Consider the following 221,651-nt stretch of genomic DNA (forward strand, 5'->3'; position numbering starts at 1 on the left):
CACAGCCTCCACTCTCTGGTTCCCAAAGAGAAGCCATGTTTGCAATTACTAGGGGAGGTGCAGCCCAGCCTCTGTACGAACTGGTATACTGTAAAAAGAACACCACAGAGTTTAGTTTTTCCCCACCCCAGCCCTCCTGCCCTCTCCTTCATTTGAGAATACTGCAGAAGAGGGTCCGAAGGCTCTGGGTGTCCATTTCTGTTTTCCCCTCACTTCAGCAGGACAGAGAGTGGCCAGCAGTTGACCAAGGCTAGGCCTAGCCCTTTTTGAGTGAGAAAACAATGGGTCATTCCGCACGATCCCCACAGCCCACTGACTTATTTAAGCCATGGTGGGTTGTGGCTTGTGCCAGCGGCCATTTTGAATATTTATCCCCAAGAAATAATCCTACAATAGACCATGAGTTATTTGAGGACTGTGGTGAATGATGGTGCAAATGGTCGTTCAATCACTTCCACTCCCAGGAAGGCTCCTGACAGCCCACCAATGAGAACAAAGTTAGAACAAGTGAATTTCCCACATTGCTTGTTTGAGAATCTAACCATGGCTGCGTCTAGCCATGGCCAACATGTTGCCTCTGCAAAAGCAGCACCCTGAGCTGAGAGCCTGCCTTGTTCTTCCCTCGGAATCGGAGGCGTCCTGCCCCTGAGTAAAGAAGTTAGGCTTAGTTACCCCACCCACCCCGGATTCTTCAAGCAATGGCTTCCAAAACAGAAGGTCCACTTGGGAGGATGGAGGGAGAATTGGGTAAGTGACGATTAGTGTCACAAAGACCCTGTTCGAAAGACTGGGAGTAACATCCGAAAGAAGGGGCTGGAAGCTTGCTGACACACTACACATGCCATTCCAACGTGGAGTGATGCTTGGCTCTCCAGTCACTGTGCTCCTGCAACAGAGTGAGACCCGACCCCCCCACCACCACCATATCCTGTGCATCTGGCTGAACTGCACTGGCCTCCCCTCTCCCAACTTTGCCACCCTTGTCCAGCAGAAAGACCCCAACTCAGAGAAGGCAGATATGGCTGGAGAGGACAGCGGTGGGCTTCCATCCTGATTCCTGTGGAAGATACCCCCCCCTGGCCTTGGGACAGGAGAAGATCGGACTTGACCATGTCCCAAACTGGCAGCCGTGTTGGTCTGTTATAACAGGATGTGCAGGAGCAGTAAAGGACATGTGCAAGGCAGTGTGTGGCTTGGCTTTCAAGATGCAGGATCTTGTACCCAAAACTCTCGGTTGGTGATCTTTAGGGGGCCTTTTTCATAGGACTCTGCAAAGACGTGTAAACCTGTGAGCAGGACCGTGTGGGCTCTGAGCCCACTCCCCTGCCCCCACCACAGTTCCTGCTCAACTCTGTACCAAGACAATCCAAATTCTGTGATCTGAATAAATTATGTAAATTAAGGAGTTTGGGGTTTGCATCATTTATCCCGTTTTTGTACTATTATCAACAGGGTGTGTGTGATTACATCTTTAGGTTAAGGATGAAAGCGAACGCTCAGGACATTAGATTTTGCATTGGATAGTCATGTCCACATGTGCACAGTGCAACTGTGGATGTGGCAGGCGGTTCTGCACAGTATGAATCGCCTCTGTGCCTGACCCACAGAGCATGTCCAAACCGCCCCAGGTCCAGCTGAGTCCCGTTCCCCACCCCACCCCAGGGAGTCCCGTCTTTAGACCCACTTCCCAACATGACATCTGACTCTCTGCCAGCAGCAAGGTTCCTCCTGAAGGCAGCTTCATGCCCCAACCTCCTTGTGTGGACGCCTCCATGGCTTCTCTCCTGATGACTCATGGCTGAATGTGTGAATGGCTCCCAGGGGAGAGCTTTCTTGCATTGGAGGTGATGGCAGGTGCCATGGAAGCTCCATCTGTGTGGGTGGAGCTGTGATGACTCATTCACACGTTCATGATAGTGCCATCCTCAGCCAAGGCATGTGCATGCGTGAGCCAGCCCATAGCCAGAAATAAAGTTTTGCCCTCCTCTCTTCTGTCCAGCCCTCTTACTGGCAGAGCTGGAAAAGGCCTCAGCACTGGACAGCTACACCTACTAGTCAAGCGTGTCTAAAGAAAGAGCCACTTCACACATTATCAAAACCCAACACACACGTCATCTCAACAGGCATTTGAACACATTTAGCAAAGTGTAGAGCAACCTTCATCCCACCAGCTGCTTGTTCCGGCAGTGTTCTAATTTTAATTGCAAAAGAAAATGTTACATATTCAAGTCGGTCATAAGAACAAAGAAGCACCATGCTGGATCAGACCCAGGGTCCATCTAGTCCAGCACTCTGTTCACACAGTGGCCAACCTGCCATTGGCCAGGGATGAACAAGCAGGACATGGTGCAACAGCACCCTCTCACCCATGTTCCCCAGCAACTGGTTTACTGCCTCGAATACTGGAGGTAGCACACAACCATCAGGGCTAGTAGCCATGGATAGCCTTCGCCTCCAGAAATTGATCCAACCCCCTTTTAAAGCCATCCAAATGGGTGGCCATCACTACAACTTGTGGTAGTGAGTTCCATAATTTAACTATGCGCTGTGTGAAGAAGGACTTCCTCTTATTTGTCCTCCCACCAATCAGCTTCATGGGATGACCCTATTGGGTTCTAGTATTTTGAGAGAGGGAGAAAAATGTCTCCCTCTCCACCTTCTCCATACCAGGCGTCATTTTCTCTACCTCTATCATGTCTTATCCCAGCTTGATCCAGACTAAAGCTCTTTCGGGCCAAAGATCAGGGGGCCGTGGATTACAAGGGGTCTGGCTTCAGAGGCTGCTGCACGCCACTACTTTCCTCGGTGAAAGATGCCTGCTGCTTCAGGCTCAATCCCACAGCAGATCCAAGCCAAACACAGGGAAGGATCACCCTGGACCTCCGAGCAGGAGAACCCAGCCCTCTGGTGGTGCAGGAGAAGCCGGGAGTCAGTTGGGCCTGAGCCAACAGTTGACTCCAGGTGGATGTTCCACTGCTGCGGTGCAGCCAGGCTGGGCTAGTTGGAAGGAGCTGTCCTTGGGAATCAGGAAGGGCTTAGTAGATGGCTAAATTCTAGAAGAGAGAAGCCCAATTGAACAAGTTCAGGATATGCTAGGCATGTTCTTGGACCTGAGTCCGCATCTCAAGCTCACCAGAGACACCAGGCTGAAATGCTTGCTTTCCCCTACTTTAGCCGCCATCCAAGGTGGCATCCTGCACTGCAGCCCAGCCCAGGCCCCAGGGTTCAAGGACCAGTGAGTGCACAGCTCCCAGTGTGGCTCTTACGACACCAGCCAGCCTCCCATGTTGTCACAGCCAAAGCCAGGAACTCCTCTGTAGACTCGTCGTCTTCCAAGCAATGGCGTTTCCTCCCTAGCATCCAAGAGCACGTGCTCAGAACTGAAAGGGAGCCAACGTGTGCTAGCTTGGCAGCTGGTGCTAAGCTTTCGTGCAAAATGAATGAACATCAAGGGCAGAAGGCAGCCTGCTCCAGAACCATGTGCCAGGGACTCTCAAGCATTGCTAGGTGCACCTTGATATTTCGACAGCAGCTTTTGTGAGCAAGCACATGGTGGGGACAGGGTAACATTTAGGGCTGCTCCCCCACCCAGAGACATGGCAGTATAGTAAGTGGAGGCAGAGAACCCAGCACAGGAAAGGTCTCTTCCACTGGAAGAGGCTGCTGTGCTTCCAGTTCCACACTGATACCTGACCAATCAGTCCTCCAGCTGGTCCAAGAGCCCCCAAGGCCACCACACCCTCTCCAGGATTCCCCACCCCACCCCACCCCATTTACTCTTTCTCATCTCCTCTGGCTCCTTCTGCCCTTTCAGCTAGTGGCACCATGAGAGCTGGACCTGAGCACCAAGTTCCAACATCCAGCCATCAAAACCTCACTGAGACAATAGAAACGCCACCAGGGACTGCCTCCCATGCCCAGTCTGGACAACCTTTCCCAGCCTTCTCAACCTGGTACCCTTGAGATTTTTTTTACTTCAATTTCCATCAGCCCTTGCTAGCATGGCCAATGGTCCGGAATCCTGGGAGTTGTAGTACTTGGATGGCCAGGACCAGAAAGTGGCACTGGGCAATTACTGCTTGATCCCTTGACAGTCATGCTTTGAGGATGCTGCAATGTTCTATTCTTTCTCCCTGGTGCAGCCCCAGAATTTGAATGTGAGCAGGGAGGTCCTGCTCCAAGTTCCATTGAGCCAAGAGAGTAAATCAGTGAGGCTACGGAGAGCAAGGCATTTTCAGCAGCCTCACCGTTGCGCAACCCCCACTCCCAGTTTTAGGAAGTGTGGAAAGAGAGGCACAGCCTGAATCTGTCATTCTCAGTGAGGCTTTAATGGGTTGCTGTTTATCAACTCATTTCTGTATGTGTTTCAGTTTCAGAGTGTAAGTGGCTTTGAGCTTTCTGCTGGATGATAATAAGATAAGAATATAATGATGAATAAAGTCTTGGGGTGTTGGTGGTAGTCAGTCTTCCCATAGTTCTTGCACTTGGAGAGGGAAGCATGAGCTGTTTTTCCATGTTGGGGGAAGATGCCCAGACCCCGCCCCACAATGTGCACAAGAGAAAACCATCCAGGAGAGAAGACCACAGCTGGTGTCCGCCTGGAACTGTCCTCCCAGCTCTCTTTGCCTTGGCCTACAGGGCATTCTCCATGGTGCTGAAATCTCAAGGAAATGTTTCACAAGCACCCAAGTGGATAATCCAACATAATCTGACTGAGCAGAAAGAGTAGACCAATTAGCAGTTTGCCTGTGTGGCACATCAAGTAAATCTTTCATCTTTGCATCATCTTACCCCTGCTGCTAAATTAAGAAATTCTATAACCAAATACCTCCAAGAGAATTCTGGAATTAAAAATGAGACCCCAGTGCTTAACAATGCCCTTTATAGCCTTCTGACCCAAGAGGAATAAAAATGTCTGAGGTTTGCCAGTTGAGAGACAATTGTAGCAGGCAATTAGAAATAGACCATTAGCACTCTTTTACTGATGAGAAAAGAATCCAGATAAGGAGGTGCCAATGTTAGATGTAGGGTTACGGCTTTCATGTAGCAAAGCACCATACAACAATTAGGCCAGGTGAGCCAGAGGCCTCATCCCAGACCATAAATATGTAAGAAAAACACTCCCACGAGACAGGATGGTGTCAAAGAAAGATGTTTGCATCAAAAACATACCTGTAACTTGTCAGAGGGAGCTAAAATGCTTAGGTACATATGTTGTTGTTATTATTATTATTATTATTATTATTATTATTATTATTATTATTATTATTATTTATTTACATAGCACCATCAATGTACATGATGCTGTACAGAGTAAAACAGTAAATAGCAAGACTCTGCCCCATAGGCTTACAATCTAATAAAATCCTAGTAAAACAATAAGGAGGGGAAGAGAATGCAAACAGGTACAGGGTAGGGTAAGCAGGCACAGGGTAGGGTAAAACTAACAGTATAAAGTCTGCACAGTATAAAGTCTGTTAGGAGCATTGATCTCAATAAGAAGCTTCACAATTCGATAATCTTATTTAGACATATGAAGATTTAAGGTAGAAAGGTTATCGTTAAAATTCTTAGATAAGAAATATAAGTGGCAGGAAAAATATTAGATTGTTAGATTATTAGATTGTTAGAATAAAAATATTAGATTAGAAAAATTATTAGATTGTAAGCCTATGCGGCAGGGTCTTGCTATTTACTGTGTAATCTGTACATCACCATGTACATTGATGGTGCTATATAAATAAATAAATAATAATAATAATAATAATAATAATAATAATAATAATAATAATAATAATAAATAATTTAAACATATTTTGTAGCATCCAAAAAGTATATAAAGGAGACTCAGAACACGCAACAGAAGGAGCTAAAGCTTTAGGATCAGCTTTCCAAAATGCGTTGCCTGTAGAATTGACCTAGTAAGCTTGATATTGATTATCATTGTTAAATCGCAAGAGTACTTGACTCCGCTTAGGTGGCTTGTTTAAGAAATGATGTTAGATGTTTCGTGTGTTTGGATTTATGCATGCGGAAGCTCTTGCATTTAATAAATAAATAAATAAATAAATAATACTGTTATGCTAATACTTTGTAGTAAAAACACAAAAAGACAACTCTTGTCTGAGAGAGTGTTTCTTAAGAAACAGAATTCTGTATCAAGGGTGGAATTCTGAGCTAACTCTTACATGGTATCTGGATTTACGAGAAATCTGACTGCACACACAGTGAGCCAGTAGTCAGTGGTTGCCAATGTACCTACAACATAGTTTGAGAGAACCTCTGAACCAGGGCATATGCCCACAGCTGCCAGCTGCCAGGCCATCTGCCACTGCAGCCTAGAAGGAGGAACTAGAGGCATAACTTTGAGGTCAAGGACCACTTGGGGTCTACTATGCCAACAACCCCTTCCCCCCTTCATATGTTTTAATGTGATTTTAGTCTGTAAGCCTCTAGGCAGGGTATTGCTGTTTTATTTGTATATTCTGTGTAGCATCAAGTACATTGTTGGTGCTAAATAATAATAATAATAATAATAATAATAATAATAATAATAATAATAATAATAGATCAGCCTTCACTAATCTGCCACCATCCAGGTGTATTGTGCTTACAACTCTCATAATTCCCCTATAATGGGCACCAGGTTGGGGAAGGTTGAGCTAGACAACCTGAAGAGATGTTGGCATAGCATCATGGAATCATAGAATAGTAGAGTTGGAAGGGGCCAAAAAGGCCATCAAGTCCAGACCCCTGCTCAATGCAGGAATCCACCTTAAAGCATCCCTGACATAAGGCTCTCCAGCTGCCTCTTAAAGGGCAACCTCCCTAGGTAACTGGTTCCATTGTTGTACTGCTCTAAGAGTCAGGAAGATTTTCCTGATGTCCAGCCGGAATCTGGCTTCCCATTATTCCGTGTCCTGCACTCTGGGAGGATTGAGAAGTGATCCTGGCCCTCCTCTGTGAGACAACCCTTTAAGTCTTTGAAGAGTGCTCTCATGTCTCCCTTAATCTCCTCTTCTCCAGGCTCAACATGCCCAGTTCTTCAGTCTCTCTTCATAGGGCTTTGTTTCCAGACCCCTGATCATCCTGGTTGCCCTCCTCTGAACACGCCCCAGCTTGTCTGCGTGCTTCTTGAATTGTGGAGCCCAGAACTGGCTCAAGTTAGATGATCAGGGGGTGCATGGTGGACTCAGGTTGAAAGATTGCCTTATCTGAAAAATTAAGAAATGAGTTACAATTGGCAAAAGGAAGTAGGGAACATGATACATTCGCTATGGATTGGTGTCAATTTATTATATGTGCTGGTAACACTCAATTTCATAACACTCTGCCTGTAGCATATCGGTCTCTCTAGTTCATGTGGATAATGCATTCAGTATTTTTCTGCCTTGATTTATTATAATGACTGAACACTTGGACTGTTGCATGTAGGGGGGAGAAAATAGACTGTTAATTTTCAAAAAGATTCAAAATAAAATAAAATTTGAAAAAAGTTTTTAAAAAAGAAGAAGGAAAGAAAATGTATTTATTTATTTATTTATTTATTACATTTTTATACTGCCCAATAGCCGAAGCTCTCTGGGCGGTTCACAAAAATTAAAACCATAATAAAACAACCAACATATTAAAAGTACAATTACAAAATACAGTATAAAAGGCACAACCAGGATAAAACCACGCAGCAAAATTGATATAAGATTAAAATACAGAGTTAAAACAGTAAAATTTAAATTTAAGTTAAAATTAAGTGTTAAAATACTGAGAGAATAAAAAGGTCTTCAGCTGTCGACGAAATGAACTCTTCTGCTCCTCCTCCTCCTACTGCTCCTGGCCACTTAATAGGTCTTTGGTCATTGATCATATCACTCTTCCATGTTTCTCTGCCCCCATCTGCTATTGCGTCCTATTACTGTGTTTATTAAACTATTTCTGAGCTTTACATGTCTTCACCGTCCTGCCCATTATCTCCTCTGCTTCCTCGCTTGTTCTTCTCTTCCTCAGCCTCCCACTCATGCAACTCGGGTCTTACTAACCCTCTGGCACATGGGCCCTTCTGCCCGGTGAGTGACATCACCATTGCCAGCACATTTCTGCCAAGGGCTGGGGCACCCTCTAGCGGCACGCATGGCAGACAACATCACAAGCAGCATATGATGGTAGCAATTTTAAGCATGAGACCGCCTTCCCAGCCCCCTGCACTGCCCATTTTTCAGATTAGAAACTGAGGCCAAGTGGGATTTGACCCAAATGCTACCCAAATGAGTTCCTGGAGGAGTAAGAATCCGGCCCTATGCCCACATCGTCCAAGCCAACCTCCTCTCTTCTGAACCACTCCTGGTCCAAATCTAAGCTAGTGCGAGGGGCGTGGCCTTCCACAGTGGGGCTGCTCCATCCTCCTCCTAACCCCTACCCCATTTCTGCATACTACCACAATCTGCTCCAGAGGGTCCCTTAACCTCCAGAGATCATTGGGGGGGCACAGAGGGCTGCAGGGGAAGAAGGGACCCATTCAGCTGGTAGATACCATGGACATGATTGGATTTTGTCCCAGGTGAGCAGAGGCCAAGGGTCAACAGGTGTGGCTTCTGCACTAGAGGTCTTGCTGCTGCAACCTGTGACAGAATAAGCTACATCAGTTTCACCTGGGTTGTCTCCCAATGAGGAAGAGCCGGTCGACCGAACATGGACAACCGGAGAAGGTGGAACCCTCTTGGGTACCCGGCAGAACAGCCCACCATGGCCTGAACAACAGGGGCTCTTCAAGGTACCTCTCAGCATAGGTTCCTGCATAGCTAGAGAGTTGTGGAAGAGATTGGGCGTGATGAGCAGGAGGGCAGGAAGGCCGGGGGAGGGAGAGGGACTGGGCTAGTGGACTGTAGTGAAGCCCCTACTCTGCCCCTAACACTGAACTCGCACAAGATACTTGTGCATGTGCACAGGGAGAAGGTCGGTTAGGACTACACACTGGGATGCCATCTCCCTTCCAGCGCATCACGCACACAGCTACATCGCACCTGTGGATTTTCCTTGTGTGGGTGCACGCGTCGTTTCTTTGAGTCACACTTTGTGACATTTGGAAGCCTACGCACAGAGGGGGGGATCCACCGACTTGGAAATGTGACAGCGCTATCGTAAAAGACAAGGAAGCATCCTAAGCTCATACGGTGCTTTTGCTCACCTGCTGAACCAATTTGCCTCCTCCTGTTTTCAGGTCGGCCCAAGGATGGCTCCAGGGGTAGCAGAGGAGTTAACAGACTGGATCCAGCACTATCCAATCACAGCCACACCATAATGCTGGTATTTCTGTGGGCAGTGATTACTTCTCTACCAGGGAAAACCCAAAAGTAGATTCAAAATGGACTAGGAAGCCCCATCTCTAGGAGGTGTGCCACTCTACACTGGGGGGGGGAGGTGTGCTCTCATAGTTATATCCTGCCTTTTCCCCAAGACTGGGCTTCAAGGCCACATGGTGCCCACTGAGGCACACCATGTCCTAATCGACACCAAACAGGATATTGCAGTATGAAAGCGGTCTATAAAAGGCAGGAGCCACGCCAAGCAGGAGAAAGCAGTATGAAAGCGGCACATGGTCTGTGTCAACGGGCCCCAGCAGTCGTCCATGCACTTCAATACCGCTATAAAGCAGTCGTGTGGCTCCTGCCTTTTTTATATACCGCTTTCATAGCGCAATATCCTGCTTGGTGTAGATTATCATGTCTCCCCATCTGTCGTTAAACCATATTTTTCTGTTATTATTATTATTATTATTATTATTTATTTATATAGCACGATTGCGTCAAAGCAAAGTGGGGGCCTGTAGCTGCTGCCATCTGAATTTCACAGCAATGCCTCTGGCCAAGTTCTTTGTTCTTTGTGACTAGCTATGCCTACTCATGGGGGCCATTTGAGGGTTGTGCTCAGGACAGTCTCTCAAATTCCCCAATGTGCCATGGGCCCACATTATTGGCTACCCCAGATCTGAACATGAAGTTCTTTGGATGAGCGTTTTATCGCACACTCGCTACTACCCACTTACAGATGTGCGCTTCCTTAGATGATAGCGTGTGCCTTCCGCTCCTTCGGCTCATTTTTCCATCGCAAAATAGATCCCAAAAATTCCATCTGCTTTTTTATTTAAAATGCAATGTGTCGTGATCTCCTGCTGTGTGCAGGAAAAGCGGCGCCATCAAAAAGGGCCCTGACTGGGCCACAGGGTCATTGTTTATGAGGAAGTAATGAAGGACAAAAGCGTGGGCAGAGAAGCGACGCTCGGGAACCACAATTCCACCATGATGACGATGACGACGACGATGACCCCACCATGTGATGGCGCTCTATATCTCTGGCTAATAGGAATGCTCCCCTAAATATCTATCGCAGCTGTGGTTTCACTTATTAGCTAAAAACCCTGAAATACATGATCATTTCTCACGTAATCGTAGAATCATAGAATAGCAGAGTTGGAAGGGGCTCCAAGGCCATCGAGTCCAACCCCCTGCTCAATGCAGGAATCCACCCTGAAGCATCGCTGACAGATGGTTGTCCAGCTGCCTCTTGAAGGCCTCTAGTGTGGGAGAGCCCACAACCTCCCTAGGTAACTGGTTCCATTGTCGTACTGCTCCAACAGTCAGGAAGATTTTCCTGATGTCCAGCTGGAATCTGGACAAAATAGTGCCAGGACATTTTGCCTCACATCTCAGGCTGTACAAGGGCTACAGACTTGCCTTTTCTTTTTTCTTTTTAATGAGAGCCGGGTATCCAGAACAGCCAATGTTGCAAACAGGTACCACGCTCCGTGGCTGGAATCTGAGAGAAACCTGGCTGACAGGGCACGATGGCGACCTGTCATGTTCCACAACCATTCCATTTAGCATGGTTGAACATCATGTTCATACAAGCGGACATTGACTGATGTGGAAGTGACACCACGATGAACCAAGAATTGAGTTTGATCATCCGCTCTCTCTTTTCTCAAAACGTGCTTGTGGAGCTGGAGACAGATGGAAGATGGTCAGGACACTGTTTTATTAATTGGTGCTCAGAAGCAGAAACAATGTAAATTGACATTTCAGAAGAGATTAGGCTGGATGGTGCCACTTTTGATAAGACAGAAGAACAACCTTTAAGAGGAAGGAGTTCAGAAAGGGGTTTCGACTTTTACGGAGCGTCATCACAAAGGGGGAAATCTCGTTTGCTTACCGTCGCTTCTCCGCCTGTGCATTTGTCCCTCATTACTTCCTCTTTTGAAAGAGAAACTAAACAACGTGCACGTGGCCCATTCAGTGGACTGTTTTGATCGCACTGTTTCTCCTGCACTCAGCAGGAGATAGCAGCGACTTCGGTTTTACAAATAAGTTGGACTTAATGGAGTGGTTTTTTATCATGTGAAGAAAGCTAGAAGGGGTGGGAGGAACGCATGAGGCAGACGATGACACGAAAGGGACCCGTGAAAACCTGTGAGTGCCCAGCAACAAGTGTGCAATAAAACGCTCATCTGGTGGAACTCACGTTTTGCCTGCCTGGGGCAAACTGCCTCTCCCTAAGTTCTAAGCCTAAAATAGCAAGTGATGTTCATATTATTTTCATAGAGATGTTATTCTGTTTGTCTGAACAATTTTGAGTCTGAACTATTACCTTCACGTAATGGTGATTCATTCTGGCAGAGAATCTTTCACTCCCAGGCTACAGAGAGCATCAAGCCCTCCAGGTTCTGAGAGTCAGGTCATTAAGCCCATGCCTAAATCTGGCCTCCACAAGGAAGGCGACTAGTGGCTAAATGACCCCTAGCTCTACCCTGCTCTTAACCTTTTAAAAACCCGTTGTGGAAGTTAGCTGGAGCCACGCCTAGCTGCAAGGAGGGATCTGAAATTAACGGTTTAATGTGGCCAGGTAAGAGATCAAGGTTTGCTGATAGTTAAACTATGGAATTCGCTACCACAAGGTGTAGTGATGGCCACCAATTTGGGTGGATTTAAAAGGGGGTTGGATCAATTCCGGGAAGAGGAGGCTATCCATGGCTACTAGTCCTGGTAGCTGTTTGCAACCTCCAGTAGCAGAAGCATGAATCCTATGTATACCAGTTGTTGGGGAACATGGGCAGGAGGGTGGTGCTGCACCTGTATCCTGCTTGTGGGTACCTGGTCAACAGCTGTGGGGGTAGAGTGCTGGACTGGATGAACACATGGTCTGATCCAGCATGGCTCTTCTTATGTCCTGGGCTGTCTTTCGGGTGTTCTGGCATGCTGAGGGTCACACTTGCTTCCCAACTGATATTATAAAAAAAGTTACCTTCCCCCACCAGGACCCTGTCCTCACAAGGAAACCAGTCCTACAAAGCTGTTGTGGAACAAAAATTGATGCTGTGTATTATGTCTAGGGTGCGGAACGAAGACCAGGAAGATCCAAATTCAAATCCATTCTCAGCTATAAAACCCACAGTGCAATGCTGGGTCAGTCGCTCTCTCCCAGGCTAACCTACCTCACAAGGTTGTTGCAAGGATGAGTTCCATACACTTCTCTGAGCTCCCTGGAGTACAGATGGAGGTTAAAATGGCAGCCCGGGGGGAGGGGGTGCAGAGGATCCCGCATTCAGAAGAGTTTGGACCATGAAGTCTCAATCCCCATAGCTCTTGAAGAAGACACACGACACACATAGACTGGGTTCACACAACACGTTAAGCCATGATGGTTTAATTTTCTGAATTAACCTTGGTGGTTTATTGTATCGTTTGCATGCAGTTTTCTCCAACCACGCTGGTTTATTTCCCCCAAAACAAGCCACCCCAATAAGCCTCAGTGTGCAGGGAGGTTGATTTTAGCCACCGTGGCTTTATGGAGTTATCTGACACGCCAGCATGGGTAAAGGACGTCCCCCACAGACCATGGAGAGGGGGCTGGATTTCACACACACACACCTCCACCAACAATTTTCAGATAATTTTTAATTTCCTCAAACCCCATTTTGAGCACCATGGGACTGGGAAAATTAAAAAGAATCCAAAAATGGGCAGAGAGGAGATGAAATCCAACTGCTCGCCCACCCCCGCTAAGGATTTGCATTGCCCCCACAGTTGGAAGGGGCCTACAAGGCCATCGAGTCCAACCCCCTGCTCAATGCAGGAATCCACCCTAAAGCATCCCTGACCAATCATGTGATGGGGGACAGTGGTCCATCTTTAAAATGAGCTGCTGCACACAGCTGATAAGCCATGATGGCTTACAGTGATGTGTGAACCCACCCACAGTATCGGCAGCATCTCCCTGGCAAAAAACCGTTTGCCTGGTACCCACAAAAGCGACAGCTCCAAATTCTGGCCCGTGAAGCTCTGAGCCCTGCGGGCAGCCCCAGCTGGGATGGAGGCACTTGATGCCCCACTCTTCCCCCCCCCTCCGCCCCCCACTCAACCCCTTGACTGTCCCAGTCACACCTCGTTCTCTGATATTTCCCCAGAGCAAAAGATTCCAGGAAGCAAGACTACAAAGAGGGTGTACACTTTATTATGCTTACTTTGGGTTAAAACACGGCATCCAAAAGGGCCAATTCACATGGGAAAGTCCTCCTTCCCGTGTTCCAAATCACCTGGCGAAGAGCCATCCGGACTGGAGGAAGCAAAGGGCCCTGCCCCACAAGCCATCAGGCCAGTGCAGTGCTGGGAAGGGAGCAGAGGCCTCGCCTGCCAAGGGGCAGCTGTGGGGAGGGGCTCGGACGGCTGTTTGCTCGGAGGGCCGGCCAGCAAGAGGTGGAATTGGGGCACAGCAGGGGCAGCTGGGTTGAACTGGCCAGGCAGGGATGATAGCAGGCATGGGGGAGACCGGACAGGGGCCGAGGGGGTCAAGGAGCCGCTGGTGGAGGGGACCGTGGAGGGGGGGGCATGGGCCCGGGGGGCCGCGGAACCACCTGGGCTGGGAGCAGCCAGAAAGGAAGACGCATAGGGTGAGAGGAGGCCCTGCTTCCCGGAGGCCCCCCGGCCACCCACACGGCAGAGGGGAAGTGCCCTAGGGCTGCAGAAGAGGGGGCACCAGGGAAGGGCCGGGCCTGATCCTGCCAAGGCTGTCTGCGGGGGGACACGGAAGGCAGGGGCTGAGACACCAGCTGCAAAGGCTGTGCCCTGCGAGGGGCGGAGGAGGAAGAGAAGTCAGAATGCCGCGGCCGCTGCTGCCGCTGGCCATGGGTGGCCTGGAGAGGCCAGCGAGTGGGCAGGGAGGGGACAGAAGCCAGGGGCTGCTGCGGCTGCTGGGGGGGCTGCAGGAAGTCCAGCTGGGTGGGAGGGGAAGGCTCTGGCAGCCCCTGCTCTAGCACCAACGAGGACGGTGGGCCCTCTGGCCGCTGGGAGCCCTGCTGGACCTGGGCTTCCTGGAGGCTGCATGGGGCAGCAGAGGAGGGCAGCAGGGCGGAGGGGGCGCGGCGTGCCAGGCTTTGAGCAGGCTGGCTCACGAAGCCAGGCCAAGCAGCGTCTGCCTGCACAAGCCCAAGGCGCCTCTTCTCTAGCCAGGCCCCTCGCCCGGCCCCCGGGGCCTCGCCTTCCCCAGCCCATGGCTGCTCCCCAGCCCTCCACGCAGCCTCCTCGCCCGGCCTCCTTTCCTGCCTGGTGAGCGGCAGCTCCAGGTGGTCGTCTCTCGAGCCGCTCGAGGGTCCAGGATGCTTTGTCAAGTCCAAGGGCTGGGGGGAGGGGCAGGAGACCCGTAAGTCAAGGGGTGTAAGGTCCTCACCCTCAGCGTCACTGTCCAAGTCTGAGAGGGGGAGAGGGGGAGAGGGGTCAGCGTCAGGCAATGGTCGGCAAAAGCCATTGGGGGTCCGTGGCCCACTTCCAAGGACAGCTCCAGCACAACGGCTCCTGTGCTCAGTATGCCCTAAAACAGCCTTCCTCAACCTGGGGCGCTCCAGATGTGTTGGACTACACCTCCCAGAATGCCCCAGCCAGCTGGCTGGGGCATTCTGGGAGGTGCAGTCCAACACATCTGGAGCGCTCCAGGTTGAGGAAGGCTGCCTTAAAACAATGCCTGACAATCACCCCACCCCAGCTGAAGTGTTCAATATCTCTAAACGAGAAGGGTTTTATATCCAGCCACATTAAAAGAAGACTCTCTCTCTCTCTCTCTCTCTCTCTCTCTCTCTCTCTCTCTCTCTCTCTCTCTCTCTCTCTCTCTCTCTCTCTCTCTCTCTCTCTCTCTCTCTCTCTCTCTCTCACACACACACACACACACACACACACACACACACACACACACACACACACACACAGCTCCCTCCCCCAGCCTGCAGCTGGCTGGCCTGGCCAGGCCTCAGCCGAATTCCCACTTCGTAGAGGCACTGCAGAGCGCCAGGCTCCGGCCCACCTGAGGGCCAGGAACAACCTGTGAGAACAGGGGCTGCCACCCATGGTGCCGTGCAGGCCAAGAGCAGCCTCTTCTATTCCTCTCGCATCTGAACGTAACCCTAAACCCATCACGCAAGGAGAGAAGGCCGGGGGGGGGGGGGGAGAGAAAGGCTAAGAAGCCAGAGGCAGCGGGCAGTTGGCCACCTAGTCTGAGTCCAGTGTTCCTCCCTGTGACCTGCAGCTTTCTTTCCTCCCCCCAGAAAAGGCTCAAAGCAACGCATCCCACACCTCAGGGGAACAACAAAGGCAGGCATGCTATTGCTCAGTCCAAGATTAAACTCAAACGCACAGCACATTTTACACCGTTTCTTCTGAAGCATTTTCCCATAAGTTGTGGCGAAAAGATCCACATGCAAGCGACCCTTCCAGACCCTTCCCACTTTCCCCTTTGCATCTGCCTGGAAAGAATAAGTCGCAGCAGCAGTACTCCCCCACCCCACCCCCACACCCCACCGGACTAACAACTCCCATTCTTAAATCAAAGGTCTCAGGGTGGATTCATCAGAGGACCACATGATTCAGGCAACGGCTGCAATTATTACACGTTTGAAAGGTGTGTTTTCAAATGAGCAACATTCCTGGAAGGAACGGGGGTCCCAAAGACAAGGTCCAGAACCCCCATTATATCAGGGAGTGTATCACAGGGTGATGCAACTGAAAAGCCTGCCTCTGGTCTCCATCTGCCTTACTCTGATAGGGAATTAATTCAGACAGGCCGCAGGGCACCGGAGGCCAGACTTAACGACCCAACAGGTTTACGTGGGAGGTAGCGGTCTTTCAGAGACCCTGGTCCCAAGCCGCACAGTGCTTTCGAAAGTTACATTTCCCAGATTGCTGGAAACCAGCTGTTCATGGGTCCACCTGACTCTTTCCTCTCTCCATTGTAGCAGGCTGGAGGTCAGGAATTAAGGCTACACCTCATGGGGCTTTTTGACTCCATACAGGCTTCGCGCTTAGGCTGATTCACCTCCCATTCAGCAAGTGGATTCACTCCACATTCAGCTACCAAGAGGAGTTGTGCCTTACCTGGGGCCCTCCAGATGTGCTGGACTGCAAGTCCCATAGTCCCCAGCCATCCTGGCCAATGACCAAATTTCCCAGTGTGGCATGTGGGGAGCTCTCCCTCTCTCCTGAGAAGAGCTGCAGAATCCCTGTGTGTCACAAACACGGGCAGCGGCCTCCACCGTATGGGGCAAAGGGGGAAGCAGCCGTCCTTAGAGGCTCAGAGAGCCCGTCCGGGAGAAGGAGCGGGCTGGGTTCCTCTTCATACTGCAGAAGATGTGGAAGATGGGGCAAGAGAAAGGGGGAACCAGGCACCCCGGAGAGGGGGGATTTATTCTAATCCAGTGTGTGTGTGTGTGTGTGTGTGTGCGTGTGCGTGTGTGTGTGTGTGTGTGTGTGTAAATGAGAGAGAGAAACCTAAACACTGGGCCTGACTGGACGTGCTAACTGGGGAAATGTCCTCCCAATGCAAATAGCAGCTCCTGGGGTGGGGGGGGACACCCTCTATTTTCATTAGGGCTGCAGCAGAAGAGGAAAGAACTAAAATCCCCTCCTTGCTTGTTGCAATCCTGATCATTGTTTGTGTTTTTTTTAAAAAAACACAACAACAACTTCGTCCCCCATGACCTGTATTGGCATTTTTTAAAGTGTCTACATTAAATGGATGTTTGATGCTAAGTCTAGTGTAGCCCATGAGTTTGGAGAGTGCAAAACTGGGACATCACTGGGACACATCGATCTGGGCTTTGCCACACAGTCAGGTGGTTGTTCTGCAGGCCACAATAAAAGCAAAGCTCAGGTTCTTCCCCAAATGTCACTCTCTCCATCTTATACACACACACACACACACACACACACACACACACACACAGGACCGGGGCATCTAAACTCTCCTGGTCTTGCAACAGCACAAAGCAAGCATTTCCACCCACCTGAACAAGTTTTGGTGGGCTCCTGTTGGGACTCGCAGCTGGAGATGGAATCCAGGAAATCCAGGAGGTTGGTCTTGGCGCCAGTTGGTCCTGTGCTCATGAACTCATAGTTCCGGAAACACCAAGAGAGATTCCTCTCCAGCTGGCCCTTGGTGGAGCAAGAGTGACGTCAGCTCTGGCCTCCAAGGCACAGATTGTTGGTCCAAAGAGGCGCTCGGTACTGCTGCCCCAACAGCAACCCCCCCTTACCCCATGAGGTGCCAGGGTCCCTGGCTGCACCTGCACCCACAAGCAAGGCTACTACAGGACAGGAGACACAGCAGTGGGGGGAAGCTAGCTCCCTCCCTGACCTCGCTTTCTACAGGAAACCGCCGCCCCCCCTTGCAACAGCCCAGCCTCAGACTCATTGAATCATAGAATCATAGATCCTGGCCCTCCTCTGTGTGACAACCTTTGAAGTATTTGAAGAGTGCTCTCATGTCTCCCCTCCATCTTCTCTTCTCCAGGCTAAACATGCCCAGTTCTTTCAGTCTCTCTTCATAGGGCTTTGTTTCCAGACCCCTGATCATCCTGGTTGCCCTCCTCTGAACACGCTCCAGCTTGTCTGCGTCCTTCTTGTATTGAGGAGCCCAGAACTGGACGCAATACTCTAGATGAGGCCTAACCAGGGCCGAATAGAGAGGAACCAGGACCTCACACATTTTGGAAGCTATACTTCTATTAATGCAGCCCAAAATAGCATTGGCCTTTCTTGCAGCCATATCGCACTGTTGGCTCATATTCAGCTTGCTATCTAAAACAATTCCAAGATCCTTCTCGTTTGTAGTATTGCTGAGCCAAGTGTCCCCCATCTTGTAACTGTGCCTTTGGTTTCTATTTCTTAAATGTAGAACTTGGCATTTATCCCTCTTAAATTCCATCCTGTTGTTTTCAGCCCAGCACTCCAGCCTATCAAGATCACTTTGAAGTTTGTTTCTGTCTTCCAGGGTATTAGCTATCCCACCCAATTTGGTGTCATCTGCAAATTTGATCAGCATTCCCTGCACCTCCTCGTCCAAATCATTAATAAAAATGTGGAAGAGCCCTGGGCCCAGGACTGAGCCCTGCGGCACCCCACTCATTGCCTCCCCCCAGTTTGAGAAGGTTCCATTGAGAAGTACTCTTTGACTCCTAGAGATACTGACTGCGGTGCAGAGAGACCCCGTTCCTTCTTGCCCATTGTAGGTGCTGCTTTTCCTCCACCCAATGTGCACGTGCCCCACCCCCGCCCCACCACGCCTGACGGGGTTGGCTGCCTACCTGCAGCTTGTCTTTACCTACAGCCGAGATGGGGGAAAAAACCAGAGTGTGGGGGCCTCTCAGGAATGTTTTGAAACTTTTAAGAATTTTCTCACAGATGCTTTCATAGCGCTGATAGCAGTAAGCCGGCTCTGTGGTGTCCATCTTGTTCACAAGGACGACAATGTGCTTGAGCGGCAGGCTGCAAACGAAGGAGACCTGGTTCTGGATCAGTCTCCAGTCAGCTTCAAACTTCCCCTCCGTTGCAGAAACCAGGAGCATCACGCAGGCAGCCTAGAGGGGAGCCAGCAAACCTCCAGCCAGTGGATGCCTCGGCAGCAGCCCCCAGGGCACCGCTGGAGGGGCGCAACCGTGAGGGACACCAGGACACACAGGGTGGGTTCCCAGGCCTGAAGGAGTGATGGGGGGACGGGGACAGAAGTGATCCAGTTTCACTCAAGATCCATTCCAACACTCTTTTCAGCCTGGCCAAAGAAATCTTCTCCGTACCTGCTGGGGGGGGGGGGCGGGAGGGGATGACCTCTTACCTGCTCCCCATTGGGGAAGAAGCTGACAAAGTTCTGGGCATGACTCGTAGGGTTTACAATGGCCACCTCGTACCTCGGGCTCTTGTAGTAGCGCCTCCCGGAACTCGCCTCACTCTCGAGGCCATGGAGGGCGGCCAGCAACTGGCCAGACGGCTTGCCTTCCTCCTCCTCCTCCTCCTGCACAGGGAGAGAAGGGCAGCGTGGGTGATACCAGGCATGTGTGTGTCACTGACAGCCCTGCCACAAGCCGCTCACCAGGAAATACAGCTCTAGTGTTTGAGGCAGAAGGAAAGAGAAGCGTGGTGCTCCATCACCACCTCTCTGGACGCAGAGGTGCTGGGGAAGCCAGAGGGCGGGGGCTTGAAGGGACCAGCAGGCTTGTGTCGGGGTCAAAACACAGGTCCTCTGGCTGGATAACCAACTCCTCAAACCACCAACCCTGAAGGTTGAACTCCGGCTGCAGGAAGCCCGACCAGCGTGTCCACCGTTTCTGCAGCCCTTCCCAACGCTGAGTGCGCTGAGGTGGCGAAGTTCAGCTGGATGCCCTCAAGGCCCCTTCCAACTCAGCAGTGCTGCTGCTGTGCAGTTGGGTCTGGACAATGTAAGGGCTGCTTAAGCGGCTACACAGCTGTCCAACAGACCTGGCTTTGCCAGGTAAAGAAGTGAATGTACATTAATTAGAATGTAAGCTTAAGCGGCAGGGTCTTGCTATTTACTGTTTTTCTGTTTTACTCTGTACAGCACCATGTACATTGATGGTGCTAAATAAATAAATAAATAAATAAATAATAATAATAATAATAATAATAATAATAATAAGTGGACAAGCACCTTTCCTTTTGCTAAACTGTAACGTGATGGTGCTCAATGCACTAAACGCTTCCAGAAAATGATGCTAGGAGCAACTGCACTTGCAGCCAGAAGAGAACTGAGACTGTCCGAAGCCAAGGAAGGGCTGGACTGCAGATCATAGCAGAGACATAAGAAGAGCCCTGATGGATCAGACCAAATGTCCATCTTATTCTAGTATTCTGTTCGCACAGTGGTTCATCTGTCAACCAGGGAACCATAAGCAGGACAGGGTGCAACAGCACCCTCCCACCCATGTTCCCCAGCCACTGGTATACATAGACATACTGCCTCTGATACTCTGAGAGCCTTTGGGACTAGTCGCCATCAATAGCTTTACCCTCCTTGAATTTCTCTAACCCCCTTTTAAAGCCACCCAGACTGGTGGCCGTCACTACCTCGTGTGGAAGTCCATCGTGTCAGGTCTAGCCCTGCTCCCTCTGGTTTGGAAGAAGGTGTTTCAGGTAATCAATCAGACTCTGAAGTAGAGGAGTCGGTGCCAGACACAGGCCAGCCTGTACCAGTGGGGGAGAAAGCTCTCACCAGCTGGGAGTGAACCCTCTCCAGAGGGTTGTCCAAAGCCAGACAGCATGACTGCCCCCCCTCAAACAACCCATGGGCTGTTGCTGGGTTTTTTTAAGGTTGCTTCATACTCCCCACAACAAGCCAGGATGTTTAGAGAAGCCAACGTCACCGTGGCTTACCCACTGCGATCATGTAAACCAGGGCTGTATAGGGCAACCCTCTATGTCTTTATGAGTCTACCAGGTTGGATTAAACGGGTTTAGATGGTTATTTCTGAGGTTGCCAGTAGGTGGTGATGTTGAACTACAGAACTCAGGTTAAAAGAATCATGAAAAGTGCCAGGTGACCTGTGGGGAGAAGCTCCCCACATATGTGGGTCGGCAAATGCAAGGTGGTAAGCAGAACCCAAAGGAAAATCTGAAAGAATAGAGAGATGAACCCGCTGCTCTGCCCACAGGGAAGGGAAGGGCTTCATGATAGACAAGTTTGAGGGCCCACAATTCCAACTCATGCCTCCGCAAAGCCTCTCCACACAAGCTCTGGGAGAAGCTAGCAGCAGGCAAACACACGCAGGTCCATGGCTGCCTGGAGACCTCCCACCAGCAGGCAAAGATGTTCTCAGGGGTCCTTCTCTGCGAGCCCCTGCCAAAGGAAGTGAGGCAGGTGGCTACCAGGAGGAGGAGGGCCTTCTCTGCTGTGGCACCCCGGCTGTGGAATGAGCTCCCTAAGGAGGTTCGCCTGGCACCTACACTATATTCTTTTAGATGCCAGGTGAAGAATTTTTTATTCTCTCAGTATTTTAACAGTCTATACATTAATTTTAATTTTGCTGTTTTAAATTTGTATTTCTGCACTGCTGCTGATTTTATACTGATTGTGCTTTTATATTGTGTCTTATATCATGTTTTTTGTTGTTTTATACTTTGAATGTATAAAACCTAGGGAGGTTGTGGGCTCTCCCACACTAGAGGCCTTCAAGAGGCAGCTGGAAAGCCATCTGTCAAGTATACTTTAGGGTGGATTCCTGCATTGAGCAGGGGGTTGGGCTCGATGGCCTTAGAGGCCCCTTCCAACTCTGCTATTCTATGGTTCTATGAATGGTTTTAATTTTTGTGAACCGCCCAGAGAGCTTCGGCTATTGGGCGGTACAGAAATGCAGTAAACAAATAAATATTATTTGGCCAGATAAGCTGGCATATTTATGGCAACTGTGTTATGGTTTGTTCAGCTAGGCTGCTTTTTAAAATTGATTTTATTGGTCTGTGTTGGCTTCGATCATTAATCTATATTTTACTTTTATTGCTATTTTTCCTCGAGCACCATTTGTTGGAAAGGCCAGGTACCAATGTAGCATATCAAATAAGCAAATAGGTAAGGTACCTGTTTCCTAAGCTTCTCCATCATTTCTGGCTCAAGGTGTCCATATTTGTGGAGGAAGTCCCCAACGAACGTGGATTTCCCAGAATTCGCTGGACCCAAAACAAGGATTCTGAGCGGCGGTGGCTTGTTCATGCCTCTCTCACAGCTGGCAATTCCTATGTAGGGCAGGGGGAGCACAGAGGGGGTGAAAGATGGGCAAGGGCCTTGTGGAGTTGGGGAACATCCAGAGAGGCGTCTGGGTCTTGTCTTCTCTGCCCAATTGTTATTTTTTCAGTCCCATGGAAGAGGCCACCAGCTATGTAAACAGACTTGTTATCGCTCTGAATGCCCACGAAGATAACACTGGTTCAGCAATTTAAGACTTTTTAGGGTGCAACCCTATGCATGTTTCGATAGGAAAAAGAAGTCCTACACCAGCCTTCCTCAACCTGGGGCGCTCCACATGTGTTGGACATTCTGGGAGATGCAGTCCAACACATCTGGAGCGCCCCAGGTTGAGGAAGGCTGTCCTGCACTATCCATCATGCCCAGAATTGTGCCCTCAGAGAAATAGAGGTTCCAGTGAAGACGTACCCTTTCACTTGCAAGACCACGATGGCTGAAAGGTGCTCTGGCCTGCATTCATGGAGTCCACCTACACACGCAGGGCCAAAAGCTGTGCCTCAATGCAACACAAAAAGATATCCTGCTATGGCAAATTTGGATGATGAGCAGCCCAGCCGAAGAAGGGGCTCTTTGCCCACTGAGCCTGGGATCATCCTCTCTGCCAAAATATCTCAAGAAGTCTCTCTCTCTCTCTCTCTCTCTCTCACACACACACACACACACACACACACACCACCTGCTATGACCCACAATCCTTTAATCAGGGGTGGGTAAGCTCAGGCTTGAGAGCCAAACCCTGCCAGCCCACCAGGCCTTGGCGGTTCCCCAGAGCCCCCCGCCCCCCCCACACACACACCCTTTGCCCTCAACAGGGACCATTTGGCAATTCCCAGCTTTGGCACAGTTTCCCCCTCTTTCTAAAAGGATGGAATTCCTCTCCTAAGGCTCAGCAACCGACAGTAAGCTAAAATAGGCTGGTCTTTGGCGCCGCCCACCACTGAAACGCGGCCCCCGACAGCGTCAACATTGGATGGGGCCCTTGGCTGGAAGAGGGGCCCCTCCTGCCGTGGCTCTCCTCGGGGAGGCCAGCGCGGCGCGCCTGAAGCCACCACCTGCAGGCCAAGCGGGGGCCCTCCTGCTGCTGCCACCTGGCACAGCTGCCCTGGAGCGCCTCCCTGGGTCCTGGCGCCCCCCTCCTTTGACCGCCGCCCGCCCCTTCCATCATGTGGGGCCCCCTCGGGGCTCCTCTGCTGCCCGCTTGCAGCCAGGGGCCTCGCTTCGCTTCTCTCCTTCCCGGCCCTTCACCTTCAACAGCTGCACAACAGCCAACGATTCAACAGGTCCGTGGCATATATAGCAGACATAGCGAAGGAGAAGCTTCGCCTGCTGGATTTCTGCCTGTTGTGCAGCCAGGCATTTTGCATTAGCTGCTAATGGAGACTGCTTTAAAGCGCTTTAAAACGCTTTGTAACAGTTTTGACAACTGTTGGGGCGCAGGACACACGGCAGATGCAGTTTTCAAAACGTTTTCAAAGTGCTTTGAAGCGCTATATACCGCTCCATAGCCGAAGCTCGGGAGGGGGGCAGCCGGCGGAAAGGTGGCCCCGTGGCCAGGCCACCCCTCCTGCGCGCGTCCACCCAGCCAGGCGCCCCGCCCGCCGGCCCGGCCCGCCCCGCCCCGCAACGGCCACCCGCCGGCTCCCCTGGCGCCCGCCCCGCCGGCCCTTACCTGGGCCCGCAGCGTCCCCCGCAGCGCCCTCGCGCCGGGGAGGGCAGGGGGGCGCTTTAAGGGGTGGGCCGACCCCGCCCTCCCGGAGCCCGGAGCCGCGATTGCCCCCAGCTGCGGGGCGGGTGGGCGGGCGGCGGGACCCCGGGGCCCTTCGGAGGCGGGAGCAGGGGCAGCCCGAACCCCCGGGCGTTCGCAGGGGCCCCGGCCGTTGCCCCGCCGCTTCGCCGAGGGCTGCTGCAGCTGAGCTCGGGGGGGAGGGGGGGCGATCCCTGCCCTGGGTCCCTTTTGGCAGCTGCCACGCTGCGTTGCCGTCCTGGGCGGCTGCCTCGTCCTCGGGCAACTCCGCCTCGCTTGCCCAGCTGTCAAATGACTCAGGGATGTTGAGAGGCCAGAAAGGATCCGGCCCAGGCCAACCGCACAAGCCACGGTTCAGGCTGCGATCCTGTGTGTGCTTACATGGGCACAAGCCCCAGGGACCGCCGCGGGACCTGCTCCTGAGTAAAAGTGCACGGGATGGACCCAAGTGGTTACAATGCAGTGGTGCACAAGAGGCAGCAGGTGCGCCACCATAGAAGCATAGAACAGTGGAGTTGGAAGGGGGCTCTAAGGCCATCAAGACCAACCCCCTGCTCAACGCAGAACTCCTTCAAGCATCCCTGACAGATGCTTGTCCAGCTGCCCCTTGAAGGCCTCTAGTGTGGGAGAGCCCACAACCTTCCTAGGTAACTGGCTCCATTGTCATACTGCTCTAACAGTCAGGAAGTTTTTCCTGATGTCCAGCCGGAATCCGGCTTCCTTTAACTTGAGCCCGTTATTCCGTGTCCTGCCCTCTGGGAAGATCGAGAAGAGATCCTGGCCCTCCTCTGTGTGACAACCTTTGAAGTATTTGAAGAGTGCTCTCATGTCTCCCCTCAGTCTTCTCTTCTCCAGGCTAAACATGCCCAGTTCTTTCAGTCTCTCCTCATAGGGCTTTGTTTCCAGACCCCTGATCATCCTGGTTGCCCTCCTCTGAACACGCTCCAGCTTGTCTGCATCCTTCTTTAATTGTGGAGCCCAGAACTGGACGCAATACTCTAGATGAGGCCTAACCAGGGCCGAATCGAGAGGAACCAGGACCTCACGTGATTTGGAAGCTATACTTCTATTAATGCAGCCCAAAATAGCATTTGCCTTTCTTGCAGCCATATCGCACTGTTAGCTCATATTCAGCTTGCAATCTGCAACAATTCCAAGATCCTTCTCATTTGTAGTATTGCTGAGCCAAGTATCCCCCATCTTGTAACTGTGCCTTTGGTTTCTATTTCCTAAATGTAGAACTTGGCATTTATCCCTATTAAATTCCATTCTGTTGTTTTCACTCCAGCCTATCAAGATCCCTTTGAAGTTTGATTCTGTCTTCCAGGGTATTAGCTATCCCACCCAATTTTGTGTCATCTGCAAATTTGATCAGCGTTCCCTGCACCTCCTCGTCCAAATCATTAATAAAAATGTTGAGAGCACTGGGCCCAGGACTGAGCCCTGTGGTACCCCACTCGTTGCCTCTCCCCAGTTTGAAAAGGTTCCATTGATAAGTACTCTTTGAGTCCGATTCTGTAGCCAACTGTGGATCCACCTAATAGTTGTTCCATCTAGCCCACTTTTAGCTAGTTTGTTAATCAGACTATCATGAGGCACACCAGCCACCAACCACTGCTTGGGATGCTACAAAAGATGGGCAGGGGGGGCCTGCAACCAGATGTTTGGGCTCCGCTTGGGAAAGGATGCAGGCTGCACAGCGCTTTGGACCTGCAGGCTACAGCCTTGTACACGCTTATGAGAGACTGAACACAGTAGGACGTTCTTCCGAGTGAACATGGCAAACTTGTTAGCCCACCCACCCCCAATAGTGCAGAACCTCAGACCCAGCCTGGAGCCAAATCTGTCTCTCCTACAGTCCCAATCCTGCCCCCAGAGGTTCCCCCAGAAGACCCCACCCCCTTTCACATGGCCCCACCTCTGAAGGGTTGAATGCCTCTCCTGGGGCTTTAGTTACTGGCCCTAAGTGGTTTCAGCTAAGATATACTGGTGCGTGTTTGTATTTTTGTTCTGCCCCTTTTGCCCACCACTGGGAGGCAGCCCCAGAGTTCCTCCCAAAGGCTCTGCGCCCCCTGCCCTCTAGGGCACCCTCATGTTTACAGACAATGACCGTGTGCCAGTAATTTATTTAATGCATTAGCAGCCTCCAACATTTCATGGAAATGCAGGATCCAAGTCTGATAAGAGGTTCTGAAAATGTGGGGTGTTTTCATCGCTTGAGATCCGTCCTTCCAGGTCTGGGCAGGCTGCGCAATCGATCAGTTTGCTCGTTCCACAATAACAGCCTTCCCCAACCTGGTGCCCTCCAGATGTGTTTTACTACCATTCCCAGCGTCCCCAGCCAGCGTGGCCAATGGGTGGGAGTTTCCATCCAACACATCTGGAGGGCCTAAGGTTGAAGAAGGCTGCGCGATGGGGACGCTCCCACCCTTCTTCACTGAAGCCACTAGAGGGCATCCTGATCCCAAAAGAGGAAGGAAGGACAGACAGACAGACAGACAGACCTACCTGGGGGCTTCCCGCTGTCACCTTCAACTTCCCCCAGACAGCCTAGCTAGGACTTTTACGAAGGAGGGGAGGGCTGCTTGCTTTAGCCGTGATGCTCCAGAGCAGAGGCCCTCCAAGCTGTCCAAGGAAACAGCTGCCATCTTGGTCTGGAAGTCCTGTTCTTCTCCACAACCAGGAAATAAAGCCAGACTGCTCACTTGAGGGAATGGTATTAAAGGCAAAACTGAAGTACTTTGGCCACATAATGAGAAGACAGGATACCCTGGAGAAGAGGCTGATGCTAGGGAAAATGGAAGGCAAAGGGCAAGATGGATGGATGATATTCTGGAGGTGACAGACTTGACCTTGGGGGAGCTAGGGGTGGCAACGGCCGACAGAAAGCTCTGGCGTGGGCTGGTCCATAAAGTCACGAAGAGTCGGAAGCGACCGAACGAATAAATTATTATTATTATTATTATTATTATTATTATTATTATTATTAATTAATTTATTTATTTATATAGCACCATCAATGTACATGGTGCTGTACAGAGTAAAACAGTAAATAGCAAGACCCTGCCGCATAGGCTTACATTCTAATAAAATCATAGTAAAGCAATAAGGAGGGGAAGAGAATGCAAACAGGCACTGGGTAGGGTAAACAGGCAATAAACAACAATAAACAACAACAAAGCTTCCACAGGGAGGAGAGAAATACATTTCTTGGCCCTCTTATGAGAAAATGCCCTGGAAGGACACCCAAACAGTATTTGGAATATTTTCTGGCAGTTACAAACAAGTTAACAACAGAGTTAGTGGCTAAGTTCCTCTTCTCCATACAAAGGTCTTGCAAATCGACTTCATCTTAATTGTAACTTCTATCCCATGCTGCTGTTGCTTATCTTTCGTACCAGGTGTTCTAACTATGCCTATATATTTTAAATATGTGTATGTTTTAAATAACTCTTTTAGCCTGTTCGTACAATGAACAAATGACTGTGATTTTATGGTTTTAAATTAATGATTGTGAGTATTGTTTCTATTGGGTCTGTGACCACATAATAAAAATGTATGTATGAACTGAGCAGTCAACAGCCCATTATTATAGCATGTAGGTACACAGGTGTTAATAAAAATACAGGGTGGTAAAAAGAAAGGATGCAAAATCTGTAAAAATGTTAATCAGTAGATTAAAGAAATCCTCAAACATCCATGAGTGCTCTAATGAGAATAGCCAGATTCAGAAATTTAGCCACTTGGGCTTATTAGTGCCCTGGACCAAAACAATCATAAGAGACTTGGGAGAGCAGCCAGGGAAACGCTGTATAATAGGACATATTAGGTCTTTCCTGGCCTCTTGGTAATAACTGCAGTAGAATAGGACATGCAAGATGGACCCGCCTCGACGTTATTACAGGGGCAGCATCTATTATTCACTGGGATTTTCTTGAATCTGCCCTCTAACAGCTTGGAGGGGAGAACATTGGACCTTGCTAAGGAGAATGCCTCCTTATATTTAGGGATAATTAGCCATCCCAAGTATGGCATTCCATCTTTGCAGGAATGGCCTGGTAGACCCAATGACTGAGGGGGACGTGGTCCCTGTGCAGCTTCTTGGAGCTCCTGGTAGTCTCTGTCCAGTAATCTCTGTTGAACAGTCGATTTGGCACTTTCTATGTCCATGGATAGCAAGTGGGAGGGAGAAAGCCCCACTGGGGTGACTTTTTGCACCACAGCTTTTGTCCAAGGAAATTCAAGGGAATCTGACGATACCTTGGAGGCCAAAGAGGTGGCAGTAAGCACAACCCATTAATTAGCAGCAATGTCCTCTGCAGCTTTACTCAGAAGTGCCGCGATGCGCAATGGGTCTTTTTACTTGCAAAGTGTGCGTAGAATTGCAGCTGAAGTGTTGCAGCCCTTTCAAAGAGTTAGAGAGGGAGGGGTCGTGCAAGGAGAGAGCCACATGAAGCCACATATTAGCAAACCCAGAGATTTATTTTTAAAGCAAAGGACAGCCAGGAAATCTGATGCTCCCAGGGAGAAGAGAAGATAGAGGGGAGACATGAGAGCACTCTTCAAATACTTGAAAGGTTGTCACACAGAGGAGGGCCAGGATCTCTTCTCGATCATCCCAGAATGCAGGACACGGAATAACGGGCTCAAGTGACAGAAAGCCAGATTCCAGCTGGACATCAGGAAAAACTTCCTGTTAGAGCAGTATGACAATGGAACCAGTGACCTAGGGAGGTTGTGGGCTCTCCCACACTAGACGCCTTCAAGAGGCAGCTGGACAGCCATCTGTCAGATATGCTTTAAGGTGGATTCCTTCACTGAGCAGGGGTTTGGACTGGATGGCCTTGTAGACCCCTTCCAACTCTGCTAGTCTATGATTCTATGGTGACACAGTCCTTCCTGTATGTCCTGCCGGTTGGAGGTGGGCGGGCGGGCAGGGTTGGAGCTCTTGTCATCTCTGCAGCCCTTGCTCAAGCAAAGACAGGAATACTTCTTTCTGGGTGACCAACCCTTAACTCTTGCCTACATCAAAAAGGCCAGACTATGACCCATTCTGGTCATGAGGAGTAGTTCAGAAGGCCATTATCATCATCATCATCATCATCATCATCATCTTTCTCGGTGGCGGTTTTTCTAGACCAACATGACGGGCTTTGCCAAATCATGCTGTCTTTTACAGATTCAGGGATTTCCTGACAATTGAGCATGTTTTAATTATGACTGCTTTCTGGGCGTTGGTGTGGATGTATTTTGGTAGGCCCAGTTTCTGAAGGTTTTCTGTGTGGTTCGTGTGTTTTAATAGAAAGGGACCCCTTGCGTCCGACAACGGAGGGCAGTGCTCCATTCGAGGCACGAAGGGAGGTTCTGGCTACTCCTTGGACAATACGAAGACGACACTGATCACACGAAGCAACTCTTTTTAAAATACTTTATTTTTAAATATTAATACAGGACATTACAAAAGAAGAAATACAAAAAAAAACCGCTATAAAACCACTCGGGGTCTCCCTGAAACGGAGAAAAGCCCCAAAGGCGCAGCCAACTCCACCCTCCTCGCGCGCTTTTGCCCCAGCGTCACCCGCCTACGTCTTTTTCGTTTTAAAAAAAACACACACACATTGGAGGGGGCAGAAAGGCATTGTCTTAACCATTCAAACTGGCTGATGAGTTCAACACTGCGTAACAGTTTTAGTTTTCTCCAAAAAATTGCACATTAAAAAGACTGACGTGTCAGATTCTGTACAGCTATACAGGAAGCGGCAGTGCTCTGTGCGCTTGGACACCTCCCCGTCCCATCGCGAGGCAGCTTAACGTCAGCTCCAAAACCCAGCTGAAGCAGGGACCCTTCAGGGGAGCGGAGCCGCCAGTAGCAGACCAAGAGGCACCCAAAGGCAGCTTCCCCGTTCCGAGTCAGAACAAAGGTTTTATCCCAAACAAAAGCGGGAAGCCTAGATTTCCACGGAGGGTCGTTTTGGCACCAGGTTTTAATTGGGGCGGGAGGGTGGGGGTGCTCTTGCAAAGCAGCGCCGGAACCTGAAGTCAGGCCCGGCAACACCTTCACTGCCCAAAGTTGTCCCTGCAGGTGGCAAGAAAGGTTTCTTTAAAAATTGCCCTCTGAAAAGTTGTTTGTTTGTTTTTCAAATGCAGCCTTAATTTAAACACCGCACCCCCCCAAGCGGATCCCACGTCCCTCCTCCCCAGCCTAGCTAAAGCCCTTCCTGCTCTCCCTGAAAAAGATGCACGCACACCCCCCCACACACAGCCCTAACAGACTTCCCTCCTGGCCTCTGCGCTGACCCACAACACCCACAACTCGGCTAGTGCTCTCACACGCTGCAAGGAGACAACTTATTATTTCCCCCACCCAAAGAGTAAGGATGAACCACACTGGAAAGCCCAAAATGGAGAAGACGAGACCAATCCTTATGAGGTTTCTATTAAGAGCTAAAACAGGAACCATCAGTACAAACTGGCCGAGCAAGTGACCTCAAATGCAGCGAGTTCCCTGCTCCGTCTGACGAAAGAGGGCTTTGGCTCACCAACCCAAAGCGTCGCCCCCCCCAGGAGAGCAGCCTGGCCTGACCCCAAGAAGTCTGTGTTCTCAACAGCTACGGGGGTGGTGGAGCAAGGGACAGAAGAAGCCTTCTTCATCCAACGCAGACAGACACAGCACAGGGTGGGGCCTGGATACTGTGGGTCCCGGACTGGACCGGCTCTGCTCCTGCCGTGTGGGATGGGGTGGGCTTTTTGACACCATTGCCCCAGCAGCAGCCAGAGCGAAGAGCCGTCCAAAAAGGTCGGTCCACCTGGAGGAAACAGGAGAGCTGTCCAAGTCCTATTTACACCCGGGTCGCATCCCTTGCGCTCCTCGGCGCAGCGGAGACAGTTCTTCCCCAGCCAGACTCTGCACAGTAGAACCCCTCAACACGTGGCGGAGGGCTTGAGGCTCACACAAAAGCAGGGATGCCAGACCTAAAAGGGAACCACTTGCAGCGAGCCAAGCGGCCAGGAGAAGGAGAGGGAGAGCGCACAGGCCGGGCCGGGCCGGGCCGTCTCTTGGAAAAGGAGGGTGTGGTTTGTGGCGAGGGGCCTGGCTGAGCCCCCGTGCATTGTGCAGGCCAAGTGCACCCCAGCACAGGCGTGTGAAGTATTGCTGCTTGGAGGGCAAGCCGGCCGGCGGGAGGCCGCCCGCCCGCCCGCCCACCTGCCTGCCTCAGGGCCTCTAGGAGCAGGGCAGGTGCTGCTTGAGGATCTGCCGGGTCTGCGGGGCTATTCTGTCCGGGAAGCGGACTTTGAACTCTACAATCAAGTCTCCGCGCTGGGTGGGCACCTTGGGGAAAGGCAGACCCTCCCCGCGCAGTCTCTTCACGGTGCCCGGTTTGATGATGTCATTGCACGGCAGAGGGATGACGCGCCCGTCGACGGTGGGAATGTTGACGGTGCAGCCGCACAAGGCCTGGAAGACAGAAGGGGAGGGGGGGACGGTTTAGGCTGGCAGGCTCAGGGAACGGTGAACAGGAGAGGAACACGGCGGCGGCGGCGGCTTCCAGAACAGGTCTATTCTGTGACAGAGGTCCCTTGCTCCCCAAATCCCCATGAAGGGGAACGGGGCGGAAGCACTCTGCCCAAGCCTCTTGGGGGAGACACTATACAACTCCACGCTGTGATTTCATAAATGAAAGGCAGCCCATAAATGCTGTCAATAAAATAAACCATCCACACCAACACCCCCCCTCCTCACAGACCTTGCAGCCAAGTCCAGGCAAGACAGCCCCAGGCTAAATTTAGACCGGCTTTTATAACCCAATCTCCAGTGAGGGGACTGGACGTGGAGGACATGGGCCAGCTGTTGCGTGCATAGCCAGAAGCCCAAGAGGGGCTTTGGCCTTTACTCATGCAAAGAGCCAGGAAGGCAAAGCTTTCGGGTGTCTCCTCAGGCCAGCTTCAGCAGGGCCGCGAACGGACAGTAGCAGAGCGCTGGGCTGTATTTACCCACGGCACAAAGTGAGTTGACAGGAGTTCTACCAAAACCTCGACACGGGTGGAGGAGGAAGAGGAGGCTCCAACCCCCTCCCGTTTTACAGGTGGGTGCTCTGGAAAGGCAAATGGCTGCCTGAGATTTTGGTGTCACCCTAAGCTAGACGAGTAAGGGGAGAGATGTTAGAGGTGTACAAAATTTTGCCCGGGGTGGAGAAAGTGGATAGGGAGACAATAGCAATAGATAGAACCCCGGTGGGGTCGTCCCATGAAGTTCATGAATGGGAACTTCAGGGCGGATAAAGGGAAATGCTTCTTCATGAGCATGTGTGCACCATCCTCACTGGGGGCGGTGGAGAAGTTCCCTCAACACCCTGCCGCAAAGGGGAACAGGGCCAGAGGCAGGGCGGCCTCTATTTGGGGAAAGCAAACGTGGCTCCACTTAGAGGAGGGCATCTGCAACAGCAGAATCCGCCCCCCCCCCTCCGGCCATACACCTTTAGCCCCAGCTACAAAAGGATTTGAGAGAAGAGGGTCAAGAGCCAAGTCAGGAGATCCATCCACTCCTTCTGCTCTCTGCACCGAAGGTGGCCGAGCAACGCAGCACGGAGGGACAAATGGCTGCTGTGTCCCCGGGTGACCCTTCAGCTTCAGAAGCAGAGGAGGAACCAGCATGGACAGCAAGGAACGGAAAGGCAAGCAGGATGACAGCCTGCAATGCCAACAAGTGAACTCGGGTGGGAAACAAGAAGCTGCTTCTCAGTTCTCAGGTGGTGCGAAATCACGGCATTGCCTCCGGGGAGCAGAAAACCCCTTACTAGCTTGGCACAGAGGTAGAGATACTGATGAAGGATCTCTCATGGCGGGTTCAGCTGTGTCCCAGTCTGCTGGGATCACAAACAGTTTTTTCTCTCCATCTTGACAAATAAGGTGGGGGGGGGGGGGAAGACTGTTCCTCAGGTACATCAGACAACTGAAGACAGGAAGTTGTGCACTCTTGCACCCCGTAACACACCTTTCTCTTTTGGAGGCTGGGCTCATGCTGAGAATAACACTGACTGCTGGTTTATGCACTGGGAAGGAATACTGCCGTATTTGAGGCAGTAGGCCTGTGTGCACTAGTTGCTGGGGAACATGGGTGGGAGGGTGCTGTTGCACCATGTCCTGCTTTGCTGGTCTCTGGCTGACGGCTGGTTGGCCACTGTGTGAACAGAGTGCTGAACTAGACGGACCCTCGGTCTGATCCAGCCTCAGGGCTCTTCTGATGTTCTTATGTGCTTAACCCCACCTCCACCCTTGCAACTTTGGACTGGCTGCAGCGTGTGGCCAGGCTCACTTGCTCAAGTCACCAATAACTCCTTGAACTGCAGGCACCTTATTTTGTTGACAAGGATGCATGAGCAATTCAGAAGTGGGGCAAGGCTGGGGGACAGAGATACGAAGATGGCTTTGCCGTGCTTGATTTAGGTCTCCTTATGCTACAGCTGGCATCAACTGAAGAACGTTGAGACTGAAAGAACTGGGCATGTTTAGCCTGGAGAAGAGAAGATGGAGGGGAGACATGAGAGCTCTCTTCAAATACTTAAAAGGTTGTCACACAGAGGAGGGCCAGGATCTCTTCTCGATCCTCCCAGAGTGCAGGACACGGAATAACGGGCTCAAGTTAAAGGAAGCCAGATTCCAGCTGGACATCAGGAAAAACGTCTTGACTGTTAGAGCAGTACAACCATGGAACCAGTTACCCAGGGAGGTTGTGGCCTCTCCCACACTGGAGGCCTTCAAGAGGCAGCTGGACAACCATCTGTCAGGGCTGCTTTAGGCTGGATTCCTGCACTGATCAGGGGGTTGGACTCGATGGCCTTGTAGGCCCCTTCCAACTCTGTTGTTCTATGATTATACAATTCTATGAACATAAGAAGAGCCCAGAAGCCGAATCAGACCAAAGGCCCCATCTAGTCCAGCGCTGTGCTGCTACGGTGGCCAACCAGATGCCCCCAATGGCAAGCCCACAAGCAGGGCATGAGGCAACAGCTTTGGGGGGCCAGGGCTGCGCATCCCACAGTCACACACCTGGTGACTAGTGCCCAACACCAACCCAGGATGTCCGCATTTTAGTGTGGGAGCGACAACGGCTCAAGGGCCCTCTTCTTTCTGCTTTCAAAAACAGATAAATGCGCTTCTGGCTCACGTGACTCTGGGGGAAATGCAAGGGGGGAGGGGGTCCCCACTGTGGGATGTCGACAGCCAATGAGCACAGAGAAGAGAGATGGAAGAGGATACTGACACGGCCCCCATCTGCTCCCCTCCCCCAAGTGGAAAACATTAGCAGGCAAGTCAGCTGAAGATCCCAAAATGGGATAACAGGGAGGGAGGCTGAAACGGAAGGTGCGACGAGACGCCCTAAACGCCCACACCTTCACCCTGACCTTGAGACCCAGCTGTGATGCCCAAGACGTTTTTAACTGGAGATGCTGGTACAGGAGCCTCACACAAGCCCACCGGGAACACTGCAGCTGAATTTGGGGGGGGGGGGGGGCGGGAAGAGCTGGAGAAAGAGCAGGCCTTCCTCGGAACGCTCCCTTCCTTGTTCCAGGCCAGGTGAGTCAAACCTCTCTCGGCCGGAGGGTGGAATTCCACTTCGGAAAAGTTCTGGGGGCGGCATTCCAGTGCTGGGTGGGGGCCGGAAGCAGTAGAGGCCAGCATGTTTTGGCTTAAAGCATATCATAGCTTAAAGTCCTTACAGCCAGGAACTAAGAGGCATTTCAACCTTTTAGGAAAAATGGCACAAAGGCAGGAAAACCACCGAAGGGTCTTGGGGGGGGGGGGTATCTAAGGAACCCAAGAGGGGGCAGATTCGGGCCTTGAGCCTGAGGCTTTGTGCCGTGTCCTAGCGTATGTAGAGGGGATTCCTCTGCCCCCACCCCTTTTCAGGGGCCAGTGAGATGACAGGGATGGGATCTCAGGCTTTGCCATGAAATTCCATTGACTAGAACGGCGTCCGTCCATCCCCTGGAAAGCCTGGGGCCAATCATTCTGCTCCTGATGGCTGCAGGCTACAGAAGTGAGGGCGTGCAGCCTCCCAAGAATCCCACAAGGCCAGTTAAACCAGTTGCATGTCTGTACGTCCCTGTGAAAGGGCCACGGGCCAACCCTACTGCCACAGACTGCCACACACAGCAGCTTCTTTAATATATGCTTATGTTAGGTACATAAAGCACCTTGTGTAAGCAGAAACGGGCCGCCTGCGCTGTGTTCCTTGGTCTGTGCAGACCGTCTTCAGCTGGGTGTTGGTGGCCTGGGAGATGCTCTGATGACTCCCGTGGGTCTGGGAGGCTGCTCCCAAGAACTAAGGCAGCTCGCTGTGCTTTGGTGACAAAACGTTTATTTTCCTTGTTTCCTTTGGAGAGACAAAGGCCTGCTCTCTGGGAAAGTGCTACACAAGCCCTCTTATCACTTTCCCCCACGTACCACGACCTCGCAGGGGCTCGAGAGCCAAGGAGCACTCAAAATGTAACCGAGACCTTCTAGTTCCTGATTTGGGGGAAAGGAGCCGACCTCTGGCAACAGCCCCCACACACACCCTGGCCCAGCTGGCACAAGCCCTCCTCCCACGACATTTGCTCCTCGCTCGCTTCTCCTGGGCTTTGCCCACCGACATGCCTCTTGCCCACCTAGCAGGCTCCTCGCTAGGTGGGCAAGAGTTGGAAGGGGCCTACAAGGCCATCGAGTCCAACCCCCTGCTCGGTGCAGGAATCCACCCTAAAGCATCCCTGACAGGTGGTTGTCCAGCTGCCTCTTGAAGGCCTCGAGTGTGGGAGAGCCCACCACCTCCCTAGGGAACTGATTCCACCGTCGCACTGCTCTAACAGTCAGGAAGTTTTTCCTGATGTCCAGCCGGAATCTGGCTTCCTTTAACTTGAGCCCGTTATTCCGTGTCCTGCACTCTGGGAGGATTGAGAAGAGATCCTGGCCCTCCTCTGTGTGACAACCTTTTAATTATTTGAAGAGTGCTCTCATGTCTCCCCTCCATCTTCTCTTCTCTAGGCTAAACATGCCCAGTTCTTTCAGTGGGGAAGAGAGATGGGGTGCACACTGGCAGCAAATGGCTAGGTAAAGCCATTGGAGTTGCTGCCAGCCTCTGCCCCCACCTTCCCATCACACCTCTGCCTGTGATCTAACCTAACCAGCATCCCCAATAGCACATCCTTTCCCAACCTGGAGCCCTCCGGATGCATGAAGCTACAACTCCCACAATCCGCAGGCTGAGGCTTGTGGGAGTTTATTTATTTATGTTATTTGTTACATTGATATATTGCCCCATAGCCGAAGCTCTATGCAGTCCCACACATTTGGATGGCACCGGGTTGGGGAAGGCTGCACCGTGAGACAGAGATAACCCCCGCTGGGGCCCACGGGGCCTACCTCTTTAAGACTGATCATGGCCGTGTAGATGACGTTCGTCCCGTCTCGCCGGAAGTGCCCGTGGGGCTTGTCCTTCAGGATGAAGACGATGTCAGCCGGGATGTTGTCCGGCGTGGCATCTCCCTCCTTGGGGAAGGTGATCTTGGTGCCCTCTTTCCACCCGCGCTTGATGACAATGTTAAGGATCTTATCCTCCGTCCGCATTGATCTCCCGTCCGGGTTCAGCCGCCGGCGGGTGATCTTCATCCGCTTGGTCGCCCCGTGGTAGATTTCCTCCAAGGAGACCTTGAGCTCATGGACCACCGGCGGGTCCTGCACCTTCCGGCGCATGTGGATGGGCTCCGGGTGCCGCCGGTGAACACCGTTGATGCCATTGAAGCCAAACCGACCGAAGGCACTGAAGGGGTCGTCGCTGTCCTCGTCCACGTCCATATCGTCGTGGTCAAAGCCGTTGAAGACGCGGGAGCGGCCGCTGCTGAAGAAGATGTCGAACGGGTTGGAGCCCCCAAAGAAGGAGGCAAAGGTGGCGTGGGGGTCCCCATGGAAGGTGTAGTGGAACGTGTTCCCTGAGGTGCCGGAGGAGCCGCCACCGGTCTTGAGCCCTAAAGCAGAACCAAGAAGGCAGAACCATCAGTCACGTGAGCATGGAGGAAGCCCGAAACAGAGGCCTGGCATACAGCGAAGACTAGCATTCCACAGCCCGCCTTGCAGCTGAGCAATACTCTGCTACAACCACCACCACCACACAATATGCAGGCCTTCAGGCCTTCCCCACCCGCAAGATTTTGGGCTGGAGCGGAGAACCAGGAAGAGGACAAGACCCAAGCACAGCTTACGGCTTTCCTAACGGGATCTGCTTCAGCCCAAAGACAGAAGCTCAAGGATGGTGTTGCCAACCCCAGACACACACACACACACAGAGAGAGAGTTGTGTGTTGCAAGAAACATCCTCCAACGTGCTGCCCCAGTCAGAGACAAAGCCCTGCTGAACGCAATGAAGCTTACTTCTGAGTAAGCACGCATGGGAATGTGCAAAAGGGGAGGGGAGGCAGGGTCCTGCAACCAGAAGTTTCGGCTCACTTACTACTGTGAGGAAAGCAATATAAATAGGGGTGTGTTGCATGGATCGAAGCCCCCCTCCCACAACCCCCTGCACGGATCTAAGCAAGGAATCCCTTATTACTTCTAAAACATTTGCAACGCTTTTGCTGTCGATTAAACTCCGTGACAAACGACTCTGCAGGAAAGCTTTGCGTTTGACCGGATTCCTGAAGAGGCACTGAAACTCAGGACCCATGAGAAGCTATCAGCAAGCATCCAAGGTCCTCCTCAGATCACCCTTGGAAAATCCAGATGGATATTCAGCTCCAAGGTAATACTTTCCTTGAAAATGTCACAATGAAAAATGAAAAATCAGCCGTGGAGGAAAACGCCAGAGCAGCAGAACCAGAACTGAGTAGGGGAACTTTGGGACCCATAAAGTCAGCCATTCCAGCTCATTTGACCCCGGACTTATCCGAAGTTCTAGATTCAGGGGCGGGCGGTGAGGGGGAGGGAGCACTGCCTTCCATCTGCTGCTCCCAGACTGTGGAATGGCCTGCCGGAGGAGACTCGTCAACTTAACAGTCTACTAGCATTCAAGAAAGCTATAAAGACTGATCTTTTCCGGCAGGCCTGTCCAGTGGAATTTTAAGATGTTTTTAGAATGTTTTAGGATGTTTTTAACAATGTATATTATGTTTTAATTCAGTTTTATGTATTTTATCATTTATTGCTGTTCCCCGCCTTGATCAAAATGGAGAGGTGGGTAAGAAATAAATGTATTATTATTCATTATTATTATCTACCTGCTGGCCAACATGCTTCAAGACGAGGAAGAAGTCACCCATAAGTTGCTGCAAAAGTAGAGATCAGAGGGGGGGAGGCACATGGGATGTGGAAGGGGGAGGATGCACAAGCTTCCTGCCCACAAGGAGAGCGAACGGTAGAAGGAGCAACCAGAGGAGGACAGAGGGGTAGAAGCTCCACAATTCAAGAAGGACGGAGACAAGCTGGAGCATGTTCAGAGGAGGGCAACCAGGATGATCAGGGGTCTGGAAACAAAGCCCTATGAAGAGAGACTGAAGGAACTGGGCATGTTTTGCCTGGAGAAGAGAAGGCTGAGGGGAGACATGACAGCGCTCTTCAAATACTTGAAAGGTTGTCACACAGAAGAGGGCCAGGATCTCTTCTCGATCCTCCCAGAGTGCAGGACACGGAATAACGGGCTCAAGTTAAAGGAAGCTGGATTCCGGCTGGACATCAGGAAAAACTTCCTGACTGTTAGAGCAGTACGACAATGGAACCAGTTACCTAGGGAGGTTTTGGGCTCTCCCACACTAGAGGCCTTCAAGAGGCAGCTGGACAAGCATCTGTCAGGGATGCTTTAGGATGGATTCCTGCCTTGAGCAGGGGGTTGGACTCGATGGCCTTGTAGGCCCCTTCCAACTCTGCTATTCTATGGTTCTATAAGCCCAGGAACCTAAGCTCAAGGCGGAAGAGTGCTCTCAAGAGGCTGCAAAGACGGGCAGAGCTGGGCAAGCAATTTCTGGGTCCCCATTTAGCAGCTGCGAAGCTTTTAATAACCAAAAGCTCGAGTCTGGCATCTTCGACAGCTCCAGCTCTGCCCGCCAGGAGGACAAAAAGGTGGTTCAGAGGAGTCTTTGGCCTCCCGGGGGACAACGGGAGGAGCTGGCGCCTCCCCCGGGCGCTACGCCCACGAAGCTGGCAGAGCTTCTGCCAACCTTAACCGTCTCCGATTAACGAGCAACGTGGGCAAAAGAACTCCCCTTCCCCCACCGACCAGAGCTCTCTCCTCTCCCAAATGAATGCCATTACGCTCTCCCGTTTCTCCCCAGCTGAACCCCAAAGAGGAAGTGTTTAAATGGGCTTGTTAGACCGTGTTCCCCGCCCCCACCCACCCCCACCCCTGCCTCAAGAACCTCACTTATTTCCCCAGGATTGCAGCTTTTAGCTGAAATTGCAGTCATTACGTCTTGTCAGTCACAACTGTGACAAAATTAGATGGCCCCACTCATAGGAGCGCAAGCAGCGCAGCACATCTGATTGTCCTCAGGGAGCCAGCTGCTGCTCCCCCCCTCCCAGTACCACAAATCTTCCCCCAAGGAGTAGCCCACCTTCACTTGCCCCCAGGGCCTGTGCTCCCTCACCACGCATCTAAAAAAACACCGATGCTTCATTTCCTTCAGATTGTAGCGACAAGGATGGAAGGGCACACGGTGTGCTTTCCGAAAGATCAGAAGCTGGAGGGGAGAGGGGCGGGGGGGGGGGGGAGCCCGCAAAGGGCTTCCTGCAGTCAAGCATCTGGCCTGAATGCCACCCTGCAAGCCCTTGCCCTCCCTGCCAAGTGTCGTCTGCAGCCGCCGCCGCCGCTCCAAATCCTTTGAAGCCGTACACATTTTCGAGGCAAAACGCACGCAAAGCAAACGCATCCACAACCCTCACTCAATCTGCCCCCAAGGACCCCCTGCGTTTTCTGGGCCACTGTTGGGTTGGCAACTTTGCCAGAAGATGTTTATCCCAGAACTTCTGCTCAGCAAGTCCTGGATTGGTCTGGCTGATGCTATTCCCAGCTCCCTTCCTCCTCCAAAGCCAAAAAGAGAGAGAGAGAGAGAGAGAGAGAGAAGGGTTGCAGAACCTGCCACGCTCTCTGCCAAACAGCCTGGGATTGCTTATGAAACAAGGAGCTATGACTAAAATTGGGAAAGGCTCCCCCACCCGCCAGGGCAGCATGTACTGAAAAGGAAGCAGGAGTCACAAAGCCAAGCCTCTCTTGGGCCACAGGGAAGATGTTTTCACCCACGGATCACCCTGCAAACGCCTTTCCACCCGGGCCAGCCCAGGAAGGACGGAGCCCTTGCAATCAGTGCTGTGACGGATGCCCATTTCTCTGGGAAACCAGCCTGGGTGCAGCTCTCCACGCACAAACCCAAAGGGTGCTTTTCTTCTCACCTAGCTGGTTTTGCTGCAGTGGGTGGTGGTGGTGGAGGAACTCCACAGGATGGGACTGTGAGCCAAGAGCCAGATTTGGGGGCGGGGGGGGGGGAGAGAACCCTGACACAATGCGTGCGCGCGGCTAGCGGGCGGGGCAACCCCATGGATTGGATGGCCCATACCCCCAGCCCTTCCCTTACCTTCCTCCCCATATTGGTCGTAAACTGCCCGTTTCTTTGGGTCGCTCAGGACATCGTAGGCCTCTGCAATTTCCTTGAACTTCTCCTCTGCATTGGGATCCTTGTTCTTGTCGGGATGATACTTCAAGGCCATTTTCCGGTAGGCCTTCTTGATCTCATCTTCGTTGGCTCCTGACTGGATCCCCAAGGCCTTGTAGTAATCCTTCCCCATGGTGGAGACGGTCCCGGCCACCGACTCTTTATTCCTGGAAGGGGAGAAAGAGACCAGAGATAGAGGTCAGGATGGTTCTGCTCAGGAAGCCAAGGAAGATTTTTGAAGGCCATGATCTTGCCTTAACGCTCTCTCTCTCTCGCTCTCTCTCTCTCTCACACACACACACACACTTCGGTCACCCTCAGTTCACACTGCAGCTGGCTAGCACAACACCCACCTGGGCTACCAAGAGGTAAAGACGAAACGAGCGTTAAAAGCCAAGGCGCCGTGGGGAGCCCTTCCTCGGCTCTGCGGGCCACTGACCCTCTCAGTCTTTCAATGGTTTGGGGAGGGGGGGAATCTAAGAAGGTTCGCCCACCCTCCCTCGGCAAGAATAACAGGGGCAGACCGCCCTGTGAGAGCAGGCAGTGTTGTTATTTGGAGGGCACCACGTGACGCTGTAACCAGAGAGGGAGGCCACATCCCTGTCCACAAATAGGTGTGTGAGGAAGGGGTCTTGGGGAGGAGGGAGCTGGCCACACTTGGCCCCGGACAGAGGAGAAACAGCTGCGCTGCCTACATTTCCAACAACACGCCGGCCAAAAGGAGAGAGAGGCCTTCCGAGTGCCTAACCACGCTCCGCGCTTCCCCTTCAGCAGCAAGGGACCAGGCCAGCAGCCCGAGGGGGCTTTAAAACAGGCTTCATCACGCACGGCAGGTTAATTAGCCAAGGAGGGCTCCTCTCCCTCCCTTCCAGTTTTCTCTTCTCCCTCTGTGCTTTTCACAGATTGCCTTAAAAGAACTTTTCGAACAATACGGCAGGGTGAGTTCACGTGGGGACACGTTCCCACCATGTACCAGCGGAAAGACGGCAGAGAACGGAGCTGTTAGACGGAGGCATCTTGCAATGGTGGGAGGCTATTTTTAAAGTGTTCGCCAGCCTAGCTGAAGCGAGAAGGGAGTCCGCAATTCACCGAGAAACGCTCGGTCCCTGGGCACAGACGCAGGGAGGCCAGCTGGACGCAATACACACACACGCTCGGGCCGAGACAGGCATCCTGACGCCCTCCAGATCACAGCTCCGATAAGCCCCAGACAGCAGGACCAATGGTTGGGGGTGATGGGTGTTGTAGTCCAACCCATTTGGAGGGCAAGTCAAACCTACGATCCCTCTAGCCCGGCTGCCAGCCACTCTGGCTCCGAGGTCTCAGGCCCACGTCCATCCCTGCTCTCTTGGCTGCGGCCCTGGAACAGATCTTGCACAGAAACGTGCACAAAGTATGAATTTCACGGCTTTTCTGGACTTCAGAATGGGAGGGGCTACTTCACAATCTGTGGGGGGGCTACACCACCACCAGCTCTGGCCCTCTTGTAGCCACCTCCACTAGCCCAAGGAGGCTGTGGGCTCTCCCACCCTAGAGGCCTTCAAGAGGCAGCCGGACAGCCATCTGTCAGGGATGCTTTAGGGGGGATTCCTTCCTTGAGCAGGGGGTTGGACTGGATGGCCTTAGAGGCCCCTTCTAACTCTACTATTCCATGATTCTAGGACTCGAATGTTGCTGGTGTGATCTCACAGATCTCCATGCATCTCAAAAGACAGGCGTGCAGCATCCCAAGCCTGGGGGTCCACGCCTCTTGAGCTGGCCTTTCATAAGAACATCAGAAGAGCCCTGCTGGGTCAGCCCAAGGGCCCATCCAGCCAAACACTCTGTTCACCTGACCACAGGTCACTGGGTGGCTCCCAGCTTTTCCACAGTTCTTTCCCATTCTAAAAGCTTGCACTGCTAAGAGCTGCAAGGCAGAAGATGTTGCTATTTGGGCCCCACCACCACCACTACCACCACTACCAGAACACGGTCCTTGAGAGCTTCTCCGGAAGGGAATGCAGCGCTCAGGGCGATCGAGGGTCTGCGCTCCTGCGCAACCGCCTCCCAGCCCCCACCTCAAGTCACCCCCCCCCTGCTTTGTCCTCTCTTGCAGAGAGACCAAGAGAGCAATAACTTAAAAGGTTGTCCCAAAGAGGAGGGCCAGGATCTCTTCTCGATCCTCCCAGAGTGCAGGACACGGAATAACGGGCTCAAGTTAAAGGAAGCCAGATTCCAGTTGGACATCAGGAAAAACGTCCTGACTGTTAGAGCAGTATGACAATGGAACCAGTTACCAAGGGAGGTTGTGGGCTTTCCCACACTGGAGTCATTCAAGAGGCAGCTGGACAACCCTCTGTCAGGGATGCTTTAGGGTGGATTCCTGCCTTGAGCAGGGGGTTGGACTCGATGGCCTTGGAGGCCCCTTCCAACTCTGCTATTCTATGATTCTATGATCACGCCCCAACCACAGAATTAAGATGCCAGGTCAGCAACTGCCCATCTCTCTGCCCCGATCTGCAAGGGCTAAGCCAGACCTGGCCCAGCAGACCCAGGTGCCAGCTCCTGGCCTTTCAAAGAGGAAAGAAAAACCCTAAGAACGCAGCTGGACGAAGTCTGTGGTGGGAACAGGAGAGGGGGCTTAAGCATTTCCCCACAAGCCATATTCCCCATCAAAACTGCCCCTCAACTGCTTCCACACCTTGAGGAAAGATAAAAGAGGCTACTGGGGAAACGGCTGGCAACACAAAGGTCAACCCACCGCTTGCCTCCCCCCCCTTCAGCAATTCTGATCAGGTTTACCCTGGAATTTCATGGCCAACCAGATGCATTCAGCAGGACTCACAACGGCAGGCAGGGCCTGGCAATGTCCATCCACATGGCCCCCAGGAACGGAGCAATCCTGCAGAAGGTCACCTCTGACCAAGAGCAGGGAGGCGAACGCCCTGTTCTCCGCCCCCTTCTCCCTTCACCTCCAACAAGCGGGGGCACCCCATTTTATCTGCCGCTCTGATCACATGCAGCCCATTTCTACCAAATTCCTCTTTAGTTCTTCGCCATTTCTCAACTTATTGTGTGTTTCTCGAGGGGCCTCACGCTTTCCAAGTGGCGGCAGTGCCCTGCCCATTCCCAAAAACCACGTGGCTTCCAACCGCACCCTCTGGCACTCCCGAACTCCCCGCTGGGCCAAATATTGATCTCCCGTAAGGCAGCCTCCAACCAAATGATTATTTGGCACCTTAAAACGGGGCATGTTTCCTCCTGAGGCTTTGAAAGAGGCATAAAAGCTGGCACAACGAATTTGAAAGAGGCCTGGATACCTTCAGCAAAAGTTTGCCCTCTCAGACGCCCAATAAAGTAGGCCACGGTTATCCCCATTTTACAGATAAGCAACCAAGGATGCAGGTCCAATTGTGGTTTAAAAAAGGATCTGATACCAGGTCCCGAAAGTCCCACAGCCCCTCGTTCCCCACTAGGCAATCTGCACATGCTCAGACTGCCCCGCTTGAAGCGCCCACTTCAAAAGATGTTGTGAGCTCTGTAGAGTGGGGCAGGGCTGTGGAGTGAATTACAGCAGCCTATAATTCCCATCAGCTCTGCTGGCTTGGGGCTGATGGGAATTGTATTCCAACACATCTGGAGAGGGCCAGGCTGGGCAAGGTTGAGTTAGGGCCCAGTCTCCAAGATGTTCTTGCATAAGAGCGAGAGAATAATAGAATAGCAGAGTTGGAAGGGGTCTCTAAGGCCATCAAGTCTAAACCCCTGCTCAATGCAGGGATCCACCCTAAAGCATCCCTGACAGATGGTTGTCCAGCTGCCTCTTGAAGGCCTCTAGTGTGGGAGAGCCCACAACCTCCCTAGGTAACTGATTCCATTGTCGTACTGCTCTAACTGTCAGGAAGTTTTTCCTGATGTCCAGCCGAAATCTGGCTTCCTGTAGCTTGAGCCCGTTATTCCGTGTCCTGCACTCTGGGAGGATCGAGAAGAGATCCTGGCCCTCCTCTGTGTGACAACCTTTCAAGTATTTGAAGAGTGCTCTCATGTCTCCCCTCAGTCTTCTCTTCTCCAGGCTAAACATGCCCAGTTCTTTCAATCCCTCTTCATAGGGCTTTGTTTCCAGACCCCTGATCATCCTGGTTGCCCTCCTCTGAACACGGCCATTTAATTGCCAGGATCCGTGCACACGCCCGCACAGCCCTGCCTCGCACCAGCATGCCGGCTGACCGCAGTGGCCAAGTTCACTCCACTCACCCATCCCCTGCAAACTGACGTGACAGCAGCAGCACCACCACCCCGCCTCTCAGGTGGGTAGCTGGTTGGAGCCGGCCGTGGGGGACGCTCTCCCCGTCCCCAGGCTGACACACGGCACCCAGCACAGCCCCCACCCCCGGCTTGCAGTCACACACAGCCCTCTCCTGCAGAGGCGTCTTCGCATGCTTCGGAACAAGGGTGGGGGAGCGAGAGGGAGCGTTGCTGACACAGAAGCGGCAATTCCCAGCGTTAATTAGTGAAATCAGGAGCTGGAAATAAGTCTCCGGCAGCAGCGGGTGGGGGCAGCAGGAACCGGCAGAGCCCTGGCTGGGCGCCCAGCCCCACGCATCAAGCACAGTGGGAGTTCTATTGTTAGAACTCAGGGGCCGCCAACCCCCAGGAGGGAGGGAGGGCACACAGCAGCCCACGGGAGGGGAGGGGGGCTGAAAAGCCAGGCTGCTTCCAGAAAACAAGCGTGCCCACCTCCTGCCACCTGACGGCAGGCCCCAACTCTGGAACACGCCAGCGAACAATAAAGAAGCCTGGACACTGGAACGGGCCGCTGCCTGGGGACGCGTTCCCTTTGGTCACCTCTCCCATGGCAGGACACACTGGGCCGGCCCAACTGCCTAGGCAGCCCTGAGCCTTCCTCGGGAACAGCGGTGCCGTTAGGAGTAGGGCAGCAGCGGGAGATCCGGGGGTCGCACCCAGCACCCTGTGGCATGACAAACGCACCGAAGGCCCCCTCTTTGCAGGTGCAGTGCAACAAAGCGCCCTCGAGCCAACACTGATGGGGCTGGGGGGGGCAGCCACAGGGGCCAGAGGGCAGGGGAGCAGGCTGCCCCCCTCCCTCCCTCTGATCTGAACCCCACATTGCTTAGGCTGCCACGCTGCTTTAAGAGCGATGGAAAGGGAGGAGTAGAAGCAGGGAGGAAGGAAAGGAAGGGAGAGCAGCTTCCAGCCTCAGTAGTACCAGCGTGCAAAGCGCCGCCGTCTTATCCTGATTTCCCCCTCAGTTCCTTGCTCAGAAGAGAACAGAACAGCATGTGGAGGAAGCAGCAGCCACGGCTCATGCTCCAGAAGAGCGGGGAGACCTTCCCCGGGCGTGGGGGGGGGGAGGGGGCTGCCTGACGTCAAACGGCAGGGAACGCCGCCAAGCCTTGTAGGTCACCCTGCCGGTTCACCATCCTCTCGTAGCAGCACCCCCCACGGGGGTTTGGTAAAGCACGACTCGGTCCCTGGAGAACCCCTCCCACGCACGCGGGACCAGCTGCACGGTGTCATCGGCACCCCGCAGGCTGTGCCGCGCGCCTGAAAAATCGCTCACTAGCTCAGCCATAGAGGCACTAAGCAGGCGGGGGCCAGAGGCCAGCCAGCCCACCCACCCCGCTTGACATTCCAAATCCACACACCGGCACACACACACACAGTCACACTCCATTCCTCGGCGGCATCAAGCCCCTCCTGCGGATGAATCCACACATGAAGCAGGAGGGCTACTGGAGTCCCTGCTGGAAGCCTTTGAAAGGGTCCAGGACAGGAGGAGGTGCTCAGCCCTAACCCTAACCCTTCGCATCAGGACACCCCCCATGACGCTTGCAGGTCCTCTCTTCGGCACAGCCGGGAGCGCACCTGGTTTCCAAACCCCCCCTCACCCCGACCCCCCCGCAGGTACAGTCAGGGCCGGGTCAGCAGGCCAGCCGGAGGCCCACCTGGCAAAGGCAGTGATGGGACGCATCCAGACACACACGCTTCCAGCCTGCTCCATCACAGACCTCCAATCCATCCCTCAACAACGGGTGTGAGCCACGGCTCAGGAGACAAAGATGGATGCTGACAGACCACCACCCAAACATGGCAAGCATTTATAGAGACGAGAGAGAGAAGGCAGCCACTTACCGAAACTTTACAAACACATTCATAGCCCAGGCACTGATTTTTAAAGGCTCTAGCTTGATTCTGAACATTGCTCAGATGGCCTGAACCTTCTGGCTACGGCAACCAGGGCTGGCAAACCCTCCCCGGGGGTAAAGGTGGCGGCAGTACCCGGATCAGAGCAGGGAGAAGCCCAGAGCAGCCTGGCTCAGAGCCGGAGGAATCGCCCACAGCTGAAGGAGGACCCCCTTTCCGAAGCCCAGCTGTTCAGGAGGGTGCGGAGAGGATCCCTAAACTGAGGAAACCAAGGACCGGCGGTTCACACGGCAGCCTCCCAGCAATCTTGCCTTTGTGCGCTTTCCCGCAGCCCCCACACCTTCCCGACACAGAAAATGCTCAATGAAATCACTCGGCAGCCAGGATTCCTTTTCTAATTGGTTTCTTGCTGTGCACTCAGGCTGAAAAGCGGCAGCCCTCACGGGTCCTCCCAGTCATTATGCTCAGTTACCCAGGAGTTGGGGGTCTTCTGCCTTTCCTCCCCCCTACAAACTCAGCCTCAGTAAAGCTGGTTGTGGAGTTCCGAGGGGGATACTGAACAGTTGATGCCCCACACAGAGCAGCCTGAAAGAACACGGAGGGAATTGGGGCGGGGAGGGGGGGCAGATGGATACATAACTCAACCCTCAAATTTGTCAAATAACCTTGACGTCTTCAGTGAACTGGCAGAGATGAACCGGAGAATATGGCTAATTTCTAACGCTGAGTGGCGGCGGGGAAGAACAGAGAGGTATTCCATACATCAGACACCTCCTCCTCCTCTACCACCATCTAGAAACCGAGTTTCAAGGGACAAAAGACCGACAGACAGACAGAGTTCAAGGCTACTGCCATCGCTGCTGGAAAGGAGAGGATCCCACTGATGTCAGAGAATGCCAAGGGAACCTGTGATGTACATGCTTTAGTATTCCCCATCCTCACGACACACGTCAGAACCAGAAGCACCAACCCCACACTTACTACTGACTCTAAGTAGCACCTGCGCCTCCATCCTGCCGCACACCCAGGAAACTCAACTAGTCAACTCCTGGGGACTCCAAGAGCAAGCGAGTGCAGGTGAGGACACGGGCTCAGGCCTCGCCACCAGGCACTCGGCTACGGGACACGCAGCTTAGGGTGCCCCAAGAGCTGCCCAGCGTCACCATCACCTACCAAGGAATCCCTTCCACGCCGCCCCTCTGCCTTCTCGGTGCCCAATAATCCTCAGCAGCCACCGGAAGAGTCTAGGGGTCCTGCCCCCATCGCCCCTGACACTCACAGTCCACCTCCGGCCGCTCAGCCTAAGCCCCCGGTGTGCTTCCTCCTGCCACCCCAATGAGGTTTGCGGGCGAGCCAAACGCAAAGACACCCGGCCGTGCGCTGCCCCTTCCAAACAATCCACAACAGCCTGAAATTCTAGAGAAACCCAGGCTGGCTGAGGGACCGGATGGGCCCCAGCCGGGCAGCTGTCGCGCCACCCCCTGAACAATGGGTCGTTTCATCAAGGCGCCAAGAGGACCGTTACGCACGGTGCCCCGAGGCAGCAGCGGTGCAGCCGGTCACCGCAAGAGCATCCGGCGGCAGACCAAGCCCCGGCCCTCAGGCAAACGCTTTGCCTCAGAAGTTTCTTCTTCAGCATCGCTGCCCAGCGGGCGGAGTGGTGGCAGAGTCACTCACTCATTCACCCGGCGAAGAGAACACTCATACCTCTCCACGCGGCTCCAGAAGAGCAGAATTGCTGGCATATCAAGCAGAGGGAGTCACTCGGAGCTGCGCTCAAAGCCCAAGTTTGGTAAAGCCAGAGGTAGAGGGGGCACGGACAGCGGCAGCGCACACGCAGGCAGGCAGGAATGCGCTCCGCAGGCAGAGACCCTTCAGCGTCCAAGCGCGGCAGTCAGTGGCTGCCAGCCTGGAGTCACCGTAGAGAAATGTCATGACTACACTCGCTCGCTCGGTGAATCATCCGCGGCAGCCATGCCCACCCCGTGCCCACTCAGCCAGTACCAGGAGAGAAAGCCTGCTCAGCCCACAAAGAGCTGCCACCCCCAGCCCCACACCTCCTCCTCCTCCTCCTCCTCCTCCCCCCCCACCGCAGGAAGAAGGGGAGGGGTGAGCGCCACAGTTAACCCTTCCTACTCTGGCCAGTGTCCCCCAAGGCACACATAGAGCTGTGCGGTGTAGTGGCTAAAGTGTTGGGCTGGGAGGCGGGGGATCTGGGTTCTAGTCCCCACTCGGCCACTGAGTGACTCTGGGCCAGTCACAGAGTCTCAGCCCAACCTACCTCACAGGGTTCTGGTTGTGAGGATAACATGGGGAGGAGAAGGATTATGTGTGCTGCCTTGGGTTCCTTATTGGGGGGGGGGGGGGAGTGGATATAAATGTAATAATAAATAAATAGGCCTTCGCGCTCTCTTTCAATCCTGCCTTCCTACCCACCTCCATTCACACCACCTCATAGAAGAGCCAAGGAAAGGGGCCAGGAGCTCTGCCCCACTTTATCAGGGGGAGGCAAAGAATCACAGAATAGCAGTGTTGGAAGGGGCCTCCAAGGCCATCGAGTCCAACCCCCTGCTCAATGCAGGAGTCCACCCTAAAGCATCCCCGACAGATCCCCGATCTGCTACCAGGGATTTGAGCTACAGTGCAGAAATACACCCGGGGGCTGCCCATGTAGGGTGCGAATGGGTTCAGCAGCACAGGAGTGTTCCGGAGAAGAGCTGCTTCCGTCCCATGGAAGTCGGCTTTCCCCACGGCAAGGGGGCAGCGAGGGGCAGCCAGCCCCCAGCCCCACCCCAGAGCATGGGGGAGGGGAAGCCCTGCCCGGGGGGAGGCGGGCCTGGCCTGGGGAAGGGAAGGGAAGGGAGGGGGCCAAGTCTTCGCGGGCCGGATGAGGCCCCCCGCGTAGAGGTTCCCCACGCCTGCTTGTCCCGGGAGGGGGGAGGGGAGACGTTAACTCTTGCCTTGCCAAAGGAAGGAGCCCTCTCCGGGAGACGGGGGGAGGGGGACACTTGCAGCCCCCTCCACAGAGGCAATGGGGGGGCGGGGGAGGGGGGGTCATAATTACATGCCAAGGGGAGGGGGGCGCTTGAAAAGAAGGGATTCTCGCAGAGCGGGGAGGGGGCTGCATTCCTGCCCCTCCCCCAACAGACTTAGCCCGCCCCGCCCCCTCCGCGGGGCCGGGGGGGAGAGGGAGGGGAGGGGAGGGCGCTGGCCTCCCCACCTCCCCTCCCCCCGTGGAAAGCGGGGCAGCCCCTCCCGCTGCGGGGCCCGCCAAACCAGCCCGCCCGCCCGAGGCCCAGCGCTGCCTCGCCCGCCCGCCCGCCTCCCCTGAGGAGGCCCCGCGCAGCCCCGCCGCCGACAGCCCCTCGGGACTCACCGCAGCCTCTCCCGGCCGTCCCGCCCGCCTGCCGGAGCCGGGGCAACTGGCGTGCTGGAGAACCCGCCCCTGCCTAGCAACGGCCGCTCGTGGGCCGCCCCCACGCCCCTATTGGCTCGGGGCATTGTCCATCCGGCCAGGCGCCGTTCCCTTTGGAGAGCGGGGAGGAGCGGGGCGGGTGCAGTCGGTCACGCCCCCCGCCCAGCCCCGCCCCTAAGCTGCCCAACGCGTCCCCGCCCACTCCCCTCCCCTCCGTCTATTGGCCTCGGCGCCAGCCAGTCACTCCCATTCTCCGCTGGCACTGGTTTCCAGGAGACCGGTCGGCCCGCCCTGCCGCGTTCCCGGCCGCCGCGCTCCGCCGATTGGCTGCCGCCGCGCGCGCCCTCCAAAGGAAAACCCGAGGGAGGCTTCTGGAAGCCCCGTGACGTCACAATGGAGGCGCGTTCCAACGGGAGGCGGAGAAGAGAACGTGAGAGGCCACGCCCCAGTGGGCGGGGTAGGTCCACGTGGGCGGCAGGAGGCGCGGGGTGGGGGGCGGACAGACAGCTGTCAGGAGGAGCTGCGCCTCCCCCCCCCCCCCCCGAGACCTGAGCTCGGCCCTGCTACGGTCCCCAGGGAGAACTGCCCGGGAGGAAGAGGAGGAGGAGGGCGGAAGACCTGGGCGCCTCCAGAGGTCCTGGACTGCAATTCCCATCATCCCCAACAATTGGCCAGGCTGGCGGGCTCGTGGGAGTCCAAGACCTCCCCTGCTTTGGAGAAGCCTTCCTGGCCATGCTGGCTGGGGATGATGGGAGCTGCAGTGCCACACACGTCTGGAGGGCGCCACCTGGGGGAGCTGAGCGGCAGCACTTCTGGCGCCGGTAAAGCTCCGAGCCGTCCCCGCGGCCCTTTATTATTATTAATAATAATAATAGTAATAAAAATAATTTATTTATATAGCACCATCAGTGTACATGGTGCTGTACAGAGTAAAACAATAAAAAAGCAAACCCCTGCCGCATAGGCTTACATTCTAATATGTAAGGCCCTCCGTCACGTACCAGAGCGATCCGCCCGCTTGGATTGGGGCCACGGCTGGGAGCCTCCTGTGGAAGTCAAGGCCAGGGCTGGCCAAGCCCTCCCGGCTGTAAATCCAAAGGCGCTCATTGTTCTTATTATTCATATTCTATTTATCTATGGCTTGTATCCAACGCTAGACCAACTTCAACCCCGTTCAGTCTAAGGAGGACTAGCACTGGGCACCACCCTTCGTTTTAAAATCATCATAGAAACATAGACTAGTAGAGTTGGAAGTAGGGTGACCCTATGAAAAGGGAGACAGGGCTCCTGTATCTTTAACAGTTGTATTGAAAAGGGGATTTCAGCAGGTGTCATTTGTATATATGGAGAACCTGGGGGAATTTCCTCTTCATCACTACTGTTAAAGCTGCAGGCGCCCTGCCCTCTTTTAAAATCTGGTCATTCTAGTACAGCTCCTGCAGCCTTAACTGTTGTGATGAAGAGGGAATTTCACCAGGTTCTCCATATACACAAATGACACCTGCTGAAATTCCCTTTTCTATGCAACTCTTAAAGATACAGGAGCCCTGTCCTCCTTTTCATATGGTTACCTTATGGAAGGGTCCTATAAGGTCATCAAGTCCAACCTCCTGCTCAATGCAGGAATCCGCCCTAAAGCATCCCTGATAGATGGTTGTCCAGCTGCCTCTTTGAATGCCTCCAGTGTGGGAGACCCTAATAACAACAAGACGAGGAAAGAAGTTGAACTGTAATGTGACTGTACTGTTACTGGGTCACATGAGTGGACCCACAAATGGGCCCTCCAAATATTGGGCAGCTGTAACATCAGGGCTTCATTCACCTGTTGTCACCTACAAGCAATACCCTTCTGCTTTCTACATAGGGGAAACGCTACACAAGAGAATAAATGGACACACACATCTGACATCAGAAAGGGCAGGATTTCAACACCAGTAGGAGAACATTTCAGTCTCCCTAGACATTATGCTGCTGACCCCAAAATGTCTGTTCTAAAACTGAGGAATTTCAGAAAGTTTGATTCTATTTGTTTGGGTCTGAATGGAGATAATGGTTTCCTTTCCCACTATTGGTGATAATTTGCTGAGCAATGCTAAGATTATTGAGTTATCACCAATTACTGTATTTTGGATATATCTGAGAGCTAATTGGATGGTCACAAGCTGTATTGAGTTGCATTTCACAGCCATTCAGCCCCTTTGTTTACAATTCCTCTCTCTCCCCACAAACACACATACCTGACACACCTGACGATAATGCTTAACAGTTCACACATGTGATGTTGAGGATTCTGGTCATGTTAGAGACTATTAATTATGTCATAATCTGTTCACCTTTAAGGTGCACAAGACCATTTGTAGTTTTTGCTAAATAAGCATGCTGGGTCACTGCAATGTGTTATAGGTGAAGGAAGGGGGTGCCTTTGAAAATGGTCCAGAAATTCCAACTAGTCCGGAACAGGGCAGCTAGAGGTTAGTGGGGACTGGACAGTGTGATCACATGGTGCCAGAATTTTTGCCATCTCTGCTGTCTGCCAGTCAATTCCCAAGGCCAATTCAAAGTGCTGGTTTTAAACTTCAACCCCCTAAATGACTTGGGCCCAGGTTTCCTGAAGAAGTGTCTACTCCCATATTTATCTATCCAGATCCTAAGTCATTAACTGAGACCCTTCTCCAAATGAGGTGAGGCAGGTGGCTGCAAGAGGGAGGGCCTTCTCAGTGATGGCACCCCCTCTGAGATGCCCCTCCCCAGAAAGGCTCACCTGGCACACCTACATACGCTATTTTCAGTACCAGGCGAAGACCCTTTTTTCCCCTCCCCCCTCCCAAGACATTTTAGGACCTTTTTTTTTAGTGCTTTTAGATCTTTATAATGTTTGATCCCTGCTGCTGATTTTATAATATTATTTCTATTTGACTGTTTTGTTTTTATCCAAATTGTTTTATTGTGTTATTGCTTCTTTGTATAGTATTTTCAGTGTTAATCAGTTCCAGCAAAAACAACAAAGAGTCTTGTGTGACTCTAAAGACATTTATTGTGGCATAAGCTTTTGTGGATAGTCCAGAGAACTTTGGTTACTTGGGCCACAGCTAGACCGAAGGCTTATCCTGGGATCCTCCAGGGTTCGCCCCTGCCTGAGCACTGGATCCCCTGTGTGTCACCTAGGTGAACAGGTTTGACCCCTGGACGATCCAGGGATAAACCTTAGGTCTAGCTATGGCCTTGGTGTCTTAAAAATGTAATAAATGAATAAATGTCAACAGAAGAGTGAGATTTATTCTATCAGTGATCAGCAAAATATTTCCAGTTTTAAAAGAACCTCTCCATACATTCTCTTCCCTTTTATTTCTAATGCAGTTAGTCAGCTTTGACAAAACAGCATATCCATATAGTCTACAATGATTGGGATAGAGATTGTTTTCCAGGAGCTCTGCATGAACATATCCTGGCCACAGTAATCATATATGAGATAATTTCCTGTTGGTTTGCAAGTAAGTTCTTAGTACAGTTTAGTAGAAATAACAGATCTAAATATAGCCTTATGCTAATTATACACTGTGCCTGTTCAGATGACACTTCAGGCTCTGTGGTTAGTGAAACTGTGGTTCTCTGGGGTTAGCACTAACCACAAGCCGTGCTATCTCACACAACACTTTAAACCACGGTTAGAGCCGCTAACCCTGCTGCAGACAGTCCGACTGTGGTTAGTGAATGAGCAGGGCTTAGCAAAACGCATCACACAAGACTCCTTAAATCCTGCTGCTTAACTCAAAGCCTTAACCAGCAAGGTTAAGGAGTCTTCTGAACAGGCCTATTGTATTGCAACACAGGGCTCATCTACACCAAGCAGGATATTGGAGGACCTTTTCTTCTGTCGCCCCCAGATTGTGGAACAGCCTGCCGGAGGAGATTCGTAAAACTAACTCTCTCTGTGATTTTAAGGCAGCTTTGAAGACTAGCCTTTTCCGGCAGGCCCATCCAGATCAATGTAAAATCAAGAATTTTTAAGATGTATTGATTCCTGTTCTAATGTTGTTCCCCGCCTCCATCCAAAGGGAGAGGCGGGTAAGAAATAAATTATTATTATTATTATTATTATTATTATTATTATTATTATTTTCCACTATGAAAGTGGTATATAAAAGGCAGGAGCCACACGACTGCTTTATAGTGGTATTAAAGTGCACTGACCACTGCTGGGGCCCTTTGACACAGACCATAGACCGCTTTCATACCGCTATATCCTAAAAGGCAGGTGTGGCTCCTGCCTTTTATATACCGCTTTCATAGTGGAATATCCGGCTTGGTGTAGGTGAGCCCTCAGTATAATTTTAATGGACTGACACACACACACACACACACACACACACACACAGAGCACCATCCTGGGTAAGTGACACTGAAATGAACTACCGTTACACACTCATGGCTCCCATTCACTTCAACAGACCATGTGACCTCAGGTCACCTCTGTCTCTTGTCCACTCTGCTGTGCCTAATGGCCCCCCAAATCTTCAGCCTGAGGCAGCTGCCTCATGCCAAAACCGCCTCTGGACGAAATACAATCCAAAGCCAGGCATCTTTTTCTTAACGTGACAGTGTGAAATTGTTTAATAACATCCTTTCTGATATTGTTGGTAGAAAAACTAATTATCTATTAATTCCATTTATATACTGTATACAATAGAAGTTAGTCCAGTGTGTTGTGATTAGTTAGGGTTTAGCTAAGTTCCGTGGGAACTCTGTGTTGTTTGGCATTGTACTGGGCGAGACCATGGATCCACCTAGACTGGCATTGTCTCCATTCACTGGCAGAGGATCTCCAGGGACACTGGCAATGTTCCCTTCAACCGAAGTTGCCAAAGGTGGAACACTGCCAGCCCTTCTACATGCAAAGCATGCGCTCTGTCACTGAGCCTTCCCAGGACCTCTGAGGCTGCGCCTGGAAGCCCTGACAACTCATAGGCACTGAACTGATGCTTGGGGTTGGAAAAATGCCTCCTTGGACTACCCTTAGATGTCCCCCAGTTCATTCCTCAAGGGGCTTTATATTCGTTAATTCATTCATTTAATCAACCTGTTTCAGCTTACAGCATAACCACTCTGGGAGATGTCCCAATAGGGCCAAGAGAAGGCTCTGCAGGCTGGCAGAAAGGGCCCCGCCCTGTGCTGGAGACTGTGTTGATCAGAAGTGCAAAGAGCCGTAGGTGTAGTAATTAGCGGTTCTGCTGCAGTAATTGCTGATTTGATCGATACCGCCTTGATAGACATTCATTGGTCTTTTGAATGAACCAGTCTTCCTTCCCGGACGAACTCACACAAAAGGAGGCCGCCACAAACCCTAGTCACAGAGTAGCTTGTGGGTGTCCCTCAAAAAAGAACTATAAGAAAACTGCCTGGCTATAATCTTTAAATCTGAGAGGAAAAGGCTAGCAAGCGATGGATATGGGCCAATGTTGCAGTTACTTAAAACTTGGTTATGGATGTGAATAACAAGGGACAAGGGGAGACACAGAAGGCTTGTGGGGGGGGCATTTGGAGAAACTGAGAGAGGGGGCACCATGTATGTGTCCAAGGAGGGAGATTCCACACATCGTGGGGTGTGGGGTGTGGCAGGTAGATAGCAATGAATGTTAAAGTCAAGCCTAGATGAGGTGTAGAACCATGTGGCCTTTCAAAGCCCAGAACAAATAAACAGGAGTCTGCCCAGCTCTTGGCTTGCCTCCAAGAATTAGGGTGTGCCTGGATGTTACCCTTGCATTTCGCAGGGGCTGAGTGAGGCAGAAGAAGGTGCTTGAGACATCTCAATGTTTTCTGTGACAAGAACTTCCTTGGCAGCAGAGCCCACGGGCTCTTTACACACAGGCAGAAAAATAATGGATTTCTCTGCCCATTCCAGACATGGACTTGCCTGTGGTGGCCCCGAGGGTGGGGAGGAGGCTTCATTCTGGAACAGCTACAGAGAACATTTCTCTTAAAGATAATATTGATGATCCAGCTTTCCAAAGGAATGCAAAGTGATTTCTGAGCTCTGGTGATGTTCAAGTATCTTAATATTTGCTCATCATTCTGGAACCAGCTCCAATATATGACTGAGAAGGCGATGTTTGAATGTTGTGTCTGGAGAAATGCTTGCAGTTCCAGAGATGTTTATTTTTTCTTTCCCCTGCGTGATGATGATGCCACAGAGAATTCCTAATCAATCAATATTGTCTCCGCTCTGTAATCAGAGTTTAAAGAGACTTCCTAACAGCAAGTGGTTGAGATTTTGTACTTGAAATTTACTCAGTTTGTCATCTCAGGGCATTTTCACACACAAAGCCTTTCCACAATTATTCTCGTGGTATTTGTGAGCATATGTGGACGTAGAAAGCAGACGTAACCGCTTTTCAAATGGAACCTGCATGATAGCCTATGTAGCGTTTATGTTTGCATTACGTCACCTTTGGTATCATGTGTGGAAATGGCCAAAGAATTAGACTGACACGTCTTCTCTTGGGTTCCTAATCCAGGATTTAGCCTTCTTCCAAACTGCTGAGACAGCACAGCAGAAGTACGACTAAAGCATCTGCCATTCCTTTAACACAAGAACTCAACACCCTTGCTCAATCAGACCGAAGGACCATCTAGCCCAGGGTTCTTTGCCCAAGAGTGGCTAGCCAGACACCGTGGGGCAGGACGTCAAAGCACAGCTCTGACCAGTTGTTGTCTCTGGTGCCTGGTACCCAGAGGTATATTGCTTCGTTTCATAGAATAGAAGAGTTGGAAGGGGCCTACAAGGCCATCGAGTCCAACCCCCTGCTCAATGCAAGAATCCACCCTAAAGCATCCCTGACAGATGGTTGTCCAGCTGCCTCTTGAAGGCCTCTAGTGTGGGAGAGCCCACAACCTCCCTAGGTAACTGGTTCCATTGTCGTACTGCTCTAACAGTCAGGAAGTTTTTCCTGATGTCCAGCTAGAATCCGGCTTCCTTTGACTTGAGCCCGTTATTCCGTGTCCTGCACTCTGGGAGGATCAAGAAGAGATCCTGGCCCTCCTCTGTGTGACAACCTTTTAATTATTTGAAGAGTGCTATCATGTCTCCCATGTTTCATGGAGGATCCCTTTAGCTATCGTGGCTGAGAGTCATTAATGGACCAATGAATTTGGCTAATTCCCTTTAAAGCCAACTGTCACATGTGCCAACGGTCTCCCATCCAAGTTACAGGAAGCCAGATTCTGGCTGGACATCAGGAAAAACTTCCTGTTAGAGCAGTACGACAATGGAACCAATGGCCTAGGGGTCTCCCACAGTGGAGGCCTTCAAGATGCAGCTGGATAGCCATCTATCAGGGATGCTTTAAGGTGGATTCCTGCACTGAGCAGGGGGTTGGACTCAATGGCCTTAGAGGCCCCTTCCAACTCTACTATTCTATGATTCTATGATCATTCAGCTTAACCGGATGACCCCGTTCAGGTCTAGTTTTATAATACGACAGGGAGAAAAAGTTCACCATAGGCAGTTTCTCCGCAACATGAATCATTTTATAAACCTCTGTTATGTCTCCAGCCGGGCCCCCACCAACAAAAAACAAAGTCCTTTATCTTTTCCCTGTAGAGCAGCCTTCCTCAACCGGGGGCTCTCCAGATGTGTTGGACTACAACGCCCCGAATGCCCCAGCCAGCTCTGCTGGGGCATTCTGGGAGATGCAGTCCAACACATCTGGAGAGCCCCAGGTTGAGGAAGGCTGCTGTAGAGTGAATTTATTGCAGTCCCACAATCCTTTTGGTTGTCCTTTTCTAAGCTTTCCTGAGAGGTATAATATCTTCTCTCAGATGGGGTGGCCAGAAAGACGGACTGCAGCTCCCTGCCATATAATAATCATCCGTTTATTAGTGTCCCATTGCAAACTCCCTCCTGAGAAATCCCACTGGGCTTCTTCGTTCTCTGCCATGACCCCAGGATACGTTGGGCCCTGCCTTCCTTCCCATTCACCAACACTTAGCAGCATGAGATCTCTTAACTGCATCTTTTATACTGTAATTTTAAACATTTATATCTTATATTGTATTTTATGATATATTTTTGTGGTTTCAATTGTTGTGAACCGCCCAGAGCGCATCGGCTATTGTGCGGTATAGAAATGTAACAAATAAATACATATAGCACTGAGCAGGGGTTTCTTCCCTGAACCCAGCCCAAGATCCAGGGTGTTTTCCAGTTGGGCTTTTATTGAGCCATCCCCCTGCCTGAGTCACGGAATGAGGGGCTGGCAAATGTCAGAGACCGAGGACAAACGTCCATCCTTGTGCCAAATAAGCACCAAAGAGCTTTATCACACCAGCGTCATACTGTGCAATCACTGCGAATTGCGTGCAAAGGACTCCGAAGTTTTCCAGCCTATGACCTCCTTTTATTGTGAAGTCCCCCCAGGCATCCTGCTTTAATTGCACTTCTTAACCAAAAGAAGTGCAATACTTTGCCACTACTTTTTGAGTGTATCATCATTTGTTGTTTTCTGAGCGGCCACTGGGGCTCAGGAGCAGAAGAAAAATCAAACATCTGCGTAAGCTTTAAAGATAAAGACATCAAAATGGGCACAGTAATAGATATTAAGGAGAGCTTTAGGCATACCAAATTTGAATGAGATTGGGTCATCCGTTGATTTTCTAATGATTTTTTTACATTTCCCCCCTTAAACCCATTTCCTGGTATGCAAAGGATCTTGCCGCCCGGTAGCGACAACAACAACAACAACAGCGACAGCTTAGTGCTGTAGGGGATAATTCATGGGAAACAGGTACGTGGGATGAAGCCCTAAATGAGACGTGAACGCGTGCTCTGCTCTGCCCACCCGCAAGGGCGTCGTGCACGCCAGGGGCGGATGAGCTGCTTCAATGGCCTGCCTGGAGTGTGGAAGCCTTGGCACCTCAAGCAGCTGCCCAGCTCGCAGCGCAGAACAAGGCCCACACCCTCAAACCCACCATTCAGCCTCTGGTTCCACTCCCTCTAATTCCATCGCCAACGTAATTCCTCCTGCTCACCACTCTCGGGTCCGCCAGCCTCAAGCCCACCGCCCGGGCTAAGGCAGCCCACCCGGCCCCCTTCCTCACCAGGGGTTGTCCCCCAGCCCCCTCCCTTTCTGCTCTGGCTCGGCCTGGCCTGCCCTGCCCTGCCCATCACACTGGCTCTTCCAGCTCAGCCATCTCCTGCCCACCTTAAGTGACTCCTCCTTTGCAGGCCCTTACGCCAGGCAGTCCCCCCTGGGACACTTAAGATGGACCACCTGTTACTTGCCTCAAATGCCTTCTCGCCCCACCCGCCTTTTCGGTGAAGCCTTTCGCTTAGTCCTCTGTCATCATCCCCAGTCACCTAAGCAGGTGTACACAATGATGCCCGGTGTGGAGAATGTGGAGAGGGAGACATTTTTCGCCCTGTCCCATAATACTAGAGTCCAACCGGGTCATCATCCCATGAAGCTGATGGGTGGGAGATTCAGGACAAATAAGAGGAAGTCCGTCTTCACACAGCGCATAGTCAAATTATGGAACTCACTGCCACAAGATGTAGTGATTGATGGCCACCCATTTGGATGGCTTTAAAAGGGGCTTGGATCAATTCCTGGAGGCGAAGGCTATCCATGGCTACTAGCCCTGATGGTTGTGTGCTATCTCCAGTATCCAAGGCAGTAAGCCTGTGTTGGGGAACATGGGCAGGAGGGTGCTGTTGCACCATGTCCTGCTTGTTCGTCCCTGGCCGACGGCTGCCTGGCCCCTGTGTGAACAGAGTGCTGGACTAGATGGACCCTTGGTCTGAGCCAGCCTCAGGGCTCTTCTGATGTTCTTATGTTCTCATGTAAGTGAAATGCCCCAGAAACTGCAGGGCAGGGACTGCAGACATTGAGAGACTGTAGGTTCTTTGGGGCAGGGGCCTGTCTTTCTTTCTTTCTTTTTTTTTTGCCCTGTGTTTCTCTGCAAAGTCCCATACACCTTGTTGGCACCAGAGGAGCATCATTATTATCAGACAAACACACCATCTGACAATAGCTTCAGGTTTACTTCGGGTCCATTTTCCGCATCCTACCCTGGGTGCTTCCAGACAAGGCTCCTATCGTGAGCCCCCCCCCCCTCCTCAATCAGGAAATGTCACAAGGGGTCCAGGCAAGGACTTCTTCCATATGTAACCCTCCCATGTTTTCCCACCACTTCTTCCAACTCTTTTCTAACCAGAAAAAATGCCTTAAGGGAGGTGAGGACGGAATCACTGCATCACGCCTTCGGACTGGAGGCCCTTGTGACCCTATAAACGAGCAGCCCGCCCCCCCCCAGCCCCCCAGCCCCTCTTCAGGGATGCAGCATTGGCAAACTGCAGCCAGCAACCCTTCAGCACAGCTCATAATCATATTTTGCAGAACATCCAGTGCAAGAGCTCCAGGGGACTGCACACACACCCCAAAATCCCAGCGTGCAAATTTCAGCCACTTAAAATCCCTCAGACTCACACGTCCTCCTCCTGCTTGTCCTCCTGTGTCTCTCCTTGTGTCCAGGTTGGGAGTGGGTGGGGGTTGGAGGGTCCTCACACTCCCCTCAGCCTCTGGGGCTTCTGTTTGGAGAGGACTCCAGTTCCCCCGGGTCTTTACCTGTTGCTGCCGCTTTCTCAACCTCTTTGCATGCTTAAATATCGCTATCACCTGGCCCAGGTGTCACATGGCCTCTGGACTCCCTTTCCCACGCATTCTATGGGGCCGCCCCACTCTCCAGTGGCATGACCGCAGGGCCCTGCCTGTCATCTCAGGCTCATGCACATGCATCTCTCTCCTTCAGGATGACGCAACAAGGAAGCCTGGTATGTGAGAGGGAAGATTTTCCCACCTACAGGATATGAGCCAGCCCTGCCAAGGAATCCTCCTATTTTCCTGACAAGATGTGTGGATGGGATGGGCTCTTCCCAGAGCCAGCCAGGTAAATATTTTCCACAGATTATCATGGCATGAAGCCACCATTACATCAAACGTCTCTTCAAAACGGCTGCTGTACCCAGAGACGGATGGCCACAGCCAGTCTCCATGGCAACTGCTTCAAGGATGCTCTGGTCCAGGGTGACAGATTGTGGACTGGGCTGGGCTTCTCAGCACCCTCCTCACCCTCCCCCCCAGATGAAAACCCATTGAGTGAGTCGAGGCTGGCGTGCTCTCACTAAAGAACAGCCCAGCGGGGTCCTCTGACACATTTCCACACGTACGTGTGTGTGTGTGTGTGTGTGTGTCTCACAGCTGACTGACTTCTCATTCAGAAACAAGTCCAGGTCTTCAGTCTTTAAAAGATGCCTTCCAGTAGAGGCCCACGAAATGCCCCCAGCACGCAGGTGCCCTGTGGAAAGTAGGTCAAAAACAAAGGCTCCTGACGTTCTGGAATCATTGCTTCATTTATAAAGTGAGAGATGCTTTAGAGCAGTGGTTCCCAAAGTGGGCGGTACCACCCCCTTGGGGGCGGTGGGATTGCATAGGGGGGCGTTAAGAGGCAAGGGGGCGGCAGGGGGGCACTCGAGGTGGTCTTTTCCTAGAAGCGCCTCTCCAGAAGGTCTTAACACCCAGGGACATTTTTATGAGAGAAGGTAGTTTGGTCCCAAGCTATATAAGGGAAGAATCCACACATGTATTAATACCATTTAAGAAGAGTCCTTTTAACGGTGAATTGAAATGTTTCAAAAGCACCAAAACGCTAATGAAGAGACATATGCTGCTTGGTGTGCCCCGCCACGCCGGCTGCAAAACAGAGGTGTTCGCTCCCTTTTCCCTCCTGTGCTTCAGATTTTGAATAAATATTCAATGAATTGTTACTGTTTTGAATTTTATTGTTATTATCTTCCTTAGTGGGTCGTTGAAAACTGCTATTCTGAATAATGATTTTTATAGTGTAGGGTAAGGGGCACTGGGCATGAGTTTGTGGAACCAAGGGGGTGGTTACCTGAAACAGTTTGGGAACCACTGCTTTAGAGGAAATTTCCCTGGACGTCACATCTGCTGATCTACTTGTAGGCTAAGATGCATGTCGGGGGACTGAATGTAGTGAAGCCCCCCCACGCGCACACACACACACACTTCTGCAAGGACACCACCTGGCCTGGGTGCAAATGTCAGCTTCCTAAAAGCCTCCATCCTCCTATTGGAGCTTGGTGGTTGTAGGCAGCTGAGCACAGCATGGGGGTGGACAGGGGGGAGAGGTCCTGTCACTTGTTTGCCCTGCCCCAACGGTACCATATTTTATCTGAGTCACATTTTTTTTCTTAGTGGAGATGATGATGCTGATGATGATGATGATGATGATGGTGATGATGGTTACAGGGAATACTACACAGCCCTTGTTATTCACTTGTGAAAGAAATTCACTCTGCATATGCTCAGAGGTGCATGATCCTCAATTGTCTCCTGTCATGTTCTAGTGCGAAGAAGGCCTCCAACTCAGCTGTTCCCCATTTTACACAATGACAAACCTCCACTGACCCTAAAGGAGGTCGGGACCAGTGACCCCTTCACCTTAGTTACCAAACCCATCCCATGACCAGTAACAGACTTTGCAGACTAGCAAGAATCCCTGTTTGCTGGCTGATTCATTGATGGAATGAAAGACACCTTGATAATCCACCAAAAGATAGATGGAACAGATTTCACAATCCCTACTCCGGGCCTTTAAAATAGAGGATTACGTTGTCGTCGTCCCCCTCCCCCACCTCACTCGCTTTGGGGAATGTGCCAGGTCCCCCTCCCCCTTTGTTTCCATGCTGCTTCCACTTCTGTCAGGCGGGGGTGGCATTAATGAGCCATATCCTCATCTCAACCTGAGACAACACTCCCCCCCACCCCCCTGGGCAGGGCTTTGGCTGCCAGCTGGGCTGTGTGCTCCCCCCTTTCCTGCCCATGTTAGAGATCAGATTGCACAAGAACCATTCAGAGGCCTGGCAGCTGGGCACATTTCTCTGAAAAACAGCCCAGCCCAGCCTCCCGCTTCCGGTGGACCCTTCCCGTTTGCTCTGATGCACCAGCAGCAGCCTCGCCTCGCCCTCCTGGCACGCCACTGCTAAGGGAAGGGGCTAAGGGGCACTGGGGAAGCGCAAGCCTGAGGCTCTAGTTTTGCTTGCAAATATCTGCAAGACTTTGAGTTTCCTCCCTCCCTCGGGCAGCTCCGGGGGACGGGGGACGGGGTCTCCTTTGGTTCCAGCAAGGGACAGGACGCTGCCCCTGGTCGGGCAGGCCATCCACTGGCAAAGTGGGGAGAATGGGGCAGAGGGAGAGCCAGGGAGGGTCCTTAAAGGGGGATTCTGGACGGGGCCTGCAATGACTGGGATTTGGGAAGAGCACTTGCCGCTGCGACTAACGCTCCATCCAGATTCTGATCCCAGACCAGCACCGCCCTCGGATTGGCTTTTCCTGTTCAGAACATTCACAATGATCCTGTATCGAGATGCAATTGCCTAATCGCTTAGTTCCCATAGCAACACATTGCCTGTCGTTTCCCTACCAGAAAAGTCCTAATCTGGCACATAGTGAGAAATACGAAGAGCTGTGCCAGATCAGCCCAACGGCCTTCTCTCGTCCAGCAGTCTGTTGCTGTTGTGGCCAGACAGAGACTCCAGTGGGGCAGCCCACAAGCGGGACAGGTGTGCAACCCTACTGAAGCCCCACTCCGGTGTCCAACTCCCATTCTTGGAACAATTATGACGGCTGGCCTACGATCCCTTTGTTTGGCAGGAAAGTGTTGGCAAACAGGCCTGGATAGTGGCTGATATTTCGCTAGTATTTCATCAGAGAATCAGAGAATAGCAGAGTTGGAAGGGCCCTACAAGGCCATCGAGTCCAACCCCCTGCTCAATGCAGGAATCCACCCTAAAGCATCCCTGACAGAGGGTTGTCCAGCTGCCTCCTGAATGCCTCGAGTGTGGGAGAGCCCACAACCTCCCTAGGTCACTGATTCCATGGTCGTACTGCTCTAACAGTCAGGAAGTTTTTCCTGATGTCCAGCCGGAATCTGGCCTCCTTTAACTTGAGCCCGTTATTCCGTGTCCTGCACTCTGGGAGGATCAAGAAGAGATCCTGGCCCTCCTCTGTGTGACGGCCTTTTAAGTATTTGAGGAGTGCTGTCATGTCTTCTCTCAATCTTCTCTTCTCCAGGCTAAACATGCCCAGTTCTTTCAGTCTCTCTTCATAGGGCTTTGTTTCCAGACCCCTGATCATCCTGGTTGCCCTCCTCTGAACACGCTCCAGCTTGTCTGCGTCCTTCTTGAATTGTGGAGCCCAGAACTGGACGCAATACTCTAGATGAGGCCTAACCAGGGCCGAATAGAGAGGAACCAGGACCTCACGTGATTTGGAAGCTATACTTCTATTAATGCAGCCCAAAATAGCATTTGCCTTTCTTGCAGGCAAATTATTTCATTTAAAATATTTCTGAGCAGCCTTTAGGCCAGAGGACTTCCCAAGGCGGCTTACAGAATAAAATACATAAAAAGAGTTGAATGAATGAATGGATTTTATTTACGGTCACAAGACCAGCAAAACAACACAACAATATGAGCACATATAATATTCCCAAACCGACAGAATAAAATGGGACTATAAATAAAACAATATATGGTAACAATTAATTAGTACATGTCCCACATATTTTAAGAGATTAAGAATAAAATACATAAAAAGAGTTGTAATATTAAAAGAATTAAAAACATAAACACAAGAAAATAGCAAGAAAAACAACCCTAAAAGCCAGCCATAAAGCCAGTCATAACACCAATGGCAATAGCAGCAAAAGTGTCCAGGTGGACTGACAGGGGTGAAGGCGACCCTTCAGGTAAGTCGATCCCAAACTGTGGACTCCTGATGGGTGGAAACCTTTCCTGAGTTGTAGAAGAGATGCCCATCAAAGCTTGGAGAAGGTGGCATCACTCTGGTCTCGGGAGGAGAACACAGATGGCAACGCACAGCCGCTCTGGATGCCTTTTCACGCCCTCCGTCCAGTTAAATGAGGGACATCAGAAGCTGCCTGGTGGGACGCTTTGTCTGTCTCGCCCAGGGCTGTCTATTCTGGCTTCCCAGGGTCTATCTTGTCACCCTGCTTCAGGGCCCTTTGAGCTGGAGATGCCAAGGGACCAAGCGCATTTTCTGCCACGGAGCTGTGGTTCCTCACCTAGTGAACAGGCGTAGCAGGGAACAGTGGAGGCTGGTGACTCTGAGTTTGGTGGGGCTGTGAATCCATTCTGGGTTTCAGTCACCCTAAAGGAGCCAGCCAACATGCTGAACCTCATCCCCAAGTTAGGTTCAGCACCTGTCTTGGACCCTGAAGAGGCCTCTTCAGAGGAAGAAGGGCTAGGACTTCAAGTACTTGAAAGGTTGTCACACAGAGGAGGGCCAGGATCTCTTCTCGATCCTCCCAGAGTGCAGGACACGGAATAACGGGCTCAAGTTAAAGGAAGCCAGATTCCGGCTGGACATCAGGAAAAACTTCCTGACTGTTAGAGCAGTACGACAATGGAACCAGTTCCCCAGGGAGGTTGTGGGCTCTCCCACACTAGAGGCCTTCAAGAGGCAGCTGGACAGCCATCTCTCAGGGAAACTTTAAGGTAAATTCCTGCATTGAGCAGGGGGTTGGACTCGGTGGCCTAAGAGGCACCTTCCAACTCTACTATTCTATGATTCTATGATTCTAAGTCCTGGAGGAACTACCACCAGACCAAGGGCAGCCTGGAGATGGCACACTGACCTCCCCACCCACACACCCCCACACCACCGCAACCTTTCATCTCTATGCCCTGTCTCGATCCCCAACTTTCCTCCCTCATCCCCTGAATCCCGAGAGCACAGGCAGCAGCAGACCCAGTGGGGAACTCAAAACACCCCATGTGGGTGTCAGAAGGCGCCATCGCCAGGGGTCTACTCAGGAGGAGGGAAACGACCTAGCTGCAGGCCATGAACCAGCAGAGGACCAGGAAAAGGAGGAGCTGGCAATGTGTCTCCCCTGGCCCTTCGCTGGGTTAGCAGCTCCAGCCTCAGGTGGGGCTGTGGACGGAGACACAGACACACACACACACACACACACACACACACACACACACACACGCCCCGTGCATGCCTAGGCTGTCTTCAGGAGAACAAGCAGTAGCACCAAGGTCAGCGGTGGAACGGAGGCTGCCCCACTCCCCACCCCCCGCCCCACCCTGTGCGTTCTGTCTCCCCAAATGACATTGTCGAGGAAATGAGTGTGTGGGCTGTTTTATCTGTGCCCACCCTGGGTTGCTGTAAGCCCCTTCTTTTATAAGTTAAGTCTTCTGTAGCAATTTCATCAAAGCTGTAACTGAAAATATATTGCTCAACCAACAAAAAGTGTTGACACATTAGCCAGAGTGTGAACCTCCCGGCGAGGACCGAAAGGGTGTGACCACAAAGAAACAGATGTTCCAGGATTGCAATACCCATCAGCATCTTGTTTTGCCTCTTCTTAGAACTCTGCACATACATATCAATCCTTGCCTATCATTGATTGAAAAGCTTACCTATTATTGTATTATGATTGGTTTATTGTATCTGCCGTTGTTTCTGAGAATGTTACCCTATAAGTATGTTAGCTTTGCCTGAAACTAGTGGTCAGTCCTTCAGATCCTCTAAGAGTGGCCACCTTGCAGCGCTGCAGCACTGCTCGTAATAAACTTTTTCGAAATTAGAGAAACCGTGTCTTAGAGCTTTTGGCTGCCACTCATCGAATCCCAATTCGAGGGAGCCTGCCTTTTCAGGGTTCCTCCAGGGCCAGAGAACGAGAGGAGGGTTTTTTCAGGTATCGCCTGAGTTCCAGTCCTGCATGTGGCTTTCCTAGAGTGGTGACATCTGGCTGGCTCTCTGGGGAGCGGCGCCTATTTTTAGGGCCGTATTTCATTGGCTTCCAAGAGGTTCTGCTTGCCTATTTGTAAATAAAGCCAACATTACCAAGACACCACAGATCTCCAACAACATCTCCTCCAGCGTAATGCTTCCGTCTGGAGCGGCAGCAGACTCAAAACGCACGTGCAGAGGAGCGATCCCCCCCTCTTATTTGGACACCCAGCCTGGGGTGCATGAGTGGGGTGAGAAGCCTACCCTGTGCCTGCTTACCCTACCCTGTGCTTGTTTGCATTCTCTTCCCCTCCTTATTGTTTTACTATGATTTTATTAAATTGTAAGCCTATGCGGCAGAGTCTTGCTATTTACTGTTTTACTCTGTACAGCACCATGTACATTGATGGTGCTATATAAATAAATAATAATAATAATAAAGGACCAGGCCACACGCTCCTGCTGGCGGCTGTGAGGCCATTAAACCCAGATGACCCCACAAGTAAGGTCACTCAAGACAGAAGCAGATGCATTGGATCAAGCCCCAGAGCAGGATGGGCTGAGCAGCAGATTGGTGGAAACCCACAGCCTGCTTTGTCTGTGGCTGTCTGAGAAGTGACAGGCCAATTGCAGGTTTGGCTGCAGCAGGAGCAAAAGGCAGCAAAGATCCCACTGGATCCGGGCCGCCTCGCAGCAGCTGGAACAACTGACCCCCATCCTTATCCCAGGGCCTGACCTGGGAGGGCGAACCCTGGTGGGCTGGCACATCCCCGGCCCTGCCACATCCCCTCCAAGGGAAAACAGAGCAGGCAGGCGAGGAGCTCCTGGGAGCTAAAGCCTGGGGCTGAAGCGACGGTCTTGCAGGTTGTCCTCAGACAACCTCAGGTCATTTCCGGCCATGCAGGCTGGCAAGAGTTGGTTCTGCACAGGCAGGGAACTTTCCAAAGAACTGTGAAGAGAAGCTCTTTTCCATGCCACTGTGATCAAAAAACAAAACAAAACAAAAACTCCTTATTTATCCCTTTTCCAGATATGTAGAAATACAAAAGGACTCATCCAATTAAAAGGAAATGAAAATCCAAAACTTCAGTTAGCCGAGGAAGGGGAAGACAGGCTGAGCACAGCTACAGATGACATCTTATGAAATAAAACCAAAAAAAGGCAAGTGGGAGGAAATTTCCGTACGATAACGGAGTGTTTCAACCCAATCCAAATTCAGTCATAAATTGCGGCAGACAAATGTGAATTCCTCAACAGATGGGCATAAATGCAGCTCTCAAGACTTTTGTTGAAAGTTCAATTCGTTTTCAATCATAAAAACAAATGCGCTGATTTTAAGGAACGGCTCCGACGGAGGGTTTTGCTCCACAAGAATACCGTTGGGATGAGCAATGCAGCCGCAAGCGTTTCCCCGGCTGTATCGGCACAGCAGCTGCACGGGATGGGTTTGGGAATGGGCTGAACCCACCGCGTGGGCTCAGAAGGGGGCTGGCATGTACTGAGCGCCGGAGTTGCCACCACGTAGCTGGCCGTGCAGCGATAAAACAGGTACAATCTGAAAATGCAGCAGCAGCAGTTTGAAGAGCAGGAGGTGCCCAGGCCGAGGTAAGGCTCCGCTATTTCCTGCAGGAGTGCTGGTGGGAGGCGTTGCCTTCTCTCAGAGACAGCCTAGCGGGCCTGCGCGTTTCCTGGGCTTCTGGTTTATGCTGCACCTCAGAAGAGCCCTGCTGGAGCCAGGGCCGGTGCCAGCCGATTTTGCACCCTAGGCAAGGTGAGCTACTTTCACTACCACCACCACCACCCAAAAAATGCCAACTTTGATTTTTAAGAACAAATGTTTCCTGGAAAAAATAAGCACAAAACTTGAAACTGCTAAATTTATTTTAAAGCGCAAGAAATACGTCGTGCCAATTATAGCAAACGAATTAGAAAGGAACGTCTATGGGTCTAAAATGCAATATTTAATAGGAATATCACTTCCAAATCATCCCCCCAACTCACACACGCACGCACACGCACACTCAGCATCACTCACTCCAAACAAACACACGCATGAACACATGCATTCACTCAAAGACCCCATGCACCCCATTCACGTTCCAGAAGTCCAAATGTGGAGCCACCCACCCCCCACCCCAGTGTCCCTGGCTTCGCTTTGGCAGGCGAGATGGCGCCCCGCACCCGCCCAGCCGAAGCGAAGCCAGGGACGCTGGGGTGGGGGTTGGGCGGCTGGCTCCATGTTCGGACTTCTGCCCGGAAGCCGCCTTCCCAGGAGGGTGGCTTCCGGGCAGAAGTCCAAACGTGGAGCCACCCACCCCCCACCCCAGTGTCCCTGGCTTCGCTTCGGCAGGCGAGATGGCACCCCGCACCCGCCCAGCCGAAGCGAAGCCAGGGACGCTGGGGTGGGGGTTGGGCGGCTGGCTCCATGTTCGGACTTCTGCCCGGAAGCCGCCTTCCCAGGAGGGTGGCTTCCGGGCAGAAGTCCAAACGTGGAGCTGCACCCCCACCCCAGCGTCCCTGGCTTCACTTCGGCTGGGCAGGCGCGGGGCGCCATCTCGCCCGCCCAGGCCCAGCTGAATCCTTGGGCTGGGCCGGCTCGCAGCCAATGCGCATGAGTGCTGCGCTGCGCCCGGTGCCAATCTTAGCTTGGCGCTCTAGGCGGCCGCCTGAGTGGCCTCTATGGTAGCACCGGCTCTGGCTGGATCATACCAAGGGCCCAAGCGGTCCAGCATTCTGAACATACAGTGGCCGGCCAGTTGCTTGGGAAATACATTCCTTAGCAGCTAACACATTGGCAAAAGCACAAAGCTCTATGACCCCGTGCGACCCCCAAAGCTCAGCTGTGCCATCACATTCAACACTTTGATACCGCAACCTGCTGCTGTGAATTTCCTGGACCAGCTCAGTTGTCCAGGAGAAGGTGAACAGACAGAAGGAAGTGGGGCAGTGCATTGCGTTGATCATGTCGTTGATCATAGAATTTTCCCAATATGCTAAAATCCACTAGACTTCTAAAATGCTGACAGTCCCACGCCTAGTATGGCCCACAGCCACAGCAGCCCATGCATGGTTTTGTTTAAGTAAGCAAGGAACCCTCTGTCAGGGATGCTTTAGGGTGGAGTCCTGCATTGAGCAGGGGGTTGGACTCGATGGCCTTGTAGGCCCCTTCCAACTCTGCTATTCTATGATTCTATGATTCTAAACCCTCTGCGATCTTGAGCAGCCAGGGGCTTGGCTGGAGGGCCCAGGCGGAAGGCGCCCGTCCCGTGCCTGCCTCGTTCACGTGAGCTCCAGCGTTTGTGCTAAAAGCCCCAGACAGGGCAGGGGAAGTAAACATCCATATCTGTTAGGGAGACGGGCCTGATGCATCATGGCAAGAAGAACAGGTTCTGGGATGAATCACATCCGAAAAGGGTAGGGATACCCTCGGGTAACGGCGGTGAGGAAGCAAAGGCGTTTCACTTCCAGAAGCGCGCCAGCCATGGTGGAGGGCAAGGGCAGCCCTGGGAATCTGGCAGCCTGAGGCAAAGGCAAGATGGGCCCACCCAGCCAGAAGCCAGCCGGACCGTCAGCTGGACCTTAAGAACATCAGAAGAGCCCTGATGCTGCGTCAGACCAAAGGTCCATCTCGTCCAGCACTCTGTTCACACAGGGGGCATCCAGCCCTCGGCCAGGGACCAACAAAGAAGGACACAGTACAACAGCACCATTATTATTATTATTATTATTATTTTATATAGCACCATCAGTGTACTTGGTGATGTACAGAGTAAAACAATGAAATAGCAAAACCCTGCCGCATAGGCTTACATTCTAATAAAATCATAATAAAACAATAAGAAGGGGAAGAGAATGCACCAAACAGGCACAGGGGAGAGTAAAACTAACAGTATAACCTTCCACCCATGTTCCCCAGAAACTGGTGCTCACAGGCTTACTGCCTCGAATACTGGAGATAGCACACAACCATCAGGGCTAGAAGCCATGGATAGCCTTTGCCTCGAGGAATATACCCAACCCCCTTTTAAAGCCATTCAAATGGGTGCCCATCACTACATCTTGTGGCAGTGAGTTCCATAGTTTAACTTACACCGGCCAAGGGACAGGCCCTCCACAGCCGGTGAGGGCTGGCCTTGGCTCAGCGACCGCCAAAGGTGAGGGGCCAGGGCTCAGCGGTGGAGACGCTGCATTGCCTGCAGAAGAAGGGGCCCAATTCAACCCACGGCAGCATCTCCAGGGAGGGCAGGAAAAACTCCTGCCTGAAATCCCGGAGAGCCGTTGCTGCCAGTTAGGGTTGACAACACTGGGCTCGATGGGCCCAGGGTCTGACTTCCTAAGCTGGGGTGCTGCTAAGGATACCTCCAAGGCGTTCCTGGAGAAAGGTGGCCAACGGCCAGCTTCCCCGGAGGGAGGCATCACAGAAGGGTTGCCCTTGTGCATCCGGTGATAGGCTGCAGGAGGCCAGCTCAGAGCAGGCCTGGCCAGTCCAGAGGCCCCATCGTGCCTTGAGCCTGCTGCTGTGCCCAGCGCAGGGCCTGGAGGCCTGGTGGGCTTGGGGTGCCTGCCCTGAGGCACGGGGTCTTCCACATGGCCCACAGAGGTGGGGAAGGGGGAGAGGGCCTTGCACAGCCTGCTCACTGAGCCAAAGAGAGGGTTCGTCAGTGAGATCAGTGGCTGAGCAGATCTCGCTGGTGGGAGTCGCAGCCCAACTCATCTGGCGAGAGCACCAGGTTGGCGAAGGCTTCTCTGAGTGCTGTCCAGAAAGCAGGAAAGGGGGGGGTCATTTGACGCTGGATAGAGGAGAGAAGGACGTGGGGCAGCCTGGATCAGAAGGGGGCACGCCTGCCAGGGCAGCTTTTCTCACTGCTGCAGCACGGGATCCGTGCTCCCCCATCTGAATGTTCCTCTTCTGCCGAGCTATTTAACGTCCACTGTGGAGATGAACCAGGGGACCCGTGAAAGGACCACTTTACCTTGTCCAGAAGAAGTCGTGGTGGCCCTCTGCCTTGGATGGCTTCTTTTCGAGGGCTAAACACATTTCTGGAGGTTGGGGGGGGGGAGCTCTGTCCACAGCGATTAGCCTGGGCAGCTAGATGGAACCTCCCTGTTCAGAAGCAGTGTACCATAGAATCATAGAATCATAGAATAGCAGAGTTGGAAGGGGCCTGCAAGGCCATCGAGTCCAACCCCCTGCTCAATGCAGGAATCCACCCTAAAGCATCCCTGACAGAGGGTTGTCCAGCTGCCTCTTGAAGGCCTCGAGTGTGGGAGAGCACACTGGAGAGCATCTGCAGCGGACAAACCTTCAGCTGGGGAAAGTCACCATTTCTGGCCTGTTTGTGGGCTTCTTTGGAGCAGAATCTGAGTGGCCAAGGCTGGAACCAGGTAGACTCTCAGTCTGGCCTGGAGAGGCAATCCTTACGTATGCATGTGTATCTGCATACGCCCACATGCGCAATGCTCCATGCGCGTGTCGCTGTGCTGCTGCGGGTTTGCTCTGCGTCGCGTGTGCGTGACAAGCTGGTGTCAATCAGAGAGGCTGAATGAATAAGGCCATTCACTCCGGCAGCCGTTTGACTGTGAACAAACTCCTCTGGCAGGCAAAGGCAGGCAGGTGGGCACGCAAGCGCGTCGGTGAGGGGGTGCGTGGCTGCGTGCGCCTGTGGGTGAGGAGAAGCCACTTGCCACGTCACAGGATTCACTCGCAGGGTCTGCCGCCTCCGCACTGCTGGATCCGTTGTCTGGTGGGAGCATCGCGCAGCGTTGCATAACTTCCGACGCCCCTGGCACATCGCCGAAAACGGGCAAAGCCGGAGGTAGCGCTGGAGTGGGGCCGTTCCACCATTCAGAAGCAACCATAGGTTGTCCCTATGCTTGGGGAACGGAAAGCGGCAAGCCGTGGGGCTCCCACACCCCTGGTTGCCAAGCACCGTCGGTTGGCAAGGGCATGGTAGCCATGGCAACCGGCCTGTCAAGTTTGTGCACACTCAGAATGGGCCGACAGCAATTCACCCCGTCTCCTTCCTTTGCTGGTGATGTATGGGAGACCCAATCCGCGTCCTGGGAAGCGGTGGGAAGCCCCCTCTGCCCCACAGCAACTGGGGCAGGGTGGGGGGCAGGTTGATGCTCTTCTCCCACCCCACCCCAGAAGGAGGATGGACCCCTGGAGATCAGCTGGCCCGGGCTGCTTCCTTGCCCACCCAGCCATGTCCCCGTTTTACTGCATTTTGATCTTGCCTTTCCTTCTAGTGCAAAGAGGCCCATGGTGGCTCACGAGGAGGAAACGCAAACCGCACAAACCACTTCCTTTATTTCTTTCTTTATTTATTTTGAAATCGAACTGATTTATTTTTTAACTCAACCAAATTACGCCGACAGGGCAGCAAACAAAATGCCAACATAGGATTAACTAAACCTGATGGGAAGTCTTAAGGAAGTGATGGGAAATCAACTCAGATCTCCCTGGGCAGGGAATTCCGCCACCTCAGGAGAGGCCTCTCTCTCTCTCTCTCTCTCTCTCTCTCACGCACACGGACACGCATGTGCGCGCACGCTCTCATGTGCCTCGCCAGTGGCATGCCTCAAGCAGAGCCCAGCCCCACAGCTGAGCTCAGAGGGCTGCCCAGATCCTACAGGAGGGCAGGGGTGGGTGGGGTTCAGCTGTCCAAGTATCCTGGCCCTAAGCCACTTAAGGCTGTAATGGACATATGCAACACCTTGAAGTGCACCCAGAAACCAACTGGCAACCAGCGCAGCAAATGTTCCGCATGCTCCAGAGGACAAGTCCAGGGCAGGTCTCTCGCGGTCACATTTGCTGGATACTTTCCAAAGGCAGCCCATAGAGAACACGCGGCAGGATCCCAGGCAAGGCCCCGTGGCTGATCTGCTTTCTCCAGAAATGGGAGCAGTGGGTGCAAGAGAAGCACCCCTGGCTGCAGGACACCATCACAGCCCCAGCACCTTCCAAAACAACATCCCTCTTTCCCCCACAACTGCTCAGCTCACGGAGCACCTGCATCGCTCTTTGCAAGCCCAAACTGTATCCGGAACGCCACACGGCCTAGCCAGTATTTGGAAGGTGTGCGGAAGTTACATCACGGTGGCTTGGATATGACCTGTTGGTCATCTGCATAGCCAGAACTGAGGGCAACTGGAGGTGGCAAAAGCCTCTGTAGCCACCAGGCCAAGCAGCCTACATGGTGCAGTTGATGAAAGTGACCAGGCTGTGGGCGGCTTCCTAGAACGACCTCTGGAGCAGGGGCCCAGGCAGGCCAGCTCTCTGCCCAGAGAGGGAAGAGAGGGCCGCTGCTGCCGGCGCTGGCTGGGCCCAGGCCGAGTTTCCCTGGCTGTAGCTGGGGCAGAGGTTGCCGTCAGGAGCCACGCCAGGAGGTCAGGATGGACCCGAGCATCTCGCCTCTGCCCGGGCCTTCCACCCACAGTGCTGCAGTTGCCATGCCGACCACGCCATCGTCATCATGGTACGCCAAAGACAAGAGGCAGGACAGGAGGATGGGGGCCGGGTGTCCTTGCTCCCAGCTGCTGGGAAACCAAGCAGCGTCTGCTCGCAGAAGTCACTGCTTCACCGTTCAGAACCTGACCCCCCCCACACACACACACACACGACACGCCTGCTGCCAAATCGCGGCTTCTGCAGCTGAGCACTGCCTCACGCTCAACCTGCCTGACCTCAGCAAAGCCCCTGCCCTGTCCCAGCACCCCAGGGAGCAAAGCAGACCCAGGCTGCTCTTGGGCTGTTTTGGCAGACACGGAATCCACCTGTAGCCTCATCGGGGGGGGGGGGCTGGCCCTCTGGGCTTGCACTTCCAGAGCAGCAAGCAGCTCCTGCCACCCTTCAGGCAAGCGGGCACGAAGCGTCCGAGCCCAGGAGGAAACATCGTCTTCCGTGGCCATAGAGATGCCTCTGGTTTCCTTGCAGAAACAACCTCCCTCCTCTTCCACAGGCTTCTGGCACCTGGCACCTTTCCCCCCCTGCGCAGGCAGCGCCTGTCGAGTGGGATGCGCTGCGATGCCACACCTCCTCTTCCTTCGCTCTGCGTCGTCTCACTTCCTGCCCAGAACAATTCCCACGCCTGCCTGTATGTTTATTTGCAGCCCCCGCCAGCCCCCATGCCACCCCCAGCCACCAACGCCACCAACAGCTGCCCTTAAAGGTACACGTCTCTCTCCTTTTCCATCTCACTGGAGCCCCCACCCCCACCCGCAAGTCTCTGAAGGAGGCACCCAAAAGGGAATGCTGGCCCTGGGACAAACATGGTTTAGCCTGGAGAAGAGAAGATGGAGGGGAGACATGAGAGCACTCTTCAAATACTTGAAAGGTTGTCACACAGAGGAGGGCCAGGATCTCTTCTCGGTCCTCCCAGAGTGCAGGACACGGAATAACGGGCTCAAGTCAAAGGAAGCCAGATTCCAGCTGGACATCAGGAAAACCTTCCTGAATGTTAGAGCAGTACGACAATGGAATCAGTTGCCTGGGGAGGTTGTGGGTTCTCCCACACTCGAGGCCTTCAAGAGGCAGCTGGACAGCCATCTTTCAGGGATGCTTTAGGGTGGATTCCTGCATTGAGCAGGGGGTTGGACTCGATGGCCTTGTGGGCCCCTTCCCACTCTGCTATTCTATGATTCTATGGCCTTCACCCATCCTGGCACCCCTTTCCCACTGATCAATCCCTCTCGCAGAACTACGGCAGGGTTGAGAGGAGTCCTGAGAGGGGGCCCTTGTGGACTGCGGTGATGCTTCTGCTGGGACCAGCCCATGGCACGTGCAGTTTGGTGGCGCACTGGTGGGATGGGAGCGTTCAGGCATTGGGGGTTCCTGCTCCTAAGGGGAGGGTTCACGGGCCCGAAAACTGATTGTTAGAGCAGTATGACAATTGAACCCATGACCAAGGGAGGCGGTGGGCTCTCCCACACTAGAGGCCTTCAAGAGGCAGCTGGACAGCCATCCATCAGGCATGCCTTCAGGTGGATTCCCTTCCGACTCTATTATTCTATGATTCTATGAACTACCGGACGGATCTGGCCAAGCACGTCCCTTGTTGGTAAATTAGGGGCCGTGGAATGAAGTAGTCGTGGGCTGATGGCACTTAGTGGCTGCTTTCTCCACGCGGGATGCTTCCTTCCCCTCCGCCCTCTCAGGATGTCAGCAAGGAGCCTGTGTGGGGAAGGTGCAGCCTCAATGTTAGGAAGAGATGGGGCAGCGGCTGAGCCGGAGTGCTGGGAAGCAGGCAGTGGTTTTCCCCGAGGTCTGGGGTGAGAACAGTGGATTTGGGGGCTCCGTGGGAGTGCTCTTCAGCCCCACTGCTCCCCCATTGGATTTCTAGGGAAAGAGCCCCCATTCCGGAACTCAAGCTCAGCTCTACCTCTGCCCCTTGTCTAAGCTGCCCCAGTCCCTCTGCCCAACCAGCAAGGGTGCAAATAAACACAACTCGTACAAAACACCTGAAGCCTCCAGTGACCTCCACGGAAAGGAAACAGGACCCAGGCATGAGCTGCATCTCCAGCATGTCTCGCCACTGAGAGCAGGGGGCGCCAGGCACGGAGGGCCTTGCTCTTTAGCTGAGCCATGGCAGCCAAACCTGGGCCAAGCTAGCCAGATTGGGGTGGAGCTGCCAGACCAACTTTGCTCAGAGCAAGCTAGACCCCCCTCCCCCTCCCCTCCCCGTTCCTGAGTTCAGCCAGTCCTGCTTCCCCCCCCCCCCAAACAGCAGCCTGAGTCGCCACCCACGTGGCTTGTGTGCGTCTCTCGCACCCAGCCCTGGGGGTAGAAGGCAGCAGGTCTCCTTGCTCCGATGCACAGCTCTTGCAAGTCGTATGTAGAGCCAGGCGGGGGAAGTGCATGTCTCCGTGTGTGTGTGTGTGCACGCGCACACACAGCACATAGCAGGGGGGACGTCTGGCAGTGTGCAGCTGCCTGACAAGTCTGGAGGGGCCGGCAGCAAGTGGGCGGCGGAAGCGGGTGGCACACGTCTTACAGCTGAGGGGGTGCCAAAGCGCCAGCGTGGGCACGCTCCCCCAGGGATGCGGCTCCAATCCTGTCGGGGTGCCAGATGGCATCGCAGCTGCCAGCAAATCTGTGTGAATGAGTTTCCCCAGGAGACTTACATCACTTTGTAAGGTGAGAGATTCTCCAGTTCAAACCCCCCTCCCCCTCCCCCTCCTCTCTAGAAGCCCTGGCCCTTATTCCAGATACACAGAAGCTGCTTATTGCCATTCTGCGTGGAAAAGAAAGGCACTTTGTGCATGTTCAGAGGCCTCTTCAGCTTTACCACTGCTTCACTTGCTCCAAGGCAGCAAGGGCAGGTGCCGGAGCTGTGGAGCCCTGGGCTAGAACGACAGCCCTGCCTTATAGCAGTATTGGAGGGCAATTATTACTGCTGCACATTCCATAAACTGCTTGCATAGTGTGATTTCCTGCTTTCTACTCCACATTCTCCAAAATTCCGCAACAATTGTCATTGAGCTCCATCAGAGGAGTGTTTTATTGCACGCTCGTAACTGGGCACTCCCAGATTTTCACGGGTCCCTCTCACGTTGCCTGCCTCCAGCGCCCCTCCAGCCCCTTCTAGCCTTCTTTGCGCCACAAAAAAGAAACACCCCAGTAAGTCTGACTTATTTTTAAAGTCGGAAGTTGCCGCTATCTGCTGCTGTGTGAAGGAGAAGCAGCGGGATCAAAACAGCCCACTGAACGGGCCACATTTATTTATTTATTTATTACATTTATATACCACCCCCTAGCCGAAGCTTTCTGGGCAGTTTACAAAAGTTAAAAACAGTAAACATTAAAAATATACAAAATTTAAACCCATCAAAAACATAAAAATAACAGTATAAAAACAACAGTATCCATTTAAAAACAACAGTTCTGGGGTTACGCAAGTTGTTTACTTCCTCTTCCGAAAGAGGAAGTATTTATTTATTTATTTATTTATTTATTTATTACATTTTTATACTGCCTGATAGCCGAAGCTCTCTGGGCGGTTCACAAAAATTAAAACCATAATAAAACAACCAAGAGGTTAAAACACAAAATGAGGGATGAATGCACAGGCAGAGAAGCGATGGTAAGAAAATGCCATTTCCCCGTGTGATGACGCTCATTGCGCGTCCTATGAGGTATAAAGGCGCAGGAGGGACATCGCGTCACCATGATGGGATTGTAATTAATTGACCCAAGGTGTAGATCCGGCCAGGGTGAGCTCTGCCTTCTGCACCCCAAAAGTAGTAGGAGCCTGCAATGCAGGGGGGGGGTTGACAGCAATGCCCCTCCAGGGTTGTGGGAAGGGGGGGGCACAAAACACATCCTCTGCCCCCCCTCCAACAGTTAATGCGCAGTTAGAACAAAACAAAAAAGGGGGGAAGCAAGGAACAGCCATCACAACAAAAGGAACACACAAACACACACAACCCCCATATTGATTCACATGAAAGGAAAAGGAAAAGGAAAAAGAAGAAGGTGAGTTAATACCAGCAGTCCGTATATCCAAATCAGCATCCATACAAAATTGACAGCTGTAGGAGATACATTCAAATGCAGCAAGAGCAGGAAGACTTTCATCAGACCATTGGGTGGATGTTTATTCTGCCAGGCTGGAAGTATAACTTTATTTGCAACTGTCAGGGCTCTCAAAGTCCACTTTTCCTGCCCATCTGTTAATCCCCACATCGCAAGGATGTAATGGAACAGCTGCAATTATCACAGATTTTTTCAAGAACAACCGTTTATACGAGCCGCGGTCTCCAGCCAGAAAGAAGCACCCCCAGGGAACGGCTACACCACGTGCCATTGCCTCAGCACGGCAGTGTCCGGAGTACAGCACCAGCACCTAGCACAGCTAGACAGCTTTCTCTTAACAAGCCGCTGTGGTGTCCAATGTACATGAAATGACACTTTTGTTGAAAGCTTCAGTTTTAAATGGTCCCACACTGGAGGCCTTCAAGAGGCAGCTGGACAACCATCTGTCAGGGATGCTTTAGGGTGGATTCCTGCATTGAGCAGGGGGTTGGTCTCAATGGCCTTAGAGGCCCCTTCCAGCTCTACTGTTCTATGATATGGAAGCTGATGCACCTTGCTGTTGATTAGTCTGCACGGAGCCTGCCAATTTCCTATCCTATCCCTCTCTCACATTAAGAACACCCACTTGGGTACATTCTGAAAGGCAACCTTAAGCGACTACCGCACCCATTCCCCCAGCGATATAGGAGGGGCTGAAGCCCTCGTCGCTGATGGCCCAGGTGGAGGCACCAGGAAGTGCTGTAATTGAATCGATGGACACCGATCCGTCGAGGCCGAGTGAGACCTGAGCCACAGGATGCCACAATCCGCCTTAAAGCATACGTGTCGCCGTGTGCTCATGTCTGCACCCGTTCTTCAGGGAATGGAAAAGGGGGAGGGGGAGGCTCAACCCTGCCAGTTTAAAGGAGCCCTGGGGAACAGCCCATGACCCTGTTCAGACGAGGCGCTAACCAACGGTGGTGAAGCATTTTGAGCTAAACAGTATGGCTTAGTGTGTCGTGTGAACCATGACTTTGTGCATCATGTGAACCAATTCTAACCATGGTGGCGACATAACCATGGTTTAAGCACGCTCACTAACCATTTGCTGCAAAAGGGTTAGCGACCTAACCAGGGCATAGTGTGTTGTCTGAACAGGCCCCATGTCGACTTATATTCATGGGCTGAATCAGTGGTCAAAGTGACGTGGAAGAATCCGGACCATCTCTTTTTCCTCCTGGATGGGTCAGTGGCCATGTTGGGAACAGCAGAGTTGACCTCTGCCAGGGGGCATTCGCAGCACCCAGAGAGAGCAAGGCTGGCGGAGACACGCGCCCCACACAAAAGCAAGCCCCATTGGCTTCAGTGGGGAAGCACTCTTGAGCACGTCTCAATAAAATCACCCCCTAAAGGAGTGGGCTTCACACACCATCGCGCCTTTTACTCCGCATTCCTCAGTAAGGAGCAGCCAAAAGCCCTGGCTACGAGCACCCAGACTCAGACACAATTCGAGGCCCCTTCGCACTCAGAGAAAAAAATGGGAGGGAGGGTCTGTTGAACCCAAGAAGCTCATGGCAGATGCCACTAACTCCTGTCACTGAGGGGCAAATCATTAGTTTCCTTGAATCACAGAATAGTAGAGTTGGAAGGGGTCTACAAGGTCATCGAGTCCAACCCCCTGCTCATTCTGCGCTGTGGCACCCCGGCTGTGGAATGAGCTCCCCAGAGAGGTCCGCCTGACGCCTACACTGTACGGCTTTCGTCGCCAGCTGAAGGCCTTTTTATTCTCTCAGCATTTTAACACTTAATTTTAACTTAAATTTAAATTTTACTGTTCTAACTCTGTGTTTTAATCTTATATCAATTTTGTTGCGTGGTTTTATCCTGGTTGTGCTTTTTATACTGTATTTTGTATTTGTGCTTTTAACATGTTGGTTGTTTTATTATGGTTTTAACTTTTGTGAAACGCCCAGAGAGCTTCGGCTATGTAATAAATAAATAAATAAATAAATTGCAGGAATCCACCTTAAAGCATACGTGTTGCCATGTTCTCATGTTTGCACCAGTTGCTAAGGGAATGAAAAAGTGGGAGGGGGCATGCAGAGAGCATTGGAGCACCCCCCCCCCCCGGGAAGCAGGTGGCAAAGGCGAGACCAGGGACGTGGTGGCAGATAGTTGGCTGTACAGGACCCTTTTCCCGTGTGTGTGTGTGGGGGGGGGGTGTCATGGATGAACTGGGCCCGGTGCTTCCCCCAGCAACGTCTTTAGGAAAACTTCTCCCTCCTCAAACTGCGGTTCGAGCAAACAAGCGCCCCCTGCTGCTCAAGCCAGAGGAGCACATCGCAGGCCCATCGGAACGGCCTTACTCTGAAGCAGAGCCTGGGTCCGCCTAGCCCAGTATTGTCAACTCGGACTGGCAGCAGCCGCTGATTTTCCAGGGTTTCAAGCGCGATTCTTTCCGAGCTCTACCTGGAGATGCCGGGATCCTCTCCGCCACTGAGCTGTGGCCTGGAAGAACTACGGGCTGCGGTGTTTGGGGTTCACACAGAGGCTCGGGCAGAACAGGGTCCAGGGGTGCACGGCCGAAGCCCCCACCCCGCCTGGGACCGGAGGCCTCCACCCCGCAGAGCTCCTGCGCAACGAGGGGGCGCCCCCTGCTGCGCGCAGGGAGGCTCGCAAGCCAGAAGCGCTCCCTTGGGGGAAGGGGAGGCCGATCCCACCCCCACCCCCACCCCCGGCTGGGATGCAGAGGATTGCTGGAGGGGAGGGGTGGGCTGGATGTGCCGTAGGCAGGGATTTGGGGCTCCTGCCTGCTGAACCATCGCAGTGGCAGAACGGCTCCCCTCCATCCTCAATGGAGCTCCTGAAATGACCAGACCCGGGTTGGGGGGGGCACTTGGGGGGGAGCGCCCTATGATTCTGGGGTGGGAGGGGGCGACCCGTTCCTGGGCTCGGGCTGCTTTTCCCTCCACCTGCGTGCCTTTTACAGCAGCTGCAGCGGCGGATCTCAGGGCTCCAGCCAAGGAACCCCAAGCAGGCAGAGATCCCACGAGCCTGAGGTCTGCCTGCCTGCCCGGCCGGCCGGCCCTCTTAGCGGAGCCTCGGTGGCCGCTGCCCGCGCTCTTCCCCCACGGGTGTAGCCCCCAGCCCAGTCCCCGCTCTCCAGGGGAGAAAGCCCGGCCTCTCCCGCCCGCCTGCCGTCCCTTTAGCAGCCGCTTTCGCCTTCGCCGCGGCCCGCTTTGCAGCTGATTCCCCCCCCCCCCCCCAGCTGCCCGCGCTTAAGCCGCCCTCAGGCGCCCGCGGGGCAGCAGTGCTGCTGGTGCGGCGGGATGGAGCCGCTGCCGCCGGGCGTGGCGGGCCAGGTGCAGGCCGTGCAGCGCACGCTGCAGCTGCTGCTGGGCCTGCTGGCGCCCTGCCTGCTGCTGCTCGTGCTGCTGACCTGCCTGCTCGTGCTGCGCTGCAGGCCCAGCTGCCGCCGGGTGGGCCCGGCTTCCCCCGCGCTCTCCCAGGTGGTCCCGGGCGGGGCTGCGGCCGGGCTCGCGGGCAAGCCGCTCCCGCCGCCGGGGCGCCCCGCGGGCTCGTCCGGCGCCAGGGGGCCCGGGGCCCGGCCCAAGCGCCCCTGCTGCAGCCCGGCGCCGCCGCCGCCCAGGGCCCGGCCCAAGCCCGGCGCGGGCGGGCCCTCCTCCGGGCTCCTCAGCCGACTGCCCACCTTGGCGCCCCCCAACTCGCCTGCCACCACCTCAGGAAGCGCTGTGAGTAATTGGCCGGGGGGGGGGACAGTTTCGCGGGGGGGAGTCTGCTCTTCCCTGCCTCCTCCCCGCAAGGCAGGTGCGGCCCAGTGCAGTGCTTGTGGTTACTCGCGAGGAGAGAAGCAGGGCCGCCTGTGAGTAGCAGGCAGGGAGAGAAACTCGAAGGAGGCTGAGGCGGGCGCGGGCGCGGGCGGGGGGGAGAGTCCCTTCTCCGTGCAAGGGGCCTGTCACCTTGAGGGACGCAGGCTGAGGGCGACCCAGTCAGGACTCCTGTCTCTTTAACAGTTGTATAGACAAGGGGATGTCAGCAGGTGCCATTGATGTGCCTGCAGCGCCTGGTGAAATTCCCGCTTCATCACAACAGTGAAAGCTGCAGGAGCCCTGCCCTCTTTTGTATGATGTCACTCTAGTGTAGCCCTAACTGTTGTGATGCAGAGGGAATTTCATCACCGGGTGCTGCGTGTATGCAAAGGACGCCTGCTGAGATTCCCTGTTCCATACAACTGCTAAAGAGACAGGAGCCCTGTCCTCTTTTCCATAGGGTCACCCAACACACGCCCTGCTCCGGCCAGGCTTCAAAGGGAGGGGGATAAAGGGCCACATGAAGGACAGCCCTGGCCCCACCCCGGTGGCCTTGGAAGAAGGGTTCTGCCCCAAGGATCTCGGTGCCAGGCTAAGTCCCACCTTGAAAGTGCTGCCTGCCTTCGAGAGCCTCAATGGCCCCTTTCGTCAGGGCTGCTGCCGCTTGTGCGCTTACACTGAGTCATGGAATACATTAACAGCCAAACTATCTGAAGTCTTTCACCAGGGTTGGCAGCAGTGACAATGAAGCCCGGCTGCTCTCCGCGTGCATGCGGTGTTCCTCCTCCTGCCCCCGTGCACTGAGCGGACCACCGCCATCCCAACAGATATCTAGAGCGGTGCCAATGGCCTTGCTCACTGGGAATGATGAGCATTGCAGTCCAGCACATCTGGAGGGCAGCAAGTTGGGGAAGGGGTTCTAGCTCAGGGGTTGGCAGCCTTTGGGGGCTGTGGGCACCTTTGGTGGTTTGAGGACCTGTCACAGATGCCACTGAGGAATGGCTGCCATGCGAGGACAAGAGGCCGGCTCCAAAGGCTCTGCAAAGCAGCGGTGGGGGCTGAGCCCCAGTGCACTCAGCTCCTTTGAACCCAGTTTCCAGCACCAACAGAAACTTATTTCACAGAAATGGCTGCTGCCAGTAAGAAAACGTAATTCAGAGCCAAAGCCAAAGCCAAAGCCAAATGGGAGGACGAGGGCACCTTGACGGGCACCAAGGACCGTGTCCGGAGCCCATGGAGACCACGTGGCCTACCCTGATAGCGGGGAGGCGCCTTGGGCTACAGCCCGCTGTATGGCTGTGGGAATTTCCGCCTCTCCGCAAATGAATAGCCTGGGAGAAGGGACCACTGCAACCAACTGCCCCTTGAGAGAGACGTCCTGAGGAGGGCTAAAGTCTCAAGAAGAGTCACACCATGACAAGGTTGGACAGGGGCAACCCTGGCTAGAGCCCAGGGAAGGCGAACGAGGAGGGTTAAGGTGGCACCCACCCACACCCCAATCTCAGGTGGAGGTGCATGCGCGTGGCTTCTCCTTCCTAGAAGTGAGCGGACGCGCTGTGGAGTCCACGGGCCTCTGTGTGTTCCAAAATGGTGGCTCGGTGGGAAAGCATCTCCGTGGATGACCCCTTGGGACCGATTCCTTTGTTCTGCAGGGCGTCCCAGATGGCGCGTTGAGCAGCTGCCTCACCAGCACCCAGAACAAGCTCCGTAGATGTGGCCGGTCAGCCTCCGTGCCCCGCTTGCACTCCGTGTCTTTTGAGTACGGAAGCAGCATCCCCCTGAGGGAGGACCAGAGGGCCCAGCTCAGCTCGGCCAACTTCACCACCTCTCAAGGGCCGGGCCTGGACTCGGACTTCGGAGTCAGTGCAGGTGAGTGGCTGCCTGTATGTGATGGGAGCGGAGCCGCTCGCGACAGAAGCGGCCTGGTGTGGGTGCTGTAGCCTTTCCTACTCTGGTGCCCTCCTGATGGTTTGGGACTACAACTCCCATAATCCCCCTGGCCTATGTGATTGTAATGAATTACAATGTGAATGTGTTGGACTACAACTCCCAGTGTCCCCAGCTGGCTGGGGGGGATTATGGGAGTTGTAGTCTGACACTTCTAGAGGGCACCAGGCTGGGGACAGTTGCTCTACTATGTTCAGTTCCAAGTCCTTTCGTTCATCAAGGAGGGCTGTTGAGCTGGAAAGGAACCTGAGGGCAGGGCTATAACGGTGCTCAGGGGTCAAGGAGGCAGATCCTGTGAGAATCTGGTGTCGCCCCAGAAGGTATTTTTCTAGGCTAACAAGTTGTTCCCCCTTTCCAGTGAGAGCAGCCAAGAAGCAATGGGTTTGAACAACACCAAGGTGAATTAGGCTAAGGCAAGAAAGAGGGCAAAACCTCTTGCTACAAGAGGTGTTATTATTATATTATTATTATTATTATTTATTTATATAGCACCATCAGTGTACATGGTGCTGTACAGAGTAAAACAGTAAATAGCAAGGCCCTGCCGCATAGGCTTACAATCTAATAAAATCATAGTAAAACAATAAGAAGGGGAAGAGAATGCCAACAGGCACAGGGTAGGGTAAGCAGGCACAGGGTAGGGTAAAACTAACAGTATAAAGTCCACACAACATCAAGTTTTAAAAGCTTTAGGAAAAAGAAAAGTTTTTAGTTGAGCTTTAAAAGCTGCGATTGAACTTGTAGTTCAGCAACAATGGAGTATACGGACCAGGGAGTTGTGTGTGTGTGGGGGGGTGTCCCTCCCTTGGCAATTCTTGACTGCTCCCTTGGAGAAGTGGGAACAACTAGATGTCTGTCAGCCTTCATTGTCTGCTCCCAGTGGGAATATATGAGCAGGGGCTTCTCTTGCCTTCAGCCGCCCATTTAAAACCACCTCAGTTCTGCAAGTGCCCTTGAACGCGCTGGCAGCAGCGTGGTTTCAGCCCCTCAGGAGGCGGAGATTCCACACCACCTCCTGTATAACACTTATTCTGTCGCTGGGCTATGATTTAAATCATGTTCTTGAAAAGTTTTGATTTTTCTTTCCTTTCCTTGGGGGGGGGGGGGAAAGAGCAGCACATTTTCCTGCAACCTTTCTCGTGGTCTTTCCCATATTTGAGGAGGAGGCTTGTTGGGCAGAGGCAAGTTTTATCACGCTGTTCCTCCACCCCACCCGGCCCCCCTGCATCCCACTCAAATTGTCCCTGAGATTTTTGTGCCCTCCCCTGGGGTGGAGGGTTCTCATGGATAGCCCCAGTGAGGCACAGGGTGCTGTGCAAAGAGGGCTTGCATCCTGTTTTAAAAACTAGATTAAAACCATCCTTTTGGAGAGATTTGGCTTTTCCTTCCCACGGGGTCTAAATATCACCATATTTGAGCTCAGGAAGGAGTTTTCTCCTTGGCCCCAAGTGACAAGATGTGGAGCCGTTTCATTCCTATGTCATGTCACTTGTGGCTCGGCGTTCTGGTCTGAGAAGTCTCTGTTGCCCAAGTGCAGCACACCCTGGGCTGGAGTCCGTGGCTTTACGTGTGAATGGGGGGGGTGTTTGCATGTACCGGAGAGCCTGACTGTGGGCAAGGCCTTGCATCTGGGGGACCAAGGGCCATATCCTCCCGCGGACTGAGCGCTGCCCCTTCTCTCCAGCCATTTCTTTTCCATACAAAACATGCCCAGTTTATTTAACCCCAACCCTTCCCTCCTAGCGAGGTTGTTGGGTTCCAACTCTTCGCCTTATTGCTCTTCTTCAACGCACTGAAGAAACCCTAAGCTCTGGGAGCCCCAAACTGGTCTTACGTACCTGTGCAAGTAGTGGCATGTTTTTGATAACTGCTTAACGCCAGGTCATTTTTCTGGCTTGTTCTAGCAATTCAGAGGGCTTCCATTCCTTTTGCTATGGAGTCATATCGCCCACCCGCCCCATCAGCTAGCTAGCTAGCTAGAGCACGTACAACAAAATGTTGCAAGGTCTCCCCACCCTAGAACAGGAGCCTTATAGCACAATTGAAGATCATTAAGTCGCTCTCCCTCTTCTCCCTCCCTCCTGGGACCTTCACCTTTGTTGAAATAGCTTGGGATGGCCACAGGATACCAACACTAAATCTGAACGTTTTATTGCTATAGAGCTGGTGGAGGTGGAGGTCCAGCCCAGGGAGATTTTTTAAAATCTCATGGCCCACCTCTGCCCCATCCCTAGAGTGATCAAGGGCACTATTTAGCCAATTCCCTCTTTTGTGCTCCATTTCCCATTTATTATTTAATTTTATTTATTAAAACATTTGTATCCTGTCCTATTATCACTGGGATAATGTACATTGTACAGATAAAATCAGAACAATATAAGCATTAACAATTTACACAGCTAAAAATGTATTAACTTGTTAACGAATTAAAACCTGTAGAATTTTTTTAAAGCAATAAAACAGTTAAAATCAATTAAAACTATGTGTAACCATAGAGAATTTAGCCCTTGGAGGCTTTGATAAAAAGCCATGTTTCAACTTGGTGCTGAAATGAAGCCCATGTCGGCACCAGTTGGGCCTCCAAGGGGAGGGGGGATTCCACAAGGGGAGAAGGGGGCTCCACACCCTTTTGCCACTCCCCCATCAGCTGCTACCTTCAACCTGCCCTCAGCCATGGACTTAATTAACCAATCCATGGAGTTGGCCAAACTTCCAGTTCATTTCCAGGGATGGGGTAGCTGAAGTCCTCCCAATGTGCTTGGACTCCAACTCCAGAGCTACTATGGGCAAAGGTGGGTGATGATGGGATTTGTCATCCAGCACCAAGAGGGCCAGAGGCTCTAACCTTATTTTTGGGTGGTGTCTTTTGCTTCCAAACTGATAGTCACTCTACAGCCAAGATTGCCAACCAAGGGGGGAAGTGGGGTCTGCAACACTATGTTGCAGCATGGAGTGCTGCCATTCAGGATGCCATCTCTCCAGCCATGCTTGTTTCCAGGACACTCCCTTCCGTTCTCCGCCACCATTCCACGCTCACTGAACATGAGCAGTCCTTGTTTGACTGTTTCCTCTCCCTGAAGGTTTTCCCTGAAGTTTTCTTGCACTTTTGCAAATGGGGGTCACCGAAGCCTGCTGTTGCCTCCCTCAGGTGTGGACGGTGCTAATTTGCCGACCCAGGGAGCTACATGGAGAATACGCTTTGCTGTTGGCATGTAGGACGGCAGGCCTGTTTGGCTGGTAACCACGTTCTCTCCTCTTCTCTCCCGTGCCACTTGTGTCTTGCAGGCGTCTCCGTGAGGGTTTTGTCCTCGGATAGCGAAGGAAGCCCAAACACACCCCTGTTGTGTCGCCAGCATTCAGAGAGGTTTGAGTGGGACTATTATGACCCAAGCTACAAGAGGAAGGCTCAGCTCCACCATCAGCTGCCTCACATCTGTAGCAAGCAGTACTGGCTATAGCACAAGGTGGCAAAGGTGGGCAGTGGGGTATGAGAGCTGCCAAGAGGATTCGGTCCTTCTCATGGGGAGGGAGGGCTTGCAGGTGCATTTTATCTCAATAGTCAATTTTAGTTATGGTGTACTCATCTGCGGTCCTGAGCCCGGACTATTAAAAGAAAATTGCTGTATCTGTAGAATGTCTAACTTGGAATGAGTTTTTCACATGCCGTGAAGCACTCTTAATTTACGTTTGTCCTCAAACTTTTGATTTCTGTGCACCAACACACACATCCAGCCTCACCCCAGCAACTACAATCCCTCCACACAACCAGCCAAAGCAAATGGGCACTTGCACTGACGTGGAGACTGTTCACAGGATGAGAGAGAAGCTACATTTCACTGGGCATGTCCACCTGAGCAGGACGCGGGTGGCAGAAATTCTCAAATGGCCTTGGTAGTAACGTCCGAGGAAGGATCTCATCTTGAAAAGCACAGATAGTCCTCATATCAGCAGTTGGACTTGCTCATCTTTGCACAACCTGCACAGCTCTGTGTAAATGTGGGTGGAACTTCTGTGGGGAATAAGCCTCAATGTATCATGTTATGTTTGATTTATGTTCTATGAAGTTGTATTTATTAAAGACACTGGAGCTTTTACCCTTGGCTCGGCTGCTTTTAATGAATGTGTGTGAGCGGGGTCATAAGAGCCCCAGAGCGTTATCAGAAGCATGGCAGAGAATAGGCTCAGGGGTTGGCCTTCTGAGAAACAGAACTGTGAACTATGGGGGCCTCTAACAACAGGCACAGAACTCATCAACCAGGAGGCCTGTGTGAGGCTATAGTCGAGGAGTCTGGTACTCTGGAAATCTGCAAAAAATGAAAGCTTGTTCTTGGTGAAATTTCACAAGCAGGAGCTCCCTGGCTGGAGTGTCGTTCTCTACCCGATCCAGGATGAGAAGCACAACTTCTAGTGCAAATTAAGTGAAGACACCAACAAGTGCATTATACTTACAGGGGCTGCATTCAGCCTCTCTTGCTGTACGGTTCATTTTCTTAAGGGCTGAGTTTACCCAATACCCTTGCTTCCCATAGATGGCCTAGAGTAGATGATTACTGTGAGATGCACCTGAGCACTACAGCGTGATGGTTTTGATTCACTCTAAATACTCTACCATAAAGATCAACTATCTCTCACAAGGTTGGAAGGATGAATTGCAGTTGATGTGAAGGACGATCTCTCTACCAAAAAGTGCTACATGGAAATTACAACCTATCCTTCTTTAAAGGATGCTTGTTTTTCCAAGGAATCATGCTAATTGTAGGATATCGTCATACGTTGTAGTAGCCAAACATGCAGCAAGAAAACCTAGCGACAGTCTGGAACTTAACAGGAAAGGATGCTTGCCTTGACAAGGTTTCCCCTGCTCAGTGCAGGAATCCACCTTAAAGCACCCCTGACAGATGGTTGTCTAGCTGCTGCTTGAAGGCCTCTAGGGTGGGAGAGCCCATGATCTCCCTAGGTAATTGGTTCCATTGTCGTACTGCTCTAACAGGAAGTTTTCCCCGATGTCCAGCTGGAATCTGGCTTCATAGAATCATAGAATAGCAGAGTTGGAAGGGGCCTACAAGGCCATCGAGTCCAACCCCCTTCCTTTAACTTGAGCCCATTATTCCATGTCCTGCACTCTGGGATGATTGAGAAGAGATCCTGGCCCTCCTCTGGGTGACAACCTTTCAAGTCTTTGAAGAGTGCTATCCTGTCTCCCCTCAGTCTTCTCTTCTCCAGGCTAAACATGCCCAGTTCTTTCAGTCTCTCCTCATTGGGCTTTGTTTCCAGACCCCTGATCATCCTTGTTGCCCTCCTCTGAACACGTTCCAGTTTGTCTGCATCCTTCTTCAATTGTGGTGCCCAAGAACTGGGCAGAATACTCTAGATGAGGCCTAACCAGGGCTGAATAGAGAGGAACCAGGACCTCACGCGATTTGGAAGCTATACTTCTATTAATGCAGCCCAAAATAGCATTAGCTTTTTTTTGCAGCTACATTGCACTGTTGGCTCCTATTCAGCTTGTGATCTACAACAATTCCGAGATCCTTCTTGTGTGTAGTATTGCTGAGCCAAATATCCCCCATCTTGTAACTGCATTTGGTTTCTTGTTCCTATGTGTAGAACTTGACATTTATCCCTATTAAATTTCATTCTGTTTTCAGCCCAGTGCTTCAGCCTATCAAGATCACTTTGAAGTTTGTTTCTGTCTTCCAGGGTATTAGCTATCCCACCCAACTTTGTGTCATCTGCAAATTTGATAAGTATTCCCTGCACCTCTTCACCCACGTCAGTAATAAAAATGTTGAAGAGTACCAGGACTGAGCCCTGTGGTACCCCGCTCATTACTTCCCCCCAGTTTGAGAAGGTACCACTGAGTTCTGGGAGTGGATCATAGAGGAGTTGTAGACCAAAACATCTGGAAGGCCACAAGCTGCCTGCCGCTGAGATCGTGAATGGCACAAAAACTGTCCCAAAACAGTCAGCAGGAGTGGGGAATGGGGACCTGGTGCTTTCATACACAGGGTAAGAAGGGCAGCCAGGAGTTATTCGCACTGTACAGCTGCTCTGGAAGAATCCTGACCCAAAGCAAGATTCGGACCACCTCCGAAGCAAAGCAGGCTGTTCAGACCCGTTTTGGAGGATGGTTTGAGTTTTGCAATAAGCCCCAAACTGATACAACTTTGAACCACCCACATGCAAGCTCTACATAAAAGGAAAATTGCAGGAAGTGTCAGTAGGGAAAGTGTGTGTGTATAGGGGCGTTTTTTTTACTGACAGTTGTGTTCTTCAATCAGTGATTTTGGATGGGATGTTGAAGAGAGCTTCAGGTATGGGGTGGTATAGAAATGTAATAAAGAAAGGCACAGCAGAAGTTGCTCCAGCAGTCTTTTGAAGTTAACCCCGCAAGTTATTTGCATGGTAAAACCCTGCACCTGGTCATCAAATTTTGTAGGGCACATACCATGGGGCATTTCTATGTTGGAGATTGTGTTTGCACAACCACAGAAAAGGTAGGACACCCACCCAAGCGCGCTTTTGTTTTGTTTTGTAAAAAGCTCCTTCCTTGTACAAATCCTCTCGAGTCTACATTTACTGCCTCAGTCACAAGGCTGGGGTTCCCTCATTTCCCATCTCCAACATGTCGGTGTGGGTCTTCTGCTTTGCTCCAAATATCTCCCCACCCCCACCCTGGTTGCAGGCAGGAGCAGAGCCTTTTTCAATTGTAGCACCTTTCTCACAAAATGCTTCGTGAGGCCTGTTCGACTTGATCGGTCAGAAGTCATTAACTGAAAACTTATTTGAGGTACTTGGCAAGTGCATTTGATTACGTGTAACTTCGTTCTGGAGCAGTTTAAAAGTGCAGTTGCATCATTATGTGAAAGACGAAGAGGAACTTACTGGAGCCCAAATCCTAAATGCCTTCATAATTTGGGGAAAAAATGGTTGCTTTTTCATGAACCAGAATTTCCTAAATAGTGAGCAGCAGGTGAACAAGACTACATTTACTCAAAAGCGACAGAGTTCTGGGAGTGGCCATTCACTGCTCCTGCATGTATTTGGACCCATAAGTACTAACAGCTTCTGTCACAGGAGATCAGAGAAAGTCTAAACCGGGGTAACAGCTCAGAATTACTGAAGTTTTCTATCCAACTGATTGATGGCCATCAGGGCGTATTATTCAAATATCTGGCTTGATCACTGATGAAGCCACAGCTGTTCGTTTTGCCCAAGGTTCCTGAACGTCTTGCTTCCTGATAACAACTAACCTCATCGCTAATGAGTACCAGAACTGCTGTGCAGGATAAGAGCAAGGTCTGTCAAAATCTCGTTCCCAATTGAGGCCAGGCAGCGTTCTCCGGACGCTCCCAAGGACAGCCTTTTGCTGTTTTGGCCAGAGGAATGCTGCCTCTGCCGATAGCAAATGATCTTGAAGGACAAGGCCTGACAAGTCTTTCATTTTTTAACATCTAGAGTTCAGCCTTAGAGATTCTGGCCCCCCATTTAACCAGCCGCAGCCTCCACGGGCCGTGTGTGAAGTGCTCTCTTTTGCCAGTCCTAAATCCACTACCTGCCAACTACATTGATGACACCATATCATAGTTGCACAAGGGAGAAAACATCTTATCTGCGCTCATTTTCAGCCAAAAGGGAGGCCCAACAGGTATTTCTGCTCCCGTTCGTTCTTTTCAGGCCCACGTTAACCTGTGTGAAATGTAATCTGAACTAGCTCAGAGTGATTCAGCTACTGAACCAGTTTTAGAGTGTAAACGAGAATCAAAATGGCAGCCTTTGTATACTGATGAACTGACTCCCGTGATGAAGAAGAATCAGCGCTTCCTAGAAAAGAGGCGCCCTTCCAACCTGCTGCCCAGGTCCACACCACCAGCTCTAGCTCTGAATGTAGCACTTTGGCTCATGCTTCTTACTCCTCACTCCCACCCATGGCATGCTGATGCATATTTATGGTGGGTGAGAGGGTGTGTCCGTGTGTGTGTCCGTGTGTGTGTGTGTGTCCGTCCACCTCAACTATAGCTCTAGCTTGTTGTGCTGCCACAGAAGCACAAGGAAAAGTCATGGAAGCTCTACCCTTTCAGAGAAAGAAGTATTATAAACACAAACAAAAACACACAGCCATATTCCTAGAAGACTACAGCAAACAGAGTTGCTGAAATTATAATAATTGGTCTGGGGGTGGAATTCAGCCACTGAATGAGGAAAAGGGTGAACACAAAAAGAGGGACGTAAACTACAAGATAATAAGAGGGCAGGCCCAGCAGCTTATTAATTGCAAGCGGCTCCTGCTGCAGAACCGTGTTCCATGAAGTTGTGTCCTTTTCTAAGTTTTCCATCATTCAAAAGGGCTTTTGTGTGTGTAGATTGCTCGGCTCATGTAGTCACACCCGGCCCTTTTGTCTTGTGATTCTAAGCTTTGGAGGGTACACGCCACTGGGAGCTTCTCCTATTCAAGCACTCCCAGAACAAATTTAATTTCTACACAGGTGGTCTTAGTGAATCATGCCTCAAATCAGTCATAGGAAAGCGTTAGGAAAGTTAACTGAAGTCGGTTGTTCAAGCTGCACTTGCTGGTGGGGCGTCCAGCAGAACGGAACCAGACATTCGGCCCCGATGATTATACCCCAGAAAACCAGGCCTCTCAAAAGCAAAATGGCAATTGTTTTAGTGAACTGATTGCTAGCATAGCAGCTAAGAGTTGTGAACTAGGATTCCCCAGGTTCAAATCTCACCTGTCACGAGATTACTTGATAGCCTTAGGCGAGGCATTATCCTCATGGTGCCCCGACAGCAACATGAGCTAATAAACGCAAATGCTTTGAACAGTTTAAAATGCTGTATAAATGCGAAGTAGAGGAAAAATTAAAAAATGACCCCAAGAAGAAAGCATGAGCTGTTGTCGCACAGGGCGCTTCTGACCCCCCGAGTGTGTTCCCTTGAAATAGGCCCCCTCCTTTTCTTGTGGTCCCAGAGCACCACCTCCCTCTCACACGAGCGCTCTTTCAGCTGAAAACACCTTTTCAAAAGAGACATTTCATTTTTTCTAGTGACGGAATCCCTGGGGACCCTGCACAACATCCAGGGAAAAGCACAAAAGCCTCGGCATACCGGAGGGTAGAGGTGTCCAAGGCCAGGCGGAACCATCACCGGTGAAAAGTGGACTTAGCGGGAACACAGGAAGGCGGGAGCCAACTTGAAGTTATGGGATTTTTTTTATTTTTGTGGGGTTTTAATTTTTTTTGTTTTACAGGCTATTGTTGTACCCGTTGCTAAAGCTGCTGATTCTGCCGTAAAACTAGAACAGAGATTTCCCAGAAGTATAGTCAGCTCCCCTCCTCATTAACTGCCCACCTGCCTCCCAACCAAACCAGCCAACCAGCCAACCAACTGCCTTGCATTTACAGCAGACTCCAGCTTACAGAGCCCGACACGCAGCTACATGGGTCTGACCAAGGAATGAAGAAGCCAGGAGTCCACTGACCATTGGAATTGCCCTGTACAACATGGCCTGTTCTGGAGTTTGGTCCACTCTGGCAGCACTTTAACCATAGAGATCGTCATCGTTGTCTTCGCTGTAAACATTTCCACCACCGCTGCCTCCGGTGCCCTGGCTGGGTCCAGCGCCACCCTGGTTACCTGATGGGAATCTGCAAAGGGCAGCCCGGAGAGAAGAGCGATCATTAAGCACCCAGCAACGAACACGAAGAGGACTAGACGGTTGGCCATGGGTGGGGGATCTCCAAAGGGTGACAGAGTACAGCTCCCATAATCCCTTGCTTGGATTGATAGGAGCTGGAGGGCTGCAGGTTCCCACCCCTGCTGCAGGCCATGTGCATGCAGCAGGCATGCGTGAGGGAGGAGGCCCTTCCCCCAAACGGAGCCCCTCACAGTTCAGGCAGGCCCTAAGCCTGCCCACCCCCCACATTTCTCACCCCATTTTAGGAGAGAAGATGGGGGTGGGGGGAGAAGAGGCCAAGCCCGCCACTCATTTCCATGCAGGCCTCTCACTCTGTTATGAAGGCAAGAAGCCCCAAGGAACGTCTCAGGGTAGGTGCTAGAAAAAGCCCTGGTTGGAGCACCTACAGGACAGAGGCCCAGAAGCAGAGTGGGCATTCTCACCAAATTCGGGACGCCACGTAACTTGTATTTGCACGAAAGTCACCCCATTTTGCTAACATTTGGATTTTAAGTCATGGATTCTCAAATAGATGACAACCCGTGGCTTAAAATGCATACATCTTTTCTGTTTGACCCGGCAAAGACCAGGTTGGGAAAAGGCAAAGAATAGACAAACAGACTGAAGTAGAGCACCGGCAGGACAGTCGTGACTGTGATTGCTGGAAGGTCCCAAGAGGAGCCCTGATGCTGGACCCATCTAGTCCGGCCCTCTGTCCATCGCACAAGGCCCAGGCAGCTGTACCCCACTTCCTGCCCATCTCCTCCCCCGCCATCCCACTGAACGTGGACTGCAAGCTCTCCAAGGAAGCCCTACTCGGAGTTTCCCCCTCAACAGCAAGTGCCAGGCAGCAGGCGCGGCATTCATGTTCAGTAAGAAAAGCTGCTCTGTGAGACACAGAAGCTCAAGTGGTTCAACGCTGAGGCTGCGCAGCTCAGCAACAGAAACAAAAGCCCGGATGCTGGAAAGGGCTGCAGGGAAAGAGGCCGCCCGCTTCCTGCCGAGCTATCTGGTTACCTGAAGCTGCCGAAGCCTCGGCTCTGCTGTAGGGTCTGTGCGAACATCTCGTATTTGCGGATGTCGTTATCGCTGACTGAACGGCGGGCAAAGCGCATGGCTTCCTCAAAGTGATCGCGCCGGATCTCGGGCACTGGGTCATCCTCCTCAACTTCCTAAACCAGCAAGTCACAACCGTCAGCTCAAGGCGCAGGCTGCAGCCACCGGCCACGCAGCACAAATCCCACAGACATCGCACCCCCACCAGCCAGCCAGCCAGCCGCCTGCCCGGTCCCTGCCACCAGCGCTCACCATGGCAGAAGGGTTCGTCTGCCTCTCTCGCTCCCGCCGGATCTCGCTCTCAATAGACTCACGGATGGCCAGCTTGCAGGCCCGCTGGCAAATCTCCGTGAGATCAGCTCCCGAGAAGCCGTTGGTCATTTTTGCCAGGAACTCCAGGTCCACATCCTGAGGAAACAAGGGGAGCCCCGTTGGACACATATCCCCACCCAGCCAAGAGCACCAATCCTGCCCCCGCAGCGGCCACAGTCAGTCAGCCGGCCCCAAGACAACAGTCCAGACTGGCCCTAGCACACACTTCAACAAGCTCCCACAGCTTCATCTACTAGGGGTTTTTTGGGGTGTTTGGGGGTGGGGGGGCACACACACTAGCCAACACATTTAAGCAGGCTTTTCTCTCAAGCTGTGAGCAAGAGGAACCGAGAACAGTTAAACCAGCAGCAAGATCTGGCCGCCATCCGTTATCTGGAAGAGACCGAAGTGCTGCCCAATAACGCACCCAAGGAAAAACAGCACGCTGGGCACGGGCACGCACCCCTCTCCCTCACGGCTTTCCTCAGCCCCATCTACGTCTGCCCAGAGTGGCTAGCTGCAAACGTAAAAGGCATCCAAGCACACCATCCCATACGGCCTCCACAAGGAAAGGGGGAACTCCATGCCCCAGAGCACCCCAGGCCTCCAGCATCAACCACCCTTGCCTAGATGCTTTCGTCTGAACTCCACTACATCTGGCACCAGCCCAGGGCTTAAGGTGAAAACTGGGTAAGACAGCAGGAACAACACCCTCCTCTCATGTGGAGCCAGAAGTGTACCTCGCGGCACACTTCAAGCACCTCAGGATGATAAGGCTCTAGAACATAGTTAGTGACAGCTAGCGGAAAGGGATTCACAGGTGTGGAACGTCTGCCCTCAAGCACAGCCTGGGCATTACATATAAAACCCAAAGAGAAATGCAATAATACAGCAAGAAAAGCAATGTTCATTTTCTTCTAAGTAGAACTGCAGGCAAGCATGTTATCACAACTCGATTAAAAACGGACAGGGCCTCTGGAGACCAAAGTTGTGTCATGGTCCAAGTAGTCCTCCAGGTGCCTATCCCTAACTTCAGGAAGTCTCCTGATCTCCCTACAAGTATTTAGGAATACAGATGTATTTTAATGAAGCTACGCCCCCACCCCCACGGAACACTCGTCAGCACGAACTTGCCTTGGCCACAGGCGATTTCCGCAGGTTGGCCTTGAGGATGGCCACACGAGACTTCTCATCGGGCAGCGGGATGTAGATCAGCTGGTCCAGGCGCCCAGGGCGCAGGATAGCGGGATCAATGATGTCTGGCCGGTTGGTGGCGCCAATGATGAAGACGTTCTTTTTGGTCGACATGCCGTCCATCTCCGTTAGGATCTGGTTGATGACTCTGTCTGCGGCACCACCGCCGTCCCCAATGTTCCCACCGCGGGCCTTCGCAATGGAGTCCAGCTCATCGAAGAACAGGACGCAGGGAGCTGCTTGGCGGGCCTGCCCAGGGGAAGGAACTTCATCACACCTAAAGCATGCAGAACCCACCACGACACCCGGTAGGGGCACCTGGCCCTGGGATGCTAACAGTGCCGCTGGCATGACTTCTCACATGGGTCTGATGGAAGTTCACGAGAGCAAATGCCATAACAAATGTGGGGCTTTTCTAGTGCGCCAAGCCTTCGTTGTTCACACGGATGAGCTTTCCAGGACGGCTCCCTCCTCCAAGGATACTACTTCATCCTGTCTCATACTCTTAAGGGTGCAACCATACAACTCACTGCTGGGGATTGTAGCAGCAGCAGAAATGTGCAGACAGGCTTAGACTACGCTGGTTTCCTGTAAAAATCTTGCTACCTTCCTGTACTCCCCAGAGCAATGGTGGCGGGTGAGTGAGTCTTGCCTTCAGCTACAGTGCTGGACCAGCATCAATGGGAAGCCACTCTATGAACAAGGTTACAGTGCACCCAAGGCTTTAAGTTAGGACCTCTCCAGATTTCTGGGAAAGGCAGTATGGAAATTCCTAAGCGAAAGGGGGCCAAAACGAGAGACGTCCACCACATAGACAGAGCCTTACCTTGTCAAAGATCTCGCGCACGTTGGCCTCTGACTCTCCAAACCACATGGTGAGCAGCTCTGGACCCTTGATGGAGATGAAGTTGGCCTGGCATTCATTGGCAATGGCTTTGGCCAGCAGGGTCTTTCCACAGCCAGGAGGCCCATAGAACAACACCCCTTTGGAGGGGGTCATGCCAAACTTAAGGAATTTGTCAGGATGTTCTACTGGGTACTGGGGAAGGAAAGGGTTCAACGTCAGCCCAAAAACATTCCAGAGGCGAGAGCGCGTCCTGAACTCAGGCTCCTGCTGCGCGCACAAAGATGTCCATGGCTGTGGAGCACTTGGGAGCTGCTCTGCCACAAGCGCCCAGTGGTTCCTTGGCTCTAGCAGGTCCGGCCCCACAGATCAAGTCACAGATAGAGGCGTCACCACACTAGCTCAAAGTCACGCATCTGTTCTCCCCGCCCCCCAGCCTCCAAGCATGTATCATATCTACTACTACCTATGGAGAATTGTCCCAGAGTAGAAGCCAGTAATCATGACAAATGTGCCTGGAAACAGGCAGGTTCAGGCATCTGTGGAGTAGCAGCAGCAGCAGCAGCAGCGAAGCCATATTGTGCCAAACATGAAAGGCACCAAAATAATCCTGCGGCTGAAAACAATTCAGCTAGAAGTCCAAAGATGTCCACTGCTCTGTAATTAGTCATTAAAAGCACCATTCCACGATCGTAACAAAACACAGCCAGCTGCTTTTAGAAATGCAGAGAAAGTACACAGCCAGGTTTCTTGGCAAGTATGTCAACCTAAACCCACAGGCCACATTAGAGGCAACTGAGTTTTGTAAAAAGACTTGGAAAGCATGAAAACAGCTAAGCGAACAGACAAGGCTTGTGCACCACAGGGCTTCCCTGTTGAGTAACTAGAGGGGTGTGCAAGGCCCGTGTGCAGTCCGTCATCTGAGCAGGACCACATCCTACATGCCATCCTGAAGGAACGCCCTTCGCTAAGACGCAGCTTGAGTTCAAAGAACATTTGGTTATCCGGCTTTCCCCCATAGCTCCTGCCACCATCGCGTCAACTTCCATGAAGAGCAGGGAGGTTCTATGCAACAGGGGGCTCCCCTTTCACTAAAGCTGCTCCCTACTTAAAGCCACCCACAAAGCCCATAGCAGAACTAATGAAAGCAAGAGGTCACAGTACAGCTGCTGGTCCCAGGGAGGCTGCAAGACCAGCCGCCCAGCTTGGTTTTACCACAGGCCAATACCAAGCTCTGGCGCAAGCGATTTGGAGTCTGGCAGCAACAGCTCTCACCTGGACAAGCTCCTGGAGCTCTCGCTTGACGTCTTCCAAGCCTCCAATGTCTTGCCAGGTCACCTGTGGCACTTCCACCACGGTCTCACGCAGGGCAGAGGGGTTGCTCTGGCTCAGGGCCCACTGGCATTTGGAAGGAGAGAGGGAGAGAGGTGATTTACTGCAGCTGGGGGGGGGGGGGATTTGCGCAACCTGTCAGCAGGACTGTCCCACGCCAGGAGAGAGGGGTGCAAAGGCACCTAGCTTACCCTGAAGTCATCCATGGTCACCGCCAGCGAGTTCATCACTTCAGCATCAATGGTCTCATCCTCAAGGTCGATGAGATCCATCTTCTTGCGGATCGCCTGCAGAGCTGCCTCGGAGCACAGCGCGGCCAAGTCTGCCCCAACGTGGCCATGGGTCTCGTTGGCCACCTGAAGCAAGGGGAGAGACAGGAATGGGAAGGCGCAAGGGTATCGTTTATGTTTAAGTTTCCCTCTGTACTCAAGATTGCAGCTCTACCACGCAACCTGAATGCTTCAGCGGTTGCTGGTGTTGGCCGGTATTTTATCACCTCTTCCTGAGAATACACCGCTGAATAACTTTAAGCAGAAAGGAAGCGGCACCTCAACAAGCAATGCTGTTGCTTAGGGCTACTACACAGAGTGGATGCAAGCTTAGGTGCGCAGCTCATTAGCAGCAGCAACAAACCAGAAGAGAGGTGAGGAAAAGGTACGCCTTGCCCTCGGTTGTCCGTATGCCATGGCTACCCCCAAACTGAACTACTGTAATGCCCTTTACGTGGGGCTGCTTCTGAAGACAAAATGCAGCTGTCTGGATGCTGGTGAGGGACAGGAAGTCACAAAACGAAACTCCAATTCTGCAGCATCTGCACTGGCTGCCAGTAAGCTGCTCATCACAGGAACAGTTAGTTGCTATATACAAAGTCAGACCACTGGTCAATCTAGACCAGTATTGTTGACACTGAATGGCAGCAATAGCTCCACAGAATTTTGGATCGAATCTAGGACCTTGTGAATGCAAAGCAGGTGCTCCGCCACTAAGCTATGGTCCTTCCCAATTCAAACTCCTGGTGCTATTGAAGGACCTCCTTCACCATATAACCCTACCTGTACACAAATACTTACATCATAGGTCCAGGGCCTTCTCAGCGGTGGCCCCAACACTGAAACTCCCTTCAGTGCTGGGCCTTGCAACTTTGGGGCCTTGCAACTTTTGTGCAGGCATTTAGAGGATCTATGAAGACCTTTCTGTTTAAGGCTGCTTTCAGCTGAATCCTTACTTGGATCTTGTGCTCAAACCAACTTTGCAAAGCATACTGTATGCTTGCTACTGTGGCTGTTCTATCTTGCTCCTGAGTGCGCTTTTGTCTGGATGCCATTAAGTGAGGCCAAAGTTCTGAAATGCATCTTTAAAGAAATACTTTTACTGTATTTTATGACCTGTTGTAGAGGTTTATCTTACAGCAATATGTTTTAACTGATGATTACGATGCTTAATTATTTATATAGTGCCATCTATGCACATGGCAACGTACAGAATAAAACAGCCCAGCAAATCCATCCCACAGGCGTGCATTCTAAAAAAAATCACAAAATAAACATGAAAAGGGAATGAAATGCACTAACAGGCACAGGGAATACTACAAATATAATCAACTTTACAGAACAACGAATAAAATCTAAGCTGAAGTTTTGAAGCTTTGAAAAAGAGAGAAGTTTTTAACTGAGATTTAAAAACAGGAATTGAAAGAGCAGTGCGCTGATCCTCTGGAAGACAATTCCAGGAAGAGAGAGCAGCGAGAGAAAACGGACAAAGCTGAGCAAGGGAAGTAGAAACCCTTGGGCCAGTAAGAGGCGCAGCATCCACAGACCGAGGAGCAGGAGCGGAGCTGACATGCAAGATAAGGGCTGAAAGCTCAGGAGCAGCTTAAACCACAACAGGCTTTACAAGTCAGAAGCAGCAGCAGCAGCTTATACTGAATTCTAAAATAAATGGGGAACCAATGAAGAGATTTCAAAATAGGTTTAAAAAAACAAACAAACCTGCTCCAGATCAACATCATCAGCCAGCTTCATGTTCTTGGTGTGGATTTGCAAAATCTCCAGGCGGCCAGTAGCATCTGGAATGCCAATATCTACCTCCCTGTCGAAGCGCCCTGTGGTACACCAAAGGCAACACTGACATTTGCTTCTGTGCAGGAGAATCTCATCCTGCCTGTACACTTATCATAGAATCATAGAAGAGCAGAGTTGGAAGGGGCCTACAAGGCCATCGAGTCCAACCCCCTGCTCAATGCAGGAATCCACCCTAAAGCATCCCTGACAGATCGTTGTCCAGCTGCCTCTTGAAAGCCTCTAGTGTGGGAGAGCCCACAACCTCCCTAGGGAACTGGTTCCATTGTCGTACTGCTCTAACAGTCAGGAAGTTTTTCCTGATGTCCAGCCGGAATCTGGCTTCCTTTAACTTGAGCCCATTATTCCGTGTCCTGCACTCTGGGAGGATCGAGAAGAGATCCTGGCCCTCCTCTGTGTGACAACCTTTCAAGTATTTGAAGAGTGCTATCATGTCTCCCCTCAATCTTCTCTTCTCCAGGCTCAACATGCCCAGTTCTTTCAGTCTCTCTTCATAGGGCTTTATTTCCAGACCCCTGATCATCCTGGTTGCCCTCCTCTGAACACGCTCCAGCTTGTCTGCGTCCTTCTTGAATTGTAGAGCCCAGAACTGGACGCAATACTCTAGATGAGGCCTAACCAGGGCTGAATAGAGAGGAACCAGTACCTCACGTGATTTGGAAGCTATACTTCTATTAATGCACCCCAAAATAGCATTTGCCTTTCTTGCAGCCATATCGCGCTGTTGGCTCATATTCAGCTTGTGATCTAAAACAATTCCAAGATCTTTCTCGTTTGTAGTATTGCTGAGCCAAGTGTCCCCCATCTTGTAACTGTGCATTTGGTTTCTATTCCCTAAATGTAGAACTTGGCATTTATCCCTATTAAATTCCATTCTGTTGTTTTCAGCCCAGCACTCCAGCCTATCAAGATCACTTTGAAGTTTATTCTGTCTTCCAGGGTATTAGCTATCCCACCCAATTTGGTGTCATCTGCAAATTTGATCAGCGTTCCCTGCACCTCCTCGTCCAAATCATTAATAAAAATGTGGAAGACCCCTGGGCCCAGGACTGAGCCATACATATCACCAACCGATAGGTCAGAGAACACTAAAGACCAAGGCACCAAAAGTACCGAGCCATAAAGGCCAGAGGAGACGGTGCCCTACAGCAGATCCACAAATGCATGCGCAGGATTCAAGCCTCCCATATTACTTGGTAATGGCTCCCAGGCTACAGCAAAGTTGAAAAATAGTGGTGAATGTACTGGTTTTTCCCTAAAGCAAAATGGAAACAATACGGAGAATATGGCAAAAATGGTATGATGCTGTTTTACACCTGTGTCTGACTTCTGAAAGCCCTCAATCACTCCTGGCAATTACAGCCTTTGACTCTGCCCACCCTGGAAGTAATGTGGCTCTCAGTCTAATTTCAGAAGCCCTCTGCAAGCAGTCAGATCAGTTCAGACCTCTGACAAGAGTGATCTGTCCCACTGGGCAGGAAGGAAGAGGGGAACAGAGAGAAAGGGGGTGGGGACAGGGAGAAAAGAGGGGACCCCACCCACCACTGGGATTTCCAGAGGCTACAAAAACACACGCAGGAGGCTGCAGCCCATCCGGGCACTGTATGCTGCCTATGTCTGCTCTAGAACATAGCCACCCCCCAGAATGTGGCAAGTGTGTTCCGGTTAACCAAAGATCAGCCAGGCATAAAACACTAGCCCAGCCCACCAGGAGAACTGAACAAGCCACGTTACCAAATCGCCGGAGTGCAGGATCAATGCTGTTTGGTCTGTTGGTAGCGGCCATTACAATCACATGTGCTCGCTGCTTCAGGCCATCCATGAGCGTCAGCAACTGAGACACAATACGCCGTTCTACTTCGCCGTGCGTCTGTGGAGAGAGCAGCTGGCGGTGTGAAGATCTGGCAGGAAACGCTCCACTTCAAATCATAAGCTGGGGCATATCCCCAACTAAACACCCAAGAAGCCAAGCTTAAAACCAACTAGGAAAGAGACCAGCCCAAGAAGTGATTTGGGGACAGACATGGAATCAAATACAGACTGTGATTCAGGACCCAAGCTGGGGCAAGCAGCTGGCAACCCAACAGTATCTAGGACTGATATGCAGAGTACACAGCCTTCCTTGCTCTTAGAAGGTCCTTTTATGAAAGGAAACACTGAACGGGGCACAACGGTGTGGTGTAGTTACCTACGCACTGCACCTACGCACAGGAGCACTGAACGCCTGTGCAAGACACGGTCTCAAGGCAGACAAATCTGAAGAGTTGAAGCTGAAACTGAAGGGCTCAGATCTAGGTGACACAAGCTCTACTGCTTGCATTCTGACAGGTCATCCACCCCGGCCCAAGCACCTAATTTCAAAGTGCCGGACTGACGAAGCTGAGCTCCACCAGTCCCCACAGGACTGCAGAACACTCACCTTCTCTCTTTTGGGAGCAATGGCATCCAGTTCATCAATGAAGATGATGGCAGGCGCGTTCTTCTCGGCTTCCTCGAAGGCCTTCCGCAGATTACTCTCCGACTCACCTGCCAACTTGCTCATGATCTCGGGACCTGTAGAAAAACAGCAAGGGGATGGCGATGACCAAAACAAGATGCGGTCCCTACTTCTAAAAGTACACATCACCTGAAAGAACCAACACCTGAGCCTAACACGAGTGTGAGTTTCTAAAACCCTTCACTAGAACTCCCGGCTTTCCGTTTCAACTCTAAATGACTCTCTGCAGACTGACTCAGCTAGTCTTGATTCAGAAATGGAAGGACCGAACTTAAAGCACTAAAAGCAAACACCATCTTCTATTCACCTCAAATTGTTTGCGCTCCACAGATCTCAGTACTTCCTTTGGGCTCCTTAGGATACCTTGAGATTTCCAAGGAGACAGGCTCTCTACAGGCAACTTAGCATGGCGAAGCCTTTCATAAACACACAGTGCCCAAGGGAAGAATCAGGATGCGCCCGTGAGGTAAGGCAGAAATGTGGTCTTATGTCTGAACAGATAATTCTATTTTAAATTGGTTTAGCACAGAGTATTTTTATTCCTCTGTACTGTTTTAAGCAATGCATTTTGCTCTATTGTAGCCTTTTATTTTTATCGTAATTTTAATTTCCCCCCCTCTATATTGTCAGCTGCCTAGAAAAATAACCTAAACAAAACAAACACAAAACCAGTAAGAGTCAGTTACTTAAACTGAGAAGCAAGTGAAAGGCATTTATTCAGAATTTTACAAAAGTCCCTTTATCACAAGGATCAAAAATTGGGGGCGGGGGGGGGGACGGGGACGACGACATCTCTGTAGAGGAATGGAAGAGCAGGAGAGGAGAGGGAACACTTCAAGTTTGCTAGAAAGTTTCAGCCGTTCAGGTGTACCAAGCAACCCACACTATAACTCAACTCCATTCAAACAGAGGAGCAAATACTGAAACGCAGATGTAGCTTTAGCAGAGACAGAGTCCTGCTTGTTATGAACTGAACTAAAAGCTTGTGAAAAGCCTCCTCACAAGAAGGCATGCGCTTAGGACAAGTTCTATGTCCAAGGATCGCTTCCTCTCCACCCCGCGGCCTTTTGCTTCATCAAGCCAAGCAAGCAGTTCAAGTAGTCAGCACAAACCTACTGCCTGGAACTCACCGTTGATCAGGAAGAAGAAAGCTCCAGTCTCATTTGCCACAGCTCGGGCAATCAGGGTCTTCCCAGTACCAGGTGGACCGTAAAGCAGGATACCACGGGGAGGCTAGAGAAATGCAGATTATTAACATTTTAACGTTAAACCCAAATTCTAATTCAGCACCAGCAGAGTTATCCAGGAAAGGTGCCTGGAGCCACCACAACTGTATAACCATCTGCAGGGCCAGGGCAGTCTTGAAGTATGGCCCCAACATAGTATAATTTAGTCCTTGACTGCCCCTGCGTAATAATAAGCACATCCTTCACCCAAAGAGAGCACGACCCCAGGATTTTGCAGGGACAGACAACAAGATCCTCAAACTTAACCAGATGCCCACCTTCACACCGATAGCTTTAAAGAGAGCCGGGTGCCTGAGAGGGAGCTCCACCATTTCCTTGATTTGAGCCAGTTGCTTTCGGCAGCCTCCAATGTCATCATAGCCCACTTCGTTCAGGGATTCCTCTTCATCCTGGCAGGGGAGAAACCATAAATGCAAAAAGGACCTAGAGGTCAAAACAGTGTGGCAACTATGTCTGATCAGTTCAGAAGGGCTCTACATGAGTCCCAAGCTCATGGGCTAACTTAGCACTAGGATCAGTCAACCTGGATGAGTGCTCATTTCCTAACACATCCCTTTCTCAATCACAGAATCACTTCTGTTATTCTAAACATCAGCTGGCCACAGTATTCCAGGCACCCACATGTGGTATAACAGCCAAAAAAGTGGTTTCTCCATTGTAGCCCTGCCAACTTCATTCTCCTTAGGAAGGCACACCAAAGATACATAGAGCTACTGTATCAGATTAAGGCACAATAGACTGAGGAATTCTTATGAAGAGAACATGCAGCTGTAGCGGAATATGCATTGCAGTGTGTAGAATTGATAAGAATTTATTGTATCTTGTAGGCTTGACTAGTTCTGTGTGTAGGAGTTGTGAGATAACTGTGAGTAATGGAATATATTCTTGGAAATAGAAGGAGGCTGCCACAAATGCATTGGGCAAGTGCTGGAAGCAGCATATAGCTTAACTTAGCAGGGATAACTCCAACTCGGTATTACTGGTATCGGCGGCAGATTAGGCTACACTGAGAAAAATGGAAATAGTGGTATGACCACATCTGAAACCAAGGATGAGGTCATTGGCATTATGAGGGCTATAAAAGGCCAGGGTTTCATCAGCTTGTCCTGAGAGAAGGAGAAATCCGCCACACGTGCTCAGGTTGGCTTCGCCCACCATGACCTCCACTTAGCTAAATATGAACCTGTGATACTGACTGTTAGATTGAGAAGAAACCAGGTTTTACAATGTTACCACTAGGTTTGCTACTGTCTTCATTGTACTTTTAGAGATTATAACATTTGGGAACATTTGTGATCTGCCTCATCTTAGCCAAAGCTTGTTATTCTCTTAGACTGTTTGAGCAATAAAAATATATTCTTTGATACCATATTTGTGTTGTCTGGCTTGAGGGAAGTTTCAGAGACCACGACCCATATAACTTTAATTCTTGAAGCCCAGAACACTTGGTAAAGATTTGCAAATCTACCCCTGAGTGGGGTCTGGCTTTAAAGCTCTCGTGTTTTCTCTGGATCCAGCGAATCTCAGAGACACCCGTTCAAGTTTGGGAAACGCGCTACTCAGAGAAGCAGTTCCTCGACTCATGACTGCCCGGCATGGTCATTTCGAAAGCAGCAGAGGTCTCCCTTCTCAGAGAGGCCCTTTCCCCCGCAGTACAGAATGGCAGATTTCATCCTTAACTTCACCCATCACCAAAAAATAAACCCACTCTCCAACCCCTTCTTTTGGCTCTCCCCAAAGAAGACAGAAAAGCCGTGGAACAAGAGTGCTCCACTCACCTCTCGCTTGATCGGCTCTCCCTCACAGTGGATCACCGTGTCTGGAGCCACGATGCAGTAGGGGCTTGGGTCTGTCTCCACCACTTTGAACTCCACCGCACGCATCCCTCCACGTACCAGGAAGATGTCCCCTGAAATTATCAGCATGTTAATGAGGGCCAAGCGTTCCTGAAGAGATGCTTTCTTTACTACAGAATTCTGGTACAAGAGAGTGACGCTCGTAGCCTTGGACCTTCCCAAAAGGGCACAGGAATGGCAGATGACATAGGAAGCCAGCCTGACTACCCAATCAGTAGCATGGATGTGTATTCGAATTCGGAGCATTTGTACTATTGCACTTTCAAAGGTTCAAAGCATCTCGCAGCATGCATTTGCTCATCACGATCCTTACAACAACTCTGCATGATGGGAAGTCTATACCATCACTGTTACCCCCCCATACTGCAGATGGAAAATGCTAAGAGAAAAAGCCCCTTGCCCCTGTCCAATTAGCAAATTCCTGCCAGGAGTGAGATTGAAGCAGGGGCTCTGGTTCAGACTGCAGGCCCTCAGCCACTACAAGGGGGTCAGGGTGTGAAAGAGCAGCTTACTTGCACTCCTAAGTATGTTTACTCAGCAATTAAGTCCCACAGACATGAATGGAGCTTAGTCCCTGGTATGTGAGCTCAGGACTGCAGCCTTAATCACTTCAGTTAGTTAGGTGCATAAGAAATAGCAGGTGACTGGGCCAGATGTGCAGAGAGAGGCACCAAAATCCATATGCCTCCTGTTCCCAGAGAGGAACAACACTCAACTACAACAGAGTATATTAAAAGGTAGAAACAGTGATCAAAGTTCCAGCTTGGGAATAATGCCTTTCTGGCAAATGTCTAACAAGGCTCAAGTGAGTGACACTACTCCTGGAAGAGCCCAACTATGCAGAGAAGCATTCTGAGACAGAAGCAGCGAAGGGTACCACGTGCAGCATATATTTTTTCCTAGAGGTAAAATCAAACTAAAACCCACATACAAAGAATAGAAATGTAAATGCCCAGGAGTAGCATCTATTCAAACAATCTCTTTTAGGAAGTTGGTTTTTAACTTTAATTGTTTTAAACTGGTCATGATGGCCATATGGGAATGTCCCAGCTCAGAGGCAGCATTGCCAGTGGCTGGTATCCTCCCTGTTGCCTTCAGACCTTCCTGTGGGCTTCTCAAGAGGCTGACTGAACACTATGGGGAAGAGGATGTTGGATAGAACTGGTCTGATCCAGCAGGGCTCTTCTTCTGTTTTATGACATGGTGATTTTATTCTTTGTTGCTTGTCAGCTGCGTTGTTCATAGAAAGAGAGTAAGAGTGACTAAAACAAAGGAACCGGCTTCTTGCCCATCAATTCCCTCAACCCGCCAGCAAGGGACCAGTGATGACTGTTTCAAGATGCGCTTCTGCGCTGCAACTGCAGTGACACACATTGTGCAGCTATTCCACCCCCCTGCTGTTATTGTGCAGCTCGCTAGAGCATTTCAGAACGAAGCGCGACGTCTATCCTGACAGCAGCTAAACACAACACGCCACTTGACGGATTGTGGAGCAAAGGCCACGGTCGGCGCAGTAGCCCTCCTCTGCCATGCTTGCCTTAGGTCAGCGGGACCCACTCCAGAGGTCCAGATCGAGTTCCCAGATCGAGGACCTCAACATGCTCAACCACCGTGGCTTAGTGTGTCATCTGAGCAGGGTCTGTGACTGGCTCAGAGCCACTCAGTGAGCTTCCATGGCCAAGTGGGGAGCACAACCCAGATCTCCTGACTCCCAGGCCAACACTCATAACCACGACATCGCACCGGATCGTGATCGCATGTGAAGGCTCAGAAAGGACATGGCCAAGAGCGCAGGGACCTTATTCTGAGGTGACCTGACCTGTATCTGATTCCACAAGTGGCCTCATTGAGATGTCAAGAGGTTGTGGGGAAGTTTGAAAAGCTGCACTTCAACACTGCAACTGCTTAGAACCTGGAGGCCCTTCTGCGATTCCACAGCTTCCCCCAGGGGACAGGAGGCCCCAGACCTCCCTTTGGAGCGGAACAGTCAGAGAATGGACAGATCTAGTCAAAGGCATCAACCTGCTAGCTGCTCCAGCCACATTCTGTCGTTAGTTCCAAAGTCTCACTCTCATCCAAACTCAACATTGCTTTCATACTAGGTGCCATTACCTTTTCTGATTGGTCTGTATGCTTCCAGGAAGTAGGGCTTGAGGTAGACCTCAAACAGGTTCCCAGTGATCCCTTCCACAGTATCATCAATGGGCAGCACATGGATGCGTTTGCCGTACTTCACATCTGGGCAAGGCTGGATGCTGAAAAGGAAGAGTGTCCCTCTATGACCCTTAGATGGCTGCATTCTTGTGCGGAGCTTGGAAAGGCCAGCTAGAGACATTTGTAAGAAACAACTTCCAACCCTTGATGGAAATGACAGGAGAATCCAACTAGGCGCTGTTCCCTACACTATCCTTCGGCTGCTGCACTTCCCCTTCAAAGACAGCAGAGGAACAATGCCGTTAGGGGGAGCTTACCAATATGCAAATCTTAATTGAGCTATTTGCACTGAAGCTTAGCCAGTGCTTAGGTGATAGAGCTAAGGCTTCCAGAAGTTCCCCACAGTCTCCAGCCCTTGACCTTTTGCTTCAAAATTCATTCACTTCCCCCCACCAAAACAGGACCGGAACAAAATGTTTCAAATTCTACAGTGCTCTCAAATTTTTGCAATTACGAAATAAGCAAATTTATATAACCTGGACCAAATGAAAAAATTAGTGCTTCAGAACTCATTTAAAGAGTTTCAGATACTCTATCTTTACAGAAGGATAGCAGTTTAATGAGAACGGGACACAGGACAGCTGCAACAACATAATTATTTTGGAATGAAGCCCCGACTTCAAGGGAGCACTCCTTATTGGAGAACACAGCAAGGATGTCTCCGAAGGTCAGCGTCTGCAGTCAGAGCACCCCTTGTTTCAGGAGCTTCAATCTGGGGCTTTATGCTCCCACCCTCTTAGCAGGGTATAGAAGTATTTGTTGCTTGGTCATTTCCTCCTCAGATCTACCTAGCAGCTTTTTTAAGGTACTACCTGGGGAAGATTAAAATCCTCCTCTTAAAAACTATTAATTTAATTAATCAACATCAATTTAATTCATCAGTGGCCCAAGCCAAACACCACCACTATTTGTAGACCCCTTTATATACAAGGGAATCGATACAGTACGGCCCAACTTGACAAGGCGCCCAAGCAAAAGTCAATGCTCCAACCAACACAGGGAGCTCTTTCCCCAGATATGCCTTTGCCCTTAACTGGTCAAATTAGCTCAATGTACCGAGCCGGACACTCAGCCCTCACCTGATCACATCTCCAAGGCGCACCCTCAAGTTGTTGCGAACAACCCTGTTCATGCGGATTTTCTCATCGGAGCAGGTGTCATCGGACAGGACAATGCACACCGCTTCTCTCCTCTTCTTCCCTTTCAGCAGGACTGTATCTCCCCTGAACAGCTGCAATTCATCCATTTTGGCCTGTGAATGAATGCGAGAAAAATTGTCCAATATATGCCTATTCCTTAACATAAATCAGTACAGAAAATCTGCCTACCTGAAACTGACAACACCTTGTGTGATACTAGTTCAATAAAAGCATCCAGGTAAGGACAAGCATATATAAGAAGATGGACGCAAGGCAGGATGGGGCAAATTTAGATCATGCCAGACTGAGCACATATTTTTCTTTGAATACACATCTATTTTGATAAAGCGGTATGCTTAAATACTGAAAAAGTTGGTGGTCAGATAGCAGAGGCTTCTGGGGAAACCAGGACTTTCACATTGGAGAAAATGCCTGTTTGAATTAACCCTCTTTGAATAAAAGTTACTAAAACAGAAAAAGTAGTAGTTATTCAAGGATCAGCAGGGTTTTATTTAGCATTTTCTTGGTGACCTCTTTTTAGGGAGAAGAAATGGAGCATGTGGTCAAGCACATGGTTTGTATGCAGAATGCCCAGGTTCAATCTCCAATTAAAAGGCTCAGGTAGCAGATGTGAAGACCTCTTCCTGTCTATCACAGTACCCCATTCTGGGCTGGACGGATGAATAAGTCTGACCTGGTTTAAGGCAACTTCCTACATTATGTGTATGTTTTATCAGCCACACAGTTTTCTACTTTTATGTTGAACACACCTGAGACAGTGACACAACACTGTTGTCCTCGTTGATTGCTTCATCAACAATTAACCGATTGGGCCTGTTCTTCTGCTTGAGAATTGCAGTTGACAAGTCATCAGCTTTGGAACTGTAGTAACAGAACAGAGTTGTTGGGAGGTTAGGTAACAGAAGCCACACCCTGTTTTGACCATTTCCCATCTGTTCACTATTGCCTTTGTTACACCATATCTTAACCAATTCTGTTTGAAAGGTAAGCACAACATCCTTTACAATATAAATACCAAGTTCAACACAACAGTGAGAGCTCAAAGTACAATCCCCTACTCAGTACTCTACAGAGCAGTTTATTTTATTTATTTATTTTATTACATTTATATACCGCCCCACAGCCGAAGCTCTCTGGGCGGTTTACAACATTTAAAAATAGTAAACATTAAAAGTATACAATTTAAAAACACACACACACACACACACACAGAGTTATAGATTAGAAGCATTCACGAACCACTTGCCACTGTTTTAAAGGGACAACAACAACAACAAAACCCCAGCAGGTGGCAATTTTGCCACAAGACAAACCACATGCAGAATATTTTTTTGTTATTAAGTGGCAAGCAGCTAGTAGCTGCTTGGCAACAAAGCTTCTGGCAATTCCCAGAGTGACAGTCTCTCTACCTGTACCTTCCTACAATGATGGACAGGTTTTATTTTAACCTCTTGATCCTCAAAAGTCCCAAGACATCACAACAATGAAATATGTACTTCTTTATTCTATCGAAGATGTCTTCCAATAATTTCCTGAAGACACCCCAACTCAGCCATGTCAGGACTATTGAGGAGAGGAGGGTAAGGGAGGCAGAGTAACCATAAAACACCGTCCTGCACGCCCGTGCCATTTTCATTTTTCATGTGGGAGGGCACAGAGAGATCGCAACACCACACAGCTATTTCTGAACACCTGCCAACACCTGCCTGGAAGTGCAGATGCAACAGCACTGTTGCATTATGCTTCTTGGAAATGCAATTTCCATCTGAAGGTGAGTCGCCATGTCACACACCAACTGCTACCACTGACCAGTCTTTAAGCATTATCCTATGCAGATTATGCATGGTGTTGAGAACGTGGATAGAGGAAAGTTTTCCTCCCTTTCTCATTATACTAGAACCTGTGCTAAGCTATGGTAATTCAGGACAGACAGACACACTCTAGAACTCTCCTACCAAGAAGGAGCAGAGCCAATAGAGAAGAGCCCCTTACAATACCCACATTTCACATTCAACAATGTCCAAGGAAAGTTTAAAAAAATTAAGACTGAAGCAAAGGCTGAAAAAATGTTAATCTGGATGAAGCCTATATAGCATTATTTTCATGAAACCAGCTTCACCCTAAGAAAGCACAGAAGCGTTCGGTTCTCCCAAACAGAAAGTGAAATTGGCCATCTCTTTTGTACGGTTCAAGCTGAACAGTTTCCTACTGAATATATCAGCACAGAAAAAGGAGATCTTGAAGCAGCCCCAAGCAGGCATCCTCCAGAGGTATTGGGCAGTTGTAGTCCCACAAAACTGGAGTTTCAGGTTGGGGAAGGCTCGCTTAGAGTTATTTTATTATCTAACAGGTTATATCATATGGATTATTTCACGGGCCACTTAAAAGTGTTCTTTAAGTAGCCCATGAAATAATCGTATGACACAGGCAAGTCTTAGCATATTAGAAACGACTGAGTAAAACACCAAACAGAGTGTGTAAATAGCATCTTTTGTCTTGATATCAAGATGCCAACTGTGTCAGCACTGCCTTAAGTAATACACAGCAACTGAGGAAACACGGATGCTTTAAAGCAGGAATGAAGACTGGCAACTGAAACAACACTATTACTCTGGTACCAAGCAAAAATGCCAGACAGTGTTCAGTCAAACTTCACTATCTGCTCTACCATGCATTCACTTGATGAGGCATGGAAAATGTTCTTTTGCTCTTATTTTTCCTGTGCATTGTTTCCTAAAATTCATAACATAATGGAGATAACAGAGAATAAAATGGAAGAGGAGGAAGATTATGTATGCTGCCTTGGGTTACTTGGAGGAAAAAAGGGGAAATATAAATGCAATAAATAACTTAATACCCGTCAAATTGGTCAACTAGAATGGATACAATACAGGTCAAACCTAAAATCAAAAGTTGTAATTAACTTTTTTCAGATAACTATCTTTAGGAAAGATGTATTTATGTGCGCAGCTCTTTAGATACGCCAGTTAAAAGTTTTCAGTGCCTTCACATTTTTTCTGAAATCGAAAAAACAAATGTTAAAAAGCAAAGATAACTGCAAAGGCAGACAGCGTGGAGGCAAAGGAGAAAATTCCAACTGCCAGCATGGCTAGCTCAGGACCAAGTCATCAAGATTTCCTGTGCATCTAAATGCGTTTGGCAAGCCACAGAATAGCTGCTCCAAATAGAATAGGTGTAGCAGGGCTTCAGGGAGAATATATTTAGACAGAGAAAACATTACAGAACTGTAGGGCAGGTTAACGTGAGACAGCTCTGCCATGGATGACCACCGGTCTGCAAACAGTATAGAGGACAGAAGAACTGCTGTCTTTCACTTCTTCAGAAAAATTGTTTTTCCACATTGCAGTAAGTGCATTCAAAAATAGAAGGCGGGATCCCAAGTAACGACACCTGTGCATTTCAAGCAGCTGGACCAGCATCAAATGTGTCACCTGAGAACTAACAGGTCAAAAGAACAAAGAAGTGAGCTTCACCCAGCAACAGAAAGATGGCACCAAGATACGGGGACTCCAAGAGATATAGACTATACTGAAGAGAGCTAACCAACACACTCATCACTGACAATCTACTTGCCAGTTACCTTTGTGCCCCAAGTCAATCAGATACACTTCACAAGACTTTAAAAGGAGCATGATGGCCAGGCTCTTGCTTCCACCTCACACTTCTTGCCAAATTACATCAATGAGGCTTTCAGCTGACAGACAGGAGCACTCAGCAGTTCAAAGAAGCTTCCAGTACGGATTAGTAAAGCAATACTGGTGGCAGCATACCCCTGGGGACTCAGCAGGCCAACACCTACCTATTTGGAGAAACTGAACTGGCTTTAGGTAGGAAAATTAGAGGAAGCAGGAGCAAGACTTCTACTGTAAGCTGTTTTCCAAAGCAATGCAATGGGGGCAGGGCTAAGTTTTCATGGGGGAATATTTTAAGGATGTAAGAGCAGATTTGGGGGCCATAGTTCAGTGACAGAGCACAAGCTTGGCAAGCAAAATGTCCCAGGTCCAGCGCCTAGCATCTCCAGGTAGGGCTAGGAAAGACTCTTGTCTGAGAGCTGCTGGCAGTCATCTGGTTCATCATAAGCCAGATGAACCAATGGTCGGACCTCAGTATAAGGCCACTTTTTATGACCCCCACCCTCCTTCTCCAGCAGCTGCTTCAATTTCCTTTAAAAAAAATTTTTTTTAAAAAAAGACAGCCAAATCAGAGTGAAGGCAGGAAGTATTTGTTAACTCAGAATAGGCTTCTTGACAATGCCATGTAGTCAGTTAGATTTGGCTTTATGATGTCAAATCAGAGTAAGGGTAATACTTCTTTGCCCTTTCTCTAAACAAGCAATCTTTTGAGCTCCATTTTTGCCAAACAACCAAAACTGGGAGGGTGTATTTTTGTAGGAGGCAATGTCTTGTGAAATGCCCCCCCTCTAACTCTATGGTATTTAAGAACCTGGAATCCCCTTTTCCGTTAAAAAGGTCAATTAAGGGTGTAATTCTATGCACACTTATTTGGGAATAAGCCCCACTGAACTGTGTAGACATGTATAGGATTGCATTGTAACTTGCTTTCTAATACCAGCCAATGGGGCTCAAGCAGTATTGTGAAGAGCCTAACCAGCACATGAGGTATGAACCATTCATGTGTAGCTAGTTCCAGTTAATTTAACAATTAAGCTCAGGGAGTGGTGTACAGTACTGAGTTCTTACTGCTGGTATCCCATGACGGCTGCCACTGCCAAAGATTTGCATGTTAAGCACATGTTTGTTGGCAGTGAACATGTTAACATACTTACTAGCAAGCTGGTAGGCCCCACGGGGCAGGATGTGTTTTTCTAAGTGGAGCAGGTGCAAGTTTCAAGATACACAGTTCTACTGCAATACAATGGGAGATGGCCAACTTGAGTACATACTCCATTGGGCCAATCCACCAGGGATTCTGGCTTAGAAGTACCTGGCAAAAACAGCAATGCCAGTTACACTGCCAGAAGCTGAGGAAACATGAAAGGCTGCAAGACAAAGCCTTGGAGTCCCGAAAACAGAGCATTCTTGGCAGGACTGCTTGGCTTCTCCCAAGTATGGTTTATCAAACACTGCACAGGCACGTGGACTGTGGCTTAAAAGATGAGGTAGGGAGGGAAAGATAAGCAAACACCAGTCTCTGATAAGTAAATTCCTTCATAGGCTAATCTAATGATGAACCAATGAAAATGATCGCTAAGTTAGCAACTGACAAATAAGAGCATCATAGAATCATAGAACAGCAGAGTTGGAAGGGGCCTACAAGGCCATCGAGTCCAACCCCCTGCTCAACGCAGGAATCCACCCTAAAGCATCCCTGACAGATGGTTGTCCAGCTGCCTCTTGAAGGCCTCTAGTGTGGGAGAGCCCACAACCTCCCTAGGTCACTGATTCCATTGTCGTACTGCTCTAACAGTCAGGAAGTTTTTCCTGATGTCCAGCTGGACATCAGGAACCCCAAGCGGTCCCTTGGGTAGCCTCTTTTGAGTCATTTTGAGACAAAAGAGCACAAGAGTTTCTTCCTGGACAGGAATTTTTAATGTTTACCATTTTTAACTGTTGTAAACCGCCCAGAGAGCTTCGGCTGTGGGGCAGTTTATAAATGTAATAAATAAATAAATAAATAAAGGAGAGTCCTAAGAAAGGGCTAATAAAATAACCTGTTGGTTGGTTTATTATGGTTTTCATTTTTGTGAACCGCCCAGAGAGCTTCAGCTATCGAGTGGTATAAAAATGTAATCAATCAATAAATAAATACATGTTCCTTGCTGAAGAGGTGTGTGTGCATGTGTGCCTGCCATTCTAAGGAATGTCGCTCAGGTGGACCCTTTCTTCTTCATAGCTCCTGAACTTGCCACTGTTTTCCGAGGGAGTTGGACTCGATGGCCTTAAAGGCCCCTTCCAATTCTACTCTCCTATGATTCTACGACCCCTGGTAACCTGCGCCTGGTTTACGCGAATAGTGGGCGCTGCTTCCCATTGCCAGAGTCTAGAGACACGTAGGCCCTCTCCAGCATGTGATCATGGTGTCTCCCCTGCCAGGTAAGTGGCCCGCCTAGACTACCACCACGGGCAGGCTTGGCAGGATTAGAACCCCGTCCTTCTCCCCCCCCCCACTCCCCCCCCCAGCTAAGGCGTCGTGCCCAGCAGCAGGCCAAACGTCTGGCCTCGCCGACGCAAGCCAGGTGGGAGGCCGGCCGGCCGGCACAGCAGGGCCGCTCGCCCACCCACCATTTTGTCCCGTCCCCTCCCCGCCCCCAATGACTCTACAGATCTGGAGCAGGAAGTGGCCTCGTGGAGGAAGCGCCGCTACCGGCTCCTTCCCCTGCAGCGCCGCAAGGGCCGGGCCGGGCCGGGCCGGGCGTGCTGCGGGCCCAGAACCGCGCCACAAGGGCACGACACCCCCCCCCGACACCCCCTGCCCCAGTAGGGGTAGCAGTAGCACTGCTCGTAGTAACAGAGCCGCCGCCGCCCCCCACTTATCGGGGAAGGCTCGCAGAGCAGCAACCCCCCTCCCCAGTCACCCACCCGGGAGGGGGGTAGTTCGTTCACCCCAGAGACGCGCCGGCCTCACCTCCCCCCCGAACACAAGAGGAAAGGGGGGGTCGCGGGGGCGCCCAGGGACAACGGGGGGAGGGGAAATGCCCCCCTCAGGGAAGAGGAGGCAGCTGTGGGGCGACTGAGGGGATGAAGGGGGCGACACCTGGGTGGGGGGAGGGGAGGGGAGGGGGTGTCGTTCCCTCTCCCCTCCTCCCCACCCCCGGCCAAGGATGAAAGGGCGGCGGCGGGGGAGGCCTGGCCTAGCCTGGCGTCGCCTCAGCCGGCGGCCGCGGGGGTTGAGGGGGGGCGCGGGCCGTGTCAGGCGCTTCCCCGGCACTCACTCGGCTCCCGAAGCCATGGCGGACAAGGCTCGGCTGCAGCGGTGTGGGTCGGTGGCTCGGCTGGGGCGCCGCTCGCTCGCTCTCTGCTGCTACGTCCGTCCGTCCGCCGCTGAGCCGCTCGCTGGATTTCCCCTCACAGATCAACGCCGACTCATTCGAAGTGACGCTCCGCCCGGCTCGCTAGGCCGCACTCTGCCTGGCAACAGGTGGCGCTTCAGCCAATCAGAAAAATAGAGCCGACGTCGCTCGGCCAATCGGAAGAGGGCGAAAATTCCTACCGGCTTCAACTAATCGAGAAGCAGCTTCATCCGGGAAGCAGGTCCACCCGACGACAAGTGGACCAACCAGAAAAATTCGCCAATGCCAGAGCGGGGAATAAAGATTTCAGGGGAAAGCTCCGCCCACATTCCATTTCTGCCTAACAACGCAGTGTTGATTGGGCTAGGTCACAAGCGCAAACGGCACGTTGGAACCAATCGAAAATCGAAAACTAAATGAGTGACAACAGGGCAGCCATTGAAGAGGAGCTCTGCGCGACCCGTACTGCGGACTTCGAGCAGAGCCGCAGGGCAAACCGTCCGTGGGAGTGGGCGGAGCGACCCCGGAAGCAGTTTCTTGCCCGGAGCTTTCCAGGCCGTATGACGTCATAATAGGAGGCGAGTGTGTTTCTGAGCACACGCAGAGTGCTCTGCGGCCTGCTCCTTTCCCTGCCCGCCTCGCAGCCCTGGCCAAGTTCCCAATCTCTTTAAAAGGAGGCATGATAGGAGGTGTACAAAATTTTGCCTGGTGTGGAGAATGCGGATGGGGAGACATTTTTCTCCCTCTCTCAAAATACATTTATTTATTTATTTATTTAGAATATTTATATACCGCTCCCCATTGAAAAATTTCTGAGCGGTGTACAAGATAAAATGAAAATAAAAACAGAAAACAGTTAAAATTTAAAAGAAGCAAAAGCAGAGATTCAAGGCTGCATATTAAGGAAAGGCTTCTTGGAATAAAGAAGAAAATACTAGAACCCAAAGGGGTCATCATCCCATGAAGCTGATGGGTGGGAGATCCGGGACAGATAAATCTCCAGGCTGCCCAGTTCTTTCTCTCTCTTCATAGGGCTTTGTTTCCAGACCCCTGATCATCCTGCCTGTCCTTCTTGTATTGTGGAGCCCAGAACTGGACGCAATACTCTAGATGAGGCCCAACCAGAGCTGAATAGAGAGGAACCAGTACCTCACGTGATTTGGAAGCTATACTTCTATTAATGCAGCCCAAAATAGCGTTTGCATTTCTTGCAGCCATATCACACTGTTGGCTCATATTCAGCTTGTGATCTACAATTCCAAGATCCTTCTCGTTTGTAGTATTGCTGAGCCAAGTATCCCCCATCTTGTAACTGTGCATTTGGTTTCTTTTTCCTAGATGTAGAACTTGGCATTTATCCCTATTAAATTTCATTCTGTTGTTTTCAGCCCAGCACTCCAGCCTATCAAGATCACTCTGAAGTTTGTTTCTGTCTTCCAGGGCATTAGCTATCCCACCCAATTTGGTGTCATCTGCAAATTTGATAAGCTTCGGCTATTGGGCGGTATAAAAATGTAATAAATAAAAATAATATAATAAATAAATAAGCGTTCCCTGCTTATATCTGAGCTAGGAGCAGCATCTGAACATGTCTCCTAGTCCCTCTTAGTCCCTACTGTGTTCCCAAGCCCAGTGAAGCTCACTGGCCATGGAATGGGTTGCAGATGTAACACAGCTACTTCTGGATTCAAGTTCTCCCCGAAGGGCTGTCAGGGTGCAACATCAAGCCTGCAATTTATCAGAGAGGACAACAGAAAATGATGCCCTTCCGTTTGTCCTGCTGCCTGGCCTCCAACAACCACCAGCCACTCTTCATGGGAAGAAGAAACCCTTCTATCAGCCTGATTTGACCTATATGTATTATGTATTTCTTTTGTAAGGCACCTTGAGATGTTCTGCTGGAAAAGAAAGGTTGCATATAAATATAATAAATCAGCCAACGAAAACGCCATGATTGGTTCTTCCCCTGCACAGCTGCTGTGGGAATGACCTAAGTGCAATGTCACCATTTGCAGGTCACAGTGCTGCCGCTATGGACGGGGAGCCGGTGCAGAATCACAGAATCATAGAATCATAGAATAGCAGAGTTGGAAGGGGCCTACAAGGCCATCGAGTCCAACCCCCTGCTCAATGCAGGAATCCACCCTAAAGCATCCCTGACAGATGGTTGTCCAGCTGCCTCTTGAATGCCTCTAGTGTGGGAGAGCCCACAACCTCCCTAGGTAGCTGATTCCATTGTCGCACTGCTCTAACAGTCAGGAAGTTTTTCCTGATGTCCAGCTGGAATCTGGCTTCCTTTAACTTGAGCCCGTTATTCCGTGTCCTGCACTCTGGGAGGATCGAGAAGAGATCCTGGCCCTCCTCTGTGTGACAACCTTTTAAGTATTTGAAGACTGCTATCATGTCTCCCCTCAATCTTCTCTTCTCCAGGCTAAACATGCCCAGTTCTTTCAGTCTCTCTTCATAGGGCTTTGTTTCTAGACCTCTGATCATCCTGGTTGCCCTCTTCTGAACACGCTCCAGCTTGTCTGCGTCCTTCTTGAATTGTGGAGCCCAGAACTGGACGCAATACTCTAGATGAGGCCTAACCAGGGCCGAATAGAGAGGAACCAGTACCTCACGTGATTTGGAAGCTATACTTCTATTAATGCAGCCCAAAATACCATTGGCCTTTCTTGCAGCCATATCGCACTGTTGGCTCATATTCAGCTTGTGATCTACAACAATTCCAAGATCTTTCTCGTTTGTAGTATTGCTGAGCCAAGTGTCCCCCATCTTGTAACTGTGCATTTGGTTTCTATTCCCTAAATGTAGAACTTGGCATTTATCCCTATTAAATTTCATTCTGTTGTTTTCAGCCCAGCACTCCAGCCTATCAAGATCACTTTGAAGTTTGTTTCTGTCTTCCAGGGTATTAGCTATCCCACCCAATTTTGTGTCATCTGCAAATTTGATCAGCGTTCCCTGCACCTCCTCGTCCAAATCATTAATAAAAATGTTGAAGAGCACTGGGCCCAGGACTGAGCCCTGCGGCACCCCACTCGTTGCCTCTCCCCAGTTTGAGAAGGTTCCATTGATAAGTACTCTTTGAGTCCGATTCTGTAGCCAACTGTGGATCCACCTAATAGTTGTTCCATCTAGCCCACTTTTAGCTAGTTTGTTAATCAGAATGTCATGTGGTACTTTGTCAAAAGCTTTGCTGAAGTCAAGATATATGACGTCCACAGCATTCCCACAGTCCACAAGGGAGGTTATCCTATCAAAAAATGAGATCAAATTAGTCTGACAGGATTTGTTCCTGTCAAATCCATGTTGGCTTCTAGTAATCACTGCATTGATTTCAAGGTGTTTACAGATTGACTTCTTTGTAATCTGCTCCAGAATTTTCCCAGGGATGGATGTCAGGCTGACTGGTCTGTAGTTCCCAGGTTCCTCCTTTTAGCCCTTTTTGAAGATAGGGACAACGTTAGCCCTCCTCCAGTCGTCCGGCACCTCACCCGTCTTCCATGATTTTGCAAAGATAATAGACAAAGGTTCTGAGAGTTCTTCTGAGAATGTCGCTTTGCCTCTGTGCCTGCACTAGAGACGTGCCGGTGATTGTGCTGACCTAGCAGTCATCTTACCAGGATTCTTAGGATCCTGCTTTTCCTTTCATCGCTGAGTAATCTTAGCTTGTCCTCACACACCTGGGATTAAGGAGGTCTAGCTTCAAAGCAGACTTGAACCCTGGCATCAAGTAATTCAGAATATTACACAGGGCAACCTTTGACAAGCAAGAGATGAGTTGTTAAAAAACAAAAAGCCAAGTACAGGCTTTAAAAATTCATAAGTACTCTGATGATCAGAAGAAAATCGCTTACCCATTAAATCTTTCAATAGGAAAGCTAAAGTAAAAGCTTTTGCCTTTCATGGCAGTTCCTGATGTTCCAGAGGAAAAAGCCACCCAGGCTCAGATGGGCAGGGAACAGCAGTTACTGCTGCAGCAGGGCCAGCTGGGAACTCCACAACCCCACCTGTGTGCTGCTGCTGCTGCTGCTAGAGCTTGTTGCTGTGTTCACGTTCCCCCCCTGTCTGTCCTTCATTCGATTGCCTTTCTTTTAAGCGCTAAGCAATAAGACTGATGGTGCCAAGGGCAGACGGATGAGCTACTTCCTTCTGAAAGGCAGGCAGAGGGAACAAAAAGGCAGAGCAGGACAGAGGAAAAGAGGATCTAGGGCTCCCTTTTGCTTCAGGAATTGTTTGATTCCCCCACAAGGCCCTTTTCCCAAGAAGAGAAAAGGGCAGTGGAGCGCTTTCACTTCCACGGTTTCTGTAGGGTTTTGTTTTGCCACTGCCTGAACCCGGGTCACTCACCATATTTCTCTGAGATGGAACCAGGTAAGAGGAGAAACAGAACATGTCTGTCCCTCATTCTGTAAATATCTAAACGAACAAAAGTTTTTTTATATATATAAGTTTTACTACATGGGAGAAAAATATGTCAAGGCTTCTACAATGCTCTCACATCCTTTCCACTAGGAAAAGGGTCATTTTTGTAACCCATCAGTGAGTCCAATGGAAACATCCCCTCTTTTGTCCAGTCGTCTGAAGGGAAGGCGGGCAAAGGCAGAGCAGCAGCTCTAGGGCCCCTGGCTGCCTCCCGCAAGACAGCACTCCATGTTCCTGGCGAGGGATTCCATGTGAGGAAAAGTCATTTGTTTCATACATGAAAGTAGGTATAACGGGAAGGTCCTGAAACATAAGAGAGAGAAAATCAGTGTTGATTGTGGTCCACTAAAGCAGACATAGGCAGGTTGTGATATAAGAGAGGGCTACAGGCTGGGGGCGCGGGGAGAGAGCAGGACTGAGCTCAGGATGTTCTATGTTAAGGCAAAGAGAGAGGGGAGGAGGGCCCTGACACGTTCCAAGCAGCAAGAACAAGGCCCACTCGCCACAGCTGGAGCCGCCTTTGCAGCCAAGCCAAGGGCAGGAGTTCTGCTTAGCTGGCAAGTCTTGGCCCACACGACCTTCCCCGTTCCCATGGGGGTGGGGAGTGGAGTGTGTGAGGTCAGGCGCTGCAAGGGCTTCAAATGCAGCAGTGGCAGAAGGGTAGTTTTCTCCATTGTTAGGAGGACTACAGCAGTTAAGGCGGTCTGATTTCTGACACAGATATTTTACTTCCGCTAATGCAGACAATGATTCCAAAGACATTCTTTCAGAGAGAGAGAAAAAAGCACATCAGCAGTTGGATGCACAAGGTGTGTGCATGGGGGGGGCGGGGGGCGGAGGGTGCACGTGGGTGGGTGTGGGGCTGTACAGAAGTCAAGACAGGCACCTGTGTCCAGCTATAGATGCCGTTCTTTTATAGCCACATCCGCTGAGCGCTACAGCTCCTCAATGCAAGGCTATCAAAACTGGCACAGCTTCTGTGGACGTTTGAAACCATAAGAACATCAGAGCCTGAAGCTGTAGCAGACCGAGGGTTCCTCTAGCCCAGCACTCTGTCAGCCGGGGGCCCACAGGCAGGACACGGGTGCAACCAGTGGGCAGAAAACCAGGAAATACAGTGGGAACAGAGAGACGCGTTTCCCACATTTGGATTCTGCTTGTCTTTAAAGCACAACTGTGAGCTCCAGGGTCAAGCACAAAGGGGACATCCTGAGACTCTCCATGTATCTTTGTCCAAAATAGAAATTTCTATGTTTGCAAGGAGAGGTTTCTATGGATAGGCAAAGAGAAAAGGGTTTGGAAAAACGCTGACTGTGTCCACTGAGGGATTGAGGCACCCCTTTGAAGACTCTTGCGGAACGGCTAATAGAGGACTCAGAAAGCTGCGCCTCTTTCTAACCCTGGATCTGGGGCCTCCACCTTTTGGGGCCCCGTCAGCACATTTGGGAATTTGAGAAACTGCTGAGGGCGGCACTGCAAAATGGTTCCCAACAGAGAACGCCACTAATGAGAGAACGGCTAAACTGGGCATGTTTAGCCTGGAGAAGAGAAGATTGAGGGGAGACATGATAGCACTCTTCAAATACTTAAAAGGTTGTCACACAGAGGAGGGCCAGGATCTCTTCTTGATCCTCCCAGAGTGCAGGACACGGAATAACGGGCTCAAGTTAAAGGAAGCCAGATTCCGGCTGGACATCAGAAAAAACTTCCTGACTGTTAGAGCAGTGCGACAATGGAATCAGCTACCTAGGGAGGTTGTGGGCTCTCCCACACTAGAGGCATTCAAGAGGCAGCTGGACAACCATCTGTCAGGGATGCTTTAGGTGGATTCCTGCATTGAGCAGGGGGTTGGACTCGATGGCCTTGTAGGCCCCTTCCAACTCTGCTATTCTATGATTCTATGATTCTAATCACGTAACAGCCCAGAAACTGAGCACAAGCAGAGGGAAAGTCTGAACTCCAAAGCCAATCCACGTGTTTGACCCCACGGAAAAACAACAAAATACCCATTTAAGGTTACAATTCTATGCTTACATGGAACATAATGGGAATTACTTCTCAGCAGACCTATATAGGATTACTCTGCTCATCCTAGCCATATGCACAGCTTTCCCCAAAGGAAAGGAAAGAACATTCCCCACCTCGACCCCAGGTGCTGGGAGTGGGGAGAGAGAACAAATGGGAAAGGTCTCTGTTGGCAGAAGGTTGGGTGGAGCCAGGAAGCCACTGTTTCCCTTTTTTTCCCCCTGCCCACCCCCTAAACAGCTGATCAGCTGAACATGAAGAGCACGGTGTGTTAACATTTTTCAAGTTTTTAAAATTATAAACATTTCTGCTGAAGGCGGCAGGGAGTGGAAAGCTTCGTGAAGGCCCTGCCCTAGCCGTTGCTGACGGCAGCTGGCCCAGGCAGGGCAGGCGCCAAAGGCTGAGGTCAGCTATTTGGGACAGAGAGCTGAAGCAAGCAGCTGGAACTCAACGGATTCCTCCTCCCATGTGCACGGCACTCCCCCACCCTTGCCTGCAGCTCCTATGTTCAGGGCGCAAGGACGCATTCAGCAGCCTGCACGGCCCACACCTTTCTGCCTTCTCCTCCGTGGACGCAGGGACTGAGTGGAACTTCTGCCAGTGTGCAGCTGCTTCCTGCCTTCGGTCCAGCTGCCAGAGGGTGTGAAGCAGATACAAGTTGGCCGTGGGGTCACCTGCACAGCACAAAGGAAGAGATCTGCTCAGAGCGGGCCTCAGCACCCGTTGGGGCTCTTAGGTGAGAGTCCAAAATGCTCTTGCCTCCCTCCCGCTGGATCCCGTCTCACATGTCCCAATGGCCTCCTTCACCCTGTGCATTCTGTGGGCACCAAGAAACTCCAAACCCAGCGCCCTACGTTACGGAGGTTACCTCGCTTGTATAGCAATGCTTAGTCTGCATAATTTATTCTGCCTGCTCTGAGGAACATGCAGGCTACACCATTGAGGGGAGACATGAGAGCACTCTTCAAATACTTGAAAGGTTGTCACACAGAGGAGGGCCCGGATCTCTTCTCGATCCTCCCAGAGTGCAGGACACGGAATAACGGGCTCAAGTTAAAGGAAGCCGGATTCCGGCTGGACATCAGGAAAAACTTCCTGACTGTTAGAGCAGTACGACAATGGAATCAGTGACCTAGGGAGGTTGTGGGCTCTCCCACACTGGGGGCCTTCAAGAGGCAGCTGGACAGCCACCTGTCAGGGATGCTTTAGGGTGGATTCCTGCATTGAGCAGGGGGTTGGACTCGATGGCCTTGTAGGCCCCTTCCAACTCTGCTATTCTATGATTCTGTGATTCTCTCTACTGCATCTGTCAAAGAATTCCAGGCGGATGCTACCTGGACAGATGTGCAAGCTGTGCTGGAAATCCATCAAGGCTTCTTTGTCCCGCTCCAGCCCCAGGAACTGGGTCCCTCGTGCGGTCAAGGCCAGCTGCCTGATTTGGGAAAGCACCTTTGCTTCCATTTGCTCAGTTTCCTCCTCGGTGCTGCTTCCTGCTAGAGAAAGAATATCGCTGGTCATTGAGCATCAGCCATGAGCACAAGGGAAGCCAACAGAAACAAAGGCCGTTTCCCAGCTCTGTCCTTCGCCCCTGGCAGGGGCCTGCTAGCTCCAAACGCAGCAAGGGACTAAGGTGCGAACACCAGGGAACACTAGGAGTGTTCCAGGGGGCACCGTCTCTGTGAACAACAGAGATAGGAAGAGGGGAGGCGCTTGTCGAAACAGTCAGGGAAACTGAAACAGAAACCTCTCGATTGTAAGGCAGACACAGACCATTTCTCCAGATCAGCCAGACTTCACCTTCTGGTGTCACAAAAGGACCAATCCAGTCTCACTGCATCATCATCTTGGAATGCCAGGTGACATGAGGTGCCTGATTCATTCCCAGCATCTGGCAACAGTACGTTCTGTTTAGCCCTGCAAAACATTTCCTTCCAGCCGAGAAGGAAGCAGCAAGAAACAGGTAGTAGTACCTTGGTCCATACCTGTGTTCTCAAAATGGACTCTTAGGAGATCATTAAGACACCTGTTGGGGAGGAATCAAAGCAGAATCATTTCAGTGCTGCCTGAAGAAAGGGACGGGTTGCGTGTTTCTACCTGCCCACAACCAGATGACTCAAGTATAGAATTTCATCTCGAAATTAGATTGTAAGCCTCTAGGCAGGGTAGCGCTGTTTCATTTGTATATTTTGTACAGCACCAAGTACATTGTTGGTGCTATATTAATAAATAATAAATAATAATAATAGTAATAGTAATAATAATAGTAATAATAATAATAATAATAATAATAATAATAATAATAATAATAATACAGCCTGGCACCAAAGTCACTATGCTGTGGATCTCCCCTTATTTTTTAAAAAATAAATGTTTCTACTTCTCCAAGCTGCAAAGATAACTCAGAGGTAGAAGCAGGATGTTCTGCACTCTGCATAGCTCCTTGTCAAACTCCATGGCAAGCAGAAGGAAAAGATTGTGCAACGCTGCAGAGGTTATTCATGTTGCCAAACCTGGGTTAACTTAGGACACAGTTTAGGCATCTTGAGCGCTGAACATACGCAGACTTCCTTGAAAGACACATCCCTGCATATTCAGGGGAGGTCTCTGGCCAAGCAGAATCAAGGCTGCATCCAATGGGGCAGATTCTCTCACACAGCTTATGGGCAATCCCCACTCCAACAAGGGACTGACCCGTCTACCCTGGATCACAAGCTGGGAGCCCTGAGCTCAAATTACCTGCTCAAGAGGCTTATGGATTCCTTGACTTCTCCTAGCCTGGCCCATGCCCAGCCCTGGAGCAAATAGGCCCCCGCCCGCCAAAGGACACAGCGCAGGCTCTCCCTCTTCCGCTCCGTGATGACATCAGGAGACTTTGCCAAGGGGGACCCTGCCGTCTCCGAGGTGTTCTCTTCGGCACAGGCGCCCAGCTCAATTCGCAGCCGCTCAGGGACCAGCTCACTCGTTCGGGTGACCACCTCCTCACACACCGCCACGGCGTCTTGATGCCTGGCCAGCTCCTGCAGGGCTGAGGCAGCTTCCAAGAACACCTCAGGGATCCTGGGCAAGGCTGGATACAGCCCCTGGAGAGAGGAAGGAGAGCCCCCAGGATCAGCATCTGGTGTGCCTTCAGTCAGCCACATGACCCAGAGATCTGAGTACCACAGTTCACGGGAGATGTGAGAAAGAAGAGTTCTGAAGAACCTGTGCGGGCTCCACTGTCAGTGCCCCAGGCCACCATCAGCCACTGAAAGCACCCAAGAAGGACGCAGACAAGCGGGAGCGTGTTCAGAGGAGGGCAACCAGGTTGATCAGGGGTCTGGAAACAAAGCCCTAGGAAGAGAGACTGAAAGAACTGGGCCTGTTTAGCCTGGAGAAGAGAAGATGGAGGGGAGACATGAGAGCACTCTTCAAATACTTGAAAGGTTGTCACACAGAGGAGGGCCAGGATCTCTTCTCGATCCCCCCAGAGTGCAGGACACGGAATAACGGGCTCAAGTTAAAGAAAGCCAGATTCCGTCTGGACATCAGGAAAAACTTCCTGACTGTTAGAGCAGTATGACAATGGAATCAGTTACCCAGGGAGGTGGTGGGCTCTCCCACACTAGAGGCCTTCAAGAGGCAGCTGGACAAGCATCTGTCAGGGATGCTTTAGGGTGGATTCCTGCATTGGGCAGGGGGTTGGACTCGATGGCCTTATAGGCCCCTTCCAACTCTGCTATTCTATGATTCTACCCAAGTCACTGAGCTAGCAACTCACAGGTGACACACCTGGGCAAAAGAACATCCTCATTCCTTCTCTCTGTTGATGGGATTTGACTTGGCTGTGGGTTCTAACTTCCAAACCTGAGAGGTAGGACCAGTTGCAAATAGGTTGGAGAAAAATCAATGATGTTAAAAAAAATCGATTTCTTTTATTTAAATTTTTTAAAAATAAAATGCTTTTTGAGGAAAAATCTATCTAAAGACAGTTTTCTATTTAAGATACATTATAGTCCAAAGGTTATTCATCATGAAATAAGGATTAGTTTTTAATTATGTAGCATGAGGCTGTTTAAATTTTTTGGTAAATGAATTCTATTAATCCATTCACAATGTCATGACCTTCCAGAGTTTTCTGTAAGATTATTTTTCTTCTTCCAATAAAGTACAGCAGAAAAGTTGTCCAAATATGAATGATTAACCTATTAAACTGGAGATAGATAATTATGAAATTATTGCGAGGTGAAACATGATGTGTTTCTAATAGTATAACCAAATCAGTATTTTTTTGATATAACTGTAAAACTAATCTGAAAAGTTGCTATTCTAAAAATGAAATCTTTATCTGGTTGTAAATATTAAGATTATACCAGCAAGAATGGGTCTTTGGTAACTCTGAGTTGTGTGGAATATAGCGAGGAAGAGTGCATTTTGGGGTGGGGGAGCCACATGATAAAATCGAGTCTTTCTGAGTAGTGATTTAAATGAAATCCACCTTGGTTGCAAGCCACCTTTTCACAGAATCCTAGAATAGCAGAGTTGGAAGGGGCCTACAAGGCCATCGAGTCCAACCCCCTGCTCAATGCAGGAATCCTGCATTTTCTTCTACCACAACTCACAGGAAGACAACACTCGTAGCTGGGTCATGTGAGAATTCAAGATTATGGTCTGTACCAAAACCAGCCCTCCTGCGCCCCGGTTCAGCCATGCCTCTCCCCTCCCAACCATCAGTCATGTGATGGTTTCCCCGGACTTAGTGCAGTTTTTTCAGCACTCCAAAAAAGGCTGAAATGCCTCTCTAAGGCGGAGTTACCGGCACGAAGAGCTTTAAGCCAATGCGTGCTGGTATTTTGTGCCCCTCCCACCACTAGACCACAGCCCTCAAGAGCTTCTCCAAAACAGGACTTGGCCCTTAGGCTGAAATGGCTCCACTGCCCTCGCCTGCACCTGCGGAGGAGGAGGGGCCCTTTCCAGAGCTTCCTCTCCTCTCTTACGGCTGGGGCAGAATGCCAAACGCCAGGCTAGGCACAAGAACGAAGCTGGCTCCAAGAACGAAGCAGAGAGCTGTTCAGAAATATTGAGGCACCGTGCAAGCCCTCGGGTTTCCGAGGTTGCCCAGTCAGTCAGCCTCGGAAAGTGGCCGGCTACCACTCGGGCTGGGTAAACAGAAGAAAAGGGAATCTGGGCCAGGGCTATTTCAACGGCTCAAAACTCTGGGGCAGGAGGAGGAGGAGGCCAAGCAGAAGCACAGGATAAAAGCCTGGAAGCTCAGAGGAGAAAGACAAAGCAGAAGCAGCAAAGAGGCCCAGGAGGCGTGGATGGAAAGCACACCAGGCACGGGGAACAAAGACCAGCAGCAGGTACAGAAAGGGGAGGCAGGAAGGGAGAGGGGTCAGTGGGCTTAGGAGGAGGCCAAGAGGCTGAGGCGGAGGGCCAGCTGCTAGGAATGCTAAGAGAGCTGCAAGTACAGACAGGAAAGCACAAGGCCAAGAGGCCAAGAGGAGATTTCCCCACCTCCATAGCAAACTCAGTACCAGATCACCCTCACCCCACAACCACTTACCTACGCTATGCACCACTATGTAGGCATTCATCTGATCCTGCAGCTATTTGCCTGTACTGCAGCACTGGCCCCCACCCTGGCCCTGCAGCTGCTTACCCAGCATCTGGGCAGTCCTTCTGGTTCTACAGATAAATAGCCCTATTAACCAGTATGCATTCACCCTGGCCCTGCAGCTACTTGCCTCACTTCGTGAGTCTTCAACTTGCTTCTGCATCTACTTACCATACTACTCCGGGTGCACTCCACCTTATCCTGCATCTACTTACCATACTACTCCGGGTGCACTCCACCTTATCCTGCAGCTACTTACCATACTACTCCGGGTGCACTCCACCTTATCCTGCATCTACTTACCATACTACTCCGGGTGCACTCCACCTTATCCTGCATCTACTTACCATACTACTCCGGGTGCACTCCACCTTATCCTGCATCTACTTAACATACTACTCCGGGTACACTCCACCTTATCCTGCAGCTACTTATCGTACTACTCCAGGTGCACTTCACCTTATCCTGCAGCTACTTACCATACTACTCCGGGTGCACTCTACCTGAGCCCTAAGAAAGGAGTCTCTTCCTGCAACTACCAACTTGAATGATCCTGTGCTGTAACAAGGATTAATGAAGTCTAGAGCTGCTGTATTTACATTGTCATGTCTTTCCTTCAGGTGGAAAACAAGGGAATTGACATATCCCCACAACGCAAGGGGCACCCCATGTGAGAAACTGCCAGTTGCTTTTCAAATTTAATGGAACCTAGAATTAACTAGCTGTGATTTTACTGATCAGGAATGTAAACCTTAAGATTATCTCACCAAGGCCGTTCACATAACCAGAGAGCAAGGTGAAGCTTGCAAAATATGAAGGACTTCTAAAAGCAAATGTAAAACAGCCCATCGAAATCCATTTAAATAAATGTTAAACTGAGAACTTCGTAAGCACTTCACCTTTATGCCAGGATGTCAGGTTGAGCTGGTGGAGTATTCCATTTGTGTTAGTTTCTTTAGCTACCATTTTTAATGCACCTGTTTAAATGAATTTTCACTGGGCTAATTACATTTGTCTTTTTATTTATTATTAAACCATTCAATACTAACCGTTGAATGTGGGTAAGGTTTTATATCTGTGCAAACAAATCAACAAAATCAGTGAAGTCACGAAGAATTAAATAGCTGCAAAGTGCCCACCTGCTTAAGAGGCCCTTCCTGTAAGAGAGCCAGAAGATCCAGGTAGTGCTCCACAGCCTCACCTGCCCTGCAGGAGAAAGGACAAGTCAACAGGAGTCACAGGGAGGCCCCACGAGCCTCTTATCTAGGGCGCCTGACCAGCTCTTTCATCCCACCCAGCCCCTGGGCTCTTTTGAGGTATGTTCATGGGCTGCTGGTAAGGAATTTCCTTCTACCAAAGGACTGGCCTGCAAGCGATTTGAGACTCCTGAGGAAAGTTCTGTCGAGAAGATCAAGGCCAACCACCCACCTCCATCCCACGTATGCCACAGAAAGGATGGCGCTCACCTCCCTGCTTGGAGGCACCTCTGGGCCAGCACATATTTCACTTCTGCTGGACGGTTCTGAACAAAGAAAGCAGCCAGTGTTGGTGCGCAGATGAGGAGCTCCGTTTGGATTAGGAAATGCGGGTTGACGGACACCGTAGTTGCTTGCACAGGGCCGTCGAGAGCCTGGGCGGAGACGTGGGGAAACAGGAAACACTCTGCTCCTAATCAGGCAGGATGGAGTAATGCAGCCAGGCAGGGGAGCGGCACTGACCAGCTCCCCTCCTGCTCTTTTCAGGAGGGGCGGACGGGAAGGGGGCAGACCCCGGCCTCCCAGAAGGGGTGGAGAAGTCCAAAAAGAATGACTGCGCCTTGTAGCCCAATACTGTGCCCATATCCACTAGACCGACTGTCCCCAGCCAGCTTCCAAGTCAAGAGGATGAGGAATTAAGTAAGAAGAAGCTCGTCCAGCAATCCCCTCCCTCCCTCAGCAGCACAGCCATGCAGCCCATGGGCTTCATCAAACAGGGGCTGCAAGGCACTTAGACAGACCTGATAAAGCAGCACCAGGGCCTCCAGCTCGGCATCCAAGAGCCCCAGCTGGCGGTACAACAAGGCTGCTTGGTACAAGGCCGGGAGGAAAGTGAAATCCACCTGCAGGGCTCGTTTCAGGTGCTGGATGGCCATCTGCGGCTTGCCCTGGCGTGGAGAGAAACGTAGGCAGCATGGAGCAGCCTGCCTGAGGAAAGCATGGCTAGACCCAAAGGGGCATCACTGCAGCCCAGCGCCTTGGTCTGTCTTCTATATCCAGAGATGGCTGACATGACTCCAAGAATGTTCTGCTTCTCCCCATCAACATGCAGCGTACGTTGTGTGTTAAATAAGCAGTTTCACTGATCCGTCAAAAGCTAATTCTTGGTTAGAAGTTGAGGGTTAAGCCCAAGAAAAGATTTATTGTTGCTTAGTAGTTCATCAACTTCAATCACTAAAAATACATCTAAACGTTTTGACTGCTTAGCAAGGTAAGTGATGTAGAAGACAGGAAAATAAGACTAATTTCCTATTGCCATGCATCGTGAGACACACGTTTCTTTTCTCTTTATAAACAATAAAAAGCGTGTCTGCAATTAGGATGCTTAGCTATGAGTAAATTCTGCCTGGTTCTACTGAAGTCTTGGCTTCTTTTGTGCTTAATAAATCAAGCTGAGTCTTTCTGTCTTGGGTTAGCAATCCCTAAAAGAATACAGGAGGACGGTGTCCCAGGGTGATGGGTACGAAGGACGAGATCAACATGCCGCTTCCGTTGTGGCGCTTGGAATCCCTCGGCCCCAGAGACGAAACCACTGGCCGTCCCACATCAAAGCCAGCTAATCTGTCGTATCAGCAACACCTTCCTCTCCCGTCCTCCTAGGCTACACCACCTCATGACCATCTGGCGAACACACAACCAATATATCCCTACCATTTTCTGGTTGCAGCATCCCATTAAGGTGAAGATCTGGGCAAGGACTCGTTTAGAACATCGCCCGGCAGCAGCTGCTTGGAGGAGGGCAAGAGCCGCAGGGAGACTGCCAGCTTCCAGTTCCTGAAAACCTAAAACAAGCAGGGAGATCTCAAACTTGCTCCCACCTCAGCAGTGCAGGAAGAGGGGTCTGCTTGAGGCAGGACCGGTGAAACTCCTATCACAAGGATCCTATAAGAGCAATTGCTGGCCAACTCAGTTTCTCCAGGTGGCTATCAGCCTGGGCTTTACTGGATCCTATCTGTGGTGGAAGTGACTTCCTTCCCTGCATCCCATTTCAATGCCTACAATCCGCCCAGAGCGACCTCTTCACAACAGCCGCTCGATCCTGGCAGGTGCTTCCTATGACGGAACTGCCTTCTTCTGAAGATTTTCCAGAGCCACAGCATCACCCAGAAGTAATGCCAGATCTTTTGTTCAGGCTCGTACTTGGCTCTTGATTTCAAACACACAAGTGTTCCATGTATTTTATTATTATTAAAAGGTTTAAAAGGTCTTAATGAAAAAAGCACTATAACGGTGGAACCAATGACCAAGTGACTCTCGCTCTCTCTATGTCAAGCAGGGGTTGGACTAGATGACCTACAAGGGCCTCTACAATGGTGTGATTCTGTTATCCAGCCTGAGCCCATAAGACAGGCTGGGAAGTCATTTTAAAAAGCGAATCCAACTTCCAACGGACCAGAGCAACTAGGAGTGCTACAGTTTTGTTATAACCCAAGACCATCCCGTCTTTTTTCTCACAGGCAAAATAAAAGCACCCCTCCTGCATTAAATCTGTCTTTGCCCACTGGGCCTCTGCCTCATTGACGCTGCCGACAGGTCCCTTTTGCCTCCAAAATCTGTGGGAGTTTTACTGGCAGGAGGAGGAGCAGCAGCTTCAGGGGAGAGGCTACGAAGGAGGAAGCTTATCGGAGCAGCAGGGCATGCGGAGAAAGGGCAACATCAGCCCTACCTTGCAGGAAGGCAGCGGACGTCCACAGAATATCTTTCAGGTCTCGGACGTTCTGCGCTACGAGGGGACCCGATTCCCCCACATCATGGGGATGCCACGTCTGGAGCAGTGAGAGGAGGTTGTTCTGACAGCCATGGAAAGGAGAAGGCCTCAGGCTCTGGGAAAGACATAACCAATGAGGCAAGGTCAGGAGCCCTAGAACACTGTAAAGACTAACCAATTTCTCATGCAATTCCAGATCCATCCCTACAGGAGTGGCTCAGAAGGGAGACTGGAAAGAGAAAACCAAGCCCTCCTCAAAGTATGACCCAGTAACCTGGCTTTATAGTAGAACGGCATAAGCACTGAGCACATGGGGCTGTTCACCCTGCCCCCCCACCCCACTCCCAGCCCCCTTTACATTCATGTGCTTTTCAGATTTATTTATTATTTATTTATTTAGAATATTTATATACCGCTCCCCATTGAAAAATTTCGGAGCGGTGTACAAGATAAAATGAAAATAAAAACAGAATAAAACAGTTAAAACAAAATTTAAAAGAAGCAAAAACAGAGATCCAAGGCTGCATATTAAGGAAAGGCTTCTTGGAATAAAGATGTTTTCAGGAGGTGCTGAAAGGAGTACAAGGTTGGCGCCTGTCTGACCTCCAGAGGCAGGGAGTTCCACAGGAGGGGGGCCACCACGCTGAAGGCTCTTCATCTGGTGGATTCCAATCAGAGGATGGATCTAGGTGGAACCACCAGGAGCAGGCCCTCGGATGACCTCAGTGACCGGGCAGGTTGGTAAGGGAGAAGGCGCTCTCTCAGGTAGCCTATGGCCCTTGGGCTGCCTGCTGGGGTGTGAGGCAACCGAGGTCAAAGCATGGCTGATGCATGTCAGGACTACTTTTGTCAGAAATCCTGCCGAAACAGCGGTCCCAGGCTCAATCTTCCTGAGAAACAGCTTACTGCAGAGAGTAGTAACAGTCCAAACAATTTGCCGCAGAACTGCAGATCTTCTATTCATCAGCCAATGAGAAAATGGCAAGAAAGAAGGGAGTGAGCCCGGACTTAATAGGGGCGCTGTGCAGCCCCAGACCGCTGCCGCCTTACCTTGGCGCCACTCAGGAGCTGAAAGAGGCCTTCCGCGCTTCCTAGGCGGTTTGCTGCCAGCCAAAGTGCCCCCTGCAGGGCAGCCAGTCGATGCAGAGGACCCCTGAGCTCTTCCGGGGCCCCCTCCTGGAGCACTTTCTGCCAGCGATCCTCTGAGACGAGTCCCTGGGCAGACTCGGCACAAGCCTCCAGAACTAGCAGAGACAGACAGAGAACACCTGCTGAGTCCTGATCATCTTCCAAAGCGGGGGGTGGGAGGGTGGGGAGAGAAGTGCAACCGTGTTGAGTGCTCCCTCGTGTGGCTCGCACACTGAAGGGCCCAGGTTCCATCTACAGCCAGAGGCAGACCTGGAACCTAGAAGGAGAGTTCCCCTCCAAGCTCTGCATCCCAGCTGAAAACAGCGCAGGCAGCTCCGCCTTTCATCAGGGAGCCTCTGATGTTGGTCCTACTGTTGGTCCTTTGAATAGCAAAAGAAGGTTTCCTTACCCCTACTGAGCTCGTGGTCTATCATTGCCAATAGCTTTTCGCCAGAGTTGCTAGAGAGGTGGATGTCGAATAAGAGGGAATTGTAGAGGATGGCGAGCTCCAGTGGCAGAGCTGGAAGCACAGCCGGAAGCCCTGCAAGGACAGAGGCAAGAGCAAGTGGGGGAACCCAGAATACTTCTCAAGAGTGTGATCCAAGAGCAGCCCTTCCATCCCACACAGTGTCTCGGAGCCCCAAGGTCAGAGGGAGCAGGCTGTGCGGGCAGGGGGAGAGGAGCGGGCAGAGGCAATCCAGAGTCCAGCCCAGGCAAACTTTCGGGTTCCAAAGGCGGCAGGGAACACAAGGGAGGGCAGCAAGGGAGGATATGCACAAAACTGACGGACGCAAGGTCTGCCCTGGAAAGCACACTTGCCATGTTGCCTGCACATGGACAATTAGCTTGAGAACGGAGCTGGGGGGAACAAGCCCTGGCAGTTTAAAGCAGAGCAATTGGTGGGGTTGTTTATCACCCCACCCCCGGCAAACCACCTACCAGAAGTAGGGGAGGGGAAGGAACAGCAAGAAATCAGCATTCACTGCAGAAGCAGGTATATGTGTTTCTTGAGAGGAGAGGGAAGCCAGGCCTGCGGAGCCTCCTTGGATTCCACGCCCCCACAGGGACAACATGAGGCCGGGGACTCGGCCGGGGCAGGGTCCTTTCTGCATGCTGAGAGAGGCGGCACAGAACTCTGCCTCTCTCAGCCGGCACAGAGGTAAACAAGACGGGCAGGGTGGGCAACAGCGGGTGCGGGATCCATCCGACAGAGTCCAGTGGGGCAATTCACACACACACACAACGCTCACTTAAACTGCCCAGAGAGCTTCGGCTATGGGGCGGTATATAAATGTAATAAATAAATAAATAAATAAATGTTCCCCGGCTTTGATCTAAATAAATTAAGTAGCAGTTGACACTTTTCAGGCCGGCATAAGAAAGAGATTATCCGTACAAAATTAAGATACGCTCTTAGTCTGGATGGTGTTGAACAGTTTGGCCTGTCAAAGGCAAAGCAGAGCATACCCAGCCTGACCTCATGCTTATCCCCAGGAGGTTGCTGGCCGCTCTGGGTTGTGGGAGCCCCTGTGCCGAAGCAATAGGCAACGCTAAGGTTCCGCCCCACCTCTCTACTCAAGCTTCTGCCACCTCTAATGTCTTTGCCCACTCAGACAAGCCATTTTGAAAAACGAGTTGGTACACGGTTCTTTCCATTTTACTGTCAGAACAAGACTTGAGCTGGGAGGAACCCATAATCCTGACCACAAGCTCTATAGTGGATAAAAGGATATTCTTCCATTGAGAAGCAGACAGAGCGATTCCAGTACGGAAAGCCCCACAGCTCTCTGGCAAGAGCTGCCCCATACGTCCCTCTTTGCGCCAGAAAGGGCCCAAGGCAACAGGCAGGCCAGTTTTGCCCCTCTGAAGCTACCTTGGATTTTCTGCAACAGCTTGGTGAAGTCGAGCCGGCATTGCTGGGCTGTTTGTGTCACTGAACAGCCTGAGCCTGGAGACCGGGCCACCTGCCAGGAAAAACGCATGAGGGAATTTGAAATGCCCCATGCTGTGTCAATGCAATCACCAACACCAACACCACCCACAAGCAGAGCTGGTACAATGCATGGAAGCAGAGCAGCTACCTGTTACTCAGGTTTCTTTGGGGGATTCAAATAATAGAAGATTATAAGACAGGGATGGACAACCTGTGGCCCTAAGGATGTTTTGGCCTACTGCTCCCATGAGACCTAGCCAATATCATCAATGGTGAGGGTTGATGGGAGTTGTAGGCCAAACCTCTGGAGGGCAACGAATGGTCCAGACCTTCCAGAGGAGCTATGGAACAGAATGAGGGGAAACTTTGGTCAAGAGGAAGTCTGGCTCATGGCTTGGTTTGTCCTTCTTGAGGGCAGATATGAGCCTGGATGTTGATATACAAGAAGACAGAAAAACTGAAGCTAAGACAATGGACCTGTTCAGACGACACGCTAAGCCAAGGGTTGGCCGCTAACCTTTTTGCAGCAAGTGGTTAGTGAGTGCGTTTAAACCATGGCTATGTCGCCACCAGGGTTAGGAATGGTTCACACAACACGCTAAGCCATGTTTAGCTCAAAATGCTTCACCACCGTGGCTTAGCATGCCATTTGAACAGGATCATTGGATTGGTATTAGGAAGAAGATACAAAGTGTAGCACTCCCTATATCCAGTCACTCTGAGTGATCTCCATGGACCTTGACTTGGGAGCACGGCAGTCCCCTAAAACAATGGGAAACTACAGGTTTCGGGGGGGGGGGGCACACACAACATGTCATTCACCAATCCAGAACAAAATTTACAGGTGGCAACTGGGGAGAAGAAAAGACCAATCAGAAGGCAGGAAAAGTGAAGGGTGTCAGAGGATTGAAAAGCAATTGCACCTCAGTACTGGAGCTTTGCTGCTCCTCCTTTCTCACTTAATGTTACTTTTTGCTTGGCTTGAATTTCTTAGCAGGTCGTTGCTTGTTTTGGAGACTCTGGGATGCCCGCTTGCCTTTTTGACTTCTCTTTGAGAGAAGGGATTTCTTACTTTGCCCAGGTCCCTCCTGCCCGGCCTTTTCTGAGCCAGGCCTTTGGGCTACACACTTGGCTCAAGGACAACTTCAAACGGATTCAGCTTTTGTAAATATAAGATTACTTATTTTCATTTATGCTCTTGTGAGGCTCAGTCGGTACTTTACTTTTAAAAATTATTTTCTCAATAAATAATTGAGTTTTAAGTGGAAGTTTTAAGTTATTAGATTGTAAGCCTATGCGGCAGGGTCTTGCTATTTACTGTGTTATCTGTACAGCACCATGTACATCGATGGTGCTATATAAATAAATAATAATAATAATAATAATTAAGTGCACGCAACTGAGGACTTTATTGGTAACTGTTCGGTGGTTGTTGTTAATTTTGTGAGTGTAAATTTATTTATTTATTTATTTATTGCATTTTTATACCGCCCAATAGCCAAAGCTCTCTGGGCAGTTCACAAAAAAATTGCTCCTATCTCTATATCCTCATTGTACCATCTGATCCCTTAAGATTAGTTTTCTAGTGTTTCTCTGTATTTCCACTTTCCCAGTCAATCAAGCCTTGTATCTTTTTGTTCATTTATAGCAGGAGTGGGCAACTTGTGGCCTTCCAGATGTTTTGGCCTTCCAGCTGCCATCAGCCTTGGCCAGGGCGGAGTGGGGGGGGGGAGTGGGGGTCGCAGACCAAAACACCTGAGGGAGGGAGGGGCCACAGGTTGCCCACTCCCGATTTATACGGGCTGCTCTCCTACCCCACTGCAAGCTCTGCACGGCCCCATCATTTCCACTGAATAAATCATTCACGTTCATTTCATTTTCTGACTCTTGGCCCTGCCTGGTCGCCACCACCGGCTCACTGCGGGAGGAAGCTCAACAGAGCTGGAATCTGAACCTTGTTTTGGGCTCTCGGCAGGGAACTCCAGGAAGCAAAACCGGGCTCTGACTGTAGCAGGGCTTCCCCAGCCTGGGGCCCTCAGGAGGGTTGGGCTGCTGGCTGGGGATGATGGGAGTTGCAGGCCGAGCCCTCTGGAGGGGCCCAGTGCCGGCTGGGGATGATGGGAGCTGCAGGCCAAACCCTCCAGAGGGGCCCAGTGCCGGCTGGGGATGATGGGAGTTGCAGGCCGAGCCCTCCGGAGGGGCCCAGTGCCGGCTGGGGATGATGGGAGTTGCAGGCCGAGCCCTCCAGAGGAGCCCAGTGCCGGCTGGGGATGATGGGAGTTGCAGGCCGAGCCCCTCCACGAGGGGCCCCAATGCTGGCTGGGGATGATGGGAGTTGCAGGCCGAGCCCCTCCCCGAGGGGCCCCAATGCCGGCTGGGGATGATGGGCGGTGGTGCACTGCAGTGACGGCTGGGCCGCGGATCTCCCTTAGGGCCACCCTCCACCCGACGCTAGGTACCCTCCGCCAGCGCCGCGCCAGCCCGTCGTTCTCCTCCCGCCAAAGGTTCAAGCAGCTCCCGGCGCCGGCCATAGAGCAGGCCTCTCCGCCAACCCGGAAACCAGGCCGCGCCGCTCTGCCTTGATTGGCTGCGTCTCAGCGCGCTTGCCGCTCCTATTGGGCAACAGATCGGTTGCCATGCCTACCCCGGGCAGGCGGCAAAATCGAGTCGGGCCGCCAGGGAAGGCTCAACTACGGAAGCTCTCTTGGATCATACCCCCTCACAAAGCGGAACGACCCAGGTTCTCCCCGGCCGCCCGGCCTTGATTCCCGCGGTTAATTTGCCTGTCGGGAGCCACGCCCACGAAAGGGAGCCAATCCCTGGTGCCGCTGGCCAATGACAAGGAGGGGGCGGGGACTGCCCAGTGGGAATCAGCGCCAAGGCCTGGGGTCGCCGCGGCTCAGTGGCAGAGCACGTGATCTGCACGCCAGGGGCCGCAGGTTCGATCCCCGCTACCTCTGCTCCTCGCTCGGGTCGCTTTTTAAAAGGGCTTGAGGGAGGCACGGGCGGTGGCTGGCGCGCTCGTCCCACTGGAACCTTCCTGTTCAGAGGCAAGGCGCTGCTCCCCGGAGGCATCAGGCTGACCACCGCTGGAGGCAGGACGCTGGTGAAGCTCCCGTCAATATTAATAACAGCGTTCAAGCAGCCTTTCCTAGCCTGGTGCCAAATTATTGGACTACAACTCCCATCCCCCAGCCAATCGGAGATGGGACTTGTAGTCCAATGTACCTGGAGGGCCCCAGGCTGGGGAGCGCTACCTTAAAGCAAGCCCCCCCAACCCCCAGCAAGAAGTTCACACGGACCCATGATGCATCTTGACAGGGTCAGGGGTTGCCCTGGACAAAGCCCTCCAGAGGAAGGAACGAGAGGCACGGAGGGAAATGGTGCCAAGGGGGGGGCAGCCATTTGGAGAGCTCCCCTGGGGGTGAGGCACAGGTGTGTTGGTTCCACCTGCCAGGCTCCTGAGCCAACACATGGCAATACTTACTGCTTCAGACCATCCGTGGGCCCCAACCCTACTTCATCCGGGTCCCACCGCATCCTCCTCCTCCCGCATATTTCCTGCAGAACACATGCACGCACTCCAGCCCCAGCACAGCTCCTGCGCCATTTCCTCCCCAGTTCCAAACGGGGAGTGTGCCACCCCTCCACGTCCCACCGTTTCCCCGTCACGCGCGCGCAGCACGTCCAGGCAGGTCTTTCCTTAGTTCAAGGCAGAGGCAACTTTCCATTCTTTGGAATCAGATGTTTTATTTACAGCCATCAGTTTAAGAGCCAGCTCTGGCACACTTGCACACGGCCTTCACCTGCTACACCATCTTTGCACATCTGCTTTTCTCTCACCCATCCGCCCTCCCCTCCCACCACCACCACCACACACAAGAGGAAGTTAATACGATGACAATGCAGCATAAAAGGATTAGCTTGGGACAATCTGTTATGGCTCAACCCAAGTTCTTGGGTTCATTTAGGGAGAAACAATAAATAAACTGCACAGCTATTCCACGTGAAGTCACTCCTTTTCCACGTTGTCTTCCACGCCCCTTCTGCGTAATAGACATTGAGAGGTAGGACAGGATATACCCAGCATGGCAAATCAGGGTACATAAGAGGCACGTAAGGTGAAGAAACTTGGCCAAGGCAATCATGGTTCTGGTAGAAAGACCACCGAGGTCTTGGTCAATACACTACATCTACCTCGTCTCTCTTCAAGGGAGAGGCAAGGCCAACGGAAGGCACCGATGGGGTTACGACTGCTCCCAACCTCCCGTTCCCCTTCCACAAAGTTGAAAGCTCTAGCTTGCAACACCTGCTAGGAATCCACAGTAAAGTGACACCATGCAGCACGGGCAAGAAGGAAGCCTCGCTCCCAACCCTGAAACTAGTAATGCCCCAAGGATGACGTCGTAGTTTGTGCCATGGCAGTTCCTGTCACCCACCTAGACTATGAGTAGCACAGAACAGCAGAGAGGATTACAAGACCGGGTACTTTCAGACGCCTCCTTGACACTATATTGTCAAGAGTATTTCATGGGAAAGGAAGAAGTAGCGCTTGGCACTGGGCCGAGGAAATGCCCTGCATGCGGACAGGCCCAGGACCTCCATGGGACAGATGCCGATACGATGAACCGGGAAATTAAGGGAATAAACTCAAAGTACTTCTCTTTGCTTTTATAATGCAAGAATAGATTCCCTGTTTTGGCCATAACTGAGAGTTAGGGTTTTTTTTTTCAAAATATTGCTGTATTTCTCTCATTTAAAATGCTAGAATGAGCATTTTTGATTTTGTATCCTGAATTTTCCAATGAATACTTCACTGCGTAAGCAACAAACCCCTGCAAGATTAAGCATCAACTGATGTCTCCAACGTTCAGGCTAAGAGCAGATGAAGTAGTTCACTGCCTACAGAAGGTCTAGCTGTTTAATAGAATAATTTCAGTTAAGTCTTTAAAAGATACCTTTTTTCTTTTCCTTCTTTCCTTCCTTCCTTAGAAAGACTTATCCTGTGTAATTCCAAATCAAACAACTGTGGATTCATTCATCTCGGTACCCTGAAGGAACAGCAAGATGCTTCGTTCATTAGACAATCACGTTCTACGACATGCAAAACTGTTCCTGCATGGTTGGGCAATTTAGGGTCCTAAAAGTTCAGAGAAATCACCCAGACTTGTTAGACTGGTTTGAGTTATTCAGAGAGATTTTTTGAGGGGGGAAGGGGAGCAAGAAAGCAGCCCTGTGCAATTCAAAGCTATGTCGAAACAGCCTTTGGGCAGAACCACTGGATTGTGCAGTACGGGGATCAGAAAGATGTCTCAGATCTGGCCTCAGGCTCCAGACCCCAGGGAAGCTACAGTTAGGAAGGACTGTAAGGCACTGATGACCCTTTGTAGAGAGAGGCAGAAGCAGCACATGCACCTGGGCTGGCGGCAGCAGCTGTGCCTTGCTAGCACTGCAGATGGGGCAGGGAATGTTAGAGTTCACAAATGCATAGTTAAGACGACCGGGGGAGTCCGTCCTCCAGTCCGACCTCATTTGCCTACAAAGCCCAAAAATAAATTTTAAAATGTCCAGGAAATCAGAGGGCAACCACCGCGGGCTTTTTCTACTTCCAGCGGAGAACTTAAAAGCCTTTCCAGAACACAGCAGTGTCTGTTTCCATCCAGCTAATGAATTCGCTCTGCATTTTTTAAACAAACTACCAAAATGAATACGTCTCCTGCGATACTAGACCAGGAAGCATAGCAGCATTATGCTTATTTCTGCGGCTCACGGATCCTGTAACAACTGAGAAAATGAACGGAAGGAAGAGCAGATGAAGATATTCGCGCTGGAATTGTCCTCCCTTTGCTAAGGTACTGCCAGACAAGGCACGCAGCTTTTACTCAGCGGGGCCAAAGCATGCAGTGTTTCATGGTATAAATACTCAGCCGAATCCACACTTCCGTCGGTTCAATATTCAGAGTATATTCCCTTGGCTGAAGCTGGCTTTAGGCCACGTATCGCAAAGGAGTAGCACCCAACATCCCCCCCCCCGGCTGCTTAAAGGGGGATCAGCCATTCCCATTTCAGCAAAAGCCAGGCTCAGCCGTGGGGAGACGCAGCGGCACAGCAAGAATCCCAACTGTCGCCGCCGCCACCACAGACAAATCTCTCACTGGATCACAAAAGAAGAAAAGAAAAGCAGATTGCAAAGAGCTCCGAGTCAGGGCTGGGACAGCAGCAGCAGCTTCATTTGGGGGCTCATTTGTCAACAGCCTGGGAGGAAGGCAGGCAAGCTGTAGCCAGGAATAAAGAGGCTCTCTTGGTTTCTCTGTCTGGGCTGCAGATTCAGGTAAGTCATAGTGAGAAACGCCTCTTCCCATGTCCTTCGAAAGGAACAGGTGCTGGGGCTGTGGGGAGAGGGGACTGGTGCTGGGTCCCAATGTGGCCCAGAGCAAAGGCCCTGCCAGGGGAGAGGAGACGCTTGGGTGGTGCAGGACACCACTGCAGGCATAAAGGCTGGGGGAGGGCCTGGGGCCCGGTTGGTGCTGCAGCACATGCCTCGCATGCAGGCGGCAGGGGGGTCTCCGGGGAGTAGGCGCTGGGAGAGATCTCTTCCGGAGCCCTGAAGAACTGCTGCCAGGCAGAGCCAACAATACTGGTCTCGATGGGACTCCTGGCCTCGGCCAAACGTAAGGCCAGGGCAAGGTGCTCCTGGGATCCGCTGCACGCCAGAGGGGCCCACGTTCCGTTCCGGCTTTCTCAGACCTGTCTGGGCAGCCAGCAAAGCTGAAGCCGCGTACCCAAGCTGCTCTGCCAGATTGCAACGGATGGAAATCTGACATTCCAAGCTTGTATTTCAGGAAGCCCAATCCAGAAATCCGGAATGCAAACACACTTCAGCTCAGTGATGGAATGTAGTTCAGATTTCAGCACCAAAGTTTGAAGGTCTGCTAAACGATGTACTTCAAAAATGTTGAAACTCGTAGATTCAGACCCTGAATTATATCTATGCTTAAGTGCAAGGAGCCCTGAAGGGGCCCGACACCCGAGTCGACAGTGTCGTATGTTTCCTGTGGGAGCTTCAGCTCCAAAAGCTCATTTCTGCGCCGTCAGAGTCTGTCAAGCTCTTCCAAAGCTCTTCCCCATCTGTCACAGAGGGCAGGAGCAGCTCTTCATCCCCAGAGAGCAGATGGAGCAAGGCCTTGCTCTGGCCGAGAGAAAAACCCACAAGCCCCCAGCTCAGAGGGGGCTTTACTGACCCAGTGCCCGGTTTCTCCTCTTCACCATCTCGGCACTGGGCACGGCTTTCCCTCCTTGTGGCAACCCACAAACTCACAGCCGGTCTCCTCAGCTCAAACCTCCAGGCTCACAAAGGCACCTGCAAATCGTAACTGCAGACCAGGGACCCAACTCCCAGCAATCCAAAACTCTGCCCCCCCTGCCCTGCCCTGCCCTGCCCGTGTTCTCTTTGGGAAAAGAGTTCACCCCCCTTCTTCGTTCCTCATCCAGGCAAGGCGCCTGCCTGCAGAGAGCGCTGAAGGGCCATTTCCCAGTGATTCAGTGGCTACTCAAGCTACGAGCGGCAGGTGAGGCCAACGTCTCTCTGGAGGCTGCGAACACTCCCCCCTGCAGAACACCCAGAGCTGGCAGACAGACCCCGCTTGGAGGTGAGCTGACCCTTTCCTGCCCTTCCCCAGTCCCTTCCCCTGACGATGGGAGCACCGAGCCCAGCAAGAAGCCCCAGAGGGGAGAGAATGCCATGTAGCCCAGCCAAGCAAGGCCCGTCGCTGGCAGCTCCGTGACGCCTTTAAGCCTCCGGCGGCCCTCGCAGCGCTCCTGCCAGACTCCCTCTTGCTCTGGTGCTACCTGGGCTGAGCGAGGATGACCTGCTTGAACCACACGCTGACCGCACAGTCCACGCGCATCACCAGGCCGATGCCCAGCAGGAGGAAGACGCTGCTCACCACGAAGCCCAGAGCTTCGAAGAGGAACCTGGGAGCAAAAGAAAAGCGCCAAGTGAGGGACAGCGCATGCTTTTCAGGGATGGGGCTCCAAGGTGGACCCCCACACACCCCAGGCTTTCAAAGGGATCGTGGGCAGCGAGGCTCCGGTGAGGCTCCAGTGTGCCACCCTGGGGAGGACGGCACCGGGCCAAAGGGGAAATGGACCGACCCATGCCTAAGGCAGCGCCTCCGTTTCCGAGTGGCGTGTCCTCAGTAGACACGGCATCACACGACCCAAACAAAGCGCATGCAAGTTTCTAGCTAGACGAAGCAGGGAAGCGCATGAACGATGCCTGCCAAAATCTCAGAAGCCAGAGGCAGCGTGAAGCAGGAAGGCTACCGGTGGAAAAAGGCTGATGCCTTCATGCTCTGCAGGGCTCCCCCTCCCCACAGCTAGAAAAAGCAGCCTGACATGTGCAAAGCGTCAAACGCAGGCAAAGTAGAATCATAGAATAGCAGAGTTGGAAGGGGCCTACAAGGCCATCGAGTCCAACCCCCTGCTCAATGCAGGAATCCTCCTTAAAGCATCCCTGACAGAGGGTTGTCCAGCTGCCTCTTGAAGGCCTCTAGTGTGGGAGAGCCCACCTCCTCCCTAGGTAACTGATTCCATTGTTGTACTGCTCTAACAGTCAGGAAGGTTTTCCTGACGCCCAGCTGGAATCTGGCTTCCTGTAACTTGAACCCATTATTCCGTGTCCTGCACTCTGGGAGGATCGAGAAGAGATCCTGGCCCTCCTCTGTGTGACAACCTTTTAAGTATTTGAAGAGTGCTATCATGTCTCCCCTCAATCTTCTCTTCTCCAAGCTAAACATGCCCAGTTCTTTCAGTCTCTCTTCATAGGGCTTTGTTTCCAGACCCCTGATCATCCTGGTTGCCCTCCTCTGAACACGCTCCAGCTTGTCTGCGTCCTTCTTGAATTGTGGAGCCCAGAACTGGACACAATACTCTAGATGAGGCCTAACCAGGGCCGAATAGAGAGGAACCAGGACCTCCCGTGATTTGGAAGCTCTACTTCTATTATATCATGGGGCACTTTGTCAAAAGCTTTGCTGAAGTCAAGATATATGACAGGATCTGCCAGGCACCATCGTGACATCTGCACTGAGAGTGGCGCCATCCTGCAGCCAGCTCAGCCATCACTCTCGCTGCCCCCATTCAAGACAGCTTCGCGTGTCCTCCACCCACCCACCCCCTTCCCTTCCCTTCCCTGCCATCATACAGAGCGGACGGAGCTTTCTGCATGCTGAGCCTGACTTACTTAGGAGCAAACACCTTCCATACCATAAGATGTCTTCTGAGGATTATGGCTGCCAGGACACAAGCCAGAAGCTGTCAGGAAAAGAGCAGAGGAGCCGGCTGCAGGTAAACGGCACACAGGCCGGTCCGGCAAAGAGGGCAGAAATAACAGGACAAGGGGGCTTCCCTTCCCCTCCGCTGGATAATCCCAGAACACCAGTTTCCTTTGCCCGTGACCTGGGCGCGATGGTGCTTTACACGGGCGTCGTGCCGCAAGGCTTACAGGGTCTCACACAGCCCGCATGTGCCCTGTAGTGCTGCGTTCAAAGCCAGGGTCTTCACACACTTGCCCATAAGGAGACCTCCCTTAGGAAATGGCTGCTCCTTCCCATATCCTGCCCTGTTGCAAGAGACCACTCTGCGCTCAGACCTCATCTACACCTGCCAGTTATCCCGGGGTCGGCTCAAGATCGTCCCTGTACGCCCAAATGACGCACAGCTGATCCCAGGGTCAACAAGGGACTAGCTCTCGGTAGTCCCAGGACAACGCTGAGATCCACGGGTGGTGCGGCACTCACTCGGGGCTCACCAAACTGGTACGGAGCTCTGCAGGGAGAGTCCGTGCCAATCAGGAGAGAAGCATTTTCGCCATCCCTGGGATGGCTCTTGGTGGTTTTCGGCACCGAGTTTCCGGGTTTTATTTTAAAAAACCCGAAAACGCCATGCCGGAATGTTCCTCTTCAGTTCCGGGACGACGTGCTGGCGTTTGGACCTTGTGGGACGATCCTGGAAGCTGGAATGCCTGAGATCCTGCCCCCGCCCCGGAAGGCCTGCAGGTGGGGGCGAGCCCTCCGTTTGCCTGAGCAGGAGGCCCTGGGAGGAGAGGACCTGCCTTGTGCACTCTCTCGTTTATTGTTAAGGCAACCTAAAGTAGGTTTTAGCCAAAAATCACAGTTAATATCATAGAGAACCGGCATTTCAATATAAAGCCAGGCAGAAGGGATACAGCTTTTAAAGCTCAGGTAAAAACTTTTCTTTTTCCTAAAGCTTTTAAAACTTGATTTTGTTCTGACTTTATACTGCTAGTTTTACCCTACCCAGTGCCTGTTTGCATTCTCTTCCCCTCCTTATTGTTTTATTATGATTTTATTAGAATGTAAGCCTATGCAGCAGAGTCTTGCTATTTATTTATTTAATTACATTTATATACCACCCCACAGCCGAAGCTCTCTGGGCGGTTTACAACATTTACTGTTTTACTCTGTACAGCACCGTGTACATTGATGGTGCTATATAAATAAATAAATAAATAAATAAATAATAATAATACACAAGTACAAAATGTTGTACATATATACACAGCTATGGACCCCCTTTCTTTGAATGGACCTGCCTCGTGCCAACCAAAGTGTGCTTGGAGCCTTCGGCCCCCACATGAGCTTGAGTGAGTTCAGACGATCCAAGGGCCACCTGGGGCTGCGGCAAGGGGAACAAACCGCCACCACCACCACCGCCACCCCGGGCCACGGACTGTGGAGCTCCCACGGAGGCCGTAAAGCCAGTGACGGAAGGCGGTGCTCCAGGGCCCAATTCACAGAGTGAGGGTCCCCTGGCCTGAGAGCCCCATCCGAGGACCCGGAGGGATGCAGGCTGCCCGCGTGGGAAGGCCCTTCTCTCCAGCTGACCCAGGCTGCACTGCTGCCCGTGGAACTACGTCCCTCCGTAGCAGAACCGTGGCTGTCGGCTTTGGTGCAGGACCTGCGGTGTATCTAGCGCTCGCTCGACAAGCTTCAGCCCAGGATTTCGCTCCCGCGAACATACCTGCATCCCCAGAACAAACAGGTACTTGAGTCCCAGCTGCAGCAGCGCCGCCGAAAACCTCTCTGGAGCTTCCCGGAGCCTCATCTCCATCATCTGCTCCTCCCTGCCCTGAGCCTCCCCCTTTGGCCGCCTGTGCTTGCAGCCGGACGCTTCGCAGACAAACGGCCACAGGAGAAGCAACGGGCAGCCGGCTACCTCAGGGGAAACAGAAGAGAAGAGAGGGGGGTTCGTGGGAGCGAAGGCTCTGGACCATCACGCGTCACGGGTCAGGAAAGGGGAGCGCGAGCAGGTTGGAAGATGCTTGGGGAGGAGCTCTCCGCCCACACGGCCCCGTCACGGAGACAGCCCGGGGCGCCCGGGGGCCGAGCGGCCTCAGGGCGTTGCCAGGCAGGACGGAGGTGCTCCACGTCGGCGGCTCCCGCCTACGAAGCTCGGGACACATGTTTGGAAAAGCGAAACCCAAGCTGCTTGATCAGGCGTCCGGGCACCCCTGGCTGTTCACCTCCCTCCCTCCCTCCCTCCCTCCCTGCCTGCCTGCCTGCCTGCCACCTCGACCACACCGCTGGCAGACGCCCCACGCAAACTCTGTGGGACTGTAGATCTATGGGGGAGCCTGAATAGGGATGGGGCTCTCCAGCAGGCAGCCTTTCTCGGGGGCCCTTTCTTGTGGGCTGCAGCAGTCCGAAGGTGCCGCCCCAGCCCAGCCTGCTATGCAGGCGCCAACCACCCAGTAGCCCCAGGGAGAAGGCCGGCCACTCACTCCGCCACTTGGCGCTGGGGCCCAAACCAGCGCCACCCGGACAGGCATCCCGTCCACGTAACCCTTATGCCACACCGGGATGTGACCGCGCGGCCGCCGCCGGAGCGCCAAGTGCCACGGTCTCTCCTGCGCTGGAGGCAGCCGACTCACCTGCGAAGAGGATGTGGGAAGCGAAGGTGTTGGCCCCGACCAGGAGGACTGGCAGCAGGTTGCTTTCGTGGCCCTGCTGGAATCCCACGAAGGCTGCATTCCAGTGGATGGCTGGGAAGACGGGCTGGTGGCCGGTGGCGTAGAAGAACTGGGCGGCAGCGAGCGCCCAGGCGACCGTGGCGTCCCAGGGCACCACGAAGGGATCTGGACGGGAGGAGGAGGAGGAGGAGGAGGAGCAGCGTGGGAAAGGCGGCACAGGAAGCAGCAGCAACACAGAGCCCAGCCGCCCCGCTCCTCTCCCTGGCAATCTGGGAAAACTGCAGCCCCAGTGACTGAGGACACCGCTCTGCCTTGAATGCTGGGAGAAGCCCAGGCCTAGAGGCCATGAGGACAGAAGGCCTGCCCCCCTCCCCAAGCAACCCTTCCACTCACCAGCCTGCGAGGAGGAGGAGGAGGAGGAGAGCACCCAGGTGTGCAGCCAGAGCAGCGCAAAGGCCTCCAGGAAGAGCAGCAAGAAGGCCAGGCTCAGCCGCTCGCTGTGCAGGGTCATGAGCAGGAAGCCCAGCAAGGTCAGGGAGATGAGCAGGGCGGCCGAGTAGACGCTGCCCAGCCCGTAGGCTGCCACGGTGGCCCCGCCGCCTGCCTTGGCCTCGTCCAGCCGGCTCTTCAGGGACTCCTGCATCCGGCGGTAGAGCTGGGGGATGACGTGCAGGAGCTCTGCTTCTGAGCTGGGGGACACGATGGGGGCTCCGGTGGCCAGCGGCTCCCGGCTGTCCTTCACAAAGACCGTCACGGGGTCCCAGAGGACCAGGAGGAGCCCCGCCGCCACCAGGCCAAAGATCCCCCGGGGGAAGGCCACCAGCGCCAGCTGCACCCAGGCGTGGAGCTTGGCCAGGGCCTCCTCGGCTCCCGAGGTGACGGCCCAGTAGCCGCCGAGGCAGACGGACAGCAGCGGGAAGCCCCAGCGCACAAAGAGCACCGGGGCGCTGGGGCTGTTCAGGTTGCCGTAGTGGCGCAGCCAGCGGCGCATGGCCCACGCCAGGCCGGCCAGGCCCGCCAGGCAGAGGAGGTAGTAGAGGTTCTTGGCCCGTGTGTCCCGCAGGCTGGAGAGCGGGGCCAGGATGGGGGAGGAGCGGCAGCAGGGCGTCTCTTCGCGGCACTGCCGGAAAAGCCCCGAAAGCCGCACGCAAGCCAGGATGGCGCCCAGAAGGCCGAGCAGCGGCAAGGAGGGCGGGGAGCCCTCCGGCCTGCCCCCCCAGTGGAGCCGCAGCGCCAGCAGCACCAGCAGGGAGGCGAGCAGGAACGGCGCCACCTGGGCCTCCGCCACCACGAAGCTGTCCGAGAGCATGGCGCCGCACCGCAGCGCCAGGATGCCCAAAGGGAGGGCCGCTGCCCCCAGCCCTGCGCGCAGCCTCTGCCGCGGGCTGCTCTCCCCAAGCGGGGGACGGGTGCCGGCAGCACGGGGTCTCCGGGGCCGCCTTGCCCACCAGTGCCAGAAGAAGCCCAGCTGGGACGCCGCGGCCCCCCAGGAAGACAGCAGGACGAGGTCTGCGCCGGCCCAGCCCCAGAGATGCACCAGCGCCAGCAGGGCGGCCCCCGCCAAGCCCCAGAGCACGGGGTAGAAGAGGAGCTGGCGGGAGGGGAAGGTCGAGGCGGAGGGGCCCCCGGAGGCCACGTAGCACAGCACGCAGGAAGTCGTCAAGAGGGCACAGCCCGCCGCCATGCGGGCCGGGTGGAAGCGGGCCCAGGTCTCGGCGCAGACGGCCCGGGCCTCCTGCAGGTAGCGGCGGAAGCCGCCCTGGAGGCGCTCCAGCTGAGACAGTGCGGGAGAGCCGTCCTGGGCCAAGAGCCGCTCGTGTTCTTCCACCGCGGTGGAAAACAGGGCCTGGAGGTGCCGCAGCTTCTCGGCCGGGATGTCCTGGGCAGCCAGTGAGTAGGAGTGCAGGAAGCGGTCTACCTGCAAGTCAAGGGCCACGGTCGCTGGGCGCTCTGGAAGAGCCCAGGACCCTCTTTCGGGGGGGGGGGGGGGAGGGCAGAAGCGAGCACAGCGATGAGGGCCGCCCCACGGCCCAGGGCGGAGTCAAGGGGAGGAGGAGCCAGCCTGGCCTCAAAAGAACCACCGGGGGAGGGGGGAAGGCAGGCAGGCGCCCTCCAGCCAGGCAGCCATCACTCGGGGAGAGCAGGCTGGGGCCCTTGCTTCTGAAGGCCCACAGCCCTGGCGGCACGGGGGGGGGGGGCTGCTCTCACCTGCCTAGCGTTGATGCTGTACGCCGCCAGCTGGGCAAGGGCTGAGGAGGCCGCGTCGCCCTCCGCTGCGAAGAGCTCAGCCACCACCTCCCCAATGTTGCTGTAAGGCACCGGCACCCCCAGCAGAAGGGCCAACGTGGGAACCAGGTTCACCTGTGGGACGGTCTCTGGCTCCTGGAGGAGGAGGGAAGGCGAAAGAGGGAGGAGGTCGGGCACAGCTGCCCCTTCCAGGCCAAGGGTGCCATGTGAGGCAGCGGGGGGGGGGGGGAAGCACACACACACCCTGCCCAGAGCAGGCAACTCACTCTGCATCCAGCCATCACCCTCAAGCTCCCAAATGCCTCATGCTCTTTCCCCAGCCCAAAAGGAGCCTGGCTGCTTCTCATGAAACGCTGGCAAGCCTGGGAAAGATCACCATGACAGGGAATTGGGGGTGGGGGAGAGAGAGGAAGGAGGAGACCTGCCGGCCCCCGGCTTCCTTGCCCACGGACAACTGACTGAAGCCTGAGCGGTTATCTGCAGCTTCTGGAGCAGGGCATTCGCACCACCTCCAAAATCAACACAGGACCAAGGGGAGCAGTGCAGCTCCCCCTCCCTCCCTCCCTCCCTCTCCCCCGACCCCTCCTTCCGGCTTACCTTTGGTGGGTCGCTCCGGAACAGGGGAGCTTTGCTATACACAAAGAGGGCTGCGTTCACCTCCTCTTCGCTGTCCCCTCCGTGGTCCCCGGTCCCTGTCATGCCGTGGTCCCCTGCCACCAGGAGCAGTGTGTCATTTGCCAGGTGGTCAACCAGTGACCTGTCCATCAACAATACAGGACTTCAGCCGCCTCCCTGCACCAACTGCGCAGCGGGGAGGCACCCGGGGCCCGATCTGTGCAGCACTTCCGGGCGTGTGAGCAGGGGACTTCCTGGCTCACCATCGGAGCCACCAAGTCTGCACGACGCCAGCAACAGAGGAGAGGGGGGCAAGCTGAAGGTTGACGCATTCATTTATTGAAAATACGTATACACCGGCTTTCAGGGCAGGAGCCCTCCCAAGATGGCATCCAATATTAAAATACGTACAATAAAAGCCACCGTGTGGCCTGTTCTGGAGCCCAGGGCCCGCTGGGGGTAACCTTCCTGGGCTGGGGGCACATTTGGGATCCTGAAAGTGTACCTTGGGCGGGGCCACAATCCCACAAACGCTGGGAGCAGCCCCTGTTCCGTGTTTGTGGGGGTACCTTAACGCGTACCCTGCATCATGTGCGCTCCTGGCTCTGGCTTCTCTCTCTCTCTCTCACCCCGCCTCCTCCCTCCTTCTGTAGCTCCTTCTGTCTTTCTCTCTCTGGCTCCTTCTATTTCTCTCCCTCCCCGTGCAAAGTGAACATAGCAATTCCTCCATTCTTTTGCATGGGGAGAGGAGAAGCTGCCCTGCCCGATATCGGCTGGAGTGGGGTGGGTGGGGGGCAAAGACCACCCTCCGCTAATGTTGCGTTTGCCTTTGCCCCCAGGGCCCTTGATGGGGGGTGAGATCCGCCTGCCCACCCAGCCACCTCCGCCGCTCATACAGTTCTCCAGCATGGAAGAATTATGCACAGAATAAGGACAGAAAAGCCCTGCACCCCCCCCCCCCGAGTGAAAATCAAGCCTCCCCACCCCAGTCACTCTTTCGAGAGGGCCCTTTCCACACACCCTGTTCCCCAGTGAACTAAGAAACTGTACCATTCATTTGTCGAGGGGGGGCGGCATTAGGTGCTGCCTGGGGGTTCCCTGGGATGGGAGTACGGGGGGGGGGGGTTGGAGATAAGACCCTCGAGGCGTCACTCCCTGCTTGGGTGCCTGGGCCAAGCCACTGCCCCTAAATTTAAGCTCCCTCCTTGTGAGTTTAAATCGGGACAGCGCTCAAGGGCTTCTTGGCGGGGGGGGGGGACGACACACACCTCCCACCAGCCTGGTTAACATTTCAAGGGCCACTAAGATAACGCCAGCATCCAATTACAGCGGCAACCTTCCTGCTCCAGAACAGCTGAAGCCTGAAGCAAACACGGGAGAGAACAAAGCAAGCAGGATGCCCACATGGGCTCCTCCCCAGGGCGAGAGCAGTCCCTCTCTCTCTCTTTCTCTTGCTAGACCATGTGACGGGAGAGATTAGGGAGCGGATGTAGCTCGGGGGTGTGTGTGTGTGAAGCCCCTGCTTTGTATGCAAAAGGTCCCTGGAGAAATTCCTCCCCGAAGGCCTGCAGAAATTCCGGTCAGGCCTGGATGGCCCAAGGGGGCTTCCCAATTGCCTACCCTTGAGTAGCTGCTCAACGAGCCTGTTCAGACAACACACTATGCCCTGGTTAGGCCGCTAACCCTGTTGCAGCAAATGGTGAGTGAGCATGCTTAAACTGTGGTTATGGAGCCACCATGGTTAGGAATGGTTCACGCATACGCTAAGCCAGAACGTTTAGCTCAAAGTGCTTCACCGCCATGGCTTTGCACGTTGTCTGAACAGGGTCAATGTCTGTCCATCCCCAGCTGAGAAAGGGGTGGTGTGCATGCAACCCTCTGCAGAGGCCACCATGAGGGAGGAAGCAGCAGCCCGGCACCTCTCCACCGTGCCTGGGTCCAGCTCCAGCTGAGAGCCCCCTCCCTCCTGCTACCAACTGTAACTGCTGAACTTTTCCAACTAAGATTGTAGTGCCTGAATTTGCTTTCCTTTTCCCCCTCCTCCTCCTCCCTCCCAATCCCCTTTCCTTTTGTGTCATGTCTTTTAGATTGTAAGCCTGTGGGCAGGGACTGTCAAGAAATACTTTTGTAAGCCGCCATGAGAGCCTTTTTTGGCTGAATGGCGGCATAAAAATACTTAAATAAATAAATAAAAAAATAAAAAAAACCCATTCTATGGGGCAAGGCTCATGGTGCGGGGGGAGAAATGCTGGGACGCCAGTGGGGGGGGGTGTCACTCTAAGGCAGCAGCTCACCTGAGCATTTCATCCATCTGGGAAAGCTTCTTGGCCATTTCGGGGTGGTCCGGCCCGTGCTTATGGCCGCAGTGATCCACACCCAAGAAGTGGGCAATCAGCAGGTCCCATTCGCCACCATCCACTGTGCCGCAGGAGAGACAGGAGAAGAGGAAGCAGTGAGACTGAAGGTGCACACATACACGCACGCGCACACCCGCCCCGCAGAGGCAGCCAGCTGGCCTGCCCTGAAAAGGTGGAGGTGGATGTACTTATTTTATTTATTCATTTCATTTTTAGATCACCCAATAGCCAAAGCTCTCTGGGCGGTTCACAAAAATTAAAACCATGAAAAGCATAATAAAACAACCAACAGTCTAAAACACAATTACAAAATACAATATAAAAAGCACCCTTCCCTGGCGCTCTTTGCTGTGGGAAGAGCAGGCTAAACCTCCTTCCCGATGCAGTAGCAGCCGCCCGCCGCCACCGTGCCCAGAGCAGTCTCCCCCCGGAAGGATGCGGATGCTCAAGAGCATGGGGGAGAGGCAGGCAAAGAGCCCTTCCAAACTGCCACCCAGGCAGTGGCGGGAGGGGGAGGCCAGCTGGGCATGCCCCCCCCCCACTAAATATTCACATGTTGGGGGTCTCGTTACAGGGGAAGAAATTCCATTCCGTTTGCAGAACATTGCTTAGTGCAAAACAAGCCCAATAATTTCAAGAACAAGATTCCATAGAAGATTTCTCTCTATTTTTAAAACTCACAGAAATTCATGCCCAGGCCATTAAGTAAGGGAAAAATGTCTCCCTGTTAAAACACACTCTCCAGCCTTTTAAATCTTATTAATTTTGTAACTGTACTATAAAACTAACAAAATAAAAGGGTGTTCTTGCTTTTAAGTCTCTCTAACTTGAGCAAGGAGGGCTTTAGCCGCACACCAGACAGACTGAAGTTCCCAGGCGACGCCGACCTTCAAGGTACGCACAGGGGAGTCATTCACCTTCCTGCTTCTTTGTAGGGCAGCCAGGGGGCAGGGCAGGGCTCTGGCTCTCTCAGCAGCAACACAACCCTGCCTGCTAGGCCCGGGGATTCCTGCAGCAGCTGGTGTGGAGAGGGGGGTGTGAGACTTGATGCCCACCACCAGAGGAATACAACAGCTCACCTGTCTGGTACAAATGCTGCAGGATCCCGTCATCCACAGTGTGAAGATCCTTTACGTTGAACGAAGGGAAAAAGTACGAGCGGAAGAACGTTCGGGGGAAGAGCCCATCCCAAGTGTCGTCCCCCATGAAAACCACTCTTTTTCCTGCAAAGGGGACGGGGGGAGAAATTCAGAGAGGGTTTCAAGGCAGGGTGACAAGTAGATCACTACATTCAGGAGCCCAAACCCATGCAGGAAGCCTGCTGCTCCCAAATCCCAGGGGTCCTCAATTCCATTTTTTCTATCCATTTCTTCCCCAGGGGCACAGAAAGTTACACTCTCACCGTCTCCTTAGAGTCACCCTGTGAGATTAGCCGGAGCTGCAGGGCCTTCAGCAAGAACTCTCTGAAGTAACAGCAGTACAAGAACCACCAGATAAAGATTTTGCAAGGATACTACAATGTGCTTTGCACAGTGGAGAGGTTTTTATACATGAGAAAAATGGAAGCCACGTTCTGCTTTCCTTGATATGGTGGGACAACCGTACCAATTGGCAAAACTCCACCCACCGACCCCAGTCTACACAGGAGGGGTCAGGAGTCCTCAGTCTCATTCCACCTTGGTAGCAAAGGCAGCTCAAGGAGTCCTTCCCTCGTTCACCCAAAAGACCCGAACCCATCCTTTAAGCAGTCCAGACCCACATGGGTTTTTCAGGGTGTCCACCTACAAACTCAGCTTCACTTGGCTTTAACTCCAACCTCCATCATTCAAACCACTAAAGCAAAAGTGACTAGAACAACCTTCCAAATAACCCCACAAAAAAGATTATCTCATTACCCCCCTTTTTTTTTTACTAGCCCATTTTCCTATACCTACTTAGGACAGATTTGAGTGACTAAACTATTACCCTAAAAAACAGCAAGGCTCTCCCACGCTAGAGGCATTCAAGAGGTAGCTGGACAACCACCTGTCAGGGATGCTTTAGGGTGGATTCCTGCATTGAGCAGGGGTTGGACTCGATGGCCTTGTAGGCCCCTTCCAACACTGCTATTCTATGATTCTATGATATGTCATCCAGTATCCAAGGCAGTAAGCCTGTGTGCACCAGTTGCTGGGGAACATGGATGGTAGGGAGGGTGCTGTTGCACCATGTCCTGCTTGTGGCTTCCTGCTCAACAGCTGGTTGGCCACTGTGAGACCGGAGTACTGAACTAGATGGACCTTTGGTCTGATCCAATATGGCTCTTCTTATGTTCTGCTCCCCTGCTTGGAGACCATTTTCTCTCGCCACAAGCAATCAGCCTTCTTCCCAACCTCAAACATAACACCTTTACCTAAGAAGTCATATCCTAGAAAGGCAGTCCTACAGGAGACACGTCTGCCTCAGAAAGTGACCACTTTGTGGCTCGTAGCAGCAGACTAAGACCGGAGAGAAAAGGAAATTTAAGGGGAGATTCCACAATTATACCTGATGAGTGGTGTGTGTCGGGGAGCACAAGGAACAGAGAAGGAATGCATTTGCTGGCCTTAACAGGCTACAAGCGAGGCATCAGAATAAGAAAGAAACCCTTGGATGTTGTGGGGGTGGGGGTATGCATCTAACCCTCCCCACACCTTCACAACCAGGCACCCACCATTCTGCACCAGCTGCAAGATCAGGTTGTCCTCCTGGATGGCGTAAGAGGCGAAGTTGCTGCCCGCGTCGATGAACGTGGGCAGGGAGCCGGTGGTGATGCCCTTGATGCGCTGCATGGTGGTGGTGGGCGGGTCGGCCTGGAAGCGGTACAGGCGGCTGTGGCGAGGCTGCCGGCTGGCCAGCTGGTGCAGGAACCCCAGCTTATTCTCGTAGGGCCGCGGCTCCTGCCGGGACGGGTCATAGTGGGCAAACTCAAACTTCAGGGCGTCGATGATGACGAGCACGGCCCGGGGGAAGCGCCGCGGCAGCCAGCAGGAGCCCAGCGGCGGCAGGGAGGAGGAGGAGGAGGAGGAGGAGGCAGCCGGCGAGTCCAGGCAGGAGCTGCGGTTGGCCAACTCCACCCGCATCAGGAGGAAGCCGGTGGTGAAGAGTCCGATGGCCGAGAAGAAGAGGAAGCAGGTCCAGGCCAGGAAGAGGAGCACCAGCGCTCTCTGCATCCTGCAAGGGGGGGGGGGGAGAGAGAGAGAGAGAAACACAGGGGCTGGGTGAGGCGGTGGGGCTCCAGCCCCGCTCTCCCCTCCCTGCCTCCCTTCCTCGACCCCTAGGCAGCGTGACCCATAGCTGGGGATGATGGCGAATGTATCCCAACACATCTGGGGCGGGAAAGAAGGATCCCAAGGAGGAGGAGGAGGAGGAGGAGGAGGCCTCCCTCCCTCCCTCCCCAGCCCAGCCCAGCCCAGCCCTGGTCAACCCCCTCTTTGGGGGGGGGCGGTGGGAGGGGGCCCCAGGGCCTGCCGAGAGCGCGGGGCGGCGGCGTTTGGGGCCGGGGACGCCTCCCCCGGGATAGGGGGCCCTGGGGGGGAGGCGCCGCCACCCCGCGTCTCCCTCCGTGACCTTCCAGAGGGTGGGCGACGGGCTGGACAACGCGCCCCCTCCCCTCCCCTCCCTTCCCTCCGGCGCTGGGCTGCCGGGGGGGGGGGTTCGCGAGGCGAGGCGTGCGGGGGGGGAGCGTCGCCCGGGGCCTACCTGGAGTCGGTGGTCCGGATCCAGCCTCTTCACCTCCCTTCAGGTAAAGAGAACATGGCGGGGAGGGAGGGAAAGGGCGGAAGCGGAAATGGGGGCCGGCGGGCGGGAGAGCGAGCGAGCGGGAGGGCCAGAGCGGCGAGACAGCGCCTCCGGCCGGCCGGGAGGACCTCGCGCGTGCCAGGGCTGGCCGCCGGAGGGAGCCTCGCGGCTGCAAAAGCCACCAATCAGGCGGTGTGCCGGGGAATGACCCCCCCACCCCCTCCCTCCCTGGGGTCTTAGCAGCCCCCAGCCTGGAGAGCTGCCTCTGCCGCTGCTTTTCTTTCCTGGGTGGGTCAAGCAGCAGGATTAAAGAAATGTAATTAATTAATTAATAAAGGAGTGCCCCCCCCCCAGAGGGGCAAGAGCCCAGGACTTTGCATTGGGCAAAGGGAAGCCCAAGGTGGCCCCACCCAGACCGCTCCCCGGCCAGAAGTCGCTGCCCTGGAGCCGCTTGCTCCCTTCCTATCAGGCTGAGCCAGCCAGAGCGCTCTTTCCAACTCCTTCCCGATCTCACACCCTGGAGGTCAAGGCTGGCTCAAGGGCGCATGTGGATTTCCACCCTGCCACTCAGTGAATCCATATTGCCCATGAAAAGTACAAGGCAAACTTCACTGGGGTGCCATTAAGCAGGGAAACCCCACCCCCACCCCCCCAGGCTAGGAACAGCCTGCTTGGCTCTGGTAGGAAAGGCTGCGTGGCTCCCATCACTTCCATGACTCTTGCAATGTGTTCTGAGAGGGGCTACGATGGATCAATCGGCGACTGGGGTGGTACGCGCTGCGCAGAGTATTGAGTCCACACGACACCCACCTGCATTGGTGGCCAGCTGCCTTCTGGGCACAATTAGAAGTTACTGGTTTCAGCAGTTAGAGCCCTAAACGTCTCAGTCCCCAGCCAGCTTGGGGGACGGCCTATTAGAGGTGTAGGGGAAGCCCTTTTGAGGAGGCCATCAACCAAGAGGCCTGTTCCTGGGCACGCGTGAAAGGGCTCCCTCCTGCGATGCCCCCGAACAATGGAACGGGCTCCCCCTCGCTTGGCCTTTAGAGAGGGTGGGAAGACGCCTCTTTTCAGTCCAGCAATGGCTCTGGTCTCTCTTGCCCTTGCATTCACCGCCTACTTCTCATAGCTGAGTGGGGCCTACCTGAAGTGTAACTGCGCGAAAGGGGAGCAGCCCAATCCTCTACCAAATTCCAGGGCACAACAGCCTGGAATATTTAGCTTCTTGCCCAGCTCATGCTACAAAGCCTGAGGTCCTTCTTGCAGCTGGGAGGAAGGTCTAGACCACTAGATGGCACCAAGGAGAGAGAAATGCCCAACTGGAGCTGAGCAGCAAGCCTCTTCGCCCAACCGGCACAGCGAGGACGCAGAAGGGACTCGCTTCCGCCAGCCCGTATCAGGCCAGGAGGCAACGAACTCCCAGCGGATGTGAGTCTCTCCACCACCCCGAGGCCCAGGAGCAAGGCTGCCATTCCTTCCTGGACCAACATGGCAGGGAGTCAGACCCCCACTGTAGCCAAGACCCCGGGAGCAGAGCGGGCCGGCCAGCGTCTCTCACCCCTGCTGAGCACCCTGAGCCAAAGGCCTTCTCGGCTCCAGCTCCATCTACTCATTTCCAGGCAGATGAGTTGAGGATTTCTCTCCTCTTGCAGCTGAACGACCCATTTCAGGATAGAAACACTCTCATCTGCGGCTCCTTTTATTACATGATTAAATCCAAATTACAAAATAAACCAAAGTTCTTTTTAGGGGCAGGGGGAGAAGAGTCCAAGGGCAGAGGCAGCAGGGCCAGCTCCCAGCGGGCACAGGGCTGGGCTCACGGCCGTGCCCGCAGACCTCGCCGTTAGCTGCCGTTCGGCCGCTCCAGCTCAGGGTGCTCTGTGCTTGAAGGCTGCTGGGCCTGGAGGGCAGGGGGAGGCTCCGCTTCCGTGGCCTTGGTCAGCTGGGCCTTGCTCAGGGTGCCGTAGATGCCCATCGCCTGGAGGGGGGAGAAAAGCAGGCAAGCTCAGAGAACTGCCCCGTCGCGCACGACTCAGCTGCCCAGGGCAGGGGGCCGGGAAGAAAGCTGCAGGGATGGGCCCCAATCCCCCTGGCAGCCCCAGGATTTCTGTCGGCTTTGCATTTTGCAAAAGGGACTTGCCACCCCCACACCCTCCTGGGAGAACCTGGGCCCGGGACAGAGCACGTGACGAGACAACGCCCGAGGCAGGGGGCGCGCTCAGTAGCCAGCGCCCAGGCCCTGAGTGAGCCAGCCGGCCGGCCAACGCTCTCCCGCACCGCCTCCCTTTCACCCACAGCCTGGGCAGAGTGGGGCGTGCTTAAGGCCACTGATCTCCACTCTGGAAGGAATCTGGCTGCGAGTCATCTACCCTGACCCAAGAAAGGCCACCCCCTCTGCCCCCAATGGACACCTGCTGCCCCTCTCCCCTCTCCCCACCCCCCCACCCCCCACAGGAAACCGTTCCACCTTAGAGGCCGCGCGTTCCCTTGCTCAACGCCTTGAGACACGCGGAGCGCGACCCTGTGCGCCTTTAAGCAGAAAGAAGCCTTACAAGCGCCAGCTATGCTGGCTGGGGAATGCTGGGAGCGGCAGGACCCCTTTCTGCCCTCTGGGGCTCCCTGAAGCGCGCACCGTCCGCCTCCTTGCACTACGGGGGGGGGGGAGGGGGCGAAGCCAAATCTCCCTCCCCCGAAGCTGAGGAGGCCCTGCTGCTGCCAACAGGCCCAGGCCAGCTGCCCGCTCCCTCGCACACCAAACTGACCTGAGCCACCATGCTGGGAATATCTCCCGTGCTGGACGGCAGCAGGATCGTGTTGGACTCTTTCGCCAGCTTGGAGAAGGCACTCACGTACTGCTCGGCCACAGACAGAGATGCGGCTGAGTTGCCGTTCTGGGGGGAGGGGGTGGGGAGATAAGGCAAAAGGGCAGTGAGCAAAAGGGAGGGGGGGGAGAGAAAAGCCAGCCCCAAACAGGGCTCCCCGTCACCTTCGCCCAGACTGCCAAAAGAAGTCGCCACCGCCACACTTCAGCTTGTAAACCAAGTACTTCTGCCCCTTCCTGCCGAGAAGCAGGATAAGACGACTGTTTTTGGAGGCAAAAGCAGCCTGGTGCCTGGCCCAGCCAGCATCTTCCATGGGGGGGGGCCCTCCTCCTCCTCCTCCTCCTCCTCCTCCCCCCTCACCTTCTGGGCCAGAGCAGCTGCCAGGAGTCGGATGGCTTCCGCTTTGGCCCGAGCCTTCACCAGTATGGCGCTGGCCTCCCCTGGAAAGGAAGCAAAAGGGGGGTCAGGGAGCTTCAGGTCAGCCCCAGAAGGATGCGCCTCGGGCCTCCCACTCCCACGTGTGAGCGCCCGAGGAGAAGGCAAGGCCTTCCCAGGACTCCCCGCTCCCCCAGGGCAGGAAGTTCAGGTGGAGATGAAAGAAGGGCGACTCTGGGCTTTGCTGGAGCAGGTGGAGCCGCTTCTTCTGCTTCTTCTTCTACGAAAACAGCCGTCCCAGGAGCTTCCCTAGTCCCTGGCCGGCCCCTTCACAGGGCTAGCGGCTCCTCTGCTTGGGGGCTTCCAGGTGTCTCTCCCCTCCCCAAGTCTCCCTACAGCACTTCATCTCTGCAAGTTACCCCTCCTGCTTCCTCCCCAAACGTCAGGCTCAGAGTAAGATCCAGGAGTCCACACAGAAGAGGCAAACGGCTGGTGACTTTGGCCATCTCCTGCCGGACCTCCATTCCTCCCCTGGCCACTACTCCTGTGCAAGGACCTCCCTTCTGTGCCTGCGCTGCAGCCGCTCTCGCACCAGGGCCTGGTCTGAAGGCCCACAGGGCAGCCCCCTTCCTTAGGGCTTGGAAGAGAGATCATCACATCATAGAAGAGCAGAGTTGGAAGGGGCCTCTAAGGCCATCGAGTCCAACCCCTTGCTCAATGCAGGAACCCACCCTACAGCATCCCTGACAGAGGGCTGTCCAGCTGCCTCTTGAAGGCCTCCAGTGTGGGAGAGCCCACAGCCTCCCTAGGTCACGGGTTCCGTTGTCGTGCTGCTCCTAACCCCTGGTATTATTATTTATTTATTTATTTATTTATTTATTTATATAGCACCATCAATGTACATGGTGCTGTACAGAGTAAAACAGTAAATAGCAAGACCCTGCCGCATAGGCTTACATTCTAATAAAACCATAATAAAACAATAAGGAGGGGAAGAGAAAGCAAACAGGCACTGGGTAGGGTAAAACTAACAGTATAAAGTCAGAACAAATTCATGCTTCAAGGTGGATTCCTGCGCTGAGCAGGGGGTTGGACTCGATGGCCTTAGAGGCCCCTTCCAAGTCTACTGTTCTATGGTTCTATGACCGCCTGCAGCCACCATGAGTTCCACAAGGGAAGAAAGGCGGGATAGAAATGCAATCGGAGAGAAATCATCACGAAGAGAATACCAGCCGCTTGGTTGATCTGCTCTGCTTTCTCCGCCTCCGAGGCCAGGATCTGAGCCTGCTTGTCCCCCTCAGCCACATTGATGGCCGACTCCCGGGTCCCTTCGGACTCCAGCACGGTCGCCCGCTTGCGCCTCTCAGCCTCCACCTGGAGACAAAGGGGCATGCTGAAGGGGGGGGGTGCCCATCTCTTTCCCCAGGACTCCCGGGGGAACCCAGCACCGACCCACAGATTACGCTGCTCCCACGATCCTTTGGGGCACGGGCAGGTCTCTCCTATATGCTGAATCATGCTGGCCTGCTGTTGCCCCCTGCCCACCCAAAGGGCAGATTTCCAGCTGCTGTGAGGAAGGCCCCCCCCCCCAGCCACGCAATGCTCCTGCACCTGGCGCTCACTGACGACAAGAGGGACGTGCTGTCCTGCAGTCCCCAGCACAGCCTGGGAAGCCGCTGGAACAGAAGCGGCCTGGTTTCAACGAGTACCACGCCCTGGGCAGACCGGGGCAGGGAGAGGCAGGGGGCTGGGCCATAAGCAAGCCTGCTCTCTCCCCCACCCCCACCCTGGAATCACACCCTCCGGAGGGGCTTTCTTCCCAGGAAGGCCCCCTGACCTGCATTTGCATGGACTCCTTCACTCGAGGCGGCACGTGGATGTCCTTGATCTCGTAGCGGAGGCACCGGATGCCCCAGTAGTCCGAGGCCTGGTTGATGGCGTCCACAATGCTGGCGTTGAGGGATTCGCGCTCCTGGACCGGAAAGGCTGCGGGGTCAGGAGGGGCCGGGAGGCGCCCCCATGCCTGTAGCTCCCCACCACCACCGCCGCCCAAAGGAGGCCCAGTGCCCCGCCCCTCTGCTTGCTCACCCGGAAGACTTTATCAAGCGAGAGCTTGCCCAGCTCTGACCGCATGGTGGTCTGCGCAAGCTGGGTCACTGCGTACTCAGGGTCCTCCACTCCATAGCTAGCCTGGAGGAGGAAGGAGGGGATCGGAAGAGGTCCGAGGAAGGACCGAGAAGGCCGCCCTGGCCACTGGGAACCCCGCCAGCCCACGGGCCCAGGCTCTGCCCGTCACAGGCCAACGGCAAGTGCCCACAGGGGAATGACCTCCCAGGCGCCCATGGCCCTCTCCTCCGCTCATTCCCAGCCCTTGTTTCAGATGACAGTGACGAATCAGAGCTGACGGTAAGAGACCGGGCTCTGTCTGGCATCCTTTCCCATGCACCCGGTGGGCTCCTAAAAGCCTCCGTTCCCAGCAGCCTCCCCCTGCTAGAAGAGGCGCTACCTTGTAGGGGTCCATGATGCGCAAGTAGAGGACGCCGTCTATCTGGAGGGTGACGTTGTCTGCAAGAACAAAGGCGCCATTGAGGAGAGCGCTCCACCTGCCCTGGCGAGCCACCGGGGGGGGGGCAGGGGGAGACACCCAGCAGGGGTCAGGCAGAAACCGTCTCAAGGAGACCATCATTTCCCAACAGAAGACCAAATCGCAAAGGTCCTACGAACTGGCACATTCCAAAGCCGGGATGGTGGTGGAGGAAACAGTGGAAGGACCGAAGCTCCTACTTTCTTGGAGAAAGACTGAGCCTCGGTCCGGTCTACTTTAAGGAGTGGGCTCCCCTTAGAAGCAGAGTACTGATGTGTAAATGCGACAAATGATACGGCAGCAAAGACAACTGCAGAGCAAGAGTAGATCCCTAAGTTGACTAACGGCAAAAGAGCCGCCACCGACTGCAGAACTGAGGGATTAGCGAGGCCGGTAGGATTCCACCACCACCACCGCTCCACACAAAACCCCACTGAGCAGCAGCAGCCCTCGTGCGCTTAGGCCGCTCAGAGCACAGAGCTGTGAACCTCACCCAGCCTCCCGCCCCACCCTGGCGACCGCTCCCTCTACGTCTCTCCCAGTGGCCCTGGCTGTGCAGGGCTGTCAGCGCCCTTCTGGCCCCCCAGCACGGGGGCTTCCCGTTGTGACGACTTGCCTGACTGTGGAGCCCTTCGCAGTTGAGACATTTAGAGTCTGAACGCCAGGATTCGTAAGCAGAAGGTATGTGAAATGGAATCCCTTCACCCACGTCCCCTAGTACGTTCCACAGCCACATGGACTGATGCTCTTTTACACAGGTCAATCCTGCAGTGCGGTCTTTCCATGAACACGGACAGACAGCAGCGCCCGACGCCATAAGACCCCAAAAAGCTGCAAGTGTATAAGGCAACCCAAGAAAACCCAGTACGGAGGGAGGCTCTGCTGGACTAGATGGAGCTGGACGTCTCCCAGATGACCCCATGCAGGACCTGCCCCAGCCCCAGCCCCAGGCTGCCCACTCGTCTCCCCAGCCGTCAAGTCCTCACCAAGGGAAACAGCGGACTGTTCCGGTACGTTGATGACGATTTCTTTGAGGCTTTGTACATAGCGGATGCGATCCAGAACCGGGAGGAGGAAGTTCAGTCCCTTAATAGAGATGTAAAATTTCCGGAAATTTTGAAGCCACGGGGAAAAATCGGAAATTTTCGGGAAAATTGAAATAATGCAATATTAGCACTTTTCACAGATTGAAAGTAACTTTGTTACTCTAGGAACATAAAATGTAATTATGTCCAAGTTCGTTTGGCATAAAATTATTACATTTGGTATATTAAAAGCACAGTGTATTCAAGCAATCGTTACAAACTGAATTTACTTCTTTACATTTTTACTTTTTTTGTAACAAACGTAGCAACAAACTCCTGAACTATAAGGAACACCTGAACTGTAAGGAACCTCTTTGGTTTTGCCAGTTTATGAGGATCAGGCAAACAACAACAACAGAAGAAACCATCAACATTTAGTAACAAAGAAAATGATTTATGTCTCCGCTAGTCCTCCACAGTGTCAAGCAGACATAAAGCCCCCATTCCCATAAAAAGAACTGAGAAAAGGGTGGGGAGGACCAAGGTTCAATGAATATGCGTGAAATTTAATCAGACTCATTTCCTGAGCTGTAGCCATCACTATCAGTCTCTGCTTCAGTGGCAGTGCTACCCCATAGAGGCAGAAATGCATCCTGCTTTTGCATTTGAGAGTTGTAGTTAGGGCTGTGCACCGCTTCGGCTCAGCCCGAGGCGCCCCAAAGCCAAACGGCTCTGAAGCTTCGGGTTGCCTCAGGTCGATTCGAAGCGGCACCAAGTGGGCCTTACCTGCCACCTCCACCGCATCACTTCCGCTGGCTTCTGTTGCCAGCAACGTAGGTAAAAATAACCAGGCTGCGCACGATTGTAGATATCGCAGGGCCTCTGAGTTATTAGTACCTCTACGGCCACCATAGTTTGTGGCCATAGAGGTACTAATAACTCAGAGGTCCCGCGATACCTTAAAGTCACGCGTGGCCTGGTTATTTTTACCTGCAGCAACGGAAGCCGACAGAAGTGAGGAGGCGGCAGCAGGTAAGTGGGGAAATGGAAGCTTTTCTGGCTACTAGCTGCGCAGCCGGTACCTACAAAGATCCGAGTCGCCTCGGAGGGCCCGAATCTTGGCTTCGGCGCCTAGGCGAGTCGGGCAACCCCTAGGCAGATCGGGGCTGCTTCAGGGGCTCCAAACCAGCCTCCAAGGCGGATCAGGGGGTCCCTGCACAGCCCTAGTTGTAGTCTCAGTTTGCAGCCTAGAACTTGCTTGTCCTCGGTGGACAGAAATTGTAATAATCTAATACTATACATAGTTTTTAGAAATCATTTGTAGAAGGAAATATCTGAATTCCTTGTCTTAAACATTTTGTCCATCATATTAAAATTAAGGAACCCATAATCCATTTTTTCTTCATTTTTTTTTCAATTTTTCAGGGGCAAACCCCCAAAAAGTCTTCAGGAAAAAATGAGAAAAAACGTTTTTTCCCATGAATTTTTCAGGTTTTTTCCCAGGCCTTCACATCTTTAGCAAGGAATAGCAAGGGAGGGGTGGAGTCTTTCTCCAGAAGAGTCACTCAGATTGGTTCTTAGATTGCGAGGCAAACTCCCATCTCATACTGCTGCAGACAGAGCCTGAGATTCCCAATGAGGGCAATTGCTCAAGAGGCAACTGAATTCATGAATTTTATAACCGGGGTACTACAGCACCTTTCATAGAACGGTAGAGTTGGAAGGGGCCTATAAGGCCATCAAGTCCAACCCCCTGCTCAATGCAGGAGTCTACCTTCTCTGGAACTAGAATCTTAAAACATGCTAACCAAGAAGTCAGCCCCACATATTTAGGAGGAGTTGTTTATGAGCACAGAGTTTTCCCCTCTTACTAAAATGCAGAATCTGAGACACAACAGCACCGTCTACCGGAAAAGATCTGTTCCAAAGAGGAACATTGGAAGTTGCTTTATCGGGCCCTGGGGTCCATCTAGCACAATACTGTCGACCCTGACCGGCAGCAACAGCTCTTCAGGCAGGATTCCTTCCTAGCCCTACCTGAAGATGCTGAGAATCTGTAGGACGCTTCGCTGCTCAGGCATGGGCCCAACTGCTAAGGGGGATCCCCGGTTAATATTAGGATCCACTGAGAGATTTTACTTTATGTGGTGGTATATAAATGCTGAAAATGAATAAATAAAGCTAACCCTCTGGAGCAGTGTGTGTGTGGCGGGGGGGGGGGAGAGGAGGATCCATCCCAGCAACGTTGTCCTCCCTGAACATCACCACACACACACCCCAGATGAATGCAGGGCCTTGTCCTTACCGGCTCCAGGATGCGGTGGAACTTGCCCATCCGCTCCACCACCCAGGCCTCCTGCTGGGGCACGAAGAGGACCACCGTGTTCATGGGCAGGCTGGAGGAGCAGCGCTGGGGCACCCTGGCCAGCCATGCCTGGGGTGGCGGACGCCTGCAACTCTGTGAAGACATGGAGGAGGAGAGGGAATGATGATGAGGGGGGATGAGGAGCAAGGAGGAGGAGGAGGAGGATAAGGAGGAGGGGGAGGAGGAGGAGGGCTCCCCGGCTCTGCCCAGCGCCAGGGGGAACAACGGGCCACGGGCAGGAGCGCGGGGGGGGGGGAGAGGCAGAGGCCGCCCAGGCCCACACGCGCCCCCCCGTCCTGAGGAGGAGGAGGGCAGGAAACCCAGGCCTCGCCCAGGGAGGCCCCTTTGCCCGCCTATCCGCTCCCCCGGGGTCACCCCTTTCATGGGCTCCGCACCTTGCCTGCCGGCCGGCCCCCCTCCCTGCCTCCCACCGCAAGGCTCGAGGCAGCGTCCCATGGCGGGGGGTAGGGGGTTTCCAGCGCGGCCCCCCGGCCCTCCCTGCCCCCCCCCCGGCCCAGCCCCTGCGCCCCTGCCCCGCTGCGCCCTCAAACCACGGGCCACGGCGCTAGTCCCTCGGGTTCCTCACCCCGCCGCCCCCCTTCCCCGGCTCTTCCCTTCTGCTGCGAACGGCAGGGCGAGCCGGAGCCGCCTCACCCACCTCCCGCAGCAGGAGACCCCCGGCGGCCCCGGCAGCTCCGCGCGCCGCCCGCAGCACCGCCTGCATCGCGCCCGCTCGCCGTGACCGGATGTTGGTCCGCCGCAGAAAACCCTCCGCCAGCGCCTTCCCGCCCCCCCTCTCCGCGCAGCCCTCACTTCCGGCTCCAGTGCGACGCCGGAGAGGCGGCGCTGAGACCCTGGGACGCCGCCATGGGCTCCTGCGGGCCTCCCTCGCTTATAGTCCCGGGGCGGGGGGGGAAGAACGGCTACAGAAACCGGAAGTCAGGGCCTCGGTCTGAGTCTAAAGTTAGAGGTCTATAGGCCCTTCCGGTTCCGCGTGAGAGGCTCCCAGCGTAGAGCTAGGAAACCGGCCTTCCTCCTCCTCCTCCTCTATAGAGGCAGGCGCCGCATTGATTTCCGGAAGAATCCGGAAGCGACGGTCATCAGACGCGAGACTCTGTGGTGTCGCTCTACCCCTCGTCCTCTCTGTGGTGGAACACACACACACACACACACACACCCACACCCCCACCGACTCACCCACCCCCCCGTGCGGCGGGCGACCGAGAGAGGCCGCGAGCTAGAGCGCCCCCTGGAGGGCAAGAGAGCTCCTTCCGGGACTGTGTGTCTTTTATTGTTGTTGTTGTTGTTGTTATTCTATCTTATTTTATTTATTTATTTATTACATTTCTAGGCCACCCCATTGCCGAAGCTCTCCGGGCGGGTTACAAAGATTGAAACACTGAACGTTAAAAACCGAAATACATCATTCAAAACCTTGTATTACGCTTTTTCCTTTCTCAGCAACAAGCCCAGAAGCGCTAAGGGGTTCTCTGCTCCCTGCCTGTAAAGGCAGGGGACTAGGTGCTTTACTGGCTGGGGATGATGGGAGCTGTAGTCTTAACAGATCTGGAGGGCACCAGGTTGGGGGAAGGCCCCGAATCTCAGGCCTGGCCTTGATGGTACACTTATACTGTTATACTGTTAGTTTTACCCTACTCAGTGCCTGCTTACCCTACCCTGTGCCTGTTTGCATTCTCTTCCCCTCCTTATTGTTTTATTATGATTTTATTAGAATGTAAGCCTATGCGGCAGGGTCTTGCTATTTACTGTTTTACTCTGTACAGCACCATGTGCATTGATGGTGCTATATAAATAAATAAATAATAATAATAATAATTGGTGGTGCTGATAATGTTTTATTACATTTATATCTGCTTTTTCCCCTCCTTAAGGAACCCAAGGTGGCAGACGTACTCCTCCTCCCCTTTTTATCTTCTCAACAATAACCCTGTGAGATAGAGTTTGGCTGAGAGTCTGTGACCGGCCCAAAGTCACCCAGTGGGCTTCCCTGACTGAGTGGGGACTAGAAGCCGGATCTCTTGACTCCAAGTCCAACACTCTAACCACTACAACACACTGCCTCTGTTCATGCATTGCTTTTATTTGACCGCCACCGTCTTTTATTTTTTAAGGAGGAGAGCCCTCTTTTAAAACCTTTTGCAAGCTACCCTGGGTACTAGGAAAGTAGTGGAAGGATGGGCTATAAATGCATCCAATAAATGCACTTCAATGGATCTAACCTGCTGCTACTATTCATTCTCAGGCCTGCAGGTATGTCAGGGTAATTTTCTGTAATTAGGAATATCTTCGGGACAGAGTCCTGTGGCACTTGAAAGGCCATCAAACGTATTGCAAAAGTGAGCTTTCATGAGCATCCACAATGTTATTCCGGTTTCACAGGCAGAAGGCTGGAAAGAAGGGGAGGTGACTTGGCTTGCTTGCAGATCCTGCTTGTAGCCCGACTCCAGCAGCATTCTTTGAGGCCCCCGGTTCTTTCCACTGGGTTGCAGCATCAGTGCATGAAGTGTGCTTGGAAATCTGCCTCCATTCCAATGCAAGACAGTCTGAATGGGCCTTCACTCGGCAGCGCGGGCCTCCCTCCCTGCCTTCCTTCCTCCTGATGAGTGGGATAAATATACCTCTCACCAAAGCGGTCCTAGCTGAAACCCAGTGTAAGCTGTTCCTCACTGCTGGGAAAGTGCCACTGTGGTGATTGCTAAATTAACATTGAAAGCCCATCAGATTCCTTGAGGCCTGTTGCCCGTTCTAGGGAAGAGTTAGGAAATGCACCTCATTCCCGAGTGTCCTTCTCCAAAGCGGAGGCATCTCCAGCTTCACTAAATCCGCAGGGAACTCTCTCTCTCTCTCTGGCCCTCCCACATAATCACCCAACATACACAACACTCAACATCTCTCCACAGGGCTTTCATTCATTCCATTATTAACAGAAAGCTCATTTGAAGGTGTTTTGTCCTCAGATTGTCCTTACAGAGTTTCCATCCTTTCTTTTAAAGATGGAGGAACTGAGGGAGATAACAGAAGGCCAAGTTAAGCATAGAGTAGAGATGTCATTAAGAGAAGTGGACATACGGTAGATAGGAAATGAGCTAGCGGTGACTGGTCAAGAAAGACATCTTGGGGTTGTAGACAGCTCAATGAAAACGTCAGTGTACGGCTGCAGTGAAAAAGGCAAAGTCCATGTTAGGCATAGCTAGGAAAGGAATTGAGAATAGAACTGCCAAGAAGATCATACTCCCCTTATAAAAAAATCTATGGTACAACCACACTTGGGAGTACCGTGTAAACTTCTGGTCACCACACTTAAAACGGTATTGTAGAGCTGAAAAAGTGCATAAAGGGGCAACTCAAATGGTTAAGGGTCTGGAGCATCTCCCCTACGAGGAAAGTTTGTAATAGCTGGGATTAAAAAACCAGGGAGATATCATAGAATCATAGAATAGCAGAGTTGGAAGGGGCCTATAAGGCCATCGACTCCAACCCCCTGCTCAATGCAGGAATCCACCCTAAAGCATCCCTGGCAGATGGCTGTCCAGCTGCCTCTTGAAGGCCTCTAGGGTGGGAGAGCCCACCACCTCCCTAGGTAACTGATTCCACCGTCGCACTGCTCTAACAGTCAGGAAGTTTTTCCTGATGTCCAGCTGGAATCTGGCTTCCTTTAACTTGAGCCCGTTATTCCGTGTCCTGCACTCTGGGAGGATCGAGAAGAGATCCTGGCCCTCCTGTGTCACACAAAGGAGGGCCAGGATCTCTTCTCGATCCTCCCAGAGTATGATAGAGGTATTCAGAATTATGCATGGTGTAGAAAAAGTGGTTAAGGAGACATTTTCCCTCCTCTCATAATACAAGAACCCAAAGAGGTCTTGCCACGAAACTGATTGGTAGGAGATTCAGGACAGATAAAAGGAAAGATTTCTTCACACAGTGCATACTTAAACTATGGAATTCGCTACCTCAAGATGTACTGACGACCACCCATTTGGATAGCTTTAAATGAGATTGGGCAAATTCCTGGTGGAGAAGGCCATCAATGGCTGTTATTCCTGATGGCTCTATGCTACCTCCAGTATCACAGGCTGTGTGCCTATGTACACCAGTTGCTGGGGAACATGGGTGGGAGGGTGCTGTTGCACTTGTGTCCTGTGTGTGGGTCCCTGGTCAGCAGCTGGTTGGCTGCTGTGTGAACAGAATGCTGGACTAGGTGGACCGTGGGGCTGATCCAGCCAGGCTCTTCTCATTAACTACAATGACGTAACGTAGGAAAAATATGAAATGAAGAAAAATATGCCAGCTCTAAACAATTAGGCAGGGGGGATGGTAAGATGCCAAGTGGCTATTTTAACGGGTCCATCCCACAATTGCAACTGGTGCAGCTGGTGGCGGATCTGGGAGCCAATTGAAAAGACATATATAGTATATCTCCAATGTGTACATATGGTGTCTGTTACATATCAGCTCAATGCCTGGTAAATAACATATCTTTGACCCTGGTAAAAATTTGGAGAAACTCTGCTGAGACATCATTATCACAGCCCCTGTTAGTGATGCCACCCAGAGCCTGATCTGCATTTTATAGAACACTTCACAGATGTCTTTTTGCAAAACCACTTTTAACAAGAGAGATCAGCAAATTGGGTCTCTTTCCACTCGTTTTTCCAAGTCATTAATTCAAACGTAGCCCATGGGGCACCTCCCTAGCAGAGAGCAACGCATTCATCTTTGGGCAGAAATCTCCCAAGAAGCTGCACGTCCACCTGTTTAGCGGATTCTCCTTGAGCAACTCATGTGCCTTCTAGCAAGAGGCTGGCTGAGGTTAAAGTAGGTTAACGCTGTCCATGCCGCCCCTGGCCTTCCAGTGAATCATAGAATAGCAGAGTTGGAGGGGGCCTTCAAGGCCATCGAGTCCAACCTCCTGCTCAATGAAGAATCTCCGCCAAGGGCTTGACTGGTTTTCTGTTGACTTGACTTCCCTATCGCATGATGTAGTGATGGACAGTGGCTCAGACAGTGAAAAGAGAAGAGAAGATTGAGGGGAGACATGATAGCACTCTTCAAATACTTAAACAGTTGTCCCACAGAGGAGGGCCAGGATCTCTTCTCAAACCTCCCAGAGTGCAGGACATGGAATAACGGGCTCAAGTTACAGGAAGCCAGATTCCAGCTGGACATCAGGAAAAACTTCCTGACTGTTACAGCAGCATGACAACCGAACCAATGACCTAGGGAGGTTGTGGGCTCTCCCACACTCGAGGCCTTCAAGAGGCAGCTGGACAGATTCCTGCATTGAGCAGGGGGTTGGACTCGATGGCCTTGTAGGCCCCTTCCAGCTCTACTATTCTATCATTGTTAGACAAATTAGTGGAGGTGGTCTGCAGATATTAGCCCTGGTAGCCATATGGAGCCTCAACCGTTAGAGACGGTCTGCCAATGAGTGCCAGCTGCTGGGGGCGCCCCGATGGCGACAGCTCTTGCCTTCACGTCCTGCTGCATGTGGGCTTCCCGAAAGTATCCACTCATCCACTGTGATGGGGAGGAGGAAGCGGAAGGATGAAACAGGCCTCTGGCCTGACCCAGCTCCAGGACTGCTCTCGTGTTCGTCTCTAAAATGAATTCTCCCACAGTTAGAAGAACCTACAGATGAATCGTACAGCTGCAGCAGGGTCGGGGGTCCGCTGAGGGGAACTGGAAGGAGAATGACCTACAAGCAGGCTCCACAGACCCTGCACGGCCCGTGGCCTGCCGCTGGGCGATCTTCCGCTTGAACAGGAGCTGTTCCTCGTCTTGAAGGCGTCACCTCAACACAATCCCTTCAAATGAGGTCTAAAAATGTCTTAAACGCACAAATAAAGAGACATTCCATTTCCAAACACACATTTATAGAATTTTCTTTTCAAAAAAGAGAGGAAGCCTCCAGTACATTTCTTTCTGCCTCTCTTTTTCAAAATATAAATATTTTCAAGTCTCTACAACGGCTGCTCCTCTCCTCACTGCCTCCTCATCTTGGAAGGAGGGATGACGACAGGGAACTCCGGCCAAAATGAAACAAGGAGCAGGTGGCTGTTCTGGGGGACCAAGCCCAGATGGCGGAAGCCGGGCCGAGGTCCTCCGTGCCCGCAAGGCTGCCGCTCTCCTGTTCAAAGCGGTGCCGGTCGCCCCTGCCTCTTGCAAAGGCAGCGTTCAGGGCCTTTCTCTCCCACCCCCACTCCAAATAGTTTACAAAACCTAGAAAGAAACCACGGCGCCAGAGCCCCAAAACAGCCTGCCCTCTGCGCACTGCCCCACCCTTGTCCTCGTCCTCTACTTTGGCACATTTACATCTTCTCTGGGGGGAAGGAGGGGGCGGTCTGGCTTCAGCCACAGACGGACGCAGCAGCAGCAGCAGCAGCAGCAGCAGCAGCAGCAGCAGCAGCAGCAGCAGGGCCACACTCATGCAGCCCTCCCAGGCGTCTCGCCCTGACTTCGCCCAAGGCGGCCCCTCTTGCTTTCTCCCTCTAGGTCACACACAGCGCAAGGACCAGGATTTCAGGGTGGGTGGGTGGGTGGTTCGGGTGGGGCAGCATGAAAAGGAGCAGCATGAATAAGAAGCAGCTTCTGCCCATGGCGACCCGGATCTGAGCCCCTGACAAGGAGGACTGGCGAGAGGAGGGGCAGAGAGCGGATGTGGGCCGATGTCGCAGGCTGTGGCCAGAGGGAAGGAGAGGAAGGGCAGCCAGGAGTCCAGGTGAGCCAGGGGTTGGGGGGGACAGGGGAGGCGGCTATGACACGTCGGGCTCCGGGAGCTGCCTCGTGGCCCCTTCCCTCCTCCCTCCCTCCCTCCCTCCCTCCAAGAGGTGCTGCGAGGCCCCCCCTTCCCAAGGACACCAGAGACTCCCTCCCCACCTACCAAGCAGACCCTCCTCTGCAGAGAGAAACACCTCAACGGAAAGCCGCCTGTGAAGCAACGGAACCTGACTCCTCTGGGTGTCAACGTCCCTCCTTCCTCTTCCGAGCAAGACCTTAACAATGTTCCTCGATTCTCACGCAGGCAGGCAGGCAGGCAGGCACGCCCCCCCGGATGCCCCATACCCTGATGCCACAGCCCCTTCGCTCTCCCCTCCAAGGCAGCAGAGCCCCCAGCCCCTCACAACCTTCATCCCCATCTCACCCCCTTCTTCAGTGGGGCCCTTCATGCCCTCGTCCGCCAGTGCCCCCTTGGCCCCAGAAAAACCGCACAGGGCACAAGGACCAGAGCTTGAGACGCACTGCATTTGTGAACCAGGCTGGGCGCAGGCAGGCAGGCAGGCAGGCCTCTCGCCGGCCCCAGCCCTGGCAATAAATACTATGGCACAGCGCCCTGGGAGGAGCTGCAGCAGCAGCAGCCGCCGCCACCCCTCCCCAGGCAGCCCCCAGCGTGGCGTGGCCACCGGGGAGGGCCCCCGCCGGCCCCGCTCCTTCCTTCATCTGCAAAGCGCCGACTCCAGGCCCGGGTCTCCCCTGCCCTCCGTCAGGCTCGAGGCGAGTAGCAGGGGTTGCGCGGCAGCTCCGTGAAGGACTTCAGCTCGTAGGGGATCCCCGAGTCAATCTCGATCGACTTGCGCGAGAAGAGCAGGCGGATGTCGTCGTGCAGGTAGATCTTCCCCGACTTGGAGCTGTGGAACCTGCGGAAGGAAGGAGGCGCGATGCGTCACGCGGGGGGCTGCGGGGCGGGCAGAAGACCGTCTGCCCACCCGGGAGACAACCTGGGTAGGCGGCCCGCTCCAGGTGTGGTGCCAATGCACTCTGCGCCCCTGGCGAGAGGAGGCAGGTGGAGACCCACGGAGCTGATAGGGCCTGCAGGGAAGGGGCATCAGACACCCTTGCCATCATCATCATCATCATCACAATCCAGGTTCTCTGGGTACTGTACAAAACATTAAAAACTTAAAAGCAAGACAGAGCCAGCAACAAAGACTAAAAAACCTCCGCAGCCCAAAGAAAAATCAAAGTAAAACCAGAGCACTAAAAGCACGAAAAAGGGGAGGTCAAACGCCTGGGAGAGGCGAAAGGCCTTTTCTTTTTCGTTTTTTAGCTGTGTCTTTTTATTATTATTATTATTATTATTATTATTATTATTATTATTATTACTACTACAATAATAACGATAAAGAAAAAAAACTACTTAATACAATAATCTAACAACAACAATAACCATAATAAAAATGATAATAATAAAAGGTGCAACCCGCCCCCTGGGACCATTATTCTCCACTCCAGAATTGTAACACATCTTGTGACGGTGTAAACCAGCCTTCCTCAACCTGGGGCGCCCCAGGTTGAGGAAGGCTGGTTCACACCCTTTCCCTTTTCCTAATACAAATTTGACAAATGGTTTCCAAATCTCCTCAAAATCGTTCCGCTTTAATATTCCTGTCTTAACTTTCATACACCCCGTTAGCCTATCATTAATTGCAATATCTCAGACTTCTTTATACCATTCTCCTATTTTATATTCTCTTTGTTCTTTCCAATTCCTAGCAATTATCAGTCTAGCTGCTGTTAGGAAATTAGTTATTAATTCTTTACTATTTTGCGTACCTTGGACCCCTTCATATATTGATAACAATGCTATCTTTGGGCCTATTTCTACCTTCCATCCCATTATTTCATTTATTTCTTTAAATACCATTTCCCCAAACTTCTGAATATTTTTACAATCCCACCACATATGAAAATACGTACCTATTTCCTGACATCCTCTCCAACAATTTACTGAATATTTCTTAGCTATCTGGTGTAATCTTAGTGGTGTTAAATACCAGTAAGGCCTTTTCACCTGCTGCCAAACAGCCCAAGAAAGGTGAGCCTTTCTGGGGAGGGCCGTCCGCAGAAGAGGCCCCCCGGAACGGACCAGCTCCAGAGAAAAGGAGCCAGAGCCCGCTCCCAAACCCCCCAGGGAGGGCTCAGGTGCCCCTGCCCGTGCCATCCGTCCTTCTGGCGCGAAGGGGATGGGGGTCACTTGGCAACCTCACGGAGAGTCCCCACAGCCTTGAGATGGCTGCTATTCCCCCGCTTATCTTTTAAGGGTAAGGAAGCCGCAAAACAGCCGTCTCCCGGACAGTCGCTACGACGTGGCGCCCTGACTGAGCCTAGTCAAGAGGGCTGCCCGCAGGTCACGTTACTCCCAAGGAGACCACAGCCCAGCTGCTCTGGGGGAGATTGCCTCCCACACCCAAGGCCAAGTGTGATTGGGTGTGTGTGTCTCCTCTTTCCCTCCCCAAGAATGGAACTGGTGGGGGCCCAGAGTGCTCGGATCTCAACTTCTGCTCTTTTTAAAAACGAACAGATCAGGTGTCTAGCTCTGACGATGGCAAGGGAGGACCTGGAACCTTTGCAGGCAAAGCCCAGCAAGGGGCTCAGCGGGACTCCCGGGGGCGGGGGCGGCAGCGGCAGTGCCTCCCGTCCTGTACAGCCGGGAGCGGGAGCGCTGCGGGAGGCGCTGCGGGAGCCCCTCCCAGGGGGCCAGAGCCGGCCCTTCGCAGCACGAGGCCTTCCTCCTGCAGGCCGGCCTTACCTCAGGTGCATCAGGTAGCAGAGCACCCTCCTGGGCGGCTCGCCAAGGGTGGGCCCGGGCCCCTGCTCCTCGCCCACGGGCACCAGGAAGATGCGGTGGCGCAGGAAGGTGACGTGGCTGGCGGGCATGTCGTGGAAGTCGTAGGTCACCAGGAACATCTTCACCACGGTCTTGTTGGGGTTGAATAAGGTCTGCAACAGCAGAGAGCGCGTCAGCCGTGGAACTGGGGGGGGGTGAGAGCAGCGGGGGAGAGCGCTGCTTTTCACAGGGAGCTCAGGACTCCTCTGCTGCCCGGCTCCCCACCCACACCTCGACGCCCCCTCCCCCCCACACACACACACCGTGCCTCTTATTGTCACTCACCACTTGGATGGTGCCCATTTTGGGGATGCTGTAGCCCTTCCGGCCCAAGGCTTCCAAGTCAATGACTCCCTGGAGCAGAAACAGCACAGCACAGTTGGAGGCAGCAGGCCAGGCTCAGGGGGAGAATGGGGTGGGAAGGATGCCCGGATGACGACAGGGACCCCGGTGCCCATGGGATGCGGAGGGCGGGCGCCAGCAATGGCCGCGACTAGCAACCCCTTCCTCATCCAGCTCACCCGTGCCGGGGGGACGGGGACGGGAAGGAGGCCCCAGCGTCACAGGGCCCCCAGGATTTGTCCCACTGCCCCAAGCGAGCCTTGGAGAAGCCAAGAGAGGCAAGACGAGCGACGGGAGACCTTGGGCTGGCAACCTCCTTTAGGGCCATAAGCCCGTCTCAGCCCGAGGGCCTCCGTCCAGCCTTCCCAAAGCAAGAGCAGGATCAAGTCATGCTCCCCACCCGGAGCGTAAGGAGGGGATCAGGAGCTCCGCCCCCGCCCCCCCCCGCTCCTCCGCCCCCCCGCCTTCCCCCAGCATGAGCCCCGTACCAGGAAGGGGGAGGGGGCGCTGTGCTCGGCGATGTCGAAGTAGGTGACCTCCACCGGCAGGGTCACGTGCTGCGGGCAGTAGGAGCCGCTGGCCCCGATCTCTGCCGTGAAGCCCTCAATCCGGCCCGAGGGCGGGAAGCGCCCCTTCAGCATGGACTCCTGCGCAGGACGGAACAGAGAGGGGCCATGGGGGGAGGAGGGGGAAGAAGGGGGGGTCGCCTGGCATCCCGAGGCAGAAGAGGGCCTGCTCGTCCCACCACGGGCCGTGGGGGGAGAGGGAGAGGGAACGGGCCGCGCAAGAGCTCCCCCCCTGGGCCCCCAACAGCCCCCCTCCCTCTAGCATGCACCGCAGCTGCTTTCTGCCCTGTCACCCAAGAGCAGGCAAAGGGCTCGTGGGGCCCCTCCCTGCCAGCGAGAGCACCCAGAGCCTCCCTTGCTAGAGCCCTCCCACCGGGCTGCCTCACTGCCAGGGGTGAGAGCCAAGGCGGCCTCCCGGCACCCTTCGCCCAGGCCTCGGGAGTAGGCAGCTCCGGTGGACGGCAGGGGGAGAGTGCTGACGGGACCTCACGTCCTCCTTCCCATGCGGAAGAAGAGGAGCAACGGGCCCTTTGGCTGGCAAAGGAGCAAGTCAGTGGACGGAGCCGAGGCTCCGGGCCCTCCTTCGCCCCCGGCAGCACGGCCCTGCTGCGAAGGACAGCCCACCCGGCGGGGCAATCCGAAGACAGAGCCGGACTCCCCACGGAGGCGACGTCTCTCAGCCCTCCTGGTTCGCCTCCTGGGATCCGAACAGGACCCGCGCCCTCCAGCCCTCCTCCTCCTCCTCCGAGGCAGCTCCGTTACCTCAAAGTTCCCCAGCAGGGCGCGGCTGGTAGAGGTGGTGGCCCAGGGGGCGTGGGGAGGCCTGCCGCCCGCTGGAGTCTTTCGCAGGCTGCTGCGGAGGGGTCTCCTGTCGGGGGCAGAAGGCTGCTGTCAGTCCCAGCGGTGCCCCAGGCTCCCTTCCGCTGGGGTGGGAAGGAGTCCCGGCAGAGCTGCTTCACAGGCGGACGCCCTTGCCTCCGCTGGAAGGCCCTCGGGCAGCGGCAGCAGCAGGAGGCAGCGAGAACCACCAACTTCTCTCTGGACTCCAACTCCCATCCGTCGCACCCAGTATGGCAAGGGGTGATGGGGGCTGAAGTCCAAAAGAGCTGGAGGGCTCCAGGCTGGGGAAGGCTGGGATGGGAGACCGCCCAGTGGCTCCGGCCCGCCCCACAGCTCCCTCGAGCCCCCAAGGGGTCATCTTCCCCCCAACGGACCCACTGCCTCTCCAGTCCCCACAGCTCAGCAGCCCTCAGGAGGCCGGGCCAAGCTGTTGCCCGTGGTCCATGTACGGGCGGAGAGGAGGAGCGGAAGCCGGAGGGACACTCACTGCTTGAGACGCAGCCCCGTCTTCAGCGGACCATTGCCAGCGCTGCTCCTGCCTGAGCCCTGGGCGGCAGAGACACAAGGGAAGAGCCGGAAGGTGGCGGTTAGCACGGGACCCCGAACATACACACGCACACACACAGACCCTCCTGACCCACACTCCCCGCCCTCCAAGAGCTCACGCTGCCCTCCCGTCACCAGCCCGGTTCTCATCGCTGCCCCACAGCGCTGCAGCCAACCCCCTCCCTCACCTTCTCCCCAGAGCCGGGAGTCCCCACCTTGGCCGCAGGAAGCAGGTGGTTCCAGAAGGGGGCGCCCTTGGCATCGGTGCTGCGGCAGGAGGCGGGCACCGCCGGGCCCTGCGGGCTCCTCTTCTTCCGCGCCGGCGGGAGGCTCTCGTCCTCGGAGGCCGCGTCTGCCGACCCCTCGACCGCGGGCAGCAGCTTCCGTTTGGCCGGGCAGCTGCCGGCGGTGCCCCCGCCAGGAAGCCGAGGGGCGCTCGAGCCTGGCGGCGTCTTCTCTGCGGAGGCCAGCCCGTTGGCGCTGGAGGCCTGGGCCGCCAGCGGAGTGCTGGGCTGCACATGCCCACCGGCTGCCGGGGGCCCTCCGCCCGGCAGGGGTCGATGTGCAAGGCTGTGCAAATCAGGATCAAGCAGGAAGTCGTGGCTGCTAGCCCCCTCGGGCTGCGTGGCCCCGTTCTCTCCGTGCCTCCTGGGAGGGCCAGAGTCCACGGGGCGGCCCCCCGGCAGGGCGGGGGCGCAGTCTCTCGTGTGCAAAGTGTTGCAAGGTGTGTGCGGCGCCTGTGCGGTGGCCCCTCGGGCCCTGTGGGGTCCGGGGCTGGCTTCCTGGCGGTGCTCCACCACTCGAAGGCCGCTGTGGGAGAAGTGCTGGGCAGCCCCCCCCAGGGACAGCTCATCCACCAGGAGCCCATCTTCAATGGCCTCGTCCCCCTCCTCCTCCTCCTCCTCCTCCCCCCAGTGGCCGCGCTTGGCATCCCACTGGCCCTCGGCCACCCGCTGGGGCTCCGGGCAGGTCCGCTTGACAGGCTGCCGCCCCGGGGCCCTCTGCTCCGGAGGGTGGGAGCAGCCTGCCAGCGGGGAGAAGATGGAGACCTGGTACACCTTCTGCCGCGTCCGCTCCAGCGGGCTGCAGCCCATCAGGACACCATGGTGCCGGCGCCAGGAGTGGGGCCCCTCCTCCTCCTCCTCCTCCTCCTCTTCCTCCTCCTCCTGGCTCGTGCCCGCGCTGCGCTCCCGGGGGAGGGCCGACTCAGCGTTGATGTGCCGCATGGGGCGTGGCAGGCGAGACAGGTGCTAAAGTGCCGCGGGGTTAGGGCGTCTGGAGCAGCCCCCTGCTACGAAACCTGCTGCATGGGCGCATCTGGGAGGAGAGACAAGGGGGATGGTGAGAAGGGCCAGGCACCTCCTAGGGGCCCCAGTGCACGTGCGGCCAAGGCACTCTCTGCCCCTGCCCAGGCAAGCCAAGGGCCACGGGGACAAGGGAAGCCTACAGCCGGGGCAGATCCTGGTGGCGCTGGGGCAGTCTGCGCCTACGACACCAACCCTGCCCAGGCTGCAAGGGCTGCCAGTGAGTTTCCAGTGCTGGTCTTAAAGCCTGACATGGCGTGGGCCCCCAACTCCTTCTTGGGAGACAATAACGGGGCCTGCTAAGTAACCCACGAAGCTTTATTCAAGCAATAAACATCTCTTCCCACCTGAAGGGAGTCTAATCTCTAGGAACTTTCCCCTAGGCAAAACTATGCAAACTAAGCGAGACAATTGTCCTTCCAAGAAGAATAGAAAGCCCTTTCCCTAAGATGCGTTAACTTCAGAGAGACTAGTTGTGATGCAGCTTCTGACGGGATGCCAACCAGGCTGACTTTCTCTCGCCTTCCTTTAGCCCCTCCCGTTTTAGTCTGCGGCATACTCTAGGATCAGCTAACCTCTCCGTGCTCTCCCCCTTGGAAGAATATTGGCTTCCCACTGACTGTGTATTATTTGCCCTTGAGGAGATAAGCTCTGGAGAGGGTCCACTCCCACTTGGTAAAGAGCCCGTGAGAGCTGCCACCCCCACTAGTACAGGCTGGCCTGTGTCTGGCTCCGTCTCCTCTACTTCAGAGTCTGATTCTGATTGATCACCTGAAATGCCTTCTTCCAACCCAGGGGGAGCAGGGCTAGACAGGACATCAGCTTGCCTCCGCTTTGAGCTCAAAGGAGAATCAGCTTCCATCAGGTCTTCAGGAAGGCTCTGAAAACCCACCTGATTTTACTGGCCTTTCTGTAAAGTTTGGGCTGCTAGTTTTATTGGCATAATCTACATTTTATTTTTTTATTTTTTTATTAAATTTATATACCGCCCCATAGCCAAAGCTCTCTGGGCGGTTTACAAAAGTTAAAAACTATTTTTTTATAGTTTTACAGTACTTTGTTGTATATGTATTTGTTTAATTTTGTATGTTGTTGTTGTTTTTACCTTGTTGGCTGCTTTGAGAGGGTTTTGCCCTTAAAGGCAATCTAAAAATAATTTAAAACAGGCAGGCAGGCAGGCGGACGGGAGGCCACGGAGGGCCGGCGCCCCCCCCCCCAGCCCAGTACTCACCCCTCTGCAACTGATCCCCTCTCCTGGCCGTCCTGCGCTCCCAGTCCAGCAGCAGATGGTTACTGGTGCAGCTTGCTGGTGACACCTGCCACCGTGGCACTCCCCAGAAGCGGCGCGGCTGCCGGGGAATGGCCCCCACCATCACGGGCTAGGGCTTGCCTTCTGCTCCCGGGCCCCCTCAAAGTCCTTGTGGGCTGGCAGAGCGACTCAGCAGCAGCAGCAGCAGCAGCACTGGCAAGGAACAGAGTGAGCATCAGGCAGCAGCCACGTGGATCCAGGCCACGGGACCACTGTCAGCCAGAGCTGGACCCTGCTGCCTTGAACTGCAAGCGTGGGGCACAAGCACCATTTCGTGGACTGGAGAAGCACGTTCCCAGCTCTCATGGTTGGGGAGAAATCTTGGAAGCCTCTTCACGTCCTCCCCACCCACACCCACACCCCAGCAAATCCAAAGTATTCAATGTTTGATACTGGGGTAAAAGTAATGACGTACGCAAAGGGCACGTGTCTGCTTTCTGAGGGTTAAAGCCTTCTCTCAGGCACGCGACTATTAATAAAGTGAAACGTCAGAGGGGCAGCCAGGCACAACAAGTGCATAGCCAAGGCATTGGATTGGGGCCCATGCTTTTTAACTTGCTCATACATGATCTGGAGTTAGGGGTGAGCCATGAGGTGGCCACGTTTACTCTGGACACCAAATTATTCAGGTTAGGAAAAACAAAGAAGGATTTGTGCAGAATCCAAAAGGAGCCCTTCAAACTGGGGAACCGACAACACGCACAGGTCCCCGAGGGGGGTGGGAGCTGACCCCTTAGAGGGTCACCCAGGTTTGGCCATGATGGCTCTTTGGCCCCCTCCTAGAGACCACCGCCCACACCCTCCCACACACCTTCCTCCGTTGCATCTATCTATGAGATGAGCAATGCAGCACTTCCTAAAAACATATGTTTGTATGTTTAAGACTATATAGTTCAAGCATTACAGTTATTTCAAGCAATTAGTGTGTGGGCTGGCAGTGTTACTGGGGGGTTTGCGATGGGGGGGGACATGTTGCTTATTTTGTTTCTGATTCTTGCAGGCCGTGTTGGGGAGGGGTGGTCTGGCAGAGAAGCAGTATAAATATAGGTGAAATAAATACGTACATGCTAGGAATGATGGTTATTATGAAGCCTGACACACGCCTGTCTCTCTAGGGTGGGGTACAGGGAGAATGGGACCTTGTTCCCTGTTTTGTGTGGGGGGGGGAATGAATCCCTTGGGAATGGACCCTTGGGGAGGGGCAGGGCTGGCGGGGTGGGGGGCAGGGCCACCCCCTCCCCTTCTCCCCCTCCCCCCACCACCAGCAGGCTGCAGAGGGAGAGTCCAGCTGCTCTTTGCCGGGGTCCGGCTTGATCACCTGCAGCAGGGAAGGACCATGGCCCACTCGGCCATCGCCATGCACTCACCACTTCCGTGACACCGTCCACGTGCAGGGCCGCAGCAGCAGGAGAGGCCCTCTCCCATGGCCCTCTTCCCGGGGTGGCACTCCCACAAACCCGCGATCCGGAGAGTGCAGCTTGCTCGACACCTGGGCAGAAACGCAGAGAGAGAAAAGCAGCTCAGAGAGGAGGAGGAGGAGGAGGAGGAGGAGGAGGAGGAGGCCTGGCTGCGTGTGCCACCGCGGGGTTTGCTGGATCCCACTGGGGAAGGGGGAGTTCTGCATCCAGGACCCTTCCCCAAATACTGCGACACAGAACCAGCTAAGACCCACCCGCCCCCCACCCCACCCCGCTTATCCCTGGCCCTCCATTTGTGCTGCTCTTGCAATGGAGCAGGGCAAGAGGTTCAGCACCACCGATTACCTGAAATCAGCAGCGAGCCGGGAGGGGACCAAGGTATTTAGGGCAGTTAGTACACAAAGGGACGGGGAAGAGCTCCGAAAGGCTCTCTCCACACTGGGGAGGGACAACAAAATGGCAAATGCCGTTCAGCGTAAGCAAGTAGCCCACTCCACGTATGCGCTGGTGGGACCCGAGCTGGAGCAGGGGCCGACCGAGAACCAGAACTCCGGGGCCCTTTTCTTCCACCGCCCGTCCTTTCTCCCCATGGTGCCCTCCAGATATGTCGGACTACAAGCCCCATCATGGCCAATGGCCATGCTGGCTGGGGGCTGATGGGAGTCGTGGTCCAGGCATCTGGAGGGTGCCAGTTCGGGGAGGACGGCTCAGCCCTCCTCCTGCCCTGGGGTTGGGGCTGGCCCTCTCCTCTGTCCCCGCCCCTCCCATGCAGGGACGGTGGAGCAGCCCCTCCTGCACACGGCCGGCACGATCCGAAGCAGCTGGACGTCACCCCAGCGCCTCCTCCAGCGCCAACGGAACCCTCGCTCAGAACAACACATGCAGCCAAATCAGACTCAGCTTTAGCACCACGACTATGAAGCTGGGGGACCCGCTCTAAAGAGGCAGGAGCAGAGACCCTCTGGAGGCCAGGCCCCGTGCAAGGCCCCCAACTCTGCTTCGTGCTGCCTCCTCCCAGGAAGCCCCCGGACTGTAAGCAAAGCCCCTTGCAGGGCAGCCAGAGGAGGGGGCCTGGGCCACAGCAGGACCCGATGCAGATTGCAGAAGCAGGGCTTCAGGTGCAGGTGGGCGACAAGGGGCCCTGCCCTGCAATGGCTGCAGGAAGGAGGCCTGGTGGAGCGGAGCTGGGCCAGAAACGGACGTGGACAGAGAGCTGCCCTGCAAGGCCTCCTCCTCCGGGGGCAGAGGGCTGAAGGGAGCCCTGGAGCGCTACCTGCGGAGGCCGTCCAGCATGGACAGGGCACAGGGGGCCATTCTCATCCCCACCGCACCTAATTCATCTGGGGGCTACAGTTTCAGGCGGGATCAAGCCTCCCCCCACGTCTTTCAGAAGCCAGCCACTGGGCCAAAGGGCCCAACCAGTCCAGACCCTCTGAGCAACTCCTCAGTCTGACCAATTGAAAGCAGACAAGCAAGCAGGTGGGGCAGGCCGGCCAGTCGGCCGGCCAGCCGAAAACGCCTGTGCCCTCCGGTGATTTGCACACTGCCACCCCCCTTCCCACAGCATTGTGCCGTCTGAGCTGAGGCGTCCCTCGCTGCCTTCACAGTCCCCCAAACTCAATCTGCTTCCAGTGCTGGGGTCCAGCCCTCCAGTGTGCAATATTAGACCACTGCCAGATGATGCCTCTGCACATGCGCAGAGCACCTCCCCCTCACTGGCGAGTAAGCCGCAGCCAGTCCCTGAGCTTGCACCTTCCGGGCGCCGCCTGGCAAACCCTTGGAAGACCCCGTCCTGGCTCGCCTGGGGTGATCTCATCCCTCCCCACCTTCTGCCCCAGGATCACTTCCCAGCAAGGCAGGAACAGTGCAGCCTCCCAGCAAGAGCCTCAGGACCGGTCAGAGAGAAAGCAGTTACCGGGCGCCAGACTCCGGGAGAAACGCAACGCACACGCGTGCCACGGCAGCAAAGCCCTCTCCTGGGGCCTGCCTGACAAAAGAGGGTCTCGCTCAGCTTGCCCCCCCCCAGCACAGCCCCCCCCCGGCAGCTGAAGTGGGCTCCTGGTGGGCAGCCCCCCCACACACACACACAAGGCCGCCTTCTCCTCGGAAGCCCTTATATAGCGCGATCCTCCCTCACTTTGCTTGGGACCGCAGAGAGCCCAGCCGGCCGGCCCCTTCCTCCTCGGGGGCCCAGCGAGTCGAGGACGGGCAGCTTGGCAAACCGGAGAGCGAACGTGCGTGCGGGGGCTGGGGGCTGGCGGGGGGCGGGATGGCCTGTGCTAATTCACCGACAAGCTGTCAGGTTTTAAATAGCCCCAGCCTCAGCGAGCGCAGCCGCCATCAGGCCAGTCTGGAGCCCGAGGGGGAGGACCCGGGACCCGTCGCCCCAGCACCTCCTCCAGGGTGATACTCCCGACACCCCCACATACAGGCAAAGGGCGCAGCCCCCCCCCCCCGCCCCAGCCTCACTCCACAGCCGCTCCAGCCTGACTCCCAGGGGCGGAAGAGAGAGCCACCCTGGGCGGCCGGTTCCACATTCCAGGCTGGCACTCTGGGCCTCTGGACGGCAGCCAGGCCCCCCGGCAGCAGTGCTGCCCCCTACCCATCACTGGGCAAACATTCCCCACCCCACCCACCCCCAGCGTTTGTGGCAGGGGTCAGCAATGCATCCGAAGAGGGGCCACGTTCCGGACGATAAATGGGCCGGAGCCAAGTGGCCGAGCAGACACTGGGCACCACGCAGAAGAGCCCAGGGCTGAGGGCGGATGGGCAGGCCGAGGCTGCCTCAGGCCTTGGACAGCCGCTGGCACCCCAAGAACCGACGTTGGGCTGTGCCAGTAGAAGGCGGGTTCCTGTGCTCCTCCTAGGAAGGACCCGTGCTATCTGAGAGCTCCTTTGCAACAGAGGGTCCCCCCCACGCACCTCTCCCAAACACGCTCACGGTGTGCCGTGGCCCCTTGCGGAGGCGCGTCAGAAGGGGCTCGCCCTGCCAACGCCTCTCTTGGCATTCCAGCTGGGAAGAGGAGCCCCGAGACCCCTTGGCTGACGCCTCGGCCGGTCCAGGAGGAAGCGGGCAAAGCCAAAGGTCAGCTCTTAGTCAAGCGCCTGTGATTCACTGGAAATTGTTCATTTCCAATGAATCACTCTGAGCTCACTTCTGAGGACAGTTGTGGGAACGCTGCCACCCATTTCTACAACAGAAACGGGGCTGACCAATCTAGGACCCGGGTCATGAGACCATCCAGGGAATTTTGCGGTTCCCAGGTAACATCTCCATGCGGACGCGCTCCCGTCCTGTGGTCGCTTCACGTCTACCCCTGGTCTCCAGATAGCCCGGGGGAGAGGGGGGAGGAAGAGGAGGGGATCTCTCTCTGCTCCTGCACGGCCAGACGCACGTCTCCTCCACATCTGCTCCTCTGCAATGACTGCTCCACAGCCATGATGACTCCGGGAGCAACAGGGCAAAAGGGAGCAAGAGGGCATTTGCTTGCTGCTGCTGCCGCTGCCACTGCTGCTCAACACCCGAGAAGGGGCTCTCCATTTCTGGCGACACCATAGCCAGAACCACCGAGGCAGGACAGAGCGGAAGATCAAAGCCCAGCCCTCAGCTCAGCCCGGACCAACATCAGACAGCGGTTTGAGTGCCTGGGTCCACTCTCCCACCACAGTGGAAGGCAAAGAGCAAAGCAGGCCCCAGTGAGCGGTCAAATACAATATGCAGACCCCAAACAAGGAGGGGCGGGGGGCTGAAAGACTCTCTCTGACGTCCCGGGTGGTATGAGGAAGTGCAAGAAAGAAAGGCAGAAACTTCATGCAACTAGGAGGAATTGTGCAAAACTTCACAGGGAAAAAAAGGAAAGGAAAAAGATGTGAAGAGGATAAAGGCGTTGGGATGGATGATGCAACATGTAGACACATCCGGGCTGTGTTCAGTGGGCAGCATCGGGCCCCCACAAGCAGCATCAGGCCCCTTGCTGGTGGGGCTGGGCCTCCCTCTGGACAGGCCTGACATCCCACTCACGGCTGTGTCCTGAAGAGAGCGCATAAGGTCTGTCACACACCAGGGGCCAACCACAGAGCCATGCCCTCGGTACCAGAGCTCAGCCCTGGAGCGCGCAGAATACAGCGGCATGCCTTGAGCATACACAGAGTGCTTTCCCCTCACTTCAGAGTAAATGCCGCTTGCCCCCCATGCATGATGGGGACAATGTGCCGAGGCTCCCGTGCGGGAAGGCTGCAGCCGCAGGAATTAAGGAATTAAGCTGGGAGTCCACGGGTGCTCTTTCCCTCAGGAAAAACCAGGAGCCTGGATCCGATGGAAACAGCATCCTCAGAAGACTCTGAAAACTGGAGCACCAAGGACCTCTGTTATTATTATTATTATTATATCACATTGGGCCCCCTTGTGAGAAAAGTAGTAGGGGGGAGGAGGAGGAGGAGGAGGAGGAGGAGGAGGAGGAGGAGGAGGAGGAGGAGGAGGAGAAGAAGAAGAAGAAGAAGAAGAAGAAGAAGAAGAAGAAGAAGAAGAAGAAGAAGAAGAAGAAGAAGAAGAAGAAGAAGAAGAAGAAGAAGACCACCACCACCACCACCACCACCACCACCACCACCACCACCAGGCCTGACCTCAAGATAAAGACAGATTAGAGGAGGAGAGAAATGGACGCACTTCATAGACTCATAGAATAGCAGAGTTGGAAGGGGCCTCCAAGGCCATCGAGTCCAACCCCCTGCTCAATGCAGGAATCCACCCTAAAGCATCCCTGACAGGTGGTTGTCCAGCTGCCTCTTGAAGGCCTCTAGTGTGGGAGAGCCCACAACCTCCCTAGGTCACTGGTTCCATTGTCGTACTGCTCTAACAGTCAGGAAGTTTTTCCTGATGCCCAGCTGGAATCTGGCCTCCTGTAACTTGAGCCTGTTATTCCGTGTCCTGCACTCTGGGAGGATCGAGAAGAGATCCTTGACCGAAAGGGGGATCTCTGCAAGACCCTCCTCCGAAAGTCCACGTCCAGCCTCCCAGGCAGAGCCCCTCCAGTTGGACTGGGATGGGCCAAAGCCTCACAAGTCAGGACGGTGTCGGTAACTATCCACAATTGCCACTGTGGCCAGTGGGAAGGGGGGAGAATGAGCGAGGCTCAGGGCATTGCAGGCCTGTCCAGAGCTCTCCCCCCCACCCCCCACTTGAAGCACACACAATGGGACACCCAGGGAGGAAGAGGGGGCAGGCTCCTGCCCTGCCCAAGCCCCACGCCGAAAGCCCAAAGATAACTGGGTCCTTTCATTAGAGCCGGGGAGGGGGGAGGGGGACACAGCCACAGGAATCCTGCGGAGGAATGTATGTAAGGCGGGGAGGAGAGAGAAGCCGAATGCACGGAGCAGAGCAGGGGGCAGCACAGGCCACGGCACCTGCCGGACCCTTCATCGCCCCACCTGCAGCCCACTCCTCCGCCCCCCTTTCCCCGGAAAGCAAAACAGCTGCCCTGCCCCTGCAGGGTTCCATTGCTAGCGTAGCCCCCGCCTCCCCCAAATTCTCGGCTCTTCTGCTCCCCTCTCCCCAGTTCTGACAACCTCCCCACCCCCACCCCCCGGACCTCAGCATGCTTTCCCAGGGCCGGCCTCAGTTTGGGGAAATGGACCAGCCTGCAGAAAGCACCCGGGTTGATCCAGTGGTGCTTTTATTAGGCAGAACCTCTCCAAAGGCAGGGGTGGCCTCGGCCGGCCCCCAACTGCCACCAGCAGCGTCTCATGCGGCCAGAACAAGGCAGCCAGTGGATTCCCCCCAAGGAATACAAAGGGGGCCCCATCGGGCCTCTCCCCCTGCCTCCCTCGCACCCGCCTCCGTGCAATACCAAGGGCGCTCCTCCTCCTCCTCCTCCTCCTCCTCCTCCTCCTCCTCCTCCTTCTCCTCTGCAGGCAGGTTTCTGCTCAGCAACTGCACCGGAATGAAAGGAGCTGGGAGGCTCCTGTCAGAAAACAAAGAGGCAGCGGCAGAAGGGCTGAGTGGGGAGCCAGCCGCCCTGGCACAGAGCAGCAGAAAGGGAGCAAGAGGCCGTTGCAAGCGCTGCCCTTGGCAAGGCCACGTGAAGCCGCTGGGCTGCCAGGACAGGCACCTTCAGCCAAGGGGCCTCCCAGTCCACAGAGCCCCCACTGCCCAGGCTGCTCTTCTTCCCCCGCCCCAGCCCAGCCCAGCCCCACAGCTCAGTCGCTCCACCTCTCTGCCAGCCCCACAGGGCACCCTGCCACCCGCGAGCCTGCCGGGCCCCTTGCGCCCGTCCCCCCGCTCTGCCTCGGGGTTAATTATTTATTCTCTCCGCGTCAGAAGCCTTGAAGCCCCGCTGCTGTTTCGGGAAAGCCACATACGGTCACAAGAGACGCTGCGAAGGAGCACCCCCTTGGTCTCACTTGGCCAAGAAGCCGTTCCCGAGTGCAGTGGACAAATGGGATTTGGGAGGTTTCCGGAGTAGGAGCCAGCCTCCATCCTAGCTGCCGAATCAGGAACGGGAGGGCAGTTTCCCCCAAACACCCCTCACTCTGCAGCTGAAGCAGGGCAGGGCTGGGGGAAAGAGTCTGCTTCCCTTTTGACTGATGTAGTCCCGGCAATGTGCCTGGTTCTTTACAGAGGAAGGGCAAGCAGAAGGAGCCCTGCCCCTAGGGGCTTCCAATGTAACGCCCAGCCCACCAAGGGAGGCTACAGAGGGAGGCAGAGGCCAGGGCTAAGCTCTCTCCCATCCAAAAACGACACAAATCTCCGCTCGTCCTCAGAAGGCGAGTCCCCTCTGCCCCGCCTCCACGTCCTGATTTTCGCCCAAAAGTTCTTTAATGCTCTTTTGGGCTTAGTTCTATTTCTGGCAGGCATTAAGGGGTAGCAAGGAAGGGAGCACTGATCTGTGGAAGCAGGAGGGCCTGCTAGAAATGGAGGTGCTAGAACGGGAGGCACAGAGCGCATGAGCACAGGTGGGGTGCAAGGGCAGAGAGACGGGGCGGCACTGGAAGTCAAGGCGCAGCCACGTTCACGCTGGAGTGGGCTGGGAGCCCACGCAGGCGTTTATGGAGGGGCGCCGCGTGGCCTGAGTGCCGAGAGAGGGAAACGAGGAGACAGGGACGGTGCCAGACTATTTTGCGCCCTAGGCAAGGCGAACTGCTTGCAAAAAACCCCGCCCCAATTGCCAACTTCAATTCAGCTGTTCAAGAGGAGTTACTGAACTATTATATTTTCCTTTAATTGTGTTTTTTCTTAAAACAGCTAATTTGTATAGAACTGTGACCCTTAAAGGGCAGTACTGCGCCCCTCTGAGGTCTGTGCCCTGGGCGGCTGCCTAGTGGGCCTAATGGTAGCTTCCTTCCTGGGGAGTAGGTGCCCACTTTGGCGCCTGCTCAGTGCAAGGATCTCGACGGCCTCACAGGCCCCTTCCGACTCTCCTCTTCTGTGATTCCATGACCTGGGGCCTCCCTCTGAACCAGCAGCTGGCTTTCGTCCCTATTAGGAAGTATCACAGAAAGACACAACTTCCGCCTCCCTTCGCCGTCTACCTTGAGCACCCCCTAAGGAGGTCAGAACGGCCCCACCTTTGCCTTAAAAACTCCTTTGTTTAGGCTGGCTTTGGGGCATTACATAATTTTGCGCTGCTCTCTGGATCTTTTAAAAGATGGATTATTCTGTTTTTATTTGATTCTTTGATACAGGATAGCTTTTGCCTATTGCCTTGGGGCCCTTTGGGTCTGGAAGGCAATTCATAAATATTTTAATTCCTCAGAGTAGAACTGTGTTCAGAGAGGGGATCGTTGGGAATGGACAGAGATCAGTGCCGGGACCACAAGGCCAGAAAGGACATGCACGGGCCAGCTGAACTGGAACCACACCTGCTTGACGTGGCCACCACTGACCACTCTCCCAGGCCTGTCCTTCAGCATGCAACTGGGGGCCATCACCCCACCCCCTGCCCCTCAAGATGGCAGAGGCGTTCCGGAAGGAACTATCGGCCGCCCCGTGATCCAATCCATGCCCCAGGGAGAGGACCTCCCTATACCTTGGTCATCTGCTAGGAGTAAGCCAAGCCCACCCTAAGGGAAAGGCACATGAATGAAAAGGGTCATTAGTTAGCCAAGAAGAGGTCCTTGCCTGACTCTCCAAAGTAGATATTTACCAGTCCCCTACAGCAGCATCTATCGTTTCCCACCAACAGCGCTTCAGCATACACGAGAAGGAACGCAAGACCCACAGAGGAGGGAGAGGCTGGAGCACTCGGGGAGGCAGGAGCCTTGGGCTCTCTTCCACCAGCCCTTCTGCCCTCGTGGGGTCCTGGGGCCTTCTGTGCTCCTTGCCCCCAGCTTCACCCTCCCTGGACAGACCCCCCCATTCAGCCAGCTGTCACTATGACACCCCCAACCCTCACACCTCTCCTGGTGCTGAGCCAGCCAATGGTATCACAGTATGCAAATCAGCCAATTATTATTACTGTTGTTGTTATTTATTGAATTTATTAGACGCCTTTCTCTAGAAAAAACATGGCATCTTAGAGAAGAGGTGAAGACATGCAAAGTGTTAAGGCAATTTAAAGCAGCTAAGAATAATATGAAATGCCAAGACCCAATGAGACAGCGAAGTTAAGAAGCCCCATCAGACGCTCGGAGTAGAGGACGTAGCCTGGCCTGAACCCCGACTGGGATGGATCCAGATCATCGGTCCCATCCAAGACCATCTTGAGCTGCTCAGCAACCGCCCGCTCAAGGACCTTGCCCAGGAAGAGCCAAGCAACAAGCTGGGTCTCAGCATCCACTTGCAGAGGACGTCCTCCCGGATGAATGAGTGGGTGTGATTTGGGGTGGCCAGGCTGGACTCAGCACACTTGGGTGGCTGTATGGGTGCGTGATTTCAGGCGGCAGCATAATCAGGGGTGCAGAGGGCCCAGAGTGCAGAATGGCCTGCCGGGAGCGATCCGCCAACTCAGCAGTCTTTCTGAATTTAAAAAAGCTATAAAGATGGATCTCTTCTGGGAGGCCTACCCAGCTGAATTTTAAGATGTCTGGCTGTTAATTCAATAATATAGTAGTTTTATATGTTTTTAATCAGTTTTATATATTTTATAGTCTTTTTATATTTGATGTTGTTCCCCACCTCGATCCAGAGGGAGAGGTGGGTAAGAAATAATAATAATAATAATAATAATAATAATTCCTTATTTGTCATTGTCATCTAAGGTCATCAAGCCTTAATGAGTTTTGCAAAAAAAGTGAATGCTTTGATTGGAGCGAATGGATTGATTACGTTTCTATACTGCCCAACGGCTGAAGCTCTCTGGGCGGTTCACAAAAACTAATGGTTGTTTATCTTCAAGGAAAAAGTCCCCCAATCATGGATATATACGATATAAAGCAGCCCTAAGCTTATTTTGAGGTGCATGGACATTTAAAATTAGGTCTGTAAGGGATGGGTGAATGGAACTGGGGCTGGCCTGTCTTTTAACGTGTTAATTTTATTGTTATGGTTCATAGGAAAAGGGAGATAAGCGGTCCAGCTGCATGGGGGAGAACGGTGATGCCAGGAACCGCCTGAGGCATGTCTGCCTGGCCTTGAGAGACATTAACATCTCAGGCGGAGGTGTGACAGATCTACGTATGAGAAGCCAAGGGGAGGGGGGAAGGAGTTGGAGGAAAAGAAACTATAAAATATACTTGGTGGGGGGGAGTTCAGTGTGGCTGGCTGACTCCATGGCTGGGTGATGTATGAACTGTAGTTTTAGTTTTCTGGCTTGCTTTTTCTGGGTTCTTATATATATGCATGTTTTAATAGTTTTAGTTGCTAGTCCCATGTAACCTACCCATTTCCTGAAATAAATGGTCTTAAACCTCCAAATGGTGAGCTGTGAGTGTTTGCTCTGGGGATCTGTGCTAAATCCAGTCCGAGGGCCGGCTTTGGCTGATGCGCGCTCCTTTACAAGGTCTTTATTCCATTGACTGACTGAACTCTCTCTTGATGTTTCATGCAAATAAGGAACTGGCAACCAACTTCAGCGTCATCCAAACACACCTCCTTCTCTTGCTAGGAAAGCCCTGCCCAGTGGTTGGAGCAGTCCTGAACCCACGCAAGAGCCCCCACCCAAGGCCTCTCTGGGGAGGCCGACAGTGCTGCAACATGGAAGCCCCAAGGAGAGCCCAAGGCAGCCCGAGGGGATTCTAGCACTGGGCCTGAGCACCCTCCACAACAGCACCAGGGTCCGGTGATACGGCAGCAGCAGCATGGGCTGGATCTGGCCTGGCCCAGCCTTCTTAGAGGTGTGATAAAGGCAGTGCTCCTCCCTGGCTATAGTTTGCTCTCACCTCCTACCACCAATACCCAAGTTCCAGCACCAATTTTAGCTGAAGCTGAAGAACCACTAGAAAACCTTGGCTCCACTTGTGCAAAGCGTCCGCGCCGTCCCCCTGTCCCCGTTCCCTGCCAGCAGAGTTGCCTTCCCCCAAGCTGCAACTGAGAGAGAAGACGCCGAGGACCAGCCACGGGAACAGCTGGCATGCCACCTCCCTCCACATCCTTCTCTGCCACAGATGTTGGAACGCCGGGGGGGGGGGGGAGAGAGGCCCCAGGAAGGTGCCCCCCCCCTTCTATAGCAGCCTTCCTCAACCTGGGGTGCTCCAGATGTGTTGGACTACAACTCCCAGAATGGTTCATAGGAAGCAGTTGGACTGCATTCTGGGAGATGCAGTCCAACACATCTGGAGCGCCCCAGGTTGAGGAAGGCTGTTCTATAGCCTGGAAGGTGGACGGTTACTGCTTTTTGTGCGTGAAGGGAGGCGTTTCCTCCTGTAAATATTTAAAGGCCACCTTCTTCCGGACCGAGTCCACTCAAGACAGTGGGCAGAAACAGAAAAATAAAAATACAGTCATATTGCCTCAAGGGCAAATTGAAATGAGAGATGTGGAATTCCTATGAATTTTTAAGACTAGCATTACTTTCCCCCCAAGAAAACAAATGAAATATTGACGTAATCCCAGGTTATACTTGCTGCTCTAACAACACAAAACCCACGAGGTATAACTCAAGTTAGCAGTTAACATATGAAACTGTACTGCTGAGGAATATTTATGATATATATCTATAAATACACACACACACTTTTCTTAGCTCTTCTATAGACAAATAGACCCAGGGTTATAGGTGGGGCTGCCGTGCCCTGAGGCCCTTGAGCAATTTATTTTTTGACAGCTGGCAAACAAGAAAAACTAAATGCCAAGAATTAAGTTGTGTTAAGCAAAGAATGATTTTGTTATTTCAAATCCCAAACTGACATCCCCCATCAGCCGGGAGGGTGGGACCTTGGGCCAGTTCCTCTCTCAGCCCGACTTTACCTCACAGAGGGGCTCGAGGCTAAAGAGCCGCCGCGTGGGGCAGGGCGGGTGGGGGTGGGGGGCAGTTCCAAATAAGTTGCCTTGTAATGGATTTAAACCAAAATAAATTATCCGGCCTTAGAAAGAGCTTGTGGAGCTCAGCGTCCTCATGTAGAAACAGACAAAACACGCTCATGGAGGGAACGGCAGACCTGGAACGAACTTCCCTCTGCAGGCAACTCAATTACGCCTCACACACCCATTGAGGCAATTAAATATTGCACTGATCATTCTGCTGAGAGAGAGAGAGAGAGAGAGAGAGAGAGAGAGAGAGAGAGAGAGAGAGAGAGAGAGAGAGAGGAAACCTCTCACAGGCAGGGCTTTTGCCATTCCTGCCCCACCACCTCATCTTCCCATAGTGGCCCCTTCCCCAACGTCTCTTGTGAAAGCACAGGGAAGTTGGCCGGTCGACCGAGCCTCCAGCGGCCGCTTGGATCCATCACTGATCTGGCTCCTTGAGGCCCTGCCAGGGAATGGGGGGCCCTTGATCAGAAGCAGAGCGCAGCCCTGGACCCCCACCCCACCCAGGTCCCTTCCTGAGAGCAACGAAGCGCCAGGCAAGAGAAGGGCGACTGACTTGCACTGTACAGCTCACGCTCCCCAGCATCCTCAGAGGCTGCCAGAGCAGCTCACGCTGGGCTTTGTAGGCTGCGTGATCCACCCGTCCCCAGCTGGCCCCGGCAGCACTCGGCCGGCCCAGGCCCCAGTAGGGGAGGGGTGCTGGGAATGGCCCCACGTGGCCTCATGGGGTCTCTCTGCACAATGCGGTGTGGGGTGAAAAGAGGGCCATGTATCTGGACACGTCCAATCCAGTGAGACAGGCCGGAGGACGCCGGCCGGCCACAACGCTCTTTGGAGCACGGCCTTCTACAATGACCCATCCAGCCCGAGCAGAGGAGCGCCCAAGGGTAACAGGAGCCCAGCAGGGCAGTTGGACGTGCCGGGAGACCCCCAGAGAAGGCCAGCGGGTTGGGCTGGGCGGACACTCCGATCCAAGCAAACCCAAACTTGGAATTCGTGTCACTTACTTTGCATGACTTTGTTGCGTTTCTCCCAGAATGCAAAATAACCCCAGCAAGTACAAGAGCAGGAGAAGGGAATAGAAGGAACCAGGTAAGGGAACAGGTGCCCAGGCACAATTGCCGGGAACAGGGGTTTTGGAAGGGGCGACAACCCCACTCGCCCTACACAGCCCTGGGTCCTGTGGTTCCTATGCCTTCAGAGAGAGGTGTTGCTTAAGCATGTTGAAAACACTGGCTGGAGGCGTTGCCTGTTTCCTGTAGTAGCTCTCTGGCCCTGACTTTCAGATCCCACTGTGACATCACAGCAGGTGAGCCAATTACAGCCAGAAGGGCCCTTTGGGCTCCCCCACAGGCCACAGAGAGATTTGCACGCTGGGCCGCGTTCGAAAGCAGCATAGGGCAACTGGGACATGAAAGCAGATCAGGCAGAGAGAACAGAAGCATGGCTGGCAGGGGGGCGGGTGGGGGGGGAATGACTGACGATACCCAGAGCCCATCTTACTATGGAAAAGGTCACTGGGAGGTAGGATGCTCACCAGCAATACACAAGCACACGCGCCCAGAACTGAAGGAGCCGGCCCCTGTCTTGCTTTCTTGTATCTACATCCACCTGCGTACACCGGTGAAATTTAGAAGGGAAGGTGGTGATGCCGTCAACAAAGGGGGAGAAAAAACACCACACAAGAGTGCAGCTCCTTTTCCAACACCTAGGGAGATGACGGCCAAACCTGGCACGATTTCCCCAAAGCAGCCAAGAATCCAGACCCGGGCAAAGGATAGGAATTTGAGCAGCCTGGATCCAGGCAGAAAGAACCTTGCCCTCCCTCACGAACGCCCAATAAAGGAAGCTGCCCTTTACACCTTTGGACAGCATCAGAACGCTGGGCTCACGGCTTGAAGGCACCTGCTGCACCTATAACGTATCCGCGGCCGGAGGACTTCCTGCGGTCACTGCGAGGGAGGTCGTGAGCCTCCCCTGTCTGCATCGTACCCAAACGGCCGTGACGGGAAGAGGGGGTGGAGGAGCCCAGGTGGCAGCCAGGTGAAAGGAGGGAGAGGAGGAGTCAAGGCAGATGCTCCAACAGGGCCGGAGACGGGCCTGATTTCACAAAGTTTGATGAACATCGGACTATCTGATGATGATAGCGAAGCATGTAAAGTGAGAGTAGAAGCAGGAAGGCAAAAAAGCTTACTTCAAGGAGCCCACCAGTGCATGGATGTGCAGCCGTGGTGGCCTGGGAGCGGTCAAGACTAAGGAAGACTTTCATCTCCAGTGTCCCAAATATGGGAAATGTGAGAAAGGCACTTTTCCAAATAGCGAGAAATTTCACCCTTTTAATACATAACAGAGTGCAATAGAATCATAGAATAGCAGAGTTGGAAGGGGCCTACAAGGCCATCGAGTCCAACCCCCTGCTCAATGCAGGAATCCACCCTAAAGCATCCCTGACAGATGGTTGTCCAGCTGCCTCTTGAAGGCCTCTAGTGTGGGGGAGGCCACAAACTCACCAGGCAACTGCTTCCATTGTCATACTGCTCTAACTGTCAGGAAGTTTTTCCTGATGTCCAGCTGGAATCTGGCTTCTTTTAACTTCAGCCCGTCATTCTGTGTCCTGCACTCTGGGAGGATCGAGAAGAGATCCTGGCCCTCCTCTGTGTGACAACCTTTCAAGTATTTGAAGAGTGCTATCATGTCTCCCCTCAATCTTCTCTTCTCCAGGCTAAACATGCCCAGTTCTTTCAGTCTCTCTTCATAGGGCTTTGTTTCCAGGCCCCTGATCATCCTGGTTGCCCTCCTCTGAACACGCTCCAGCTTGTCTGCGTCCTTCTTGAATTGTGGAGCCCAGAACTGGACGCAATACTCTAGATGAGGCCTAACCAGGGCCGAATACAGAGGAACCAGTACCTCACGGGATTTGGAAGCTCTACTTCTATTAATGCAGCCCAAAATAGCATTTGCCTTTCTTGCAGCCATATCGCACTGCTGGCTCATATTCAGCTTGCGATCTACAACAATGAAATTGCACCTAGTCTGGGGGTGGGGAGGGTAACCCCCAAAGCATAAAATAAACAGCCCTGAAGATGGTCACAGGGAATTCAGGCCCTAGTGACAGGATCTGAATACCCTGGAGCAACCTGGCTCTTGCCAACTCCCTCCCACTTAGGGGTGGGGGGCTCTGCCCCATCCCTCACTGTTAGAAACACAAGAAGGGAAATGAGAAGCAGCCGGTGGGGCAGGGGGAGGCATGTCTACCCACTCCCACCACCTACATGCGCCAACATCGTCAGAAAGTGGTTTGGGCAGAGGGGACTGGAAGGCCAAGAAGTCACATCTTGCCCCATGGGAATGCCTGATCTGGTGTCCAGGTTGGCACATGCCGCCACAACGGTGGTGGTGCTGGTGGAAAAAGCACACAGCTCCCTTTCCTCCTCCTCCTCCTCCTCCTCCACTCATTGAACTCCAGGCTCGTCACAGGGCCAGAAACTGTCACTAGAGGGCAGGAATGACACTTTGCCCGCAGGAGGCCCGAGGTCCAACTCCAGGCGGGCAGCATCCTCAGATCTTGGGTAGGAGTCAGGGGCGTAAACTATGGAGGTGGTGCAGGAGGGGGGCCTCAATCCCCCCTTCCCGGGATTTCCCAGAGGGGGCAATGCCCAACCAGGTATCGTCAGTAAGCTCACAGCCTGGCTGGCAGCAGAGCATATCCTGAATGGATTTCTTCTTAGTATCTACTACTTGGAATTGTTGTAGATCACAAGCTGAATATGAGCCAACAGTGCGATATGGCTGCAAGAAAGGCCAATGCTATTTTGGGCTGCATTAATAGAAGTAGAGCTTCCAAATCACGTGAGGTACTGGTTCCTCTCTATTCGGCCCTGGTTAGGCCTCATCTAGAGTATTGCGTCCAGTTCTGGGCTCCACAATTCAAGAAGGACGCAGACAAGCTGGAGCGTGTTCAGAAGAGGGCAACCAGGATGATCAGAGGTCTGGAAACAAAGCCCTATGAAGAGAGACTGAAAGAACTGGGCCTGTTGAGCCTGGAGAAGAGAAGACTGAGGGGAGACATGATAGCACTCTTCAAATACTTAAAAGGTTGTCACCCAGAGGAGGGCCAGGATCTGTTCTCGATCCTCCCAGAGTGCAGGACACGGAATAACGGGCTCAAGTGACAGGAAGTCAGATTCTGGGTGGACATCAGGAAAAACTTCCTGACTGTTAGAGCAGTATGACAATGGAAGCAGTTGCCTGGTGAGGTTGTGGGCTCTCCCACACTCGAGGCCTTCAAGAGGCAGCTGGACAACCACCTGTCAGGGATGCTTTAGGGTGGATTCCTGCCTTGAGCAGGGGGTTGGACTCGATGGCCTTGTAGGCCCCTTCGAACTCTGCCGTTCTATGATTCTACGATTCTACCCTTCAATGCTCCCTCTGGTTAGCTATAATACATTTAATTCATAAAATGAGTTCACTGGATTTTGTCTTGGGCTTCAACCTGGATGGTATATTGTTATATGGGACTATGGATGGTGGGGTAGTGTGTAAACTATCATAATATTATAATTAAAAATGTAATATTTTTGCTGAGTACTGGTTATTTTAATACGTGTCTTTAAACACTCCAGGATCCATCGATGAAGGATGGTTTCCAGAATATACAGTATATACATAAATGTAAAGGAACAGCCTCCTTTCCTAGGTTTAGCTCCAACCCCCCCTTCAGGAAACTGAGCCACCTGCGCCCCTGGAAGGAGGGCTGCGAAAGACCCCCTCTCCGCCAAGAGCCTTGGAGACTCACTGCCAGCTCTAAGAATCCCCGACCTTGCTGGATCTGACCAAGGCCCGTCTAGTCCAGCATCCTCTTCACTCCCTGGCCAGGCAGCTGCCTGCATGGACAGCACGGGGTTTGGACAGGCCAGCGGGCCGACTCCGTTCTAACCCACCTGGGCTCCCTCCCACAAGCCAGGCGTCCTGCTTTGGAGCACCTTCACTAGCTGTGGACAGGGGAGAGTTGGGGAGCTCCTCGCCCTCGCCACCAGTGCCCACCCCCCGGGCAGAACCCAGGGCTCCTGCAAGCAGGCCTGTCCCTCGCTCTCTCCCCCGCCCCACGCCATGCACCTTGAGCAGAGCCAAGTTCCTCCAACCCTTCTTCCAGGTGCAAGGCCCTGGCAGGGCCTCTGTGCTGACTCAAGGTCTGCCCACGTCAGCCCCAGCCTCCTCCCTCCTTCCCCTCCCCTCCCAGCTGAGTCACCCAACGCTGGGCTGCCACCAGAAATGCCACAAGTGCTCTGTGGCACCAAGCCAAGAAAGGCCCTGCCAAAACTTCCAGAGGAGGCAGCAGGGGCTGGAGCTGGGGCTGAGGGCCTCCAAGCAGCAGCTGGCCCCCGAGGGCTGGAACCCAGCCCGATGCAAAAGCGGCAGAGATAATAAGGACACTTTCCTCCTGGCTCCAGGAAGGCCTGCTGCTGCTGCTGCTGCCACACAGGCCCCATTGCTGCAGGCGGCCTCCGGCAGCCTCACCTTCCTTGCGCACCAGACTCCTTTCTCCCGAAAAGGCCAGCTGGACGCATGGAAGTAGCACAGGGCCCTGTGAGGTCACCACCAGCGTGCTTTCGTCTGTGCATTGAAACGGTGACTGAAAGTCCAGGGACAGACAAGAGAAGAGGAACAGGATGTGAGGGCAGGCAGGCAGGCAGGCAGGCAGGCAGGCAGGCAGGCAGGCAGGCAGGCAGGCAGGCAGGCAGGCCTCTGCTTGGCAGGGAAAGAAGACAGACCTCTCTGCGGCCCTGTTATCTGGAGGAGACCTCATCTGCTCTTGCACGGCCCTAGTGACAGACACTAGCCAGGGCTTTGAGGACGGCCAATCCATGGCTGGCAGAGTGGGTGCCCAGGTTCTGCTTCCTCCTGCTCTCAGCCCCCAGGCTCCCTTGCCCTCCCCCCACTCCCCCCCACCCCAGCCTGAATTCCTGCTGCTGTCTCCCCTGGTAGCCTGTCTCTTGCCACCCTGCCTCACCCCTGCTCTGCATCTAGCCTAGATTCTGCCAGACCTGTGGCATCAGCTCCCACGATGGTCCTGACCCCAACACCGGAAATAAGTCCCAGGCAGCAGAGGCGCAAACGGCTCCGCCAGTTTGCCCCCCTGCACAGAGTGCGCGGACAGAAATCCCTCCAGCCGGATGTCATCGCCGGGGCACGGCGGACCCCAGAGTGGGGAAAGGAGCAGCCACTTTCTCCCCACGCTGTGCAATGGTGCCACTAGGAGAAGAGAAGCCTGAACGAAGGCAGCGTGCCCGGGAGGGGCAGACCCGGAGAGATCCCCCCTGCGCCTCCCAAGGTCCAGGCTAGTTGTCAATGCCAATGGAGGCAGGGAAGATGGCCACATCTTTGCCGAGTGGGGGGATGGGACGGGGCACCGGATACACAACACACTCACTGCCAAAGGACGCCCGGGAGACCCTGCTGCCAGCTGGAGCCACGCGTGCAGCCCTGACCTACGGCGACAAGCACAGGGCAAGCAGACAAAATGCAGCACCAGGGCCAAAACTGAACTGGGTGCCCTTGCACACCCAGCGGCTCTGCCCGTCTCCCGAGTCACGGGCGCACAGGCACAGCTCCTCTGGTGCCCCCAAGCGGATGTCGACTACAGGGCTGCCCTCCAAGGCAGCAGCCTGGCCAAGAGCGCTGCAACACTCAGCGCTGCCAAGGAAACAACGGGACCATGGAAGCTGCCACTGCATTGCCCCATGGTCACCACCCAGGTGCTCCTCTCTGCCAGGAGGTGCAGAAAACTCCAGCCGTGGCACCTCGAGGGAGGGAGGGAGGGAGGGAGGGTCCCATCCCAAGACCCTCCACGCACCTGAGCTGGGCTGTAGCACCCTCTCCTTAGACCATTGGCCCATCCTGCCTAGCAGAGAGAATGGTCTTATAGCACCATCAACACGAGGCCCCAGAACCCCAGGGATTTCCATAGCAAGCGAGATCACAGAGAGAGAAGCTGGGCTGACGTGGGATGAAAGGGAGCGGTTCTCAAAACCCTCCTCTTTCACAAAACCTCTGGCTAGCCCCTCCACCACCACCACCACCACCACCACCACCGTCCTCACTGAAATCTAATTCCTCATAGCCACATTGGCTCACAATTGCCCTCCCTCTGCCCTTGGACGCCTCCACCTGCCTCTGTTTGCTACCTTGCTTCTCTCTTTGTAGAGATTGAGAATGTATACTCATTGAGGGCAGGGACCTTTCCCCCTGCTATGACTCTGCAAAGGCACTGCACTGACACGCGATTAATTACTGACACGCGATTTCCCCCTGTCTAGCCCAGACCCTGGGGGATCCAGGAGAGAAACATCCTGCCACATATGAGAAGGAAAGAAGGAAGGAAGGACCTACTTCTGAACCGCTCTGACCCACACCATGCTTTTGCATGAGAGCGGTGGAGATCCCCACACAAGCCCCAAAGGAAGCGGAGGTGGCTAGTCAGATATGCTTCAAGAAGTTAGTGCTGGAGCCCAGGAATCAAAATACTTTCCTTCTAATCCCAGCAATGGGGGTGGGGTGGGGGCAGTACTAGGGCTGCCAGAAGGAAGCCTGCTACAGAGCTGCTGGGCTGGAGAGCCCTTCCCAGCTATTGGGGGCCTCGGAGCCACCCGCAGCCCGAAAACCAAGGTCCTGCCAGCTGCCCAGGGGTCAGCAGAGGGATCCCGGCATGGCTGGATGTTTGAGCCCAACAGGGAGGCTGTCAGGGTGGGCTGTCACTGGAGAAGCCCTCCTTGCTGGGCCGGGGGAGATCCCAGCCAGCCTGCACTCCCACAGGCACCCGGCTGAGCCCCACTCTTCTGCCGGCTTTCAAGGGCCCCAGGCACAAGCCCCTCCCCCACACACACACTCCATATCTGCATCAGCAGCACCCCTCTTTCCAGGGCTACAGCCTGTTCGTGGCACCCCAAACCTCCAACTACCCCCTCTCCCCAACATGATAGGGGAGCAGCTGAAGCCCCTCCCTCAGCCTTGAGGGCGCCCGGAAAGCGTAGCTGAAAGCCCCACATGCACAAAGGCTGCCTAACCCCCACCCCTCATTTGGGGGCAGAGTCTTGGCAGCCCCCAGCCCTTCTTCGGGCGGCAGCAATCTAGGGAGGCGGAGACGGCCCGCGGCCCCGCCCCACATGGGGAGGGCAGGCAGGGTCAGGAAGCAATACAAAGGAGAGCCCCCACCCCAAGGTGCCCTGACGATGCTCAGAGGCAGAAAGCGGGGGGGTGGGGGCGGGGGGGGTCCTGCTCTGCTCAGCGCAGCGAGGAAGGGCCCCTCCCCACGGGACAACAGTGCCCCCCTCCCCATGGACAGAAAGGGGAGAACCCAGGAGCAGAAAAGCGGGGTGCGCCCCCCACCTCTGGCGCTGGATGCAAAGGCTTTGTCCTTGCTGGGGGGAGGGGCGACGATGCCCCCCCCCACTCCGTGGGAAGAAGAGGGGGAGGGAGGGGCTCGGGGAGTGAAGGTATGCCCAAGCCCAAGCGGGCGCCCCGGGGGGGGGGACGGAGAGAGAGGGAGGGAGGCGGGGGGGCACAGCTGGCCTGCGCTCACCTGGCGACTTCAGAGCCTCGTCCGCGGCGTCCAGCCCGGCCCAGGTGCCCCGCCAGCAGCAGCAGCAGCAGCAGCAGCAGCAGGAGGAAGCGCCGGAGCCGCGGCTCGGGCCGTGCGGGTGTCCCGGGCGCCCCCGCCGCGCCAGCAGCCCCTCGCCGCCGGCCTGCTCCCTTCTGACTCACGGTCCATTTCCTACCAGCTGCTGCTCGGCGGCCGGCCTCCCTCCAGCCATTGGCCCGGCCCGCCCCGGGCCCAGCAAGCGCCGCCTCCACGCCGGAGCCCGGGCGCTGCGCAGGCATCCTCCGCGGCGGGGCAGAGCTGGGCTGGGGGGCAGCCGGGGGACCTCCCCGGGCCCGGCTTCGGAAGCCTTCCAGGGGCCGCCGCCGCGGCGCCATGGCTGCAGCGGGACGGCCCGAGGATCGCCCCAAATGGGCAAGCTTCCGAGACGGCCAGGTCTCTTCGTCGGAGGGTGGGGTGGGGGTGAAGGGGGGAGTGCAGACACTCACCACCAGGACAGGTGGATGGACAAGGTGGATCCGGTGGACACGGATTATTTATTTATTTATTTAGCACCAACCATGTACTCGGTGCTGTACAAAATATACAAATAAAACCACGATACCCTGCCTAGAGGCTTACAACCTAAAATCACATTAAAACATATGAAGGGGGGGGGGGAAGGGGTTCACAAAGCAGAAATAAGAGAATAATCATAGTAATAAGAACAGTAAATCAAGCTAAAATACCAAAAGCTATGGAAAACAAATGAGTTTTCAAACGCGTTTTAAAATCTACTATGGAACTCGTGGTACGTAGTTGCTCTGGAAGCGCATTCCAAGCAAACGGGGCAGCCAGAGAGAATGGGCGAAGCCGGGCAAGAGAGATAGAAACTCTTGGGCAGGAGAGCAACATAACATTTGAAGAACGGAGGGTACGAGGGGGATGGTAGAGTGAAATGAGAGAGGGAAGATAAGAAGGTGCAAGACCTTCTTATCATAGAGTCATAGATTAGCAGAGTTGGAAGGGGCCTGCAAGGCCATCGAGTCCAACCCCCTGCTCAATGCAGGAATCCACCCTAAAGCATCCCTGACAGAGGGTTGCCCAGCTGCCTCTTGAAGGCCTCTAGGGTGGGAGAGCCCACCACCTCCCTAGGTCACTGGTTCCATTGTCGTGCTGCTCTAACTTGGATTTCCAAAAGGCTTTTGATAAAGTCCCCCTCCTATGCAAACTTAGCAGACATGGAATAAGAGCAGAGGTCCCTTATGGATCAGTAAATGGTTAGAGAACAGAAAGCAGAGAGTAGGAATAAAGGGTCATTTCTCCCAAAGGAGGGAAGTCAATAGTGGGGGATCCCGCAGGGATCGGGACCAATGCTTTCCAACTTGTTCATAAATGATCCGGAATTATTATTTAGGGCGGTTAAAACGCAAAGGGATTGTGAGGAGCTCCAAAGGGATCTCTCCAAGCTGGGAGAGCAGGCGTCCAAATGGCAGATGCGGTTCAATGTAAGCAAGTGTAAGGTGATGCAGGTTGGGGCAAAAAAATCCCGACTTCAAGTATAACCTGATGGGATCTGAGCTGGCAGTGACTGAACAAGAAAGAGACCTTGGGGTTGTGGTGGACAGATGGATGAAAATGTCCACCCAGTGTACGGCTGCTGTAAAGAAGGCGAACTCCATGTTAAGACATAATTAGAAAAGGAATGGAGAATAAGACTGCCAAGACCATATTCCCTTTATAGAACTTGATGGACCCTTGGCTCTTTTTATGTTCTTATTTTTCCACTCCTCGCCCCCTGCGCTTTTTGTAATATCTTGCCTGATGTCGAGGCCTCTCAGTATTGTTGCACATGTTTATGCCCTATTCATTGGCCTATTAAAGGTATTACGCTAATATGGATTTTGGAATCTTTCTCATGGTCAATACAGCTACCTTTGTAGATCAGAAGAGCATTCCCCCCCCAACCCCCAGTTCGGTTGGAGTAGATTCATTAGATGGTCCACAAGAGAGAACAACGTTCAGTAACAAACGCCTCCGTGTGACGTGTCCAGAGTCCCCTTCGAAGGAGGCTGCCCGCTGCCTCTCTGCTCGATTCAATATTCCAGCCCTACCTCTGTCCAAACAGCCTCCATGGGAGTTAGGGATGGAGTTCAGCTACCTGGGTGCAATGGGAACCCTTCTTCTGACACACAGAGCGAGCAAGTCTCAGTAGGAACTCCGGACACAGATGGGAAAGAGCCTTTGCTGCCAGCCAGTGTCTACGGTCCTGAGCTGAACGGACCGAGGGCCCGGCTCGGCAGAAGTCGCTGAGTTGCAAAGTGTGCACTTGTGGCCAAATAGCCCTGGTTTGTTATTGCATGATAATCTATTTATACCTTTCTGTGCTCATTACAAACATAACGTTGTTTGATTCCAGCTTTATTTACTTTGTCAGTGCAAAAGCTTTTTATAAAACTCTGATTCTGATTCCACGCGGTGGCTACGGCAGAAGACAGGGTTGGTGGACAGCTGCTCCCACCCATCAGGATATATTTACATCCTGAAACAAGGGCAGTGGTCAACTGTTTTTTAAAAAAGAAGCAAAAACGCATCATTTATACAGAAGACCGAGTCTAATGGCAGGACGAGGCAGGGCCCCTGAAGAGTCCAGCACGGGGCCGTTCCATGAGCGGAACAGCCTCGCACAGTGGCACGGGCATCAGTAACCTCAAGACTGGATTACTGCAATGCGCTCTACGTGGGGCTGCCCTTAACACTGCTCCAGAAGCTGGTGCTAGTGCAGAACGCAGCAGCTTGGCTGTTGTTAAGAGATGCCTCTTTTCAGCATATAACTCCTTTGCTGAGGGAATCGCACTGGCTACTTATAGGCTAGTGGGCCAGGTTTAAGGTTTTGATACTAGTGTACAAAACCCTAAGCAACTTGGGACCAGGATACCTGAGAGAGCGCCTTCTCCCCTATCAACCTGCCCAGTCACTGAGGTCGTCAGAGGGCCTGCTCCTGGTGGTTCCACGTGGACCTATGGCCCGACTGGAACCCACCAGGAGAAGAGCCTTTCGTGTAGTGGCCCCTTCTCTGTGGAACTCGCTGCTCCTGGAGGTCAGGCAGGCGCCCACCCTAGGCTGCTTCCGGTGCCTCCTGAATATAACTCTGTTTTGAGAAGCCTTCCTCAATGGACTAACTACTGTTTTTCTGGTTCCTTTGTTTTTAAATTGAACAACTTTAATTTCCTTTTTAAATCTTTCTTTTACTGTTTATACCTATGTTCACCACTCTGGAATCTGTGTTAGATAATTGAGCAGTATAGAAATATTGTAAATAAATAAATACCAGAGGAGAGTGCAAAACCTACCTAGACTCCCACCTCATGTAGATTAACGACCATACAAAGAGATGTCAGTCAAAGAACAGAGGAAAAAGAGACCAAGGAGGCAAAACAGGAGGGCAGGAGAACCCCAAGCCAAGGATACCCCCTGTGTGAGGTCCAGCTGGACATCAGGAAAAACTTCCTGACTGTTAGAGCAGCACGACAATGGAACCAGTTACCTAGGGAGGTTGTGGGCTCTCCCACACTAGAGGCCTTCAAGAGGCAGCTGGACAACCCTCTGTCAGGGGTGCTTTAGGGTGGATTCCTGCACTGAGCAGGGGGTTGGACTCCATGGCCTTGTAGGCCCCTTCCAACTCTGCTATTCTATGATTCTATGATAAATGATGGAGAGACAAAGAACTGTTATTGCCCCAGAGGGTAGGACTTAGATCAATGGGATCAAATTACAAGAATAAGGATGCTGACGAAACATTAAAAAGGTTTGTCCTGGCGGTGACAAATGGGTCAGGTGTTGCCCCCGAAGATAGAGGTTTTTAAACTGAGGCCGAACGATCGGTTGTCAGGGATGCTGCAGCAGTAGTGGGTTCCCTGCATATGCCGGGGTTGGACTAGATGACCTTGTGAGATACTTTCTAACTCTTATGATTTTATCTGCAAAGGCCACCAGTTTTCAGTTTGGGTGGCGAAGAGAAAGGGAATTCCAATACTGAGGAGGGCTTACCTGCCACTCACTCCTTTTGTCCTGCCTCCTTGCCATTTCCTCCTGCCCATCTATACCCCTCCTACGCACACACAAACCATTGCTCCCCACTACCCCTCACCAGGCAGAAATCCAAACTTTGCAAAACCACACATAGGGTTCAGAAAAACACATCACACTGAGCAGATAGAAGAGGTGTTTGAATAGCATCGCCACCGTGATACACAGAATCCCCACCACAGCAGTGAAATATACAATATATACTCCTTATATATGCCTGCCCGAGACCTTAGATCTGTTGGAGGAGCCCTTCTCCGCATCCCACCAATGCGACATATACACTATGATGGGACAAGGGAGAGGGCTTTCTCTGTGGTGGCACCCCGACTGTGGAACGCCCTCCCCTGGGAGGCCCGACTGGCACCAACACTGACTGCATTTCGACGCCAAGTAAAAACGTGGCTTTCTAACAGAGCCTTTGATGGTTAAACTCACTGGCACATTGTTTTAACTGCATCTATTGCTTTTAAATTATATATTGTTTTAACATGGGTCATGGTTTAATTTGTTTTTAACTGCATATTTACTGTTTTATACTGTATGCTTTTATCTGTACGCCACTCTGAGATCTCAATGATATAGGGTGGGATACAAATGTTTTAAATAAATAAATACAATAGATAGCAACTGTGCAGACCTAAAGGGAGCACAGACACCCACCAGAGGATTCTTTGCCAGTATTTCATGTACTGTATGGCAAGAGAGAAAAAGCGTTAATCAAAGAAGAAATGATGCGTGACCTAGTGGCTTTCCTGGGGTTGGGGCACATAGCCACGGCCCCTTCCGCCTTTTTTTTCCATCCCTGAAATTTTTTCAAAGTGCCGCATGGATTTAACTCCCAGACACGATTATCTTCCGTATTTCAAGCTTAGTCCTCATAATACTGTTTTTGCAGATAAAACGAACAGTGTGCCTACAAACCCCGCTGGGATTCAGTTGTTTTGAAGAGGGGGGAGAGCAGAACCCCCACCCTTGGGCTAAGCGGGGCTCCCTGGCTCCCCCTTGGCTGGCGTATACCTAGGGCCCAAGAGCAGGGCAAGGCGGCCGGGCATGCTCCCAGCCCACGAGGGACACGCGCAGCAGCCACCGGCATGAATTGGGCTCCTGGGGTCAGGCGCTAAGCGCTGCGGCCGGTCCGGCCGAGAGGCTGGTCCCCACTTGAGCAGAGCATCCCTGGGAAGAGCAGGTGAAGGAAGAGCACATGGGCTACCCCAAGGTGGCCTGGCCTGGCAGTGGCCCTGCAAGGGGGGGCGTGGCTGCCACCCCTGCTGCCACCCCTGTCAGCGCCTTTGTCCTTCCAGGCGAGCCGTGGCCTAGCTCCGGGAGCAGCCGCTGCCAGGGTTGCCATAGTGACTGCCCCTCCCTCACATGCCTCCGTGGTGCTCTTCCTCCCGCCTTTCTTTCAGCAGCTGCAGGCCCACGCTCTGTGTCCCCGTCTCCCCGTCCCCAATGCAGGGAGCAGCATTCCTCCGGAGCACCTCAGTGCCGAGGCGGGGAGAGCAGAGGCAGATCCCAGGGAGAGCGGAGGCAAGACACTGGCCTGCCAGGAGGACGCGTGGCCTCCGGCTCCCACAAGGGGCTGTGGGGACGGAAAGGAATTCTGTGCATGCTCAAGGGCCCTGTCGGCTATATTTTCCACCGGGCCAAGAACAAGGCCTGAAATCCCAAGCACATTCTGGCGCTTGGCCGGGGAAGCCGCTGGCCTGGTTGTCCACTTGTGACCCTTTCGGGGCTCCTGGGCCTTTAACAGCCGCGTTACAGGCACGGATTGCAGCTCGGCAGTAGAAGCTGCTGCTTTGTAGGCAGAAGGGGCCCCTGGCTCCACCCCCAGCAGCATCTCCAGGTCGGGGAAGGACAGGCGGCCCTCTGGAAACCTCGTGTAGAGCAGCAGCTTCCCCGAACTGGAGCCCTCCAAATGTGTTGTACGACAACGGCCACCATCCCCCGGTCAGCCGTGCACCAGGTGGGGGAAGGCTGGTGTGGAGCACACTGGGCCAGGTGGGAAAATACTACTATTATTATGATTATGATTATTATTATTATTATTATTATATTTATTTGTATCCCGCCTTTTGCCCAATGCTGGGCCTCAAGGTGGCCTTACAAAGGGGGGTGAAACAAAACCATAAACATTTAAAATACACAACAAAATTATAAGACATTAACATAGATGGAGGGCCAGATTGTTCTCCAAAGGCCTGCTGGAACAAAAAAGTTTTCGCCTGCTTCCGAAAGCCCATCAAGGAGGGAGCCAGCCTAGCTTCCCCGGGAAGAGAGTTCCAGAGCACCGGAGCAGCCACTGAGAAGGCCCTCTCCCATGTTCCCAACAAGTGCGCCTGTGAAGAAGGTGGGACTTGAAGAAGGGCTTCTCCAGAGATCTCAAAGCGCGGGCAGGCTCATAAGGGAGAATACATTCTTTCAAATAACCTGGACCCGAGCCATATAGGGCTTCCACCTTCCTCAACAGCTACACAGGCAGCACTTTTCCGGGCACCGACAGTCAGCGCTTCCCCCTGCCAGGGGAAAAGAGGTCAGCTGGAGGCGGAGGAGCCCTGACTGCACGGAAGCCCTGTGGGACAGGCCCTGCCCAAGCAGCCTCCTCCGGGCCTCCTCCTCCAGGTCAACACAGGCCAGAGAGAGACACGGCCACCCTCCAAGGTGGGAAGCAGCCCTCCGGGGAGGGGAGGCTCTCGCCCAAGAGGCAGCAGCGGCAGCTATTTGAGGCTACCGGAAACGCTTGAGGAGCGGCAGAGGGCACGCCGTGAGCTGTGTGGCTTTAGGACTTTCAAGGGCCCAGTCCTCGCCTCCTGCTGCCCCAGGGCCAAATTCTGCAAAGCTTCCAAAGGCTGCTTTCAGAACAAAGCCCACTGGAAAACCATAGGCAAAGATCATCACATCTCTCAAATGACAATGTCTTCATTTGTGTCTCATGGCAAGCCCAGAGCCGGTCTTTTCTGCACCAGACAGGTCCAAACCAGGACACAGGAGGCTCCCAGGCCTGCATCTGTGACCTGCGTTTGCTCTTCTCCAACCCATTCTCCAGCCCTCGCACCCACCTCTCCCCCTCACCTGCAGGAGAACTTCTCATCAGACGCTCTGTACCATTTCTCCACCAAGAACAGCTTCAGAGGCTGAACAATAGTCTGGGGGGGGGGCAAGAAAAAGGGGTCACAAATGCAATGTGGAGGAGCAGCATTTCTCAGACCTTCTGAAACCCCCCTTCCAAACACCTTTAACCTTCTGCCTCCCCACCCCACAGCCCCAAACCCAACAGCAGCAGCCTGTTCCACAGGAGGATGTGGCCAGCTGTGTCCACCCTGTGGAGACGTTTGAGGGGTTGTGGACTGGCACTAAGCCAACATGGGGTGAGGGAAGGGCCTCAGCAGGGCACCTCTCCCTCAAGCATGCCCAGGGAACCACCCTTAGAGCAAAGCAGCTCTCCCTGAGCAAATGCCGCCCCAGATCACCTTGGAATGGGGGGGGAGTGCTCTGGAGAGCCACAGATGGGGGCTGGAAGCTCTCTTGCGGCAGCAAAGTGTGTAAAAAGGACTTGGAACCCACAGAGGCCGACGCAGACAAAGGACCACCCGGGCTCGGCCTGGCCTGCTCAAGGGGCAGGAAGAGCCGGGAGACATTGAGGAGTGAAGCCAGAGAGCACCGTGCAGCGGACCCAGAGCGATCCCGGCTGCCACAAGGGCCGCTGAGCGCCTTCAGCACTAGGTGGCTGCCACACTTCTGCCCTGCTTGGGAGCTTCCAGGGTGTGTGTGGGTGGTTCCAGACCCAGCGCCGGATGAGACGGACGCCAGCGGCCTATTCCAGGCAGGCAGTTCCTGCGGGCCTCTCTTGCCTTGCTCTTGGCCACGCTGGGGGCAACACCCACTGCCAGGCTTACCCTGGTGGCTAGCAGAGGAAGACGTGAGGTGGGCGCTCTCCCTGCCCTCAGGGCCACTACTCGGGGCCTCGGCATTCTCACTACCTGGCAGGGGACCCTTTGAGGGCACCCCGAGGCCTCCTTGGCCTGCCACACGCTGCAGGCAAAGGCTGAGGCGTGTTCCACCCCCACCCCCACCCCCACCCCCCCCACGCGCACTCTCCAAGGCCTGAAGAGACACCAACCATTCCTTCTAGACGGTCTCTTTTGGCTGGGAATCCCATGCAGGTGAGCAGCAGGCTGAACGGGCATCGCCCCGTGCCCAGCCTCCCAGGGCCTCTGCCGCAGCGACTGCAACGCCAAGCTCTTTGGAGCAAGAGCGGCCCCACCCAAGGCAGGCGTGCCCTGGCAGGAGCGGCTCTTGGAACTCAAGGCAGCCTGACCTGGAAACAGAGGGCGGCCACCTCAGAGCAGGACCAGAGCCTCAGCAGGAGGCTCCGTCGCCCCCCTGCCTGCTCCTCCCCACACAACCCTGAGGGCAGGAAGCAAAGGAGAGTGGAATCCCTTACACAAGCGAGATCAGAGCAGGGCCCTGACTCAATTGCCCCAGCTGGAATTTGGCCCAGATTCCAAAGCTGACTCTCCAAAACAAGAGGGATGGGACCTTCACGGGCTGCTTGCAATTCAGGCCAGTCCTGGGCCCAGCTCTGAAGGGAGGCGCTAGCCTTCTTGGGAGCCCAACACAGGGGCCAGCCGGCCCACTCTCACCTGGCCAAGCGTGGTCACCCTGCAGCAACAGGCGCAGCTGGCAGGCAATACAGAATCCAGCTGGTTCCATGCACCCCACCCCACCGAAACGTTTGGGTTTGAAAGAAAGGAGGTGAAAAAACAGCCCAAGTATTCCTAGTGGGGAGAGAATACACTCAGCGCTTAGAGCGCTAGATGGGTTCCGGCTGGGACGTCAGCATTGGGCACGGTGCAATTCCTACCACTGCCCTGTTCCCGCTGTGGTCCTTTACATTACGGGACACACCAAAATTCTACCAAAATCAAAACGTGTTTCCAAATTTACTAGAATGTGGAAGTAACTCGAATAAGGCAGGCAGGCACAGCACCGCCGTCACACAGCAGGCCCCGTTCACGAAGCCATCCACGCACCCCGTCCGAGCATCCAAGACCCGCCAAAGGTCTTCTTGGCAGCCGCTCAGCATTTGGGAACGCCCTCCGCTAGCGCCTCATCAGCACTCCAGCCTGAACAGCCCTGGGGAAGAATTTGGAGGTTGGTTTTAAGTACAAACATCAAGCACAAACGTTTATTTTAGTTTTGCCATTTTAAATCCCCATTTTGCTGCCCATCTGGAACCTTTGGAACACGGTAGGATACGGCAAGCCCTGGTTATCCTTCTGTGGATTCCTGCATTGAGCAGGGGGTTGGACTCGATGGCCTTGCAGGCCCCTTCCAACTCTGCTATTCTATGATTCTTTTTTGTTCTGACGGCGGAGTTTGACACGCTAAGGTCAAGGGCCAAAGCCCCAGAGCCTCTGAGCGCAACCCTTGAAGAAGCAGAGCAGGCCACCAGAGAGCTCTCCAGCCCAGAGGTGCAGCATTGGCCCAGGGACGCAGGTGGAGGACGGGTGGGCTGCAGCAGCAGCAAAGGGAGGATGCAGCTGAACGGGAAAGAAGGGAGAGAACCTTCTGCACGGTGTCTCCACGCTCGGGATGCCATGAAGACATTCTCAATTCGCAAGGCACAGGAAGCCAAGGAGAAGACAGAGGCAGGCTTACGCCGGAGTCAAACAGAGACTTACCTGCCCTTCAAGAAGAACTGAAGGGCAGCAGCCAAACAGACGTGAGGGAAGTCAGGGGGCAAAGTTGGAAGTCCTGGACGAGCAGGGCTAAGACAGTCTGCTGCCGTCATGTAGGGAGAACCAGGGAAGCTGTGCGTGTGCTCAGGGTGGCCATGGAACGACCAGGAAGCCCCATCTTGGATCCCGGGGATCCTTTCCATGCCGGTACTGCTGGGCCGGACATCGCCAGGGAAGGGCTCAAAATCTGGACACCCGGAGCTCTCTTCCCACACAAACACCAGCCAGGATCTGCCACAGGCAAAGCGCCAAGAGCACTTCGCTCCTTCCGGCCCCATCGATGACTCAAATATGGTGGGGCACAGACTCATTCTGCACAGCCTCGTTTCCCATCCCTGCCCCTCCATCCACCTCCTCTGCTTGCTGCGGCCCTCCAGCCGTGGGGAGACAGACCGGCCTCCCCATTTGTCACAACGTGCCCCTCGCTTTCTCCTTCACTGCCACTTCCCCAACCAACCACCAGCTACTCATTGCCACAACCTGCCTGGGCAGTCTAAAGTCACGTGCCCAGATACGGAGAGGGGCCCTTGTCATCAATTTGCCCAGCACCGCACTGACCTCACTGCTAAAAATGAGGAAGTTGTCATAGCAGTGCGGTGAGACAGAGGTGCGGAAAGCCAGGGTGTGCCAGGCAAGGGCCTGAGAGCAGAGCAGAAGTTGTTCTGCTTAAGGAAGGAAGCACAGAATGAGGACACCTCAGCTTCGTCACAGACATACCGGGAACTGGCCACTGCAAGAATGGGGGAGGGAAGCAGAAGGCCAGTCTCATGAACAGCAGGGAGGGGGGGTTGTGCCAGAACGAACGTGGGGCCATCCTCAGGGACACCTGACACCTCCTGCCGAGGATTCAGCAAGTTTGGGATAAGGGATATGGAAGAAATCTGGGAACAGGCAAATCAAAAGAAACGCCTTTTCGCTCTGATTCTCTTGCAGAGAGCTTTTGGGGGCAACAACAGCTATGCTGACTCTATGATTCTTGCTACTTTTTAGCACTCTTCAAGTGCTTGAAAGGTTGTCACACAGAGGAGGGCCAGGATCTCTTCTCGATCCTCCCAGAGTGCAGGACACGGCATAACGGGCTCAAGTGACAGGAAGTCAGATTCTGGGTGGACATCAGGAAAAACTTCCTGACTGTTAGAGCAGTACGACAATGGAATCAGTTTCCTAAGGAGGTTGTGGGCTCTCCCACCCTAGAGGCCTTCAAGAGGCAGCTGGACAACCACCTGTCAGGGATGCTTCAGGGTGGATTCCTGCCTTGAGCAGGGGGTTGGACTCGATGGCCTTGTAGGCCCCTTCGAACTCTGCCGTTCTATGATTCTATGATTCTTTTTGTTTTTATTAGTTTTATCGGTTTGTGTATTTTTATAATGTTGAGTGCTACTTTAGACACATTTTGGGTTGGAAACAACAGAGTGCCTCTGTTCAGACAACACACTAAACTATGATGGTTAAGTGTTTTGAGCTAAACATTATGGCTCAGCGTGTCATGGGAGCTTAGGCCCTTTTCAGAAGACTCCTTAAACCATGGCTGTAACCATAGTAAATAAGGCAAAAAGCCTTGTTCACCATGGTTAAAGCCATGGTTTAAGGTGTCTTCTGAACAGGGCCACAGTCTGTCATGTGAACAATTGTACACCATGTACTGTCATGTGAACAATTGTACACATTTATATAGCACCATGTACATTGATGGTGCTATATAAATAATAATAATAATAATAATAATAATTCCTAACCCCGGTGGCTACGTAACCACAGTTTAAATATGCTCACTAACCATTTGCTGCAAAAGGATTAGTGGCTTAACTATGGCTCAGTGTGTTGTCTGAACAGGCCCAGTATCCATTTTAAAACAAATAAACAAACAACACTGAGCGATCTCACACTCATATACATACACACACACACACACACACAGGGCAACTCAACACACACGACTCAATGGCCTAAATGGCCCCTTCTATGATCCTCTGGATCGGTCTCTATTTTCATCTCCTGCGAGAGAAGCAACATGAACTCTCTGCCTCCCCTTCACCAAAGGAGCCACCCAGCTTCAGGAAATGCAAGTTGACCCATCTGCTGAAGAGAACCTAGCACATGGGCAGGGCAATCCTATGTGTGTATATTCAGAAGTATACATAGGATTGCAGCCCAAAAGCAAGTTGCAGGAAGCCAGATTCTGGCTGGACATCAGGAAAAACTTCCTGACTGTTAGAGCAGTACGACAATGGAACCGATGACCTAGGGAGGTTGTGGGCTCTCCCACACTAGAGGCCTTCAAGAGGCAGCTGGACAAGCATCTGTCGGGGTTCTTTAGGGTGGATTCCTGCATTGAGCAGGGGGTTGGACTCGATGGCCCTGTAGGTCCCCTCCAACTCTGTTATTCTATGATTCTAAATGGAAGTCCTAAAACACAGACACATCAAGACAGACCATGTATGTACCAGTATGAAATCTGTAAATCTGGGCCTTTTTTAAAAACAAAACAAAACACCATTAATTAAATTAAATTTTTGGTTCATATAGTTACACTGAAAGCATTCAAGCACTATTTGAGGGGGCAAAATGTGCCATTTTCTCTAGGTACGTTCACAAAGAAATGGATTCCAAGCATTTTAATTTTAGGAATGAGAAAACCTGGAGTGATCCCAAAAGAGAATGGGGGGGCACAGACCCAGCAAAGAGATCAACAGCGTTGCTTCCCATCCTTCACAGAACCAGCAAACCCGAAGCGGAGGCCTCAGCACTCCACCACCAATGGGAACAGTTTCCTCTGCAGCAGCTGTGGGGAGGGAGAGTATGCAGCCCTTTTAGCAAAGGCTGCGAAGAGCTCAGCTCCTTTCAAGTCAGATCCAGTTCTTACCTGCAGGCCTCTGTGTGTGTGTGTGTGTGTGCGCGTGTGCGCGTGCGCTGGGCAACCGGGAGAGCTGCACATCTTGCTGGAAAGGAACAAAGCAGGAGGGGGAGGAGAGAGATAGAGAGAGGATAAGAGCACACACACACACAGCCCACCTTGGTCTACAGAACAGATCCCACCCACCCCCTTTTTTTTACAGGCTCAGGTCAACCCAGGTCCCCACCAGATCCTCCCTACAATTCTCCCACCCCCACCCCATTAGAAAACAGACCCCCCCCCCGAGATAAGCCAGGGAAGACGCCAATCCGAGGATCCCCTGAAAGGCAGGTTATTATACGCCTGGCAATTGGAGGAATAAACAAGGGGGGGCTTCCCCCACCCCATCCCACCCCACCCCGCGCTCCTTCCCTTCCTGGGGCTCACCCCATAGCTGCAGCCTCCCAACCCAATTCCCTCTTAGAGTCATAGAATAGCAGAGTTGGAAGGGGCCCATAAGGCCATCGAGTCCAACCCCCTGCTCAGTGCAGGAATCCACCCTAAAGCGTCCCCACACCCACTCCCCCCCCCATTGTCTTTAGGAGCAAGGGGGTCAGTCCACGCCCCCTCCCCACTCCGCCAGGCCCATTGCCGACCCCCCCCCCCCAATATTTGGGGTTCCCTTTGATATTGCCCCCACCCCAAGCTGGGCTATTTACCCCGAGCCTCCCCTGCAGCGCCCCCGGGGCAATCCGCCCAGGTGCAGGGGGGTCCCGTGGCAGCGCCTGCGCCTGCGCCTCCCCCCCCCTTCCTTCCTTCCTTCCTTCCTTCCTTCCTTCCTTCCTTCCTTCTTTCTCTTCTCTTTCTTCGCTTTTTCTGTTCCTTTTTTTCCTTCTCTCCCAGCAGCAGCTTCCGGGACTGGAGCGACGCCCCGCCCATCGCCTGATCCGATTGGTTCCCCGGGCAAGCCCCGGAGCCCCCGACGACCAATGGGAGGGCGCGGATGCTGCGACGACGGGCCCGCCTCCTCCACGTGCAAGTCTGTGATGACAGCAACGTGGGAGGGAGAGTGGGCGGGGGCGGGCGGAGGAGAGGCCTTCTGATTGGGTGAAGGGGCGACGGGAGGCGGGGCGAAGGCGGCGACGACGGAGGAAGGCCAAGCCCTTTGTCGTGCCTTGACCTTTCACCTCTTGCCCTGAGAGACGCGGAGGCGCCTAAGCCCAGCCTCCTGCTCCCGGCGGCGGACAGCCAACGCAGGCAGGGAAGGAGGATGCGGCTCCACGTGGGCACCGCCGCCTCGGCCTCTAAACCCGCCTTCCCCAACCTGGCGCCCCCCAGATGTGTCGGACACACACACACACACCCGAGCAGCAGCCCTGAAGCCGGATCAGACCTGGGGCGCCCAGCAGGCCCTGAGTACCGCAGCCGCCCCCCTGACACTAGAGCAGAACGACAATGGAACCAGTTGCCTCGGGAGGCTGTGGGCTCTTCTCCCACACTGGAGGCCTTCGAGAGGCAGCTGGACAACCACCTGAAAGGGATGCTTTAGGGTGGATTCCTGCATTGAGCAGGGGGTTGGACTAGATGGCCTTGTGGGTCCCTTCCAACTCTGCTATTCTATGGTTCTATGACAATTGGCTGTGCCTTCTGACCACATATATAGGCTTGGATCCAGTATCTTCATTCTGCCAGTGGAAGGATACTGCTTGCGGAATGGAATTTCCACATCCTTTTCTCCCCAGAAACTAATTGGTAGCCAGTGAAGGGATTTTAAGACTGGTGTGATGTGGTCACCCCTAGGTGTACCAGTGACCAGCCTGGCTGCCCTATTTTGAACTACCCTATTTCTTTGATTCTAAGACGCACATTTTTCCCCATATAAACATCTCTAAAAATGGGGTGCGTCTTAGAATCGCGGGTGTGTCTTAGGGTTTTTTTTTCCTGTTGGTGGTACTGAAATTAGTGTGCATCTTACAATCGATGGCGTCTTACAATCGAAGAAATACGGTAGTTGAAGTTTCCGGACTAGGCACAAAGGTAGCCCTATGTACAGCACATTGCAGAAGTTGAGCCTCGAAGTTACCAGCGTGTGCACGACCGTCTTTGGGTCTTCTGACTCTAGGAAGGGGCACAGCTGGCGTATCAGCCGAAGCTGATAATAAGCAAGGAATCCAAGGCCCGTTCCTCCTCTCAACACGGCTTCCGCAAAAGCAAGTCCTGTCTCACTAATCTAATAGAATTCTTTGAGCGTGTCAACAAACATGTAGACGGGGGTGATCCGGTGGACATCGTTTTTTTGGACTTCCAAAAGGCTTTTGATAAAGTCCCCCACCAAAGACTCCTGAACAAATTTAGCAGTCATGGAATAAGAGGAGAGGTCCTCTTATGGATCAGCAACTGGTTGAAGAACAGAAAGCAGAGAGTGGGAATAAATGGTACATTGATGGTGCTATATAAATAAATAAATAATAATAATAATAATTCTCCTGACGGAGGGAAGTCAATAGTGGGGTCCCAAAAGGCTTTCCTCCGGTACATGAACAGTAAAAAAAGAGGAAAGAAATGGTGGTTCAACTGCTTAATGAGGATGACAAATTGATAACAAACAACAAAGCAAAGGCCGAAGTGCTCAATTCCTAATTTGGCTCATTCTTCTCCAAAAAAAAAAAACAGGTCTATGACCGTCCTGGCAAAGACTGAGGGGACACTTGACTGCACTCTTCAAGTATTCGAAGGGTTGTCACACAGAGGAGGGCCAGGATCTCATCTTGATCATCCCAGAATATAGGACACAGAATAATGGGCTCAAGTTACCGGAAGCCAGAATCCGGCTGGACATCAGGAAAAAACTTCCTGACTGTTAGAGCAGTACGACAGTGGAATCAGTTACCTAGGGAGGTGGTGGGCTCTCCCACACTCGAGGCCTTCAAGAGGCAGCTGGACAACCCTCTGTCAGGGATGCTTTAGGGTGGATTCCTGCACTGAGCAGGGGGTTGGACTCGATGGCCTTATGGGCCCCTTCCAACTCTGCTATTCTATGATTCCCAGAAGCCAGCGTCAGGGCGTGTCGGGCCGGGACAGAGGCGATCTGGGGTCGGAGTTCTCTTCAGCTGCTCACTGGGCAGCTCTGTGGCAGGCGCGGCTGCTCAGCCTGAACCACCTTTCAGGGCTGCTGGGAGGAGGAAACGGGCTGTTTATGCCCCCCTGGAGCTCCAGGGAGGGAGGGAAGGAGGGCCAAAGGACAGTGCCGTCAACGACACCGCCCGACCCTCCTCCATCCCCTCACAGCCACGAATAATACTCAGAGAGAAAGATGGGATCTGCGCCTGAAGCCTGCTCAGATACGTCTTCGGCATACGTGACCCCTGCAAGGCGTCTTACACAGCTTGCTGCCCCAATATAATTATCCACACAACAACCCTACCAGGCGGGTCAGGCCAGACTGAGAAACTGACACGTCGCTGCAGGACTTCGTAACAGACTGGGATGCGCAGACCCAGCCCTCCAGTTCTGCTGGGAGGTCAAAGGCAGCGCTCAGCACCAGCAGCATTTCTGGGCTGAGCATCAAGCAGTGGAAGGCAACCGGTTCAATCCCACCCATGTTTGTTTACAAGTGACTGTGTATTTATTTGGCACATGGATTTATTTTAAAACGTTTCTAGTCCATCTTCCTGCTTCACAAAACCTCATTCTAGCCAGCAAACAGCAAATAAAAATCAGATAAAACATGACAATGACAAGCTATTCCCAACTGCGTGTACATAGGACTGCAGCCATGCTTTTAAAAATACTGTGTTGCATACATCTTTTAATTGATCTTCAGAACAGCGTTCTTCAGAGGCTTTGAAGAAATATATTTTGCTGTACAAACACTGCAGAAAAGCCAGGCCTGCTGGATACTTGACAGCAAGTTAAAAACACAGGATCCAGGCCAGGGAAAAGGTGGCGATCCCGTAGGCCATACTCCCCCAGGTGACTCAGCCACTGCTCCCACGGCCACAAGCTTTCCCTTGTAGCTGGCCCCCAGCGGCCTGCTGGGCTTTCTTTGGAGCTCCTGTTTGGCAAGAATAAAAATAAATAAAATAAGACTGTCATGGTTTGGTAGGATAGCATTAATTAAAATGAAGATATTACCTAAAATTAATTTTCTATTTAGAATGTTGCCAATTAGAATATCGGATACAGAGTTAAAGAAGTGGCAAATAATGTTGAATAATTTCTGCAATGGAGATAAAAAGGCTAGGGTAAACAAGAGAGTTTGGTATAAACAACAGAAGACAGGAGGACTAGGTCTCCCAAATCTAAAAGGATATTATATAGCTAATCAAATAAGATATGTGGTGGAGGGTATTCTGGGAGTAGGTGAAAGGACTTGGTTGTGTTAGCAAATGTAACTCCATTTTAGAAAAATCTTGCTGTGTGACTTGGGAATGAACTCTGTTTCACCCAAACCCCCTGTGCTATGTAAGTTGTTTTTCAGAATCAGCACTTAAGGAATCGGTTTGAACCAAACCCGGATGCCTGCTGACATTTAGTCAGAACCAGCACAATGTACACATTTTTAGAACAATGGCAGGAAAGAGGCATATGTAATGTTAACTGTATAAATAATTGTAATTTCTTGTACTCAGTGTCCGAATGGCATTTAAGCTTTTCGCACCCAGAGCTGCAGCCTGAAAGCCTAAAATAAATCTATTGCATCCTCCAAACTTGATCTGTGCCTTTCTATGGGATCCGCTCTTAGGAAGAAAGAACCAGATATTTGTCTAACAATTGGTGACCCGACTCGGATGTCTTCTAAGTTGGATCGCTGTCGGCCCTTCTGTCGAAGTGTGGGGCAACTAGGGTGTGGCCACAGGACTGAATTCAGTCTTCCCTCTTTGCCTCAGGACCACAGACTGACCGATGCCGATGTCCAATTAGGCAAGGATCTGAAAGTCTGACAAATTTAGACACAGACTGGAGGCTTTGGAAAGGCGTCTTAAGTTGGCAATTAGACGTAATTGCATATTGGTTCGCAATTAGAAATAGTTGCATTGTATTGTTTGGCAGTTAGACGTGACTGCAATATTATCTTTGGAGTTCCCGGGAACAGGGGTAAGTGTAATTCTTTTCTTCAAATTGGAAGTTCAGACTTGTCTGAATTTCACTTGGGAAGACATGGGAGTTAAAGTCCCAGTCTGTAGAAGAAAGTTCCTTAACCCCACTTGGTTATATGTTGGGAAATTTCTCTGTCCTTTGTGGTGTTGTGCTAAAAATGTTTGTTGTGTTAAAAATGTTTGTTGCGTTAAAAATGTCTGTTGTGTTAAAATGTCTAAAGATGAATTGAATAAGTTTTGTGATTGTGAATGGCCAATTTTTGGCACTGGATAGAGACCAGGGGGGTCTTTTAATGACGTCACAGCCTGTCCCCTCTTGGCTTTTAAAAATGTAAAATGCAAAGGTGTAATATTATGTTAATACAGAAACGGTTTAAGGAGTTAAAGTCCCATGTTTTACCCCAGAGTGAAACCTTTGCACCCCCCCTTCTCAAGGAGGCAAAGATGATCCCTTTGATCATCCCCCTTTGAAACCTACCCCCAAGAATAAGGTTCGCGCTCCCAGCAGGGCATCGCCTGCAGTCAATAGGATTAAGACAAAAGAAGTTAAAGCCCCCCCTTCCTCTGACTCTGATCAAGAGGAGGGAGCGTTTGCCCCGTCATGAGTAATGCCGCTCCGCTTGCGAACATATTTGCTTACTCTCTCTTCTTCACGTCAAATCTGCACAATTGGAAAAAGCAGAACCCCTCATTTAGCGAAGACCCAGAGAAGTTGGCAAGTCTGTTCGAATTTATAGGAGTTGGCGGGGGGGGGGGGGGCTCAGCGGATGCCGCTGATTCAGCTCATGCCTCAGGCAAGATCCCAGCAGGGGAACTGGCCAGGCAGAGAGAGCACCGCCTATTACAATTGTATAGTAGCCGGTTTAAGATAGATTGTTTCGTAAACCAGTGACCTGTCTAAAGTTTTTGAAATCAAACAAGAGAAAAACTGAGAGCCCTTCCGCTTTTTTTTTTTTTTGAATGGCTGACAAATACTTTTAAAATGTATTCTGGCATAGAATCATAGAATAACAGAGTTGGAAGGGGCCTACAAGGCCATCTAGTCCAACCACCTGCTCAATGCAGGAATCCATGGATCCCTTGGCATGGGTCCCTTGGATGATGCCAACCAAAGGGTAATAGTGAATCAGTTTAGATACAACACAGATATATATATATATATATATATATATATATATATATATTATGCAGAAGATAGATGGAGTGTATGGGAAAGGAATTGGAGAACTTTTAGAGATTGCCCCTTGATAAGAGTTAATGTGCGTTTTGAACAAGGACAATGAAAACAAGAATGCCCTATTTTAAAGGCAAAATTGGAACATGAAAGTCCCCGAGGAGGGTCTGGACCAACACCAGTTCTTTATGAATCCCAATGAAGGGGATCCGGGTCGGGCTCCCCCATTCTTCAAACTGATTCAGCCAGCACCGACCCAGTGGTTAAGATTAAAGTGGGGGATAAGACCTTTACGCGCCCTCTACTGACCAAAGTTGGAAACACTCACTTGAAACATGCAGGACATCTGGGCTGAAAATGGGAAGAGAGATGAATAAAGCGTTTTCAAGACCTTAAACCAGCATTACAGGTGCCACCCGCCTTAGCCTTACCCGATTACCGGAAGCCATATCATATCGCCTGTACGTGCACGAAAAGAAAGGAGTGGCCTCAGGATTGCTGTGCCAGAAGCTGGGACCTTCATGGAGACCGGTAGGCTATTATTCTAAAGTCTTAGATCCTGTAGCTAAAGGTTGGCCTGCATGCTTGAGAGCTGTCGCTGCCACCGCCCTCCTCGTCCAGGATGTGGACAAGCTGACCATGGGAGGAGAGATGGAAGTCCTTGTGCCACATGGAGTGCCCCAGATCCTAGGATCAGGAGGAGGAGATAAGTATCTCAACCCTGCACGGCAGTCAAGGTATGAAATTGGATTATTGTTAACTGAACGATTGACTTTCAAGGCCATTGCCTCTTTAAATCCTGCAACATTGCTACCTGAAGGAACCTCAGAGGAGGGCCCCGAGCATGACTGTTTAGAGACTTTAAGTCTAGAATCCAAACCTGGACCTGATTTAAATGATATTCCCCTTGAGCACCCTGATGTGACTTATTTTGTTGACGGCTCTAGTTTTGTAACTGGAGGGAAAAGACACAC

General features: G+C 53.1%; 6 protein-coding genes across 14 annotated transcripts; 1 reads left to right on the top strand and 5 right to left on the bottom strand.

Moving 5' to 3' along the window:
• Nucleotides 1-30,824: 30,824 nt before the first annotated feature.
• On the bottom strand, nt 30,825-50,025 carry DNAJB5 (DnaJ heat shock protein family (Hsp40) member B5). Of its 3 annotated transcripts, none has more exons than XM_063128339.1 (4): nt 49,991-50,025; nt 40,396-40,640; nt 36,203-36,804; nt 30,825-31,259 (listed from the first exon to the last, which is right to left on the bottom strand). In XM_063128339.1, exons 2-4 carry the CDS (start codon nt 40,604-40,606, stop codon nt 31,026-31,028), a joined length of 1,047 nt encoding a protein of 348 aa, XP_062984409.1. In that variant the 5' UTR covers nt 40,607-40,640; nt 49,991-50,025; the 3' UTR covers nt 30,825-31,025. The 3 variants fall into 3 exon arrangements, with proteins under 3 accessions (XP_062984409.1, XP_062984408.1, XP_062984412.1); XM_063128338.1 differs by lacking the exon at nt 49,991-50,025 and adding an exon at nt 48,322-48,567; XM_063128342.1 differs by lacking the exon at nt 49,991-50,025 and adding an exon at nt 40,827-40,860.
• A 31,680-nt stretch (nt 50,026-81,705) lies between these two features.
• Nucleotides 81,706-87,680, top strand: LOC134400476 (protein huluwa-like). The gene is made up of 3 exons (XM_063128808.1): nt 81,706-82,128; nt 83,859-84,075; nt 87,439-87,680. The coding sequence occupies exons 1-3, from the start codon at nt 81,706-81,708 to the stop codon at nt 87,609-87,611; spliced, it is 813 nt and encodes a 270-aa protein (XP_062984878.1). The 3' UTR covers nt 87,612-87,680.
• Nucleotides 87,681-93,346: 5,666 nt separating this feature from the next.
• On the bottom strand, nt 93,347-156,679 carry LOC134400091 (transitional endoplasmic reticulum ATPase). 3 transcript variants are annotated; one of them, XM_063128361.1, is made up of 23 exons: nt 156,612-156,653; nt 155,584-156,083; nt 153,971-154,114; nt 152,829-152,952; nt 150,517-150,676; nt 149,881-150,054; nt 148,536-149,590; nt 110,369-110,480; nt 109,539-109,711; nt 108,358-108,500; nt 106,168-106,298; nt 104,647-104,778; nt 104,273-104,375; nt 103,065-103,198; nt 102,380-102,515; nt 100,556-100,668; nt 98,759-98,923; nt 98,511-98,633; nt 97,218-97,430; nt 96,332-96,640; nt 95,138-95,293; nt 94,847-95,001; nt 93,347-93,800 (listed from the first exon to the last, which is right to left on the bottom strand). In XM_063128361.1, exons 2-23 carry the CDS (start codon nt 156,080-156,082, stop codon nt 93,695-93,697), a joined length of 4,560 nt encoding a protein of 1,519 aa, XP_062984431.1. In that variant the 5' UTR covers nt 156,083; nt 156,612-156,653; the 3' UTR covers nt 93,347-93,694. The 3 variants fall into 3 exon arrangements, with proteins under 3 accessions (XP_062984431.1, XP_062984433.1, XP_062984432.1); XM_063128363.1 differs by lacking the exons at nt 148,536-149,590; nt 149,881-150,054; nt 150,517-150,676; ... (2 more) ...; nt 155,584-156,083; nt 156,612-156,653 and adding an exon at nt 116,533-116,771; XM_063128362.1 differs by lacking the exons at nt 93,347-93,800; nt 94,847-95,001; nt 95,138-95,293; ... (11 more) ...; nt 109,539-109,711; nt 110,369-110,480 and adding exons at nt 139,571-143,654; nt 144,925-144,995; nt 146,724-146,914; nt 147,634-147,837 and having other exon boundaries at nt 148,066-149,590; nt 156,612-156,679.
• Nucleotides 121,096-138,287, bottom strand: FANCG (FA complementation group G). 3 transcript variants are annotated; one of them, XM_063128370.1, is made up of 14 exons: nt 138,140-138,287; nt 135,621-135,711; nt 134,157-134,288; nt 133,670-133,863; nt 132,578-132,734; nt 131,563-131,693; nt 130,653-130,799; nt 130,123-130,286; nt 129,796-129,862; nt 125,800-126,143; nt 125,046-125,086; nt 124,398-124,553; nt 123,614-123,737; nt 121,096-121,341 (listed from the first exon to the last, which is right to left on the bottom strand). In XM_063128370.1, the coding sequence occupies exons 1-14, from the start codon at nt 138,209-138,211 to the stop codon at nt 121,230-121,232; spliced, it is 1,932 nt and encodes a 643-aa protein (XP_062984440.1). In that variant the 5' UTR covers nt 138,212-138,287; the 3' UTR covers nt 121,096-121,229. The 3 variants fall into 3 exon arrangements, 2 of the variants coding, with proteins under 2 accessions (XP_062984440.1, XP_062984438.1); XM_063128368.1 differs by having other exon boundaries at nt 124,398-124,556; XR_010025563.1 differs by lacking the exons at nt 121,096-121,341; nt 123,614-123,737 and having other exon boundaries at nt 124,495-124,553; nt 124,861-125,086.
• A 1,654-nt stretch (nt 156,680-158,333) lies between the features above and the next one.
• STOML2 (stomatin like 2) lies at nt 158,334-166,570 on the bottom strand. Its single transcript, XM_063128375.1, has 10 exons — nt 166,477-166,570; nt 165,759-165,911; nt 163,415-163,514; nt 162,351-162,409; nt 161,933-162,034; nt 161,682-161,816; nt 161,074-161,218; nt 159,830-159,909; nt 159,410-159,538; nt 158,334-158,625 (listed from the first exon to the last, which is right to left on the bottom strand). The coding sequence occupies exons 1-10, from the start codon at nt 166,540-166,542 to the stop codon at nt 158,491-158,493; spliced, it is 1,104 nt and encodes a 367-aa protein (XP_062984445.1). The 5' UTR covers nt 166,543-166,570; the 3' UTR covers nt 158,334-158,490.
• A 6,371-nt stretch (nt 166,571-172,941) lies between these two features.
• Nucleotides 172,942-215,221, bottom strand: ATOSB (atos homolog B). 3 transcript variants are annotated; one of them, XM_063128725.1, is made up of 13 exons: nt 215,124-215,221; nt 214,435-214,510; nt 210,864-210,966; nt 208,903-208,976; nt 181,718-181,839; nt 180,273-180,503; nt 177,953-179,054; nt 177,679-177,737; nt 177,114-177,219; nt 176,274-176,432; nt 175,729-175,797; nt 175,366-175,556; nt 172,942-173,473 (listed from the first exon to the last, which is right to left on the bottom strand). In XM_063128725.1, exons 7-13 carry the CDS (start codon nt 178,961-178,963, stop codon nt 173,320-173,322), a joined length of 1,749 nt encoding a protein of 582 aa, XP_062984795.1. In that variant the 5' UTR covers nt 178,964-179,054; nt 180,273-180,503; nt 181,718-181,839; nt 208,903-208,976; nt 210,864-210,966; nt 214,435-214,510; nt 215,124-215,221; the 3' UTR covers nt 172,942-173,319. The 3 variants fall into 3 exon arrangements, with proteins under 3 accessions (XP_062984795.1, XP_062984796.1, XP_062984797.1); XM_063128726.1 differs by lacking the exons at nt 210,864-210,966; nt 214,435-214,510; nt 215,124-215,221 and adding an exon at nt 210,778-210,796; XM_063128727.1 differs by lacking the exons at nt 208,903-208,976; nt 210,864-210,966; nt 214,435-214,510; nt 215,124-215,221 and adding an exon at nt 201,748-201,836.
• Between the last annotated feature and the right edge of the window lie 6,430 nt (nt 215,222-221,651).

This window comes from Elgaria multicarinata, chromosome 6 (assembly GCF_023053635.1).
Source record: "Elgaria multicarinata webbii isolate HBS135686 ecotype San Diego chromosome 6, rElgMul1.1.pri, whole genome shotgun sequence".
Taxonomy (NCBI): Eukaryota; Metazoa; Chordata; class Lepidosauria; order Squamata; family Anguidae; genus Elgaria; species Elgaria multicarinata.

What these genes read in the sequence shown, in the direction of transcription:
- DNAJB5 (XM_063128338.1), bottom strand. Translation starts at nt 48,359, where the DNA reads ATGCCAGCAATTCTGCTCTTCTGGAGCCGCGTGGAGAG. An exon ending in TTCTGGAGCCGCGTGGAGAG is followed by an intron (nt 40,641 to 48,321) that starts GTATGAGTGTTC and finishes CTCCCCTTCCAG; the next exon opens with GAATAAAGAGTCGGTGGCCG. An exon ending in CCATGATCAGTCTTAAAGAG is followed by an intron (nt 31,260 to 36,202) that starts GTAGGCCCCGTG and finishes TCTGTCTTCCAG; the next exon opens with GCCTTGTGCGGCTGCACCGT.
- LOC134400476 (XM_063128808.1), top strand. Translation starts at nt 81,706, where the DNA reads ATGGAGCCGCTGCCGCCGGGCGTGGCGGGCCAGGTGCAGGCCGTGCAG. An exon ending in CCACCACCTCAGGAAGCGCT is followed by an intron (nt 82,129 to 83,858) that starts GTGAGTAATTGG and finishes TTTGTTCTGCAG; the next exon opens with GGCGTCCCAGATGGCGCGTT. An exon ending in GGACTTCGGAGTCAGTGCAG is followed by an intron (nt 84,076 to 87,438) that starts GTGAGTGGCTGC and finishes TGTGTCTTGCAG; the next exon opens with GCGTCTCCGTGAGGGTTTTG.
- FANCG (XM_063128368.1), bottom strand. Translation starts at nt 138,211, where the DNA reads ATGGCCGGCGCCGGGAGCTGCTTGAACCTTTGGCGGGAGGAGAACGAC. An exon ending in AGCTCCTGAGTGGCGCCAAG is followed by an intron (nt 132,735 to 133,669) that starts GTAAGGCGGCAG and finishes TGTCTTTCCCAG; the next exon opens with AGCCTGAGGCCTTCTCCTTT. An exon ending in CCCTGGTGCTGCTTTATCAG is followed by an intron (nt 130,287 to 130,652) that starts GTCTGTCTAAGT and finishes GTCTCCGCCCAG; the next exon opens with GCTCTCGACGGCCCTGTGCA.
- LOC134400091 (XM_063128361.1), bottom strand. Translation starts at nt 156,082, where the DNA reads ATGCAGAGAGCGCTGGTGCTCCTCTTCCTGGCCTGGACCTGCTTCCTC. An exon ending in GCAGCATTTGTACCAGACAG is followed by an intron (nt 152,953 to 153,970) that starts GTGAGCTGTTGT and finishes CCTGCGGCACAG; the next exon opens with TGGATGGTGGCGAATGGGAC. An exon ending in GGAAATCGCCTGTGGCCAAG is followed by an intron (nt 95,294 to 96,331) that starts GCAAGTTCGTGC and finishes TTGTTTCCTCAG; the next exon opens with GATGTGGACCTGGAGTTCCT.
- STOML2 (XM_063128375.1), bottom strand. Translation starts at nt 166,542, where the DNA reads ATGCAGGCGGTGCTGCGGGCGGCGCGCGGAGCTGCCGGGGCCGCCGGG. An exon ending in GGGGTCTCCTGCTGCGGGAG is followed by an intron (nt 165,912 to 166,476) that starts GTGGGTGAGGCG and finishes ATGTCTTCACAG; the next exon opens with AGTTGCAGGCGTCCGCCACC. An exon ending in AGGAGTCCATGCAAATGCAG is followed by an intron (nt 161,219 to 161,681) that starts GTCAGGGGGCCT and finishes CTTTGTCTCCAG; the next exon opens with GTGGAGGCTGAGAGGCGCAA.
- ATOSB (XM_063128725.1), bottom strand. Translation starts at nt 178,963, where the DNA reads ATGCGGCACATCAACGCTGAGTCGGCCCTCCCCCGGGAGCGCAGCGCG. An exon ending in ACCTGCTTCCTGCGGCCAAG is followed by an intron (nt 177,738 to 177,952) that starts GTGGGGACTCCC and finishes TCTGCCGCCCAG; the next exon opens with GGCTCAGGCAGGAGCAGCGC. An exon ending in GCGCCCCCTCCCCCTTCCTG is followed by an intron (nt 175,798 to 176,273) that starts GTACGGGGCTCA and finishes TTTCTGCTCCAG; the next exon opens with GGAGTCATTGACTTGGAAGC.